The sequence below is a fragment of the Rutilus rutilus genome (genome assembly GCF_951802725.1).
Source record: "Rutilus rutilus genome assembly, chromosome: 22".
NCBI lineage: Eukaryota > Metazoa > Chordata > Actinopteri > Cypriniformes > Leuciscidae > Rutilus > Rutilus rutilus.
In genome coordinates this window covers 15,548,467-15,836,824 of record NC_140227.1, presented here as the reverse complement: position 1 = coordinate 15,836,824, position 288,358 = coordinate 15,548,467, and the positions used below count along the sequence as shown (strand labels likewise).

The window sequence follows — 288,358 nt, the reverse complement described above, 5'->3', positions numbered from 1 at the left end:
TACATTGAATGGGTCAAAATTATAGATTTTTCTTTTATGCCAAAAATCATTAGGATATTAAGTAAAGATAATGTTCCATGAAGATATTTTGTAAATTTCCTATCATAAATATATAAAACATTTATTTTTGTGAGTGAATGCAGCAAAATCGCGAACATAAATGGACAATCTTCTGTTTAGATTTTTTTGCACCCTCAGATTCCAGATTTTCAAATAGTTGTATCTCGGCCAAATATTGTCCTATCCAAAAAAAAAAAAAAAGCTTAAGGAAAGCTTATTCATTCAGCTTTCAGATGATGCATAAATCTCACTTTCAAAAAATTGACCCATGTGACTGGTTTTGTGGTTCAGGGAAACATATTAACTTAATGTTACATACAATTGTTAGTTCATTTTAGCTCAGGTCCATTAAATAGTATGAACATGATACAATTTTTGATTTCAATATGTATTAGTAAATGTTGAGATTTTAAATAAATAGAACAAGCTTGATGTACAATTTTTTTTTTTTTTTTTTTTTAACAAGTTTTCTTAAATCAATCAGAGAAGAAATAATGGTGACACTTATTTAACACTTAGTTAATGAACTCTTAATACTAATGTAATGTCCAATAAAGGTTGGTTAAAGCTCTTAATTTATGACATTTTCCGATATCCCGTTACCTAATCTTAAGTGTTAACTATTTACAGTTATTAAGTTGTTAACAAAGCATTCTTAAAATATGAGCTAATTAAACCACAATAATGTGTTAATTAATTAATGAAGAACTCACTGTGTGTATATAGGCTATTAATATATTAACTACAGTTTATAAACTGTTAATTAACTATAATCTAAGAGTTTATACTAAGAGTATAAATACTTCATTACTAAGTGATAAAGTGTTACCGAAATAACTTTGCAAAGCACTGTTACTAAAAATGTTCTTTGTATAAAAGTACTCTTTTTATCTTCTCATAGAAGGTCAATTCAATTTTTCAGTTTGTGATTGGTGTTTTGATTCCACACTGTAACAGCATTGGAATGTGTTGTTTGTTTTCGTATTAAAGATCACAGCTTTAAATCACAACTAGTGTTTCTTGTATTGAGGTGAGTGAGATTACTCTGACATTTCACTGATGATGTTCTTTCTCAGCAGCTGACTGAACTGTTTCCCCTAAATAGTCTAACAGACAAAACACCTGTGACCAATTCGCACAGAAATTTACATTTAAAATTATTTCAGCCGTGGCTATCTGATTGATGGAGCAATACTGACCTCTAGTGTCTGACACGTCCATATTTGAGTTTAGACCTTAGTGAATGTATTGACGACAAGTCAGCGTCGAGTTAGAGCTTTGACAAAAAGAGTTGTATTAACACAAAACGCTCTAAGATTACTTGTCTTCTGAATTAAAATGCTGTAAATTATACCAGGCAGAAACTGTCCTAACTGACTGATTTTATTAAAATAAGTGCCCTCCTGAATAGCAACACTCACCTTTGTTACAGGCTGACTCTGGCAGCTAGGATGTGATAACCAATCAGAAAACTCAGAATCCGCTCTCAGCCAATGGCGTGCGTTTGTGGGCGGGTCTATCTGTTTGTTCAAACAATAGATTGAATGAGTTTTCTCGGGGTTTCGAATGGGGTTTTAAAATAGGGGTTTTATTAATCAAATAAAATCTGGTACTGACATACTCGAACATACTCGAAGAGAGCTTTTGTTCTACAACAACTTAGGCTACATACATTCATAGCTAGTTTTTTTTTGTTTTTTGAAGAGTCTTTAGGCTATATAATGACTATGGCTACAACAGTAGTCTGATTCCTCACACACATAAACTCACATCCTTGTGGTACTTGTAGTCCTTCTCTTTGAAGTACACTTGTGTATATTTTGTTGGAGAACGCTTCAGGTAGTAATATTACCCCAAAATCTTATATGCCTTAATCAAAAACACCCATTCTAAAAACTCATAAGAAATAGCCTGGGGACCACATGCAGGGGCGGATCTAGAAAAATATTTATGGGGTGGCGAGAGGGGGGCAGTAATTTTTGAGGGGTGGCAACATATGGCAGACGTATATATACTGAATTTAATCACAGTTAAATTGGCCATAACTTTTAATTCGTTGCTGCCATTGCCAACTGGGGTGGCAAGGCTTTCTTTTAGGGTGGCATTTGCCACCCTATGCCACCCCGGTAGATCCGCCCCTGAACACATGGCACAAATAGTGTTTGGGAAACCTGTTTGGGAACAATATTTGGTGCATGCTTCAGAAATAGTTTATAGATCAATTTAAAGGCATATGTGGTTTGGGGCAAATGGAGTAAGCGGCCCTATTATAATATATATCCGATAATCTTGGTCATATGTGTTTAAACGTTTTTACATTATGTGTTGTAATTACTGCATGCTAGAAAAATAACTCATTTTTATATTTTACTGTGCCCTCTCTCTCCCTGTCAGTGAATCTTTTCTATGACATATTGAGGTAATAAAATGTCTCTCCTTAGGGACGGCCGCACTTACTCTAATTAAACACTTACGCCACGACCTTATTGTGCCAGGCAGTTACCATAGAATCCTAATACATCTTCTGGCCTCCATGTCAAACTAGATTTCCCTTCTCCGATTTACTGCGAGAAGGGGAAAAAAGATGCAAGGTCATTACCACAGAGGGCCCAATTACATGAAATAATCTCCACCGTAAAAACAAGCTCTGCTGATAATTTGCCAAGTGACACAGAATACCTACAGCATTGTGTATGTGTGTGTTTGAATGAGTGTAAGGAAGTTGCTGAGACATAGACATGTAATATAAGAAGTGCTTGTATAGCTGTCAGTAATCAACAGCTTGATGGCAATGAGGTCATTTTCTCAAGACAATGAAGTAATTACAGCTTGATATCAAATTTATCATACCATGCAGTCTTGATCTTGGTGCTCAGACTGAGAATAATGGAAAAGCAGATATTCTTTAGAATGCATTTTTATGAATATTTTCATTTGTTCAGATTAGATTTAAAGGGTTGCTTCACCCAAAAATGAAAATTATGTCATAATTTACTCATCCTAGAGTCATTCTAAATCTGTATAATGTTCTTACTTCTGCGGAGAACAAAAGGAGATGATCTGAAGAATGTCGACGCTGCTCTTTTCCAATGAAACTAGGGACCTATTTATAATATATGATCCAATAGAAGTAAGTTATAAGGGTTTGGAACAACATGAGAATGAATAAGGATGACAGAATTTCCATTTTAGGGTGAGTTTTTCATGTAACTTGGAGTAAAACAGGGATTTTTTTGATGGCCGATGCCCATGACAATGTCTTGGAAAGCAGGGTGGCACACACTATTTAATGTAAAGATAGTAAATAACACATGTATAATGATTTCTGCAATTCAATTTACATTTATTTTACATAATATTTACTTGCATAATTATTATACATAAAAATCTATTTGTAAAAAATCATTATATCAAATATCAAATATCATATTTAACTTTGTAAATTAAATATATATAGCTATACGCTATACACTATGTACTGTATATAGCTATACACACAATCTAACAACTGGATTTGCCAAAGTTCGCAAAGGTATTAAATGTTTATTGGACATATAAAGAATTGATTCAAATGATTTTTCTGAATGTCGACAATATATGAAAAAAGTAGTATTTGACTTTCAATTATTGGACAGACAATTACCAATTATTCAATTATTGAACTGTTAAACACAGACAGAAAGCTAATGAAGATGGAGAATGAGAGCTTAGGTTTGATTGTGGTTATTTGTCAATGTCGATGGAAAAAAAAAGACAAATATCTGAATATGACAAAACTGGCCTTGCCAATATATTGGTCGATTAACCATTTAAATTAAGAAACTGTGAGTAAATGTGAAGTGTGAGAGTAAAAGAGCCACGAGAAGGAGGGGACAGAGAGCACTGGCCAAAATGTTGGCCCGCTCTTCGTGGAGGGTCAAAAGAGAGTGTGTGTCACCAGCTGCCACAGGGGGAAAGACATTCATCCATCACACCTCCATATGCCGCCCATTACAATCACCTGTTTTCACACCTGTCTAATGCCAGCTGACCTCTTTCAACATCTGTTTGCCATGCATTAATTACTGATATCAGGACAGACTAATGCTTCTTTAAGAGCATTTGAACTGACAGGTTAGGGGCCGTTTACACGATACCGCTTTTAACTAAAAACGTAAAACTTTAGGCATTTAAGCCATTAATTAATTTACAAGACAACAGTGTTTTGGGGGCCTGAAAACGCAAACCTTTGAAAACGGGTTTCAAAGTGCAGGTTTTTGAAAACAAAACCGTTGTCATCTCTGTGTAAACTAAAAAAACGTGCTGTCATGCGCATGCATATAGAGTGGTACAATTGTGACATCAATTTGTTGTCCAAGACGCGAAAACGAGTTAGCATTTTGACACTTCCGGTTCCATCGTCCCTAATATAAGTCAATGGGTTTTTTGAGTGGGATTTTGGTTATATGGCTGAAATAAGGTCTGTGGTGAACACAAGCTTAAGACACATTCACGTTTTATTCTACAACATGAAATACATCAGAATTACCCCATTCATGATTTTTAAAGCTGTTACGTGTCTTGAAAAAGGTGTTTGCTAACAAGTGGCTAAATAGGACTACAGAAGCAGCCGGGGACATTAAAGCTGGGCTCAGTAGTTTCGGGATTTCTTCGCTGTATTCTCGCTTTTTGCTCACAGGTTTCTCTCTAGAGCTCCCCCCACAGCTTCGGAAAAGATATTTGACAACACTGTTGTAAAAACTCGTTGGCGATTCTCAAACACCAGAGGCTAGTAGATCAACGACATCAAAGCAGATAGGACATTCTTTAAAACGTCTTCTTCATTCGGGTTCGAACAGCGTGAGGGAGCGCAGTAATGACAGCATTTGATCAGATTTCTTTTGGCCGTAAAGCAATTGTTTACATCGCGAGACCTGATATCACGCGATACTTCCTGACGCGGCGGCCGGCGCCCCGCCGGCTCAAAGTTGCAAGTGCGGATTTTCCGCTCACGGGCACCAGGGGGGTGCGAAACGACCACCATTCAACCCGAAATAAGTAATATAACCATTCCAATGACTCCGAAGCTGTTCAGTTAAGGTAAAAAAAGTTACTTAGTTCACCTTTAAACGTCATCACGATGAACACGTAAGCTCAGTCCGCTTTTACAGCCTTAGGCCCCGATCACACCTAACGCGTTTTTCAGGTTCGAAAACGCGAGGTGCACAGCTTTTACCATCACACAGAACGAGCAGTGCGCTGTGTTTTTATGTTGCTAGGCAACCACTGAAACAACTATCCTGTCAGTCAAGTAAACGTCAAATCAGCCTTTTATTAAATATATTTACTTTCTGTTAACATTGTGGTAGTTACGGTCGTGAAGTCGTTAAGCTCCTGGTAACCTGCGAGAGCACCACAAGTTTATCCTCCATCATCGCACTCTCTCCTGGCGTTCAAGCAACTGTAGCTTTTATCACTAAAACGGAAGGCCCGCCTCTCACTTCATTCAATTGGACAGTGAAAAAAAACGCGATGACGTCGGGCGCTTTTTCCGCTCGGAGTTGCTTTTTTTTCAACTTCAAAAACGCGAGGCGCAGCGGGCGGTAAAACGCGAGGCGCAGCAGGCGCATAAACAGCGCGCAGAACGCTCGCTGCCATAGGAAACCAATTGAAAACAGGCGCCTCTCACTGCAAAAAACGCGTTAGGTGTGATCGGGGCCTCACTATGCTTATAATCATGCTCTTATAAACTATTCTAACTCAAACTTTCAGGGTTTTTTTCTTCAAGTAAAACCTGAAAGAAGCTTAGTGATGACAACGTTGAAGTTGTGGGACGTGGTGTAGTTTGTTTATAGCCTATACCTTTAGCTTTTTACTTCTGCCGAATGCATTTAGGCTGCAAAAATCATAAAAGTTGTGTTAATCTGTGAAATTATCTTTATGGACAAACATCACAAACTTTTGTTGATCACAGAGCTTGTTTTTTTGCAATAATCCAAAAGCCTATAAGAAAAATCCTATTGGGTTTCTTCCGAGGGAACTAGTGTGATGCTAACTGCTGATTGGCCTACAAAGTGACGTCATACCCTCACCCCTCTATTACGTGTTCAGTCTATAGTGTTTCTTTACAAAGTGACATCGCCATCTACTGGCCTAGCAGCAGAGTGCAGCCTTTTTTGTCATTTTTGCGGATCCCATGTGAATGGAGATCGTTTTGACAATGGTGTCATTTGTACGTAGAAAATGCAAAGGAAAAACATTTAGGTTTTTAGTACATCCTTGTCGTGTAAATGTACCCTTAATCGCTTTCTTGGCGCCAAGAATCTTATGAAGGATCATCAAGGGGAGGAGATTGTGACAAAAAAGGCTTGCAAGTGAAGATATTGGAAAGGACGTTGAAGAAAGAAAGAGAATTATAGAGAAAGATACTGCAGTTCTGTCGTGCCCCACATTTGTGCCATAGCCCGTTGCAGGACTGATGAGTCTTGTGCTGCGATGTCAATGGGCCGCGCCCCATCATGCCACCTCCTTCAAAAGCACATAATAAATACACTCCATCACAGCGGCCTCGCCACGGCCCAAGCCGACCGCCACACACACACTCACATGCACACACAGAGGGAATTAATTATAGATGTACATTAAATTACTTTCATCTCCTCCCCTTTTCCAGAGATGGGACACACACAGCGTGGTGACTGATGAAGCAGTATTTCAATACCTCCCTTAGCAACCTGCGGGCTGAACAGGCACACACACATACACACACGGACACTCATGCTTCTCATCCTTTTTGCTGCTCTCTGCCTCTTTTTCAGCTTTAACAGATCTTTGCTGAATGGTGTTTATTTTATCTGTGATCTTTTATCGTTCCGCAGGGGTGTGTGAAGACTTCAGTAAGTCTGATCTCGGCATGGCAGTCTCATAGGGAAACGTCTCTGTGGCAACTTTTTTCCACCACTCCAGTGACATCTCAGTTTGAAGGATTCCGTCAAAACCTCTGCAATCTTCATCACTTGTAACAAAATGCTGTTCTTTTGAACTTTCTATTCATGAAAAATCCTGTAAGAAATGTAGCATGGTTTCCACAAAAAAAACATTAAGCAGCAACATTAACTTATCAACACTGATAATAATAAATGTTTCTTAAGCATCAAACCAGTATATTATAATGATTTCTGATCATGTGACACTGAAGACGAGTAATAGAGTGCAACAGTCGGGTTCCGGAAGTAAATACTCTAAGGTCTGAACTCTATCGCAGCTTTCATTGGCCAAGCACTGCCCACAGGCCGTCTGACTGACATGTAACGCAACCAATCACAGTTTGTTTTTTTCCGAGACGTTTTTTTAGGGGCCTGAAAATGTAATGTTGATGTCCCTAAAATAACAGACCGTGTCTAAAACTCTTGGACGTATTTTAAAGAGTCTATGCCGCAAACTTTACACACTTCACACACATTTGAAAATCCAGCATTTAGTTGATCCTGATAAGCGTTCATTGTCACAGTTGTAAACACTACAGCATTCTTCTTCCATGGAACGGCGTTCTTCTTCATCACAGCATCTTTGTTTCCAGGCGGACCGTTAAGGAGCGCGACACACACGTCTCCCGGACATCCTGTAATTCAAGCAATCAGATGATGACTTCGAAAATCCTGAAGTGTTTCCAGTTAAGTGTGCCATATCAAAGCCCGTCTACGGAAAGCCTGTTCACTCCAACGCCCTATTAAGTCCTATTGGTTGTAGTTCCAATCAGAGTTCCACTGGGGGCGCTCGCCATGAGTGCAAAATGAATGGGAGTCAATGGGGCTAGACGGCTAAATTTGTCTCCCTCACCCGATTCCCGTTGAAAATCTCAGATTTGATTGTAGGTTTTGCAAGTTCAACATGGGTTATAGATCGAAAGTTGAATGAACGAGTACTTATTTCTTTTCGATTTCTTACAGGTTGAGTTGTTGTTGCCCATAACACGCTAGCATTCTGCTAATGACGTCAGCATTCAAAAAATCTAACACCAAGCAATGTGTAATTTCTTTGCATCCCCTTTCGAAAACAACATTCAAATTACTAGACAAAAAATTATATCCTAAGAAAAGTGGATTTTGAGCGGTATAGCTCCATAGACCTCCATTCATTCTGCACTCGTCATGTGAGCGCCCTCATATGGAACAAGAGTGGAACTGCAACCGGAAGTTTATTGAGTGGCACTTCTCCCCTCATTAGACGTTCTCTGGCCATATGCATCAGACGTTAGACCAGCGGTTCTTGGGCGTGACGTCTGAGACTGAGAGTACCGTAGGCTAGACTGTCCCATTTAACAACGCCCTGTCCGATCTTCATTCATATTTGTAGAAACAGTCTTTGACATGAAAAGCAACATCAGGGTCTGGGCAGACGTAGGCACTTTTCCTTGTGGCAGAGAGTCAGAGAACTGCAGGTATTTGAAAATCACTTCTGAGGAATTATCGTAAGATCAAATGTAGGACGGTTTCTACACAACATTTTATAAATGAGGCCCCTAGTGTTTAAGATAAGCAACCGCAAATCAAAAGCAACAGCTCTTGATGATTCTGTGAGTTCAACTACTGAATTTTGAGTAATTTTGATTAATTACAAGAACCTCATAGTCATATTTACCTTAAAGGAAGGGTTTTTATGTGTGTTTTCCTGCAGCTCATGCGGCTCATCGCAGCTGAAAAGCAACGCTATGATCGCCGACGCGATTGTGGTATGTCATGTGAGAAATATGTATTTAAATAATTGATATTTAGAACTTACATTTTTCAGATTTCTGACATAAACACATCACCATTTTCACACTTTGCGTGACCCAGTTATTTCCACTCTAAAAACCACTGGTCTAAACGGATCATAGAGCAGAGAAGACGTTTGAACATTATACATGAGCTCTGATCCAACTTTATTCTCATCAGTGTTATAAATGGTGGAGTTGATCTGGGATAAGGTTTTTTTTTTTTGGTCATAGTGCGTATTAATGTGTTCTGGTATGGGTCATTTCATAACCTTTGGACACACACAGACTCATAAAAAAGGGAAAGCTCTGTAAAAGCCAGACCATGAAGGACAACACTTACAAACCAAAGCACTAGGGGATGGATGACGAGGGTGGGGGACGTAAAAGACAGAAAAATACAAAGGGTGTGGAGGGGTCGGGAATCAAGCAGAGACAACCACACTCAGCTAGCGTGCAGGCCTCTCTCTCTCAAGGGCTTTCTTCTGTGTCCTTTGCCTTGTCCCCAGACCTTGAACAGGGCCTGCTTAATTTATTGGCTTGGCAATTTGCTGAATGTGAGAGAAAGTGTGTGTGGAGAGAGAAAAAGAAAAATACAGAGAAAGAGAGAGAAATAGAGAGTTTTCAGCTCCAAGCCACTGGTTCAGAACATCCGGGGCTCGCTTCATTAGCTAGTCACGCCTTTAGCTATGACATTTCAAAACTTGTTACCCAGCTTTCTAATTGGCGTGAAAAATTGAGCTAAGCTCCTAACAGTCATGGCTACATAATAAATCCTGATCTGACACCATGTTTTTGTCCTTGGGAGAGTTGGTTTGCCTCTTTTATTCTGGTTTGCCATCCTGTGGTCATTATCACATTTTCCAAACATTCAAAATATTATATTTCACTGTTTCTGGTTGACAAAAGGTTAAATAGACAAAGAAAATGGTAAAATGCGAGTCATTAAAGTGACTTTTAAAAATAAAAATCATTATTTAGCCTGCCTGAGATTCTGAATCTAAGTAATACTTAAGTATTTTCAGGCACAATATTTTCCTAAGAACTTGTGATTTGGAATGAACAACATTGAAAATGCAATGTAAAACAGAATAAATAAATAAATAAAAAAGCAGACTTGCTTAATACAGAAATAAATTAATTAGGCGTGTGTTTTTTTTTACACAAGAGACACCTGTTTGGAATTTCACAAAATGTGAAAGGCAGTCTTTTAAGAAACAATTTACATATTTGTTAAAATATAGTTCATTAATAAAGAAAGGAGATGGTTTTGCAATTTTAATGTCACTCTGTGTTGTTTTCCATCTTTTTGATGAAGCCACACTGTAAAAAAAAAACCCGTAAAAAAACGGTAATTTTCTGGCAGCTGGGGCGCCAGAAAATTCCTGTTAAAAAACGGACAAATACTGTAAAAAAAATGGTCTTTCTTCCCGTTGTTTTTACGGAAAAAAACTGTATATTTAACATTGGATTTCAGTAATATGATATAATGTTAATTTACCATCCTATTGAAGTATTAATATCTGTTTTTTACACTGATAACCACCAATCACAGCAGTGATGAGAGTCACATGATCAATCAAAGCTCAACATAAGCAGTTCTTCCACAAGAGAGTTAATACTAATATATATAGAAGCTGCACAGTGTCATTCACACAAACATTAAACACCATCATGGTAACACATGAAATTTTAAAAATGCAATAAACATTAATTTAACAACATTAAATGTAACATAAACCCCTAATGTACATAACTGATTAGAAAAAACGAAGAAAACTATGAAGAAACAAAAATAGTTATTTCAACAAAAATACATCAAATGTGAAGTGTCACAGGGAATTGTGGGAATGTCAATTTACGTTTTTTCACTGTAAATGATACAATGAGTTGTTTTTTCACTTTCAAAAACTGTAAATTTAACGGTATGTTACAGTAAAATTACATTAAATGTACCGTTAGATCTATCACAGTTATTTACCGTATATAGTACGGAAACTTTCTGTTAACCAATTAACAGTTTTTCACTGTAGCATTTTTACAGTCTTTTACCGTTAAAATTACGATAATTTTTTACAGTGCAGTGTATGTGTTCTGTTTTTTGACCTTTGGTCTTTGCTCACTTTTTCTCAGTCTGCCTCTCCCTGTCCGTTAAGGTGGGAGGTTTCAGTGAACAAGAAACAACCTGCAGTGAGAAAAACAGCACTATACAGGTCATACGCGTTCCAGTCGTCAAACCTGTCTACCATGATTCCTGGTAGGAGTGGCAAGTGTTTTCGTATATATATATATATATATATACAAACACAATTGTAATCGAAATGATTCAACCCCCACTGCAAATCAGGTTTATTGGCAACATTTTCTGACTTTCAGCTGTTTGCAATGATCAAATCAGACAAAAGTAACTGAAATAGCTCAACACAACAAATGTTTCAAGTGGTTTCCCCAAATTCAACTGAAAATGCCACTTTTTAATGAATAGCTCAAGCAAACCTGGTGCAACTAATGAAGCCCTTGATTAGTTGCGTCACGTGTGCTTAAGACAACACCTGTTTTGCAGATTCGTGCTGTTGTGAGGGATTCTATTCAGGAGGTTGAATAATTTTGAGACTGCAGAAGTCATTGAAAGTTGCATTTTCAGTTGAATTTGGGGAAACCACTTGAAACATTTGTTGTGTTGAGCTATTTCGATTACTTTTGTTTGATTTGTTCATTGCAAACAGCTGAGAGTCTGTAAATTCTGCCAATAAACCTGGGGCCGTATTCACAAAGAATTTTAAGGCTAAAAGTAGCTCCTAACTGGCGAATTTCGGAGCAACTCCTAAAAATAATGGGCGTGTCACTCGTAGTGAGTTTTCACACTTTAGGACTCCTATTTTTTTGACTAAGAGTAATTCACGAAGCATTTTAGCCCTAAAAGTAGCACCTAAGCCTGGGACAGCTTAAAAGAAGTCGAGAGGACTCCTAACTCACTATTCATTAAGACCTATTCACAAACCGCTTTTTGTGGCATTTCACGTTGCGATGTTTTGAAATGCGTATGCGGCGGCTACAGGAGCTTCCAATCGCGAGGGAACAATTTTGCATTGTAGGCATAACTAGGGCTGCAATAACGCCACCAACAACAAGCAAAACTAGGCTACTCATTGCATGTAAACTAATTGTAACGTTTCATTGTGAATCAAATTAAAATGTTCTTCTCTTTGCAAACGTAGGCAGAGGCATATAGTGACAGATTAATTCAATAATGTTGCAAAGATATTGCATCAATCCATATGTTTCATTAGGCTACTAGGCTATTTGTTTTGCCTTACTCTTTATTCATTTAGGCTATTAATTCAGTTATTCATCATCTTCCGTCCTTCGCACTACTTGTGGAGCGCACGCATTCTCAGACCTGTCACCTGTCAATCATCATCGTAGGGGAGGTGTTTGGAATCATTCCCGCGTTACAATCATCAGCCAATCAAGGTGGTCACTTCAGTCAAGCTCGTGCATGAGTAATGACGTCATCCATAGCAACGAAGACTCACTCTTAGTTTAGGAGTTGTCATTTTTCTTTATTAAGAGTAGGTCTGAAAGGCGTTGTGAATCACTTTTAAGAGAAAACTCCTAGCTAAAATATTTTAGTGTGATTTAGGAGTACTCCTAGTGGTAAGATAAAATGCTTTGTGAATACGGCCCCTGATTTGCAATGGAGGTTGAATAATTTCGATCACAGCTGCACATATATATGTATATATATATATTGCAACTTGATTAATCAATCATCTCCTGTGAAGCGATTCCTAACAGATCAGGCATGCTGTGGGAATCTCTCTTATTGTTCACTCTGAAACATTTTTGAATGCATTGGGGCTGCAATTAAAAACCGTGAGCTAATGAGTTTTATCGCTTTGCAGATGATGATGAGGGCGTTCTCTTTGCCCTTCGCTCTGCGTCAAACCAAACAACCGACCGCCAGAGTTTGATTGATCACACTCTGCGTTTCGGGGTGTATGTCGATGACCAGGGCCCTCATTAGGGCCTGTGCCTGATTGGTGTGCCGGTAATGAGTCTCCATCTGGTGGTCACCCCTAATTTTTTTCTTTCTGTTTTCTAGTGTATTCATTGGTTAATTATCACTCAGGTAAAAGCATTTAATGAGTTAAGGGCTGATCTGAGATTCATTAAGAACACAGAAAAGCAAAAGGCTAATTACTGCAATTTCCTATCTTTTTCCTCATTAGTTTGACCTGCGGGTTTTGGCAGTGGGGTAAGGATTCTGTTCATAACAAGGAGGTGGGACGTAAAGAGGGAATGTAATGACCCTGCTCTCTTGAAAGGAGAGAGCTAAAAGTGTGTTTGTGTGGCTATGTGGACATGTGCTTATTCACACCATTAAACATGGAAAAAAGGGGTCATGCCGCATTAGTAGGCCCAGAAAAAAAAAATCCTATTTGTCATAAAAACACAAGAATATATCTGTTGAGGTAGCCACTTCCTGTCCAAATACAGGTCAATACTGCATATTTTCCTGTGCCACCAAAACCAAACCTATATTTAATCAAAACTTAGCTGCAACATGAGTAAGCCTTTTCTGTCAATTTATATCTACAGCCTTGGGTTTCATATCTAGAACGCTTCTTAAATTGCTTTGAAACAGCTGTGCATGAATACATGATTTTTTTTTTTATTCTTCTCATGTGTTTATATCCAGAAACCTGTTAAGAAAGTTAAGGAAAGTGTGAAAACACACTTCAAAAGTTCAACCATTTTTGCTTATATCCAACACACTGGATCAAGTAGGTCCATAATATAGTTTAGACCACTATTGTAGGTACGCTATGTTCAAATACACCAAAATTAGGACGTCTTTTGCACCTTTGGATTTACACAGTACAAAAAAGTTATTTAGAAACACATTTCTCAATGCAGAAAAGTCCTCAATGATAGCTGCCCATATGGAGCATGATGTAATGTGGTGTCAACACACACAGAAGCCTTGGTCAGCAGTCTAGGGTCCGTTGGGCAGTTCATGGGCGTTTATCGTTGGCCGATAGGGACAACGGTGAAATCAGCGAGTGTGAGGCGAAAGGAGACTTCATTACGCCTCCAGCTACTTATACTCGGAAAACGTTCCGTAATTTGTGCACAGAGTCAAATCCTCAAGCGGGCGTGCACCGCAACTCAAAGCGGGACGACTTGATTCACAGCAGTAAATAAGCGTGACCAATTACTGCCTTTCTTTCCCTCCCTGAGCTCACTGCGAAATCTCACTCGCCGACCATAATCCAATTCTGCTGGAATGTCTTACAATAATGACACCCTGGAAAGCATTACCACACCACCTCTGTGTACTCGCATTAGCCAGGCAGGCCTAGAGAGAGACAGAGAGAGAATAACTGTTTTTGGCTCGGCTCTGATTTTGTTTGTTTTGTTCTGTTTCAACTACTTTATTAAGCTTCAAGCGTGACCTTTTCCTTTGAGAGAAAAGTGAGGGAAAGTGAAGAACTGTAAAGCCACGTTAATGTCATTGTCCTGCCATGCCTGAGACCAGCGCTTAATACCTATGGCGAGGCAGGGGATATAGGAAATATTATGGTTGACCCAGATGAAGAAAGTCAGATGACAAAAGCTTTGAGGCTCTTTTAACTTCTGGGTGTAATGGGAGAAAAACAATGGCTTAAACAATCTCTTGGTCATGGTCTATAAATTATATTTTCTAAACAATTAATAATGGCTAAATATTTTAACATTAAATAATATATAAATATAATAAAACCCCAAACTTTTGAATGGCATTGTATTTATACATTTAAATGTTGTTTTCATATGCCAATTATAATATTTAAATATTAAAGGTGCAGTATGCAATTTCTATTGTTGAACAATGTTGATATTTGAAATCAACTCAAACAAACACACCCCTCGTTTCATTGCTCCGCCCCCAAAATGCATGAACACGCAATGCAAGAGTATCTCTTTTATCATAGCAGAAGGGAAGAAAGATAATGCTTCGCAAAAAATAAAGCAAAGATAATGACCGACAAGGATGCACAAAAAAAATTACACAGAGTACACAAGAGTATAAACAAGCAAGAGTTTGTTGTTATTATACAGCACACCACCTCCAGACATGACATCCAAAACTATGTTACTCACGTATGGAGCAGATACAACAAAACCTCGGCGTCCGTTTTCAGGCCTTCCCACTTAGGTCTCTCCAGCACTGGGAAGCTTTTCTAATATTAATGCGAGTCCTTGCCTGATCATAAATCTTTTCTCTTTTGTAATGTGTCTCAGCCATCTCTCACCTCTTGAGCCACCTCTTGCTCACTCTCTCTCCTCCCCTATCATGAGTGGACATGCTGATTGGCTACAAGTGTGTTGTGGTGCTCGGTCCGATCCACTTTCAACAGCGTTTTTCAAAAATCACTTACTGAACCTTTACTGTGCGTTCACACCAAACGCGAATAGCGCGTCAAATTCGCTTCTATCGTGTCTAGTTGGATGCTTGAACATTTTGAATCCATTCGCGCGTCCAGAGCGAAATTGACGCGTGTAAAAAGCAAAAGTTTGAAGCGAAATTGACGCGCGTCTGTGGCGAAATCCGCTTGTCTGTTTGCAAGATGGCTGATGTTGATCGAGCATTCATCGAGAGAGTTACCGCATCGGAGCGAGGATCACCCTTCAGGACACCAACTACAGGTGCTCTTTCCCAGCTTCAGAGCGCCTGTCTGTCTTCGTTTAGAAAATGTATATGAAATTTTAAATACAGTATATTAAATATTGAAAAACTATCAATGTTTTTCAAACTGTGGTATGGATAGGCCTACCTGTTGGTGCTCTTTCTAGTGATACTCACTATACTCACTTTCTAGTGATACTCAGTTAACTGCTATATTGAATATTATATTCTGCTATTGCTATACTCCATTTTGAATGAGTGACTCCGGGCGGGAGTTTATCCCGTCACCGTGTGATAGCAAGCAGGCTCCTGATTGGTTAACGCGGCGCGAACAGACGCCAAAGTTCAGATTTTTCAACTCGTGAGTCAGACGCGAATTCGCGTCAAACGCGTGAATGCACAAAAAGCACCAAATAAAATCATTCGCTCCAAACGCTCAATTCGCGTCCACCGCGCCGCGCTAAACGCCTTCGCGCCGCAGGACCTCCAGACGTGCGTAAACGCGTCTTTACATTGTTGAAATCACTCGCGCCAGACGCTCTATTCGCGTTTGGTGTGAACGCAGCATTAAAGGTTCTACTAAAACTTACTAGAATAAAAAAAAATCTCAGTACACAGATAAAACATTTTCTGCCATATACGAGAAGTTCTTTATTAGGACCATTTGACAACTAGCCAAAGCTTTGTTCCAAAAAGCAACAACTATGATGAATGCAATGCCAAAAAAGGCTAGATACGCCACAAGGCCAACCCCATTGTTAGTGGGTTAAACAAATGGTACATTCGAGTCTGAATCCATTTGGTACTGGCCAATGCACTAGTTCCAGGCCTGGCAAACATGTCTACCATGGCAAGAATATCTAAATGATGGTGAGTATTAATTCATTTCACAGTGTTTGGCTGATGGGGCACAGTGGATGATGTTGAGCACACAGCCAGTTAACTAAATAAGAGAAAATAAAACAAAATTTGCAGGCAAAGTGCATGCTTGAAACTGCACCTCTTGCTTGTCACAAATGGTCTTTTGTTAAAGCGACACTAAGCTGTTTGGGCTGCTCTAAAAATCTATATCTGCTGCAAGAGAAAGTGATAATATTGACAATGCAATTTGAAAAGTCATGTTTGATAAATCACTTTTACTATAGTGTGCTTCATAATGTGCTAACACAGTCTGTCATATCAAAAGAGTTCATTAAATATCAATTTGTGCTTTTCAAAACATAACATTCAGTCGTGGGTTCAGTTGAAAAAATGTTTGCGATGACAATGAAAAAGAATGAAAACCTAGTTATGAGCAAAAAAAATCAATCCTAAGCTGAAAATGAAGTATCACTCAACATTACGCAGCCATAATACGTATTGAAAACTCTCAGATTTGTTCGGTCAACCAAGATAAAGGAAAACGGATAAAACACTGCTGATTTAGAGGAGCCAAAGCTCAGATGAAGACTGGACTTCCTGCCATGGCAGCAAAACCATCTGCTAGGGGCCTCCTGGCTTGGAAATGCATCCCAGTAACTGTCAGGGAAGGTTGAAGGAGAGCCCAAAGCCTGTGAAAAATAAAGATTGGTACCAAATGAGTTCCATTTCTGAGGCTAGTGTGGCTGTGGCCATTCCTAAATGTGGTGTGGTCTGTGATTAAATTAAGACCATTTCTGCTCTGTGCACATTAGGGTTCCATCTCATTTCACATTGGCAACTAAAAACTCATTAACGGAAGCTGAAATAATTTCAGAAATGATTCCTCCATTTAAATGGTAATAAATTAGAGACTCTGGACAATTCACTGAACGATGCCTTCTTCACCAAAAAAATCCAATTTATCGCTGCTTCATCTTCCAAATGAGCATCACACTCATCTTCACCTACAGAGAGAGATGTAGGTAAAGGGAGAGAGAGAGGTTTCTCATTTCAGAGGTTTTTTAGCTGAACAATGATGTCTATGCACTCTTGAATATAAGTCTTTCTGTCTTGATGACATCACTGAAGTTTTTCATTTGGATTCATGTGCTTTGTGTGAATATTCATTTAGAAATTCAGAGATAATTTGAGACCAGATAACACCACATCCTAGGAGCAAGGATTTAGGGCATTACAGGCATAAGAAGACATCAGAGGCAGACTATCTTTTACTGATGTCAGCATGATGCAAGTGTGAAAGAGGTTGAGAATTCCAGGAAGTGACAACTTTCTTGTCAGAAGGAAGCAGTCAGCATTTCTCAAGTTACAGTATATGGATGAGTTCCTGAAGATTTCAAAGGAGAGAGGGTGACACTTCTTTTGAAAATGTTAGAAGTGCTTTCACACATGCAGCATTTTTTTTATATTTTTAGATTTAAAGGGCATCTGTGAACAGGACCCGTTGTCAAAATTGCAGTTCAGAAGTTGTAACTGTGCCAGAAAAGTTCTGTTTTGATGCTATGTGTGAACAAAGCAGTAAGATGAATGGTCTGAGCGTGTGCAAAGTCAAGTGTTAGGGCCAATCACAAAGTCCTAGAGCAGTTGATACAGTCACTCCATGCCGTTTAGTTATAAACCTGAGAGATGGGAGTTGGAAATCATGATTGTGGATAGAAATGTCCAAATAGACAGATGCTGAAACACAGCTGTTGAAAATTAATTTCAGGCATATTTTCTAAATGCATGTTGTTGATCTTATTGTTAATGATTTATCCAATTTCTTTGATCAAAATGTTGAATCTTCTGGTGAAATGTCGACTTCTGTCTGGTGATGTATGTCATTCTTCTCCATTCGTTTCCTTTTCTTACAGTCGTCTGCAAGCTCACATTCAGAATTGTCTCCATCAATCAACAACCGATGGGTAGAACCAAGTCTTTACCCTACATTTTTTATTTTCCAATAATTCATGGTCCCTCCCTCACTGGAGGTCGACTCATTTTATCATCAGTTAGACAAAAAATAGTTACATGATAAAGTTTAATACTTAGAGGTTTTGATAAACCTCTAAAGACCTGTTCACACCAAGGACTATAACTACAGTATTACTATAACTATAATGATAACATTTTAATAATATTTGTAGTTCCATGAGAATAGCAACGTCCACACAGCAATTGCAATGATAATGAAACAGGGAAATAATATTGTTGGAATCACTTTTAAAACTATTTGTTTTAGCAGATGAACTGTAAAAATATAGACAGCCAATCAGAATCCACCCAACTTTAAAGAGCTTGAACATTTAAAGTGCCAAGACAATAAAGACAATATAACTGCAGCGGGCGCTTATAATAAACAGAACATGATGGTGTTTTGGTGTGGATGCTAATATAGTTATTGTTATAGTTATCGTTCTTGTTGTGAATGAACCTTAAAGGGATAGTTCACCCAAAGAGTTAAAATTCTGTCATAAATTACTTACCCTCATGTAGTTCCAAACCCGTAAGACTTTCGTTCATCTTCGGAACACAAATGAAGTTCTTTATGATGAAATCTGAGAGCTTTCTGTCCCTCCATAGACAGCTACGGAACTACCACTTTGACGCTTCAAAAAGTTCATAAAGAGATCGTAAATTAATCTGTATTGAGTTCTGTTAAATGTTCTGAAGAGACACAATCGCTTTATATGATGAACAGATTGAATTTAGGCTTTTATTTACATATAAACATTCATCAACTCACACATCAGTTGTGGTAAACAGATGCTCAGGCATGTTCACTCGATATGCAAGAACCAATGAAGTTCATTCTCGTGTTACGCAGCACGTTTGAGCTTTAGCAAGAGGTTTGTTCTCACGTGTCAAGCAAGTTCGGTTGAGCTTCTGTTAAATGTTCGCTGATCAATGTTTATAGCTGAATAAAAACCTATATTACATTTTTTCAACATATAAAGCGATCGAGTCTCTTCAGAAAATTTCAATACATTCATATGGATTAGTTTTACGATCTCTGGTCGTGGTAGTTGCGTAGCTGTCTATGGAGGGACGGAAAGCTCTCAGATTTCATTAAAAATATCTTAATTTGTGTTCCGCAGATGAACGATAGTCTTAAGGGTTTGTAACAACACAAGGGTGAGAAATTAATGACAGAATTTTATTTTTTTTGGGTGAACTATCCCTTTAAATGAGTTTGAGCTACTGTATAGCATCAGTGATGCTTGCCTTAGTAAACACCACTAATAAGCCAACCTAGTTTTAGATATTTATTACAAATTACAATTATTATTCTCATAACCTAGCATGCACCATTAAAATATTTTGTGGTTTGTAGTGTTAGTAATGTTAAGTTGCATGTTTGGACTACATCTTTGGGCTTATGGAAAGCGTTTACAGTCAGTGCTGCGCTTTGGGGTGACATGTGGCCACAGAGGCCACTAATTCCTTCTTTATCTATACTCATATCCTCTGTGGCAGGTTGTGGTAGGATAATGAGGCTCACTGGGCAGTCCTTCAGGGCTAACACATGCACTGCACTCCCCTCCCGGGGCAATGGGATGGCACAGATGTAATTACATTCAGAGAGTGAAAACAAGACAAAGAGAACAAGACATGGCCATGATCTTTTGCCAGAGCATGCATGCTCAGCCCCGCGGGGAGGGACGATGGAACTATCATGATCTGTGGAGATGTGTTTTAGGAGTTCACAGAGACCCAAAGGCCTAACTAATGAGAAACAACTGGAAATCTGTCTTTTAAAGCCCAATGACATATACTCAAGAGTGCTCATTCACTTACCCTCCAGCGATATCAACCAAAACATGTTGCTCTGTAAGTTGGACAAATTGCTGTCAGTCTGTGCATTACTGGTGGGGATTTTTCAGCGACTCTTTCTGCGAGTTACATCGTTATGCCAGTAGGTGGCGACTAGAATATTTTGAGTGAGCCAATGATTCATTCACCCAATCGATTCATTCAAAACACTGATTCATTCAGAAATCAATCACAATTGTATAGTAGGTAAAAAATTTGCTATGCACCCTTTAAAAGGGGTCCTATATGCTTTTTTACATTTTCAACTTTCTTTAGTGTGTAATCATGTTGCTGTTTGAGCATGTAAAAGATGCAATTCTCTCAAAGGTCTGTCTAGCACAACGAAAGAAAATCAGTGCAGAGGAATGAAAATGTATTCAGTGTGAACAGCTCCTAGCTGTTCTATAGAGTAAGTTAATTGATATTATCTTGATTATTGAACCGTTCGGTATATACATACAAGGAATATAACAGTCACAATCTAATGGTGGGTCTGAAAAGCAGCACTCAGAAGCACTCTTGCTTGTGTGACATTGCTTAATTAATAAGTAATGGAAATGTACAGCTCCCATTTCAAAGTATCAGACTGATGACTTGCTTATGTGCAATAGTGTGATAGTGTTTCTAATACCGTAGCAGCAACACCTCACATCACTCCACCAACGATGAGCACCTGCCTGCTCACATAGCGATTCATTACTACTCACGAGACCTAGAGAGGGAAAAAGAGTGAGCGAAAGAAAAGCATTTTGATGAGAAAGATTTGTTCAGTACCATTACGCCCATAAGCTCTCAAATATCAGTCACCTGCAAGATTGCTTCTCAATTCATCTCGTATCCTCTCCAACTGTAATAAAAACCCATTTCTGATGACACCTATTAGATCACAGTCACGTTTCGTATTGAGGAAAACAACCCCAAGCAAGAAAAACTTGATGATGCATCTGTCTGCTAATATTCTTTTTTTGCTTTCTCTTTTATAGCCAGGGTTGCATATGCATAAAGTATATGTCATTTTAAATGATGTTTATAACTTTTAAATGAACAGTAAATATAATTAATGATCTCATAAGCATAATGCAATCTAATTTATTCAACTGTCACAGTCACAGTTCTCAATTTTGATTGATGAATTTGGTCTGAAATTTAATGAATGTGGTCCTAGCAAGCAATAGCCGTCATTTCACCGTCTAGGTTAACTATAGACTCGATATAGTCCGGCTATGAGTTAACCAACTTCTAGCCTTAAAATAACCTTGAATTTGATTACATGTTGGTTTTGCCAAAATAACTTACAGTTACATCCACCCAGGATGGTATGATATTCCATCATGTAAGCAAAGTAAACAGTGATTACAAGGTGTTTGGTTTAATTTCTTCTTTCTTTGTTATCTATTTGATGACTAGTCTATTCTTGAGCTATGGTTTAGACGTCTATAAAATTTTCACTGACAGCCCAAATTGTGCCATGTTTTAACCTAGACATCTGGCAAAATTGCTTGCTGGCTTTTCCACTTTTTCAACTTGAGTTAGAGTGTAATGTTGCTTTTTTAGCATAAAAAAAGATCTGCAAGGTTACAAAGCTCAAAGTCCACTCCAAAGGGAGATATTTTATTTAACGGAATCCACTTTCCAAGAACTTTATTAATATTATTTAAATAATATCCTCCAACAGAATATGAAAAAAATGGTGTGAGGCCTGGTTGAGCTGCATTAGAGAAGACAGTGGCTACGTTTACATCACTCTAAAAACTCCTGGGTCAAAAATAACCCATAATGGGTTATTTTTAACCCAACTCCTGGGTTAAAAAGGGACCAACTAATTTATGGGTTATTTCAACTCAGAAAATTGGGTTATGCTTTTTGACCCAAATTCTGGGTTAAATACCTGACCCAAATGTTGGGTTTAAAAAACCCAACATCTGGGTAGAAATAACGGCAATAACCAGCAACGGCTCAGGACCGTGTTCAAAATGTGATAACGTTACCTCGAGTTGTCCTAGATGTTGTCGTGATAGCCACGGCTACATGCCAACCACAGAATTACCACGGCTAACGTTATTCTCAACGTATTTTTTTAGCCAGGGACATGGACACAGAAAAGTTTACATTACATCAACACTGAAAATACTCTCTTACCTTGAATATAGATGAAGTTGCACCGATGAAGCACAGGCCAAAACGGATCGAGCGCGAAAGCGACGGTTATTTCAAACGACTGTTGTGAGAAAATTCCAGAACGACTGCGGGCGAGAGAGAGAGAGAAAGCCAACCCTATAACCCAGAACATGGGTTACTCTTTGAAAAATAACCCAGAAACCCAAACAACCCATGAATTGGGTCAAAATATTAGCCCTATAACCCAGAAAATGGTTACTCTCTGAAAAAATAACCCATAATTTTAACCCAACACAAATAACCCAGAAAATGGGTTGAAGAAATAACCCAGGAGTTTTTAGAGTGATGCAACCAAATAATCCATTAGTAATCGGATTGATGGCTCAATTGGACTGAAAAGCCTTCATGTAAACGCCTTAATTGATCCGACTGAGCTCGATCCAAATGAAATTTCGATCGGATTGAAAGGGGTGGTTTATTCCTTTTCTAATCCGATCGGGAGAACATGTTAACCCTTGATCGGATTGAAAACTGAAACTGAAAGGGCTCCGCATGTGCAATGACATATAAATAGCGTCATGAAATATGACACGCAGAACGAGCTGTTCTTCCTGTTGAATAAAGTGTCATATAAATGACAGTCTTACGCCCACGGACCGTTGGCTGAACGTCTGATGCATATGGCACACTTTTCTGGAAACACTTCAGGAGTTTCAAAGTCGCAATCTGATTTGTTGAATTCTACAGGATGTCCGGGAGACGTGTGTGTCGCCTTCTTTAATCGGTCCGCCTGGAAACAAATGCCATGACGCCAAAACCCCCTCGTGAAAGAAGAAAGCCGTTGTGTTTACAACTGTGACAATGAGCAGGATCAACTAAACGCTGGAAAACGGTTCATATGCTCATTGTCTCAAAATTATGACCAGCAGAAACGGATAATAAATCTGTTTAAGATTTAAAAGAATCTGTTTAACAAATAAAGAACCAATTTAGGAGAATAGTTGTTATGTGCAAACAGCAGTAAACTGTATATTTGTGCATGTCCAAAAAGGAATTCCGGTTTGAAGCTTGAGACATATAAATGTGCACATCAACCCGATCACTTTGTTTAGCGTTCATGTAAGCACTAGCCTACATTCGGATTCATCAGTCGGAATAAATTCTGTCCGATTGAAACTTCTGTCCGAAGTTGTGCATGTAAACATAGCCATGTCAAAGAGACACTGCTTTTTCCACCGTTTCCAAAACTCATTTGTTTGACCTTCCTAAGGCTGACGAACTTAGAATGGTTAAAATGTATTTAAAACACTGTTCCTGAACATTATAACCCCAACGTTTATCTGTGTTCTGCACATTTTAACGGAGAACAGCTTCCAGAACCTAAGAGAGTATGATGCAGGCTTCGCACAAAAGCTTCTCCTGAAATCAGATCAGTTTTCACTTTGTCTGGACAATCTATTGTTTGTGGATTACAACTTGTAAGTATGTCTAATTATTTGTAGTTACATTTTCTATAACCAGTTCCAATTATAAGTTTTATGTTGTTGCTAAAGCTTTGCTTACGCTCACCTAATAGCCAACATTAGTGTTGATATAGTGTTTACTGTAGCTTTTGTAAGCTCTCCATTTTGTAAGCCTGTTCAACGCCCCTTATCAAAATTAACCATGATTGATTACTGTTTGTATTATCATAGTTTTTGGACATGTATCATGATTAAATGTATAACTTTGTATCTAAAATATATAAGAAAATTACAAAAAAAACATACCACTCTGAAACGTCCTGTGAAATCCGTGCTTGCAAAATCCATTCTGGACAATCAGATTTGTTGAATTGGTTTGAAATTGATGCCATCCTTAATATTTACATTTGAGTAGAGCTCGCATTTATGGTAAGGGGCGTGACATTTCCCGAACAGGTGCTAAGTGATGTAAATCACAACACACTGGGCCAGCTAACCAATCACAGCACATTGTGTTCTTTCTTGCAAGAAAATGATATCTATGAAAAGTTTCAGTCTGGATTCAGACCGCATCATAGCACTGAAACTGCGCTCGTTAAAATCACAAATGATTTACTTTTAGCTTCTGACCAAGGCTGTATCTCAATATTAGTTTTACTTGATCTTAGTGCTGCGTTCGATACTATAGATCACACAATACTCTTAGATCGACTACAAAATTATACTGGTGTTCAAGGACAAGCATTAAGCTGGTTCAGATCATACTTATCTGACCGCTACCATTTTGTCTGTTTAAATGGAGAAAAATCTCTCATAACTCCAGTAAACTATGGAGTGCCGCAGGGATCTGTGTTAGGCCCTCTATTATTCTCAGTATATATATGATGCCACTTGGAAATATTATAAGGAAACATGGAATTAGTTTCCATTGTTATGCTGATGACACTCAAATATATATTTCATCACGGCCAGATGAAAACGCTAAATTATCCAAATTGACAGAGTGTGTTAACGATATAAAAGATTGGATGACGCGTAATTTTCTTTTATTAAATCCAGACAAAACAGAGGTACTACTTATCGGTTCAAAAAACCACCCGCAAAACCTCTCGCAATACAACTTTAATATAGTAGGATGTCCTGTTACTTTATCCTCTACAGTAAAAGACCTGGGTGTTATACTCGATTGCAACCTGTCTTTCAAAAATCATATTTCTTATGTTACAAAAACCGCCTTTTTCCACCTTAGAAATATTGCTAAGCTACGTAATATGCTATCAGTTTCTGATGCAGAAAAGTTAGTTCATGCATTCATGACCTCGAGACTAGATTACTGTAATGCTTTATTAGCTGGTTGTCCTGCATCCTCAATTAACAAGCTACAGTTAGTCCAGAATGCCGCCGCTAGAGTTCTTACTAGATCAAGAAAATATGATCATATAACACCGATTTTATCATCACTGCATTGGTTACCTATAAAGTTCCGTATTAATTACAAGGTATTGCTACTGACTTATAAAGCCCTAAACGGCTTAGCTCCAGTCTATTTAACGGATCTTCTATCGCCCTATAATCCATCGCGCTCTTTAAGATCACTTAATTTAAGGCTTTTGGTCATACCTAGGATATCCAGAACCACCAAAGGAGGGAGAGCATTTTCACATTTAGCTCCAAAACTCTGGAATAGCCTTCCTGATACTGTTCGTTGCTCAGACTCGCTCTCCCAGTTTAAAACTAGATTAAAGTCGCATCTCTTCAGCCAGGCATTCATATAATATTTTTAATCTTACAGTTCAAATTACAATCCGGCCTCTAGTTAATAAACGCCAGAGGAGAACTGGCCCCCGACTGAGCCTGGGTTCTCCCAAGGTTTTTTTTTTCTCCATTAGGTCACCTGATGGAGTTTTAGGACACCATTAGGTCACTTGATGGAGTTTTTCGGTTCCTTGCCACTGTTGCCTTTGGCTTGCTCAGTTGGGGATATTCTGGGGATATCTAATTTGATTTTATCAATAAATTCCACTAGAAACAAACCTTGTTGTATTATTTTAATTTAATACTGTGAAGCTGCTTTGATGCGATCTGTATTGTGAAAAGCGCTATACAAATATACTTGACTTGACTTGACTTGACTTGACATTTCGTATTTCAGAAGGAGGGGCTTCATGGAAACAGGAAATAAACGACGCGCTCGAGCCAGACTGGGGAGAGAGGTGCTGTAATAATGTAAAATATGTGAAAAATAATGTGTTTTTTGAACAATCAAGCAAGAACGCATATATTCTACTAGTACACCCCAAAAACAAAATCAAGACTTCGTAAAAGGGCATAATAGGACCCCTTTAAATAATATAAAAAAATGCCATATTACATTATATTAGCCTATTAAAAATGATATACTCACTGGCCACTATAATAGGTACACCTTTTCTAATATCTAATCAGCCAATCACATTGCATCAACTCAGTGTATTTAGGCATGTTGACATGGTCACGATCTGCTGAAGTTCAAACTGTGCATCAGAATGGAGAATAAAGGTGATTTAAGTGAATTTGAATGTGGCTTGTTTGTTGGTCTGAGTATTTCAGAAACTGCTGATCTACGGATTTCCATGCACAACCATCTCTAGGGTTTACAGAGAATGGTCCGAAAAAGAGCAAATGTCCAGTGAGTGGCAGTTCTGTGAGTGAAAATGCCTGAGGTCAGAGGAGAATGGTCAGACTGGTTCGAGCTGATAGAAAAGCAAAAGTAACTCAAATAAGCACTCGTTACAACCAAGGTATGCAGAAGAGCATCTCTGAACGCACAACACCTCAAACCTTGAAGCAGACGGGCTCCAGCAGCAGAAGATCACTCCTGTCAGCTAAGGACATGACACTGAGGCTACAGGTCACACGTGCTCACCAAAATTGGACGATAGAAGATTGAAAAAATGTTGCCTGGTCTGACGAGTCTTGATTTCTGCTGCAACATTCAAATGGTAGGGTCAGAATTTGGCGTAAACAACATGAAAGCATGGATCCATCCTGCATTGTATCAACGGTTCAGGCTGGTGGTGGTGTAATGGTGTGAGGGATATTTTCTTGACACACTTTGAGCCCTTTAGTACCAATTGAGCACCACACGCCACAGCCTACCACAGCCTGCTGACCATGTTCATCCCTTTATGACCACCGTGTATCTTCTGATGGCTACTTCCAGCAGGATAACACACCATGTCACAAAGCTCAAATCATCTCAAACTGGTTTCTGGAACATGACAATGAGTTCACAATACTCAAATGGCCTCCATGGTCAGCAGATCTCAATCCAGTAGAGCACCTTTAGGACGTGGTGGAAGAGGAGATTCGCATTGTGGATGTGCAGCCGACAAATCTGCAGCAATAAGTCAATATGGACAAATCTCTAAGAAATGTTTCAGCACCTTGTCGAATGCCATGAAGAATTAAGGCAGTTCTGAAGGCAAAAGGAGGTCCAACCAGGTATTATACATTAAAATATGATTAATTGATACAGTGAATATAATGTTTAGATGATGATAGAATTAATATATTATGTTTTGGTCATTATTAATATTCAGTCTAGAATGATGACCATACGCAATTGCCCTTTTCCCTGTAATCATAAAGTCTCTATATTAAGGTCACCTCAGGCCTTTTCAATTGCAGAATGTCTTCTAAGAAAAAGTTGCTATATAAAAGTTGAATACAATCATTCATTTGACTGATGTTTTCAAAGCTTTGAGAGGGCAGGTTTGGAAATTAATTGGAAAACACAAACACATTTATTGTACACTTTTTTTTTTCTTAAATGATTCAGTAATCAAAACATTTTGAATTCTTGTTTCACCCCTGAGACAGAATATCAATCATATTTCATCCACATTACGATGTCACAGTGAAGGAACAATAGAAAACATCAATCAAAAGAAGCTTCCACACAAAAGTGATTACTACATGCTCGTCTTTCCAGGCTTACAGAATGTGCAACCACTCATAATTCAGCATCCCTCATAAACACATGGAAGATTACATGTTTATGAGACATGGATCATTTTCAAAGATTACAGTTACCAGCTGACAACGGTGCGATTATCCTTCATTGCGAATGCTTACAACCTTGAAAAGCTTTTGTGATTGGGTTTGGCTATAAATTTCGTAGGACGCCTCACATCCTCATGAATAAGCACCAGACAATCCTTACAGTAACGGCTCGAAGGAAAAAACATGGATGAAAATGAAAGCATAAAAAAAGTCTTTCATTTCACGTGAGCTGCAGGCATTCAGGCTGTCCTTGCATTCTGATTGTCTCCATCATAATGGATTTTTGTTTTTACGTCATTGCTTTCTAAACAAAAGAAATAACAGCTTTGCATGTACCTCGATTCAGTGAAGTGGGCTCTCCTCTGGTATCAGAGGTCTCTCTTCCATTACATTTTCAACAGCCCGACTGCCAAAGTCAAAGCTGCTCAGGTGAGCTTATGATGGAGCTCCAGCTGGGAGCATTTGTTTTGTGTGTGTGGAAGAGAAGCAATGGAAGCGTGTCTGATGTATTCCTGCTGTCTTTCTTCCACTGCATATAGGGTGACATTGGGGAAAGTGAAGCCAAGGGCAGTATGATGAAGCCCTCTGCCTTTGCTATTACACATGGGACCGCTGGGTCTCGTACTCATTTTCTCCCTTCTCTCTCTCTCTGTCTTTTTTATATGTTCTTCCTGTGTGCTGCTGCCATAATAGACACTTAGAAACCTGTTCATGTGGTATATTTTATATGTAATATGTTTGTCATTTGCTATCATCCCAGAGAATAACATAGTGTCGGCCCAGATCCGGCCCGCATCTGGGACATGTGGATTCCAAACGTACCAGATGTGGGCCGGATCTGGGCCGACGCAATGTTGCTGTCTGGGTGTCTTTAAGAACTGATCATTTTCAAGGAAAGGATTTGGACGCTGTCTGGTGCTCTATTGGCGCTTTTCCACTGCATGGTACGGTACGGCACGCTTTGGCGCTTTTCCACTGCAAGGTACGGTACGGTACGGCTCGCTTATGTTAAAAAAAAATATTAGGCGGCGTTTACAAGGCAGAGAACTGAAACCGTTCAGCTGCAAACAATTTCATCTGGAGAGCCATATGCACATTTTGTTTTTCCATTCTCTAAAACACACTTATGCAGATTTGAGAAATGATCGTAAGATCAACCCAGACAGCAACAAAGTGTCGGCCCATCCGGCCCACATCTAGTACACGTGGATTCCACACAGCCCAGATGTGGGTCGGATCTGGGCCGACACTATGTTGCTGTCTGGGAAGTGAAGGACGGTTTCTAGGCAACATTTTATAAATGAGGCTCCGTGTCTTTAAGACTCTATCTTATGTCCTTTTACAAAGTCTTGATTTTGTTTTGGGGGTCTACTAGAATAGGTTTTCATCCTTGAATGTTCAAAAAACACCTTATTGTTGCAGCACCTCTCTTCCCAGTCTGTCAGTAATGCTCTTTTTAGTTCCAAAAATCACAATATGCTCTGATTGGTCTGGACTGGACTGTTGTGACTGGTCAAATGCTTTGAGCATGCTTAAGAAAAGTCTCGTCCCTTACCAAAACCACAAGTTTCAACATATTACTAAGGCCCTGTCCCAAATGGCAGCCTCGCGGTCTTCCTATGAGTCTGCACTTTTGTGATGTAACACCGCTTTGACTGTAGGGTAGAAGTCGGCTGCGGAGCTCGCTTCAGTTTCTGAAACCACATTCTTCTGGCCCACATACCGTATGGAATGACGGCGATGACTCATCCTTAGTGTGGCTAGCAATAGCATACATATCCGGACCTCATCTGGGCCAACTATGGAACATATGGCTCAGTTCTGGCAGCGGCAAAGTTCACATGGGCCACACACAGCAAGACACAACTCGCACTTAAACTGGCTTGATGTGTGTGGGCCAGATACGGCCCATATGACCTTTGCCATTGCCAGAACTGAGCCATATGTGCCATAGTTGGCCCAGATGAGGCCCGGATATGAATGCTATCTGGACTTGCTTTGTAAATTTGCAGACCTTTATCATGGTCAATCAGCAACATTACAAACTTAAAGAAAGTTGAAAATGTAAAAAAGCATAATAGTTCCTCTTTAAACCGAATGCTAAACAACAAGTACTGCCAGAATCTTTAAGATTTGCCCAAATTTGAGAGCAAAAATCTTTTAGATGGCAAGTTAATTTTCAATTTTGAAAATCAATTTTGGAGCAAATTAATATTCAGTTCTCATCCCAGTTTGATTATAAATAGGTTTCCATTGAATAATTGAATAGAGCAAACCCTCACATAAAAAAAAAAAAAAAAAAACAGGAAGCATGAGGGAGGACAAGCACGGCCATCTGAAACTCTTTAAAGTAGATGGTCAAGGATTTTGAACATTCATTAGTGAAGCCAAGATAGATAAAAGCAGAAACTCAAGTCAGGATAGATATAATGGTACACGCTCAAGATGATTTATGAGACATAACCACTTCATAGAGAGAGGAGCCGTGATAGGTGCAAAGAACTGAAAAGAACATTGAATGAAATCTGTGGTTGGGTTTGTATTTTCTTCCTTTTGTGATTTTATATTAAACAAACACAGATCACTACAAATATAGATAGTAAAAATGTCCTCTCTGTCTATACATTCATCTTCTTTCTAAATATGAACAAAACATTTAATATAATATTGCACCTATGTTTGCCAAAACAACACAACGATGACTTTGGTAACCAAAAAAATTAGGCTGTTTATCAGCCAGGACATGCAAGCGGGGCCATAATTAAGAACCTGTTTGTAACATCATATACAGTATTTCATATATTATCATAATGCAAACTGTGCTTTCTAAAACAGTTCAAGAAGTTCGAGATGAGAAATAAATGAATTTCAGTTTCTTGCTTTCCTCAAAGAAATCTGTAAAATAACAGAAAATTGTAGGCAGCTCATTACCCAATTTTGTCCTGTGATTAAAGAAAAAGGAAAAAATGTTAATTGATATGCCCAGTTTAAAAAAAAATTGATTAAAAAAATTACTTTATGGAAGTCGTCAACCTCCTATACCAATTAGTCACTCATAAAATCATAACACCATTTACTTTTTTATTGTTTTATTTTTCAAATTATGTGCAAGGTGAATTTCACAGTAGAGATCAATGAATGTTTACTAAACTCACACCATACATACAAGCAAACCAAAGACATAAAAAATCAAATGCAAAGCAGATGCAAAAGGAAAATAAAACACTGTTTTAACTTCTGTGGATAAATTAACCGCAAGCTGAGAAAAAAAACAAAGAAGTGGCTGTAGAGCATTCACACCTGCAGCAGCCAACTACACAAAAGAATAATTTATAATTCTTTCAAAGCTTTTATTTAACATCTGACAGACTGGTGTTTTGGAAAGTAGCACTGCCATAACTTATTTTCTGTAATGCTTTGTGTTCTTTAAGACTGGCGCAATCACAAACAAACAAAAGAACACACTCTGAAAAAAAAAAAAAAAATGCTTGTGTTAATGTCCTGTGTTTTGTGATTCACAATTTAACAGAGCAAAATCATAAACTCTAACAAACCTAAGAGAGTAAATATTAAAATATTTAAAAAAAAAAAGCAAACCACACCCATCAGAAAAGAGGAAAAACAGACAAACCAAAAAAAAAATCTACTTTTCAAGTTAGAAATAAAGGACAAAAAAATCCTGTTTACAAAAACTGTGCAAGTACAGCAAACATATGGTACAGTATATTACACATACAACAAACCATTTAAATACAGTACTGTGTATCAACAATAATCCTGAGAAGTGTCCATTTCTGGTTCCCGTGCTACTGAGCGTATGTGAAACGTGCGGCCAACTGCACCAAAGCCAATGTCATTTCTCATCCCTCTCCCTTCACCAAAACCCCAGATGAGGCTCGGCCTCGCAGGCCCCAAAGAGCCCGGCACGAGAGCGCATCAGCTGTCCTATTTAAAGACGCCGCTTACCAACGTCCTCGGTCTCCGTGTCTGAAAACAGAGAGCTCTATATTCTGAGACGCTTTCAAGGGAGGAAATAATGTAGTGCAAAATCAGGAACCTGCATGACGAAATAAACATGAGGCCGGAAAAAAACAAACAGATGTCCAGAGACAATAACTTAGAAGACTGACAACTTTTGGAAGCGTCAAGCAACGACAAATGGCTGTAAAATCACTGTATATTCTGTACAAGATTGTCAAAAAAGCAGCACCAAAAACGATTATTTTCTTCTCCATAGTTTGTGACTGGAAGATAAGGGGATGGAAAGAAATAAAAGAAAGTGTTCATTTACAGGGCATGTGTGAGTACATGAATGCTATATATATATATATATAGGAGGACTGGATTCATTTGCAAAACAGACCTTTTCTAAAGTCAAAAGCAAAGTGTACTGTAAGACTTCATATAGGCTTTGCTCACACCATTAAATGATGCCTGGGCTTTTCATATGAACAGGCACTGTAACATCCCTGGATAGCAACACATCTCACTGAACGTTAACCAACAAAGGCCATTTTTCCTGGAATTATTCATTGCTTAAGTTTCTAATGCACTTTATCTGAGAAACAATGACAGAACACCTGTTATTGCTGCCATGGGGTGCAGGCTAGGACTCCTTGAACACGTTTTGGCATTTTGGAGGCATTTATATTCAAACTGCACCTGTAGGTTTCAGATACAAGGACTCGATAAATGACAGTGGAATGTAAGCATCCACATTTTGGCCATCTCTTCTCCAACCCGCTCGATGTTCTCTCCTGATCTGAGCTGTTCTTGTTGTTTGATTGGCTGTCAACAAATTGCCCACTTTTGATTTCAGCAACACAATGCTGGTATCCTTTTTTTTTTTTTTTTTTCTCCAATATGGAGACTGAGAATAATCTTGTAACCTCACTAAAGATCTGGCTGGTGATGTGAAATTGCAAAGATATAGATTTCGACGTGGGAGCTGGGCTCAACGGTAGAGTCCAAATGAAAATTAAAAACTGTTGTGATGTTGCAGAACATGGGTTGACTTAAAGAAAAATTAAGATAAAAAATAAAAATACAACCACATCTTGGCAAACAAAATAACATCCATTATTAATCAAACTTCTCTTAAGTTCTTAAGCAAACCACAGAAAGTCTCTTTGTAGGTGGCATGGGTCAACTTATACATCTGAAAAACTGAAAGAAAAGACAATAAAAAAAAAAAAAAAAAAAAACAGTATTCACACTAACAGTGAGCAAAATCGCTCATCATACCCGTATGAATATTTATAGCTATAAATATTTATTTTTTTCACCTATTATTCTATTTTTTTACTCAGCTGTTGACATACTGCTTGTCCTCAAGGACATCAACTGCTCATGTACGCCAACAATGCATGCCAACAACCCAAGCCAGACAGCAACAAAAACTTTGAAGAAACAATGGAACAGATGACTGAACATCTGTGAAAAAAAAAGATAATTGCACTTATGATTCACTCTTCTAACTGTAAAACAAGCAATTGTGAGGGTGCTTTGTGCACAATAGTCAAACGTAAAACACTGTTGTTGATTTTTTTTTTCTTTTTTTTTTCGAAAAGCACCCTCAAGTTTATTGATTGAAACCTTTAACGCTTTAAGACTTCCCCTGCAGTTCTGGTGTTGGGGACACAGACAGCACCATGTATTGAGCAGTACCACCATCCCCCTCCTCCGAAAATATTGATCAGCTGTCTCAAACAGCCCGTTGTGTCATGATCTCCCCCCTTCTCGCCACTCACAGCACTTTTTGAAGACACTGAGGGTATAGTTTGGCTACCACACACTCAAAATGTCGGCCGAGGTCCCAGAGGCGGTCCGGCGTCTCGTAAACCTTTGTCCAATGGTCGGCTTCATCGTCGTACTGGTAGAGAGAGTTCTTGCGGCTGGTGCGGAACACGTGTTCTTCTACCATGACTTGCGTGGCTCGAACGAACAGATTCAATCGGCCCTGAAGCAGAAGCACTTTGATGTAGGGGCTGGTCGCCTGCTCGAAGGGGAGGTCTCTTTTACGGCACCAGGTGTTCTGCTCGATGTCGTACACCTCAACGGTGAAGGTGCGCTGGTGGTTCCTGCAGATGCCTGCTATGTAGTAGATGCAGTTTTTATGCAGGGCGGCCAAGCCTTGAGCACGGGGAACGTTCATGGACGGTAAATGCCCCCAGTAGTCTTTGCGAGGGTCAAAACAGAAGAAGTACTCTCCTGAGAAAGAGTCGTAATAAAAGAATGATCAATATCCAAACTGGTTGCCAATACTGCTAAATATGTAAATAACATCACAAATTAGTATTTTATATTGTATAGTAGAGTTCGGTAGCAAGTCGGAACTGACATTTTTGAATTGTGGCGCTTTGGGCGGAATCGTAAACACCTCTGATTGGCCATTGTGTTCACGTGCTCATCGGATATGTCTGTGATTGGCTACAATGATCAACGCACTGGAGCGTTTCAGAGCACACGGAAGTGTTTGAAAGTGTTTTAAAAAACGGGAGCGTTTGAAAGCACAAGCTTTCTGCTCCCGTCTCCATGTTTTTGAAGCGCTGATCACTGTAGCCAATCAGACATGTCCGATGAGCGCGTGAGTACAATGGGCAATCAAAGGTGTTGACGAGTCCGCTCAACAGCACTTTTTTTTAAATTTCAGAACCGACTTGGTACCGAAGTCGCCACTTTTTGACAAATCTATTGTACAGTGTTAAAAAGAAACTACTTAACTGAAAAAAGTACACGACAGTATGTGACATTTGTCACAAGGACACTAAAATAGTGCTACCAATATTTTTTAAAACAAGAAAAGTGTAAATTTGTATTTATGCATGTTTTAGTGTGTAATATAGACTATAAACATTACTTTAACCACACATGATTCAATCAAATTGTAAAGCATCACAATATCAAAACTGGATTGCGACTGAAGCATGACGGGCTAATCAACTAAAAACACGGCTCTTTCCAGCAAAATATCAGTCGCCCTTTATATTTTTCTTTCTAAATAAGTATTTCTTTATTTTGACCAATAACTTCCAATGGCACTTTTTTCAGGGGCTGAAACGTCGGTGCATCCCTAAAGATTAAGAGCTACTCTAGCTCTTTTATGCTCTCAGTTATTGCTGATTTTGCTGAGAGAGGTTAACCCATCTGACCTTATCATCTAAGCAGAGCTAGAAGACATGACAGGCCAATGAATTACAAGGATATATGTGTTTGCACACTTTGATGACCCTGATTTCAGGCGACTCTGCAATAACCCCACTCACCTTGCAGCACATAGATGCGATCCTTATACTCCACTGTGCTGTGGAACTCCATGGCCACCGGCATGGGACTGACCGCCGTCCAGCAGTTGTCTCTGGTATCATAGCACTCCACGGATTTCAAAGCATTTCGTCCGTCCCCTTCGTACACTCGACCACCCAGAGCGTAGAGTTTCCCGCAACAGTGCACCAGCCTGCAGCCGATGCGTGCCCGGAGCATGGGCGACCGTGGGAGCCACCTGTTGCCAGCATGTTCGTACTGCCAGAAGTCACTCTCTGCGCGGTGGTCGATGCACACCTCGCTGTTGCTCGGCCGATAGCCTCCAGCAATGAAGATGTCGTTCTCTGATGAGACCAAAATGCCGACCTCTCTGAGGTCATTGGGCGGCTTGCACAGCTTGTACACCTTCCCGGCAGCAATGTCCAGGCAAGGCACGGTCTGCTTCTTCCCTGAGTGCTTGTGAGCTGCATCGAAGCAGATGACCATCTCGGATGCAGTCATACCCAGCCGCTGTGGACAGCCGTTGGTGCCGTTGAGCCAACCCTTATCCGAGGAATCCCTGGACAAGGCCAGGGCGAAGGCTGGGGGTATACGACTCAGAAAGGCCTCGTCCAGCAGGGGCAAGCGGATGCATTTGGCAAAAACCTCGGGTAAATCTACCTCCCGCCGTGGACCGTCGTACTCCAACCAGTGCACAATGCTTTCGTACACGTGCTCCTCTTTTTCCACGTTCAAATCGTCACTGTTGAGAATGCTGACCAGCTGTTCTTTGGTCAGATGAAGGAACTCCTGCTCTCCCATCACACACAGAAACTTCTTGCGGATGTAATCCTGTGAACGCTCACGCAACTCTTGGTGGCCATAGGCATCTGCGAACATGAAGACCCCAATGCAGTTCTGAGGGTCTAAACGGCTGATCATAAACTGGGCACATTGGTCTTGGAGGGCTGGGATCTGGAAGATGCTGGCGGCGGTAAACAGGGCCTGCACGTTAGACTCGGTGAGAGTGACCCGTGAGGTGTAAGCATAGTCCAGAACCAAATGCATGGACTCTGACTCCACGCCAACAATCCGCACCTCCCTCTGACTGCTCTCTGTAAGGCCACTTGTGAACATGGATCTGAAGATAAAGCAAAACCCCATTACAATGTGAACACAACAAAGCAGGAGTTATGCATCATTGTAAACAGTTGATAAAGAAAATGCAGGTGTAACAGTATATTGGATCCGTGAATTCTGTATTAAAGTGACAGCAGCCTAATACTCCTGCAAGTTATTTTACATTTGATTACAGTTTACTATATTAAAGAACAAGACCTACCTGAAAATATCAAAACTCAGTTTATTTCATTTGTATCTTTGTTCGGTTGTATTAATTTGTGCTATTGTTGCTAATTTGTTCTCATTTAAGTGTTTACTTGTCTTTAATAATGCTTGACATGTATATTAGTTAGGCTAGTTGTTTTTGCAGTGTTATTTTTGTTAAAACCATAGGCAAAAGTTCCTTGTGCAAGTGTCCTTTAGCCTGATGATTTATGTTCATGGTATTCAGCTGCAACAAAATGTCAAAAAGACTTAGAATAAATGTGAATGATATCCAATTTTAATTTTTTTAAAGATAAGAATCGGAATCAATATGCAAAATTGGAATCGCTAAAATTCAAATGATACCTAACCCTACTACTAAGAGACATTAAAGTGCCCTTATTATGTTATTATGTGCCCTTATATGTTCCTAATTTTGTTTGTCTCCTACTGTTGTAGGTTTACTTGCAAAGGTCAAAAAACACTTTAATTTTCTCATAATATACATTGCACATCACAACATTTTTCAATGATTCTCAAACGACTCGTCAGATGAATCAGTCTCTCTAAATCCCTCCTTTCTGAGAGCCTACTGCAAAGACAGTAACAATGGCGTCGATTTTACCATATCAATCTGAGTGCGAGTCCGATGATGAAACACTGGAAGAACTAGTTATTCAACCCGGACTTCCATCGTAAGGACGGCTTGGGCAGGACGTTTCTCAGAGATACGCTACTTATTTTGAGGTACATTGTGAGATGTTGCAACTATAATTCCTCACCATCAGCATAACAAGTGTATATCCATCAACAAACCGATGTGTACATTTATAATTTATTGTGGTGCACATAAGAGAACTGTATCAATAACAGTGCATACATTAGCCGAGCACTAAAGTTTATGACTGATTAAAGTTTGCAAAACAAATCTTGCTCCATCCTTTATCTTTACTCAAAGTAGTAAGAACAATTGACAATCTGCATTAATAAACCCAAGCAGAAAGGCCTGAAAACGGATGCTGAGGTTGCGTTTTTTTCTGCTCCATGCGCAAGTAACATTGGTTTTGTGGTTTCACAGAACCAAGATATGCAGTTATTGAAATGTTATCTATAGTAACAGGACAGTTTTGAGTGTCATTGCTTGTCTGGAGCTGCTGGCAACTAACAACAAACTCTTGCTTGCACAGTATATATTCTTGTGTACTGTATGTTAATTTTTTGTTCTTCCTTCTCATTCATTTATCATCTTCGCTTTATTTTTCGCATGCATTGCGGGTTTGTGCAATGAAGGGTGGGCTGTTTGTTTGGGTTGATTTTAACATATCAAAAGTGTTTGTTCGAGAAGCAGTTCCACTTAGATGTACATCACATTGGGGGAGAAAAGACGATCGCAACTTACGTTTCATGCCGACTGATAAGTATTGCTATCAGCCAAAATGAATAGGAAAATACTGTCTAATCAATCAGTTTAAAACTTTCATATCCGTGAATAATAAATAACTGAATGATTAAATCTTTATACATCATATCTGCAATGGATGAAGGGTCTGTAGTTCAATCTAGGCTATATTTTGCAATTTCTCAACAAATGTTACAAAAACAGTTGATGCTTAAAGTTTAGAGGTGGGGTCTGTGCAGGTGCTACCTGAAGTAAGGGCTGATGGCAGCGAGGACATTTCTGTGACAAGAAAATGTCTTCCCATGGTCCACTTCCACGACAATGTCAGTCAACTGAGCTTCGTCGTACAAGGCTTTAAGCTGCTGGAGGATATTACAGGCATGTAGGGCATCTACCCCGTTGTAACTTGTGCTTGCTGGAGTCCCATTCTGTACTTGTAACAGCTTTCCTATGTCTACAAGACAAAAGCGTTTGACAGTTGACATGATGACATTTTATAGCGGCATTAAACAACATGAATGACAAGTAGGATTCTTTTACAGTGACAGTTTTACATTCTAATTTCTTACAGTATGTCTAAATGTGTTTATATACAGTTTACACACACAGAAATATTATATATAAATATAATACATATGCACACATATTATGTAAACACACTTTTTGTGTTAGATACGATTAATCAATTTTACAGCCCTAATTCGAACCTCTAAACTGATGTAATATGGGAAATTAGCGTTTTTACGCTTAACTAGCCCTTGATTTTCGTTAGAACTAAAGGCGGAGTCAAAAACATTGGGTTTCAATGAAAATCCTGCTGAACAACAACTTGACGAAACAAAGACTTTAGTAAAGAGCTCATTCAACAGATGTTCTCAACCCACATCCTCAGTGCAAAAAGTCAACGACATCCAAGCTTACTTGCTAATGTTGTTTCAGAGCTATTCATAGTGACAAAAATAACAGACAAAACAAGTCTCCCATAAACCAACTAACCAACCACAGCCCTTATATGTGTGTGCAACTAGATCCGGAAAAAAATAAGCCATATGGTCTAAACAACTAGTATTGCTTTTGACATGCTCAGACATTTAATACTCTCCTGCTAATCTGATCAAATACATTTGTTTGGTTACTACGAGTAAGCGAGTTTCGATGCTTAACTTATTAGCTGTGCTAATCCAGGTGCTGTTTTACCGGTTAGCACAACATCAGGCTAGTCCGGTCTTGAGCCATTCAAGTCCAGGCTAGAGCCGTTTCATAGCACGAAACATACCGTGACAACGCATTGTTGTCATGAAAGTGCACAGTTAAACGAAGGTTAACGTAGTTGAATGAATGGTATCGTAAACCAGCGAGCATTAAGCGAGTGTTTACAGTCTCTCGCTGAGCTAGTCTCGCTAGCTGCTACCTATCCGTACTTTTCTGCCTATATCCAAACAACCACCGGAGTTCGCCGTATATTTGATCAAACCGTCAAACTCTATCACATTCCATCAAAACAAAATAATATCACAGATAAATTACGCGTATACAAGTTAGAAAACTTTTGGACATAAGTTTGGATTTTGAAGAGAAGATCTAACCTCCACTGGCAGCCATTCTCCCCAATCTGTCTCACAGCGACTGGGAAGACGTCACTAATGGCACGGAGCCCCGGAAACAGGCAGCAGCCAATCAGCGTTGCCCGAGCGTCCATGACAGCCAATAGGCTTTTTCGAGGCCGTCTGTTAAAGCAATATCAGGGGAGTTTATTCCATTAGGACCGTCTGTGTGCTTGTTTTTATACTATGGGTAACTGATATTTATATGCCCCTCATGTTTATGGTGGTTACGGCCCTGAATAATAACTGGTGATACATCTATTTTATCTTATCTTTCTTCCTCACTTTTCTTCGTCACATTTGTCTTCTGTTCCCGTTGAAATTGAATTGACATGTATGCCATTACAAGCACTACAACTTCCACAATTTAAGGCTTAAATGTAGCCTGGTAAACAAAACCAACCCAGCAGCTCCCCCTCTTTCTTTTCTTTTCTTTTCTTTTCTTTTCTTTTCTTTTCTTTTCTTTTCTTTTCTTTTCTTTCACTTAAGATTTATTTGTAAAGTACTATTAACAATAGTAACTGTTGCAAAGCAGCTTTACATAATTGGAAGCCCAGACCCCCAGTGAGCAAGAACAATGCCACAGTGGGCAGAAAAAACTCCCTGAGAGTAAAGACATTTTAGGACTAATCAATGGTACTGGAGGAACCTGATTCCAGACCAGCCTGAAAGAATTATGTGTGAGTAACAGAAAATGTAATATATTCTTCAGCTACATGGATTTCTGTAGCTGTCATGCCAGAGCCACACTTAGTAGCTTCAGACTGGGACAAGTTTGGATAATGCTACAAATGTATGTGTTTTTAGTGTAACCTAGGGAGTCCCACCCTTTTTTGTAAGCCTTTGACATAAATATTTACTACCCCCTGTGATTTTAAGTAAAAAATTTAAGTAATTTAATAACACATTTGCCTGTTCACTGTTCACTGATGTTGGCTAATGGTCACATGCAGGTAAACAAATAAAATAATATTTTATATAATAAGTTTTTTTTCGTTTTTTTACATTTTATGATTTAATTATTTATTTGCTATTTTAATCAACCCATGAACGTCCTTGCAGTTCCCTCACAAAACCCAATTTGGGGAACCCTGTAACCAAATGCATAGTTTTATTCACCTATTCATCCCTCATTTATTCAGTTCTTTCGTAGGTTTAAGTTTTCTGATTAAGACAAATATAACAATATATTGGTGATTTCAAGAGTCATTCCAAAATCAATAGAAAAATCTAGAATTTTTATTTGTTTAAAGTTCCAGCCTGCTTTTAGCACTGATAATATTTTTATAGTAAATAAGCACTTTTCATCCAAATTCCCCTTTTAATGCATTCTGGTGTTTTACTTGCAACTTTTTACTTTTTTTTGTAACTTTTTTTTTTTTTTACTCCATTATAATCAATGAATAATAAAATTACTGTATAAATACAACAATTTACAACATACAAACTTTTATAAAATGTATTTAATGTATAAATACAAACATTTATTTATTTAATCATATACAATTATGAGATCTAAATGAACTGAAAATAATTTTATATAATAACTTTTTTCTTATTTTGTGGTGAAATGTGACCCAAAAACATTCTTTACAGGTTGTGAGAGATTTACTTACTGGACTAAATCATTGGAAAAGTCAGTCTTTTTACCAGAATATTGAGTTTATGACATTTAGAAATCATTTAGGCATTTAGACATCTATGCATTTAGAAAACAGATGGGGAGACTTTTCATTTCATGCCATAAATACTAAATCCATAAATTTCAAACTATCTCTCCCTCTCTCTAGATAAATTGCCATGCTGTTGTCAATCAGCTCAAGGAAACATTAGAATTGTTTCAAGGTTCATCTTCAATTATACAGACCTTTGTGGTTTATATGGATGATGTCTCACACAATGTAATTCTTCAAGGTAATTTATTTTCCAAATTCAGTAGTGGTTCCTGCCTTCCTGCATATGAATAATTTATTCAAAAGAATACACATTGTTCATATTTGTTTCACATAAGACAATGGAGTTGGAATATATTAGATATACTTTCTGATTCTTGGCTCTGTGAGCCCTTATCTCAGGCCAGAGGATAAAAGCACATGTTTTGGCACAGCTCAAACCATTTTCTTTTCTTCCTGTCAGTCTAGCACAGACTAGAGATCCATTTTTGTCACTATCACTGCACAAAAAGGTGGTCCAATAAGGTATAAATGCAATCCAGGCAATCGATTTCACTTTTTTCCACAGCAGCTAGAACAGGCCATGAAATTGCATCCAGCCAGTCTGAAATGAAAGGCTTTCTGTTGCCGTGGCTGTATTATATCTTTTTGCTTATGTTTACATTCCTATAACCTGCTACTTTTATATATAGTGCTGGATTTCCTGATATCAGCGCACCGTATCATCATATGTCCCTGGGACTGCACACTTTGTACTAACATCAGAGCAAAGCGGATTTAATAATTCAAAATCCGAACAGGTCAAACCTGAAAAGCTGGTTTCCTTGCAAAAATCAGAATATACCCAGGACTGCGGAAAGCAACAATCACACTGCAAGGTTTTAACCTTGTAGTATTCCCTCATATAGCAATGCTACTTGATAAGCTGCTGTATTTTTTTATTTATTTATCTGGAATTGCTTCAGACATTTCTTGCATTTCTATTTAAGCTGTTGACAATAAAGACATTTGTTTTGGTAGCCAATCATTTTTTTTAAAGATATGCATACACACCTGTCAGGGACAGACAACACCAGTGACAACAAATATGTTATAGTTAGCTTTGCATTTCATCGTTAAGCATGGCATCATTGAGGTTAGGCTATGATATAATAAGGACCCTGACGAGGAGCACTGAGGTCTTGTATCATCAAGGGGTTTATTTTGCAATATTGATAGCTGACTGTATTATCCTGCTTCTTACATTAACAAATAATGCTCACCATGGACATGAAATAATGATTTGAGTTGAAATTATTATGGAATTTTAGCTGCATATTGTTATTGGGTTAGGTCACCCAAAATATAAATGTGCCATCACATTGACCATTGTTTGGCAAATTTTCGCAGGAGAAATTCAGTCATTTTAATAGGCAGATTCCGCAATGGGTTCAAGTTTGTCACACGGATTTGCCACGTTGACCATCAGAAAGGTGCTTACTTTAAATGTAACTTATGTGTGAGCTGTGAGATTCATGCATCTCTACACTATTGACAATGAACAATAGACCTTTAAGACTTTCATCTTTGAAACACAAATGAAGATATTTGTATTGAATCCTGAGAGATTTCCGTCTGTTGAAAGTTCATTTCGCCTAGACTTTGATGCTTCAAAATGTTCAGACATTGCAAATGTATAGTCCATATGAATCAAGTGGAATCAAGGTCATGTGAGGTCATTTTTTATTACAATCACTGTTTATTACTACTATCAATTGTATGAAATGAGAGATTGATAATTCAAAATTAATTGCAATAAATAAGTTAATAAATAATGCATAACAGTACAGTATTATAATAAAAAGAAACATAATAAAAGTAACTTAATAGCCATTAAATAGTGTCCAAATAATATTTAAGACATATTATTTCACAGTAAGGGTAACTGGGCCTTTGTACAAGACAAAAATATTGATGACTTAAATTTTAGAATGGAGGATGGCTTATTTTTTAGGATGAGGATGCTCATATTTGGGCAAAAATTTAAAACCCCTGGTCAAGAGAACCATGTAATGTAAAGAATGGCCAATATGACGTACATTATGAGAAACTGATTCACCAAATTCTGCTTTAACAGATAGAAAAGTGCAGAAATCAATGTGAAATAAGTTAAAGAAAAAACTCCCTTTACTGTTTGTCTAAATCTCTTCATATGTGTGCATGTGAGCAGTAGGAAATATATGCTGAGAGAAATTGTACTAGGTAATAAATTGGCCCACTAAACACCTCTCAGGCTGTGAGATCCCACTTCTTTCACCGGCTGATGAAAGAGAGAATGGAAAGGCAAAAGAGAGAAAGAGAGAGAGAGGTGTACAGGGAACACAGCTGCGGAAGCTGTAGCATTGAATTGCAGAGGAGACGCTGTAGGGGAATGAAATGAAAAGCAAGAGGGAGAGAAAGCAGGGGGTGTAATTGTAGTTTAAATGTGTGTTTTAGTCAGAGATGGAGGTAATAGGTTATTATATGCCTCCGGGGACTCGTGTTATTGCATCTGCAGATGCTCAGAGAAACCGTTCAGTCTCCCGCGTCTTCCCTCGCCACCCGTGATGAGGCAAATAGGAGCGCGATGGGAGGCAGCAGTAAATACCTGCCCAAGCTTCCCGCCTCATGTTTAAAAAGTGCCTCTCTACCCCCCATACGTGGAATGAATATGCGAGCATCTGCGAGTAGCATGTCCATCACTCGTGGCTTCATCTCACAGAGAGAACAATCTTCCTGGAGCTATGTGTGTCTTAACAATGGTTATCATACATGCTGGGGAGCCACTTATTCAAATGAGCGAACAATTATTTTGTTTGCAGGGGAATGCTAAGGATAAGAGGATAGCGTGCTAGGCTAATGTGTCACAGGGGGTCTCCGCACAGAGGAGCTTGTCGATTAAGCCACCATCAGGCCTTCTTGGATTATTCTCCATGACTATAATGAAATGTTTTTATTAGGAACATGATGTAGTTGCGTTGCAAAAAATCGAAAGATATGAAGATTAGCCTATCTGGTAAGGGTCTGGTCCAAGATAACATGGTTGATACAATGTTAAGTTTTGATCCAAACCATCATTTTGTTTGAGGTTGATATTTCAATGTTTAAAGTGTTGTTGGATCAGCATTTTTGATGAAAGTCGACAGCATAGTGACATTGAACTAACAGTGATTTGTAGTTGATTACCACAAGATCATGCAGGTATGTATCTCTGCAGAACACTAGTGGGTGTTTCCCAATCAGTGGGGCGTTTTCAAACCACGATGGGCATTTTCAACTGCTTTACCCGATTTACTCCAATCCACTGGGGGCTTGGTTTAGGGGTGGGCCTTCATAAGTTCAGCATATCTGTTGAAAATGGTTGAATAACATCCATTGTAGTTTGAGATTGGCCACTGATTGGTAAATGGCCGTTTTGGTTTTGCATGTGCACTTCTCAGTAGTCTAAAGGCTTGTTCGACCAATTGGCGGCTGACTTGAAGCAGCGAATGCGGGTTTGAAATTTTGTCCGACTTGAGACAGCGCCGACGCCACATGACTGTAACGTATGCTATCAAAGAACCGCGAGAACGATTCGAGAGCAGCCTGGTTCATTCTCTGAATGAGTCGAGCTCTGATGACGACACAGCTGTTCCACGATTGGCCAGATTCACCGCATGACGTCACCCGTAGGTTTCTGAATAGCATTTTTGCTGGCCGTAGCTGTCAGTCGCCATCTTGGCAGCGGATAACCGCAAATAAGCAAAGAGGCGGGACGTGGGTTGAGCTGAGGTGCCTGGTTGTTGAAACCGCTGCCTAGCTCAACGTGATCAAGTCTATGGATCAAGTTAGCTCAGGCGGATGGAAGATATTGGCGGTTGATAATTGAACTGAACCGAACGTTTCCAGCTTACTCTTGAGGTAAATTAAACACTCACCGGAAAAAATGGAACCCACGCTTCTTGGACGATATGTTAGTACAATTAACCACACAGCAATACATATTAATTGATAATTGTATGAAATAATCATAAACTGTATAAGGAAATAATCCTGAAAAAAGCACAGAAATTAGCTGAGGTGACGTAACAGCTAATAGACAGCAGGCAAACGGCTAGTAGTAACGCTGACCGCGGCGGCAATCAATCCACCTGTCACTCAAGAGGCCATGGCCGTATCCTCCTGAGACCCAGAAAGAAAATAGTTTTTGAATTTTGTTTCTTTTCATGTCATCACATTGTTTAGAGCATAAGAAACAAATGGTAAAAAAACAAAAACATTTTTGAACAATTATATTTTATTCATATGTTATGCTATGTCCTCTGTAGTGGACACCAGGACTCAGTTGAAAAATAAAATGACATGAAATTATATGTATAGGCAAAACCAGTGGGATTTTTTTTTTTTCAATCACGAATAAATGTTGGGGTTTCAGGATTTAGTTTAACTAAAATTTGTATAAAGATGATTCTCAACTATGTTATGAAAGATATAACGGAATGAATTGATACAGCATTTTACTTTATGCAATAGGGGGATAAAATGATGAATGATAAATTAATATTCCCATTCAATGCAATGTATCTATACACTGTATCTAATGTGCACAATAATGTGTTCTTGGATTAACATTTAATGAAAAAAGAAGTGTAACAATTGGAGTAATAATTAGCAACATTTTAATAATAATATCTAATATTTCATAGGAATATTGATGTATAACTTATTTCCATATTCACTTGTTGTGTCTCCCAAAATGCCTGATAAACATGATTTAAGTCCTGATGTCCTCTACAGTGGACATGTATGAAATCAACGTCCTGTTCTGTAACATAAAGTAATTTTTTGATTTTGAAACCCCATAACGTTTTCCTGAGATGTTGGTTTATGAAATACAATTTGAAAAGTAGTCCGATTTAAATGATAATTACAATATAGTATCATATTTCCATAAGAGTGCTACATTTGATCACTAAATTAATGTCAGACATTTTTAAAGACCAAGGATAAGTTGTTTTCGTGGTGAAACCTCCAAAAATTTGGTATCTCTGAAAAGTCCTGAATGTGCTCTTTACAGGACACCCAGGTTGCGACGTGACATGTATGGTGTAAGAGAAATTCACTAAAATATAATGTCCACTACAGCGGACAAAAGTCTATTCCTGGGTCCCAGGAGGTTAATTATGCAGAACTTTAAGGCCCCATAAATTTGAAACGGATGAGTAAAAAAAAAAAAAAAAACCTCACAGTTGTCATGAAGGGCAAAATGAGCTACAGTATATAGACCAAAACCACTTTTTTCACCAGGCTGTAAACATAATTTTTTTCTGCTATAAGGTTGGACATTTTAACATGGGTTTAATATGGGAATGACTCTCTTTTGCTGCCTGTCTCTAGTCACTTCCGTGTTGGTTTCAAGAGAGAGACAGGAAGGTTGCCGCTTGATTTATTCTCACACCTTCAGTTCCACTAATGCTCACAGATCTGTTTTTTTTTTATAACAGTAAAAACCTTTCATGTAGTCGCGAATCAGTGTTATATTGTGTCATGTTTATCAAATTAAAACTGATTAAAAAAACGTAGACCCCACTTCATTGATAGTATTTATTCTTGTACAAACAGATGCTGTATTAAGCAATACATAAAGTATTGAATGAAAATGTCTCTGCAATATCTGTGTATTTGGCAAATATTGCATTTATTTAAGTTCAGCTGTGGTAAAGTATGCAAACACAGCGCGAGCGTCACTACGGGAAGCCGAAAATGTCCGATTCAAGTCTCCGTTTTCAGCTCCTCCCGTCTGCACATGGCAACTCTCGCCAATTGGTTACATCCAGCCGGACCAGGTGTCGAACACACCTATTGGTCTGACCTGGGACTTGATGATATCCTGTGCCTTATCTCCTGCTACCTGATTACTGCTTAATAAGGTAGGCCTAATCATTTATATTCCTGAATCTGTATTAAACTTGAGGAATGTAACTGATCTCCATTCAGTTTAGCCTGAAGAGGGTATGCGCGTGACGTCACCATCGGCCGGAGTGACTGTGGTTACGCCCACTGAGTGGCAAAAAGACTGAGCGGCACTGCAGCATTTGTTTTCAGCGTGAATGCCCTGAAAGACACACAAAACACATCTAATAACACAGTGGGAAAGAGCTTTGCGATTGACTGTACAACTAGATTTGACAAGAAATATGAGGTACATGTAAGAAAATGTAAGAAAGTGACGTCAATGCATATCCTCTAAACATCCCGGTGGGCAGGGGAAAAAATTGCAAAAAAAAAAAGCATTTTAAAACAAAAAGGTAACAGGGAAAAAAATACACACACAACCCAATCAGTTGGTTCTCTCCTGTTTTTCCATGTGTTTATAATTTCTTTGTATGACTGTCTGGCCAAAAATAATGTCCGCACAATTTGACGTTTCATTGCGTAATTACAAATAAAACAATTGACTCCAAGGACTATAGACAATATGCTTACAAAATCTTCACAGTTTCTCTTTCTCCCTCTCCCTCTCTCTCTCTCTCTCTCTCTCTCGTAACACTTCATTAGGCTTAGTGGTCACTGCATCTGTCCTTCAGGTTATTAATGCAAATAAATAAGGCACAGTGGAACCTGCTGTAAGGGAACTCATTTGTCCTACCTGTCAAGCTGATGGATCCAGTTTTGTACGATCATGCTTTTTTTAGCATCCTTCTAATTGTCTCTCTCTCTCTCTCTCTCTCTCTCTCTCTCTCTCTCTCTCTCTCTCTCTCTCTCTCTATCTGTTCAGCCTGCCCTCTCAACAGCAGTAAGCCCCATGAAGCTCACTTTGGTTGCTTTGCTCTGAGAACAGAGAGCGAGGGAGAGGGCGACGGACCCCCGGCTGAGAGGTCTCCTGCACTAATAGCAGAATCGGATTAGAGAAAGTCCCTCAGCATGAGCGGTGAGCGACCGTGTGTGAAAGCTCTGGCTGTCATCAATATTGCTGCAGCCACACGGAAAGATCCTTCAGCAAATCCAATTGCATGCCATGAATTCTGAGGTCCCAGCAGAAACTTCTATGGCCTTTCTTCATTTTTTATCTCGTTCCTCGGGAGAATATTCAGCAATCATGTCAATGTAATGTATCACAAAGAGGCAATCACATAGTCCTCGAGTTCAGGACTGGAGGCAGAAAATGTAACTTCAGTATATTTGATCTTCATGCCGTACAGTAGTATGCCATTCAATCCAATAGACCGTCTCTCATATGTTGCCTCATCCGATTTTCCTACACAAAGCAATACCTTTCATATTCCACATATGGTCTGGATTTACCTTTCCATGCATAATTGTATTTAAGCAACTTCGGCTTTGGCAATAATGAAAGTTATTTGTTTTTATTTATAAGCAAACATTATGACCACTTTATAACAACACTTGGTGTTGATGTGTTTAATGGGAAAATAATGTCTTATTCAAAACCAACTCTAATATACTCTAATATAAAGTCATTAGAATTTCAGTCATCCTAAGAAATCTGAATGAAACAGAAATCAAATCTAATTTCAACATATTTTATTAGTCTAATTTTATATAAAGAAGCAACACTTTATTTCCAGATTTTTGCAAAATCGTACATATTTTACGAATTGCCCAATTCGTATGAATTCATACGAATGACCTACCCCTGACCCCGCCCATAAACCTACCCATCACGTGGGTTTAGACAAATCGTACAAATTCGTACGAGTGAGGTCGTACGAATTCGTACGAATTAGCCAACTTTTTATCATTCGTACGAATTCGTACGAATTAGCCAACTTTTTATCATTCGTACGAATTCGTACGAATTGGTCGTGAGATAGTGTTGACATGTCAACTAACTCTCATTAAAGTATTAGTAGACTGTCTGCTTAATATCTAGCACTTTATTTTGAATGTCCATCAGATGACTGTAAGTCATTTTGCAAGTACATATCTTATTCTACTAACCCGAACTCTAACACCTAATAACCTAACTACTCTAATGAGAGTTAGTTGACATGTACTTAGTTGCAAAGCTATTATAGTTAGTAGAATGTCTCAAGTGGAGCATCGAAATAAAGTGTAACCCAATAATTGTCACAATCCTCAGTCACCAATCCAGTCACCTCAGCACATTACATTTCCTAGAATCCCTCCTGGCTTGCACAATGCTCAAACTCCACAATAACCACGTCTGTCTGTGATTACCCTCACCGGCACCTTTCCGTTTAAACTCACCAGTCAGTTCACCATTTGTCTGGTCTCGTTGTTCAACACTGAACATGTGAACTCACCTGCATGTGCAATCATGTCTAGAACTGTCCAGTCTTCTGTGAAAGATATACCTGTGCGATCCTTTCCTGAACTGTCAATTCTTCGGTCTTCATCCATCTTCTGTGATCATCTCATCTTCAAGTCTTCCGGTTTTCCTCTCATTCATCATCACCAACTGTAACAGATAAGAACTGTCACTTTCCTGCCAGCATCACCATATTGATCTGCAATCCAATTACTCACCTGCTCAAGTCCCTTATGTCACACCTGTGTTTGCATTTTTCTGTTCCGTGACAATAATAACTTTTCAAATTTTATAATACACTTTTTTTTCACTATAGATGTCATTTTCCACTAACCCCAAAGCATCCTCTTACTGGCCCCCGTTTGAAAACCCCTGTATTAATCTACACAAGGCTATAGATCTTATGCGCCAGAGAAACAAGCATGCAGCCATCTTTAAAATGTTGTGTTTTACCTTCCGTTTTCGCGGTAGCTCTATATATTTATATGGCATCCCTGTCGAAGAGTTATTAGCTGGTCAAGAAGATTTACTTACACTGTAAACCTGAATAAGTTGTCAAAACTCAAAAAAATATTTGGTAATGAGTTACATAATTGTTTTTAAGTTAAGAAATTTAAAGTTTAAGTAAGCGGAGATGGAACAGATTTTGTACTCATACATTTTAATTGCTCTTAACTTGAAATATTTGAGTACGCTGTTCATACATTTAACTTAAAATTACTATGTAATCTCAACTTAAAAAGTTTTAGTAGTGGAAACTTGGCTAACTTTAACTAGCTAATTCAGTAAATGCTAACTTGCTAGTTGGTAACACAATGCTTTGATAGAATTGGCATAGCATTGCTGAATAAGTACAGCAATATAGCACATTTAACACATATCAGGTCTCAAGCTCATATGCTCATCACCATGATGATAACCCCCCAAAAAACCCAACATAACAGAAACTCTCCAAAATTAGCTAAGCAAAACATTAAACACTTCTCAATTAAACAAAACTAAATTAAGTTTGCTATGAAATATCTGAAAGCACCACAGCTAACCTCATAAATATGACACAGGTGTCCTTATTATCTTGACCAAAACACATCATATAGCAAATAGTCGCAGCACAGTCTCAGCGAGCACGGCTTGAAGTGTCCAGCTGCCCTTGGGGGAGTGAGACAGAAAAATTCATAGACAAACTCTGACCTAGAGAGCGGAGAAAGGGGGAAAGGAGGGCTGTGTTTTTTAGAAAGCTCTGAGGGAGAGGGTGGTCGGCATTACTATTTGATTGATTCCCTGGCTGTGTTTCCAGAGGGCTGGACTGATCCCGGGTCAGATGAGAATGTTCCAGCTTAAGATCACACCCTGGATATAGATGCATCTGAACCAGCCTCAGGCATCCATTCCTTTAACAAGGGCACCGTAGCTTTACTGCCCTTGCAACAGTGTGTCACTGCCATGAAAACAAACACAATACTTTATTCAACAATAACTCGGCACATACATTGTGCTAAGAAAAATATGGCATTTCTTTATAGGTTTCAGCTAAATTTGTTAAATGGTCGAGTGTACAGCTAATGTATAAAACAATTGATTTTCACATGCAACAGTTGAAGAAAGGTACTACACTTTTACTTTATGCAAACAGCAATATAGCGAAGACTGGGGTAAGTTGTCACACGTGGAAGATTTAGTCAAAAATCCAATGAATGTGTGTTTTCTAGCAGTAGTGTTGAGTGTAAAACTCTCTTAGTAATTATTAATTGTATTTTAGTGAATAATAATTGTATCCTCCACGCTAAAAGTCTAGTATCATCATATTTTGAAATGTATGTTTGGTAATTCAGGCCATAAAAATTCCAGGTCAACTTACCCAGGTAACAATGTGCTATTGGGGCATGTTGTCACAGAAGGTCAACCTGTGCTCACTAAACTTTTTTACCCCCTTGACTTACCAAAATAACTGTTCAGAGTAAACGTTTTGACAACTATAGCCACGGTTTCTCCTATATGTCACTTTAGTAAGAAAATATCTGCTAAAACATGCAAAGTGAATGTAAGTGGAACTAAATGATTCTCCTGTAATGTATTTTGTCATGTCAGGTAAGAGCCTCTATTTTAAGCAGCTTTTGTAAGAAACCATCTTCTAAGACCGGAATGCAAATGTAAGTGGAACTAAATGGCTTTTATATTGTAATTTTATAGCGATATGGATGTCCTGATTAACATGGTAATGTCTTGGATTATGCTGCACAAACGTTATGTCGTGTTATTGGATATTTCAAGCAATGAATTAGAGTAGTTTCCGATGGTATACTGCTTATTGAGCATTTTGCATCAAGCTGAAATGGAGTTTATTCGGGTTGAAATCAATTGAGCTGAGAAGCTCAGTAAACTGTAGTTAGGCTGCACAGAATTGAGCAGATTGAATCAAATTGAGCTGAGTTTGCTGCTGGAGTTAATGCGAACTGAGCTGAATCGACTGGAAAAGTAGAGCTGAACTGGGTTTGCGCTTCAAAAGGAACTAAAAATACATGCTGGCATCTTCATCACGGATGCTATCTGCAAAAAAATAATGCCAATTAGGACCTATGTGATTTAAAAAAATGTATAAAAATTCAAAAGAACCTGTTTTTCTTTTTCATCTGAGCATTAACAGTTTGAAAATGTAATATCCTCTCAGATTCCAAATAAATATTCATACATTTCATAAACAGGTCCGTTCGCCTGGTAAAAATCTGGAATATATTAACTGTAATGCTAAAAAACAGGTAGCCTACTGATGATTATTTTATGAGTATTTTCAGGATTTCCCTTCACTGTAAAAACATTTACGATCAATAAGTTATGACAACATGTTTTTACATGGTTTTAACAAGATTCAACTTTTTTTTTTTAAGTCAGTTTGATGTCATTTAAGTTGAATGACCTAAATATCCAAGTTGATTGAACTTAAAAATGTAAGGCAGCAACTTTTTTTTCAGTGTTGTTGCAGCAAACTCTTGTTAATTTCTTTCAAATTCATTGCATCTTGTCAGGCAGCTACAAACACGTGACAGTGTCCAACAGCGGCCCATTTGCCAATGCAAAGCCACTCAGTGTGGCGTGAAGAGACATGCAGTGATTTAAGTAAAGGTCATTTCATCTGACAGCATGACAACTGTTAGCAGGGGCCACTGTTTCCGTATTTATGAGCGGGCGTGTGTGCGTATGCATATGTGCGTGAGTGTGCGTGCATGAAAATCCATCTTTTCTGAAAGTGAAGATGTTTTGACTCCCTTTACATATTCCATTTGAATCCGACCTAAACAAAAAAAATGGAACAGATTTAGTCAGGATAGGTTTTGTGTTGTTGGATAAAGGTTTTCGGCTTTCTCTTTCCATTTATATACCCATATCTCATGCTTAAATAAGCCCATCACTGTGTACGGGGGGTGTCTCTCTGTGATAGAAGAGGAGCTTTTTATAAGCAGTGCTGGCTGTCTGGCGCAAAGTCGTATAAAGAATACTAATGACGGGTCTTTGTGTGGCAAAGGCTCTGACCTGGGGAGAGAAAGAGCGTGCAAACATTGCCAATTTAATGGCAGTAACACAAAGACTGAAATAAATATGCCTGCTAAACTGCACCAAAGGGACTGCACCAGGCATTTTGATGGTCCTTCAAAAAATATCGGCGGATAAATCTTGAATAACTTTTCCTAATCTCGTTCTCTCTCTCTCTATTAAAGCTGCGGTGAAAGTCTTAATCTCTTATGCCCAACAATGGACATTGAAGCTCGACTTTAATATGCAGCTGGGAGAGAATAAATTGCCCATTGGAATGAATCTATCTATCTCCCATTGACTCATTTTGGACATGTTACGACAAGGCAATCTGTTACGGAGATGAGTTTTGTGTTTTTCTAACACTGATGGTCTTTCAGACATCATATTCTCATATTGGAAAACCTGCGTGGCATATAAATCAGATTCCTTTAGATCAGTGCCGGGATCCACTAAAGGGACTCAGCATACTTCCAAGGGTGCCGTTGGATGAACTAAGGGTTAGTTCACCCAAAAAATCACATAATTTACTCATCCTCAAGCCATAGATGTACCTATATAACTTTCTTCTTTCAGCCAATCAGAGTTATATTAAACAACATCCTGGCTCTTCCAAGCTTTACACTGGGAGTGAATATAGTAACTGAGATTTTGAAGCCCAAAAAAGCGCATCCATCCATCATAAAAGTAATCCATTCGACTCCAGAGTTAATAAAGGCCGTCTGAAGCAAAGCGATGCGTTTTTGTAAGAAAGATATCCATATTTGTAACTGGTGTTAATAATTATAATAATAATATATTATATGGGGGGCCTTCAAATATTGTGTTGGGCATTAGTGGCCCTTCCGAGTCCAAAAGGATAGCCAGTGCTTTAGATCACAAGAAGACCAACATCAGGTTTGGCAGGTTTATAAAAGACCATTTTTTTATTCCACTTGCAAACTGGATCCTTAATGTAAAAAAAGTTAGTCCCGCTGTAAGTGAGCCACTTTCAGTAGTCTCACAGACTGTACGCAGGCTACGCAATAGTTCATTCGCATTTCCGTTATGAACTTTACAAGTAATCAGCAACAAAAATATCTAACACATCCTCTCAGGAACAAAGTCACAGCGTGGTGGCTTCATTTAAGAGTAACACCTTCAAAAAGTGAACATGTTAAACCAACACACACCTATATTCACAAAGAGTGAATATGTGGATGCGCCTAAGAATGCAAATGTCATTTCCTTTGAGCGGAAGTGCAAGAGTGCCATCTATCGGTTTGGAAAAGACCGGCAGGCGTGCGTCTCGGCAGATCCATCTCGTTTCTTCCACACTTTAGCGAGTCACCCGTGTGAAATAAACAACACGCGAACGTCTCATTCTGTTAGCGCGTGATCGTGAAGGGAGATTCGCCCGTGCACGTGCCATCGCACCATATCTAACAGGTAACTTGTTCTCTTATGATTGACACGCACTGATACGTAAAGCTCGAAGAGTGAGGTTAAAATATGATGGATGTCTTCCGGCTCAAAATATCAACATTAACAGGGACGCTTCCACCTGTAAATTTTGAAAAATCACGTGGCTCGTACTTTCTCGATTTGCATGCAGTGTCACATTCTAATTCCTGTAGGCTACTCCCCGGCTTTGCATTATGAGCCGTGAAATCTATTCCACTGGCCTGTTTGAACAGCCTCCCACTGCAGGTATCGCATTTGCATTTGGGAACTGGAAGAGGTCGGCAGAAAATGCAGTAATGATAATGCAGTGCAATAAGCTGTGACGTATCCAAAGGTGCAGCCCGTTTAATTCCACCACCCTATGCCCGAGGAACTGGTGTATGCTGGGATGGGATTATTGTAAGTCAAGATGGGAATGCGGATAGTGTATGGAAGTAAAGATGCTGGCAGTTATAGAAAGTATGCAGATTAGAGTCTTCACATACTGTATATATGCATATCTTTATATAGCCTCCCTAGTGGGGTCCAACAAGTCTAAAACCACTTCTTCTTCTTTTTTAAAGTAGTCTCAAATTTAGTCAAAAATACAGTGAAATTGTGAAATATTATTACAATTTAAAATAATTGTTTTTAATTGTATTTAAAAAAAAAAAAAAATTCCTGTGATGGCAAGCTGAATCTTAAGCATCATTACTCCAGTCTTTAGTGTCACATGATCCTTCAGAAATTATTCTGATATGTTGATTTGCTGCTCAAGAAATATTTATTATTATTATCACAATACAATAGAGCCCCTAAGGACATGGTGATGGAACAAATATATATGTGACTGAATGCTTTGTTTAAAGAACACAAACTTTTGTGAGCGAACGCAAAGTTTCTCGGGGGAATGCAAAAGTTTTGCGAGCGAATGCAAACAATTTTAAAATATATATTTTTCCTCTCGTCTCATATTTTCCCCAACACCATGTCCCTTAGGGGCTCCGTACATTTGTTATTATGACAAATAGGCCTATTATTGTGGAAACCATGACACATTTTTTCCAGATTATTTGATGAATAGAAATTAATATTCATCATTAATTTGAAATGGGAATCTTTTGGAACTTTGTTAATGTCGTAACTGTTACTTTTGATACATTTCATTGGTCTTTTCAGAATAAAAGTATTCATTAAAAAAAAAAAAAAAACGAATTATCTTACTTAGATGATTTTATTTGACAAAGTAAATAAACTTCAGGAAAAGAAATGAAATAAAGGGGGGAAAATTGCTCAAATAAACAAATTTCTCACTCAATTTATGACGATCATTATATTTGTATGAGTTAACTATTAAACCTTTTAGGCCCAGTGCATTGCATACATATATACACACACCTGACAGTATGATTTGAGTCGTGGGTATTGCTGTAATACACACACACACACACACACACACACACACACACACACACACACATGTTGGGTTTTCATGTTTTATGGGGACTTTCCATAGACATAATGTTTTTTATCCCAAACCTACCCATCACAGAAAACGTTCTGCATTTTTACATTTTCAAAAAAACATCACTTAGTATGATCTATAAGCTGTTTTCCTCATGGGGACCAAAAAATGTCAAAAAGGACAAAGATTTTGGATATTGTCATCTTTGTGGAGACATTTTTTCCTCATAACATAAGGTTTACCTGAACCTCTCTCTCTCTCTCTCTCTCTCTCTCTCTCTCTCTCACAGACACACAGTCACTCACTCACTCTCACACACACACACACACACACAAAGTCTAAATGAGGAGTTTATTGCAAAGACTATATTGCAACAGGAAAAAATGGATTTACCCAGCTTAAATTGCAGAGATATTGCCTTGTAAGTTATCATCCAATTGCTGCCCTCCATATGGAAAGTCTATTATCTGGAAAAGCAAACAAATTTCAAAATTTAAACTGCTCATAAACACCTCAAAAAGCCCATTTTCTCTTTCCTCCCAACTCGTGCTCAACGCGCTCCGAGCACAGAGCCTCCCTTGTCTCCTCACACACTCTAACGCACTATGACAGTTGGAGATGAAATAGAAATTTTGCTATCAAACACCTACACAAAGGGGAGATGACCTTTGATCAGAAGCGCGTTTGATGTTTTGACATGAAATTTGCATCAGAGGGGCTGAAGCAGCGGCCGGCGCTTCGAGTGGTTAATGATTCCTCCTGTCAGAGAGACACAGAGGTCAAAATCCTTTTAGGAAATAAGCACACCTTTAATCCGGCTCCCTAGCTGATGCCCGAACAGTCCACACCGCTTATTATGAACGCTTTCTTTGTCTCACAGCAATATTGCTTTGTACGAAAACCGAGGGAGCTGTTTTATTTATCGCAGTGCGATTTTGCTTTCAGACCTCCCTTTGCCTTCGATAAGCATTTTACAGTTGGTTTTAAACTCAGAAGATCTGAAGACCCTGTAGGTCAGGTAAAGTCGTCGATTGATCTCTGAAAAGGAGAGGCTGTTTAATTATTCAAGCGAGCACGTCTTTTTTTTTTTCTCCACACCTTTCACCTGTCTAAAATACACTTGCCATTCAGGTTCTCCCTTTGTGTCAGAGCAATATCTCTTCAAACTTTTTTCATTTATCCTGTTATTTTTGTCTTTGTTGGTGTCTCTTCGGGGTTAAGGACATGAACGTAGATGCAGCATGTTATAAATAATGAATATAGTGCCTAAAAAAATACTCAATGTGTGCAACTGCATTGAGTAGCCTATATGTGTAAGGCTTAAAGTCACCATTAAAGCAAAATGGACTGTAAAAAATTAGATAATCAATAAGTTATGGCAACATTTGTTTTAACATTGTTTTAACTCATCAAAATAAGTTAAGCAATTTTACAACTTTTTCATAATTTATACAACATTCAGCTCATTTTAATGTCAGTTTAATGTAATTTAAGTTGAAATGACTTAAACATTCAAGTTGATTGTAACTTTTTTACAGTGCATTCTTGTTTTAATGGAATATTGCAATATTTATTATACATGATTTATCCATACTCTATCATTTTATTTTAATTGTGTTCCCTCATAATCTTTAATCAAAATCGGATATACGTCACATTAGGTAAGAAAAGACTATCGCAACTTTAGTTTCGACACTATCTACGCTTATTAATTTTTAACTTAGTGAGTCAATAACTAAAAACAAACTAAACACCGCAATAAGTCAATAGTACAGTTTGGCATGACGTACACAAAATATTACACCACTGAATACCACAAAAATACCATCAAGCTACTCCAAAGAGCTGTGTAATGCATGTTAGTAGCTATAATGTTCACTTAAAACGGTTGGATATAGGCTATACATTCACAATATACAGTGTATGCTGCATTCTGCATTCAATTCTGTTTCACAAATGATAATATTCATAATATGTGACCCTGGATTACAAAACCAGTCACAAGTATAGCATGGGTATATTTGTGGCAATAGCCAACAATACATTGTATGGGTCAAAATTATCGATTTTTCTTTTATGCCATAAATCATTAGGATATTAAGTGAAGATCATGTTCCATTAAGATATTTTGTAAATTTCCTACCGTAAATATATAAAACGTTTATTTTTGTGAGTGAATGCAGCACAATCGCGAACATAAATGGTCAACTTTAAAGGCGAATTTCTTAATGTTTCAAATTTTCATATAGTTTTATCTCGGCCAAATATTGTCCTATCCTAACAAACCATACGTCAATGGAAAGTTTATATATTTAGCTTTCAGATAATGTATAAATCTCAATTTAAAAAAAATTGACCCATGTGACTGGTTTTGTGGTCCAGGGTCACATATTACCTCATATACACAACACAAAGACAAGTTATATTGATTTATTAATCACACTACCTGTCAGATCAGGTAACATGAGTTTATGTTTCCACTGAAAGCACACTTTATTGGACATGTGTTATCATTTATACTAGATATATCTATGTATCTCAGATGCTTGACAGGTTAAAAAAAACACAAAAAAACAGTTGAGGGGACAAAAGCAATACCGAGGTTAATAAAACAGTTCCATCATGTATTCAGTTGTTGACATGAGTAAAGAAAACATGTTTTTCTCAAAGCGTTCGCCTGTCAGGTACAGTACATGTCAGAGTGCCCTGTAATTCAATGCTGAAAAACTGTTTATATCCACACAAAATGACATTTACTCAGCTATGCATGGAATTGCATAAATGTCAGAACACACTGGCAGAACGCAGAGAACCGAGTGAAGAGTGTCACAGGGAAATACACTCCCTTGGTTAAAGGGATTGTTGGCCCAAAAATGAAAATTCAGTCCAGCGTTGTTTTGGACCCCAGTGACTTTCATTATATGGAGAAAATATAGTTGTGTGTGTGTGTGTGTTCTGCAGAAGAAAGCAAGTCTTGCAGGTTTGGAACATCATGAGGGTGAGTAAATAATGACAGAATTGTAACTTTTGGTTGAACTATGCCTTTAAGATGGTTTTAGTCTGGAGTTTGAGAAGGACTCATTTATAAGATGTCTGTCATAGAGAATGGGAGAGGAGGGGAACCCTAAGTCTGCTATAAGACACACATCCTATCATATGGAGCAGTGATTCAGACAAATGATTCCTACACACCTCAATCGATGAGAAATGCCGAGCTAGTGTGCTTCTTCTGAATGGATCTCCAAACCATGACAAACATCTTAATCAGTCTCAAAAAGGAATAGTTCTGAAGAAAAGACAGAAATATCAGACAGCAGTCAGACTGACATATCTTGCTGTGACAAGACGTGTTTCCTGAATAAACATATTCCCTGGAACAACATTCCTGTCCAAAAATGTTGTCCTAACCCTATCCCAACCCCTAAACCTATAGCCCTACCCTTAAATTATCCCTAATATCAAAGGGGAATAGGAGATGAATAACACTGATGTAGAAGCACCTAACTCTCGTTGCAAGTCTAAACTTAAACTGTAAACGTGTCCCTTAAATCTGATTGGTTGATTGGAATGTTGTTCGAGGATCAACAAAGATCCAGGAACATGTACTTGGTGAAATCACGGTCATGGAAATAATACTGCAGTGAGTGTCATTTCACACTGCATGTAATTATCCAAATATTCCTGCATGTAAATTAGCTGTTTGTTGCAGACTCCAGCTGAACTCCGAGTTAAAACTATGACAGAGAGAGTTTGAGGTGATCTGACCCCCAAATTAAGGCCAAGGACTAGAACTAGGACTGTCAGTAGCACAAAGTTATATATATATATATATATATAATGCAATTAAAGGCACAATATGTAACTTTTTTGCTTTAAAAATAGCAAAAATCACTATATCTATGTTATATACTTTTTTTAGTTGTGTACTTACATTATCCCGACTGTTTCCAACAACTTTCAAACCAGGAGAAATTTGTAATTTAATTCGAAGACACGTCCCGTTTCTTTATTTCCGTTTTGTCGCCGTCAATGGCGTCATATCCGCGTTGTCCCTGGTTTCCGCTCGTACTGCCATAGCAACCAGAGCCCTCTGATAGTAACCAAGGCGACTGACGTGGACAACTGTGTAGTTCGCAATGTCTATTTGCACGCTGTTGTTGTTTCGTTCAAACATTATGGACCATGGCAAGCAGACTTTGGATAAAAAAGGAGAACTAAAATGAGAATCAATATCAGCGCGGTGTTTTCAAGATGCTTAGAGCTCCCATAGACAGTATATAAACGAGAGCTCCACGTCCGAGACTTCGACCGCTCCTACATGTACTTTATTAAACAGGTGAGCACATTTACATAAAACTAATCAATGTTATATAGTTCAACAATGATAAAATGTTAGAATATGATCTGTATGTTATTCTAATGTTGATCTAGCTTACTGCTAGTCTGGCTCCGCTCTCCTACGTACTTCCGCCCAATTTCATTTTCCTTCAGTAACTCCGTCTGGGATTGTGGTGTATTCTTTGGTTTTCTCCGATCAATTTTTAACCGGTCCAATCAGCGAACAGAGGGAGTGGCTGAGAACGATGACGTTGAGATCGTGCGCTAGTTTGAGTTGACATACGTCACGACCAAACGTTAGCAATTGGTTATGGCAGATCCAGAGTGACTCTGGTCAGATCCAATAGTTTTAAACTTCAACAGAGTACCCGCCTTCAAGGAAGTTAACGCTTGTCAATGGAGAGAGGCCAGACTCTCTGTACAAATGAAATGTACGAGAGTCTGGTAGAACCAGGCTAGCTTACTGCTAGTCTCATACAGACAAACTAACACATACATTTCAACACATTCAAATGCAGTTTAGTGTGATACTGTAATGTTAGACCAAGTGAAACAGCGCTGCGTTACCTCACAAGTTTAATTTGTCTAATAAACTGACCTGTGAGTTGTAATTCTGCACTTGCGTGTAGTTCGGTAGAATGAAATAATAATGTCCATATTCCTTTTATATCCGCGGGACTCGCCTCGCGTGTGGAGCTGATAGCTGTCTCTTAGCAATCCTGACCTGCTTCATATCACAGTCATGATAAAAGCATCGATGTATTCACTCATCCGTAAACATTATTAGATCGGTCGGCTTGACGTTGACGACAAGATCCATAATTCTTAGCAAATGTTGCGTCATCAAACTACGCCTTTGTTATTGTAAGAGGTTAGCGACCCCTAGCGGCGAAAAATTCCATACTGTACGTTTAATCTCAATAACACAATTTCCAAGCAGTCTTTCAAAAGCAATGAAACTAACAATATTCTGTAAATTAGTTAATAATATTTATTTAAATTACTTTGCCATCCCTAAAAGCACATTTTTATCAAACTCCACCTTTTGTGCAAACTCCTTTTGTGCAAAATAATCATTTCTTATTAATGAAATATATATTATGCAAAACTTATTAATATTTCATATATTAAAAATCCCAAATATCCTACACTTCCCTAGTTTCTGTTAATAAACAGTTTGAGAACAAGCAGCTTTTGCATGATTACAGCAGAATATACTGGAAGAAATATTATAGCTGATGTGAGGGTAATTTGAATATTATGTTGGGCCACAGGGGCCGTCAAGTCAAATAGGTTGAGAACTTCTGGATTAGAAAACTAGAACTATCTGTAAAAATACTACTGTATGAATATATTCACTTGGTGAATTTAATACATGAAACGAATCTGTTAAAGCCGGTTAAAATACTTTATTAAAGCAACAGAAAAAAAGACAGAAACCCTACAGAAACCATTGTGTAATGCTTTTCAAATGCGTTAAACTGGAGTGTTTATACTTATTCATACAGATGCATGCAGTCCAGTTTGTGTCATTGTAAATTAAATATTATTGCAGAGAGATAAGATGTTGATTATAATCTAATCCTCCTCTCCATATGGACAAGAAGATCTGCTGCCAATACAACCGCCTAAACAGCTCGGCCCAAACAGATGTTACACATACACACACACACACACACACACACCCAGCACAGCAGCCTGTTGCCACAGTAACAGCACCTGGTCTAGAACAGCAATAACCTCATCACTATGTGACAATCATGTGGCTTAATAAGGCTCCATATTTTAAGCCTGCGGTCTCGCATTCTGCAACATATACAGCATAATCACAAGAGACCTACAGCATGGATGTCCTTGGCTATGTACTGATTCAGGCAAGATCGATTGTAATAAGCAGTTTGTTGTTTAACTTTGCCACAAGTGTCTGTCTCAGATTATTAAAGCTTGTTAAAGTGCTGTCAAATGGTTATTCATGTTGTCTCAAGTGGCCACTCTCAATGTAATGAAGGACATTGTTGTGACGTCACCATATTCCAGCGGCCTTTGACAATTAATAGCTAGAAGGATCACATTGTAAAATGAAAAAATGCTGAACTGTAAGTTAGATCTTTTAATTGCGCTCAAATATAACAAAACATAATATATAATTTGCTACTTCACATTATGAGAAACAGAGCGATCAATCATGGAACACTAATGCCATCTGGTGGACGCTGACATTCTGTCTCAACTGATGTTAAAATAAAAATCCTGTGCTCATTTATTCACCTTTGTATTCTTCAAAAACCAGTCTGATTTTCTTTCATCTGTGGAAAACAAAAAAGGAGATGTTTAGCAGAATGTCCAAGCTGCTCTTTACCATAAAATGAAAGTGCATTGGTCCTGGGAGTGTAAATCACAAAAAAAAGCACATCTGAAGCATATGAGAAAGTTAGTTTGCATGAGGAAAAGACCGTTGAAGTTGTGATCTGTGTTACAGTTCAAACGTGTTGTGTCTTGTTCGGTCACGAGATGCACAAGATCCACTGGTTTTTGAGGTCATTGATATCAAACCTGGGTTGTAGTGTCTTAAGGCCACATGTTTGATTGAGGGGAAGATTTTAAGCAATTAATAACTTAAAATTATTAAATATGGATGAATCAAACTGGTTTAGTGCTGTTTTGGGACAAAAAGACCACACACAAAAAAAGTTAATAAATAGAGATGTTCAACAACAGCTTTACTGCATCCAAATTCATCATGTTTTTGTTTGTTTCATGTACATAAGTAAATGAATACTTTTATTCAGCAATGATGCATTAAATTAATCAAAAGTGACAATAAAAACATTTATGATGTTACAAAAAGAAATGCTGTTCTTGGAACTTTCTATTCGTCAAAGTAATCCATCAATGTGTCCTGTTTTGTACAAAAATATTAAGCATCAAAAACTGTTTTCAACATTTATGATAATAATAAGAAATGCATCAACTCAGCATATTAAAATAATTTTTGAAGGATCATGTGACACTGAAGACTGGAGTAACATCTGCTGAAAATTCAGCTCTGCTATCCCAGGAATAAATTACAATTTAAAATAGCCTATATGAAATTGAAAACAGTTAGGCCTATTTTAAATTGGAATAATATTTTTGCTGTACTCTTTTGATGAAATAAATCCAATTTTTGTGAGTATAAAACATTGTATCAACCCCAAACTTTTGAACAGTGTCTATTTTCCGGTCTCTAAATTGTTCACAGAGTTGGCCTGGCCAGTTCTTTAAGGGTTGCAGTTGTTTGGCAAGTCTTTGCATACATATGGATGTAGTCAGTTACCATTAGAGATACGCAAAAAAGATAAGTGCTTTGGTATGTTAACGGTTTTTGAGTGTGTGTGTGTGTGAGCATTTTGAGGCACCACCCTGCGGCTGTGATTCTGTTAGGCCGACAACTTTCACATTTCAGAAGCTGAGAACTCAAGGGAAGGGCAAAAGAAAAGTCTAAGGCAATTGATTTTCCTTCAAAACAAGCCATCTCCAACCTGCCTTCAGGATGCAAACAAACTATTACAAGACATTCAACATCTCAACAGTCCATCATTCTACCCATGATCAGATGCTGTTTTACTGTAAACCCCCGCTAACACCATAAATGTGTGATTTTAAAACATACTGTACAGATGTAGGCATATACAAATTCAGATCTGATATTCAATCAAACTGAGATTCACAACAGTTCAGGAAGATTGGGACCTCCCGATCAGAATGGAGTGGCGTCGTCAAGCATGTCAGCACAACTCCTGTCCACCAGGGGGCAAACTCTCTCTACACATTAGTCAATCACACTCTTCATTTGAATCTCATCTACATGTGTCTGAAGCTTCACCCCCTGTGAGAGCTGCCATATGTCCATACAAACATCTGCTGGAAGAATAATTACTTGTATAAAGTGCAATGAATAATCTACTCAGAAGAAAAATAGCTTTTTCTGTCTACTTCCTCTTCTGGTGTTTCTGCCAGGTCAGAGGAACCTCAGAAAAATGGATAACACTGAGTGCTTGACTACACATCTGGGACAGGTGTCTACAGTCTAAAGTTTTAAAACTGTCCTGGCCGTTTTCTAAAGTTTAAAGGTGGGGTAGCGTTAGCAATAGCAAGCTAGATTTGAAAGCATTAAATCCCACCCTCCCTTCAGAGCGTCTCCAAAGCCCACGCCTCCTTCAAAACACATGAACCCGCAGATTTAGCAAAGCGTCACGAGAGACGCTGTTAAATTACTTACTTCATGTCTCAAAGCACATACCATTACAATAATAATGAACGTAAACAACTTATGGGGCTCATACTTGTACCATCTGACTGCTGCAGATTAATTTCGGCGTTGATAGTGTTGACATAACTCCGAATCTGAGGACGTGAACAACAGGTTGCCATCTCGTAATTACAGTTAAGACATGGTGTGAACGCAGCATAAGCTTATTGATTCTGTAAAAAGTGGCTGCTGTTTGTTTGCGGAGGTCTGGAAATACATACGCTGACAGACAGGTAGGACATCATAGCATTGCATTTGGACCAAATACAATGATTGGATGAAGATTTTTTGGTCCTGAGACTTCCACAGAAGATTTTTATATTAAGACCACTTCTATTTTTGATTGCTATCAGGATGTGAAGAGAGTTTTAACCAGAGAGTTTCTACCCTACCTTGGCTTTAAAGGGATAATTCACACAAAAACCAAATGACTCAATCTTGGTTCCTGTATGTATGACGACCAATGCCATTTTGGCACCAATGTGCCATTTTTAATGTGGATAAAATTTTGACATATCATTAAATAATGACTTCAGAAGCTTTGACGTGTCGCTGCGTCCAAAATCTAATACTTTCCCTTCTATATAGTATGTGGAAAAAAGTACGCTAAAAGAGTAGAATACATAGTATTTGAAAAACAGTAGGAAAAGTATCTGGATTACCTAAGCTACTACTTCTGCTGAGATTCTTTGAAGTGTGCATTCGATGGACACTTTACTATCCCATGAGGCCATGGGAGATGATTTATGAATGGAAGTGAAGCGATCAACTGATGCTGGTAGGTCACGTGATAATGACAACATGGCGGATGTAGTACGTCCGAATTTCTTTCATACTACCCATATTCATACTATAGAGCACACTTTTTTAATGATCGTGAAGTAAATTCAAATGTCAAACCTACTCAGACACTATGCGATATATAGAAAAGAACTGCGCAGACTGTTCACAATATCTCTTTTCGTGTTTCACAACGAAGGGTTGAAATATGATGACATAATTTTTCACTTGACATTTGTTTCTCATTATTGTTTCCGTGGGATGGAGTTGAAACGTAGCATGTTGCTTAATTAAAATCTCAGCTGGACTTTTCAAGCATATATTAAAGTCAAATTCTACACAATAGTTACCAGTACAGTAGTAGCCACTTCAATAACTCGTCCTGACGTGTGTACTTCATATATATATGTAGATGTTGTTATGTGGCATGTGGCATCTATCATGTGTATGAAAAATATGTGGTAAAACATTCCAAGTACAGTTAGTGGCTCTGTCCAGGCTCCCCACAAACAGTTCCTTAACCATAAACATGCCGCTAACCTCAAATCCGGCTATTTTGGAAGGTGATGAAATGACAGGGACTGGACTGTGGTGAAAAGCATGCTGTGTAGTTATACAGTCAGTGGGGCGTTCATGGTCAAAACCATGACAAGTGGAAGCCAAATGCGATTTATTGCTCGAGTCACTTTCCTGAGTATGTTTCTCTCATTACTGATCAGAGTCTTATAAGTGTTTTAAGCCCCGGGCAAAGCATGTCTTATGAGCATCACAAAGTATATATGTAATTATGAGATTCAAAATGAGTTAGTGATGTCGAGTCAGTGACATATAAGAGATTTCACGGTAAAAAAGGAAATTTTAAATAAATAAATAAAGTTTAAATATAAAAAAAAAAGAAAAAAAAAGTTTCTGTATTCATGGCAGTTTCATATTGTAATGTAATGACTCTAAAAATGTCATGTTGTGTAACTCTCAGGTAAAAAGTCACATTTTCCTTACACATTAAGTGCATAGTAGTGTACACATGATAAACATTTTGTACAAAAAAATATATATATATTTGTAAACATATTTTTTCGAGGTAAAATATTTTTGGGGAAATCACACCATACATTTACAACCTGAACTACCATTGACTTGTCATAAAAAGGTCAAATTATGTTTTATTTTAAGATACTATTTATAATAAATTTACATACATTTAAATACTATTGGTAATAATATACATAAAATACTAAATTTTTACAAAGAAATAAAAGTTTATAAATCCAGATAAAAAATTGACCAAGCCATATGCTGGTTATAGGCGTTCAAATCTGTGTGTGTGTGTGTGTGTGTGTGTGTGTGTGTGTGTGTGTGTTTTATATTACGCACCACGCTCTCATATTTCCATGCTATGTGCTGATACAGCACGAGGGCTACAGCCGCACCTGGTGTGTGAGAAGACTTCACCAGATGCTGATGATCTAGTATCAGAAACAGGACACACACACACACACATACTGGGTTTTCATGTTTTATAGGGACATTCCATAGACATAATGATTTTTTACTGTACAAACTGTATATTCTGTACCTACCAATCACAGACAACTTTCTGCACTTTTACATTTACAAAAAAAAAACATAATTGATGTTTTATAAGCTGTTTTCCTCATGGGGAAAAAAATGGACAAGGATTTCATATATTCCCATCTTTGTTATGCCCCCATAATGTAAGGTTTCACAGGACCACACACATATACACACACACACATTTCTGAATGCCAGTAAGTCTATATGCAAATGCTCTTATTCAAATATTAATGCACGCAGGAGCATGTTTTTGACATGTATATACACACACACACATTTTTCTTTTATATATATATATATAGCTGTTATTGTAATATGTTCATATTTTATGAATCAAGCATCAAGACACACGATTCCGAACTATCTAACTAATTTTCCAAGTTTGTTCATTGCTGCAGGCGTCCATATCTAATGACCGTCTGGACACAGCTGCACATTTTCCAAAGCTCTCCCAAGTTCTGAATCTTGGAATGCTTTGAGTGTGACCTGTTTGCTCATATTCCAGACAAGTGCGATTCCCAGCAGAGAGCTGATTGCCAGAACACATCACAGGAATTTGTGGTTGAATGAATTCAGGCTCTTTGTTTTTCCATCAATTACATGGTAAATGATGATGATGATGATGATGATGATGAGATCTTTCTTACTATAACCATGTTCAACACTATTGTAGCCCAACTCTGGAATCATGTCAGGGATGTGAGAGCATTTACAAAGCCAAAAGAGAAACTTAGGCCTCCGTTTGTTGTATTTAAAAGTTCTGGCACCATCATCACTGATGATAAAAACAGTTTGGCGTCTGACAGGACTGCTGCAAACGGAGAAATTAAGCATCTCTTATTAGCCCAGTAAGGGGAAAAAATAATGGTGAAGCTTCAGAGCTTCAAGAGAAACTAAACAAAAATATATTTTTACATTTTTTTATACACTTTATTTTAAGGTGACATAGTTACATTGTACTTATGCAGATAAGTAGTGAGTAATATTAATTCACTACATGTACTTACTACATAGTTAAAGTTAGGGTTAAGGTTAGGGTTTGGGGTTACACTTTATTTTAAGGTGTCATTGTTACAGTGTAATTATATATTTAAGTACTGAGTAAAATTAATTAACAACATGTACTTACTATAGGGTTTGGTTGAGGGTTAGTTGCATGTAATTATGCATAATTTTATTATTACTATGGTTAGTACATGTAACAAATGTAATAAGGACACTGTAAAATAAAGTGTTACCGGGTTTGGTTTAGGATTAGTTACTTGTAATTACCTATAATTCACTGTTATTAAAATAGTATGTAAGCTACATGTAGTAATGTGTAACTACATCACCTTAAATTAATGTATTACCATTTTTCCATTACAAATAATTTTATTGGCACAACACAATTTGGGGGAAAATAATAATGGTTACACTTTATTTTAAGGTGTCATTGTTACAGTGTAATTATATGTTTAAATACTGAGTAATATTATGCAACTACATGTACTTACTATAGGGTTAGGGTAGGATTAGGATTTGGTTGAGGGTTAGTTGCATGTAATTATGCATAATTTACTGTTATTACTCTGGTAAGTACATGCAACATATGTAACAAGGACACTGTAAAATAAAGTGTTATCAAAAATTTTATTTTTGTAGTGCACAATATTTCTTTTTCATTTCTATGTTTAATGTTCTTATTCATAATGTTAATTATTTGCATAACCCATTGCATAATCATTCATATTACAAGTTTGTGGCAGCCATTTACTTTCTATTGATCTTTCAGAATTTTCTATGGAAAAAAAAAGTATAGTTATGTGGAAAAAACAGTCCCCTAAACAAATCCTCTTACACAGAACATTTACTTAATTAACCGAATATGTGCCCACTTAATGCAATCTTGTGCTTGTGGGTATGTATTCATTCAGGCTGCTTAATGGACACATTGACTGCTTGTCTTGGATACAGTGAGAAGAGAGTGACACTTAAGGAGAACATCTCTGTCGATCAGGGATAGACAAGCCTCTATTATCTCTCTCTCGCTCTCCTCTCTCCCACTGTCTCTCCATCCAGTGGCTTCCCATAATTGGCTCTTTGTGCCGCGTGTGAACTCTTTGGCTTCACTTTGCTTCCCAGACCACAGCATGCCACCAAACAGATGGAGTCTGTGTTTATGTTTGTGCACGGGACACACACATCACTTCACAAGCCATGGTCGCGCTGGTTAGCCAGACTCATTTCAAACCCATTCACAGAAACCTCAATTTTTCAAAAAAAAAAAAGTCAACAGCTAAGGAAAAGTTTCGCCATTGCATCACAGAAGTGTTGGTGTGTTTAAAATATATCATTGTGTTCAAAGCTGATATGCAGCAAAGAGTGGAGCTTGATTCAGAATAAGCAAAACGTTGAATTCTCCCATTTTATTTCATTTTTAGAAGCATTTATCTAGCATTTAACTCCCTCCCCCAGACCTATGTAGTTCATCTTACAAAGCTGATTGGTGACGAACATGAAGCAGGGCAACAACACAGTTTTATGCCCCATAAAATTCAAGATATCAGGGCAAAAATGCCCCTGTATGAGTTTTTGTCTCGTCATGATAGTTAAGCAATATCACACAAGTGCAAATGTGATATTGATTTTATACAACAGTACAATAAATATGGTTATTGTGTTATATTTTAGTCAAAATATTGTCTGTTTTTGCACAATTTTGCCAACGAAAATATTACCTATAAATTCAGGGCAGAACTCTTGTGCATCTCACAAGGCGGTGCTTCGTTTCTAAATGAATCCGTGATTTCAGCGAATCAATTGGGTGAACCAATGATTCGATGGCTTATCCATAAAAAGAGCCATTTACTTAATTCCTGAATGAATCACGAATCGAATGAATGAATGACTCAAGGACTCATTTAGACATTTACCGCCACCTACTGGCAGTCTTATAGTAATTTTTTTTTTTTTTTTTTTTTTTCATATTAAAGGAGTCATAATGTAGAAATTTCACTTTTCCACGAGAATCAATGTATGTTATGATTGCATAATGATTATACACTGGCCGGGAAGCCGATATTTAAAAGTGAAGCGTTTGTTTACCTCGGGGTTTGTAAAATAGGCCACGTGCACGCGCACGAAAAAACGAGATTTTGATTTCTTCCCCTTCTTGACGTCAAGACGGGGGAGGATATACCAAATATGGACACCGCAAACCTATGCCGCGGGAAGCCCGCCCCTCTCCCCCTCAGATTCAGTTTAGTTGACTCGAGAAAGATGGAGAAATCGAGTGCACACCTGAGATGCTCTGTGGGTGACTGCCACAAACAACATGCAAATGTGTTTTATCTACCAAAAACGGACGAAACTATCAGGGAACAGTGGATGAAGTTCATTTTTAATGACGCTGTCCCAACAACTCTTTCAAGTGGCGTATCGTTAGGTGTGTGTGCTAAACATTTTACACCGGAATCTTTTACAAATTTGGGGCAATATCAGGCGAACTTGGCCTCGAAGCTCCGTTTGGGAAAAGGTGCCATCCCAACCATCAGGGACTTGCCAGAAATTGAAAAGGTAAGACTGTGTTTTTATTGCTCTGCTGTGGTTAACAAATAGCAGCTAACTGCTAATGCGGCTATTGTATGTAACGTTACCTTCGAGGTAAACACGGGGAATGGACTCTACGAATGCTAGCCACATCTTTCCACTTTGTTTTACACTAGCAGCTACAGTAGTGACGGTACAGGAGTCCATGCTCAGTGGCTTAAACTGTTTAAATGCAAGTATGAAAACAATATACCACTAAACATTATTAGCCAAACTCATGCAAAACATGCAGTTTGAAAATAGCTTTCAGTTAGTGGGGCTTCTGTTAGAATGTATATGGCAATGGTGTATTTTTTCTTTTTTCTTTGGTTGTGATTACAATTTCACTAACAAAAAGTACCGTCACATTTATTGAGCTATTGCAGTATTTTGTCTATGTTTTTGTACCGCTTGGAAGTAGTAAAATACATTTTTTTTTGCATATGAGTCATTTTTTTTTTCAATCAATGCGCCCCTCATTTGCATTATTATAATGACCGTCCACGACAGCCAAAACATCGCATCAGATCTCGCGAGACAATAATGCCTTTAGAAATAAGGGTCTGAGGGGCTCTGTGTTGATTTTTTTTCCACTTTTCTTTTTTAGAAGTGCCTAAAATACTATAATAGAGCATTTGGGTATCCAAGGTAACACAACATTATGACTCCTTTAATAAAAAAAATAAAATAAAGAAAACTGCCACCTACTGGCAGTCTTATATCATTTCATTTAAAAAAAAAAAAATCATTATTTCTATATTAATAAAAAAAACAATAAAATGAAAATTCTGTCATCATTTACTCACCCTCATGGCCATTGAAGCTTAAAAGTTTATGTAAAAATTCTGTTCATATTTTATAAAGAAATTATTGTAATGTATAGTTGATGCTTTTTTCATTTAACACAATAATGACTTTAAAATTATCTTTTGTAGGTAATTTCTCAGCCAAATTTAATGTGCGATTTATTTGTGATTAATTCGATTAATCGCCATATCATGTAATTAATTAGATTGAAAAAATGTAAGCCTGAATATTGAGAGCAAGGCGGCCCCCTGGTGGTTTGGGGGCTTTATGCACCTTGTGTGTCTCAATTAATTACTAATGATTTTTACAACGGAAATGAATCAACGCTGAACTTACGTAAACTGGACAATGACTTTCTTCTAGAGCGGCTGTACTGCAAAAATAATCTTTGTTGCATTAATTTCCTGTTATAACTGTAAAGCTGCTTTGAAACAATCTGTATTGTAAAAAGCGCTATATAAATAAAGGTGACTTGACTTGACTTGACTTGTAGAATAGGGATAATTCCTCTATGAGTCGGGCAAGACATGTTTTTATGGTGAACATGTTCTCAAATTAATATTCATTGCAAATGTTTTCACTTTTTTATGGAGCATAAAGTAAAAAATACTATGGTGGTATACCTTAACCAAGATCATGACTTTCTAAGTCTTAAAACTTTAATAAGTAGTTATTTTATTATTATTTATATAAATACTTAAGTAATTTTGTTTTAAAATAGCCCCTAAAATATATATATATATATATATACAGTGCAATGCATAAGTGAATACACCCATGCTAAAGTTGACTAAAAAGAGGAATAAAAAATCATATTTTGGAAATTGAACTTAATGCCTTAATTAAAAAAATTAGGAAAAATCCAACCTTTAAGGACACCAATTTTCTTTGTGAATGAATAATGTATCGTAAATAAATAAATGTTCTTCCTTAAAATACATGGTGCATAAGTGAGTACACCCCTATGTTAAAATCCCATAGAGGCAGGCAGATTTTTATTTTTAAGTATTTATTTTTTTATTTTTTTAGGATACTATGCATCCTGATAAAGTTCCCTTGGCCTTTGGAATTAAAATAGCCCCACATCATCACATAGCCTTCACCATACCTAGAGATTGGCATGGTTTTATTTCAGTTAGCCTAAAAGCTAGTTTGATTTGCATTGAGAGATGATCTTATGGAAAGTACCCCATGCCAATCTCTAGGTATGGTGAAGGCTATGTGATGATGTGGGGCTATTTTAATTCCAAAGGCCAAGGGAACTTTATCAGGATGCATAGTATCCTAAAAAAATAAAATAAAAAATACTTAAAAATAAAAATCTGCCTGCCTCTATGGGAATTTAACATAGGGGTGTACTCACTTATGCACCATGTATTTTAAGGAAGAACATTTATTTATTTACGATACATTATTCATTCACAAAGAAAATTGGTGTCCTTAAAGGTTGGATTTTTCCTATTTTTTTAAATTAAGGCATTAAGTTCAATTTCCAAAATATGATTTTTTATTCCTCTTTTTAGTCAACTTTAGCATGGGTGTATTCACTTATGCATTGCACTATATATATATATATATATATATATATATATATATATATATATAAACATAAATTTGAAAATAATGATTAAGATAAGATGTATTCAAGGTTTAAGGAAAGCGTGATATCTCTTTACTTAATGATATTTTATTGCAAAACTACATCAAGTCTTATTGCTAAATGGTAGCACAAGTTCACCCAAAAATGAAAATGATGTCATCATTTACTCACCCTCCTCACCTGAATAAAAGCCTAGATTCAATCTGTTCATCATATTAAGTGATTGTGTCTCTTCGGATACTTTGGACTAAACCGCTCTATTAATTCGTTTTACAATCTCTTTATGAACATTTTGAAGCATCAAAGTGGTAGTTGCGTACACTGTCAATGGAGGGACAGAAATCTCTCAGATTTTATTCAAATATCTTCATTTGTGTTGAAGTCTTACGGGTTTGAAACGACATGAGGTTGAGTAAATGATGACAGTTTTCATTTTTGGGTAAACTAACCCTTTAAATAGCAGTACACGTAAATGTCAATACTTTTCTTTGTAATGACAGGATGACTTGAGTTCCCACTTTGAATCATCAGTGAACCTCATTCTCACTGTCCGTGATCCATTCCACTGCAGCTTTATGCTGGAATGCACATGTGTTGCATGGTAACTAACAGGTGCGCTGCAGTGGCACGATGTCCTGAGAACTTACAGGCTGTCAGGACCTGCTTAGCCAGCTGCACGCTGCGGACAGGTCCATCTGTAGAGAATCCATGTGCTAAACCATCCAGAACCAACCGGAAACCTCCATAAAGGCCACAGGTCAGGTTCAACTGGACCACATGGGTTGAAACCAGCTGTGTGTAGCCATAAATCAAGCCTAAAGTGGTAAGAGACAATGCAATATTAGTAAGACAATTATTATTTTATATTTTTTACATATGCTCTTGAAATAACGAGTGACGGCCATCAAGTGCACCTAGCGCTTTAAGCTGTTGATAGCAGGAAGAATTGAGTTTAGTTTCACATGAAAGTGGTTTGTCTGTTGCATTAAAGCTCTTAACGGTCCAGTTCATTCCGTTGTCAAAACATGGAGATCTGAATGAAGGAGAAAATGAGAAAGATGGACCACAGCTGTTGTGATGTTGTGTTCTCAAACAGAGAAGCTTTCCATGCTAAGCAAATGTCTTTGCTAATTTAGAGACTTGGACAATGAAATCTGGTGTGACATTTCACTGCAGGCTGAGAGCGGGACGGACAGCTGGTGTTTCCAGTCACAGCATTCCTGCTTGTGAGATTCCCTCTCTTTCTTTCCTTTTCTTCTCTGTTTCTAATTAGTCCCCAAACTGCTAAATGTCACATTTAGCCTCAAAACTAAACTGAAAAAAGGGACAGTCTAACGCACACAGCTATGTGACATACTGAAGATGAGACTTTTGTTTTCCAGGAGTTTGGAGGGAGATATTTGGAAAATCACTCATTCATTTTGATAAAGATGTTGGCTGAGATTTCCAACACAATATCTCACATAAGCTCCATTCTCTCCCACTCACAGTCTCACCTTCATTTACAGACAGATTAATGGCTTTTTATCATACTGAAAAGAAAAGTGCTCTTAAAAATGAAATGCTCATCATTTAGTCAATAACTTTGAATTTGTTCATCACACAAAGCGTGAAAAAAAAAAAAAAAATTGGAGATTTTAAGTCATTTGCATGTTCACGGTTCTCTGATGTCGGTGAATGGTCACATGATATGCAGGTAAACAAATAAAATATTTAATCTTTTTAGTGTTTTGATTTGTTTTTATGTATTTATTGTAATTCTACATCTTTACAATTTAATTAATTATTAGCTTGACATAATGTAATGTTTAATATACTTTATGTTGTTGACAACGAAGAATATATTTTCATACTCTTTGTATTTTTATATCATTATTACACAAGCTTATCCTATTAAAATCAATTACATAAACAAGTTAGGCCCAAAGTAATCAAAAGTAATCAATAATTAGTCAGATTGTACCTAAAATGTATAATGTAATAGATTACGTTACTAAGTACTAACTACTGCTAAGTTTCGTCATGTAATTTGCATAATGGACTACAATTTGTACGAAATCTATACCCACCACACTGAAAAAAGTGAAACATCAGTGCAATTCATTCAAAATATATATTTGCATTGGTCCAATGGAAAATTGTGATTTTCAGTTTATACCTTCTTTTTTCACTTTGCCTCAAAGTAAGTGTTACACCCTCTAAAATGCTACTTTGGATTAACTTAAAAAAATTGATGTAATTTGTTACAGCTAATTTTGTTAGTTTTTCTCAAATTGTATTTATGATTTAGTTAAAACCATAAATTTTGATTAATGTCAAACCTAAATTTAAATTTTTTCCAACTCAACGTTTTACCTTAACCCAAAGTACACAGCAAAAACTCCAGTGTTAAATTAACACTCAAGAGTGAAGTTAATGAGATAATTAAGTGATTAATTGAGTGATGATTGAGCATTATTGAAGACACCTGATGTTAACAAGCAGAATCACTGAAGGAGAAAATCTCAAATTGTAAGCCACCGTTATGGTGATGGGTGTTTGCTTTAGTTGGGCTCTTGACCATTATATGTTTACTTTAGATTTTGTTTGGCTGTTGTATCTGAGTTATAACTGACAGATGAACAAAGCAAAAAAAAGTGATCTGATGGTGTTGGTTATATTATGACAATCATCATTTGAACTTGATCACTGAGCTCATTAAGATCGTTATTTCTGACATAGGTTTATGTTGTTGATTACAGCATAACTGTGATTCGACATAAATATCCAGAATTTTAGATAATATACAAAGGATTTTTTAAAGTTGTTAAAAAAAAAAAAAAAAAAAAAAATTATTTTAGGCACACACAGATGTCAAGATTCAGTCTATGCATCTCAACAATGGTGAGGAGCAGAATATTCAATTAGGAAAAGTAAATTACATAGACAATTCAGATCATAATTTATTCATAACGCAATGCATGATGGGAGCCATTAATGAGTTGTGATTGGTGGTAGCCACTGCAACATGCTTTATTATTGTCACCATTGTTGAGATTCACAGGCTGATTATTGATGTCTGTGTTTTTAAATAAATTAATTCGAAAGTCTTTTGATTAGAACAATGTTTATTAAATATTTTGGATTATATGAAACATTCTGAAAATCATATGCTGTAGAATCACAGAGCTGCTGAAATTAACAAGTTAAACCAAACTATCTCAATAAGTTTCGTTTTTCAGATCACAGCATGATTAAGTCAAAACATAACCAACACCATCAGATCACACTTTTCTTTGTTCATTTAACTGTTATAAATCAATAACAGCAGACAAACAAAATCTAAAGTAAACATATAATGGTCAAGAGCCCAACTAAAGCAAACACCCATCATCATAATGGTAACTTACAATTTGTGATTTTCTCCTTAAGTGATTCTGCTTGTTAACATCAGGTGTCTTCAATAATGCTCAATCATCACTAAATTAATCACTTAATTATCTCATTAACTTTAACACTCTTGAGTGTTAATTTAACACTGGAGTTTTTGCTGTGTATTTTGGGTAAAGGTAAAACTTAAAATTTTGGTTTGACATAAATCAAAATTTATGGTTTTAACTAACTCATAAATACAATTTGAGAAAATCTAAAAAAATTAGCTGTAACAAATTACATCAATTTTTTTAAGTTAATCCAAAGTATCATTTTTTCTGATTACGATAGCATACAGAATGAAAACAAATGTGTGAGGATTACAAGTACAGTATGTTATATTATCGATCATGTAAAAATGAATCCATTCCCTTTCATTATATCAAAAACAGTGGTCAGGATATTCTTCAAAAACCCACCTTTTTGTGTCCCCAAAAAGAAAGAAACTCTCACGGGCTTGGAACATCATGAGGATGAGTAAATGGTTGAACTGTTCTTTTAATCAGTGATTAAACATTTTCTGATCAAGATAGAGTGTTCACTGTTGTGTGGTGAGATACACAGTAAGTAAAAGAGAGAGAGAAAGTGAGAGAGAATCAGAAAGCGACAGAAAGAGAGAGTCCCGGTTGTCCCTTCTTATCAGATGAGGCATCCACTTCAATTTGCAATTTTAATGAAAATCAGACACCTGCACTGCAAATGATCGCCACTCAGTAGACTTCAGAAAAAAAGAAAAAAAAGCCAGAGCGAGAGGAAAGAGAGAGAGGCGGGTGAAAAAGAACCCATAGTTCCTATCGGAGGGGGACAGAGGCTCTGGACGTATCTGGTTACTGTAGACCTACCGGACTGGGTTTTCGAATGATTGAGGTGGGAAAAGAAAGGGTTCCTTTCATTCAGGGCGAAGGGACAGGGATCTTCTCACATGCTGAAAGAGTGTAGAGATGATGTCTGCTGTCGGGGCGGCCCGAAGACCTGATTACCCCCGCGGGAAGCACACACACACACATACACGCACCCCTCCTCACCACGAGGTAGTCCTTGCACATAAAGGGTTCGGGCCGAGGGGAGGCCACTGGGGCGAGGTGAGGCGCCTCGGCGGGGCTGCCAGAGCGGGGTGTCCTCGGAAGGCCAGGGGAACCAAATCGGACTGGTTCTCGCTTATTCACATGAGAGGGAGACAAACAGACAGAAGAATGGAGAAAAGAGCACGGAGAGGAGGTCATCAAGATCTTATCGGTCCATTACTTGAACTCGCTCGCACAAAGGCAGCTACTCTTTTACAGCTTGGCCTAGATGTAGGGCCAGCTCCCGCGTAGCGCATATGCGCACCAAGACAAAAGAGCATTGGCGCAGGTGTTAGGAGATGCCGCAGCCAGTGAAAAAGCCCTGCAAAATCTTTACATGTCCGCAGCCTCGCGTTCAGATAATGGATAATGGAACCGCTGGCCCTCGAAACCCGTGGCCGCATTTTTAACCGGTCAGCCCTGCTAAAGGTGTCTCCGGTTCTCACACACCGCTCTGAACTGGATTGCACTTTTCCCTGGACTCAACGGAAGAGCACTGGGTTCATGGGAAAAGTCTTTGAAATGATTTGCTGCGGTTGCTTAATTCATTTTTAACTATTCAATATAAAGTCATTACACTTTAAAAAGTGAATAGTTGACAACTTAAAAAAAGTGAGGAAACCCGTTGCCTTAAAATTATTAAGTAATAAACTTCATGCGTAATTGAGAAAATTAAGTTATGTGGAATTGTCAAGTTCACAACTTATGTTTGTCAATTAAGCATGGTGTATTTACTTAATAATTTTAAGGTAACAGGTTTCCTCACTTTTTTTAAGTTAAGTCAACTGATCACTTTTTATAAACGTAGGTATCCATGTGAAAGCATAACCCTTGCATAGACACTGAAACATGCATTGATATCCTATTGACAGCTTCTAAAACATAACCATTTTACATTTGCATTACAACTCTAGATATGTTCAAATGTTTACGAATTATATTTGTTTCATATAGCATTGAATTTATGGAATCAAAAAGATTAAATAATAATCACTATTTCTGATTCCATATTCCACTAATTTTGAAGGATTCCATCCATTTACAAAAGGTTAAACTTGCTAAAATTAATGAAAATTATATCATGGGACACAAAATAGTTAAAAAAAATACAAAACATTAAATATATTGTAACAAAATTGTTGTCACTGTGATACTTGTGTTTAAGCATAAACTATCATTCATAATTTAGGGCTCTGTACAATTTATTCAGCAAGAATGCATTAAAAGTGATGGTAAATACAGTAAATACAATGTTTCATTGTATTCGATGTTTCATCTTTCTATTCATCAAAGAATCCTGAAAAAAGTGAATTATAAATACCACGATCTCCACAAAAATGTTAAGCAGCACATCTGTTTTCAACATTGAAACTAATAAGAAATGTTTCTTGGGCACCAAATCAGCATTTAAAGGATGGCTTTGCCATCACATGAATAAATTACATTTGAAAATATGAAAATAGAAAACAGATCTAAATCTTACCAACCTAAAATTTTTGAACAGCAGGATATCCAAAGTGACATACAAAAATGTATGTGTAAACATTATGTATGAATACTAATGAGATCATACTGTACTAATATTTCACAATGTTTTATCTTTATAAAACCAATATTCATAGCAAAATATGAAATGAAAATGAAAATAGTCCACATCAATTTATGTGTGGTTTGGCCTGCTTGATCACAAGATTTTGATTTAATAGAGTTTTGAAAGAAGTGTGATCCAGAGATCCAAGAAGTACAAGTCTTGAACCTACAAGCCTGGAAAGGAGATATGTAAGAAAAGGCCTGGGGCTGAATAAGTCCACATTCAGACAGATAGTTTACAAACTGGGAAACTCAGCACCACACTTGGTGCTACAAAGTTAAGCACTGTGCAGTCTGAAATGCAAGAATGCTACTACAGTGTCAGAGTCAAGATACAAGACATTTACCAGTGCTGATAGCGACACACTGCCACATGTCCTGTAGATCACTCAAGTCAATGAGAAGTACAAGTTACAACACCAATATGTTTGTATAGAGAAGGTCAAAGAAGTGTGTACTGTACGCAGCAAGCAACCACGAAGCTGTTGGACCATGCAACGTGATAATGATTCAAAACACAGGAGTAAATCATCAAGGCAGTTCAACTTCAAGAATGATCATTCTGATGCTGCGCTCCAACAACTGTGTTGAGTTTCTATTTATAAAGGATCTCTCCAGGCAGTCTGTAAACACCAGCAGCCATTCCTTCTGTCTCCCTGTCCCTCAGCATGTCACATCACGTCCATCATTAGCGTCACTGAGGATGGGAGGGAAATATGCGCTCTGCATGCCACTATTAAAAACATGCACCTGTTGCCCTGCTCCACTCTCTGGGGTGTTGTCGTCTCATTAGGGGGTGGCTGGGACACGTGGCCCTCCTCTAGAACGGCCTGGTCAAGGACCCAGCGCACGGCACTTTGGCAGGTGCCGTGATGGATGTTCATACAACTGGAAAGCCAGACAAAGCAAATGCACACACTTGCTGCTGAGAGTGATTAGTGAGCCTTTATCCTACCCTTCACAAAATAAACATTGGAGAGGCTTCAGGGCCCTCTCTTAGATCACAATGTTATCAAGTTATGTCAGATAAAATACGTAAAAATCCTGATAATTATTTACTCAAAGGTATCAATCTAGATAACCGTATCCTTGGAAATCTATGCGCTGTAATTATGTTATGTCATATGCCAACTGCGAGACCTATGAAGAATGTTGAATTATCTAAGACCCCAACAAGCTGAACTGAATGAAATTTTAAAGTTTTGAAAAAAATAAATAAAATTTTTTTAAAGACTAAATTTATGGATGGATGGATGGATGGATGGATAGGTGGATAGGTGGATAGGTGGATAGGTGGATCGGTGGATAGGTGGATCGGTGGGTGGATTGATTCATGGGTGGATGGGTGGGTGTTTGGTTGGATGGATGGAAAGAATAAAATGATTGATAAAACTAGTCAAAAGGGAGCCGATTCTTACATTCTGAATTTTATCCAACACTGACTTCAACAGCTAATGGTTTAAGACTGGCAACAATTCCCCTGGTGTGTAAATGAGCGCACGGCTGTAACTTGATATCCTCTGTCATAAAACCCGGACCACGGTTTTGTCCCAATGAACTCCCTGTACACCACTCACTGTCATGAAGCCTTGGCTATTCAAGACTTCCCTTAGCGTATAACCCAATACTTAAACCCAAATCCTCACCTACTCTAAAAACTAGTAGTGATGTTTCTCCCAGCAGGTCTGTGCGCTGTGGCTCTAGGGGGCAGCAGGTGGGGGAATGGGGAGTTGTTTGTGTGTTCACAGCTAGAAAGAAGCACAGAGGGAGTTCGCTCAGTTAGGGCCTCCGAAACATCTGGAAAAGGCCTACAGGTTGCCATCGCAACTGCACGCAGAGGGAACGCTTTAGTGGGGTGGGGGGATTTATTGCTTCGATCAGTGGTTTGGATTATGTGGGTCTGTGAGCGTACACTGGGCTCTAAGGGGTCAGTAAAGGTTTAGCTGGCACAAGGCCTCAAACCCCCAGGTCAGACAGGGACCAGGTGAGGTGCTGCGTGCACGCGCATGTGCGTGTGTGTATGTGTGTGTGTGTGTGTGATTCAGGGTTTTGTTCCAGCCTTGCTGAAATGGAAACAGAAATGAGAATCACAGGTGTCTGCTGCACTTCCTGTTCCCCAGATATGCCCCCCGCGCAGTCTGAGACCACTGCAGATGCAGGCCAACTCTCTCCACTGTTTTCTTTTTCCTCACCGTTCCCCTTTTCTTCCTGTCTAACAGTTTTATTCGCTTCCCTTTTTCTTTCTTAAATGTTTTACTCAAAAACTTTGCCTTCCTTGATAGCCCAATCATTCACCTCATCCTCCATTCCCAAGGCGATCAAGTTGGGATGGGTAAATATATATATATATTTATAATGTTACAAAAGATTTATATGTCAAACCATTCTGTTCTTCTGAACTTTCAATTCCTCAAAGAATCCTTAAAAAAAGTATCACTGTTTCCACAAATAATATGACACAGCACAACTGTTTTCAACATTGATAATAATAAGAAATGTGTCTTGAGGACCAAATCAGCATATTAGAATGATTTCTTAAGGATCACGTGTACACTTTTGGAAACTAAGCCCTATACATAACACTAACCCATAGATCGCAGGAATAGAAGGTTTACTGCCATTACCCTGCTGTATCATCACTGTGATGCGAAGCAAAACGCTTAACACATGGTTGCTCCACTGAGACTGTCCTTAAAGATGAATGAAAAGCATCTGCCAAATGGCAAGTAACAACATCACCACAGTTATTTGGGAGATTACATAAGCTACCCAAGGTTTGAATAAACTTTAATTCCAGTGATTATCATTCAAACCAATCCTATAGCTGGCTTCCACAAAAATGCCTTTTTAAACATTGTAAGCTTATGACAGCTCTAGCTGTAGTTTATGTTAATCCTGGATTCGGTTTCATACCAAAAAAAAATCCATAGTGATAAACCGAAAGTGATCTCAGAGCCATGTTGGAGTGACAGATAGGTCCCAACGGTCTAGCGAGGCTTAAGAGTTCTTGTACGGGACACATATGGGGAAAAGTCCACCATCTGTATAGTGCTTAGCACACATTCTTTTAACATAACCCTGAATACTTCATGTCATCATTTGGTTACACTTTATTTTAAGTAATACTGAGTAATATTAAGAAACTACATGTACTTGTAAAATAAAGTGTTACCCATAGAAATGAATTCTACACTCACAAATGTATTTGACACACAAAATAGTATAGATAGATTAAAATAAATAGAAAAAGCCCCCCTAAGTGTCACATGTGCAACACTATCAGCTGCTCTTAGTGGCTCCACATTCCCAACTCAATCCGACTCCATTCAGACCTCTATTAGTATGCGCAGATTGATAAACAAAGTCTATGTGGCATCCATAACGGCCCAGGCTTCGGTTCAAAAGAGCAATTTGTCACCACCTTGCGGAAAGTGATCCCCCGGGGGGCTTGAGCTAATAGGGACGGGTCAGTTTAATTGTGAAATGAGTGTTTCATCCCGAGCTCGCAGGAATTTGAAACCCCTAAGGTGCAGCAGACGGGTCTGTGAGCGAGGTGGATCTTGGCAGGACGCAAAAGGCAAATACAGTCAGCTATTTTTTTTCCAGGCTCTCATCAGAGAGGAGAGGGGAGGGAATGAGCCGTTGGGCAGGCTGGTTTTTACAGGTTTTCAATTGCTTGTGATATCAGCTGGAAGAGAGACCAGAGAAAAACAAGGAGAAAGGAAACAGGGCCATTTAGAGGTGGAATGCAATCATGCAGTCTGGCGTGGAATGTTTTGCATATTCTGCAATTGCCCTGGTATTATTTACCCAAAGCTTAACCAAAAATGTTTTCTTAAAGTAAATTAAAAGACTGTGCACCATCCAATTATGGCAAGAACCTTCTTTGTACATGAACATACATGAACGATTAACTCGGTAACACTGTTCATTTGTTAACATTAGTTAATTACATTAGTTAACATGAAACACTGTCCTTTGTCTTCATAGAAAAAAAATGTGTTGCACTTTATTTTACATTACGTGTACTTACAGTGTACTTAACTAAGAAAGTACTGGGTAATATAAGATAACTACATGGGTAAAGGATAGGATTAGGGGTAGGTTCAGGGTTAGTACCTAGTTATTACACAGTTATTGTAATAATAATAAGTACATAGTATGTACATGGGGAACAGGACTGTGAATAAAAATAAAAAATGTTTACCCTTTCACACCAAACATAAAAATTAAATGTAAACAAAATTCGGAAACAATGCATTCATATTGAGCTATTTATATCAGGGCCAATATTTAATGATGGCAATGAAAACATGCCAAACATTAAGATTCAAGATTTTGGTCATGAAACACTGAATTTTGAGAAGGCACAGAGCATCCTTAATTTTTAATTTGTCACAATAGGGAAGAAAAGTTGGTTGCAATTTTCGGGTCATGCCAACTTCATCTCTGTGTAAAGCGATGTTTTGTATAGCGTGAATTTCATTGTCAATCAGCGTCAACTATTGTACTGGAGTAAATCTGTGGGTAACACTTTAATTAAAAGTCACGTAGTTATACGTTACGTTCATCTACTTCATTTAGTAATGTAAGGGGATTTACAGTCAAAGACCCAGAACCAGATATGATGAATGAAGACCCGGAGTCAGAGTTATAATAAATTAAAGAAAAGATTTACTGAAGATAGTTTGCAGTTTCATCAGCAGAAATCAGCTTCAAGACTCACACAGGAGTTTGTAGGCCGCCCCGCTTACAGTTACAAAGATCACAGCAATTATACCCTACACCAAGGTTTAAGCTACGTCCTTACACTCTCAGAAAATAAAGTACATAATTGTACCTTTAGGGGTACAATGGCTTGTCACTGGGGCTGTACCCTCAAGGGTACAATATTGTACCTTAACCTTTAAAAGAAACGGTACATATATATGTACCTTTTAATGCTTTTTGACCCTCAAAAAGGTACATATACTGTATGTACCTTGAGGTCCAATAATAAGCCCTATGGGGTACGTTAGTGTAGATTGTACCTTGGGGGACAGAAATGGACTCCTACTGTACCCTTATTTCTGACAGTGTACTACAGGTTGCAGTTTCTGATTGGCCAATAGATAAACAGTAATTTTCCACACATATACAGATAGATTTAAGCATATCTCTATCGATTATGCAGCTGAAACTCGGACCCTGAAGTTAGGCACGTCGTGACCTTCCAGTTCGCAGATTTGGGTTGCTGGGCGCCAGCCTGTCCCGAAGAACAACTCAGTCAATCTCCAATAATGCCAGTGGTTCCTTAACCTGTAACCAAAAAGACTACCACACACACCTACACACAGCTTTTCCAAGGTTGGATTTGGCCAGGCTCTAACTATAAACAGGAGAGTCCTCTCAAGACATCAAGATAATGCGTTCTTTCTCTCAAGGAGAGCTACACTTTAGTCTAACTGGAAAGTAAGGCTTTAACTGAGAAATGGTCCCTTAAACTATAGACTTCAATGACCCCTGTGACCATAGTTGTCAGAGTACCCTTGAAAAACAGATGAATGCATTGACACATGTTGAAGACATTTCTCAAACACAAAACGAGTCTATATTTCAGTTCTGGAAGCCGGGCTAAATGAGCAAGCACTGTTACTGCATTCAGATATCAAATACAGACATTAGAGAATACATGAAAAGAACATTTCAGTGATCACACTGGTAACTTCTATAACAAAGTAAAATCTCACAAGCCTAGAGAATGATATTTAGAAGGGAAGATATTGATATATCCAAAATCCACACCCTTCAGTAATAACATAAATTATGCATAATAACAAGTAAATAACCCTAAACCAAACCCTAACTGTAGTATAAGTGCTTGTGGTTAATTATTATTACTCAGAACTTCTCTGAGTGAGTACAATGTAACTACAAAGTGTAACCAATTTGTTTATTCATCATGATGAACATTTTGTTTGGCTCTTGGTGTCAGTCGACTATTTGGTGATTCTGGTACTTTTGGTGTAAAAAAGGCCTAGAGGTCAGGTGACCATAAAGGCTCTGTATAATGCCAAGATTGATCCTGGTTCTCTGTAAATTATATCATTCAAATAAATCTCATCATTCAGCTAAAGAATTATCAACCTCTAAGGGGAAAACACAAAGTTCCCTTTCGATTGAACTCAACACTTTACGATTCTCATTTCAAAATGCCTATTCTTACTCAGAATCATATTCACATTGAGATTTAATAAACCATCTGATAAACTTAAGTACTGTGGCAGTGCCATGATCAGTGAATGTATCAGATTGAAATACCCTTCACTATTCTTTCAACAATTGTTCTTTGTATGTAAAATCTGTTTAGTTACAAGGAAAATAGTTGTAGATTTACAATATGTAGAGGAAAATTGCAACACACTGTAGCAGCAAAGATGGGTCCCATAACTAACAGACATCAGGGAAGGCAGAATCCTGCCAAAAGCACACAAACAATTTGATTCATTCCCTCTTGTTTGGACAGTGTCCTTTATCCCTGACAAAGACTACAGTGGTGTACTTGGAGCCAGTTAGCCTTATGTAGCCTTAAAGTTTCCTTTCCCTGTTAAATCAATTTTCCAAGTGAAACTTTGTGAGACTTGTGGCCCTCTACACTGTCTTTCTACTTAAGAGAAGCAGAAGAATGCAGAGGCCAAAACAAACTACCTCCCCAGATGATAGTAGGAAAGATAGCTTAGCAAGCATAAAGGCTAATGGCCTCAAGCTGACTTTCCTCTGGGGGGCACATCTATGATCCTCCTCCAACCCTGTCACACTTTTAACACTTAAACACAAGAGGGCTGTGTACAGTCTATAATCTGAAATCAACGAGTTACTAATAAAAGAGCCTGATTTATCCAAGCATTAAATGCCAGCAAAAAGTCCAATAAGAGAAAACTTCTTGATAAATAAACTAGCAAAACAGCATTTTGAGTCAACTTTATTAAAGCCCTCTCAATTGTCACTGAAATGTCACCACATGTATCATCAAGCTTCAAAATTGGGATTTTATATATATTTTCATAGATCGATCTATCTAATAAAGAATATTTTAATCATTCTAATATGCTGATTTGAGACTCAAGAAATATGTCTTATTATCCATGTTAAAAATAGTTGTGCTGCTCAATTTTTGTGGAAATTATGATATATTCTTTATGTTTCTTTAATGAATATAAAGCTCAAAACAACAGCATTATTTGAAATAGATTTGGTCACACTTTAGATCAGGGTCCAATTCTCACTATTAACTAACTATTAACTATACGACTTTTGCCTCAAGAAACTCCTAATTACTGCTTATTAATAGTTAATAAGGTAGTTGTTAAGTTTAGGTATTGGGTAGGATTAAGTGATGTAGAATAAGGCATTAAAATTGTGCTTTACAAGTACTAATAAACAGCAACTAGTTAATAGTGAGAATTGTACCCTAAATTAAAATGTTACCAGATTTGTTTGACTTTATATATGTCACATTTAATCAATTTTGACCAATCCTTGCTAATTAATTGAGCAGTATTTAAAATAAAACAATAAAATAAAATAATCTCTGGAAGTTTAAATCTCTGGTGTTTAAAGCTACATACCAAGATTAATTACAGAATATTAATAAACTAATAAACATATCGTGTAAATATAGTGAAAGTAAATCTAGTCCACAAACACTGAACACCCCATGCAACGTATTACCTTATCAATAACCAAACACAAGCAAACAACCAGTGATTTCAGAACGACAAATGGCTGTTAAGATTGGAAGGAAACATACACAATATGGTGTGCATGTAATACAAACTTTGCATCAAATAAACACGACTAAATTTCTGACGAAGACTACGGCCGTGTCTGAAACCTCACTCTTCAGTCAGTCAATGACCAAACCACCATTATTTTGCAATGCTTATTTCTCAGTAGAATTTGAGTCATAGGTTGAATGAGTACATCTATAAATACACTCAACCACTTTCAGACACCATTTTTGTTATTTCTACTAACCTTTATAATGCAAGCACGGGCTTGCGGAATGTCTTTACTTTCAGATGCACAGCCTTTGTCTTTGTATATCAATACACAAGATGGTTATGAAAAAGAACAGCAAACACAAACTGATGCCATTTGGGACCCGTGACTGGCACTGAATATTTTGTTCCAGCTGCTCTAATAAGAAAATGCCAATCAGGTGGAAGAGGAGAAGGGAGAGAGGGGGAGAATGGTCCATCATTCATCTAAAGCAGAGAGACAAAGATACATAGAGAGGGAGGATGGGGGAGCGAGAGGGCGATCAGATGATGTTTGGCTCTGGGCGTTAGGAAGTATCGTATGTGACACCTCCAATGTGAGAAGGTTACGGCAGACCACTGTAAGGGCCCATGTAATACTCACACAGGACGCAGGAAGAGCTGACTACTGGACTTCACCTGTCTCTCTCCTCTGACTCTCTTTCACACACACAAGCAAGCGCAGCCATTAAATCTATCAATACAGAGGCCTTTAAGAGCTCAGCAGTCTAATTGAAGGGTCCACCCAAACACACTTATACAGAACACCAATCAGTTCAATATGTGGGTCTGGAGCTAGCATCCGAAATCACATACTCTCTTGGGTACTTATTGTGAATAAGTAATTACCTTTGAAAAAGTATGTTTTATATGAATGAGTATATGAAGAGTTCAGATGCAAAATCTGAAATTTTCTTCTAGAATGATCATTTTTATAAAGCTTGTATATTTAAGTTCAGTAATTTCACTTAAATGACAATTCATGGGTAATTTTTATTGCCATTTAAGTGAAATTACTGAACTTAAATATACGAGCTTGATAAAAATGATCATTCTAGAAGAAAATTTCAGATGGCACTTAGAGGATTTTGCATCTGAACTCTTCATATGTACAATAACAGAGGCAGGGGAGTAGGACTGAATGTCTGGACGTACTACATCAGCCATGTCGCCCTTATCACGTGACCTACCAGCGTCAGTTGCGTCGCGTCACTGTTATTCACAAATCCTCTCAAGAGGCCTCATGGGAAACTAAACTGTCCATCGTATATGCAGACTTCAGAATCTCACCGGAAGAGGTAGGCCATCCGGGTACTTTTTGCCTACTCTTTTATGAGTACTGTGAATTCGGACATGAAAAAAAAACACATGACGTCTATGATGCGGCAATAATAATGGATAAAATAACCTTTTAAACATAATTTGACAACTAACATGATCATTTTAAAAGTGTTTAAAACACAAAATACATTTACACACACATATTAAGAATCAAAATTGAAAATATTTGATAATGTTGTTAAGAAGTTTCACTGTAAAAACAAAAGTTGCTTCCTTAAATTTTTAAGTACAAACAACTTTGATGTTTAAGTAATTTCAACTTAAATTACTTAAGCTTACCTTATTTTGATCAGTTAAAGCAATGAAAAACATGCAGTCATAACTTATTGATCATATCTTTTTTTTACAGTGTTGTAAATATTTTGAATAAAAGAAAAGAAATAAAGCCGATACATTATTCACATACTGTGGTTGCAAAGTGGAGTGTGATTCGTTCTAAAATATCAGTCGTCTTAAAACTCACTTTAGAATATTTTAAACGTACTCTGTTTAGTGCCTAATTAGAAATTAGGAACTTTTATGCCTTTTACACTTGTTACATAAAACATCTACCAGAAGCAAACAAATTAATTTGTTGCATTTTTTCCTTAGTCAGCATACTAGCTTAGCATACAACTTGGCGATTAGCCTGTTAGCATATACTCTTTGTAAAAGTTCAATCAAAATACTTTATTTGTTTTTGTTTGATCAGACATTACAAAGTCAGCTCAACAGGCAGAACAGACTATTCATGACAACAGCCATTTAAAAATGTTCCTATTGAAATGAACATGGAGACTAATGGACACCTTTCTCTAGCTTTCAGATAATTATTTGTGCTTGTCACATTATTATCAGACTGTTTGTGTGTGTTTTTTTTTAATAGCGGTTCAGTGGTCTGCCTAATTATCCTCGTTCTTGAGTTTAGATCCTTTTGAAAACATAAATACATAGCGCTGCATTCTCTATTCCACATGGAACAGACAGAATGATTGACAATTTTATTTTGAATAATTCATCCGATTGTGTGAAGGTCAGACGATGATCTGGCTTGTGCCGCCCAGAACTTAGAGCAGAGGTGACATGGTCATCAAATATTTATTTACCTTGTGTACTCCCCATTCACTCTCAAAATACACACACACACACACACACACACACACACACACACACACACACACACACACTAACCTAACTTTCTGACCGGCCCTATAGCTTTGCAAGAACTAACCAATACTAAACAATACCTAAACATAACGACTACAGTACTAATGGATCAAAGTTGCACAGTTGCACTGATTTAGAACCGAAATGTAATATGCAGGAATTAGGGATACTGTTCCCAGGTCAGTGGGAAATGTACCAAAACTTTAAACAGTTTCACATTTTTTTGCACATACTAATGCTTGGTATGTGCAATATGAGCCTGTGTCATCTTGCTGCATCATGTCTTTTCTGGCTTCCAGTTGCACGTTACTCATGCACACAGGTGCAGAGGGTGTGTGCACAATGTGGGCGCCAAACAGATCAGTTAACTTTAGGTGAGCATATTTTGCTACAATACATTGTTATTATTATTATTATACTCTTTTACATTCTGCTCTATAGACAGACAGACAGACAGATAAATAGATAGATAGATAGATAGATAGATAGATAGATAGATAGATAGATAGATAGATAGATAGATAGATAGATACTGTGTATGCTTAATGTATTTAAACATTTCAGGGAACACTCAATAATAATGCAATTAATGTCCAATAAAGGTTGGTTAACGCTTTTCGGTGAACTAATCTAAAGTGAAAACTATTTACGGTTAAGTTGTTAAAGTTTAAAAAACCATTATCTTACTAATTACAGTTTTTTCCAATTGCTAACACACTAAAATGACATGCACATCACAATTATTTATATATATACGAACTGATAAGAATGTAAATGTGTACCTTGAATGCAATGTAAGTCGCTTTGGACAAATGCATAAATGTAAATGTAAATGTAAAATGTAATTATTTAAACTGACACACAGAGAGCAAAACCTCTTCTCAAGTCTCCAAAAGTCTAAACACATTTTCTGCTTTACACATTTTGCAATTCAAAATGGCACTTTTTAAATGCACTGAACACAGTTCAATAAGACACAACAATCTGACATAAAGTCACATGTTTGCCATTTCAAAACACTGCCATTCAAAATGACTCTACATGAGCTGATTGGCCACTATGTGCCACCTGGCCAAACACCTCAATGGTTCATTGTTAACACTTCAATCTTTTTCAGTTTACTGTTTTTTTGTGAGCATATTTTTGTTCAGTCCGAAGTAAATATATCTGCTGTGCATATGTTGCACTGACTTGTTTGGTGAAAAATAAAAAATACAAATGTTTCAACAGCATGTGTGTGTATCTGCAAATATTTATGTGCATGTGAACAATCTGAAGAATTTTCTACAATTTGAACTATTTTAGTATTATGGCAAAGCATACTAAAGATGAGAGTGCTTTTCATTATGCCCAACAGTGTGTAGACAAAATCTGTACAAAAATCTGGTGATATGAATTAAGTGTGTGCCATTTCGTGAAAAAGTTTGATTTTGATAATGCTATGTAGTTTTGGTTGCAGGATATACTAGGTATTTTGCATTTTGGGTGTGTGGTTTTGTGAATTGTGTTAAGTATTTTGATAAAACCAGCCTAGTTTGCAAAATTGTGTCTTAGCAATTGGAAAAAACTGTGGAATGAAGGAATGAAGAACACATTAATATATTAGCAGACTACGATATATTATCTATGAATTAACTATAGTTTACAAATGATTTTTAAGTACTTTATTGCTGTATACTTTTTATAAAGTGTTACCAAAAAAAAAAAACTTACAGACACAAACAATTTGAACGGTGGTGTGACTAATAATAAATTGCTTAATTTATCGGGATGTTGCTTATATAATTTATACAATAGTTTGAATAAACGTACATAATTGTATATTAATAATCATAAACATAATACACAAATTATACAAATTATAAATAAATAATTAGTTTGTTCCTTTAAAGAGGTAACTTATAAATCATAAGAAAGCATTATTGCAAATTTCAGAGCACATGCAGTCTCTCTTCTCCAGCACCATTTATCTAAGGAAAAATGCTTAGCTGCCCTTGTTTGTGTCCTTATGCCAAACTGTGAAATTCTGGTTTGTTTACCGTATGTGTGTGTGAGTGAGACAAACTGGCTGTTAAAGATTGAGTTCAAGTGTGTATTTTAGTGTCTACGGTAAGGGGAACAGAGATAAATGAAAACGTACTGTAAGCTTCTGATGTGTCTGCTGCGTTTATTTGCTTAACGTTGAGATTTGGGGCCTTACAAATCTGCGTATTCAAACACAAACAAGCACTTCACGGTATTGAGCAGTGAGGGCATTTACCGTTATGGTTTCACACATGGAGTGTGTGCCTGTGTGTGTTAGCCGTGCTCTTCAGAGAGCAGTGCGTTTGGGGCTGATGAACAGCACATGTTTGATTACGCCGTGCACCTTGAGTCCGGATGTGTTTACTCTTCCACAGATCATTGGGTAGCGGTAAGGAAGTGGGGTCTGGGTCACAGTGAAAAACAGAGAGAGATCAATTTGAGCCATATGTGCTCTTAACTTCCTCAAACACTTGAACCAAAGAACATTTCATGAAATCATTCGAAATGTTGTTTTTAAAGGCAATTATCACAGAAGCCAAACTAACCTTGTTCATGTTATGCATCAACATAAATATGAACTGTACAACATTTTTTCGATCAAAAACTTAAAACCTAAACAGAGACAGATGGCATAATTCAGATATATCGTTCACCAAGAAGCAAACACTCTGTCGTCATTTACGCACTCTCTTTTTTTTTTGGCCAAATCCATATGATTTTATAACGTAGAAGACAGAATTATATATTTGGAAGAATTTTCACACAGGTATTCTTACAAAACCAGTTCATAATGATCATGTCTATTAAGCTTCAGAAATGACAGAAAAGCTGAATTTCAAAAGCCATATATATATATATATATATATATATATAAACATAAGAAGTAGTTGCAACTCATGTGCTAAGTTCTAAATCTATATTATAGATTCAGAATATATCTTCAGAATATAGATTTCGAACATAGCACATGAGTTGCATAAACGACTTTTTACATTGTATATATATATATAAAGCTCAGCCAGTCCTCCAAGCGAGAGGATCCTGTGGCTCCGCCTCCGGCCTCTGATCCCCTCGCTACACTTCTGCCCCATCGACCTGTCGGCTCTGTCTTGGTTCCTCCCACCTTTGGCTCCACCAGAGAACCTCGGACTTGCGGCTCCACCGGGTTCCCTCATCCCACGGGCTCCCCTTGGTCAGTCGTGGCTTTACTTACGCCACAGACTTTCGAGCCTTCTGCAACACTCAGTCCCTCCACCCCTATGGCTAATGCGGGTTCCTCCTTCCCTCTGGCTCCGCCTCAGTCCTTGGTCACTCTGGCTCTGCCTCAGACGCTCGTCACCGTGGCTTCGCCTAGGTCTCCAGCGCTAGCGAAATCGCTCAGTACCATCGGCTCTCTGTGCCCTAGGATCCATCGGCTCCTTCTCCGTCGGTCGTCCCCCGGATGTCGTCGGCCATAGCAACATCTTTGCTCCTCCCTCTGCCATGGACTGTCATCATTACTGAGCTCTGGGTCGGCTTCATCAGTTCATCAGGGGTTTAGTCGTCCTCCTGTCACCATCCCTTCGTCACCTCCAGGGCCCCCACCTTCCCTCTATTTTTCTGTTGTTGTGGCGCGAGGTTGCGCCTTTTCGGAGGTGGCGTAATGTCACACTTATGTTCAGTTAGTTTCAGTTTTCATGGATTTTAAATTTGTTCATCAGTCACATGTATTCCTTTGTTTGAATTTCCAGCCACTTCTTTGTTTCCATGGTTAAAGATATGATTAGTTTGTTCCTTTCAGCTGTGTATCGTTAATTTACCTTAATTGTGTCAGTAATTAAGTTCTTCCTGTGTTTAGTGTCCGGTCTCGTTTGCGTTAGCATTCTTTTGGAGTATCTTCTGTGGATTGGAGTAGCCCAGTGGATTATTTTTATTCTTCGTATTTTGAACTTAATCCTGGGGCACGTTCAAGTTCAAAACGGCGCGCAACGTTTTGCTACGGTTTCCGGGTTGAACGTCATGTTTCCTGGAAACGGCGTGCACCGGTGTGCAACGGGGTTTGAGATACGTTTTCTCTTGTTTGGTGGGTGTGTCAGAACTGCAGTCCAATCAGCAGCAACATGTATATAAAGCACGCGCATTAAAGTGAACTCGCACAATGGGTTCAAGGAAAGTAATTTACAAATGTGTTCGATGCAGCTCGGTATACGCAAAAACAGAAGACATGTTTGTCATAAGTTTTATTGTAAAAATATAGGATATCAACATAATGATGTAGTTGTTTATATTTTTAGCTTCATTGCAAGTGTATGACATTTGGTATAGAAATAAACAATGGTAATTAAGTGCTTTTCCTAAAAATGAGATAGAAAATACAGGGTATTAAAACAGTATGAACTACAAATAAAGTCAGTATGTGAGGCTAAATAGATGTGTTTTAGTCTGAATTAGGTAAGATGTGTGCTTCCATTTCAGTTTCAGCAATCCCTTCACTCGATTGGGATGTTCTCTTTTGTTCTGGGCGGCAAGTGCAGTAACTGTGACATCGGGCATATTTTGTAATATTAAACACATATTTATACCGACTTCATCAGGCTCCGAAAATTCTTCACAAAAAATGGCCTTCTCAGCTGCCAAAGTTGCAACTCTTGCGTCATCAGAACAGTGTGTTCAACGCATCACCGTTTCTGTTTAAAAAACGTTGTGCAACGTTTTGTCGGGGCTGAACGCAGCCCAGATCTTCATCCATCTGTCTGCACCTTGCTAACAATATTCAAATAGAAAATAGCTATTTTACATTTTAATATTTACTGTTTACTGTATTTTTGATTAAAAGAATAAAATAAATAAAACAAATAAGAACATTTTGAATAGTAGTATTTTGGCTATATATAGCCTATCTCTGGAAATTAGATTTTTTTTTAAAAGAAAAAAACATTGACATGTTTAAAAGTAAAAACTATTTATAAATCAGCTTTATTCAAAAACAATAAAGTCAATGGCATCCCTTTTAGAAAGCTATGTAAACTTGTGTTTCTGTGTGCTCGTGTCCTAGCATGTATCTGGATGTGCTTGTTGAAGACTGTCGCACAGGTGTGTGTGTGTGTTGGGTACACACTCCAGTTGGTTAGAGGTGTTATTGAACTCAAGAGTCTCGAACCACATCTCCAGGGGGCAACTGACAGCTGAGGTCAAAGGTCAACTGCAGCCTCAATGATGGCCGATTAGTTTTGTTGTCAAAGCTTAACAGGTGAAGGTGGGAAACACTGAATCTTCTGAAAGCATATCATCTAGAAAAAACAACAAACAAAGAAAAAAAGAAAAGAAAAAATGTCTGCCATTCCAACAATACACGTTCACTCAACACACACATATCATAACAACTATTGATGATTCACTGCTGTCACAGAAACACAAATGCGCCCACATACACATGTGAGTGCTTTTGTCCATCCAGTGAGGCCTTGCCCATAACTATGGAATGAGGAAAATAACATTTGTCATTCTTTCTTTTCTTTGTTTGTTTTCCTTGTCAGTGTTGTATTTCTGTCGGGTGCACAGAGCAGCACACCTGCAGTGGGGAACTGTTCAGTATTCTTTTCAAAACATCAATGCCTCCTGGAAACTTTTAAGAACAGGTCACACACTTGACTTGAGTTTTGAGTCCACACTCAAGAGTGTTAAAATTAGCATTGAAGTAGTGTTAAAGTTAATGATATAATTAAGGGATTAATTGAGTGATGATTGACCATTAATGGAGACACCTGATGTTAACAAGCTGAATAACTAAATGAAAGAGACACAATTTTTACACAATTAGTGGCTGCTTAGGGCCCTATTAAATCCGTTTCATTTTTTCAGACTCCATTTTAATGTAAATTTAAAAAAGCATGTCTAATTTATTGTAATCATGAAACATACAATTTAATAACAGTTTATTAAAAGTTTAACAAAAATTATGTTATTATGTTTAGGGCCCTATGAAACGTCCCCCCTCCTCAAATTCTGTTTTATTTTTTACCAAATTAAAATTTGGTTTAATTCAAATTTAATTAAAACATTTTTTTAAAAGCATGTCTTGAATTCCTTTTTTTGTTTTATCTCTTTGATTTTCCCCCCAGAAATTCTGTGTTGTGTATTTTATTTTTCTGACAATCAAATGAAGGCATAAAATATTAATTTAATTAATCTTTTAGTATTTTAATCATAATACAATTTTGTTAAACAAAGTGCCTCACAACAGAGCTTTACTGTTAAAATTAAACATTGTCATTATTCCTTACTTTTTTTTATTTTAATAATAGTTTATTGTTATCATTATAATTATATTGAGACGTAGCTAAATTCTACTGTACAACAGTAATATATTTCTGTTACAATTTCTTCCATGTTAAACCGCACTTTTATTTTGACGGGTTGCCGTGAAGACCTTTGGGTTTCTATGTGTTTATGATATGATGATAGTTTTTCTCAAAAGAAACAGTAAAATGCTCATGAAGTGACTCTCAGGGCGGCTCTGGAGATGAAGTTCATGCATTCATGCCTTCATATAGTGTGGCGGCAGAGACTGAGAAACACCTTAACGTTAAATAAAAACCGCGCTTCTGCGCCATTCATTCAAACGGAGACACGCAGAAGATGCAGCATTCATATTTAAATAGTATTTTTGCGGTTTTACATTCAAAGATACTAGTCTATATCACGATTTGATTTAAGTGTACTTGACCTGCTTTTTATTTATTCATCAAATTTGGCAAATTCAGTGAAATTCTGCATTATATAGTAAATTCTGTTTTTATGATTGATTCCGCGATTCCCTCCGCATTTTCCTCATCGCGGAAATCATAGGGCCCTATATTTACACAACACTGTTTTCAACTAAAAAAGGAAAACTTTTTATGCATTTTGGCCAATCAGTTACACGACAACGGTGTTTTGGGGGCCTGAAAATGCTAACTTTTTTTCAAAATGGACGTTTTTGAAAACAACACTGTTATCCTCTCCGTGTAGACTACGTGAAAACCGTGACGTCATACGCATAGAGTGGTGCAGGTATGACATCACTTTGTAGGTCAAAACACGGAAGCGAGTTAGCATTTTCGCACTTCGGGTTCCATAGTCCTGAAGTCAATGGGCTTTTGGTTAACTACATTTTTCAGTTGCTTGACAGTAGCCCAGTTGCTTTTAAAACAGTGTAGCTTGACAGTAGCTAACTACTTTTTCCAGCAAGAAGCAGTGTTGCGTGACCAAAAGATACATTCCGTTTTTTTAATTTGACAAACACTGAAGCTGCACAGCGTCTTTTTCTTGTTAGTAAATTGTGCATTACTGCCATCTATTGTTAAATTTCACGCATCTTGCGGTTTTACAGTTCACTGAGAAGAGATCGACTGATGATTATGTAAAGGACGTACAGGAGTGTGCTGATATTTCACATGAATTGACTAAGGCTACACTTTTGGATTATGCAAACCACAGATTAAAATGCTGTCTTCATGAAGACTTCAAGTACATACAGGTGAATAATAGCCTTTTTAAATGTATGAATTTTCTGCTTACTCCAAAGTCCCCACTTCACGGGCTCTTCCTGAAGGGAGTAGGGTATATAGGGATGCTCACTTCAGTTTGGAATTTGCCCATGGTTTCGGACACCACTACAAATGGCTGTCCCCTCAAATAGTGCCCTATTTAAAGGGTTAGTTCACCCAAAAATGAAAATTCTGTCAGTAATTACTCACCCTCATGTTGTTCCAACCCGTAAGGCCTTCGTTCATCTTCGGAACACAAATTAAGATATTTTTGATTAAATCTGAGAGCTGTCTCACTCCTCCATAGGCTTCTAAGACACTATAACTTGCTGGCCCAGAAAATGTATTAAATACATCGTTAATATAGTCCAAGTGACTCCAGTGGCTCAATCTTAAGTTTATAAAGCGACGAGAATACTTTTTGTGCGCAAAAACAAACAAAAATAACGACTTTATTCCACTTTTCATTTCCTTCTCTCTGGGCCTCGAGTCTTTTCACATAGTGTTTAAGCGTAGCGTGTCTGTGTTGCACGTCACCACGTAGGCTCACTATTGGGCGACGCTGGTCATGTGTGTGATAGGCTGTGATCTAATTAAATAAGTTGCAGCGGATTTCAGAATGAAGCGCAGTGTTCACACAAGCAGCTCATGATTCGCATCTCCGTTCACTGTAAATATTGCGTAAATACTATAGTTTCAATGTAGCTACTTTTTGATAGTAACTTGTAGTGTAGCTAACTACTTTTTCAGAAGGGTCGCTTGACTATATCTAGACTACTTTAACTTAGCTGGTAGCTTGTCAAACTACAGTTTCAGAGTAGCTTCCCCAATATGGAGCCAGATCAGCGTAAAAAAAATATACATTTACAAAACAAAATTCATAACAGCACAATTCACATTTACAAAATCCGATTCGTAAATTCAAACCACAATTCATAAATGCACAAGTAAAAGCATAAATATTTCCCCAAATGCTCACACAAATGCATCTTGCCTAATACATTTAAACTGTTTACACAAATATGTATGCATAATATGCATAATATTTATGCTTTTACATGTGTATTTATGAATTGTGTTTTGAATTTACGAATCAGATTTTGTAAATGTGAATTGTGCTGTGCATTTATGAATTTTGTTTTGTAAATGTATTATTTTTTAGGCTGATCTTGTTCCATACCCTAACACTGCATGTGACACTGAAGACTGGAGTAATGATGCTTGCCATCACAGGAATTAATTATCTTTTAAAAATATTAAAATTAATATTAAATTGTGATAATGTTTCACAAAATTACAGCAACTGTAAATTTGAACAAATATACAGTCTTGGTGAGCATAAGAGACTTCTTACAGCAACAATTTTGCAAAACACATACAGTCTGAACCAGCTTCCCAGTGTTATCATAATATGGGTAATTTGATCTTTGAAGGTGCATACAAATTATACAAGACTGTTTTAAATGAAGACACATGGATGTAGGTTTTTCCATCTGCCCGCAGATGTTTTGTCTTGGTGAGCATTTGAGATAATTGCATTTAAATGCTGCAGTTTGAAAATAAATGAGCAGTAATATATAATAATGGCTGACTTCCCATCTGTGCAAAGGTTTGTGCGTTCATCTGCACAGCTGGTACAAGTACTCAAAAACACTGTTTCACATGCCATTGCCCGTGTCCTAGTATTTATTTATTGAATTTCTACTTAAATTATATCATTTATAAATGTAGGTGTATTATTATTTTGACTCAAGTAAGGGTATATAATTATGATTAAGAATACATCAGCAATTTATGATTTAAAGTGGCCCCAAAAGTTTCTAAAAAAGTATGTTATTGCAAAAAGTCATACATTTCTAAGTGTTAAAATGAGCCACTGTATAGTCTCTTTAAAAAAGCTTATAAATAATAAATAAGAATATAATATAATTCAAAAATGGAAAAATAGATCCGGATGAAAAGCTAAAGGAAGGCAGGGAGAGTGAAAGACGTATAGGGGGTTTGCGGGACAGTATATCTGGATTTGTCATTATTGTTCACACAAGAGAACTGATATAAAAACCACTTATGGATAAAATTGATTGCGCAGGTAAGGAACTTGCAACATTCAAAAAGTCCCCAAACACATATCTGTCCTGTCGTTTAACTGCTTTTGAGATAGACCATGACAATAAATAAGCAGCCACAAGTCAGCAGTTTTAAATTTAGCTTTATGTCCATCTCCAAGGACAAAGCTGCAGAAAACACAAGCCATCTCTAGCCAACAGTGACCCTGGACATTTCATAAATGTTAACAGTTGTCTAAAGTCTCCACGTGAAACAAGTTTGGAAAATACATTGAAACTCTGAAAATACTAAAAGATGAAGTTACTTTATTAAAAGCCAATGTCCTGTGACTGGTCATGAAAAGTTACAGGTTTGTATCATGATTTACTATGAAAAGATCAGCAGTGCTCTGAGATACAACATGGTTGGTTGGTTAGATTAGATGATAGTAACTTTCTGATCTTTTGTTCATTCTAACAATGCAGTAATGCTGAGTAATGTTGAATAATGATATTGCAATACACAGATAATATTAATGACTACAGCACATATGATGATGACAGTGATGAAGGTACAGTCTTGACGGCCCCACCAGCAGCTGTTGGGAGTTAGACATGCAGAACTGCAGTGCATCTATAGCCTGTCACGGTACTGTCAGTCAGCCCCTCTCTGAACACCCTGAACGAATCCACTGTCCCACCCTGAAAACTCAGCGCAGACTCCAGATAACGCATCACACTTGTGCTTCACACCCCCGGCTGAATTATCGGTCTGTATGTTTCCGCTCTCTTGGAAGGTCCATTATTCACCAGATTTCTTGTTTGACAGCATGTCCTTGTAAATCAGCTATAGCACAGCTTTGGCTTCGGTCGATGCATCATGCTGGAATCATTTTTTAGTAAGACCAAAACCTGGCATTACTGTGCAGTTCATGTAAGACAAGTCATTATTTTTTGATTACTGTGTTTCCTGTGTGACTGAGCACTCCATTGCTCATGCTCTATAGTGCAATATTTGTTTCAAGGGTTAATTTGTGGAAAACTAGAAGTTTTATGTCTTCGGAAACCATTTCAGTGTCTATATCATATTTCGTTCTTGTTATTTTTACATATCAAGTGTTTTTAGGTCGTTCTTTCACAACCATTCACAAGAATATTTAACAATAATTATATTTTATAGAGAGGACCAAAACACAATTGTCACACGTTTGCCATTTTAATTGTGTGTCTGTCTATCTATCTATCTATCTATCTATCTATCTATCTATCTATCTATCTATCTATCTATCTATCATGGTTTTTTTTTTTTTGCATTTAATATGTACAAGTAAATGTATACATTTCGCAAGACTTTAAAGGCCCAAGTGCCTTGGAACGTGCAGCTTTGTATGATGATGCATTGACTTAATTTCCACTGAAACAGGAACCTAAGGCGGGGACATATTGAATGGCTCCTCCCCCTTTTCAAATAGCCAATAGCGTTTAGTTTACCTTACAGACTGTCTGCAAGTCGTACTTGACAGCACCATGGAAGTGAATCCGTGCGCTGATGATACGTTGGATTCAATAGTAGAGGTGTGAATAAATTCTAGCCATTTCATTCTTAACCAACGTACAGTTAGAAAACAGAATAAAACTCGACCGTTTGAGCAACCCAACACACATCTCCAACCCATATTGCTCCGTGACGTGTTAACAGTCCCTTTGGCCAGGTGGTATTAATAGCATATAGGGGGCGGGACGCTTTAGATTCTAGAGAGCATTTGATTGGACAGAAGATGTGATGAGATGGTGAAGTCTGCGGTGATGTCATAAAAATCCGTGATCCATTTTAGCGGAAGTGAGAGACTAAGTTTTGAATGCTTATCTCTTAAATGCAAATTTTGTCATTGCTTTGGAACACACCAGCTTATTCATCTTCACCTTAAGGCTAACATATTCATATTAAAAGCTAAAAAAAAAATAATTTTGATTTCAGGGGGCCTTTAAGGTATTTGCCTATTCAAAAACTTAATGTGAATATTTATTTATTGGAGTAAAATGGGGGGTGGGGTGGGGGGGGGGGGTGGGCTGTGAGAATGAATTATTTCTTTTTCTGTGACACTCTCTCTCCCTGACTCTCTCTTTTTCTCTACGTTTGTTTTACTCTGTCATGAATGAATGAACGTGGCTCAGTTTCCCCCTTGATTAAACGAGGGGCAATTTGCCTTGTGGTTTTGTAGAGTTAGCGTTAGCATATTTTTGACAGAACTGAATCCACAGAAGCTTTAATTTAGCCAGTAAACCGGACGCTTCACATAAGCAGGCTTTGGCAGTCTGTTGTTTATACACAGACACACTTACTCATGTAACACTACATTTAAAAAAAGTTAGAAACCCAACGCTGTCTCTCTCTCTGGCAAGCGTTCAGTCATATCGAGGTATTTCTGCATGAGGAAAAATATATTTTCTTCCTTGTTCTTTGTATTCTAGGTAAAACAAATTAAGCCAAACAGTAAAGCATGCCATTTCACGTAACCACCATTATTCTGAGAGATAAGCATCAAAATATCAGTACCAATTAGAGTGTTTCTCAGCCAAAATAGTTATTTCTATTTAGGTTATTCACTGGATTCTGGATGAAATGGTTCGCCTAATTGGGGGTTTGGAGATAATGGCTCTTTCAGAATGCTGTCAGCCAAAGGAATAGAAGTTTCTGGAAAGTCCTCTGGCAGTTGGTGCATTGAGAATTCAGCGTGAGGCCCTGGCCTGTCTCAAGTGCTCACAGCTGGATGCTCTAGAAGACTGGAGAACTGAAGCCATGTCAGGAGACTGAATAGGCTTCGCTGTATAGGCCTCTGTCCTTATTTACTTGCAGAGCTGGAACCTCTTGTGTTTGAGCTCAAATTGAGATGCATACCTGAGCACGGCTGGATGAAGAAAGACTAAAGCCATTCATCCAATTCGTGGAAATTGGTTATTTGCTTGATTCTTTGTCATATTCTTTGGCATTGTTAAAAATGAATTAGCTGTGATTGGTTTCCCACAGTTTAGTCTTTAATTAAATTAATATATTTATTTACACACACATACACACACACATATATATAAAACACAGTTCAGTCATGAAACTCTAGAGGGCGCAGGCTACTAGGCCCTTTACATGCAATCTGCAAGCAATCACATCATTACCACATGGCACAAGCTGATTGGCCTCTGCTGATCCTACAGCCAATGAGATTGCTTGCTCAACATTTAAATAGTCTGGTTCATTGTTTGCTGTTCCTGCAGCGCTTTATCAGAGTTCCTCTGAAACCCTCCACCTGCCTAGCCTGGGTTTCCCCATACTGCCTTGCTCGCAGCGCGATTCTATTCACGCTGCTAGGCAGTCTGGACACCGTGGGACAATTTTTCCCCTGAAAAAGGGAACCAATCACAGAACGGGGAGGGAGCAGCAAGATGATGACGACACCGAAGCAGTTTGTTTATATCAGACTCGACGTTACCTTCTACCCTCATGTTTATCTTGCACAAACGGTAATATTCGCTAAACGCCATCGTGTACAAATAAATCTTTGACCCATCGTCTTTTTCCTCGTCGAATTTCTCTCACTCTACATACGTCATCTGGTATAATTGAAGCGATTGGCTATGAGCTACATACAGGCGCATTTGTAGCGCCCAATAAACGGCTCTGGGCATTCGTAAACCACGCCTCAAATACGAGAAAATGCGCACGTAGTTCCCAGACCAAGTCTCAATGAGACTTGCTCTGACGTTAGCCAGGCTACCACCTGCCTATATCTGCTACAGGATTTTTGTATGTTATTTATGCAGCAGCATATCTTACAGGCTCACAGCATATCTGTATATCTATATCTGTATATCTATGTTCATACTTGCTCTGCAGCAGCAAATTATGAACAGCAGCATAGCAGATCTAGTCAGCCAAGACCAAATACATTAACATTGCTATATTCGATAACATGCTAGTAAAACTGTTCTGAGTTGTTGTCATGATTGAAATATATATATATAAAAATATAAAATGAACATTTATTTTCCTTTATAATTAAATAATATAATTAAACCTTTATGGATAGTAAGAAAACGCCTCTGTAAGAACCTATTTATAAATGCATGTGCATTCTCATAAAAAATTCCAAACACACCTACACATAATCCCAACCAATTTTCAGCAAATGTTTGTGATCCGTGCAGTATCTGACACCGCTGTGGGCCACAAGGGTTGAGAAGGTGGCAACCATTATCCCATTATCTCTAACAGGAGCCTCAGGGGTGAACGGCCATAAGCTGTGCAGCTGCAGCAATCAATGGCAAAATCACCACTATTGAGAGTGTTTTACCAGATCGCTGGTATCAACAGGGTAACAGGTCTCAGATCAGTTTGGTGGAAATGGGAGGGCAAAACTTGTTGTTTTGTCAGCGGTAGGGTGATTATGAGGTGGAGAGGTCAAGCATTCGGACAGGCAGTGCACTCTGGGAAATATCTTTCACTCCTGCACGGAGAACTGGAGATCTTTTCAATTAAAAATAATGACTCCTTGTAAAGATACAAGAACTGTTTGTTTATTCATAAGAACTTTTATTTTTTAAATTTGATAATTGAAAAAAGTTTTGTGACCTTATGTTTATTTATGCTTATTTTTATAAAGGTTTTACACTTAAATGTCTGCTTTAAAAAAAAATTTAAAATAAAATAAGCTTTTTACAAGGGACCTTTTCATAGATTAAGGGCCAGATTTACTAGCAGCTTGTGCCACCACAAACTCTCTTTTGCCGTTAAAAAACTAGTGTCAGGATTTACTAAAGATACACGGTAAAAAAATGATCGCTGAAAAGTCGTGGGCACAGTTATTTTTGCTGCTGACCTTATTGCATAGTTTCCCTTTCAGATGCAAAATTTATGGGAGGAGAGTTTTTAAATGAATCACGCAACATGATTTACTAAGGTTTGCGCTAGTCAATTTACTGGTATTTGTGCCATTATAAAAAAAAAAAAAAAAAAGCATGTCTTAAACCAGATGCAAATTTGCACTGTTCTATGTAGATTGCGTTGGTCATTATAGAAATGATCAAACTGCATCTGTGTTCTTTAATGTGCGCATTGTCAGTAAATCACCCGCAGAACTTTCAACTCTCATCTGTGCTTTTAAGTTGTATCATCATTTGAGCCAAAAGTATACTTCGGCCATCCGCGGTCCAAGGCAGTACTGTCCGTGTGACGTAATTATCATCATCATCAGGAGGGTTCGGGGATGTCCATCCTGTGTGGAGCCCAATTTTACAACAGCACATGTGCGGATGACATGAGCACTTGAAAACAAAGTCCACTAGATAGTGCACACACGCCGAATGCGTCTTTCCAAGCACACTGCTAAAGGAGTATACTTTGAAAGGATCACACTCTCGACTGTGCGCGAGACGGAGCATAACTCGAAAAATGAAGTATACCGGGGATTTTACCCACTGCACCGCCCTAAGGACAGCTCTGCTCATGTCATTCCCAAACTGTATTAAAAAAAATAAAAATTAAATTCAGGCCTTGAAATGTAAGTCATTTTGAATAAAAGAGTCAGCAAAAATGCATAAATGTAAATGTGTTTATTTTGAAAAATTGTCCTGATGAATGATGCATGTTATTGGGGTCACGAAAACATTGGAGTCACAAAAACAGAGACCCTCCCCTCAAAATTCATTCACAAGCTGTCCCAATTCGGTCGCATGTAAATACCAGGTGTAAAGAGCAATGTGTTTCAGCTCACAACTTGTGGTCTGATTGCCAGGTGTAAACAGGGTCAAAAGGTTAAAAGAATCATGCCTAACAAAACTGATTTCTTTGCGCACATGTGGCGTCATGGCAGTTCTGCCTGGATGAGAGGCAAAAAACGTACAGCTCAAACTTGAAATATGCTTTGTGCAACTTGATTGATTGCTAACTAAATATGTAGAATCATGTCGGATGTACATGCCAGAGCGATGCGATTGCTTTAGCAATGTTCTCCTTAGTCAGTGTAACCGAGTGACACTTTGCTTTGTGTACACAGAACTTAAAAAAAACTAGATTGCTTTCCTTGACCCGAACTAGATTAATGCACATGTTCTTTCCTGAGCAAAAAGAAACAGAAAAATGTTTGCTGTTTGCTTTGACAAAGTTGTACGAAGTTTTGACAAATGCTTTCCTTTTGATATTTGGCTCGGGCTCACGGATTCCAACTACAAAGTCACCCCTCTCTTTGAACTGCGCAAATAATGGACTTTTGAAACGGGTTCATTACACCATGCTAATTTCTATTATGAGCGATTAAACGCAGCTCCCTCCTCCTCCCTATCATAGCCGTCGCCAGGAGCAGAGCTCTCTGTAGGGGTTCCGGTTCATTTGGGTTCCACTCCCACCCCTCCCTCCGGTACGACTATTCAGTCGACCTGGCCCAATCTATTCAGCGCAGCTCTATTCAGGTCTGGGAAAAGAAAGAGAGCCAGCAAGAAAGAGAGAGAGAGAGAGAGGAGTAAAAGGACGCGAAAGAAAGGTTTCACAGCTGCAGCTGCTGAACGCAGGGATTGGGATTGCTGGGCATGCGTGGGTTTCAGACCTCTAAAGGGCTTTGGCCCCAGCTTCTCATCTCCGTCTTCGTTCTTTCTCTCACCTTCCCTCCTTTATTGTGCCTAATAAAGGACGAGAATAAAGAGCAGGAGGAAGAGGAAGAAAACAAGAAACATGGTGTTCTGGGTCATTTGAATAGGGTTATATTCCTGGTGGGGTTTTCTTAGTTCAACTTTCTCTTAAAGGAATAGTTCGCAGAAAAAAAGAAAATTCGGTCATTACTTACCCTCATGTTGTTTAAAATCTGTATGACTTTCTTTCTTTATGGAACACAAAAGAGGACATTTTGAAAAATGTGCCGGTCAATCTTTTCCACATTATGCTGTGTTTTGCACTGGATATCTTGTCAGAAAAGCCCCCAAAAGAGAGAAAACCTGACGGAATCCTCCAAGGAGAACTTGAGGTAAACATCGTTTTTTTTAGCCAGTTGTAAAAATAAATGTAGCGCCTCCACTATCATTTCTTTTTTTCACTCTGTCATGGTAGTCCACCGAAGAAATATCATAAAGGCAGGAGTACTGCCATAGCTCCACCAATCTTTCCTCCATTGCACCAATACTATCGTCTCTCTTTCGTTTCGGCATGTTTGAAGGTGTACGGAAGAGCTTCTGTGCTCCTATTGGTCAATGTCACAGATGTGACGAACCCGTCATAGTAGACCGGAAAAGAGTTAAACATGCTAGCATCGCAGACAGTAGGTTGTCATCAATTCTGACACACAGTGTCTGGCATCCTGTAAGGCCAGTGTCGTTTACGAATCCCCACGACACCCTACATCAAATGGAACAATGTTAATGTAATGTATATGGTCTTGGAGGAATAGATCTGCTACGCTGCTGCTGCTGATATTGCTTCTGCTGTTGATTATTTTTAATAATCTGCCAATACAAACACTGATACGCTGAATGTAAGATATACTGCTGTTGCACAAATAGAATTACCCATAGCAGATCTATACAGGTGGAGCTGGGGAAGGTGAGGCGTTCAGAGGAACTCCCAAGCACGCTGCAAACTTTTATAGTAAACGCTAATAGCTATTTAAATGTTGAGCAGCAAGCTCATTGGCTGCAGATGTGACAGGAACCAATCAGCGTGTGCCATGTAGTAAACGACGTAAATGTCATCAGGTTGCATTAAGGAACCATCATTCTGCGACATCTAGAGTTTCATGACAGAAATAGAAATCTGAAAATATGTTTTTTGTGGACTGTTGTCTGTGGATCGCATACTGTGAGAGAAGCTAAACAAGTTTGCCTATTTAAGTGAGGTCTGAATTTGCCTACATTTCAATCCCCAGCGGGCCACTTTATCAGTTTTATCTCTAGAGACTCTCTTAGTCTAAGTAAATCAGTGTGCCCCTGTTCACCATTACCCCTCCCCCCTGCAAAGACATAATGACCACTTCCCCACAGCTCATCAGCCACTTAAGATAATGTAATGACGTTGATAAATTACCCATAAATCTGTGCCCCGAGCATGTGCCATGCGCTCATTTGTGGTGGATGGGAATGAGGATCATGTAACTTTAAATAAATTGAATTTCCCCAGCTGGGCTTCCATGTTCAACAGACGTAATTTAATATACGTACTGGCGTTTCTGTAGATTCACCAGCTTGATAAGATTATGTACACACGGTGTAAGGTTTAAAAGTTTTGTTATCAACCCATATGTGTCATGTTAGAGTCTTTTTCTTCCAAAATGCTGCATGAATTACATTTCATCCTCAATTTCCCTGACTGTGCACAATTTCACCTTGCTCTTTTGACAATTCATTAAAATATTGTATTTTAATCAAGTCAATTAAAAGATAATTTAAGTTATATTTAAATATTTAGCAGAATATTTCTATTAAAAGATCATTATCTGCACAAATATGATTATAGTTTAAAAATCCTAAAATGAACTAGCACCCTGTCCGGTTTTATAAGCAAACCTAAAAATACAAAAACCTAACAAAAGAATCCTCCTAAACAAAAGATGCATCACCTCTTAAGCTAGCCCATACAGAAGTCACCTTTCACACGCTGCATTCCTGCACTGCGCCACACAAAAAGCCTGTTCCAGACCATTGCTTCTTTTATCACATATTCTGTACTTGGCCCTATTAAAACACTCCTGCTCAAATAAACAAGAGCTTCACGGCGTTTGTGCAGGATTTGTATTCTCCACCCTGCCAGCATATGGGAGGCACCATCTATAGGCTACATCACACCTGAATTTGTGTGCTGATTGAGGACGTATAAACACCAGGAAGACGTTGCCCAGGTAAACACTTCAAGAGAAGCAAGCTGTTAACACAAGGCTGTTGCAACAAGGTATGCCTTCTCCGGGGATGACATCAAGTGATGGGCACCCTGTGCAACACTCAAGAGCAGGTCAAGGAGGAGATGTCTTTCAACACGCACGGTTTTGGCCGGTGAGCGTCGAGCTCTGGGAAATGAAAGAAACTTGGCAGAAGTGGGCGAGATCCACTCACTTTATTAAACAAACAACAGTGAGAAATGTAAATGTTAGTGTACACACACAGTAAAAAAAAACTATCTTCTTGTTTGGACACCTGCAGAGAGGCTGTGCAAAGGTCTGCTTGACTCATGCCACTCGGCCTGAGATAAAGACTAAGACAGCGTTTCTGAAGGAACGTTCAGACGGACAACGTTTAAATCGCTGGAGGTTGCAGGGTCTCTGATGTTGATTAGAAGTCGTTCCAACTAGATTGACTGGGCATTTTTCTTTCTAATAATTGATTCCAAAATGCAATTCATTCAATTCATCCCTTATCATAAAACAAAAAGCCACATCAAAAGAATGAAAAAGTATTTTGGCATAATCTTTTATTAGTTCTTAGCAAAATTAACAGAACGGCTTCACTGATAATTTGGAGAAAACTGGAGCACAGAAAAAAAAAACCGTTTAAAATATTAGATTTATTGATATTTTTATGACATGGCAGATCAAGTGTGACTCATAATCTTAATGCTATTTATGAATTCATTTGTATTATATGAATAATTTTTGTATTTGTGATCTGTTAAAACATTTTAATAATAACCTTGAAAAGTGTATTTAAAAACGTGTTTTTAATTAATGATAGAGATATGATAGATAATAACAGAATTTTTTTTTTTTTTTAACGGTATTACATTTTTAAATGAAACCAGCATGAATACAAACATTTCTAAGAATTTGACTAAGAATTTAAACTAGATTTGCCCTTTCCTTTCGACACGTTTTGCTAACATTCCCATTAAGTTATAAAAATGTTATTTCTAAATGTTCTCTGAACATTCAAAACATCCAGTTTTTAAAAACGTTTTAAAAAACGTTTTTTTCTTGGTTATGCGAACGTAAAAGCAACATTCTATTTTATCGTTTTGCAAAACGTTACTTTTGAATGTTCTCGAAACATTTTGAAACAAGTTCAAATTAAAAACACAAAAAAACATCCAACTGAAACATTTCAGGCATGAGCAAGTTCTATTAATGTTACTAGAATAACATTTGTTGAGCCCACACTGTAAAAAAACAACAAAGCTGCTGGCTTAAATTTTTAAGTACAATCAACTTGTTGGATGTTTAAGTCATTTCACCTTAAATTACATTAAACTGACTTAAATAAGTTGAATCTCGTATACCTTTTTCAACTAAAAAGTTGAAAATTGCTTAACTTATTTTGATGAGGTAAAGCAATGTAAAAACATAACTTATTGATCATATACATTTTTACAGTGCATGTCTTTAAAAATGAATGACTTATTATGTAAAATGCTGTCAGTGTAAAAAATGTTCTTTCTTTTTTTGCCAGCACTGCTTGAATTTGCCAGCCATTGAAGGTGAGATTCAACTACAATTCTCTAAAAATGTACTGCTCAATATACTCATTAAATTACAGCACACTTGGACCAGTGCATGAAACCTTTCTTCATGCTTCATCTGGAACAGAGACTTTCTCCTTTGGGTTTAGGGATTCTCGCTTTTTAGCCAGGCCTGAGAGATATGATGAGACGTGCAAGTGTCTCTGCTTCCTATTAACCCAGGCATTTCCTCGCTATAGTGCACACCCGTTAAACATCCAGAGATAGCACAAACGTGCTGGCTTCATTTCACGCCTCTCTGTTTTATTGTTGACGAATAGCTTGAGCAGATGTCCTCGTTATCTTTGAAGATTCCTGCACGGCCAGCGTGATAAATTGAAAAAACACGCATAGACACACTGACAAAAACACACAAAACCAAACTCACGCAGATGGAAACGGCATCCTTTCCAACCTTGAATTTTCTACCGTTGGAAAACTGGTCCAGGCCTACTTCACGTTCTCTCTCTTTCTGTGAAGCACCAAATCCAATGTCTTTATGTGTTGCACCATCTGTGCAAAACCACAAGGTCTTTTATCTTTTTCCAGCCGTGGATGAGCACTGGATGGAGAGGGAGTGAACAAGAAAGAGAGGTAAGGATCTCTCATCTGATACGCACATTAGTTCACTGGCACACTTTCTCACCACTATAACTGATCCAAAAAGATCCCTGCAGAGAGTTTGCTGGAATTATCAGGTGTAATGCTGGATGAAATGATAAAGGGTCCAGTAGTTTGGACTTATTACTCGAATCAAATTATTGCAGAGAATTCATAGTTATGTCCAATAAAATCGGTAAACAACAATAGCTCTCACTGGTGTAAATGCAATTCAATTTATTTGTAAATTAGTATTGTCTTTCTCACTGATGTCTTTCTCATTGTCTGTCATTGATTTGAAATATAGCAGTATTGATGTTTTTCAAGTGCACTTATGCTATACTGATACCCTTCAAAGCCCTAACCTGTGTCTCTTTATGACTCTTTATGGTCTCTTGACACTTGTGTCACTTACAAGTTATTTGTAAAGCAAATGATTTACAGTCGACACACTGACAGATAAATCATGTAAAACAATGTCAAGAGCTCCCTCAGAATAGAAAGCCAAAATACCTGTCAAATACCATTTAGGTTAAAGAGGACAAAATGTAGAATCACTTATTTGAATAGATATATTTATCAGCAATCCGGATGGATATTCACATTATTACATAAAAGAAAGCCCTATTCATTTTGTCACTATATAGCTGAGGTAACTTTTGGCAGAGGTAACTTCATTGATGCCTATTTGACAAGAAATTCAACATGAAATAGTAAAAAGTTTTATGTGACAAAGTAGGTTTTACATAATTAGCCTATAGCTTCAAGAAAAAGTATTTTAAATGTGAACTATTAAATAATAAATAAATAAATAGATCAAAACAAAAGTTTCACTCTCGTGCTTAACATTCTATATAATATCATAATTATTAGATTATATTACACTATAAAAGACATCTCGCCCTGAACATTGTCCCTTTAAGATGAGATGAGAGTGAAAGAAGGCGGTGCAGTTTCGCACTCTGGGTGGGAAAGATGGGCGGGGCTAACGCGAGGTGACTGACAGCTGGGCCCTGGCACGTCCAAAATCGTGGCGCCTGAGCGCTCCAACGCAGCCAATGAGATCCAGAGCTCGGCCGTCAATCATCCTCCAAGCGCCAATCGGGAAGCAAAATGAGGGAATCTTTATCACTTCTTATGTATCCAACGTGGGACGAAAGAACGTCTAAAAAGAAAGTAAAGTCCGGGAGGGGGGAAACAAGCGGTGGAAGCGGTCAGAAGTGCGAACTGAATTTGTGAATTATCGGAGTTTTCGGACCGTACAACGAGATCAAGATAAAAGCTTCCCAGTTCCTTTTACCGCGAGCAGGACTGCTGGAGAGAGAGAGAGCGAACGAGCGAGCGAGAGCAGCAAAGTTCACAACAGTCGGACGGATTTACTGGAACTGTTACGCTTCAAACGTGCTTTATTATAATTCATTACAGTGATCCAAAATCCCGCATTCGCAGTTCGGAAACTTTATTTCAAATCCGCGAAGAAGCGAGAGCCTCAAACTTTTTAGAGAGTGCGGTTTTCCCTGAGGAAAAGTTTCTTTAAAGCGCCGATGATCCCAGATTTTCTTTCAGCACGCTCGTATGGAGTTAATGGACACGATCTACCATGTTTTTACTTTTCATAATAATGAATCACTTTGGATCGAACCATTATAAGAACTTTTGAAACACTATTGCCGATTAAACTCCACAAACTACATCGGATCCAGTGGATCTCTCTTGCCAAAACAAAGCGCCTGTCTATCTCCCATCCAGACCCACTTTTCAACCTTTTAAGGACAACTGCATTTAGTTTTGGCTTCTGGACAAGTTTCTTCTATTGCCTCGTCGTGATTCACCTTTGATTTACTTACGTGGTGCAGCAGGGGAGATACAATTTTACTGGGGACCGTTTTCAAGTCCAGGACTGATGCATTGCCCAAAAACAACGCAGTATAATGTGATATTACCGTTGGGTAAACAAACACCTTAATGAAGGCGAATTACTCGAACTCTGAGAAACTCAATAAGCCCGAGCTGTCCGTTTGTGGATGAGAGAGTGATCAGTGGTTAAGCGCTGAGACAACTGGATACAAAATGGCGGCGTGGCTGGGACAGATGGGATCACTTTCATATCATGTGTTTTATTGGCTTTTGACGCTGGAACTGCTAATCAATTATGGCGCACCGTGTCCTCAAAACTGTACGTGTACTCTTGATACGACCGACTGCAGTCGTTTGGACATGACCGATGTCCCTCAAGACTTGCCTAAGAGCACTGTGCATCTGTAAGTACACAAACTGTCCCGTCCGAACGAAATAACTAGTTAAAATCACATTCTCTTCAAACTAACACGCTTTAAGTTCTTTAACACCCGTGACTGAAGTTATCCAGTGAAGAAACTGACTCAAAAGTCACAGTATAACAAATGACCACGTTACATACTTATTTAAATTACTTTTAAGCACTAACAGGTTTTTCACTTCGCATTAAAATCATAACAAGGTATCAGTTATAAGTAGTCTCCGGCCTGGTTGTGAACTGCCAGGTTATGACTTGCTAGTTAATGTCATAAGTTTGGAAACTCTGACAGACAGTTTTGGGAGGCCTGCTGATACGAGTCAAAGTCATGAAGCAACGAACATATTCAGTTGTGCATTTGCTGGGAAGTAATTATGTCCCTTGAAGTCACATTTAAATATTGTTGGACTAGTGTAGGCTACAAGAAAAAAATAAATGATAAAGCTTATAATAATTCAATATCTCTCAATGGCTGTGCTCAGAAAGTTTATGTTTCTGAGAAAACAGGATTGGAATCTACTTAAAATCTTAAAAGTTATCTATATCTCAGAAAGGTGTTACCTTCAGATATACTTTTCATAAACATTGAAGTTTACTCATGTGGCATTGATAATCCAATTAAGTGATTATTATTTATTTTTTTCACATTTTATTTGGTCTAGTTTTTAAATGATAAACTTAAAATGTTATTGTTTTCCTCAAAATTACCCTATATTAAGTTTAAGTAGATCAGTGGCAGAAGCTATTTTATGGTTATCTGTCGTAGAACTCCCAGATATATTTGAAAGATTATTTTATGAAGATATAATATTTGTTGGAAACATCATGCAGCAAACGTGAAAAGTCTTCAACATTTTTAAAGATGTCTTTTTGGGTGTTTTGTTTTAGTGTAATGTATCTCTTCTCTACTGCCTAGACAATCACTAAGGTTTTATCTGTTTGTATGTTCAAGATCACAATCATATCGTTTTCAAAGGGAAATATTTTACTGCCCAGTATTATCTTTAACACCTTTACTTTACAGATACCCATTTTGTCAATTTCACAAAGGCAGCTCCCTTGTTTTTGTCAGGCGGTTATCACTCAAGTTTAAACACGGAAGCATCAACTGAAGTCACAAGCTATCTGTTTTGCATTATATATGATCCGATTTGTCAAATTTTAGTCGGGCCTCGTGCGTTAGATACTTCATTGGGCTTTATTTGAAATAAATGGAGACAAATACAACCACAGATAACTTTATGAAGCCGAGAAGGCTACCAAAGGTTGTTGGCATAATCGTTCTTTGTCTGATAGGACCGTGAAACATTCATTACACAAGATATCAGGCTTTAGATGGGAATGATTGGGCAGGTAGATCTGTTGATGTTCTGCCTCAAGGACTGTCTAACCTACTGCCGAGTAATTTGACCTGGTCTGCGTGAGTGCTTTAGTTCGTGGCCCTATACCATTAAAATGCTTAAAGCGATTTCAGTGGAAAGCTAATGTGACATATTTCTGAGCAAAACTGGATGTTCAGTAAAGAGTGGTCTCTATTTGACAGGTGGTTGGAGGGAATAGGCTGAAAAATAAGAGGGTTTGGAGGGTGACGTTGGCAAAATAGGATTTTTTTCACAAATGAATTATAATATTGGGAAAGTATGGTCTCAATTTTGATTTCATGAATTAATTCATTTTGTATTACACTGGCAAATTGGTATGTTAAACCATTTTAAATGTCTTAACATTTAATAAACTAGTAGCAGAAGTGGTTATATCACTTTTGACTGAAAGACAACACTTTTATTTCTGCAGATGTTAACTTTTTTTTTTTAAATAATCAACTTATTGACAACAACAGCATTAACCCCAAACCAACTGGCTTGTGTTGTTGTTAACCAGTGGCTGCTTTTCTCTCAAAAGCTTAGGGCAACTGTGGTCTGTCATAAATGCTGATTATTTATCTTCATTAATCCCTACAACTGTCCCTATTCACATGTCGCTATTCATGTTCAGAGCTTTTGTCCGCCTCTCTGGCAATTCACAAGTAGTCAAGGCGCTTGTGACATCAAACCTGTTGCTTGCGTAACCATGCTGCACAAACTCGTCCAAGGAGCGTCAAACATCGTTTCCAACATCTTAATGCCCCTTTATCGTCTGCTTTCCCGTTGACAGATCCAACAGAAGCTGGATTTTAAGGCTAGAGATATATTTTTGGGTTGTCCATCTGCAATATATCAATCAAGAGTAGAAAAACCTTTGGTTGGAAAAACCCTGAGGACATAGCCTGAGTATAAAATCAAGCCTTAATACCTTCCAGTTGTCCAAATAGTTTCTCCATACTGCCCATTTTTCTATTTTTTTTGGTTTATTTAATGGTTCCCCCGTGGCTTGCAGAGACCTTGATGGCGAATAGGAAACTGCGAGGTGTTGGCATCACCATCTCGCACACGAGCCTTTGTGGATTTAAGTTAACTTTGAGATATGGGCCTTAAGACTCCATTAAGATAAAGGCTGATGGAGTTACTCAAGGTGGGGCTTAAAGGGATAGTTCACCCAAAATGAAAATTCTGTCATTTACTCACCCTCATGTTGTTCCAAATCTGTCATTCTTTCTTTTGCAGAACACACATTTTGAAGAATGTTGGTAACCAAACAGTTTTAGTGACTATTGACTATTGTATGAAAGAAAAGAAAAAAACACTGAGACATTTCTCAAGTTATCTTCTTTTATGTTCCACAGACAAAAAGTAAGTCTTATAGGTTTAAAACAACATGAGTGTGAGTAAACGATGACAGGTTTCATTTTAGGATGAACTATCCTTTTAACTTGAGACTGGAGGAGACGGTTGAATTAACTGATGAATATTATGAGTAATCTTACTGGCTTCACAGTCCTCCCATCTGCGAATTTGAAAAAGTTGTCTGAATTCCTTGTGAATTACTTTCCATTAAAGATGTTTCCTGCATCTGATCCATCTGAAGTAAAGAATGGCACAAAAAAAAGAAAGAAAAGAAATTAGCAATTTTGCACTCAGGATAAATGAGATACATTTCTAATTAAATAGCTTTTTGATTTTGCCTGTTTATTCAGCGTGCTTGCTGTGAAGACAGAGGTGATGGAAACAGTTTGGCTCGATATAACGAGCCATATGAGTCTTATTTCTCAAAGTTAACTACAACGACCCTTTGGTGGCCCTCCTGATTGTTTTGAAAGCGGAGGGGGTGGTGGTTGGTTTGTGTGTGCAACCTGGGTTGCCACATGTGTGAGTGTAGTTTGGCCCCCTCTTTTAGGGTCGGTAAACAGCCCGCCAGATTTTTCTCACCACCCTGAAGGGGGATTTATGCACTGGTCTTTTCTTTATGGTCCCTGTCACCTGTTGTGGAGCCGCTGCGTAAACCTGTACGTGAAGGGTGCGGTGCGTCTCTGGCCGGGCCACAAGAGTTTAGTTCAATGTCACGGTCCATTGCTTTCCATTGACGAAACTTCTAGATCTCGATCTGCTTCTCCGACCCATTGTTTATTCTTTCAACGTGTGGAAACCAGTCAGAGTATGTCATCAGCAGTCGAACTCGTTTTTTGATGCTTGTTCAATTCGTTATCTGAGCAGTGTGCTTTATTAATCCCGTTGCTGTAGACTTGGGCCGCATTCAAAAACAGCAACTCGCATTCTAGATTTTTGACAGCATAACACAAAACATATGTAAAAGCTGAGCTGGTTTGCTCCAGGTGTGTGCAGTAGCCTGGAGTGGAGTTTGCTTGCGTTATCGGATTGTGAGTTGAAGGAGTGCCTTGCCGTTGTTTAGCTTGGCCTGCATGGCACAGAGGTTAACGGCACCTTCCGTTAGCACTGCTCGTGAGGAGTTTCCATGAATTCAAGGACTTTTTATTCATTGATTTATGCCCTGCTCATTTTTGTCTGTTAACGTGCTTAAAACACAAGACTAGCCGTTTAACGGTGAACTGCGAGTGGGACGGCTTCCAAAACCCCGCGTAAGTGCAATTTGGACTAGTTTAGATGAAGATGAGTGTTGTTATGTCTCGGTTAGGGGAATGGCAGCCACGCTAGGACCAGAATCGAAATTCCAACAGGATCAAACAAATATTCCAGATTCTCTTTCTGTTGAGACACATTTGAGCACCTCCTTCTCTCCCCTCCTTTGTTTAAGTGTCTAAGAAGTGATGGATGACTCATCTGTGAATTCTGTACATCTGGTAAGAGTTTGGAGATCTGGAAAAGACATAAAAAAAAGAGTGAAAGAAAGGGGAGGGGTGAGAGAATTGGAGAGAAACAGGCCTTATAGAGCACCCCCTGCACATTTGGTCTGGAGACTAAAATCACCATTTAACATTCTGTGGAACCATTACTGACAAACTACCCCTCTAACCCCATACTGCATATACTTTCAGAAGTTGTATGGCGTTATACCTTAGTGAGCAGGCATATAGGTAGTAGATATGTATATTCTGTCGATCTAGGATTTAGCAATTTTTGTGATCATGAGGATTAATGTAATGTAGTGGGTTTTGTAAACATTCCCATGTTTAACTGCCCTGCTGCTGTCTTGTAGTAGTAATGATGATGATAATAATAATTATATTCACCCTCATTGTGTCCAAATAGATTAGTCAATATCAGTGTTATTTTAGAATCATTTTAGTTTTAGTAATTGTACTGAAAGTTAGAATTTTTTTTTTTTTTTTTTTGGATGCATTTTGTTTAGAGCGGTAGCGATTCCTCGATTTAAAAAAATCTTCAATTGCAATTTACCCGTGTCGAGTAACCGGCAAAATACCGGAAGTGGCGCGTTTCACAGACAAGAATCCATGAACCGCATTATCACACCCATATTAATAAAACCCATATTATTACTTACTTTGATACTTTATTTGAACCAATTATTATTGCTTGTTATTATATATTTGTATTTTAAGTCATTTTAAAGGCTGTTGTTAACTTGGATCTATTTTTTTTTACCACCATTTTTTTTTTCAACGGAATAATCTGTGGAATTCTCGTTAACTTAAATAATCGATAGCTACAGCCCTAATTTCGTTATAATATTAGTTGTTATACATGTATATAATATTTCACCTTCTTTGCGTTTGAATTTTCCCATACGTATGAAGGTTTGACCCTGCTGGTCATAGTCACAAAAGTAAATTTGATACACGCTTTCTACTGTACATGATGAATATACTGCTGATGTTGACCGCTCTGATGTTTCCGTAGAGCTAGTAGTGCAATTACTCCAGCGTTTTCCTTTCTGTTAAGATAATAAACCATATGCAGGGTAAATCTGTAATCTAACGATCACTTGTTCTGTTCACTTTGAAGTTTTCTGGAACAGTCTGTCAAGGGCTGGTCTGTCACGGGCTGGTCTGTAACTATGCAGGACTTATTTACACTCCCTGTCTAAACTCTGGGTTTTCATTAAATGATAGAAAATTATCAATTGAAACAAATGTGTATATAGTCAAGTGTGAGTCATCCATCTGTAGATTTGGTTCTGGCTCAGCCCGGGGCAAGAAGAGAACCTTTTCTTACTGGCTCCAGTGCCCAATTTCTGTCATATGTCTTTAAAATGTGTCTGGTTTGTCTTGGATTCAAGCTTCATGTTACTTTTGTTTGTTGCTTTTTTTCCTCATATTTAATTTCTCTCTCTCCCACCGTGTAGCGTTCACTTCCTGATGATCTTTATCTCATCTTCACTCTAGATTTGATACTCTCGCTCCCTTTTCTGTGCTTTGTTTGGACTGTCGGCAGAAGCTCCTGGCTTCACTATCAGTGGTGTTGCTCAGCTGTAAATGGTCTTTATGGCAGGAAAAAGAGAGAGAGGAGCACAAGCTGTGCGGCTTCAGAGAAGCAAGTGTCTGTCCGTCTGGTCTCTCGCGCTCTCCTTCGTTCAGTGCTGTGACAGAAGAGTTATTCTTTGACTAGTTTATGGCCCTCTAAAACAGGGTGCATTAAAGATGCTTCTGTCTTCCAGCTGCATCATAAAGCTCCATCATTGACATCATTTCACACTTCCAAAGACCGAAGTTCACACTCTGCTTATCAGTGATAAAGATAGACGGATAGATAAAGGTCGCCTCTCTGGCGTTCTACTCATGATATGGCCCTTTGAGGGAAAAACTTAAAAACACTGACAAGGTATGAAACATGTCTAGCTAGCTAATGTAGCAAACGAGTATGATATACTCGTGAGAGTAAAAGACGGGGGCGTTATTTATTTACTTTATAGCATTGCGTCTCACCAGGTGACAACGTAGCGTTAAATCACCATTCAATAGACTCATGCCACCACCGCACTGGTAACTAGTTAGCAACTTACCGTTAAGACACCGCTTGACCGTTGCTGCCTGAACAAGACACCGGACGCGAGCGGCACGATGCAACAAAAGACGGTTGAACTCATTATAATCAGTGACGCTGTCTACACTGGATGCGGCGCGAGCGACAGACAAATCTCCGACAGTAAACTGATGCCTCATTCTGCTTTGTCGCGTCCAGGGTAAACAGCTGTTGCTTCCGGTGTAGACACAGTGTCAGCCTATTCTGCATATAATGCTATGTTACAACATCAAGCAACATTCCAATAATTTATATAATTATAACACTTTATATAGGGCCATTCTGCTTTTTTTACTCCCTAATATCGGCATCGGCCCCCAAAAATCCATATCGGTCGGGCTCTAGTTAATTTAGGTTAGGTTTAATTAATTAATTTCTTAGGTTTTCTGGCCTTTCTGACTTGCTGTCTAATAAAATAGTGGTAATCACAAATAGATAACAGTTGTTTAATATAGAAATATAATGATAGACAAATATGAAAAGATAGTTAGAGCTGAATTCATAAAGCTTTATCATTGATTTTAATTTGTCAGACTTCAATGATCATTTTCATTATTTTATTCAACTCTAATATTTCTACATGAATTTAAGCTTAAGAAGACTCTATTTTAATCATTAAAGAGCCCATGATACAACTTGATGTTGTCTATCTTGAAATATTTGTTATTCAAACAAGAAGTTGGGGTGGGATCTCAAAAGGCTCATTCTTTTATTTATTGTCATGGTTTCCACAAAAATATTAAGCAGCACAATAGTTTTCTTGAGCAAATGTCTTTTTTTACCAAATGTTTCTTGAGCAGCAAATTAGCATATTAGAATGATTTCTGAAGGATCATGTGACACTGTAGACTGGAGTAACGATGCTGAGAATTCAGCTTTGCCATCACAGTAATAAATTACATTTATTTATTTAAAAATACGTAAATATTACTGTATTTTTCATCAAATAAATGCAGCCTGGGTGAGCTTAATATTCTTTCAAAAACATTAAGACATTTTTACTGATTACAAACTTTCGTATAGATTGCCAGACATGGCCTAAGAGCCACAAAACTCACATTTTGGACTTCACAAGCCACAAAAGACTTAAGACATTGAAATCAACCCTCACAGGAAAACTGGAGCGTTAGTTAAGCCTGCTGTATGGTTACAACGACCATGTGATTTATGCCCCAAAGGTCAGCCTGAAGGTGTGAAAGTTAGTGTTATCTGATAAGATAAAGCGGCTTAAACAAAGTGGAGTGACTGAGAATTATACACTGTGATTATATTATCACTCTCATTTCCTTTTTGGCTGGTTAGGAATAGGTCAGTTCTCCAAACATGAGGTCCCCGTGAAGACTGAGGAGATCTAGTCTAATGAGCTTTTTGTCTTGCTTGGCTGTATAGCAGTGAAACATTTCAATGACTAATACTTCCCGCCTCTTTATTAGCTCCAACCACTAACGATTGACAGAGCTGTTGACAATCGTGCTGTTGTTTAACCTTGTATTTGGTCTCCGTTTCAGCCCATAAAATTCTGTAGTGGAAACTAATAAGAACATCATTCAGTAATCGGCGTGCGAATGACGAGATTGACGGTTTCATTACGCTCAATCTTCAGCAATTTGCTGGTTGGAAACGGCTAAAGCAGATTATCAACCTCCGTTCCACACGGGCGTACATGGTTTTTCTCGACAGTATTTGTGCCCCCTGGTGAGGCTCTTTTAAGAAACCCTGCAATTTTTCACTTTGCTTCGGTATAATTAGGTAATTGCCTCATGGTACAGGACTGTAATTTCGCTGTGTTCACCCCTGTCAGATGATTGCCTTCAGGGCACCTCACCCTGTGTTATTATCTCCACACAAACACACACATGAGCCGAACCACAGAAGCATTGTCACAGTTTTTCCTGTTCAGTACTAGAGTAAATTGCTTTGCTAGATTGCGCAACTTAACCACGTGAATAGGGACAGATTGAGCTACTTAAAGTGTGATTATTAAATGATGATGTCTGCATTGTTAAAATATATTTTTCCTTTTGTATATCCCTTCTTTGGTGCACAATGCTAAATTGAGAAGGTATACAACCATCCCAAATGTTAACTATAGTTTGCTTGTGAATGGCTGGGGTTGACAGCAATGAGTGAGAAACACACATTAGGTGTAATTCTGCTTCTTTACAACCAGCTAGCTCCACAAATCCTCACTCAGGTTCGATTCAGCAGGTGGAAAAACAATCATCCAGTGTTTTCTTTACAAGCACAGATGAGCTGCCTATTAAAACAGCTAGCTAACTCTACTAAGTGGACCTAGATGGGTGCGTCATTGAGTCTGTTAATCAGGGAGTTGAAGATAATCCGAAAGTCAATAGTTTGTGTTTGCGGGAACAAACCGCTTTCTAAGCGGATTGTACATGTGGACACTTCTTATTACACTTTCTATTGGCCTGAACTTCCAAAAGCCCAGTCACTCAACTTCCAAGTATGTGCATAACTGTTAGTTGTGTAAATTGAATTTAACCTGAAAATTCCTTTAAAAAAATATAGTGCAATATTTAACCGGCAATATTTGTATACAAAATATATGAAGCATTTAAGCTAGCTTATTCCTTTAAAATATAAGTCTTTGACCTGGAATATTCTTTTAAAAATAAATATTGAGAAGTATTTAACAGTTTGGGGTCAAAAAAAGAAGAAGAAATTAATACTTTTATTCAGCAAAGAATCATTATATTGATGACAAGTTACAGTAAAGACATTTATAATGTTACAAAAGATTTCAATTTGAAATGAATGCTGTTCTTTTGAGGAATCCTGAAATAAATGATCACAGTTTTCACAACAATAATATCGGTTTTCAACATTTGATCATAATAAATCTTTCTTTTAATTGTACTTTTTAAAAAATACTTCAATAAATCATTTTATATGATCCGGACATGTTGAGCCTTGGTGTTTGTTTGGGAAATTCCTGTTTGAATCCAACTCACCCGCCTTCCATTCCTGCTTTCTTCGCTAATAATATGCGGTTCTCTCTCATTCTCTAAAAATAAATAAAAATGGAAAAAAAGCACTGCCAAAATGTCAATGCTCTCCTAAGATTGAATATAAATTCAGTCAAAGAGTCCCCTTTTAAACCATTTACTCCAACTATAAACAATACAAGGATGGTGCAGCCCATCCGAAAGGAAAATCTGAGCAGGCGGTAGCCGAGGAGCGAAGGATAGAAACCACAGAGCTGACAGGAGCTTTATAGATCACAGCGCCATCAATCTCTGACATTTCAGCGGGGAGAGCAGGAGGTCAGCGCTCTGCCAAGCCCGATCTGAAGCCCTTGGATGAGTGCTCGCCTGAACCGCGCTGAAATGAAGATGACGTCCCGCTAAAGGAGGCTGTTGATGTTTCTGATTTATGGGCCATAAGTGTCGATATGACACGTTTCAGTGATGAACCGGACTGATAGACTGTTCGGTGTGTTGTTGAAAGCTGCTGCTGGCAAAGTAGATATAGTGAGGCGAGAGAGATTTAGGGCGCTTGAATGGGTCTGCTCGTGAGGGAAATGCGATCGTTTTCATGTCACCGCTTTTTACTGAAGGAGTAGCGTCTGTCGACCGTTATGAGCGTCTGTCTAAAGTGTTTTAATACATTTCTCTCTCTCTCTCTCTTCCCCTCCCTCTCTTTGTTCACTCAGAAATCTGAGCCACAACAAGCTGACAGCAGTCGATATGGACATCCTCTCCAATCTGCCCAACCTGAGAGAAGTGTGAGTAGAACAGTCCCATGTCCCCGTCGTGTCTCGGAGTCCAAACCTCCTGTAGATCGGCCCAGTGTCAGCTGGAAATCTGTCCCTGCTTAATGAAATCAATTAGCATGCTAGCAACTTTCCCAGAGCTGTAACAGGATTTTGTCGGCCTTCACAGACTTTACGGCCAACGTTTGTTTTCAGGACAAAGATGCATCTATAAGCATATCGTTTATAAGACGACTCTTTAATTCTGAGTGGAAGTGCTGGTTAATTCTACGTGTAAAATAGAAACCACTTCTGATCCTGGCTAGAAAACATTCCCACAGCTAAAGCCCCACAGAGAGAGGCAATTGAATGAAGTTCATTAAATGGTGTAATAATGTTAATTACAGCCATTAGCCACAATCGGTCATAAATCATTTTAAAGCGTGCTGTCAGTGCTATTGGATATTTAAGTACTTTAGCTGGTGGCTATTGTCCTGAAAGTGGCGGAGATTGGGAATAAAGAGGTTTGCTATTATAAGCGCCTTCCATCATCACCCGACACCAGCCACTAACCTGCGCTGTAAATATTTAATACATCGAGGGACTGTGTCTGGCCCTCTGCCAGACGGGCCTACTTTCTCTCTCAGTGTGTGGATGGTCACTGTTACTGTGTGTGTAATTTATATATAATTTATATATACCATGGTAAAAGTATATATTATTATATTATGTTAATTATAAAATATATCAGATTTGTTTTATTTATGAATATATTTATCACAAAATACAAAAAATACATTAAAATATATTTATATTACATATATTTCAAATATGAGATCTATTAGGTCTATTACAAGAAATGTTATTCAAAACGTATCAATAATTATATTATTTAACCTGGATTTTGTCCTGTTTTTTTTGATTGACAGGAGGCTTGACCACAATGAGCTGACATCCATCCCTTCATTTGGAGACGCAGCAGCAACAGTCGTTACACTGTTATTGTAAGTAAACATCAGTGTGTGATGCGCTATGATGACGCATGCTGCTGAGTTGGCACTTTCTATACACAACACAAATTATTGTTTGCATGGTGTGAACAGTCATATTTTCTTTAAGGAATATTTCAATTTTAGCAAATCAGGCTTGAAGTAAATCCCTTCCATTTGTTACTTGTTTAATATTTTTGTAGTTTTTAAATCGGATTGTGCAAGCCTAAAAATTCCCACCTCTGGACGGTGTTTAGTTGTTGCTGGCTGTGTTAGTGAAACTGCCTTTACTAGTGTTACCCTGGAGAATTACTACCTTATTTGGGGTGATCATGTGTATCTGTGTTTGTTTCTTGGCGGTTGAGCCCATTCCTTCCTCAGCATCCAGGTACACATTTATGGTTTGTGAATATGAGTGTTTTTTTACATTATAATAGTAACATAGACAGATTTGCACAAGATGCAAATGTTAGTAATGAATATCAGGTTTATACTTAAACTAATATCAAATGTGAAGTCTGTAATTTCAGTGCTATAAAGTGTCACCAAACAATGCTGTTTTCAAGCAGTGATTTCTTTACATCAAATTGTCAAAATATTTTACCTTTACACACTTTAAATAATGCTTGGTTATACACTTAAGTCATGTTCAGTCTGTATATCCCTGTTTCAGAGCACCAGTTTGCCTGTATCTCCTTCACACTGACTGATATCCCAGCAGTAATCTGTCTTCTGCACGGATCATGTTCCCATCTGTAATATATCTTTCCACTACCAAATGTGTCGTTCATTTGAGCGGTAAAACGATCGTTGTCTTTATAGCGGACAGTTGTGCTGTCATGGTGTGACCTCATTGATTTACAGTTAATCACCATCTCCCAGAAATGATGAAAAACCTGCTCAGTTCAATTCACAGGATTGGAACATTTGATATTACACTTGCTAGCTGTGCTTGGAGGATATCGGGAAAGGTTGGAATGGTTGGGGGGGGGGGTGATGATCAGGGAATGTAGGTCCAAATGGAAGGGTGCTTCTTTTTTTGGCCCTGGTTCGAGGCCTGTTGCTATAGAGGGTCGCTGCATATCGGGAAGGGCTCGTCTTTTTTGAGCCGCACAGCTGAATGTAGTAGAACGCCCAGCTGTAGCTGTCAATCAAATGGTTTACTGTAAAAGAAATGGGGGAGGGGTCAGTCGGAAAGGGGGCGAGATCGGATGGTTACTGATACAGGCGGATGAAGGGGTAGGAACAGAAAGAGCGAGAGTTCTCGATTTCCACCTGTGAGGAACACCTGACCCTACTCCTGCTCGTGGCTCTTGTTCGGAACGCTCGCAGAATTCCTTCCCTCTGAGTTCACCAGCTGGAATGCTGTCGGACAGCAGCCCCCTGTGATACGGCCACAGAGCCAGCACTAAAATACTGCTTCGTCTGTCACCAACACCAAACTCCTCAATGCCCCGTTTCATCTGAACCGAGTACGGCATTTAAACAGTAGCGCTCTCTTTCCCCCTCTCTCTAGTGAAGTGTTTAAACAGCAGAGTCGGCATTCTACTGATTTTAATCTTTTCCTTTGACTGCTGACAGTCGTATTCAAACAGTTTGATGTTGGACATCTGGTCTCACTTTTTACTGCCACAGCATATAGTACAGATGCACATTGTGGCGTTTTAGTTCATTGTGATTCTCAACTGCTGGGAAGTGTTTGACAGATGTTACTCTTGCTAGGTGTTTAAGGTGTATGGTAGGATTTGGAGTGGGGGATGGGGGTCTGATGCCCACATTTATTTATGTTAAACCGCTTGATTGACACATTGATCTTGATATTATATCAATATGTTTCATCTGTTCAATGACTATGGCATAAATTTGCCATTGTTACTAATTAGACTCAATGTTTTTAGAGAAGTAAAAAAAACAATAATAATAATGTTTTGGAAGTTATATATGTATATCTTTTTAGGACATATAATAGCCAAATAAAAATCACAATAAATCACTGATATATTAACAGTGTTGTAAAATTTTGTCGCCAAAAGTAATATTCTTAAATATTAAATTGCCCAAAATTTATTGAAACTTTCAGATATCACGGAGTCATATAGTGACAATGCTCAAACGACCATGTGTCCTTTTTTGTTGGTTTGGATAAACCTGAAAAAAAATTAACTTATTTTTGTAAAAATTTGACTAAGTGGTGTTAACTGACTAACTGAAGAACTATTCATTTAGACTTTTTATTTTATTTAATTGTTGAAGACTTTGCAACAAAGTAAATTTGTTGCAAAATCTGGTTTGCTGGATATAGTAGTGGTACTTGTAAGGGTATGGAATTTTATATATATATATATACACAATATAAAATAAATATTAGAGGGATAGTTCACTTATAAATGACAATTCTGCCATCATTTTACTCACCTTCATGTCATTCCAAACCAGTATGACTTTTTTTCTTTTGTGGAACATAAAATAAGATATTCTGAAAAATTCCTTTTTTCTCTCTTTTTCTCTCATACAATAAAAGTCAATCATAATAAAACCTATTTGGTTACCAACATTCTTCAAAATATGTATTCTCGTGTTCTGCCGAACAAAATAAGTCACACAGATTTGGAACGACATAATGGGTGATTTGGGTGAATTATCCCTTTAAAACAAATAAAAAATATAGGTCTTGTTAGCTATTGGAGAACCATTCCGATCCATCCCTACCTGAAACAATCTTTGAGGGCTCAGAACACCCTTCACAAACCTTCCCACACCATTTCTTCTCCTTACTTTCAGAGTTCATCAAGCAGATAAGCCAATCAATGCTGCCTAAAGCAGCTAACCTTCTTATCCTTTGTGCGGTGCTGCTTTGGTTGGATTAACTGGCTAAGACATTCAGCTCCCACACTCTCTCTCTCTCCCCAACAACTGATTCCGACACTGATCCAGACATTGGTTTGGAATCCAGCTATAGTATTTCAGTTTAACCCAAACATGTGTAAGAAAAACAACTAAACCACAAGCAAAGTCTTTGTAAACTATTTGTAAAGTATCGTTTTGCCTTGGGTCTGTTTTCGGATCTGCTGTAACCCAGATGTGGTAAGTCTGATCCTAGATCTGAGCAGATCCCAGCAGCACCACTTTAAAACGGATTCAGGCCTGGGATGGCCAGCGCATGAGAGTGGACCGTTTCTCTCGTTTAACGTCAGCATGTTTTTTTTTGCCCGGAGAAGGTCACCAGCTGCTGACCTGCTACTCAGTGGAGTCTCAGTGCTCTGTTAGTCACAGGAACATCCTGTAGGGCGGTAAGCACAGCACACGTCCTCATCCATACCCTCTGTCTGTTTATTCAGGTGGGACAGTGGGGGTACTCCCTCCTTTTCTCTTTCCTTCCGTCGTTCTCGCTCGCTCTTTCTTCTGTCCTTCCATTCCTCTTTCTTTTTCCCCTCTTCTCACAATTCCCACCCAGAATTCCAGTTAAACGGTCAACCCAGGGAGCATCTGCGTGTCTGCCGGGTCCCGTCTTCACTGGGAAAGGCCTTGCTGGTCTATTAGGCTCCCACAGAACACCTGCCAGCAGACAACCAGAGCAGAAATCCCCTCTTGGTCTCAGCGGACCGCGTGTTTACCGTGAGATTTACGCAGTATTGGGAAGCCGAATAAGGAGGCTTTGTTGTTCCAGCACAGACTCGTCTTCGCTGTATGGGCCTGTCTGCCTCGTCTTTGTAGGGTTTCCTGTTAGCATTGATCATAGTGCAGGTGCTGGAACGTTGAGCATGACTAGCCAGCCTCAATGGAGGATGTTTCAGGTTCGACCGAATATCTCTCATATTTGGTATGGAGAATATTTGAATATGAGGTTCAGTTGGCCCATTGTATCCGTGCAAAAAGAGTACTGTGGCGGTACCATGATATAGAAATGGTAGCAGATAGTGATTCCAGGGTACATTGATATATATATTATTGTGTTGAATGAACCATATTCATATCCCACGGTATTTACCCCAAAGCTTGTAACCTAAGCTTTCATCTAATGCAACGTCATTTCCTTAAGCCCTCTCCGTTACTTTTTTTTGTTATTTAGTAGCAAGTTTAATAGAGGGAGATTTTCTTTTCTTTTCTTTTTTTTCTTTTTCTTTAGTACTGTCCCATCCTCCAGTGCGGGGATGGCTTACTCTGAAACTACCCCAAAACAAATTCCAGATGTGGAGAGCTTGACCTCGCCATTCCTTCCGTGGCCGGCAAAAACAAGTGTGATTCTTAAGTCAGCTGCTTTCTCATGCCTCAACCCTAAAGAGAAATAGAAGCAAAGAAAAAAGGGGGAAGGACAGAAATCCAAAGCCCCCTTGAGAGAAAACTGTTATTGATTTGTCTTTACCACATTAACAACAGTTCACACCGAGCCTGACTAACTAAATGACAAGAAAACACAAAATATTCATAAACACAACAAAATGTTCACTCAAAAATTAGAAATTTTATTCGTTTGACTTTTGACTGAATTGAGTCAAAACAAGAGTTTGAAATATTCGCAAACAAAACAAGTGTTCACGATCTAATCCGAATACAATGCAGAACATTAAAAACAGATTGGATTCCGGATTTTTTTATACCTTTGTGTGACTAAACGAAACTAAAATGTTAAAATATGCACAAACTAACCCTAACACTTCACAGCAAATCTAATCCAAATCCAATTCATGATTTAAGATTTTCGGGGGAAAGTTGATTGTCAGATTTTTTACACACTTTTCTGACTAAACACAACTAAAATATTCACAAACATAACACATTTTTTGCATCAAAAGTATTAACACAGAGTCCAGTGCAAAAATGTGGTGTAATGCATATCATAGAAATGCATTGTTTCGGTTTAAAATCTTGGTGTGAACATTTGCTTTAAAGCTGAAATGAAGAGGCATATAGTTGTCTTATTAGTTATTTGAGTCATAATATATTTAGTTTGTTGTTAATCTCTTCTGTTGCACCCAAAGCTTTATGTACAGAAACAGACATACACAGGTTTAGATGAATCTTTCATCTGACTGATATTTGTCACCATTGCTGGGTTTTTGTTTGGGATTCCAGGCCTGTATGTGTTTGTGCGTTTGCATGTGTGTGTTGACAAATCAAGTTACCGTATCTAGCCACAGTCACTTGGCACTTCTGAAGGCGTGTGTGGAAACAAGCCTCCATTGGGCTTCAAAGCCCTATTGACACATTCTCTCCGAAAGAGCCTCATGTGGTTAGAGCAGACAGCTGCCTATCAGCACAGATATGTGGGTCAACATATAGTTTAACATAGTTGCAAATGCACTAATAGAACAAAAAACACTGCGATAACGCGACCTAAGAAATTATAAGTCTAGAGTAACCAAGGATAGATCTACAGTCAGGATATTCCATTTGTTTGCCTGATCTGTGTAGACATTAAAAAATAGATTAGCGTGTAATCTGTCCAGAGTGTCACATGAAGCCATAGTCTCAGTGAAGGTTTGTACAGCTGTGTAGAGAGTTAGTTATAATAGATATGTTCTTTTTTCCCCTTCTAGGCACCATAATAAAATCCGCAGACTGGAGGGGAGCCTGCTGCAGAACTTCTCTGCTCTGGAGACGCTAGATCTGAGTAATAATGACATCACAGAGCTGAGAGAGCACTGCTTCCCTCCGGGGTTACAAATCAAGGACCTGTAAGAAACGCACTCATTCTCTCTCTTTCAAATAGATGTAACTGTGAACATCTGTGTTCATGTAACACTGTATTCTTTCATAATCTGAAGAGGGATATTTCATCTCCGTAGGCACATGAGCAGTAATAAGATTGTTCATCTGGAGTTCGGGGCGCTTAAGAACCTCGCCGGGAGTCTGCAGATCCTCAGACTTAGCCGGAACCGACTGACCCACCTTCCTGTTAAAGGCCTGGAGCTGCCCAAGCTCACACAACTGTGAGTGCACTATACACACGCTCAAAGGTTTGGGGTCAGAAAGAAAGAAATGAATACTTTCTAAGGACTTAAGTTGATCAAAAGTGACAGTAAAGACATTTATAATGTTACAAAAAAAATATTTTTGAAATAAATACTGCTCTTTTGAACTTTATTTATTGAAGAATCCTAAAAAAAAAAAAATCATAGTTTTCAAGTGATTTCTGAGAAATGCTGTTGAAAATGGATCGGACCTAGCGCCAAAACACACTTGTAGCCAATCAGCAGTAAGGGTTGTATACTCTCGTTAGTGGGGAGGTGCCTGTGTTGCATAGCGTGTTTGATGAATTTGGGGGCGTGGCTATCAAGGGGTGTGATCCTTTTGGGTAGGGGCGTGTTTGTTTTGGTGATTTCAAATATCAACAGCATTTTTCAGAAATTGCTTACTGCACCTTTAAGCAGCACAACTGTTTCCTACATTAATTATATTAATAGATGTTTCTTGAGCACCAAATCAGCATAATAGAATGATTTCTGAAGGATCATGTGACACTGAAGACCGATATTTCCACTTTGCCATCACAGAAATAAATGACATTTTAAAACATATTAAAATAAAAAAGTTATTTATAATATTAAATAATGATATTTATAATAATTCATATTTATACTTTAAAAAAACATTACACTTTTCTTTCTTTTTTTTACTGACCCCAATTTTTTTGAATGGTAGTGTACATGTATTTTTGTTAGTTTTGATTGTTAACATATGTGCTTTGATTAAAGTGGCAACATAGTAAAACCCTTTTGCCAGAACTTTTTTTTTTAGCGGCATGCACCATGTATGCTGCGTTTTAAAGATGGCCTGTCAAGTTAAAATTAAACTCAAGAACCCCCCAGGTTTTGCTCCTTTTAATTGCACTTCTTCCAGCTATTTTCGAACACAAGAACGTTTCCAATGTAAACTAAAGGGTAATGTGACAAAACCCTACATCTCTATACTACTACTGTTTTTGACTTGGTCGCATTAGTATAAAGTCATTGGTTCAATTGTTGTTATTGTGCAACTGCATTTTCAAAAGGGTGGTTAATCGACTTTTAATTTATGACTACTTGAGTAGTTTAAACTATATTTAAATTATTCAGCAACTTTGGAAGCTACAGTTTAAAGTTCCTCCCCCCCAACACTTGTTTCCAGATGTTATATTAAACGTATCAACATTCTTGGTCAGAAGACCATTGGTAAACATCAGAGCAGAACAATTCTTTCACCCCACTGCAGATCTATGGATCCCTCTTTGCCCCAAGCGTAACCATCTGTGCCTAAGCTCTTTGTTTCTGCTCATATCAGACTTCCATCAAAAATATGCTTTGTTCTTCAGGTGGACAGAGTGATACTGAATCTATGTATGAATGAGGCAACATAAGCTCACATTAAACCTCTCACACACACCTGGAGTGCATTTCAGCAACCACAAAGCCACAGCTATGTTGGTGAGCGAGAACAATAGGTTGGTTAGTAATGACATCAAAGAGGGAGAAGAGCTGCTTTGTGACCTGATGGTCAGGTGGACATGCTATCCGTTTACAATTCTACGCTCTTAAGTTTTCAAAAATATAAGAACCATTTTGGGTTCCCAAAGAACCTTTCAGTAAACAGTTCTTAAAAGAACCATTTTGTCCCAGTGTGAAAAATATTTGAATAATCTGAAGAACCTTTTTCCACTTTTTGTCCAATGGAAAGGTTCCATGGATGTTAAAGGTTCTGTATGAAACCATAGATGCCAATAAATAACTGTTATTTTTAATGTCTTCAGAATATCATGCTGTGGACATTTCCTCAAGTACCTTTTTGGTCATTTATTTTGATCACATTCTAATTGTGTTTTGTAGGGAGCTGAGCAGGAACAGGTTGCGGTTGATCGAGGGACTCACTTTTCAAGGTTTGAGCAGTTTAGAAGTTCTCAAGCTTCAGAGAAACAACATCAGCAAGCTGACGGATGGGGCGTTCTGGGGTCTCGCCCGGATGAGGGTTCTGTGAGTCTGAATCTTTTTACAAATACATAATTATTAATAGTTGTCACAATAGACCATTGATAGTACATTTATATTTTTTAACTGACTTTATATTTCCAACCAAAGCGACCTGCAATAAAATATATATCCACCACATGTAGTGAATCTCTTTGCATCATACAGTTATTATATTGTGTGCATTTGTCATCTGTAGGCACCTGGACTATAACAATCTGCGGGAGGTGAACAGCGGCTCTCTGTACGGTCTGGAGTCGCTCCTGCACCTCTACCTCTCCAACAACTCCATCTCTTACTTTAACCCTGAGGGATGGGGCTTTTGTGAGAGACTCAAAGAACTGTGAGATATCTCTCATTTCCTCTACTACTCGTTCTTCTTCAGTGTGTGTATATATATATATAAAAATAAAACTTAAATCAACAAATGTAACTGAAAATAATAAATAGAAAAAAATACATTTTATGTCTTGTTTTAAAGAATAATAGTTGTATTTAATTTATTTATTACATTTATATATATTTATTTAAAATAATAAGAATCATATAATTTGTTATTGTAACTTTTATGGTTTAAGAGCGCAGACGTGTGCATTTCATGTAGAGTTTTTCTACAATGTTGCTTGACGAATGTTAGAATGACATTTTTGATTTAGAATCTATGAAAATCTGCTCTTTTTAAGATGCTTTTCAGATATTTGTACATAAATGCACTACCAATCAAGGTTTGGGGTTGGTACGATTTTTTAAAAAAAATCAAAAATACAGTAAAAATAGTATTGTGAAATATTATTACAATTTAAAATGACTGTTTTCTATTTTAATATATTGTAATTTATTCCTGTAATGCCAAAGCTGAATTTTCAGCATCATTATTCCAGTGTCACATGATCCTTCAAAAACCATTCTAATATGCTGATTTGGTCTTCAAGTAAAACATTATACACTTTTTTTTCAGGATTCTTTCATGAATAGAAAATTCAAAAGAACAGCATTTATTTGATATTTAAATCTTTTGTAACATTGTAAATGTCTTTACCGTCACTTTTCATCAGATTAATGCATCCTTGCTGAATAAATGTATTAATTTCTTGAAACAAAATCTAACTTACCCCAAACTTTTGAACGGTAGTGTATATAACAAAATATAATCTACAAGAGGATTATTGTTCAAATTTGACGCCTGGTAAAAAAAAAAAATTAATCGCACCCAATCTTTACATTACACGGAAGCAATTGTCCTCAGTATCACCTACTGCACTAAATGCACAGCACTCCTCGTCTTGCTGTAGATAAGCTCTGTTTATCCCCTAATGATGCACGGGATTGCCAGCGCTTAGGAGCTCAGCACCATTTTCACTCATCTCTCCTGATGCTAGTTAAAGAAAACAGCGTAATCCTCCACGTATACGTCTGCCAAGTGTTACACAGAGATCTGTACCTGAATGAAAGTGATCTTATCTGGGTGAATGTGTGTATACACTGCGCAGTCCTGTCAAGCGTATTGTGCGATATCTTCCTCTAGCTAACACTCTTGTCTGTTGTGGGGGTAACAAGGCTTTATTGGTAGGGCATGTTGACTGTGGTATCAGCTGAGTGGTCCGCCATGATTTTGCAGATAGGTTTATGACATGGCTGTTATTGCATCGTGGACAAGACTGCCTGATGAGACATCAACCTTCTGTGATAAACATTGAAAAAGCTAATTGAGGATACCACAATATGGACATGCAAAAGTTGAACAAAGTTGTTTTTCCATTTTTTTCAGGAACTTGTCCTATAATAACCTGACGAAGCTGTCTGAGGGTAGTTTTGCCAAGCTGGTGAATTTGAACTCGCTGCGTTTGGGACACAATTCCATCATTCACATCACGGAGGGAGCGTTCAGAGGCCTTAGTTCCCTACGTACGCTGTAAGTGTTCTTACCCTGTGAGGAAACCTCTGGAATCCAGAACTAAGACTAATCCTGCATGTGAAAAACACTTGATGGTGTCAAAGCTGTGGCACAGTGGTTTGGAAGTCTACATGCCAACCATTATGCCACTGCTCTGTCACACTGAGTCACGGTGCTCATATGGGGGAAGCAGGTTCAAGTCCGTTCTGCCCTGATCACATTCCTCTTTTTTTCTACCCAGTCTTTAAATAAAAAAATAAAATGGTAAAATGAATGGTAACAAAAACAGTAAATAAAATAAAGAAAAATTATACAATAGTAAAGAAAACCAGATAAAATATAATAAAAAATAGTAAAAATATACTTAGAAATAAGAGTCTTGCCTGTCAAAAAATTATTAAAAAAAATGCCTACATATGCACTTGTGTCAGTAACACACCTTCCCCATTGAAATCAATCGTTCTAGACAGTGTTTCCCTTCATGAAATGGTTACACAAAACAGTCTTAGTTTCTAAATGAATTAAACCTGTGGCAGAAAAACGTGTTGATTGATTTAGTGGCATTTGCTAAAGTAGCCGTTAGCCATTAAGTCTGGTGAGAAAACCTTCTGGTTTCTTTTCCTCTTTGTTTCCTTGTTGGTTCCCACCAAAGTTGGATGCACATGTGCACCCTGCTCAAGGCCTCCTAGTTGAGGCAACCTCTTTTTTTTTCCCCTGCACAGTGAAAGGCATTATGGGAGACCAACTCTCCGGCCTGACTTCTATAGACACACAAAGTCTCAACCGCCACTTCATGCCCCCCTCTTTCAGTGTCTCAAAAGAGAAAAGAGAGAAGAATTCTGTCTTTACTTTCTTAGTTGAAGGCTTTTTCACAGTAGGGTGACAAGCCAAGGCACAACACGGCCCTCAGCGCTGCTGGCAGTGGGCAGAGTGTGGGGGGAAGGGACCTGTGAAGTGCGATTGTGAGGGCCTCTGTTTTCTTTTGTTCCGTCCTTCCTTTATGTCTTACTTGCTTGATTTCCTTTATATCGTTCTCTCTCTCTCTCCCTCACTCGCTCTCTGAGCCAGTTCTAATCTAATCATGGCCTTAGTGCCTTGCTTGGGCTCCCGTTGAAAAGAAGCAGGGGAGGTTTTAATTGGTGCGCGCTTCTGGCCGGGCGAGAGAAGGCCTGGTCGGGTGTGAGAGACCAGAACCGGACCGTCTTTGAGCCGAGGTGGTGGGGGTCAGGCCTGGGGGCCTCCGCCCTTACTGTCATTAACAAGCCAGGGTCCATTCACAAGCAGCCAGCCAGAAAGAATAGGAAATTGGCAGCCGAGCCCAGGCATGGAGGGAAAGTAACAGAAAGAGCCAAGGGGGCGGTTGTCAGCCTGGAGGGAACTGGCTCAATTCCTTCACCCTCTCACCTCAAAAAGACATTTATTCTTTTTCAACGACAACAATCTTTTTTTAATAGCATAGAAACGCAGGGGACCCCCTTACAAAAATGGCATCAGATGGTAATTCCATGGTATTATGAGATGATTACTATTCATAAACAATAGTACTTCAAAGAATACCATTAAAAGTCCACCAAAACATTGTAAAGGTGCGATCACCAGTGTAACAATGTATGAAGCACAGCTCACACAGAATTCACTTTCAAACCAAGCAACTTTCTGTTGGTCAATGTGGCGCATTTGCAAATTTATAATACAAAATCTATGCAGTTAAATCATACTCCCTCGCGTGACATTCCTGATTGCGTGGATTCCTATTGAAATGACTGGATTTCACCCACGAAAATTCACAGAACAACAGTACATGTGACCTCATCTTATACCATCTAAAGCCCAAAGTATACATGAGTTTTGATGCGAATGCTTGGCGTATGCGTATAGCCAAGCGCACAGCCTTTCAATGTATACTTCATTTGAGAGCTTGGCGAACACATTCGCACTAGAAAGTTTCATTCTTGTTTAGTGTCTGCGATGTGAGAATCTCATTATCCCCTCATACAAACAGCCATCTATTGTTTGTAGCAGTCGCTTGCAAAAGCTGTATACTTTGGGCTTTAAGTCACAAGTTTCAGTGAAAAATGTGTTCAAAAGCATGATTATTTAAATTAGAAGAACAGGCCAGCCACGTCCGTCATGTTTAGAGATTTTCATCAGAAAGTTAGGTCTTGTAGGCAGGCCGCTGGCACCGTCCAGGCTTGTTTGAGATTCGTCTGAAGCTGTTTTATGCGTGTGCCCATGTGCCTTTACCTGCCAACATGGTTGGTGCGGTGACTGATTCAAACGGCTGTCAGAGTGAGTATATGTGTGCAACTGTGTGAAAGAGTTGTGTTTGTGCAAGACGCTTTCAGCTGTCATGCATTATTCATGCATTGGCCTGTGCGTTGCTGCGCTCCTTAATGTCACAATTCACAAAGAAAAGAATGTGCTTGGTTGGCAGAAGGAAAGAGAGGGAGAGAAAACAAGAAAGAGAGTGTTGTTGGACGTTCTTGTTTTTAACCAGGTGTCCAGGGCAGCTTGTGCCACTGCTGAACATCTGTCAGCGGTTTATGGACGAGGAATTGACCCTCCGCTAAGCACCGCCTTAAAAACATTACTGACCAATCCTACCTCATTTTGCTCTACAGAAATGATTGAAAAAAAAAATGCTCAAACACTCATTGTGTTATTTTATATATATCGTCGCTGCCCGATGAAACTCACGTATGTCCAAAACGGTTACTTTTCAGGAAGTGAAAAAAACACCATAATTTCAAAAGCAGTTGAACGTAGCGTTGTCATACTTGGTACGGCATCTTTAAATGTAACCATATTCTTGCCCGTGTAATGATATAGTCCACATTTGACCAAAATCGAGTTTAAATGGACATACGTGCATATTTTACTGTAACGGTGGTCAATACGCGTTCTTCCGATCATTAGAATGGCCAAGTCGCGTTTCATATTGACAGATGAATAGGCTACGCTCAGTTTATTAAATACGTCTCAGTTTAAATGTCTCTTGCAAACTTCATATGATATATGAAGGGACAATGAATAAATACACTCATTGCTGACCAGCCTATAGGCGAACTAGGCAATTGCCTAGAGCGGCACTTTTGTAAGGGCAGCAAAATGTGTGTCAATGCCAACCGGGAATGAACAATTCACAAAATAGGCTAGGCTATGATAATCATACATAATCAGAGAGTAGCCTTTTTCTTTTCGTTTTGAATTATTTCGTTTAAAGAATTTTCAAGCTTTGTGTATTGGATGTCATTCTCATGTCTGTGTGAGGCATACACTGAGTTTCGTTAAGTTAGGATGTGATGCGCTTAACGTGCAATGCAAGTGACCGCGCGGGCGCCTCCATGATTATATTGTCTGCTATATATTTGCTGCTTATATATTAAATCCACTACAGGCAATTGGCTGATGAAAAATTTATTAAAAATAAGATACAATTTATACAAAACGAAATTCACTTTCAAAATTCACAAAACAAAACTTGATGAAGTGGTCAAAATCATGTCTGACCCGTCTCAAATGTGGCATCATATTACTCGTGCTGTTCACTTTTCATACTTTCAACAGTATAGTAGTAGACCTACAGACTCTATTTGTACAAATTGCTGCACATTCATTTAATTCTGAATTTTGCACAAACAAGTTGAAAGGCTTCAAATCAAGTTCACGGATAATTGTGCGTGCATTTATTAATCATGATACTAAAATCATAACAAAGTAGGCTATGCTATGTACAAAAAAAACAGCCATTTCTGTTTTTTTTCTTTTAAACAAACAAAAAAACAAACAAGCTGCACCCTTTTTTTTTACATTTCATCTTTCATTCCGAAATAGAATAATGAATGAACGAAAAAGTACACGGACCCAACATGGCTATAGTCTTTTTAGCCGTTATCAATCTAAATTAATCTCGTTTTTAATTTAACTTAATTTTATTTTTCTTTATTTAAATTTCGTTTTTCTTTATTTAAATTTCGGGTTTTTCTTTATTTAATTTTCGTTTTTTCTTTATTTAAATGTCATTTTTATTTATTTAAATTTCGTTTTTTCTTTATTAGGCTAAATTTCATTTTTTCTTTTTTTTAAATTTAGTTTTTTTCTTTATTTAAATTATGTTTTTCTTTATTTAAAATTCGTTATTCTTTATTTAAATCTACCCTTTACTGTGTCAGTAATTTATTAGTCAGAAAAATATTAGACTATAGTATTGCTTAAGTTAACAGACCCGTGCGTTAACATCTCCACAATAAACAGTGACAATTACTTCGTCTAGACCATTTACCGGTAAATAACAGTTGTGAATATATTGCGAATATATAATGAACTTGAACAGTTGTCAAAAACAAACGTTTGCTGATACTTTACCTCACAGAATTATTCGGCTATCCAATGCGGAGCTTCCAGAGACGCTTAGACCGGCGAGATGCCTCCACAGAGCGGGAGATACGCGGCGTGATTGACAGCTTTGACACCAAATGGATATACGTGGAAATCAGATGACATGATTTCACAACTTTTCATTGGTCATTTAGATATGTGAAGCATACTGTATATGGAAATGAACCTGGACATTCTATCCGTCGAAAAATCTCAAAATCGGCAAAATGGACATACGCGGTTTTCATCGGACAGCGACGATATATAAAATAAGTTGAAAATAAAATGTAATAATTTTTTATTAACATTTAAAGTAAATGTAAAATGCATTTATTTTATTCCATAAAATTTCATTCCATCTCACAAAAGAATATTTTCCAAAGAATATATATTTATCCAATTTATGAACATATTTAATAAAAAAATCACTGTTCATGGAAGTTTCCAGTACATTTCGGGGAAGATCTAAACTTAAACGGTAGCAACCAAGGTGGGCGGAGCTTAGCAAATGTAAATTGTTCCATATTCTCTGTCTCTCCTTACTAATCTTTTTTTTTTTTTTTTTCTCTGCAGGGAGTTGGATCACAATGACATCTCTGGCACTATAGAGGACACCAATGGGGCCTTCACTGGCCTCGAAAACCTCAACACGCTGTGAGTGTTATGCTCTTTCCTTTCCCTCTGCACTTACATTTTTGGACATTCTTAAACCAGTTGCAACCATTACAATTGAAATCCCTAATATCCTGTTCCACAATAAACATCAAATTGCATAGTAGGAAATCAGCATAGCCACACTTTTCCAAGAAAATGTCATGTTTATTGACTCAAAAAGAAGAGGAAGCGCAGGTAACCTCAACCCGCATCTTGCACGAGGCTCATATTTGATGCAGTGCAGATTTGGGAAGGGAAGTCTTAGTGGTGGAGGTCATTTGAGTTTGAGTGCTGGAGCGAACGCTATTCATCATTGACCGATAGGAGATGAGCTCTTGGCTTTGCTGTTGTGATGGAATCAGCGAGGGCATAAAAAGGGAGGCAGGCGGAGGAGGGGGTGTGCTCACACACATCAAACGCACCGATCTGCGCCTTTTGTTATGGGAGCGGAGGTTCGCAAATCTGCGGAAGCCGCCTGTTGATGCTCATCCCTCGCCAAATCCTGACAGCCACCCTGCCAGAAACCCTATTCACCCAGCCTGGGAATATGTGAGTGAGAATTAGAGATCGATGCGCACAACATTAAAGTCGTTTCCATTGTTTTCTTACCACAATACGGGGTTCTATAGTAAATGCCAATACCATTTCTATAGTAAATGAGAGAATGACTCAAGTTTTAGTGGATTTTAGGTACAATTTTGAACTTTTTCTTTGATAATTTTCTTGTGAATCATTTGTACGCTCCAAATATTCGCACACAGATTCCGTGTGTGACCCTGCCCATGATGTCAACGGATCCAGTTAGAATCTATTTCAATGGTTTCTATTTGGAATACTAGAGCTTTTGAATGATAGGGTTGGTAAGGAAGCCCAGGACTCGAGGCTGCCCAGAGGATGACCTGCAGATGGGTGGTTGCTTCAGGAATGGTGGGGGGGCCTGAGGAGATGAGTGGAGGTGATGTCTTAGTCTTTCAGGAGATGACAGATGCTGTCGCACACACACAGACCATCAGGCCGCTGACAGACACGGCAGAGGCTGGGTTTTCTGGGCACATATTTAATAAACTAGGCGACTCATGAAACTTTACTATAGCCGTGAGATTTTGTTTTTCATTTTTGACAATTAAATGAATGCTTTATTTAATAAAGAGCCATTTTTGAGTGGCTCTTTAATATGATTAAAAAAAATATTTTGACACATTTATAATGACATAATTTCTTAGTTTTATAAAGTATAAAAATGTACATTCCATTATATTATTTGGTAACACTTTATAATAAGGTTTAATTTGTTCATATTAGTTAACTATGTTAGTTAACATGCACTAACAATGAATAATACTTCTAAAGCATTTCTTAATCTTAATGTTAATTTCAATTTCAATTTCAATTTATTTAGTGAACAGTTGCGTTTTTAATAACTATTAATAAATATTGTAACAAATTTATTGCACGTTGATAGTTACAATAGTTAATGCATTAACTAATGTTAACTAATGGGACCTTATTGTAAATTATTTTCACCTTTTTTATTTTTTTTATTGGTATCCATCAATATTAATTCTGCATGTTCCTATTGTATAAATTTCCCCTATTTTTACATTTAGAATTTCTTTGCTGTCATTATTGATGTTTATAATCGCTTATAATTTAATAACAATTGTAATCTTTAGCAAATCTCAAAATCAATGTGAAAAATCTACTGGTCTAACGAATCTAACATTACTATGTTGGGATTAAAAATTTGTTTATTTTTTACTTTTTATTTATTTTTAATTTCCGATAAAATATAGATTGAAAAAAAAAGATTTTTAACATTGGTAATTTATTGGTTATCAGCCATAACATGAAAATAATGATCGGACTATCATTATCAGCCGGAATTTTAATATGGGTGCATCTCTACCTTTTCTCTGCTGCTGTGAAGGTCATGTTTATCGCAGCAAGCAACAGCCCTAGACGCGTCTCAAGATTGTGAGCCAATATCCGCCCATCCAAGGTCAGGAAGATCATCCCCTGATTGAAACGACAACATTGTCAGGTGTCAAATCTGGTTTATATGAAGGAGGTGCTGGCTTTCACGGTGCTGACTGAGGAGTCTCGAGCCCTCTTGGACAGGAAGTGCACTGATCAGGGGCTTGATTTTGGTCCAACATGCTTAAGAATGGAAATCGTGTCATCTGGGTTGGGGGTTACATCCCCGAAGGAGCCCGTGCCTCTTCGCCGTCCCGCGGTGCGTGTGTGTGTGTACGGCTGCTTTTGAAGAGTGAGCAGGATTAGCCCCTACAAGGGGTTTGAACCATAGCCTTGACAAGGCCACTTTTATTACTTTACAAGCCGTGTCGTCCTCCAACCACTGAAGCTCGTTTTCATGTGACCTCGAGCTCTGGGCTCCACCTTGTCATCGCTATTAAATTCTAATAAAGATAAAAGTACGCTTTGAAGAGCTGCGCCGGGGCCCCGATTCCTCGCCCTCCTCCTAATCTCTACACAGTTCGGATTTCCAATCCCACAATCCCCCTCTCTTATCAGATTCAGCCCAACTAATTGTGCACTCTCTTTCTCTCTCTCTTTCTCTCTTCCCACTCGTTTATCTCACCCTGCGTGTCTGGAAACGGCAGGACTCTGTTTGGAAACAAGATCAAGTCGGTGGCCAAGAAAGCCTTCTCGGGCCTGGAGGCTCTGGAGCACCTGTGAGTATCCCACAATGCCGTTCTGCTCTTACTGCCAAAAGTAAATGCTTAAGAGGGCTGCTAGCAATTTAATAGTGTCTTTGTAAAAGGAGAGGACGGGGTGGTTTGCAAGGCCAGCTGGTCTTGTCTCGTTAGAGCCAGCTTTAACTTGCACAGGAACACAGTTATGGAGCATATGGTCAGTTTCGTAGAAGAAATGGAATTTTTAAGCATTTCTGCAGACGCTGTAACTCCACATCTGATATTAGGGTCTTTCCACCTTGTTCCGAGTTATCCCGTATAAAAATAGGCTACAGATTTGCATGCGAGTGCAGCAGCTGTATGTGAACATTCCCATGTCCTCTTTTCGTCACGCCTGAGAGCTGTTTAATCTCTCAACAGGAACTTGGGGGAAAATGCCATCCGCTCCATCCAACCCGAGGCATTCAGTAAGATGAAGAACCTGCGTTACCTGTGAGTCCCATTAAACACGCGCTGCTTTTCACACGCACAGCCACTCATCCGGTTAGAATGTTTCTCAACATCATGAATGTTTGGCTGACAGTTAACAGTCAAATTATCGCGATTAATACACATGCACGCACATACAAGTCATGATGAAATGTTTAGTTTCCTTTTAAGGAAATCATAGAATGCCATCACTAATGACAATTTAAATTTAAAATATTTATTTTAAGGATGCATTCAATTGATCGAAAGTGACAGTAAAACATCAAAAATGTTTCCACAAAAATATTAAGCAGCACAATTGTTTTCAACATTAATGATAATAAGAAATGTTTCTTGTGCATCAAATCAACATATTAGAATGATTTCTAAAAGGATCATGTGATGCTGAAAATTCATCTTTGACATCACAGGAATAAATTACATTTTAAGACATTGAAATGGAAAACCGTTTATTGCCATTGTAATAATATTTCACAATATTACTGTATTTTTGAACAAATAAAATGCAGCCTTTGTGACTTCAAAAAATCTTACCCAACCCAAAGCTTTGAACAGAATATTGTTTTTGAAATACCGTTCTTAAACATATTTCAGTCTGAAATTTTTCATAACTTTATTTATACATATTTACTTTCAAATATTTGACATTATGCTTATATTAAATTAGCCATTTTTTTTGGATGCTACTATGTGACGACGTGAAAGTGCACAATAATTCAATTCTGTCAAATCATCTCCATCAGGCTGAGGCTCTTTCTTTCGTTCCCTCTTTCTGCAGTTATATTCAGAGTGATAGTTTTCTGTGCGACTGCCAGCTGGACTGGTTTCCGGAGTGGCTGGTAACACGAGGGCTGCAGCCTGGCGTTAAGGCCACATGTGCCCACCCAGAGAACTTAAAGGGCATCAGCATCTACCAGGCTCCACCACAGAGCTTTGTTTGTCGTAAGCAGTGCTATATCCTACATCCATAGTCTATTACAAACAAACAAGTCACAAAAAAGAAAGAACTTAATCTTGAGATGTGTTAAAATGTGTCTATGCATTGACTTCCTTCCAGATGATCTTCCCAAACCCAAGATCACAGTCCACCCTGTGACCACGGCAGCAGTATTGGGCAAAGATGTGCGTCTGACCTGCACGGCTGCCAGCAGCAGCAGCTCACCCATGACCTTCACCTGGCGCAAGGACCAGGAGACGCTACGCCAAGCCGAGGTGGAGAACTTCGCCCATGTGCGGGCCAGTGACGGAGGGGTGATGGAGTACACCACTATCCTCCACCTCCGGCACGTCACCTTCAACCATGAGGGCCGCTACCAGTGCATCATCAGTAACCACTTCGGCTCTTCCTACTCTAACAAGGCCCGCGTCACTGTAAACGGTACATTTAACACACCTAAACTACATAGCTGTACTTTTCAGTTTGACCATCAGTCATACTGTTTGCACAAAATGCCCATCATGCAAAGATCCTTTGTTCTAGTGGAAGCATTTAATTGTCAAACAAATAATAAAAAGCTTTTTAAATGTCAGTGTATGCTCAACAAAAAATTAAATATATCATCTCTTTAAAGGCTTGAAATATGTGTTTAATAATACATATTATACATTTTATAAATATTTTGGGGTCTAGTTTAGTTCAGTTTCATTTGTAATAATGGATTTTTCCAAACCCTGGATATTATATATTATTTTAGTAATAAATTATGAATTAAAGTTGTTGCTGAAATATATATTTATATTAATGTACATAATATTTACGTAATATTATACATACTTATATAATATTATATATTATGTTTATATCATTTATCATTTAAATATGTATATAATATACATGCTTATACATATCTAATATAATAATGTTTATATATTTAAACAGTACTTTATACATACATTTATAATTTTAAGTCTGAAATTCTTCACTTTTAAAGGCAATTTTAAATAATTCTTTCAACGCACAAATCACACCAGTTCCCATCATGCACCATTTTCTCAGAGCTTTTCTTTCAGTGAAAGCATAGTTTGAATTGTACCAGCAAAATTGGGTTTGAACATTCAGACCAAACTGTGCCGCTAGAATTCAGGAACTTTTTAGCTTCTCTGCTGCTAGCGGTACACTTGGATTACATGCCTTGTCAGTTGGAGCAACAGATGCAAATTGATTGTCCTGAGGCATTTTTTGGTTTCATGCCCGTCCAAATCAAGCCATTTCCCATCACCAATCGAGTTAGTCACAGCTATGAATGCTGGGCTTGTTTGGTGCTGATGCAGCAACATTATGTGAATAATCCTTGCTAGAGCTAATTTCCCTTTGCTTTTCTATGCGCACAGTGCTGCCTTCATTCGTCAAGACCCCACGAGACATCACGATCCGCACGGGCACGAAGGCGCGGTTGGAGTGCGCGGCCGAAGGGCATCCGACTCCCCAGGTGGCGTGGCAGAAAGATGGTGGTACGGATTTCCCTGCCGCCCGAGAGCGCCGCATGCGTGTGATGCCTGATGACGATGTCTTCTTCATCATGGACGTGAAGCCTGAGGATATGGGAGTGTACAGCTGCACAGCCAAAAACACGGCGGGCATGATCTCCGCCAATGTCACTCTAACAGTGCTAGGTAAGGTCATTTTTGTAATATTTACATTATGGAATTCAGATTTGTTTATTAAGCTGTTGGAGTTTAGCTAACTGCTGCTTAGTTATGTAGGAATGTTTTATTTCTTTCCCCGTCTGAAGCAGCTGGGCTTTATGTGCTGGTTGAAGGTGAAAGGTCAGGAAAGAGGTCACAGGCAGTAGAGGAAGTGCTGAGGGCTCTCATAGTGGTATTTTTGAGTGTTTCTGAGCTCTCGACTGAGTAATTGCTAGGCAGAAACAGTCAAGTACTCATTTTACTGTGGACATTATATGTTATAATCGACCTAAACTGCGCTTTGTTTTTGATTCACTAAAAAGAATTGGCTTTGGGAGTCAATCGTTTCATGAATAGGAGTGCATACTGCTCACACTGAAAAAAAAAACAGTTCACAAGAGTCATTCATTTGGAAATAAGACAACACTGGCGATGTATGTTTTTGATTCACTAAAAATAATTGACTCGAGAGTCAATCGTTTCATGAATCAGATTGCATACTGCTCGCAATGGAAAAGTCATTCATTTGGAAACAAGACTACACTGGTGATGTATGTCTTTGATTCACTAAAAAGCACAAGTTCATAAGAGCCATTTGTTCAGGAATTGGAATACACTTGGTCACATGCTTTTCATTCTCTTAAAACGAATCAGTTCATAAGCATCATTCATTTGGAAATCTGACTATAGGGGTCCTGGTCCCACTGTATATTTTTGATTCATTACTCATTCATTCATTTATCCAGAAATTTGACAATGCTGATTCTGCTTTGTTTTTTTGCTCACTGAAAATAACCAGTTCATATGAATCATTTGTTCAAAAATCAGTCTAGAGTGGGTCCTGCTGTATTATTGATTCACAAAAAAACGAATTCGTGGAGTCATTTGTTCAGAAATCAGACTCCTTTTTTTTTTTTTTTTTTTTTTATATGGAACTGACATCCATAATGTAAGATTTAAAATGTACATTTTCCAAAAAGACTTATCTTGTACCGTAAGGAGAGTGTTTTTTGTCCAATACAATTACGATTCGCAGCTGTGACATGAACTAAACCCCAATGTCGAGCCATTTAAGGAATTTTAAGTACTTGGGCAAATTTACTCATGTCCGTGTGTAATTCAATAACTATTCCCCGTAATCTTTCTGCAGAGACCCCTCATCTGGCACAGGAAATGGAGGATAGAAATGTGGTGGTGGGCGAAACTGTTGCGCTGCAGTGCAAGGCTTTAGGCAGCCCACCTCCTCGCATCACCTGGCTAAAGGGGGAGGAGCCTCTTCGTCCCAGCGACCGTCACCACTTCACTCCAGGGAATCAGCTCTTGGTGATCAGCACCACCACCTTTGAGGACGCAGGACGCTACACGTGTGTCATGTCCAACACCCTCGGCACAGAGCGAGCTCACTGCCAGCTCAGTGTTTACCAGCGATACGAGGACTGCGCGCCTTTTACAAGCCCCAGCACTGTTACTGTTGGAATCATTGTCATAGCTGTGGTGACCAGTATTGTGGTGACATCACTAGTTTGGGTGTGTATTATCTACCAGACGAGGAAGAAGAGCGAGGAGTGCAGTGTAAACACAGGTGCGTATATTCACATAGATTTGGCTCAGAATGGTTTTGTTTTTACATCACAAGACTTTTATTTTAAACCTTTGCTCTTGCCTTTTATAGACGAGACAATTGTCCCTCCTGATGTCCCCAGTTACCTGTCCTCTCAGGGCACTTTATCAGAGAGACAGGATGTGTGTATACGAGTGGAGTCCAATGGCGGCTCTCAATCCAACGGACACATAGAAAACAATGGTACGGTATCTTCTGACCTTTTCCAAGCGAATTTTGAGAGAGAAAAACCTGTGGAATACATTTCAACTACGCAAAATGTGTTAAATGTAGAGTAATGACAATGGTAATATATTCTACTTGGCAGCTTAAATTATGATCAGTTCAGTCAAAAATATGTAGAACTTTAGGAATGTATTCTTCGGAAATTTGCTAAACTTTCTGCGGGATTCTATTATTGCAGATTCCATTTGGGATTCTAGCTTTATGGCTAAAACATACAATCACAGTGTTTACGAAATTCAAAAAGTCATACACATGTTCATATCATATAGTCATTTAATACAGGATTCTCAAGGAATTTTAAAAGCAAGTTGTAGAAATGTATTAGATCTGGAAAAATCATGGAAATTTTCATGTCTAAAATATTATTGACTAGAAATTTGTTCTTGTCAATGTAGTTTCTATTAAAATTAGGCCGTGTGTCCACCAAAGCGTTTTTTCACGCGGCTGGCGTGTTTTTTCAATTGTTTTCAATGGGAGCGCTGCGTTTTTAAAACGCCATGAGCGTAACGAGGCGCTGAGTTTTCAGCGTTTTTTACAAGTCGAGAGTTGAAGAATGTTCAACTTCGGGTAAAACGCAGCGCTTATCACTGTCACTTTTTACCCAACCGTCCAATCACAGTGGAGGAGGGGCGGGACTAATATCACACCGCCCAACCGCCACATTCTGCTTGTACAACGTAAACAGATGACAACAAGAAGCATAATAACTGAACAAAATCATTTAAAACAAGAGCCAGAGAAAATACATTACATTCAGGGGTGCAAACAGCGCGCTTTTCGGCGCCTCCCGCTTTTTTCACGTCAGTTTGGGTGACTTGTGTGAATCGTGCAGATCCAAAGAGTTTTTTTTAAGGAGGGGGGAGGGGGGTGGTTTGAGAGGGTCTGATTATAATTTAACCAACAGTAATTCTGGATTGCGTCCACCAACAAGTAAATAGGAAATAAGCGAATCAGAACACTGCGCGCCAAACCAGCAGTATGTGCGCAAGCGTGAACCACTAGTGTTTCTGTCTCACTCTGGATCTGCCACTGCATCACATTTCTCTCTGCGTGGCGTGGAGTGTCCGTTTTTATGTCGGCTCTCATCATGTTAACTGGTTAGAGCTTGTGTTAGAGCACAATACCTGCGTGACACACACACTTCTCGAGCCGCGCCGAAACCGCGTGCTAGAAATAGAACCGCAACCGACGCCTATTTTTCACGCGACACGCAAGAGTGTTGGAAGTTTTCAGACAAAATAGAAGGCGCAAATACATATTAATAAATTACATTTTGATGCTTGAAAGTCTCTCGGTTTTGACAAATGCATATATAATTGTAATTTAAAAAATAGGCCTAATTATCGATTTTCAAATATTGCCCCTGTCAATAGGCCTACAGAACGAAATATTCTGTAGCCTATTTTGCCGTCAATACTGCCGACGTTGTCTTTGCTGTATCAGGCTATATATATTATGTTTAACATCCAAATGTAGATGGTCTGTCGGCGCACAGAGCCACGCAGTCGCAGACAGCACGTGAAGTTCGTGAACACCGAATTACCTTTTCTTTCTTTTCTATTTGTGTTTGAACAGACATGTGCACGAAAAAATAAGCCAGTGTCCGTCTCACTCTCAACGAGTTTCCCCGTAAACGCAGTCAAAATAAAACGGATGCGTGTCATTACCGGTATTAGATACGTGCATTCGTCTTAAAGGGACAGCACCCAATATACCTGCAGCTGTTTGTGTCACCAAAGTTAATCAAACAACAAAAGAGAAAGAGAAAAATCACGTTTTGTCAAAAGATAAACTGTATTAATACTTAATACAGTTAATTTACCTGAAAAACATAAAGCACTGCTTTATTTCTTGTGTATTTGTGTTTTATTGTATTTATATTTGTATTTTGTTTATTAGTTTATATGCAGATGCACTAGGCCTACCCTACACAATTACCCCAATCATCCTAGAATTATTAATTCTTTACAAAAAGAGCTATTCAAATCATCAGGTGAAATTGTTTTCAGGAAGTAGCAGTAAAGCAAGAAGAAGTGCAAGATAGTTTTTCTAAATTTCATTTTACTCTATGTGCCTATAGGGGTGGGTTGGGGATGGTGGCAATGTAGTATCGCCGCGGGACGAGGGCTTCGATTACCTCTCTCTTTTTTGACCATACATGTGTTTGCACCCCTGTACATTGTATTGACATTTTAATATAGAATCAACACAGAAACAAAATATGTGTGAAATGAGATACTAGTAACATTTTCGCAGATATTCCGTATCATAACAAGCAAAGTGTCTCAACTGAAAAAAACGCACAGCTAGGCGTTTTCAGCAGGCTAAAATCGCTTTGGTGGACACACGGCCTTAGGGTAGAAAATGTAGTGCGGGGTTGATTGGATTGTGAGATGTGGGTGGTGCACTCAAAAATGAATGCGAGCTTGAAGTGGATTGTAAGAAAGGGGCGGGGTTTAAGCGACTAAATTATTTTAAAAAAGTCCTGCATGTGTCACTAGAGAGGTGTTCCGGTGATAAAGTTGATTAAACCGTACAAGGTAAAAAATTCAAAAAACCTTATGCATTGATGATTAGTTCACAATAAGATCTATAACCTTCATTTACAAAATAGATGATTTTTTTTTTTTTTATGTGTCCGTTTAAATGATCTTCGCATAACATCATATGTTAACAAGCTTCTCTCGCTTCAGGCTATGATGTGTGTACAGACTGCCTGGAAAACGGTACAAGTTACTCCAAACACTGCAACTTCCTCCCTCATGGGATAGCGCCCCCTTCAGGCCTGGAGTATCAGCAGACACACCAGACATCAGCGTTCACCAGCCACAACACTGGTGAACCACACTGCAATGGCACACCCAACGGGGTCAGGAAAGAGTGTCAAACTCCCATCTTTCCCACCAACCACGACAGGGTGACAACATCGCCCTCATCGCACCAGTACGACCGAAAAGGTGAGAATGATGAGGGATTCGTCAATCCTTTGCTCCGTGGCTGTGTTTTAGACAGCCATAAATTTAAGAAGTCTCACTCATGTCCCATAAATCATTGCTACTGCCATCACTTAGCGAAAACAGGGTTTTTTAATGTTAGTTTTGATTGACTTCACATTGACTTATTACAGCGATAATATTTCTTGTTTTTCACAACTAGAATAGTGTTTGACCTCACTTATTTTCTAATTTCTCTTATCCTCTGTCAGGACTGTTGGTGAATCGGTCAGACACACCCTCACTTGAAGAGACCTACCATCGGCCAGTAAAGCTCCTGTCTGGGGACTGTGACATTGGGTCCGAGCTTACACAGACTCTATTACCCAACGGACACGCTCATACGCCCGATGCCTCCCTAAGCGAGAGTGAATCCTTCGGGCGGGCCAGTGACTAACACCGCACCATCACTCTTTTTTTTTTTATTGTTTTGCACTGAGAACTGCTACCTCACACTGAGGGGCACAGACAAAGCTGCCCCCGTCTATCTGAATGCAGAATAGGGGCGTCCGGAGTTTGAAGGCGAAGCTTGAGTGGGACGATGGCGTCCCATGCGAGCGTTAATGATGTATATAGATATAATCCTCCTCAGGGAGGCTTTGTTCACACTTCAGAAATGTGGCTTGCATTTGACGCATGCAAAATGTATGACAGAGTGCTATAACGTTGGGCTTTGAGCTGTACATAAGAGTTTTCATATATAAATATATGAATGTATGTATTCTAGAACTTTTACAAAAGAGTGTTTAACTCTATTCGCTGCATGGTGAGATCAGAGTGGTTATTTTATTTCTATTTCTTTACAGATCTCTCCTGCTTTTCCCAGTTTTATAAGCAGTGCCTTATTGCAAGATCAAAGAATTCACATGTTTTGTTGGGAGATGTCTGTATACTTTTCCTTTCACAAATGGGAATTTTGTCATGCACTTGAAGTTTAAATAACCCAATGATCATAATAGGCTGCCTTAAAGGAATATTCTAGGTTAAATAAGATACAGGGTTCCCATGGTCAGAAAACCTGGAAATATCAGGAACTTTCTTTTTTTATGCCTAGAAAAGTAATGGAATTTAACAAAATCTTCAAAATTCATAGAAACGATCAAATGTTTTTTTGGGGTCTGTAATATTTTTGTTTTTAGGCTTATGGTTTTAATACTTTTATTCAGCAAGGATGCTTTAAATTGATCAAAAGTGACCATAAATACATTTATAATGCTACAAAAATATATATTTCAATTAAATGCTGTTAAAAAAAAAAAAAAAAGTATCAAGGTTTCAAAATATATTAAAAGTGAAGTTAAATTGCAATTTCACAATACAGTTTTTACTGTATTTTTAATTATGTTACTGTATTTATGTGCTTTGGTATGCACTGAGACTTATATTTAAATATTTTATAACATTTTAAAAATATTACGAACCCCAAACTTTTGAATGGTAGATTAAGTTTGTCTTAATTTATATTTTTGAGGGAAAATATATTGTATTTGTGATCATTAACTGGTGTTTAACCTGGAATATTCCTTTGTCAGAATGTATGTTCTGGTCTGTGATGAAGGAAAAGCTCGGCATTGAAATTTCAGGTCCGTTATGGTACAGAAATTGCAAATATTGGCATAAGGGAAAATGTAAGCACTTTGAGGACTCTTATAACACATGAATTGAACATTTTTACAGCCTGAAATTCTGATGCAATCGAGGCTCTTCCGTTATCAGAGGTACATGCCACCAAAAGCTGCTTCACTCACCTACCTGTGGTATTTGAACCCAATTTTTAAATGTATTTGTTGACCGCCTTTTTTAACATTTGGGAAAATAACAAATGATCCAACAATTAACATTTAGAGAGATTTGTTCTAACTGACTTTTAGCTAACAAAAGCAGAATGCTGCCAAATCACGAAAGGGAAAGAGCGTCTCAAAAAAGCTACGTGTGCTGGCCTTCAGGGTCTTCCTTCAACCACACAGAATGTCTACATGTAAAGGGAAAAAAAAACGGGAATAAGTGAACCCCTCATCAGCTAATCTCTCATAGTCTCAGGACTTAAGCAACTAATGCTAAGCTACATATTGTCTTTGTTGGTTAGCCTGAGCCAAACTGGTTCATGTCAACAGCCAAGGTTTTTAGGCCAAATAGTGAAACATCTCTACTACTAAACTAGGGGGAAAAGTTTTGTAAAGTTCGATTACAGCAAATGCCAGTTTAACCCCCAAAAGTTGAAATTGACCATAGCAGTGCTTTGATACTGTGGGTAACTGGTGAATCGTGTAATCTAGCTCTGTGAAGAACCTCACTAGGTCACATCTGTTAACTCTACGGATGTGTGGGTCACACCAGATGAATTTATTGCAATGAACTCTAATCACAGCTGTTCACCCACATGGCTAAAACTGTTGAAGTGTCAAAATGACAAGTGTTTATTAAAGTCACATGTTGCTCTTTTACTCCCTCTGGTTTGTGTCTTTATTTTGATGCACTGGTTGAAAATACTTTGCATGAATAGGTTAAGTTAGTGCCCCCCCTCAAACCCCAAAACAGCTAAATCACAGAAATCTCTAACTGTGTTTGGACAGAAAGCACATGCCAGTGTAAGGTGTTTGTTGACTGGACCGGCCCACTGTTGCTTCAGTGTTGTACTTGTGCCCCAAGCCTCATGACAGGTCAGACGAACATTCACACCTGTGGACTAATCCGTCTTTCTCTGCATTCTGCTCGACTCTTGTGTGTTTTCTCAGCTAATAATAGTGAAGCAGGTAGAGCAACTAGCTTAAGCTTGGGGATCAAAGTCTAGACTCGACATGTAATGATAATCCACTGGAATAATATTGGTAACGTATTTTAACTTGTTTCCAATTAGTGCATTCATGACTGAAGCACAGGACCAGTGCAGTCATGTTGTAATACAAATAGCCAATTAATGTTTGCAAAAAAAATCTTTTTTAATCAATTCACATAGGTTTGCAAAAATGACATTTGAGTTTGAACCCGATCTGTGGTGCAACATAAGTGGAATTCAGGCTGTTAAACTCAATCTGTTGTGCACTGATGAGCAGGAATGCAAACCCCTGTGTTATGTGATCTTTTTATCCAGACACCAGGTGTCCTAGCCGTGGACTCGAGACCAGCGGTTCAAACTGGGACAGGGGGTGCGCTTCTCAGTCAGATTTGACCAACCTCCACTCATCTTGCAGTGCTGGTCCTCTTGACCTCGTCTTGCGGTTCTGGCCGTACAGTCAGGGTTTGGGTTGAGGAAACCGTCCCACACTGTTCCATGGAGAGGGTGTTTATAAAAGCGTACGGCGCACTTTCTCATATGCTCCGAGGAAAATGAAGCCTCCCATGCTGATGAACGTCACTCTGGGGATGCTGCCGGCGAACAGCCTTTAGACATGACAAAACATATAAAAGCAAGAGTTAGAAATAATAATTACAAAATATGTCGATTAATCGTGACCCGATCCCTGAACACAACCAGAGTAATCGGTGAATAGTGTTGGCCAACTGATTCCTGAACCAACAACTCTTATGACCGGTTCTCTTTAGTCAAAAATTATACAAAATTATACACATTTAGTTTGTTTAGCACAGTTATTACATGTATATTTAAGGTGAATTATTGCTGCTTTTATCTTTGTAAACACCTTTTGCAAGAATTGTTTTGAAAATGATATCATTTGACATTAGGTTTCCACAAAAATATAAATTTTCAACATTGATACTAAGAAGAAATGTTTCTTGAGCAGCAAATCAGCATATTAGAATGATTTCTGAAGGATCACGTGACACTGAAGACTGGAGTAATGATGCTGAAAATTCAGCTTTGACATCATAGGAATACATGATATTTTTAAATATATTAAAATAGAAAACTAATTTTAAATGGAAAAAATATTTTACATTACAGTTTTTTTTTTTATCCAATAAATACAGATGTGGTGAGCAAAAAAAAAAATACTTCTTGCAAAAACAAATAAAATCTTTCCGACCTTAATGTGTGTGTGTGTGTGTGTGTGTGTGTGTGTGAGTGAGTGAGTGAGTGAGTGAGAGAGAGAGAGAGAGTAAGTGTGTGTGTGTGTGTGTGAGTGAGAGAGAGAGAGAGAGAGTGAGAGTGTGTGTGTGTGTGTATGTATGTATATATATATATATATATATGTGTGTGTATATATGTATATATGTGTGTGTGTGTGTGTGTGTGTGTGTATATATATATATATATACAGTGCAATGCATAAGTGAATACACCCATGCTAAAGTTGACTAAAAAGAGGAATAAAAAAATCATATTTTGGAAATTGAACTTAATGCCTTAATTTAAAAAATTAGGAAAAATCCAACCTTTAAGGACACCAATTTTCTTTGTGAATGAATAATGTATCGTAAATAAATAAATGTATATATATATATTAAGGCATTAAGTTCAATTTCCAAAATATGATTTTTTATTCCTCTTTTTAGTCAACTTTAGCATGGGTGTATTCACTTATGCATTGCACTGTATATGTGTGTGTGTGTGTGTGTGTGTGTGTGTGTGTGTGTGTGTATATATATATATATATATATATATATATACACACACACACACACACACATCTACACACACATATATATATAATGTGTGTGTGTATGTGTGTGTATATGTGTCTATATATATATATATATATATATATATATAAATATAAATATATATATAAATATACACACATACACTTATATGTGTGTCTGTGTAAGTAAATATTTAATAAGTTGAAGTGACAGCTAGTAACTAACATTTACAACATTTTGTACACTAGCTGCTACATCAGCAACACCAGCTTGGAAGTAACTTTTTAGATGAAATTAAATTCACAGAGCAGCATAAAATAAAACATTAGCCATGCTCGATAACGCAAGTATTGGGTATTTCTCAGCAGACAGTGTGTTGTTTGACGGATTACGGAGCGTTTGAGCAGGAATGTGCAGTGTAGGGGTTGTTGATGTTGGAGAGGTTAGAGGATGCGACAGGCCATGAAAGTACTGTAGTCTCCTAAGGCTCTTTTCCACGCAGCTGCTTTTGGTATAAGCACGGGCCCCCGGGGGCCTCTCCGCATGACTGATGGCCAGATGACATCCACACACGTCCCTCCAGTTCCCAGCACACCCACAACACTCAAGCTTGGGCTCCCTCTGCTTCCTTTCTCGTTCTGTTTCATCTTGCTCAACTCTTCTCACGGTTTCTTCTTAGTCTTTCTTGAAAGTTGATGAAATCAACATACCAAATCCATGCCCTGTCAAGCCATCCAAACCGACTGATTTGGGATCAGCCTCCTCGAGTCCTTCAGTGTGACACCTGTGGGGGATAACGGAGGTCGGAAAGTGGGGGTGGGCCGGATCTAAAATTAGAAATAAGGTCACGAGTGGTGTAACCTCTAATACATCAATTTTGTCAACTGCAAAGCTGTACAAGGTGCCAAGCATGTCAGGGATCTCTTGACTATTCCAGTGATTCGCAGAACTCAACGTTTCAGCATGCTTCTGCTGGGATCATGTGTTTTACAGAGAGATGCTATGTCACAGTGAGCATGTGTGTGCGGACCTGTGAGCAAACACACTCATCCTGGAACGAATTAGCAAGGACGCATTCTGACAGTTTGTCTGTGCTGCGTGGGGTTGGCATTTCAGACCACGCGCTAAAAGAGAAACGTGAAACCTCGCATGCATGCTTTGAGTCAGTTCTGACCCTATCTTCGGCAACGGAAAACATAAATGTGCATCAAAGGGACTTTGTATGGACTGATGAAACATTGAGTGTTGCTTATACGATTAGAGTGGAGTAAAAATTCTGATAAATAGCATAAAAACATACAAAGCAATCAATTTAGCAGAAAGCTGCATCCACTCCATGTCCGAATTACTGTAATTACAAGATTTTGTTCACACTTTTAGACATTTTTCTGAGAGTTCTACCTTATACCACCTGACCACTGCAATGTCATAGAGGATCATTCAAAATGGCATCGGCTTCGGCAGTAAAATGTAGTTAAGCAGTTATTGTGCGCTATTCAGTGTTATTATTTATATAACTGACTATTCTTAATGTCTTAAAATCACCAAAATTACATATTAAAAAAAATATTTTTCATGCCTTAAAATAGCTTGAATGTAACTCTACACCCTTGCCTCATTTAGTATCCGTGGTTCTTTGAATATGCTAATTAGCCCCGCCTCCACTCACTCACTCCAGCTCAGAGATCCACTCGATGATGATCATATCATTTCTGTGATTGGTTACAAGGTAGATTGTGATACATTCCCCAAAAATGTTTTAATAAATAAAAATTACGCAGATTGTAGAATGTCCACGATGTCATTTAGTACAGTAATTACGGCATGGTGTGAACGCAGCATTATTCACAAATAAATTGACTGGTTCTTTTTTAGTGAACCACAAACATACAACACGACCAGTCTTATTCACTAACAAATGACTCTTATGAGTCTGAAATGCTGGCCTGTATAGTTTACAATATCAGCAGAGAGATGATTTTTTTACGTACAGTAAATTCATATTATAAATAAAAAACACACTAAAGTGAATAGCAGAAATGTAATAAAATCTAATAAGTATCTGTACATATGGCTATATGTACCATAGATATTCTGTTTTATCGTCCAGCATGTAAAAAAAGCCTGATCGCAACACCAATAAAAATAAAAGCATTTTTATTTTCCATTATCTTGCAATCAAACCACAAACCATCCCATTCTGCTACAACAGGAAATTAAGATGAGCTCATTGTGACGAAATCACCTCGCCCAGCCCTGATCTCCAGTCAGTCAGCGGCGTACGGGTCTAATAACACCCCTATTAATGGCTCTATAAACACTGCATGCTTACCAGAAGCTTACTGAAGTAGATTTCTGATCAGAGACAGGTCTTCCATCACTGTAACACTCTAAAGGAGGCAACTTACACTATATCTAACCAAAGCTCCAATTGATTTCACTGCAACTGAAGGTTCATTAATGCTAGCAATGTTGCAATGAGCTCATACTCTCTCAGTGGGCTGCTGCATCACCCTGGTCTACCCGTATGCGGCTGTAGTCTGGGTTGAGGTAGCAACACTTCAAAGCTAGCTCACAAGCGCATGGTTGCATTGATTGCCGATGTTTTGGTTGGTGTGGTTAGAAGCTCTCCGCAGAGCTCTGAGTCTGACACACATGGAAGCACTTTCTGGCTTCACTAGTCTGCAATTGGAGCCATTACAGTAATTACAGCTTTAAAGCCAGGCAATTTGTACAAGGCATGCAGTAGTGAAACTGCCAGAGTTGTTGCCCTTTATGCAAGCATAGCCGAGCCCCTTTGCCTTCTCTGGGGTTTTTTTTTTTTTTGCCCCGGCTTCTCTTAGAGTTTTAAATATTGTAATCTGGGAAGGGATTTTAGGATTCCTTGAAGTCGTAGAGTCTATTGTGTGTACTGCCTAAAAAAAGTTAATCAACTGAAGGAATTTCAGAAAAGTTTTAGTTGGAGAGAGGAAAGAATATTATTATGAAGAGAGAGATTCACATGATCACTTAATGGGCATCTGTGCAAGGAACAATAATGATTGTGAACTACAGTCCCACAAAGCAATGCAGATTGTGTAATCAAATACAAAATTATTTAACAATAAAGATTTTAAGGGTCAGTAAGAATTTTGAAAGAAGTCTCTTATGTTCACTAAGGCTGAATTTATTTGATTAAAAAAACAGTACAACAGTAATATAGTGACTTTTTTTATTTAAATATATTTTTAAATATGATTTATTCCTGTAATGGCAATACTGAATTTTCAGAAATCATTATAATATGCTGATTTGCTGCTCAAAAAACATTTCTTAATAATATCAACGCTGAAATCAGTTGTGCTGATTAATATATTTGTGGAAGCCGTGCTAAAAAAAATTCAATAATCTTGATTCTTTGATGAATACAAGTTTCAAAAATAGCTAAATGTATTTAAAGTTTTTGTAATATTACAAATACCTTCACTGTCAATTTAATGGGTCCTTTCTGAATAAAAGTATTAACTTCTTGACAAAAAAAGACATAAAAAAATCTTACTGACCCCAAATTTTGGAAGTGGAAGTGTGGTTGTGTGTTTCTTAAAAGGGGCTTATAATGTATGGGGGAAAAAACCTTGTTGACTGAGGAATGCAGTATCAGGACACTCACCCAGCTATTCCTCGGCTCCTCCACACCTCGTACAAAACCACTGGGATATTTCCACTGGCTGTGCTCGTCCCAGCCTGACGAAAAGAGACAAAACACAGTAATGATGGATGATCCGTCTTTAAGCTTCCTGTCAAACATGTAAACACACACTGTGTTTTGTCTTCCTTTCGATTCTGCTCTGTTCCTGGTATACTCTACCGTCTCCACCTGTTCAACAGCTCTCCTTTGCTCATTCTATATTTAAAGTCCCTCTTCTGCAAACCCACAGCACCATCTTCAAAACGGCCATCTATATCAGGGAGCCGTGAAGGAGAGTTAACGTAACAACTGTGTGTTTTACACTGGCACACCACATTCTGAGGCTAATTTCGATGGCTCTATATTTAGACTGGGTTAGTTTTTCATATTTCAGAGTTTAAGTTGTTGAGTTGACTGTACATTGAGCAGCCTCGTACACTGCAGTTCCCCACAGGGCTTGGAAAACCGCCTGGAGTGTCTGTAGGCCAAAACACACACAGTACAGCAGACCTGCCTGAACATGAGGTCTCAATTTCTTTGATTGGTCAAATGGACCGAGAGAGAAAGAGAGAGAGAGAGAGAGAGAGAGAGATTTGGGCAAACACAAGGCAACCTGAAGTGACCTGAAGCATGCATGACACATCACTCTGTCAGCCAATGGCGTGAGTCAGGTGCAAAAAAGACCCTTCACTCACTTTTCTACTTCTTCAAGGAGCCAACAGTTTATTCAAATGCAAAATCAACTCCATTTATAATGTTTGTCAAGTATAAATGTAGTTTTTCTTGACCATTCCCATCCTCTCTCTGACCATTAGAATTAAACGTTTGTGCTACCGTACCCTTAAGATTTTATATGTAAACAACCTCTTATGACTGCAAACTGGCTTAGTCCACACGGTTGTATTTGTAAAGGGACAGTTCACCCCAAAATGAATATGTATTTTCTTTCCTCTGTGGAACACAAAAGAAGATATTTTGAGAAATGTTCTTTTTTTTTTTTTTGTCCTTTACATATGAAGTCAATAGGGTAAAATGTTGTTTGGTTTCCAATATTCTCCAAAATATCTTCTTCATGGTCCACAGAAGATCAGTCAGTCATACAGGTTTGGAACAACATGAGGGTGAGTTAACTAAAAATGATTAACAGTAAAAGACTGCAAAAATGCTACGGTAAAAACCTGTTAATTGGTTAATGGTAAGTTCCTTTACTATACATTAGACGGTGAAAAACTTTAATAGATCTAACCTTACATGTCATGAAATTTTACAGCAAAGTACGGTTAAATGTAGTTTTTGGAGATTAAAAAGCACAAACCATCTTTGTAATACACAGTGAAAAACTGTAATTTGACATTCCCAGACATCTCTAGCCGCGTTTCCATTAAAGATTTGCGCAAAACTTTTGCGATTTTTCTCTAAATATCGATAAAAAACTATTGCGAAATGACAGCGTTTCCATTAACCGATGTTATGCGACTAAAACGTCATTTTTTCCTCTTAATTAACCAATAAGTCGTACCAAAAATCATGGCAACGGACGTTGGTAAGTTTATATACTGTATATATCACAGCCACGTACCGCACTAGACATTATTATTATTAATGGAAGGAAACGTAGGCGTGTTATCCAAGCATTAATGGCAAGGAAAGACCCTTATACTGTGAAACACATATGAAGTGTTTCTGGGTGTTTCTCCCTCAGATCTGCTTCGAGGTCTTGATTGTGGCATTTCTTTGAGGTTTAGAATCCAGTATTTCTGTCATTCTTTTGTCTTTTATGAATTCAATAAAGAACTCCGTCTCGTATTCTGTCCAAACACACCGCGTCATCTACGTCAGGTGACCTGTAAATGCGCAAATCTGTTTCCATTGCAGTTTTGCGAAATATTTCTTTTTCGAATTGCCTGAAAAACCACCTCATGCGAGCTTTTGCGAAATTGACGTGTTTCCATTGAGCGTATTTTCAATCCGCAATTTCAATTTGCGCAATTTGAAGGGTAATGGAAACGCGGCTTCTGTGTGACAGCTCATATTTAATGTTTTTTCTTTGGAACTTTCCCTTCTTAGTTTTATCAGTCATATATATTAGAGTTTTATGTTATATCTTATGTTGTTAATGTTTTTTGCATTATTTTAGTGTCATGAGTTACCATGATGGTGTTTTTTGTGTTTTTAAGGTGGCTGTTTACTCACAGAGGATGGGCCAAGTTGCAGAATACTGCTACTACTGTTACTACTGTACTATGTTAATACTATTGTGATAAGAGATGTGATGTTATGATAACTCTAAACAATCAATTGGTTATCCGAATGTGGTTCCCTTCATTGCAAAGACTATGTACGTGTCTATATGTATCTTCACAATTCATCGCATCTTTCCATTTTTTACAAATCTTGGTTTAATGATATGTTCCCGCATTAATGAGTCAAATGCTAAACATGGCTCTACTGTTGGGTCCATCACTATAGCTCTGTTCTAAAACCTGGTGATCTACATAGACAGCTGACTTACTATGGAACCTCATAGGTGACAGATTAGGAACAGAATAAGCAGCAATTAGCAGTTCTCAACTGATTTCTACATTGTTCATCGTTAGCATGTTGCTAAGGGCACAATAGTCTAAAACTGCATCAGAAATCACATACTAGTCTAGAAGGTACTACATTAGTTTGAAACTTTGTGGCAGTTAAAAAGTAGGGTACACTTTATTTGAAGGTAACGTAGTTACACTGTACTTATTCTAAGTAATGAGTAATATTAATTAACTACATGTACTTACTATAGAGTTACAGTTAGGGTTAGGTTTCGTTATTTGTACTAATGTACTGTTATTACTATAGTAAGTACATGTAGTAACGTGTTAACTACGTCACCTTAAAATAAAGTGTTACCAAAATGTATGTTCCATATATTATGAATGTGTGTATTTTGAATGAAATTTGGATGCACCAAATCTGACATGTTGTCTTGTCACCGTCATGTGACCAACGGCATCAGTTCACTGCCATTCACAATTCCTCTACCGGATAGCATGGGATGTTCATCGGATGCACATACTATAAGAATCAAATCAAATAGAAATCTGAATCGTATCAAATTGATAGCATATGCATCAGAAAATCTGTAGTGTGTTCTGGGTGTTTTCTAATTGGTCCAATCAAAAGTGCCCACTAACAAATTCTATAGGTATGGCTTGGGTCCCTTCGGGAGAATTTTTTCAGCAACAAAAAATATTATTTGTCTGATGAAGAGCCTGTGTGCACAAAACCTCAACTGTGTGAGAGTCTGTTAATACATTTCTATATTTTTGGAGTTGTGGTGTGCTGACTTTTTTATATAGACTTTATATTATATATAGAAGCTGAAGTTGCTTAGCCTTTGCATCAAACTTATAATGCTGCCTAGATTTTGGAACAGAACATCTGCACCAGATAACAAGTCTGCAGCCTTGCAGCTCTGAAGTGCAGTTCCGTTCCAGTCCATAGACAACTGGAAATTACACTTGAATATACAAACGTCTTCTGACATCTAACATGCAGCCTCGACTGGACAGCGGACAGTAAGAGGGAGTGCATTCGTGCGTCAGAAGCGTCCCTGGATAACCCTGCTATTGGATCAAGCTGTGTCTACTAAGGCTTTCTCTTCACTCTCTCTCTCTTCTGTTGCTTTTGTCTACATTAGGGCCGTTTGTTTGCTCACCTTGCGCTCCATCTGGGAGGCATCAGGAGACAGATTTAAACAACAGTTTCAAAGTCTCACCTTAGCCAACATTATCCAAGTCTTCGCCACATCTAGCGGAGTCGTGACGAACGCTGCTACTCCACCTGAAAAGAGACGTTTTGTTTATCAGCACACAAAACACAAACAAGGTTAATTACAGTGTTAATTATGTTATAATTACCACCGAGAATAAATGTAAATATGGGCCATGAGATCAGCACTGATCACCCGATGGAAACGTTCTGGAGAAAAATAGCGAACGCGGATTAATTTTTCAAACTAGCCTGGCACTGTCACGCACCCGTAAACACTCATGCACATTCATAAACTTGTTTTGGCGTAAATGAGAACAGAAAGAAGTTCCCTCTCTTTTTTAATAGGGGATCGGACAAACAACAGCATCAAGCTTTAAACGTTCTTCTCAACGCTGAACGTTCCAAACACAAGTGATGTGTTTTTAGAGAAATGTTCCAGGAACAGGCTGTTGATTACCCCTGAATATAATTTTGACTCAAACCTCAGATTGTAAAAACAAGCAAAAAAATTACATGTAAGTACATTAATGGTTCCATTGTAATTACATGTATACAATGGAAATTAATTCTTCTATACAAAAAATTCGAAACTGGAGTGGGAAAGTTGTTACCTTTCATAGCAGTTGGGCTAATTTTCTTGGCCTAAATTATGGTAACGTGTTAAAAGTTTTTACTTTATGTAAACAGTTTCACCCTGATTTAGACCTTAGTCAGGATAGACGCCATATTGAATTTAGCACGGATGAAAATAAAGTTGTGAGGGAAAGACATGAAGAGTTCAGATGCAAAATCCTCTAAGTGCCATCTGAAATGTTCTTCTAGAATGATCATTTTTATCAAGCTCGTATATTTAAGTTCAGTAATTTCACTTAAATGACAATGAAAATTACCTATTAATTGTCATTTAAGTGAAATTGCTGAAGTTAAATATACGAGCTTGATAAAAATGATCATTCTAGAAGAAAATTTCAGATTTTGCATCTGAACTCTTCACATACAGTCTTTACAATGGCACGCACAGTATAAAGGTCCTAGATCATGTAATATTCACAACTCACACATTTTAAAACTGTTTTATGGAGTTCTTGTCTACTGATTTTGTTTTTTTGAAAGACGTTTCATCAGCTGAACAGTCGGTATGTTGCCAAACAACAGTATAATCCATTGAAAGCACTGTATTCTCTCCCTCACAGCCTCATTTTTATTCCTGTCAAAAATTCTATAAAAATATGGAGCTACCCTGACTAAGATCTATTCTTTTGTTCCTTGCTGGCTGAATGATCTTCTCAATCCTACCCAAACAGCCAAGTATCTTGCCATTTTCTTGTGCAATTTTTGGGGTACTTGACTGAATCCTCTATAAAAAAAAGACGAAGATATTTTATAATAAATTTAAATTATAAATTATAAATGAATTTAAAAGAAATGAATAAAAGAACAATTACTTCTCTCGCCATTTCTTTCTTTCATGACTATACTAGCCCATTTTCCCCTTAAACTCTATTCAAAAGCATCTGCTACATGCATAAATGTAAATGTTTTCTTGTGCATATAAGGAAGTAGTTACCGGATTTACCAGCTTTTACATGATCATGGTAATGGAAGGAGCGTCTATAATAGGATATAACTCTGGACAAACAAGGTTAGGACGCGTTTCTACGTCATTAGATTCATGCCATCCCACATAACGCTTATACTTTCAAAAAAGCAATGCCTTCCAATTTAAATGAATTACTGTAGATGCTGTTTTTGCTTAACTTAACTTCAGTGGTAATCAACAGCAAGTCAAAGATGTGACATTGTACTGTATTCCCAATCTTGTACTAAACCAAGAACAACACTCATTAAAAAGTAAAAGGACACAATATTGGAGATGGAGAGAGATTTGGAAAAGAAAGCATTTCTCATTTGTCCTCTTGAGGCTTGCAGCTTTGGCAGTGATGGCAAGCAAACACAACCATGCAATGCATCACAATTCACATTTGTTTGTGTGATTTCACAACAACGCTAACAACCGCAATCCACCTAAAGAGATACATCTGTGCCAAAGCAGCACATGTGCACACACAATCCGAATCCAACATCACACCCCAGGTGGCGTGGCTGGCAGCCATGTTCTTTCCCCTTTGGCTGAAGCATCCTTGTCCCTCCATTGTGTCCCAGTACCTGATGAGTTATCACTCTGGACAGAGATGGTGACTGGGGAATTAGACAGCTGCAAGGGCTTCTGGGCCAGACTTGAGCTCCTTTAGAGTAAACTCTGACTCTAGTCCGTAAACTCTATGACTGCTGACAATAGCTACGAAAGTTACAGAGCATGATGCAGGGGCAATGAAAGGTCAATGTTGCACACTTCCTCTGCTGACTCTCCACCTATAATTAGCTCTTTCATTCCCTCTCTTTTGGTGCACACCAGCTGATGAACAACCTGATATGACCATCTTGACCTGTGTGGAATTAAATAGGAATGCAGCTGGGTAAATTTTGGATATTCCTGGCATTGGACCCCATCCCAACTCCCTATATCTCGTTCTCCTTCGCTCTCTTTCCCAGACCTCTGTGCTGAGGCTAATCCCACACACCTGCGAGAGCTCCGCACACCGCTGCCTGCCAAGAGTCCAGTCGTCCCCCCTGCCTCCTCCACCACACGGCCTACAGAGAAAGAGAGAGAGAGAGAATTAGGGATTATTACATTTATCAGTAACATAAAAAAAAAAAAAATTCCCTTGGGTTTGTATGTATGGAAACTCAACAGAACAGCCATCTTAATGTCCACATCTCCAGTATGATGCCAAGAGTTTCATTTTCCCCACAAGGAATGTTGACAAAATTTGAAAGAAAGAAATCTTCCCTGACTTCCACAGCTCAGCACTTTTGTGTACACACATGCTAACTCTATCAATCCCTGGAAAACACTTCTTTCATGCTGGTTCAGAGTTTCCCAACAAACGAGGGGAAAACGGTATTGAGCTTTGATGAGTGTCACAGATGGAAGATTATGATGAAAAGGGGAAATACTAGTGCTGGCTAAGATATTAGATCTGTTCCACAACCTAGTGTGCTGCTTATTTGTGTTCTGTTCTATCTACTACAAAAGCATCCAAACTGACATAAAATATAAGGAAAATCATTGAAGCGATTCTCAAAGATAACTATTTATTGAGTGCTACTTACAATGCAATCAACTTTGATGTTAGCATGTTGCTAAGCTAACAAAAAAGGTAACACTTTATTTGAATGTGTCCTTGTTACACGTTACATGTAGTTACTGTAGTAATAACTATAAATTATGCTTAATTACATGCACCTAACCCTAAACCAACCCCTTTTTCCAACCCTAACCCTATAGTAAGTACATGTAGTTAATTATTATTACTCTGTAGTTAAATGTATAATTACACTGTAACAATGACACCTTAAAATAAAGTGTAACCCCAAAAAAACTATTAAACTCTAAACAACTATTAAAGTACACAGCACACAGAATATTAAGTGAACCGTTCCATTTTTATTTAGATTTATTTTGAGTATTTGTATTATTTCAACAAAATAATCTACATAACCATTATCTTGAGAATAAAAGCTTTTGTTTGATATATGGCTTGCTTGTGTTTGTCAAATATGAACAATACTGAAAATATGCAAATTTGTAGTCATGTGCCTTTTATCGACATATTCGTTGTGAAAACAGGAATTCAAACATACAAATGGTCCGGTTTTGTGTGAAAAGTAGAGGGTCTAAGCTTTGTAAAGTTATCACCTATTACTGTTAATGGGACTTTAACATTTTAAAGGATTATCGTAATAACGCAATTCTGAACCCGATACTGAGTTTATGACTTTAAGGGGTTAAACAAAATATAAGCATGTGTATAATCAACGTTTCTTTCAATGCTACCATTTAAAAGTTTGGGGTAAACAAACATATTTTAATGTTTTTAAAAGAAGTCTCAAATTCTGACCAAAGCTACACTGTAAAAAATTTGTAACACTCCCAAATCAAAAATTTCAATTGACCGATAACATCTACATTTTTCAATTGGCCCAAGTGAAATTCTGTAAATTCTAAAATTAAATGTACAGATTTTCACTTGGGCCAATTGAAAAATTTAGATGTTATCGGTCAATTGAAATTTTTGATTTGGGAGTGTTACAAATTTTTTACAGTGTATATATATGTATAAATAAATGTAATAAAACATTTGTGTTTTATGTTTTATTCTGTGATGGCAAAGCTACATTTTCAGCAGCCATTACTCCAGTCTTCAGTGTCACATGATCCTTCAGATCCTTTTTTGTGGAAAATTTGATACTTTGATAAAGAGAAACTTCAAAACAGCAGCATTTATTTGAAATGGAAATATTTTCAACATTATAAATGTCTTTACTGTGACTTTTGATCAATTTAACACATCTAATGCTGAATAAAAATATTAAATTGTTTTTTTTTTTGAAGACATCAAACCTTTGAACGATACTGTATTTTGCATTCTCTAGTCGCAATGCATTCTGGAATTGTCTTATCTGGAAAGCATACCTGTAATGCTGCCTTCATGTCTGGCAAAAATTAGACATCTTAGAAGCCAACATAATGTTGCGTCCTTTTAGAAGAGTATTTATAAAGCTGTCTAGGCAGCCGGCACACTCGGTTTTGGAACAGCGCTACTGTGTTTTTGAGACAAGTAAGACAGGTTTGACAGGATCTCAGTCAATTGCACAATTTGTACTAATTTTAGGACGGCTAATTGTAATTTGAACTCATAGTATTTAAAGAGGTGAAGTAGGAGGGAAGGAATGTGGTAAGTTAAAGAGAAATGTGTGTGAGGACTGTTGTAGAAAGGAGGAGGGAGTTTCAGTGAGTTCACGTGTTTGTTGGTTTTATGTTGTGTTTGGTGGGAGTTATTATGCACCCAGGCTGCAAATAATTGCCGGAGTTTTCCTACGATCTCAGACCAGGAGCATCTGATGGCTAAGAAAGGAAAACAATTGAAGCACAGCATGAAGTAATTATGAATGATCCTCTTCAACTCTGTGCACAAGAACACACACACATAAATGTTCTCTTCGTCAGTACATCATGTGTGTTTCATTAGCTGTCAGATTAAGGAAGAATCTTTGTTTTCAAGTTCAAAGAGCTTGTGCTGGAGAACATCCATTCCTCCTCCTCAAACTCACTGAAAACAAACTGGAAGCAAGTTCCCCTTAAAACAAACTGACTGACCACTGATCTACATGCTAGGATGTACCTGACATGAACTACATTTGACACAAAGACAGGTGTTACATTCAACTGCAATTAGATTTTATCATTAAAATGACATAAAAAAAAAAAACATGCTGTTGCCTTCCAAAATATGTCAGAATGCCTTTATAATGCAATGCAAGTACAGTATGTGCTGCATTCTCTGTGTTGCTACATGTGGGCAGTATAGTGGATATTACTAGCATGTCTTCTTAGACTGCTTAGACTTCTTAGCATGTCTACTGTCCTCTTCTATAGTCAGTTTTTTCTTTTATGTCAACTACTGTCATGGAAGAGAAACAGCTTGTTGAGAGTCTATATTGAAGCAAATATACTTTAAGTTTAGTAAATATTTGTTGATCCAAATTAGTCTGTTTTACCTATGATTTTGGTTGACAAGAAAGAGTAAAAAAAAAAATAGTGGCAGATTTTCTTGTATATTGTGAAGTACATCTAATGAAAAAGAAAATAACAAAAAGAGAGGGACTTGGTCCCATACATCGGTTGTTGGTTGGATTTCGACATGTAGCCGTTGCACTCAAAAACGGAGGAAGTTTAAACGGACAAAATTTTGGCATACATCACCTGAGAGAAGTCTGTCATTTTATCATAAGATTAAGATATTTCAATAAAAAATTGGGGTAAAGAACAACATGCATTTAAAAATATTGGTAACACTGTTGGGTCCAATTCTCACTATTAACTAGTTGCTTATTAGCATGCATATTACTAGGATATTGGCTGTGTATTAGTACTTATAAAGCACATATTAATGCCTTATTCTGCATGACCATATTCTACATCCCTCAATCCTACCCAATACCTAAACTTAACTACCTTACAAGCTATTAATAAGCAGTAATTAGGAGATTATTGAGGCAAAAGTCGTAGTTAATAGTGAGAATTGGATCCTAATCTAAAGTGTGACCAAAATATTTTAAGTATGTAAAAACTATACCTGTTGTGAACACCATGTTTAGTCACATTCAAATAAAAAAGAAGCAAAAATTGGCATGACTTGTGTCTTTAAATGAATGACTTGGAGTTTGTTTCACCACTGAAAGGTCGTGGATGGAGACATTTGTAGAGGTGAGCAGGTGGACTCCTTTCATGTGGAAAGATGGGGAGCTTGATAAACTGACGTGGTCAGGGTAGGTTGTATGGTTTAATAAAGCACTGTGAGAAGCAGCGAGCCAGGCACTGGCAGCCTTGTGTGACAGGAACAGTGTGTTTAATATGATTCTGGCAGCAACTGGAAGCCACTGAAGAGATGTGAGTAAAGGTGTAGTGAGAGAGGATTTCTAGAGGTTAAACATGCTCAGAGCAGTAGGCAGTGGATGAGGAGCGAGTTGCAGGAAGCCTAAAATGGGAAATGAGGTTATTCAGGGCTAAAGAAAGAGCCTGATTTGCTTGATTATTCCAACTCACAATGTTAAACCCACATCTGAGTCTGCCGTAGCTTGAACATTTCATCTGATAATAAGTATGATAAAGTCTGACTCAACTAACTCTTTCGTTTAACCGAGGACATGCCTGAGATCAATTTAAAAACATTTATGTGCACAAATAGACCTTTTTCTAATCATACTTAAACACTAAACGCAAGATTTATTTACTATAGTCTTTTCCGGAAACACACCACCTTGGCCAGGCATTACTCCAAATGTACGCTTCAGCTTCAATTACTCAAAGCAAACTAAGACTTGCTCATGACACACTTGCACTTAATCATGGGAAAAAGTTTGATCCACTGACACATAAATGTCGAGTTGAGTGGGCACGGTGGGAAATAAATGGCCGGCTGATGTAATGACACAGCTGCTCAGTGGTTTTGTAACAGAGCAGTGCTGAGTTTAGGGGATTGTTGGTAGATAAACTTTGGGAATTGTGGGATACGCTGGAGAGAACAGATGGTTTACTGCGGCCTGCCACTCGGATGCCGGGGCTTAAATTGTTTTTGGTGCGAATGACTTGAGAAATGGTTTGGTGATACTTGGGGTTTGATTTCCCAACATGAAATGTTTGCCAGGATTGAAGATTGAGGCATTTTTTAAGTTCTCTGCGGCCCACTGGACTTTGTTGCACTCAATGTGCTCAAAAACAAAAAAACATTCGCATAGTACACAAACATAGTACATCAAATCTTTTTCAATCTTTTTAACCTCAGTGCTTTGGTAAATTATGTTAGGGTTTTTTTTGCGCGACCACTTTATTTATATAGTAATATTAATCACCAACGCGTGTTAACGTAACGTCCGCTCTCGCGTCCAGACAGCACGCATTCGTCACGATGCTCTCGACAAAATTAATATTTTGTAAATAAAGTGGTAAATTATGTTTTTTGTACAAAGAAAGCACTCACGTCGCTTCATAAAATTGAGGTTAAACCACTGGAGTCGCATGGAATACTTTAATGATGTCTTTACTTCCTTACTGGGGCTTGAAAGTGGTAGTTGCATAGGCTGTCAATGGAGGGACGGAAATCTCTCAGATTTCATCATGAAGATCTTTGTGTTCTGAAGATCAACGAAAGTCTTACGGGCTTGGAACGACATGAGGGTGAGCGTTAATAAGTAGTAGCATGCATACTACTTGCTACTGCTTTTATAAAAAGGTTTTAAATTTGTTAAAAATTGGAAAGAATATCAATTTGACATTTTACATGAATTGTTTACATTAATTAAAAATAGTTTAAATATTGTGTCATTTATGTCAATTACCTGTCCATTTAAAAGGGGATTTATTTTGTAGTTCACCCAAAAATTTCAATTCTGTCATCATTTACTCACCCTCATGTCATTCCAAACCTGTATGACTTGTTTTCTTCTGTGGAACATAAAATATGATTTTCTGAAGAATGTTGGCAATTCTGGTGAACACTGCCTTTCATTTCTTTCCACAGTGAAAAGAATGTCAAAACACAGGTTTGGAGCAACACAAGTGTAAATGTAAATGATGACAGAATTTCAGATGAACTGATTTTCTGAGTTTCAGATGAACTACACTGATTTTTGTTTTTTAATTGACAGTCCTACTCCATAGCCAATAATATAAAACCACTGAAACCACTGGTGCTGTACCTGGTTGCCCCTCAATGTCCAATGTAAAAAAAAATCTGAAAAAAAAAATCAACAAAACATTAGCTGAAAAACCCTACACTTTTTCTTATTTTTTTTACACAACAATTAGTTTCCAGGCCCATTTAACACTGAATGCACACCTGAAAGAATGTGGTACTCTTGGAAATAATCAATGAAGCGAAAGCAGTCATTTAAAACCAACACTGGCATCCCATGCCATTGTCTCATCTACGCTTTCTTGCTTTTCAAAGCCATGCTCTTTTCAAAGACAGTTTAGCAAAGACTCACATTCCAGCAGCTCCACACAGATGGCCGGAGAGGCTGAAAACATGGACGAATGAAGGAGTGAGAAAATGCCTTTGAAAGTGCCACAAAGAGGCGGCCATGAATGACACTCCTTATTACGGTGGAGAATCGCGGTTAAAGCTCGCCCACAGCTGCACGTGCTATTGTCCTCGATGCCTTTCCTTCTCTGCTTCGCTCCGGTCGCTAGGCCAAGAGCGCTAATGGAATTTTCTGCTCTCGCCCTGGAGACATGATGTCATCCTCACAAACGGGGCCTTTTTTGAAGAAAAATGACTTATGTGGCCCGGACCAGACAGTGAAAAAGGAAATGGACATTTGGCTAAGACTCAAGGTTTGCGAGAAATTATGATTCCGCTTAACCACCGGTGAGGGCGACCAATAAAATGCATCGTCATTTTGAGAGCACCTAAAAAAAAGAGAGTTATTAACCGGTATGGTGGCAAAGTGTTTGTAGTTTGAGTTGTAAATGTGTCGGACCATTACCAGGCCATTATTCCTTCATTTGAACAAAATTATGAGGTGAAATTAGAGCGAAATTAGAGCAAGTGAAAAGTGGATTCATACCTTTAGGTACTCCCAGAGTGGAAACTGCACCAGTGAGAATGGAATCTGAAATTAAAAGAAGAGTTTTTTTTATTATATAGGCCAGAACAGAAAATGTTAACTGCGTTATAGTTCACCTAAAAAAATAAATTAATAATAATAATAATAATAATAATAATAATAATAATAATAATTCACTCTCCCTTACAGTATGTCGTTTCAATCTGCATGACGTCTTTCTTCAGTGGAACACAAAAGGATAAATGATGAAGAATTTACTAGCTGCACAATGAAAGTGAATGAAGATTCCATAAAAGTATCACCACCATTTGTTAATATTTTTCCTTTGAAGACAGAAAGTCATACAGCTTGGAACGACATGAGGAAAAATAAACTAATAAAACTCTTAAGTCTGGATACAAAGTCTTTCGTACAGTGAGATAGAACACAGTTTTGGGGATTTATTATTATTATTTATTTTTTTACATTAATGAAAAACTGCCTTCAGAACAACCATAATAATGCCATTATGATGTTCAATACATACTGTAGGGGACGGGGGAGAAAAAAATAAAGCGCACATGTCTTCTGTAAAAGAAAATGGATTACTTGTGGCAACATGTTCAACCACAAGCATTGGCCATTTATCTCATGTGTCAAACTGTTTTAATACTGATGTCTGTACGTCTGGAAGTGTGAAGTATATATAAGAGAGAGTGTGTGTGTGTGTGTGTGTGTGTGTGTGTGTGTGTGTGTGTGTGTGTGTGTGTGTGTGTGTGTGTGTGTGTGTGTGTGTGTGTGTGTGTGTGTGAGAAAGACACAGAGAGAGATGATAAATAAATGAAGAGTCTGTGGTCACAGAGAGAGAAAAAGATAGAGAGAGAACAAAAGAGAGAGAGAGAGAGAGAGAGAGAGAGAGGGGGGGGGGGGGGGGGGGGGGGGGTCGCAGAAATCTTCCTCTTCACCCAATCAGGCACAGCGGAGCAAAAAGAGAGGAAATCGATGGCACTGCTGAACCGTGGGTTGACAAAATCCCAAAATCATGTGACTGGCATAAAGACAGAGAGAGAGAGTGAGACATTTGCTAAGGTGTTCTGAATTAAGCCTAGGGCATTGCTAGGCAGTTATTACAGTGTCCTTAGGGGTTTCTAGGGTGTTGCCAGGCAATCACTGCGGTGGAGTGAGTGGTTGATACAGTTATGCTAGGGAATTCTGGGTGGTGCTGCTGTTTTTTTGGCCAGTTGCTAAGGTTTTTAAAAAAGTGATGGTTTAAGGGGTTGCCAAGTATTCAATACGATGTTTAGAGTGGTTGCTAGGAGTCAGTAAGGTGTTGCTAGGGAATTCACTGTATTACTAGTGTGTTTCTAGGAAGTTGCTAAAGTATTTGTTAAGGGTTTTCTCGAAACATTTGGTAAGGTGTTCAAGGTGGTTGTTAGGATGTTGCCAGGCAGTCGATAAGGTGTTGTGAGTGGGTTGATAAGGTGTTGCTAGGGAATTCTGGGTGGTGCTAGTGTGTTTCTAGGCAGTTGCTAAAGTGTTTGTTAGGAGTCTTGGGCAGGCAGTTATTATAGTGTTCTGATTGGTTGCTAGGGTGTTGTCAGACAGTAGCTAAACTGAGTCCAGGGCATTGCTAGTCTGTTGCTACGGTGTTCAGAGTGGTTACTATGGTGTTGCTAGAGTAGTACTAGCGTGTTGCTTGGCAGTTACTAAGGTGTTCTGAGTCGTTGCTAGGGCATTACTAGGCAGTTCCTCAAGTCTATATGATGTTCTAGTGCAGGGGTCTCCAAACACTGTCCTGCAGAGTTTAGCTCCAACCCCAATTAAACACACCTGAACCAGCTAATCAGTGTCTTACTAGGGCCTTAAACTGAGATCAGTATAAGAAACTCTGTGCTCCATACGAAACTCTTTATTGGAAACATCTCATTGGACAAATACAGTGTAATCTAATACAATAAAAAAGGCTGACTGTGAAAACAAAGCCCTCATTGGCTTTAGTTGGAAAAACGTCCAAGTTTTGACAAAGATTAACATAACGAACACAATGAAGCAGCATTTCAAACGCTGCGTGGGCATCATGCACACTGCCAGAGCGTTGCATCTCTGATTTCAAAACAAAGAACAGATTGGTGCAATGTGACCTGATGCTGGGGAGTGTGTGTCTTTGTGCGTTTTTCTACAAAAACTAAATCAGCCACCTGTCTTTTATTACCAACATGATAAATTCAGCGTCTCGGTGCTCAGGAGGAGTGGAACGCTCAGAGGAATCTGCTAAAACAGAAACGAGGCACAGCTGATTTATGCATAAGTTTAACACTTCTGGCAGAGACGGGGCGCCTGAGCAACGCAGATGGTCAGATTTATATTGAAAAGGCCGTAATGGATGAGAAAAGAGAGCGGATGACGGATATGGAAAGACAGAAGGATAGAAAGCAGGTTTTTGACCAAAGGCCAGAAAGCTTCTTCACAAGGAAGAGTCGGTCCAGTGGATGACGGCTGTGTGGTCTGACTCCTGACCAGCTGTACCGATATCAGTTTAAGCACATTAGCATCACGCTTTTTCCCTGAAGTGCATTTATAATGTAAGTTAAGGTTTCCTGCACCAAAAAACAAGCCATAACTGTGTTGTGTGGGATAGTCGATTTGGAGATAATGGAGAAACAACAACACGCCGATGTGCATCAAACACTCTTCTCTGCTGTCAGTGTCGCTATCACGGTGTGTAACTGTCAGGTACGTTATCGTTGAGAGATAGGGCTGGCTGTGTGTTTGTGACGGGGTTACCCATGGGAATATTAGTATTCTGTTGTGTTCTTCACTGTCAGGCTCCTGGCCGCCAGTGTGATATCTGGGAAAACAGATGTCAAAATGCATTTAAATGAAGCTTGATTGGAAGGGTGGCGCTCGGCATGCTATTTGACAAATGGCTTTAATAGGTCAGACGATACTGGATGAATACTAATGAGAGGAGAAAGGGATAGAGATCAATCTGAAATCGGATTCAGTTCGATTGGATTCATTTAAATCACATTCAATTTGAATTTGTCTTGATTAAAATGCAATGCAATGTGTTTTACTTAATTTCAATCTAAATTAAATATGCTAATTAAATATTGGACTTTGTCTATAATTTGCATGGAAGCCTATCTGATAGAGTTGTCTGTCACCTTTTTATGAACTTTTATGAAGCATTAAAGAAAAACCGGAATAAAATGAATGCAATAAAATAAATAAAATGATATTACTAATAAATAGTAAAACACACTATGTCTTTGCATTAAATTAATATGAAACCTAGGGGCCTTTAAAAAGACAGCAGAGGCACAAACAACAGGAGTGTGTTTGATAAAAATGAAAATAAATATTAAAACAATGTTTGGACATTTCATCCATTAATCTATTTGCATTAAATTAAAATCAAACGAATTGGAAATTAAAAGAAAGATAGAGGTACACTTTTAAAAAACACTATTTCACAAGAAAACATAAGCTTGTTTGATAAAAATAAATAATATGTATGGATTAATAATGTTAATAATAATAATAAAATATGAATAAACATTAAAGCAAAGTGTTTAGACACTCCATTCACACTTGTATTCTTTTTTTCTGTAAAATTATGCTAAACTGTATTTTATTTCATCCATTTATGTATATATTTGGTAAGTAGAAGCATAATATGACAGTAGTCTAACAGCTTAATTATAAAAAAAAACATAAATATTAAATTGAAAGTGAAAGTGAAGGAGAGTGAGATACATGCAGTTAACATAAACGAGAAAAAGGACATAGCCATTGTAAAAGCTGAAATAGTTATTTTAAAATGAAACCGTAAAAAAAGAAAAAAGATTTGCTCTATGGAAGGATTTTTTGTGTGGAAAAAACAGAAGAACGGGTTTGATGTTGCAGTTCTGTCTACAATGTGAGGGAAGACGGCATCTGCACAGTACTGAAATAAAAAGAAGAATTATTAAAGCACATTGGAAAGCGGATATTTCTCAACCCTAGAGGGACGACATACTGATCACTCCAGAGACGCTCAGCGAAAGAAGAAAGGAGAGTGAGGCAGAGTGACAGGAAGTAGATGAGGGCCAGATGGATATGTCATCAGCATCACCATGATTCAGCAGCGCTGGGTATGAAAACAGCAGACGGACTGGAGGAACCCACAGACTAACCCGAATTTATTACTGAGAGCTGTGGAAAACACTCGATTTTACAGGCCCTTCCAAACACACACACACACACACTCCTAATACATACCCTGACAATGCATACTGAAAACATCTGCAAGTACAAACATAAACCCATGATTGTCTCTGATTGTGCACACATCAAACATTGACGCAGTAACATTAAACGTAAGAATATTTATCAGTCAAAGCTTTTAATTGACAGCTTGTTGAAGTGTGATGAGGAACAAATAGGAACAAATTGGGAGGCGGAGAGAAGGAGGGGTGACGACTTGAGAGAAAGAGAGTTTTATTATGCAAAACCATCTGCCAATGTCAAACATGTCGCTAAACCTGTTTATGTCTTGAGTGATTTATGAGCCTCTTCACAGGTGTGTGTGTGTGTGTGTGTGTGTGTGTGTGTGCGTGCATGTGCGTGTGTGTGTGTATACGTTTGGGTGTCACATTTGTGTTTGTACAGGCGTGTTTGCTCACCACTGTCATGATACTTTGTGTTTGTGTGTGTGTGTGTGTGTGTGTGTGTGTGTGTGTGTGTGTGTGTGAATATGCATTCAAAACCTGAGAGAAGTGCGGAGCCCCTCATAAGATCTATTATCTTGAAACAGATCTGAACCACTCTCTAACTCACCATTAGATATAAACATGTCGCCATTACAAATTATATTATAAAATAAATATATAAAATATCTAATAGTGAATATATATATAAAAACACACAATCGTATAAAGAAAGAAAACGCGTGTTGCAATAGTAACGACCATTTAAAAACCTAAAGAGAAGTGGTAGATTATTCCACAATCCTTTCTCTCTTTCTAGTCCCCGTTAAGAGTCTGGCAGCAGCGTTTTGGACCAGCTGAAGGCGAGATAAACAAGATTGAGCAATCCCTAAATACAATGAGTTGCAGTAGTCCAGTCAAGTTGAAATAAATGCATGAATAATGGTTTCCAGATCCCTATTAGGAATACAAGATTTTATTTTAGCGATCAGTCTGAGCTGAAAAAAATTCAGATTTTACAACTGAATTAATTTGTTTTTTCAAATTTATGAGCTGGGTCAAAAATCCAGATTCCGTGCATGAGTACCAACAGAGTTTTGAGAGGATGTTAGCACCTTCAGGCCGTCCAAAAACCAACATGCACACTGAAAAATCAAATGCATGACTTAAGTAATTATAAAAATAATATAAATGTAATTATAACTGTTCTTATAATGCAGTATAGGTATTAATGAGTCTTTATAAATATATTAAATTCAAAGGCTATAATTAATGTTTAAATTGGGGGGAGGTCTTCATTTTCATCAAGAAATCAGTATACAGTGAGGAAAATAAGTATTTGAACACCCTGCTATTTTGCAAGTTCTCCCACTTAGAAATCATGGAGGGGTCTGAAATTGTCATCGTAGGTGCATGTCCACTGTGAGAGACATAATCTAAAAAAAAAAAAAAATAAATCCAGAAATCACAATGTATGATTTTTTAACTATTTATTTGTATGATACAGCTGCAAATAAGTATTTGAACACCTGAGCAAATCAATGTTAATATTTGGTACAGTAGCCTTTGTTTGCAATTACAGAGGTCAAACGTTTCCTGTAGTTTTTCACCAGGTTTGCACACACTGCAGGAGGGATTTTGGCCCACTCCTCCACACAGATCTTCTCTAGATCAGTCAGGTTTCTGGGCTGTCGCGGAGAAACACGGAGTTTGAGCTCCCTCCAAAGATTCTCTATTGGGTTTAGGTCTGGAGACTGGCTAGGCCACGCCAGAACCTTGATATGCTTCTTAAGGCCCGTTCACACCAAGGACGATAACTATAAAGATAACGATAAAGATATAATTCTAAAAATCGTTCTCCATATTAAAGAATAACAGAGTTCACACCACAACTATAACGATAAAGATATGAGGAACGATATCGTTGGGATCACTTTCAGAACGATTTTTTTCCAGCTGTCAAACGATAAAACACTGACAGTCAATCAGAATCCATTCTAATTTAAAGGTCTCGCGCATTTAAAATGGGGCGGGCGCGCGCGTGCTTAGAATAAAAAGACCGTTATCGTTCGTTGGTGTGGACGCATATATCGTTATCTTTATAGTTATCGTGCTTGGTGTGAACGGGCCTTTACAGAGCCACTCCTTGGTTATCCTGGCTGTGTGCTTCGGGTCATTGTCATGTTGGAAGACCCAGCCTCGACCCATCTTCAATGCTCTAACTGAGGGAAGGAGGTTGTTCCCCAAAATCTCGCAATACATGGCCCCGGTCATCCTCTCCTTAATACAGTGCAGTCGCCCTGTCCCATGTGCAGAAAAACACCCCCAAAGCATGATGCTACCACCCCCATGCTTCACAGTAGGGATGGTGTTCTTGGGATGGTACTCATCATTCTTCTTCCTCCAAACACGTTTAGTGGAATTATGACCAAAAAGTTCTATTTTGGTCTCATCTGACCACATGACTTTCTCCCATGACTCCTCTGGATCATCCATATGGTCATTGGCAAACTTAAGACGGGCCTTGACATGTGCTGGTTTAAGCAGGGGAACCTTCCGTGCCATGCATGATTTCAAACCATGACGTCTTAGTGTATTACCAACAGTAACCTTGGAAACGGTGGTCCCAGCTCTTTTCAGGTCATTGACCAGCTCCTCCCGTGTAGTTCTGGGCTGATTTCTCACCTTACTTAGGATCATTGAGACCCCACGAGGTGAGATCTTGCATGGAGCCCCAGTCCGAGGGAGATTGACAGTCATGTTTAGCTTCTTCCATTTTCTAATGATTGCTCCAACAGTGGACCTTTTTTCACCAAGCTGCTTGGCAATTTCCCCGTAGCCCTTTCCAGCCTTGTGGAGGTGTACAATTTTGTCTCTAGTGTCTTTGGACAGCTCTTTGGTCTTGGCCATGTTAGTAGTTGGATTCTTACTGATTGTATGGGGTGGACAGGTGTCTTTATGCAGCTAACGACCTCAAACAGGTGCATCTAATTTAGGATAATAAATGGAGTGGAGGTGGACATTTTAAAGGCAGACTAACAGGTCTTTGAGGGTCAGAATTCTAGCTGATAGACAGGTGTTCAAATACTTATTTGCAGCTGTATCATACAAATAAATAGTTTAAAAATTATATATTGTGATTTCTGGACTTTTTTTTTAGATTATGTCTCTCACAGTGGACATGCACCTACGATGACAATTTCAGACCCCTCCATGATTTCCAAGTGGGAGAACTTGCAAAATAGCAGGGTGTTCAAATACTTATTTTCCTCACTGTATACACACACACTCTATTATAGTATATAATATATAAACACACACACACACACACACACACACACACGCACACGATGGATGGACAACATGTACCAATTTCCAAGGACAATGAAAAACAAGACATGTTATTGTAGTAAAAACTATAAATTATGGATAATTACACACAACTAACCCTAAACCAAACCCTAACCCTATAGTAAGTGCATGTAGTTATTTGTCATTAGTCAGTACTTAAATGTATAACTACACTGTAACACGGACACTAAGATAAAATCATTGCTAGGGACAATTCAGTCCAAACATGTCCATAGCGCCCCTACCCAATTTTACCCCCTTTGGCATTAGAGACTTCTTTCAAAAACATTTTTTAAAAATCTTACCCTTCTCAAACTTTGAGTATTTTTAATTAAATTTAATTAAATGAATATTTGAATTCAATTTATATAACAATTGTGGTCTTGGACCACATAATGTAAAAACCGCATAATGTTAAAAAACTAGTTTGTACCCCTAATTCAGTTGGAGGATGGGGACACTACACAACCTTTATCAAAGGTTGATATTAACGGAGCAGGATCAGTATCACTGAACTTTTGTGAGGCTTGAAAATGTGATTTAAACCCCAGTGCTATAAAAACTCCTCTGGGAACCAGTTTAGAAAATAAATAAACACATAAATAATGGGAAAATCAATACGTTGAAAGCAAGCCAGTGGGATGCCCCAAACACTTTATCAGAGAAGAGAGAGCGAGCGAGAAGCTGTGTTATGTTTCACGCTTCCCTATGGTCATAATCTTGGCTGAGAATAGAGAGGCCTGCTCCCTCATACAGAAAACATATGTAGCTCCCACGAATAAACGCACACATCACAACGTTAATTCAAAGTTAAATGTTAAGAGAGGTGGATTCAAAGTTTTGAATTTAAATCTAAGCAGCATTGTGCAGTATTTGCGCATTTCTGGCTCATAAGTACGGAGAAAGCATGAATCAGCAGTGCTAAAAGTTCAATACTCTTTTGTGTTTGGATATGTGAATCCACTTGCTGTGGAATTCTGACAGGCTGAATGTTTCACAGACATTGGTTGGAAAAGCCTGGAGCGCTAGAATGCTCAGATCGGCCAATCAGAAGGTGCGGAATGATGCGGCCGGCCAATCAGATTTCAGAAGCTCCCTGGTTTCCATCAGCGCTAGGGACAAGCAAGTTAAAATTCTGGGTAATAATATTCTAAACAAATTAAGACTTGTTCAAGGCTGGAGGGGGGAAGAAGGAGAAGAAATGAAGAGGCGAGGGAGGGGCTATGTGGTTAAGGACTGTTTGGAATCAGTGAGCTGGCAAATATTCAAGAGTGTAATTCCATTGACATGACCGAAAACGCTTCCCAGAACCGTCACATAATATTTACATTGTGGGGGGATTTTCTGGCCGGAGTTGCATTGTGCCGTCGCAGCAAGTGTGCCAGGCTGATGCAACAAGTGAACAAAAGAACAGTGAAAACATAGACCGCACCCCTATCAACAAGCTACCGGGCTACGGCCGAACCGCTTGTTTCCTTTGTTCGCATTCTAACAGGTGAATGCCCCGACGACAAAATAGGAAATTCAAGTCCGACAGTGACCACTGTAAGCTACAGGTGCATGCGTGCACACAAACAAACACAGAAACTCGTCCGACTGGCATGGAGGCCCTTTCACGCGAGGCACCAAAGCGTGGAGCGGGGCCTCACACACAGAGCATGATGTCAGAGGAAATCTTTTAGTGAATCAATTTATAATCTGTGTGTATGTGACATCGGATGCCCCCTGGCCGCTCCAATTAGGTGCTGACAGCGGAGGCAAGATGAATAGCGGTCCTTGGGGGAACGCGGAAAGTCTGAGCAAGACAGAGAGAGAATTAAAGAAGTTAGAGATACAGAAGGTTTTCAAATTCAGACCTTTCTTGGTTACTAAAAGTTTTCAAACTAGGGTCCAATGACACCCAGAGGGCTGCAAGGAGGTGGCTGATAGTTTTTTTTTTGACTATCAAAGTTAACATATGCACATAATACAGTATATCCATGAAACAGGTTTAGCATTTTTTTACATTAACAAACATGTATAATAATACTACTTCATTTTGCAGTCTAAAGATTAATTGTGATTATTCTATTCTAAGATGAAATCTTCAGGCAACAAAATTTGGCATATGAACCAGCCCTGTAGGGCTTGAGAGGTGCATTTGCACATGTTGAACCGTACCGACATTAACCATCAAGCAGAAATACTGAGTATAAACTCAATGACCTCAGTCTGATAAAGATGTTTGGAACCTTATCTGGAAGACACTGTGCAGAAGGTGTGTATGAAACACTTCTCCAGTTTTGGTAAAAAGTGTTCTTGTTCTACAAAGCTTTCTTCGTATCTCAAGAAAGGAGACAGATGAAGACTTGAAGCATATTTGATATTGGGCTAATAATAATAACTGCGAGATAAAAAACAGATCAACAACTTGCCATCATGCAGAATGATAACGGTACTGGTAAACTATACAAAGCCAAACATTCTCCGGAACGAATTAAAGCACACTAGCCGAACTGTTTTTACTACATGCGGCATTACATTAAAATACATTCAATGAGGGTGACTTCACAGAAGCAATGCTAGCAATGATGTTTTTTATTATGAGTGGTTGTTATGGAGTTGCTAAAGTGTTCTGAGTGGTTGTTAACATGTCGCTATGATGAGCGTTTACTAGTTGGTTGCTTACTGGCCCAAATCCCTCCTTCAATGTAAGTCAATGGGACAGATTTGCAAATCAGCGTAGAAGCGCAGTGGAAATTTCTGTGCGTGATCTACTGACGAAGTAGATGAAATTTGGATCATTTTTCCATGATGACCAACGCAATCTACCAGTTAGCGTCTGTCTGGTTTAAGAGATGCTTTTTTTGTGGAGGTAAATAATGGCGCACCAGTGAATTGACTAGCGCAAACCTTAGTAAATCACCTTGCATGATTCATTTAAATACTCTCCTCCCATAAGTTTTGCGTCTGAAAGGGAAACTCCTACAAATGCATACGCAATAAGGTCAGCCGCAAAAATAACCCTGTCCACACCTTTTCAGCACTAATTTTTCCACCGCATGTCTTTAGTGAATCCTTACAGTAGTTTTTTAATGCCAAAAGAGGGTTTGCGCTGGCACTGTCCGCATGCTGAAACTCTTAAGTCTAATCACTTAAAGTAGCACACCTAAAACAGGAAACAAAGCCAGTCAGATCGTGCAACAAGCCACAAAATTTGACCATACCCTCTTCAAAGCATAAGCAAAACAACCAAATTATAGACAATGGAAACAGAAGATGTCGAGGGCTTCCAGAAAGACTTTTCCTTCACTTAGAGGGTTAAATAAGTGCAGTATTTGACATGAAGCAGTGACATCATCCTCTCACCCCCAAACCTGACGGCTCCCTACAGATGTTTCCAGCCGTGGGCCGCTGTTATGTGAGCTTAACTAAACATTACAGTCAGTCTTCAGCTTTCAGCAGTCAGTGCTTCGGCAGGTGTGTCCTCCGGCCTTTTACATTGCACAGATATCGGTTTAAGCTTTTTATCCGATATTAGTTATGGTTGCGGGTAGAAATTGTGATGAATCTTACACCTATATAAGACAAAAATACAATTTCTACCCAGCAAACTAATCACAGCCACATTTATGGCCTTCCCGGCATGCAGTTTGAAATTACATCACCATGATTTCATTCAATTAAGTCCAATACTATCCCTCAGGAGAGCAATAGTGAAGTAGAATTGGCCATGATTACTTGTTCGCTAATAGACGACATTGTGTGTTCTGTGATTTATATTATGTGCTAAAACAATGGGAGTTCATTCATATTGTCCTGCCAGATAAAATCTGGCATGATACATGTATTACTTCAACATCTGTTGACCTTACATTTGGACACAGGAAATGCTGATAGCTGGGACAAACATGTGGAAGAAAATCAGCGGGCTATTTAATGTTTCACATCTGAGACATGATAATTGGTTAAAACCTCAAATGCAACCCTACAACCAAATCTGGAATAATTATCGATCGGAACAAGCTCCCGGTCTGAGCCTCTCTCAAGCTGTAATAATAACATTAACTGTCCCGTAAAGCCGTTCACCTTCAACCTCCCATTACCATGCAGCTCGGTGCTCAGACTCCATTTTTCTCCAGAGACAACTGGGGTTAAGTACACAACTCCAGGACACATAAGCATCACTGCCCCTGAGATAAACTACTGAGAGCGGGGGAGAGCCAGAAAAGGAAAAGATGTCTTCAGAGTTAAAGGCAGAGAGTGTTCTGAGGGAGAAGTAAGATGAAAACAAGTTTGGAGAAGGACGGAGCGAGAGAAGGCGCGAGGGAAATAAATCACAGCATGTGACAGCGAAACTCACCCTGCAATTAGAGGTTAACCTCACACTTGTTTTACAAGGGCACCGCTCTTTCATGAAAAGGGCAATGCATATCACCCTCTAGGAAGGATGACTTACTCCCTCCCCTTATTGCCTTCTGATGCAAGTGTTATTAGATTATCGTTATATTCGTTTTTAAAATGCGAGGCAATTTCATTTAGTGTCTTTTTTTTATGCTATCACATACTACAGAGGATCAAAGTATAGAGGATCACAAATAAATGAATCAAATAAACTGAACATGTTGTTGCTCAGAGGTATATTCAAGCTCAGGTCACAGGTCTGTGGGCCAGCAGAAGGACAAGACCCCTTTCCTCCCCCCATCCCAGCCCTTTCTTTCTCTCTAGGTCCCCAGCCAGACCGGCGGCCCTTATTGAAACCATATGCGAGAGGCTGAGATTGTTTTCTGCTCGGATTGAGGCAAACATGCAGAAAATTGTGGGAAGCAAACATAACCCCAAGACCTAGCGAAATACACTAATTAAAACAACCTAACCAGCGAACAGAACGTGCACACAAACCCACAGCGACAAAACCTGACTGAGTTACTGTTAAAATAAATAAATAAATACAGTAAAAACTTGCTTCTCTGAATATCAAAAGGTCCCCTTAAAAAAAAAAAAAAATCTTATTTGACTTGTAGCTGTGCAGATACATCCATATACATCAGGAAGGACAGAAAATAGTGTATAAAAAAACACTTTTGTGAAAATATAAAACAAATTTTAAATAGTTGTTTCTAATTTAATCCATTTTAAACTTTTATTTTATTCCTGGCAAAACTACATTTTCAGCATCATTACTCCAGTCTTCAGTGTCACATGATCCTTCAGAAATCATTCTAATATGTTGATTTCATACTGAAGAAATATAAATGAAGAAAACAGTTGTGCTGCATAATATTTTTGTATAAATCATGATACTTTTTTTCCAGGATACTTTGATGACTAAAAAGTTTAAAAGAACAGCATTTATTTGAAATATAAATCTTTTGTAATAATGTCAATGTCTAGTGTCAATTTTCCAGAGCAATATTTATAAATAAAATGTATTTATTAAAGCTGTCAAAGTTAACGCATTAACTAATTAAGATATTACACAAATAAAAAAAAACACACTTCAATCTATTGACAGTCATATATATATGAGGTTACTCATCAGGTTTATACATCTAACAGGGTATTTGCCAGATAATATTTTATCCAATTATTTAGGCTTTTGGTCCAATGACAATATAACATCTAATTGTTACATTTAAAAGGTGTTTTTTGCTTTTCAAAACGCATCCCTAAGATTCATTGTTGTGCATTTTCAGCGATTTCAAATGCAATACAATCGACTTGTTTGTATCGCATCATGTGATATAAATAGGCAAGATCGAGTGATTACTTCTGACTGAAGCGTCACAGCTGTCTGTAACTCATGAAATTCAGCGCATGTGGATGTTTGAAATCTTGCCGAGTATTAGGTGGAGAGCCATCTGAGTAAAGCAGACTAAATATCTATCGACAAAACCATTATGTGCTTGAAGTGATTTAACTGATTGACGCTGGACAGAAATATCAGCATTTCAAGCCGTTCTGAGGGTTCCAGTCCAGAAAGTCTTGTGATTGTTACGCTATCAGTGAGAGTAACATGCGCTGTAGTGGATTGTGGGTAAAAGGATTAATTTAACAGCAGTGCTAGACAGGAGTCCCAGCATGAGATATGAATCAAAAGCATGACGGATTGGAGTTGAGCAGGAATGGGAGTCTGAACTACACACCAACAACATGAACTATACATCAATGTCTGTATATTATGCAGCTACCTCAAGTGTTCATGAGTGTGTGTGTGTGAACCAGGATTTTTCTACACATGGAAAGGTCTGTATCCAATTCAAATCCTCAGGAAAACCCAGACAAATGAAGTGTCCTGTTCAGTGCAATCACATAAGAGGATCCCTCTAATGCTGATCAACAACCTTGTGAGAAGGCCCGCCAAAAATAGTCCCTTGGAGAGAGGAAAGAGTGGACAGGCCTCATACAGAGTCTACTCATCACACACACACACACACACACACAACACCTTGGCCCAAACATCCCTACACTACATTAGGACCATCTGCACACCAGACATAATTCTCTTGGGTCATTTTTTTGTTTAAGCTGCAAATAGTCTCACGTAGCCAGACTTCTGACTGTCGACATAAAGTCTGGTCCACACCGCAAATGATCCTGGTCAAGAGCCGCCCAGACAAGATGTCTGACTAACATGTAAAAAACTGGACACAAGTTAGAGAACAAAAAATATGTACAATGAGTGTACAACATATATGTATATGTGTAGCAAAATATAAATGTGTGCTCAATAATATGTCATTTTCCTTAGATTCAAACTAAGATTCAGTGCCACAAACATTGTAAACGACATGACTACTCTTTAGATAAAACCTGTACATGCCAACTCGCATAAAGCCAGCCAATCAGACTGGAGCTTGCCATTTTGGAGCTTGAAGTGGAATTTACTGAATTGCAATAAAAAATTTTTAAAAAAAATAATAAAGGAATTACATTCGTCCAACACAGTATACCAAACACTTACCAAACAAAACAATTAATTGTATCATTCATTTTTACTAATCTTGTCTACTTATTATTTAAGTTAATATATTTTAATATGTTAAATAATGTCCAACAAATACAGTAATCAAAGCCATTTTAAGTCAAACAATAACACGTGTCCTCCACATTGTATTCAGTTAACTACATAAAAATAAATATTGACTGTCTATTTTAAATAACTTTACTCATTAGTTATGGATGTCTCTATTTTGAAGAAATTTGGGTATATTAGAGCATTCTGGGAAACAAATAGAAAATTATTAAATATTAAATATTCGTTTAATTTATTATAAGTATTTGATTTATTAACATTATTAAAGGTAACTTTTGGCCCTCTAGCAGTTAAAAAACAAAACTGCGTGCATTCTGCGGAAGAACATTGTTTTGGTTGTGCTTCGGCTCTGTGTGACTGCGGATGAATATGACCCTTAAAGGAGAAGTTCACTTTTAAAAAAACTTTTGCTGATAATTTACTCACCCCCATGTCATCCAAGATGTCCATGTCTTTCTTTCTTCAGTCGAAAAGAAATTAAGGTTTTTGATGAAAACATTCCAGGATTTTTCCCCATATTATGGATTCCAATGGGACCCAAACGGTTCAAGGTCCAAATGACAGTTTCAGTGCAGCTGCAAAGGGCTTTAAACGATACCAGACGATGAATAAGGGTCTTATCTAGCGAAACGATCGGTCATTTCAAAAATAAATAAAAAAGTTTAAGTTTTATAAGCACAAATGTTCGCCTTGCTCTGTTCTGTGATGCGCGTTCGTGACGTCACGTAATACGCAATTACGTTGAAAAGGTCACGCTTGAAAAATGTTCTTTTTGGCTTTTTAATATTAAAGCACCTTGGATACGCACACGAATGGGCATTTTAAACGTTAAACTGACACAAATACATTTTAAAATGTGTATATGGTCCTCCTCCCGCACATTTGTAAACACATCAAACTTGACCTTTTCAACGTAATTGCGTATTACGTGACGTTACGAACACGCATCACAGAACAGAGCAAGGCGAACATTTGTGCTTATAAAACTTAAACTTTTTTATTTATTTTTGAAATGACCAATCATTTCGATAGATAAAACCCTTATTCATCGTCTGGTATCGTTTAAAGCCCTTTGCAGCTGCACTGAAACTGTCATTTGGACCTTGAACCGTTTGGGTCCCATTAGAATCCATAATATGGGGAAAAATCCTGGAATGTTTTCATCAAAAACCTTAATTTCTTTTCGACTGAAGAAAGAAAGACATGGACATCTTGGATGACATGGGGGTGAGTAAATTATCAGCAAAAGTTTTTTTAAAAGTGAACTTCTCCTTTAATATGACCTGATAATGCTTTATAATCAACCCTGTTAGAGAGCTTCATATGGCAGTTTATCTGTTCAATAAAATACCTTACTCACTTGTTGAGTAATAAAAACGCCATCTCTGTGTCACTTTTACAACAATTCAAGACCCTCAGTTCTCAGAAAAGGCAAGCCAATGTTGATTCTCGCTTGATTACGAGCTCTGTTGCGTCCTCTTTTTGCCAGCAGACTCTCCTCTATTCTGGGGAGGGGGGGAGGGGGGGAGGGGGGGGGGGGGGGGGGGGTGTTTAAACGAGATTTAACGTGCTCCATTTCAACATTTATCGTGCGTTGTGACAGCTAACTAATTTGACTCCCACACCATACACGCATTAAAGTAGCCAGAGCAACTTTTCTCTATTTACGGCTATGACGAGACACACGGGGGCGAGTGACGTATGCACGCAATCACAAGCCTAAAATATAAACACTTATAATAGGCTTACCATAGTGAATCAGGGTAAGACGAAAACACATTTTGGAAGAAGGATTGAGGTATTGACTAATTCAAATGTTAATTTTGACCAAAAAAAAAAAAAGTTACATAGTGTACCTTTAATATCACAATATTTTCTTGGATAATATTAATGGGTAAAAATATTTGAGTGCTTTGTTTTAATTCTACTTCCTGTCATTTCAACTCAAATTCTAACTCCACATCCTGTTTGCTACCACAGTTAAAATTCCGTAAAATGAGTTGAACTGAAACGGCATTTTCTGCTCAGTTGTGAATGGTGCTGAACCTGGCAAGCACAAGTCATCTGAATGAGTGCGAGTGTCATCAGTGGTGTAGATATGGAACATGAGGAACACTGACCCAGCGGGAGCTGGATTAGCAGTTTAGTTTGAGGTTTGGAGAGAGCTGAAACTTTTTTTTCTCACCAACAGCCTCGGCAACAGCTGGTCTGCCGCGTCACGGTTGACATGCAACCCTCCATGGCAGCACCAGCCCTTGCTATTACACAGCCAGGATGGGAACAACACCTTCATCCTGACATTTTTCAAAACTCTCACATTTCAGCTGGAGGCACGATGTGCTCAGGTGGAGGATAGAAACGAAGCCTTCGTGCCTTCACACGAGTGCTATAAATCATTCACTCATACAGAGTGTGCCACAGGTAAAATAAACAGAAACTCTGCCAGTCAGCCAACTAGCTGAGAGACAATAAATACAAACCGGTATGGATCAACGCTAACACACATACTATATACATAATGTACTCACGCATGCAAGTCCACACATATCATTGTGAAACATGCTGAGGAATGTGCATGGCAAGCATGTTTAATGTCTGCTAATCAGACCAAATAAAGACAATGCAATGGAACACAGGTAATGAGTAATGAGACAGGGCTAACGAGCTGGATGGCTGAGCTCTGAAAATATCTGATTGAAGGTATATTAAATCCAGCCGTGAAGAATAAAGTTTAACCCTCAGAGACCCACTGCAGTAGCTAAAGCATATTGACTAAAGCAATTTTTTTTATTTTTTTTTTATTAAGCAGTAGCAATAACCATTTCGGCAAGTTTAGGGTCAGTACAAATTATTATTTTTATAATTTTATAAATATGATTATAATTAAAACTGTTTTCTATTTTAATACGCAAGTTTTCAACAGTCATTAATAAATTGTAGATCAATTACAAATGAGTTCCGACAGTGCTTGAAACTCTATAGGGCTGTTTTGACATTAACATATCCAAAATATCCAAAATACTCAAAAAGTCCCTTCCTGACCTGCAATATTAATGCTGGATTTCTGAGGGTTGAATAATTCAAAGCCCCTGTTACTTTGTTCTCTCCATTTAACCTCTTTCAACTGTCATTTCCAATCTTTTATAAATTGAGAATGAGAATGTTATTTTGACCCTTTCAACAAAGTACTGTGAAAAATTGACAGGAAATTGATTGAAGAATAAATGCACCAGACAAGCATAAAGAAACCGCACACCCCTGCCTCATATCCTCTCTTTGCTTGCGTTATGAAGTAGAGAGAAGCAAATCCACACTGAACTGCAGGTCAAACATACACACTTCCCACCTGTTAGCGGCACAGCCCACTGTGACCAATGAACAACAGCAACATAAACACAGGGATAAGTCAGACAAATTGATCTCGGGCAGGTCCAAGACCTCTGGGGCTTTTTGGCTTCAGTGTCAACTAGAGATCACAAGAAGGGTGGAGCGAGAATGAGAGGAAAGAATCTGAGACGAGTTTGATTTAATTTGATAAGAAATGCCTTAAGCATTCTGTCAAACACTGACACAATGCAATAAACAAAAGAATGAAGGAAATCGCACTCTGAAAAATTCCTCTTCATCATAACAATATTCAGGTAAATGCATTTAACAGAACAGTTTCAAAACAGTGTCACTTCAGCTAGTATTCTTCCAGAATCCTGTTATCTTCTATCTACTCCAGTGGTTCTCAATCAGAAGGCCTCAGCAAACTTCTAATGGGTCCGCAGGATGACTTAAAATGAATTAAATTAAAAACACAATTTGATTTAGACTAAAATAATACAATAAAAAGCAGGTAAACTGAATAATTATAGGTTTACATAATGTACTAAAGACGGACAAACAACGTCGTCAAAATGAACGCCGTTCACACGGATCCGCGAAATGACTAAAAACGCTGCATTATGCTGCCACGCCAGTAGATGGCGATATTGTAAAGAAATATGGCTATAGACTGATCCCGTGATATGCATGCGCATGACGTCACCGTTTTCGCAAATTTGCGATTTTGTAGTTTACACAGAGATGATAACACTATCGGTTTCAAAAACCTGCACTTTGAAACGCGTTTTCAAAAGTTCGTATTTTCAGGCCCTCAAAATGCCATTGTTGTGTAAATGAATGGCAAAAACGCATTAAAAGTTTCCCCGTTGACAACCTTAAACCTTACCCTTAATTTTAATATACAGCACAAAATTTATGGTGTTATAAAATTGCAACAAAACGAGGGCGAGTAAATGGTGCAAGAATTGTGACAGAGACATCCACTCCTTGTATTGCGTGTTTGTGCATTTCGGGGGGCCGGAGCAATGAAGAGAGGGGGTGTGTTTGTTTGGGCTGATTTCACTTAAGATCAGCATCTGAATATAAGCAAATGCTGAGGGAAAAACATTTTCAGACATCTCGGTAATAACTAATGCAGAAGTTGACAGGAGCACAGCTCAAGGCGTAGGTGTTTCATAACATTCTTACAAGGTTGCCAGTTCTCCTCTCCTCTCCTTCCCTCCGCTCTCACATCTGTGCTCATATACAATGAGGACTGTCAGTACTGTGAGCTATATCTGCAACAGCACTCTTCTTCTGTCGGTCTATCTGCCTCTCTCATTCTCACGCTCTCTCTCGGGCGAGTGTCAAGGACCATGAGAAAGTGCTGTGATCGGATCCCTCCATCAACATGACAGAAACATTTCTAACAAATTCCATATTTATTTGTAATACTTCTGTTCCACTGCAGCAAATAGGCCCATATATATTTAAGCATAGGTTACAATAGTGTTAGATAGAGGAAATGGTTTTTATCTTCTAGTCGGCTTTCATAAAGTTGATTAAAATTGTGCTCTTTGATGTTCCTAGCAATCTGAGAGTGCTGTGGTCTTTTTTCAGATTTCGTGCAGATGGTTATCAGATTTGCCCTAATCCTGTTATGCCCTCTAGTGGATAAAACCATAATACACTCTATAAGATAATATAATATTCTGAGGCTTGTGGAGTCAATTGGTAGCTTTGTGTGAGGAACCGAGACAAACTTATGTAATTTTTCACTGAAAATCTTCTCCTGTTAACAGTTTGCAACAGGATCACCTGAGAAATGGATCATTTAGAAATAATTTACGACGAGCCGGCTGAAAATAAAGATTAATTCAAGAATTTGACTTCTCATAGAAATGTATGAACTTACAAAAGCTAGCGACAGCTGCAATCGGTCCGAAATTTAGTGAATAATGATTTTTCAATTTGGCTTGTTCCCCACACAAAGCTATCGAATGGCTTCAGAAGACTTGTAATGTAGTGAATGAGTCTTATGAACCAATTTTATGATATTTTTAAGTCCACAGTGAATTTTACAATATTTTATGTTCATAGTCCTTATATACTTTCATAATACTGAAAAACAGCGGCCACCAGTCGGGAAGTTCATGTTCACAGATAAAAAATTAATTCTGGAACAACATGATGAGGAAACTACCTTTGAAAAGACACATTTTGGAGGTTAATGGCTAAAAATACAGTACCACAGATTTAGATTTTTAAATAAATGAATACTTTTGTTCTGCATGGAAGCATTCAATTGATCAAATGTGATAGTAAAGACAAAAACATTTAAACGCTGTTCTTTTGAAAGTTCTATTCATCAAAGAATCCTGATTTTTTCTTTTTTTTTATGGTTTCCACAACAAAAATTTAGTTACACCGGACTTCTTAATACTCAACTATAAAACATTTATTTTAAATTGCAATTATATTTCACAATATTACTATTTTTACAGTATTTTTGATACCCAATCTGTATTTTTAGTCAAAAAGGTAATACTCCTACTGTTCATTTATCATCATCATGCATGCAGGGTTCCTTTTTACACCAGTCTTTTTGTTTGTCATTTAACTGCTTGCAAACCTTTCTCTCTTCTACATGCTCAACTAGCGCATATCGGCGGGCTGCATCTCATCACAACCTCTTGTCTGGGGTTCTTTAATGAATCTGCATAATGGAGAAGACCCCAATTAAATCCTTGCGTGAGGAGGACTCGGCATCCAGGGTAAACAAACTTACCCTGACATGGTTGCAGCGCTGGATAAGATAGAGGGCCGAGAAAATGAATTAGCTTCCTGACACACGTCAAAGCCAATCCCAAGGAAGAAGCGGGGCACCTCTCGGCACCTCTATTTTATCTGGCCCTTAGTATTCCGCCTGAGCCGCCCGCTCGCATCCAAAATGTATTCATTTATTCAGAAGCCCTTGGAGAAATCAGAAAAAGCTTGTTGTTCTTTTTTCTTTATGTCCAGATGGAGTTTGCGTGAATAACGTGAGTTAAGTGAGGCGGAAAATAAGTACAAGATTGCCCGCCAGTGAGAGACGATATCACCTCATGAAAAAATGAGTGTCACCTTCATCCACACAACAGGTTTTCTTTGATTTCGAATATTTCCCTCCTTTTATCTTCGTCTTCTGTCAGTACGTGGCATGAAGGAGGAGAAAATAAATTTGGAAAACAAAATGAAAACATATGAGCTTTGCCTGAACTCAATAAGAATAATCATGCAATGCAGGTGTGCGAGGAAGCAGATGATTAATCAAAGGGCGATAATGAGAGTTTTTTTTTTAAAGCATCTTCTCTTGGGTTGGAGGGATACGGTGTGTTTCACCTTGCTGTTCCTCTGCCTGATGCTTGTTCCATTGCTAATTAGTTTAATTAGCTAGATAAATTGGTAATGCAAAAAAAGCTGATTGAATGAGAAAACTGAGGGTATGTTACCACGACAACGATATGCTTCAAACGAAGAAGTTTTTCCCCCCATTCACACGGATCTGCGAAAACGACTAAAAACGCTGTATTCTGCTGCCAGGCCAGTAGATGGCGATGAACCACTATAGATTGAACCCGTAATACGCATGTGCATGACATAATCGTTTTCAGATATTGCCGTTTTTGTTGTTTACACGGAGATTGTTTTTAAAAACTTGCACTTTGACATTCATTTTCAAAAGTTTACGTTTTCAGGCACCCAAAACACTGTTGTCATGTAAACGAACGACCAAAACGCATAAAAAGAAATGATTGAAATGATTGATTTTAGTTGAAAACTAAAGCCCCTGAAAGGGGTCAAAATCTTGCTTAAAGGGATAATTCACTAATTTTTTTTTAATTTGTTTACATTTACTGATGGTTACAAACTGTACTTTCTTCTGTGAAAAAAAAAGAAGACATTTTGAAGACTGTTTTAACTGCTTTTATGTATGCGAATGATGAAAGTCAGGGTGGTAAAAACAACACTGGGCACCTTTAACTTTCATTGTATGAACAAAAAACAGAAATGACATGAGAGTAAATTATGAAAATTTTTTAGAACTTTTGGTCACTTTATATAAGGCGTCTTTACCTACTATGTACTTACTGTACATATAAAAATACTATGCACTTACTGTATTCCTGATGCATTGCGAAACACTTACTGCTATTGAAGTGGGATACAGGTAGGTTAGGACCAACGCTATCTCACGACCAATTCGTACGAATTCGTACGAATGATAAAAAGTTGGCTAATTCGTACTAATTCGCACGACCTCACTCGTACGAATTTGTACGATTTGTCTAAACCCACGTGATGGGTAGGTTTAGGGGCGGGGTCAGGGGTAGGTCATTCGTATGAGTTCATACGAATTGGCCAATTCGTAAAATATGTACGATTTTGCAAAAATCGTACTAATTCGTACGAGTCAGGTCGTATGAATTCGTATGAATAAGCCACCTCGTAGAATTTGTACGTTTTCCCGTGAGATCGGGCTCGTTAGGACAGGTTTGGTGGTATGATTTGGTTTAAGGGTCGGTTAAGGTGCAAGGGAAGGGTCAACAGTGTAATTACAGCTGTTTTTACTAAAAATAATTACAGCTGTAATTGCATGCATACCTTTTTAAATACAAGTACAATGTAAAAACACGAATGTACACAATAAGTGCTTTGTATCAAATTATTTATCAAATTTAAATGTAAGTACTTAGTTAAAAACACTTAATGTAAAGTGGGATCTATCCCTTTAAGACATATTCAAATCAAATTCCAATCTCACAGCATGGCTATAATTAAAGGTATAGTGGAGGATTTTCCTGAATTTTAGAAAAGAACCGCCCTCTCCACTTTTTGAAAAAACGCACATGCGCAACACTCTACCTGCTCCCGAGAGGGAACGCCTATTAAACGTGTGCACGAGAGAGCATGCACGAGCCTAGTGCGTGACTTGTGCCAGGGCTAGCATCGCTAATCATAGCTTACATTAACTTTTACTAGCAGTGATTTTAAATGGATTTCTCCAAATAGCATGCCAAACTTTACCTGTCGACTAGAAACTTCGCGACTGAGGCATCAGTGGGAAGCCCAACCTGTGCTTTTAGCGCACGCCAGCGTGTGAAATATTCTCCCAAAAACACTCTGGTCTTGTTTCTTTCTTCAGAGGCCTTTCTCTCGTCATACAATTCGTAGACACTTTTTCTCTTGCGACCCTCAGACATTCTGAAAAAACCCGGTGAGAACGGCGAGCTTCAATGAATGGCTGAAACCGTAGCTCACCACACATATACACCTGAAAGTGCGCATGCACAGAAAGCGAAAACTACCTAGGGACGAGCACGTACGACGGCCTTACGTAAACATATCACCAGAATGATTGACAACTAGGAGGACCAATAGTCTTGATGATCCACCCGGAAAAAGAAAATCCTCCACTATACCTTTAAGTAAAATAATGGAGTATTACTACTTTATAGAGAAAAGACAGCCTACCTCCCTAAGGACTGTGCTGCCATAACCTCTGTACAACCCTCTGAAACCCTGCAATGAGAAATCAAAAAGAGTTATCATCTTTGTGCAAACAAAAAGACATGGCATTTTCATGACTGACTGCCTTACAAAACGACTTATTTATCAATGAATCCACCCGTCAATCTGTGTTTAACAGGACAGCTCGAGTGAACTGAAGAGCATTGTTCACTGTAAGCCAAGCTGACGATATACGCGCACCTCTTCTTGTAGTGTATTCAGCAGCACCCGGTAGGTATTGAGGGAGGGATTGGCCTGTGTTCTCTGCTTCACCACTTCAGTCGGCACACGAAACAGACAGGCGACCTGTGTAAGAGGAGGACAAGAACACTCATCAAAACGTCAAAAAGTACACTGCACAATATAGCGGTTTGAAAACAGGAAATAAAATAACATTTATAGTTTAAAAGAGTAGATTTATATTTAAAAAGAACTGAAAATATATATGAAAAGTGGAAAAAGATTATAAAAATTGCAAAATTATATATACTGTATATATTTATTTTTTAAATAATAACTGTATGTTCGTATGTATGTACGTACGTGTATATATATATATATATATATATATATATATATACACACATACACACACACACACACACACACACACACACACAGTAGTGGCCAAAAGTAATGTCCGGAGCTGGATATTTGTTTATAATACCCATCAAAATATGGGGAAAATATTTTATTTCTATATTACATATTAAATATTATATTTATATATAATTTAAATATGATCGAAGAACAAAACCCTAAACTGGTATAAATGTGGAAAAATTATTTGGCAAAAAACACATTTTGGCACACTACAGCTACACGTTTTATTTAACTATGCAAAGAAAATGCATAAAAAAAGCATACATTGACTACAACATAATCAGTCATTAATTTTTCATTGGTTCTCTCTTGTTTTTTTCATGTGTGTGAGAGAGAATTTGAATTGATTTTATTTTACAGGCTTTTTTCTAATATTTACAAAAATACTGATTAATAATATGATTTCAGAAAATGTAACAAATAATTTGTCAGACAAATGAGCCTACTGCATTGTTTGTATTAATTAGAATACAACACAACATCTAACCATTAACAGTTCCACAAAACTTGACATGAAAACATAATTTAATATGTTCATGTAACTTAAAAACCCTTTACAAATGACTAACAAAATTCCCATGGATCATACAAGTCACAAAACACTGCTTTTCTCTCTCTCGCTCGCTCTCTCACAGACACACACATACATACTAGGGCTGTGTATTGGCAAGAATCTGGCGATACGATACGTATCACGATACATGGGTCACGATTCAATATATTGCAATATATTTCGATACTGTGCATAAGGCGATATATTGGGATTTTTTTAAAGTAGGACTATAATTTTAGAAAAAATAATATTTAAAAAAAGACATGATGTGCATAAAAATCAAAGAAGTTTACTTTAGGTTAACAATTCAGTTCACAGAAAATCAGACTGCCAGTTTGGTATTGTGGTTCACAGGTTCTTAGTGAGCAAATTTTTATATTTCTCAAGTAGGCCATAATAAAAGAAAATACATAGCCCCTGTCACAATACAAAACAACAACGTGAACTGGACGAAAATTAATGAAAGTGAACAAAATGAATGTGTCATATAGGCCTATTGAAATCAAGTTTTTATGTGATAAAAGATTTTAAAAGAACTGGACGCGCGAATGAGGCAAATTAACGTCTGCCGCGCTAAACGCCTCATTCGCGCCACAGGACCTCCAGACGCACGTAAACGCGTCTTTGCATTAACTTAACATTGAAATCACTCGCGCCAGACACTCTATTCGCGTGTGAACGCAGCTTCACGGTGCGCGTCCACTACAGCGGTAAAACTACTCTCGGTGCCGCTGGCAACGCTGTAACGTCTCCGCTTTGGGGTGTGTCTGTTACGAGTGTGTTTGTTTTTTTCAACACACGGATAGTATAATCATCATGCACGCGATTACATTTAGAAATAGACAAGCTTTGTTTCCAAATGCACCAAGCAAAGATCCTTTCAATTTTATAAACCCAGCCAATATAATAACAATAAACACATCCAAAATAAAATCTTTAACATATATAAACAACTGCAAAGTGTCTAATTTGTAAACAAAATGATTTACGCACTAAATCCATCATAAACTGCCGACCGCGTTTTTCGCTTGATAGTTGCATAAAGTCGAGAACTGCCCAACCTTTTTAACGCTCTCAGTCGCTCTCAACGCTTTCTCCGGTCCGCTGTCAATCCCAAAATGCACTGCTGAGCGTGAAGCTCGACTTCCATGGAATGAATTGAAAACGCTTGCTCCGCTCGCTCCGTGCCAGTGGACACGCACCGTTCGGCGAGCCTTTTAAACAACATAAACGTGAACCACCGTCTTACCATGAATATTTGTGGACGTAAAAAAAAAAAAAAAAAAAAAAAAAAAAAAAAAAAAAAAAAATCGATATTGCGTTTTTGAAAATCGATACAGTATTGCAAAATAAAATATCGCGATACTCATGTGTATCGATTTTTTCTTACACCCCTAATACATACATATATGTACAACAGCTGAATTCCAGCAAACATGCATTGCCGATAGCTGAAGTGTGGCATTATTCAAGCTCATTCTTCAAGGCCGCATCCCCCTCTAAACTACACTTGTGGTGCATTACTTCTGATCCTCTCCATGCTGAGGGCGGAAATACCAGGGCGAACCGAGGATGGAAAGCAATCTTCCCAACCACGGGGAGTTTTACCGGGCCCCCCACCAGACCCCCAGACTCACGCTGGATAGAAGTAATCTCTTCTGAATGACACTGACAGAGCAGGCGTGGGGGTGCTACTATGAGAGAGGTTAGGTTCACAGTGAGCCCAGCTGACACCCTACAGGCACGGTGTGTGTGAACAAGCTACGGTAGTTTGCGCTCTAGATGAGTCTGGCAGGCGGCAGAGCATCTTCTTGCACACAGAAGATGCCGAATGAATGACCACTTGGCTTACAAAACAGCATGCAAGACTTTGCGGTATGGTTTGACACAAATGTACAAGATCCAGCTGAGGAAATCTGTATGTGTTATTTCCATTGAGAAAAGTAGGATCAGTGGGGAGGGAATTTTAAACAAGCCAAAAACGTGTACCAAGAGTGCCACCCAGCGGTGAAACTCGGGACCTGCGACCATCGGTCTCTTACTGAAACTGACAGGGCCCATTTTACCGAGCTCATTACATTCTCTTTTTGCTGGGTTAACATTTATGAAACACTAAACATCACGTCCTCTCGTGTAATTCTCAAACGGATCAAAATTACAGCACTAAATAGAGAGGGAAGTGGATATGACAAGTAATTCTTGCAGTAATTGAATTGGTGGGAGCGAGTGCGCGCCGCAGCAATTTCGTATCATCTCGCAGGGGAGTTGATGGAGGACTGGCGAGAGATTATATCAGATCAATTACCGACATTGTGCATTTCTGGGTAATTTACAGGGAGCAGTGAGGAGGAAAACTAGGTTGAGGACATTTTTTAAATAAGTGGATGTCGAAGTCTTTAGAGTTTCGCCGTGTTTATGGACGTACCTGTGTGTGACCAGTCAGGCGATTATCGAGGCACTGACATAAAGGCAGTTCTGTACTAATTAACGTTTGGTTACATTGTTGGAAAGAGTTATGGTTATACTTATTATTGTGAGATATATTTTGGTCTCTGTGTTTTTGCATTCACATCACCATTTATCTTAATTTGCGAGTCATTTGCAGGAGGTGGCATTAATTAGTCGCTGCCTCTGATCCAAGCGCGCGCTTGGCGCTTCCCGTTCCCGGCGCTCTGCGCTCAGTGCGAGGCTGCTGAGGCGGGAAAACAAACCCCTCAGACCCATGAGGGAGAGAAACTCTCAGTGCCAGGGCAACACGACGACCAGAGGCCAGCACTCAGACAAGACAGGTCGCAAGAAGAAGCAGAGGATATTAAAGCAAGGCACAACGCTTATTTTAGCACTGGGTGAATCAGTTCAGGGCCGATTGTCTTGTCCTCGCGCTGTTCTTTACAACACAGAGTAACACACACGTATAAAGGGAATTATTGAATACTGCATACGTCACACTGACCATTTGACTCGACACTTTAAACGGACTGAAAAACATTCAGGTTTCAGTTTTATTATAAGCTTAATAGAAATCACTATAAAACGTGCATTATATGCATAATACCTAACACCTTGTTTGCATAAATGTAACTGTTATGATTCTTCAACTATGCATTAGGTCTACTATGCATTGTAAAAAGTCATTTTAATTAACCATTTAATTATACTATAATACATTATGATACTTATCTATTCAGGGTTATGCCATTAACATTAACACACATGAATTAACACACAAGATCAACACACTAATGTGTTATATCATGTGTTAAATTGCATTATACTCTTGGTGTAACAGAGAATAGATCGTAATTTATTATAACTGGTTAAAATGAAAAGATATAACACTTTAGAATGCATATTATAAGGCATTAATAATTCATAAGAATAATTTTATAATTATTTAAATTATACATACAACTTAATGTAAAGTGTTACCAGTAGTGTTACGCACTGTCATTTAAAAGTTTGGGGTCAGTAAGAGTAATTAATTAATTCATTTATCCATTTATTTATTAAGGATACATTGCATTGATCAAAAGTGACAGTAATTTATAATGTTTCAAAAGATTTCTATTTCAAATAAATGCTGTTCTTTTGAACTTTGTATCCTGATTTTTTTTTTATCACGGTTTCCACAAAAAATATTAATCAGCACAACTATTTTTAGCATTGGTAATACGAAGAAATGTTTCTTGAGCAACAAATCAGCACATTAGAATGATTTCTGAAGAATTATGTGACACAGAAGACTGGAGTAATGATGCTGGGAAATCAGCTTTGCCATCTCAGGAATAAATTACATTTTAAGTTATATTAAATCATATAAATAATATTTAATAACTGTTTTTGCTGTATAAATAAATGCAGACTTGGTGAGCATAAGAGACTTCAAAAACATAAAAATCTAACTGATCTGAAACTTGGTAGTATATGTAAATGTATACAGTAATTCAAAACTATTTTGCCATTTTTCCCACAAACCTGAGGCCATTTTTTAAATCCCAACACAACAAATTCCCATTAGCATAAAATAAACCAAGGTCAATCTCACATCTGTGGTTCCAGACATCAATAGACACAGCTGGAACATTCCAAACAGTCCATGAACTCGGAGCGCGCGCCTCCCAGCAGTGTTTCAGGAAGTTGGAATTACAACAGGCATCTGGAACAATCTTCCACAGATCATCCTACAGGTGCCTTAAAAAAACAACAGCAGAGTCCCCTCGGGTCCTTATGGAGCGATGCCTCCCAAAATCTATCTGCACAGACCAATCTCTGCCTGACACGTCCCCCATTCTCTTCTTTAAATGATACCAATGCATGTCCAGAGATAGCATTGTTAACCCAACACTTCAATTTTGGATTGCCTATTTTTTTTATATTTCAAAAACCTGCCAGGTGAGAAGAAGAGGGGGTGGGAAAAGGTTGAAAATGAGGCACAGTACAATGCTCAGGCTTGATTAGTACAATAAATCACAGGCAACCGTATTCTCACCGGCAATACATGGATTATTTGCAGTGCCAAGCTTAGCGGGGTGCCAATCGTCGTCCTCTAGTCATGCTACACGCTGTTTTCACCCAACAGCCATTGGGAGAGACACGGTTTATAAATGTAGGAAAAGTGCTCCTTCAGCTTGACAAATGAGCTTTCGGAGAGCGTGTTGGGCAAATGGGAATGAAGATAAATCTGATATAATGGCTAGATAACAGCCTACTCTGGCCCTGACAAACACCATCAGCTATTGCATTCTTTATAGCACAGACTGAAAAAGAAGAGATAGAAATTACTGCTGCTGTTATTACACAACAATAATGTAGAAACCTTTCATATGATTGTATGAAGAGAGAAGCTGGACTTAAGAGAGAGTGGTAAAGGTGAATGAAGTGAGGATAACATTTCCAGACAATTTAAATCTAGCTGGTTGTAGATCCGAAACTACAAAGGCAAAGCCTGAATCCCTGAGCTTAAAGTCCAGGATCCACATTGCGTTTGATTAGTGCGCTAGCGCTAACCTTATAGGGTCAACCGGATAACTATGACAGTACAGCAGTGGCGAAAATCTTTTATTCTATCTTGAAAAGTAATAGGGAAAAGTACAAAGTAATAGGAAATAGTCAAAGCAATTATTGCACAAAATGGTTCGATGCAAACCTGGGCCAGAAAACTCCAAATCTAACAAATGATAAACTAATGAGTCATTAAACATATCCAGTCGTGAAACCTATTAGCGAGAACTTGTATAATGGCAGAAGTTACGCAAGTAGGATGACTTTGTCTTCTGCTCCAGACGGCCTGAGGGGAAGACTTTCATGGCTAAGCTGCGGGATTACGGGCTTTGAACAGGGCAACGTGTACCCACAACACACTGGGATTCAGCTGGGCCCTTTTTGAAGAGTGCAAATCCTGCTGCACCAGGCAAAGGGTTATCAACAGACCTGACTTCAACTTCACCTTAAATTCAACTATCTTGGGTATTGGTGAAGGCTGACCTTTTCACTTGACTTTCTTTCGACTTATTTTTTGAGCCATGTGTAATGGCTATGTTTAGCACGTAATGATATTTGCTCAGATTTTCCAAGCAAAATGCCACCTTTCCCCCCTCCAGAGTGTCTTCTTCAGAATAGAGAGCAGATGTTTAATGGTTAATTTAATGGGTAATAAACTGAAATGATCAACCCAATTACAATAGTTATATACTGTCACTTGAAATTGCGTATTGAGATGAATAGGACGGCATTAGTATTAGTAGGTCCTCTAATGATGTTGAATTCTTCTGAATTCTACTGAATAGATTTAAATATGGTCAAATACTGAAAACAGAGCTGAGAAGACTGAAGTCTGTGATTTCAACATTTTATGCTGATTCCAAAGGACAATTAATCTTGTCATATGACAAAAAAAACTTGCTCTATTAAAAAAAAAAGTCTGTTATGCTCACCGAGGCTAAATTTATTTGATCAAAAATACAGCAAAAACGGTAATATTGTAGAATATTATCACAATTTAAAATAACTGTTTTCATTTTGAATATATATAGTATATTCTTTTAATTAAAAACTGGCAAAAATAAATAAATAAATAAAATACCATGTTCTTTTAAGTGATGAAGGCAATCCATACAGCATGGAATAACCAATAAATGTCCATTGCAATTTTTAAATCAATTACATGCATCCTTGAATACATAAAAGAAACATAAAATGTCAAAATGATTCCAAACTTTTGAATGGTAGTGTATGTATTAGATTGCATTACATTTTTTAAGGTGGAGTATGCTCTAAGGAATGATTAAATGCTTGCGTGTTGGATCGTTCTGGACTGCAATAGCTCTGAGCTTACAGAATTTCACTAGCAGAGGAAATGAAGGTGCTCCTTACAGCTCCAACACCTAAATCTCCCTTGACAAAATTGCAAGGCTCGTCTCTATGAAAAGAGTTATGTCAATAGACGACAACAACAAGATCCTATTTGGCCAGCTGGTGGGAAAATAAAGGGTCGCCTATGGCCCAGCTCTAACCCAGAGCAAAAAATATCCAACAAAAACACATTCTAAGCCTTCTGCATATTTGTCTCTGAAATGGACATACTGCTCATTTGGACTGCAATGGGTAAATTATGATAAATACAAGGACAAAACAACAGGAAAGAAAGAGTAATAACAGGAAACCTACGATTTCTCCTAGTGAAGCAGCCAGCATGTGGGTGAAGGGGGTCAAGTTTGTAGCAGTGCAGCCAGCGAAGAACGACTTGGTGCTTTCATAGGTGACAAAGAACGCAGCAGCTGGAACCAAGAAGAAACACTTTGTTTGAGGCAAACTATTTAAAGTTGGCTTGAAACACGTTGCGATAGTCTTTTCTTTCCTATTGTGATGTACACTGATGAGCCAGAACATTATGACCACCTGCCTAATACGCTGTTGGTCCTCTGCATGCATGCATACGTACGTGTGTGTGTGTGTGTGTGTGTGTGTGTGTGTGTGTGTGTGTGTGTGTGTGTGTGTGTGTATATACACCACAGGTGTGGCATATCAGGAGGCTGATTAGACAGCATGATAATTGCACAGGTGTGCCTTAGGCTGCCACACCTGTGAGGTGGATGGATTATCTCAGCAAAGGAGAAGTGCTCACTAACACAGATTTAGACAGATTTGTAAACAATATTTGAGAGAAATAGGCCTTTTGTGTACATAGAAAAAGTCATAGATCTATACACACACACACACACACACACACACACACACACGTATACAAATCAAGGTACAACATATATAACAATATAATATATAAATTACATCAATCTATAAGTAATAATTGTAGACTAGTATAATACTCAGGCATTATTTATATGGACTGCATTTATTTATAAAACATCTTATATATTATACATATACAGTACCAGTCAAAAGTTTGGAAACACTACTATTTTTAATGCTTTTGCAAGAAGTCTCTTATGCTCATCAAGCCTGCAGTTAAAAAAAAAAAAAAAAAACAGTAATATTATGAAATATTATTACAATTTAAAATAATGGTTCTCTTTTTTAATATACTTTAAAATGTAATTTATTTTTGTGATGCAAAGCTGAATTTTCATCAGCAAGTACTCCAGTCTTTGGTGTCTTATGATCCTTCAGAAATCATTCTAATATGATAATTTGATACTCAGTTATTATCAATGATGGAAACAGTTGTGCTGTTTAATATATTTTTTTGGAATACTTTTTTCAGGATTCATTGATGAGTAAAACGTTAACAGCATTTATTCATAAAAACAGCATTTATTCAAAATAAAAACATTTCTAACAATATAAATCGTTACCATCACCTTTTATCAATTTAACACATTCTTGTTGAATTAAAGTACTAATTTCTTAAAAAAAAAATAGTTATTGTTCCCAAACTTTTGAACGGTAGTGTATATTGTTACAAAAGATTTCTATTCTAAATAAATACAGTTCTTTTTAACTTTTTATTCATCAAATAATCCTGAAAAAAGTATCTCAGGTTATAAAAAAATATTAAGCAGCACAACTGTTTCCAACATTGATCATAAATCATCATATTAGAATGATTTCTGAAGGATCATAAGACACCAAAGACTGGAGTACTTGCTGATGAAAATTCGGCTTTGCATCACAAAAATAAATTACATTTTAAAGTATATTAAAAAAGAGAACCATTATTTTAAATTGTAATAATATTTCATAATATTACTGTTTTTTTTGTTTGTTTTTTTGTTTTTAACTGCAGGCTTGATGAGCATAAGAGACTTCTTTCAAAAGCATTAAAAATAGTAGTGTTTCCAAACTTTTGACTGGTACTGTATATAATATATGTTATATTATAAATAAATAAATAAATAATACATAATAAATAAATAATTAATATTAATAAATAATAAATAAATAAAAACAATTTATATATTATAGAAGTAATTTGTATTGATTATAATAATCCATAATACTTAGAGGCATCAACTCACCAGCTACTTTTTAATCAATATTTATGGAGAGAAGTGGACTGAAAATTGTTTCAATTTTGTAAAACTGATTTTTAATTGTTGATCTGTTTCTCTTTAATGCTACGGTCTCTTAAGAGATGTAGCCATTGTGCAATTGATATTTTGTATTTTTCCAATTGAGTAATATTGTTTTCTTGGAGATACCTAGAGACATGAGCAGAGATGTTGGGTGTTCAAGAGGAGGGTTCATTTGACATGTATCACCCAAAAAGAAGTCAAAGTCAAGTTTATTTCTAGAGCACATTTAAAACAACAGAAGTTGACCAAAGTGCTATACATCCACAATCATAAATAAACAACAACAAAAATAAAACAACAACAACAACAACAAGACAAAAACACACAGCTCTCAAACTGAAGTAAAAGCCAATGAAAAGAAATATGTTTTAAGACTAGATTTAAAAGAGGAGAGTGTTGGGGCCAGCCTCACAGACAATGGTTATTCCATAGTTTAGGGGCCGCAACTGAAAAAGCCAGATCTCCCCTATGTTTCAGCCTTACTCTAGGGACAGCCAAGAGCATGCAATCTGCTGACCTAAGAAACCTCGATGGGACATGTTGTTGTATAAGGTCAGAAAGGTAGGTCGGGGCTAGACCATTTAAGGATTTATAAGCAAACACTGAGATTTTAAAATCAATCCTAAAACGTACTGGAAGCCAGTGAAGGGAGGCCAGTAGGAGAAATTTGATCACGCTTACGTATCCCTTTTAATAGTCTAGCTGCAGGATTCTGCTTCAACTGCTGGCGTGAGAGAGATGCATGGCTAACACCAGCATAGAGGGCATTACAATAGTCCAATCGAGAGGAGATGAAACCGTGTATAACTCTTTCAAAGTCTTTAAATGACAAAAAAGGTTTCACTTTAGATAAGAGCCTTAACTGATAAAAACTGTCTTTAACCACAGAATTTATCTGTTTTTCAAGTTTAAAATCACTGTCCATGATTACTGCGAGATTTTTAACAGATGATTTAACATAAGGAACCCAATTCTGTGTTTGGGGCCACATGGGTACTACTTGGGCCAAATATCACAATTTCAGTTTTACTCTCGTTAAAATGTAAAAAATTCATGGCCATCCAAGATTTAAAGTCTGTGAGGCAGTCCAACAATAATTTTAAAAAGCTGGTATCCTTTTGTTTCAATGGCAGATAAAGTTGTGTGTCGTCTGCATAACAGTGAAACGAAATGCCATGCTTTCTTAGGATAGACCCTAAAGGGAGGATGTACAGGGAATACAGCATCGGGCCAAGAATAGACACCTGGGGGACTCCACAAGGAAAAGGTGCCAATGGGGACACAAAGTCTCCAAGGCAAACAGAAAACTTCCTAACAGACAGATATGACCTAAACCACTCTAGAGCAATACATTTGATACCAACACAGTGGTCCAACCTAGAGATCAGAATATTATGATCAATGGTATCAAATGCAGCTGTAAGGTCTAACAGCATTAGAATAGCAGAATCTCCAGAGTCTGTGACCAATAAGAGGTCATTAAAAACTTTTAAAAGTGTAGTTTCTGTACTATGAAGGGCTTTAAATCCAGACTGAATTTTGCAGTTTTTTTTTTTTTTTTTTTGGGGGGGGGGGGATGGAAGATCAGATATGGTTATTTCTTAAATATCTATTGATATATCAGAAGTGCAAGATTGCAAGATATAAACTCAATATTCGGACTTTTCCCCCCACAGAATTATGATATCAGCTCGCAATTGCAAGAAAAAAGTCAGAATTGTGAGATAGGCCTAAAAATGTTATGTTTAAATGTCACCTATATAAAACGTTATGGGTTTAAATAATATTTCATGCTGTAACTGTAAAGCTATTATGCCCCTATGAACTGCATATGTGAATATTATGTAGAACATCACACTCCCTCTAGAGGCTTGTCGCTGTCCCACAGTGCATCCTGGTGCCATCGCTTCCCCAGGTAAATGGCACATGCGTACGTACATGCCAGTCCACATGATGTAAAAGAAAACGGGGCTCATCGGACCAGGCGACCTTCTTCCACTTCTCCACGGTCCAGTTCCATTGCTCGTGTGCCCAATGTAGCCGCCCAATGTAACACATTCCTACCTTAACCATCATTAAAATTGTGTTAAACTTGTGCCACAGTAGACCTTCTGTTGGCTCAGACCAGATGAGAATGCGGTTGTGAGTCCTGAAAATGTGCAGGTGTCAGTTCGGTTATAGAATGGGGTTGTCGCACTCGTAAGAAACAAAAGGCTGTATGAACAAACATATTAATCAGCGCTGCCATACCAGCCATTAATATCTGCTCTAGAGTTTTGATTTGTGTGAAACAGTGTATACCGAAGTGAAACATCTTCTTGAACAAGAAAAAATGTTGGATGGGATTTTGTCCTTAGGGGAAGGGGAACTGATTGGATCGGTTTGCTATTGCTGTGATGTCATGTGAGTGACAGGTTGTGCCGCCCTCAACCCGCTAAAAGCGACATCAGAGAAAAGAAGAGATGTCATCGCAGGTGGGAAGTGAAGTTACTTTCATTAAAGCCTATGAGAGCACATGAATTTAAAAAAAAATTTTTTTTAGATAAATATACAGATCAATTATTCATAATAAAAACTGCAATACTTCATAAAAAAAATAAGAATTGTCCATTTTGATTTCATGGCAACTTTAAACTGATTCCACTCTCTGACATTTAATCTGTAGGTGTATCCTGAGAGCTAGAGAGCCTAGATTTTTGGGTTTAAATATGCTATTTATCATAATCAGAAGTCCAGAGTTTTCGCAGTATGCATTTATATAACTCTTCTAAAGCGTGCTTTTAAACATGCAGCCATTTTTCATGTTCATTATTATAATATATATAAACTTACCATTGGGAAAGGAGCCTACAGCAGCAGACGGGACGCCTGCATAGATCCCACGGAAACCTCCCGCCTTGTAGAAGCCCTGCTGGCTCTGCAACCTCGTCTTTATGGTGTCCAGAGGGAAGAGAGTGAGATCTACACACATTCCCGCGCAGCCGCCTGCCTAAGAGACAGAGAGCATGGATAAAGTTGTATTACAGTAAAATTAGGTGCTTTAAACAAATTCTGGTGCAATGTAATTAGTCACTCTAGTACCATATACATATATTCTACCACATAATAATGCAAATATGCAGTAATAGGCAAATGACTCAAAGCTTCAAGGAGAAGTGTCAAGTTTGCGCTTAATATAGGTCTAGTTAGTAAAACAAATCAGAAATACATAACACTTTTCATCTAATTCATTATTCATCTTTATTAACCACATTTTTCATACACTTTGTTTTTAGGACATTTCTGACTAATAATAGTATTTATAGTAATATTTATTATTACTTTGAAGATAAGTTTTAGTCTAAGTACTGTTTTAGTCCAGGCCAAGTTGAAGCTGTCAGTTACAAGAAGAATTGTTAACTGTATTATTATTATTATTATGAAGTGCTATAGTCCAACTAACTCCTGACTAGGCTAAAGAGTGCCTTACTTCCCTAAAAACTTTTGGTAACACTCTATTTTACAGTGTCCTTATGTGTTACATGTAATTACCATAGTAATAACAGTAAATTATGCATAATTATAGTAACTAACCCTCAACCAAATCCTAATCCTACCCTAACCCTTTAGTAAGTGCATGTTATTAATTAATATTACTCAGTACTTAAATATATAATTACACTGTAACAATGACACCTTAAAATAAAGTGTAACCAAACTTTTTTATTAAATCCCTAAAAATGTTAAGAAATATAAAAGCTAAAATATTAAGTAAATAAGGCACACACACACACAAAAAAAACAGTTTGAACTAAAAAAACACAAATAAAACTAGGGGAGAGCGGGGCACAAAGTAACGCTTTTTGACTTTCTCAGTTTGTGTAAATCTACTTATGGTTCAGAGTATTTTTTTTTCCCCCACATTAATTTCCCACATGTCTACTACAATTATGTGTTTTTGTTTTATTAATACAGTATATACTTTTTTCTTGATATACCCCGAAAGAATGGAAGTGAAATGTGACAACATGCCCCATAGGTGGGGTACATTGTAACATGTCGAGGGGCACATTGTAACATAACATATGACAGCTTAAAATGTTATCTGATCTAATAAAAAAATATATACAAAACAAATTAAAATATTTTCTAAATAAAATACAATTGAAAAACTTTTTCATATAAAATAATGGCAATTTTTAATAATTAAATATAAACTCATTTTTGAGTTTTGACTACGAACACATGAAAACACAGCTATACAACATAGTTCAAAACAAATAAATAATTAGTCATTTCTGAACATTGACTCTCAGTCTTTATTCACCTTTTTTCTCACGTTTTCTCAATAAAATTAATACAAGTATAGAATAGAATAGCATATTTCTAATAGGGGCACATTGTAACGCAGTGTTACAACATGCCCCCGCCTGCACAACTGGGATTTAAACCCGGCTAGTGTCTTCTGCTAGTTAGCGAAGCATTAAATAACTATCTCAACTGTTAAATAACATCTTGGAGATTAAAATAATATCAGATTTGTCTTATTTTAAATAAACACAAAAAATAGAGATGAAAAATTAACTTAAGTAAGAAATGTACTTTTGCTATGGTTTAATAAATGTCTATGGATATCTTCCAAAAAAAAAAAAAATTTAGCGGATTTTTTTTTTTCTATATAGTGTTGATATGGCAACTAGTAAATAAACAAAGTTTCGTCATCCAAGCATGTGCGGAAGTATTTAAAACAAGCGCGTTACAACTAACCCCGCGTTAGGTTGTGCCCCGCGCTCCCCTACATCTGGGCAAGGTTTGTTGTTTACTGATTTATTTACTTACAAAAAACAGACAATCAACTTTATAATGACTTACATTATCTTCATTACTTTCATTATCATAGTCACTGTTTTCATAACCATGATTTAAAAAAAAATCACTTTCACAAGGACTAGCCTGAGATGAATCAAAGAAGAAAGCCTCTTAAAAGTGTACATTGACACATCCGCGTAAATACTCAATTACTAACACTGTACACTGAATTTAGTTCACAAGCAGTGTTAATGTCATGAGGAATGATGCTTCTGCTTTTAGCACGTGTAATAGACATGAAATGTGCATTACCACAAGGCAGGCTGTGAACTCTCGTCTGTTCATACTGCACGCGAGGACCTCAGTTTTTAGCAGATGACTTTGTGAAGTGGTTCATCTTCAACACTGCAACAACTACTACACGTTCATCAAGGGCGCTGCCATGTTTAAGGCGGGCATTTAAAATGACGTCACGTGACGACAGCAACATCGCTCTTCATTTTCAGCAGAAAAATAATTTCAATTATATATTATCTACGTTCTATTGACGTAGAATATATTTTGTTCAATATATTATCAATAACGTTAAATACAACATTATTATTATAATTTTTATTTATTTTAATTTAAGATCCCAATTGCACGAAGAAAAAAAAAAGTAGTAAATTGATTTATATAGGCAACTATATATAAAATAAAACAATAAAATGTTTTCTACAGAACAATGCGTTATAACCGGGATGAAGTGAAAATAAAATGTGCATTTTTTTATTTGTTCCTATTAAATAAGAATCTTCTCAGATCGTTTCAATTTTTCATTTTCAATTCAATTTAGTGTATTTTTTTAAATATAAAAACATTTGAGCTTCTCTGTGTACAATGAATGGAAACGCAAAATGAGTTAAAGTCCAATGTTAATGTACATATATATAATTGGTATTAAATGTATCTGTTGGTCAAACAATGATTATTTTTGTACGTTACCTTTTACATTATTATTGATACCCATTTCCTCCACATAAGAACAAATGTTATAGTAAATAAAAGACATAAAAAGTCACAATTATTATTGTACGTCATAATTATGATTTTATATTTTAATTAAGAATGTATAATTTAATTGTGTGGTGAAAATGGGCTTCCGTATTTTGTATTAAATATTTTTTATAGTCAATAAAAATACAGAACGTGTCTAAAAAACACCCTGAAAAACATTCACTGTAGACGATCCAGTCCGCTTTTAGGGCGTGTCTTGTAAGGCTGCGCGATGACGCCACCTGCGTGATGACATCGCTGGCTTTCACAGGGTTGTTTTGGAGGAAGTTAAAGCAGATCCCGAAACAGAAAAAGAAAAAGACCCGTCAGGTAACAGGGGGGCCAATAGCGGTTACAGCACCCGTATCGGTATCTCCGATTCAGGATTGGTTCACTCACACACTAGCCTAAGCGATCCAGTCTTCCGCTGACGACAGAGGCTGGAGTTATTGTTTGTTTTTCTCATAAACATCAGGCTTGTGTAAGGACACGGTAGCGATTTAGCTCACAGGCTACACCACAGCGCAGAAACAGACTGATATTCGCTAGAACTCCTGTTTTATAAACCAGGTGAGTTATAAAACCAAGATGTATTGCTTGTACATGTTAAATCCATAGACTGATCGTGGATTTGTCAAGAGAGATGGTGTAAGTGACATGTAAACTAACTGACGTTAGCAAACGAGCTCATTTGTTATGCTGTTAAAGGACACTGATGATTCAATCACCCTTTGTACATGTATTTTCTGTGTATGCGCTTCATTTCTAGTTCAAATCAGCCATTTACACGCTGTGATGTTGATCTCTATCCAGGCCCTTGAATGATCAGGTGTTTCTAGTTACCCTGACAGGCCTGACAGTCGCGCTGGATTGTGTCGTTTTACATTTTATTTATGTTTAAACGCCTCATTTTTATCTCAGCTCGTTTTATTGCATTAATATACACGAGAATACTTTTATATAATGTCACTAATAAAATAACAATCGATCAGAAATGTGTTTTTTACAACGCTGTCTTGCTATCAGCTGATTGCTCAACCAGCAGCGCATTAAACACATTCACTTTCTGCCTGTATGTTTACAGCACACAGAAACAGGTGTGGAGTATTGCGAAACAAGCCATTTTAAATAAAAAAACAATTTACTATTAGGCTAAAGCCTCCATTACACTGTAACCCGAGTGCCTTTATTGTTCAGAAGTATTGTAAACTTATAAGACACTCGTATGTCAGTATGAGTATGCACTTGCTTATTTGTTGCGATGTGCTGTTGAAATGGATGGCATTCTGCTATTCTTATGCATGCTAAAGGAAAGTGCTCCACCATGTGATCAGACTTTACCGAGTGTCATGGGTTCCAGATTAAATATGGAGTCGTAAAACTCTTTGCACCCATGAGCTGTCTCTCAAAATCTAGGGAGCTGCCTACCAGACAATGGCTATTTGGAATTGCATACTACTCATACTAAATCTGCACTACGTACTGTAGTGTGCACAGTATGCATATATTTTCAGAAAAAAATATTGTGTATTTAACACCACACTGTAAAAAAAGAAAAGAAAAAAAAGTTGTTTCACCTTAAAGTATGTGTTCGTGCTACTTTTTTTAAAGTGTAAGTTTAGTCAACTTGAAATGGGAAGTTACTAAGTACTAAGTTACTAATACTAAGATTTTTGAGTTGACTAAACTTAAAATTTTAAGGCGTGATGAACACATACTTTAAGTTGAAACAACAATTATTATTATTATTATTATTTTTACAGTTGGCTTATTATATTTGGAAAAATGTGCAGTATACAACCAGATCACACTCTCTGCGTCTGAATATGTGCAATTCCTTACAATATATTATGCAGAAACCACTGCTTTAATGTGTAGTATGTCCAAATTAGCAGTAGGTCTCGGTTGATGCTTTGTATCTGCTATTTTAAAATGTGGAACCAGTGGAATCTTTGCTATCCCATAAGTTAAGTAAAACAAATCTAAGATGTGGTCACATTACAATCCTCTATGGACACACTAAAGGAAACACATTTTTTATTTTACTCGCCAGACTTTTTACATGGATTCCAAGACCATTTAAAAAATAAATTTTATATATAATTAAAGACAAGTAGGCAGTCTGTAATAAAATAAACTACAAGCAATAGCACAAATAGACACAATAGAACAACAATAACAACGATTTTCAGGTATATCTAACAGTAGTTAGATAAAGATTAGGTACAGAAATTGAATAATCAAAGTAAATAACACTGCATAGTTTTCACTGTATGAAAATAGATTAATCCTTATTAAAGATACAACAGTTATTCAGTCAAGAGCTGTGAGTCTTGTTGTTTGATTAACATTAAAAACAAACAGCAGGGATATTAGGCTGCTATCACTTTAAGACATAATTATTCAGTATGAGACACGAATTCAGTATACTGATGAAAGATGCGGTCACGCCATTTTGAGATTACCTTCATTTCAAAGTTTCAACTTGTAAAAAGCGTTCACGTCATTGTAGAGCTCGTATTTATAGCTTGTTAGATGGGACATTTCTGAGCGCTCCTACTTGTACCACCTGACCGCTGCAGATTCATTTAGGGGGTTGATGGTGTCGCCATAGAAACGCATAATAATGACCCAGTCCGAGGACGTGAACAGCTCCGAATAGAACATCACGTGTTGTCATCTCGAGCCTACGGTAGTGACGACAGAGCGTGAACTCAGCAACTTATGCGTTGTCTTTCTCGACTGTTTACGTTCACTTAAGACATAACCGACTATGATTACTAGGATACTCGTATTGTTCAAGCGCAAGAAGATGTGAAAGAAAAATCAATTCAGTATTCGCGTGCTCACGCTCTCCGGATGTGTGCGCGCACAAATCTTCTCACACAGTGAGGACGGGATTGAGCTCTCTTTTGCGTCGTCTTGCGCTTGAATGTTTACATTAGCTTAAAAACACGTGCAAATAATAGCACTGTCAACTCTTGGTCCTCGGGAAGATTTGCGTTTAGATCTAGCGTGTCAATTCTGCATTTGTGTATGCCTCTCTTTCTCTCACGTTGAGTGCGTGTGTGTGTGCGCGAAAGCAACAGAGGGCGCTCTCAGCCAAGCGACGGTGCGTAAAGCTCAGCAGGCAACGAAATCATATCTGCGCTAAACTTATTTTTTGCCTCTAACTCAATCACAGGTGACTGAAATCGTACAATTTACTAGTAGCCTAGCGTGAAATTTGGTCGCATATGCGAGTGATTTACTCGCATTGCAGAGGGTTGCATTAGCAAATTTTCTGTGGAATTTCATGGTCAGAAAAGGTTAATTGTCTACAGTCAGTAGTGTAACGACGTATAAAGCATAGCTCACACAGAAGTCACTTTCGAACCATGCAGCTTTCTGTTGGTCAACGCGCGAAATTCACATTACCTGCTTGGGACAATCTTTTGCCCTCACACGAAATTCCCGAATCCCGATCACTTAGATTCTTATTGAAATTATTGGATTTCATTAGCCTGGCTAACGTCAGACGTCGTCTCATTGAGACGTGGTCTGGGAACCACATGTTCATTTTCTCGTATTTGAGGCGTGGTTTACGAATGCCCAGAGCCGTTTATTGGGCGCTACGAATGTCTATTAAATGCGCCTGTACGTAGCTCATAGCCAATCGTTTCAATTATACCAGATGACGTATGTAGAGCGACAGAAATTCAACGAGGAAGAAGACGATGGGTCAGAGATTTATGTGTACACGATGGCATTCAGTGACTAAACTACTTAGAACACTATCTAAGGCTACGTTTACACGGAAACGATCTGAAGAGAAAACGCAAAAGTGATCACTTTTTATTCTGCGTTTAGACGAGCATTGTGGGGGGGAAATCTGCGTGCATATGGTGACGCAAAAGTGTGTGAAATTCAATGTAGTATGCACTCCAGGCGGCTAGGTGGCAATGTGAAGCACTGATCGGTGCCTTCACTGTCTAGCAGACTTTTGCGTTTTTACCGTTTAGACGGAAACGCGACGGTGGAGCGTTTTTAAGATTTCCACTCTGGAGGGTGGTTTCACTTTTTTGCGTTTTTAAGCCCCAAAAACGCCGTCGCCGTCTAAACAAAAGGCACATCTGATAAAATATTTTTACGTTTTCACCCGCGAGCGTTCTCGTGTAAACAGGGCCTAAGGATGCATCGAAAGGTAACTTCGCGTCTGCTGCCATGTTGGATCCATAGATATAAACAAACTGCTTCGGTGTGTCGCATAGACGTCGTCATCTTCTTGCTGCTCCCTCCCCGTTCTGTGATTGGTTCCCTTTTTGAGGGGAAAATCTGGTCCATGGTGTCCAGGCAGCCTAGCAGCGTGAATAAAATCGCGCTGCGCGCAAGGCAGCATGGGGAAACCTAGGCTAGGATTTCATCCTCATAAATAGCTGAAAAACGGTAAATGTAACTGCACTCCAAGTTGTTCTGTGGTTCATTTGTACTTGTTTAACACATTTTTTCGCAGTTGTTGTAAATGCATCATTGGAACATGAGGGTCAAAGGACAATGTCGTCATGACAGATGTACAGTAGTGTGTCCGGGATTGTATTTCTACTACAGGGTAAAGGTGCGACCACATTTATCAAATTTTTACGGGCAAAATCTTGACCAAAGAGATTTCTCCATGCAGATTTCACAGTGTGTTGGCCAACAGAAAGTTGCTTGGGTTGAAAGTGACTTCTGTGTGAGTTGTGCTTCATACATCGCTGCACTATATATATCAATATATAGATAGATATTTCTGGTGAAAAAAAAATACATAAACGAAGAAGAAAGCCAAAAAATGAAATGCAATTGTTTTGATAGAGGGAAACAATAAAGAAGCTTGTATAGTGATTTATTTGCTGTTTAAGGGAGGATGACTCAGATGGGTCAGATGTGAGATTACTTCCATTTCAACTTTGCTCCAATCCAGGCTCATCTGCTAGAGTCTGAAATTAAGCTTTTTGAAATGTGAACATGGGATTATCAGAGGATATACATCAGCAATTTTACAATATGTTTTGGGGAATTGGTGGCTAATTCGTACTGGGGGTGTCATAATATATATTGCAATACAAAAAATGCAACTATGTATCATGGATAGTGACACGGGATTATCAGAGGATATACATCAGCAATTTTACAATATCCTAGTTATTTTCAGGGGTTTCCCTATCTTTCCTGTACTTTCTTTAGTTTATTGGTGGTTGCTTCTCTCCCTCATGGTTGTGTTGAAACAATGTAATGTACTACAGTGCATTTTAAGAAGACCGTAAGTGTTCCAGGATTGTGACTTTGTTATGATGCTTATGTGGAGGAGCTCTTCAGTTCACTTGTGGATTCGTCTGAAGCGTGGTGAGGTTTTCTTTTCTCATAAACTTTTTAGTGTTTTCTACTTCTTGTAGTTCAGCACCACCACATTCATTGTTTAAAACTCAGCTGGTTTTGGTATTTTTTTAGTAACTAAATTAAAACAAATCAAAATTAAAATATAATCAAGCATTTGTTTTGTTCCTGAGGGTCATTTCATGATGATTTGCTTTATTAGGAGCCTGAAGATATTGTCAATGAACATACGCTAAGCTTTCATGAAGGATCCGGAGCTCTTTGAGGGCATAATAATAAGTAATGTGTTGGGTTTTGATAGTCATTCTAATTTTGGTCTAGAAAGAAGCGTTTTCCAAGGTTTGAGTGGGATATGTAGGAACGTTTATTATTTTCCATTTGTTTGGATTTGAAGTGGAAAAAAACTTCACACCACATTGATTAAAGCTAACAAAATCTGCTGTATTGTATACATATACTAGTAATACACATTCTTTGAAGAACCATGAAAATACTATGAAATATGAATCATTCCAACACAAACTTATGGCAATTCATAAATATTTGATGTTTTGGCGAATTGGTGGTTAATTCGTATTGGGGGTGTAACAATATATCGTGTCATAATATATATCGCAATACAACAAATGCAACGATATGTATTGTGGATAGTGACAATATGTATTATGTATAGTTCACACAAAATAAAAATTACTGTGTGAAAAAATTCAAGTTTACAGTGTTTTAGTGTGAGTACTACATTAAACTTAAAATATATGTATATATAATCTTGAATATAATGTATAATCATGCAATGGGGAAATATTTGGGTGTCCTGATAATGCCAAATGTCTTATGTTACCAGTAAAAAGTGGTCTACGTTATTTTAAATATATCTAGTCAGTGACTAAATCGCCTGAAACAATCCTGTATCAGCTTCAGAATCATAAATATATTTTTATTCTGGTGTCACCATTGTCCTGTGCATTGGGTTACCAGCACCAAGTCTAAGCCTATTCATTTCCACTCCCAATGTAATACCAAATTTAGCATTTTAATCAACAGTAATCTTTTATCATATGTCTTGGTGTATCGCAATAATATTGTATTGTAAGTTCAGTATATTGAGATATATACATGAGGGTATCGTTGCACCCCGAATTCATTCATTTATTCGTATGTTCAGGGGTGAAACTTCATGCTTAATATTTTCTAATAATCATGTGTTTTTGTACAATTTACGTTCTACAAATTCATGCAAAATCACCACCTCGTAAGTCGTAACAGTTTTCCCATGAGATCAGGTTGATCATTCTCTACCATGGATTATACATCAATGTATATGACATGGGAAGCCTAGATTCACCAAGATAAGCTGTAAAGTTGTCCTTTAAAATCTATCCTATGAAACCTTTGTGACCAACCCTACAGTTGGACGCTGTTTTTCACTAAATGAAGGACTAATTACATAATCCACCCCACATTTGATTTTATCTGCCTGATTTTAGCCCAGTTGTTGGAGTATGCTGCTGTTATGTAATATGAAAATGATCAGTTAAAAGGTACTAATGGGTCTCTAAGTTTCAAATGGCCTGATTTAAAGCTACTTGAACCTATTATACCATGTTAGGGGTTTTACAAAGCTAATTTTCACAGCTTATTTTTAAACGGCACACTGTATCCCTCCAGTATAGAGGCAGGATAGGCGTGTGTACATTGTCTGGACATATGTTATTGTTTACTTATAAGCTGAGATATTTTTCCCTCTAAATATTTGCATCCGGATTCTGTCGCCAGTTTGTATGTTTTTGTGCAAGTCTGGAGACTGATTTAGATCTAAAGTCAAATGAACTTTTTTCCTTTAGTAGTTTAGTATGATCATACCATAGTAGTATTATAGTAGTAGCCTACATATCGTTGTTACATTTGTGGCCATCAAAGTTCAGGTGAAAACACAAAGCTTGAATAAGAGGCGGTCTTGATATGCTCAGCCTTTGAAGCCGTTAAGATTCTTCACATTTTTTAGATAATTGCTGAAAAGAAACAGCCAACTTTATTTAACTATGCCATGATTTAAATTATGATGTCATACTATTGCAAGGCATGTCAATACACCCAACCCTACTTGTATAATATTAGTCTTTTAGCAGTGACAGTCTACCATACTCGACATTTTAATTTTATATTTCTGATGTTACCATACATAATATAGGCTATTGGTATAATCTTGGATATTTTATTTATTTTATTATTTTTTATATCAGCCAATATTGATATTTAATTGTGCATGCTTTCCTATGTCTTTTATTTCCTTTGCCATATAGTCTTTAGTATTTTATTTTAATTTATTTAGACAAAACAGTGTTGAATTTTAATATTATATATTTATTGGTTATCACCCATGACATAGAAATAATTAATGACTTACTTAATTAAATAATACAGGTGTGATCTTATAGTTTCCTTAAAGGGCTAGTTCACCCAAAAATGAACATGCTGTCCTCATTTACTCACCCTCATGTTGTTCCAAACCTGTATGACTTTCTTTCTTCTGCTGAACACAAAAGAAGATATTTTGAAGAAAGTCGGTAACCAAACGACTGATGGACCCCATTGACTTCCATAGTAGGAAAAAAAAAAATACTATGGAAGTCAATGGGGACCAGCAACTGTTTAATTACCAACCTTCTTTAAAATATCTTCTTTTGTGTTCAGCAGAAGAAAGAAAGTCATACAGGTTTGGAACAACATGAGGGTGAGTAAATGATGACAGCATTTTCATTTTTGGGTGAACTATCCCTTTAATTTATGATCGTCCCATGCTCTGCCATTCAAATGTTGTGTTTTGGCATACTTATTACCATGTGACATAGGACTCCCTGTTAATGGCTGCTAGTTTTTTTTGGTGGTGGTAGTGGTTGTTGTTGCAGGACGTTCTGTTCCAGGTAAAGCTGGCCTGGATGAACAGCAGCACCTCAGCAGATGGACACTTATTATTTGAAAGATGGAAAAGCGTGTATTGAACGACATGTAGTGAACGACACAACGACATGCGTGTAGTGAAGCCCCCCTCTTAAAAAGGGAAGTCTGTGTGTGTTAAATAGTTGGCGGTCAACAGTGCATGTCGTCTCTGAAATTGCGTTTCTCGTGACCGGTAGTTAGAGTGCACATGACCAATTTAAGAGTGCAAGCAGAATCATGGGTTTTGTCATTGAAACAAAAAAGGCTTTTATAGCCCCTTAGAGTGTTCAAGTTCAATCAAATGGGTGATTGTGGTTTTAGCGTGTACTGTAGTAGTCGTAGCTTAATACACACTGCAACGCTCCTGCTTGACTCCACATCCTTGAATAGGCCTATCTGAGTACAAACAGTTTTTGCTTTCACTTCCTTTTTTATTCATATGAGCCGTGATGTTAAAATCTTTGCTTCATGCTTTGTGCTTCCTTCTCCCTCAGCTGTGACACTATGACATCAAGGAAGAAAGTTCTTCTGAAGGTGATCATCCTTGGAGACTCCGGGTGAGTTTCCACATTCAACACGGAAACAAAGTCAGAGCTACTGCCAATTTCATTCAGTTTTAAAGGATGAAATTATAGAGCATTCTGTTAAATAATGGTAGTAGTATAGATAAAAGTTGCCATGAAATCAAAATAGAATGGAATATTGCAGTATTTATTATAAATAATTTACCTGTGGACATCATTATACTTTTTTTTCCTTTTCTTTTTTTAAACATTCATGTGCTCTCGTAATCTTTCATCAAAATAACTTCCCCCCCCCTCCCTCTTTCAACGACATCTCTTCTCTGATGATGTGTTTACTGGCGCGAGGGCGGGATAACCTGTCACTCACATGACATCACTGTAATGGTTCGAGAAGCTGTCTCACTCAGATCACAATAGGGAAGCAAAAATGATTGCAATCTTCTATTTCATGGCAACTTTAAAGATTCCAATAGATTTGAACAGTGCAGTGTAGAAAGAACTTCTTTTGTACGTGTATTGCCTGAGTTGTGAAGTTGTGTGCTTATAAAGGTACCGCGCTTCCCGTAACCGCAAATAGACAAACCATTGTTCTGTTGCTGATTTTGTTGGATAACAAACATAAATCATGATCTGTGAAGTCTGACTCAACAGAGCTTATGTTGATAGTTATTTTAATGACACAGTCAAACATACTCAGTTTGAAACAGCTCTCTGAATCCGAACAAACATATGACTCATTCAATAATAGGATGTTTATATGACAAAAAAAAATGAAAAGTGATGCTTTTCATGATCCTTCAGAAATCATTCTAATGTGATGGGGGTTTTTTTATCTAAAAGCAATACTAATCTCACTGTTTTGTACTGTACTTGCTATGTACATTTGAGTGAGTGTTTGTTTTTTTTAAATTATTATTGTTATTTTAAAATTAAACTAGTTCATTGTAAGATTACTCAAACTGCATATAAGCTTAAAGGGATACTCCACTTTTTTTGGAAATAGGCTCATTTTACAACTCCCCCAGAGTTAAACAGTTGAGTTTTACCGTTTTCGAATCCATTCAGCCGATCTCCAGGTCTGGCGGTACCACTTTTAGCATAGCTTAGCATAAATCATTGAATCGGACAAGACCATTAGCATCTCTCTCAAAAAAATGACCAAAGAGTTTCGATATTTTTCCTATTTAAAACTTGACTCTTCTGTAGTTACATCGTGTACTAAGACCGACGGAAAATGAAAAGTTGCGATTTTCTAGGCTGATAAGGCTAGGAACTATACTCTCATTCCTGCGTAATAATCAAGAAACTTTGCTGCCGTACCATGAGTCCAGCAGGCGTAATGATATGACGCAGCGCCTGAAAATAGGTCTAATAGGTTAGACAAACTTAGTCCCGGTCACGTTGGAAGCTGGGGACTATTTTCAGGCGCTGCGTCATATCATTACGCCTGCTGCACTCATGGTACGGCAGCAAAGTTTCTTGATTATTACGCAGGAATGAGAGTATAGTTCCTAGCCTTATCAGCCTAGAAAATCGCAACTTTACATTTTCCGTCGGTCTTAGTACATGATGTAACTACAGAAGAGTCAAGTTTTAAATAGGAAAAATATCGAAACTCTTTGGTCATTTTTTTGAGAGAGATGCTAATGGTCTTATCCGATTCAATGATCTATGCTAAGCTATGCTAAAAGTGGTACCGCCAGACCCGGAGTTCGGCTGAATGGATTTGAAAACGGTAAAACTCAACTGTTTAACTCTGGGGGAGTTGTAAAATGAGCCTATTTCCAAAAAAAGTGGAGTATCCCTTTAAAGGCAAGAGTGTGACCAATTGTCATTAAGTGAAAAATGAACCGTGTCCCTCCCACAGAGTCATTCCACAAGAGCGTTTAGATGTTCAGCTGAAAATCGTGGATAGAAAAGGGCACAGAATACTATAAATACACTCAGTTACACCCTATCATTGCACTGTTTGACCTACAATATAAACATATGTTCATGACACACCGGGCATATAAATGTTGTGTCATGTCAACCACCCAAACACAAAACCTACAAATATTGTCTTTTATTTCCTCGTAGTCTCTTATGAGCTTTCTAGATGGAAAAGCTTGTGGGTGGGATATAAATTCTCAATAAAATAGTTTGTTTCATTAAGGGAATGCACATTTTGTTATAGCCTAGATTATTAATGTTCATGTAATGTTTCTTTTTGTATGACTCATAGTTCTGCACAGTCACAAATAGTTTTAGTTTTCCTTTCTCTCTGCCAGGTGCTGGTTTAAATGTTCTTTTTCCCAACAGGGTTGGGAAGACATCTCTGATGAACCAGTATGTGAATAAGAAGTTCAGTAATCAGTACAAAGCTACTATAGGAGCAGATTTCCTGACAAAAGAAGTGATGGTTGATGACCGACTTGTCACAATGCAGGTAGAGATGACGGGTTATTTTTACTGAAAAGCACATGATGCTTTGAAACAAATATGAAAAGCATTTTTCTTTTCCCCATTCCAATGAGTGTCTTCTCATTACTTCAACTAGTTTTACATTTTTGTTTTATCTTCATTTTAATTTCTTAAAAACTGAGAGAAGCCTTTAATGAAAAGCTAAAAATCAGATTTCTGTCGTTTCCTCACCCTCATGTCATTTTAAACCTGTTTGACTTTCTTTAAATGTTTCTAAAAATAACAAATGTTACTAGCTATGTTTCCATCCACCTATATTTATTCAAATTTCAGGATATTGCATAAAAAAAAAAACTGGGTGTATATGCCACGATGCACCAAAATTAAAATGCGCTCAATTGAGGTGGATATATATATAAATATATATAAAAAAAAATGTTTTCAATAAGTAGACATGCGCATAAACTACGATCGAAACCCATTTAACACATAAATCCCTCTGTGCAAAAAACTCTCGTGATTTGGCTCAATAGAGGATGTGATTGGATATCTGGACTAAAGTTTCATTGCACAGCATGTCAAGTGTTGGCATGGTCATTCTGAAATGCCTGAGTCAAAGTCTATCATCAGAATGATTTGGTATAATGACCTGCCAGAAATGTCTCGCGTGTTTGCGTTCCGAAACAGTGGCTTCCCCGATTGCAACAACTTTTAATACACTGTTTGTTCTCTTGAACACATGGGATGGAAAGGGTGCCCTATATTCAAATGTTTTATGCGACATTCCAGTTTTGCACAGGTCAAATTCGCAACTTAAGATGGAAACATAGCTGTTGTGAGACCGAATATGAGCTTGACTGAAAATTCATATTTGAATGAACGTTTGTGTGAATATTCTGTATCTTTTCTTTCATCCAGATATGGGATACAGCAGGTCAAGAGCGGTTCCAGTCTCTGGGTGTGGCTTTTTACCGCGGTGCTGACTGTTGTGTGCTGGTGTTTGACGTCACTGCCCCCAACACCTTCAAGACACTGGACAGCTGGAGGGACGAGTTTCTGATCCAGGCCAGCCCACGTGACCCAGAGAACTTCCCCTTCGTGGTGCTGGGCAACAAAATCGATCTGGAGAATAGGCAGGTGGGTGCTATGGTGCAGTGATTCATCTCATGCAAGTGGTCCTCTCTATGACATTGACCTTTTAGAAAAATTATTATTAAGGCTTAGGTTTTAATTTCTTAGTTTTCTATAGTAATGTAAATAGGTTTTCTTTTTAACATGCTTTTATTTATTTATTTATATATATATATATATATATATATATATATATATATATATATATATAAGCATGTATAATATGTAAGGGTTAATGCCCAACGAGGTGTCCATTGTCAGGTATTTATGGACGGCGGCGAGGCGTGAACCGTCCGACGCGCAGCGGATATATATATATATATATATATATATATATATATATATAGAGAGAGATATATATATATATATATATATATATATATATACATACATACATACATACATACATACATACATACATACATACATACATACATACATACATGCGGCTTTTTGTCTTCATTATTATATCAGGACAGTTGTATCACCCTGATATTTATGGAAATTAGTTGAATTAAAAACAAGCTTATCACAAATTGTGCATTCACATCATTGTGTGTATGAATCGCGTTTTAGAATAATTGAATAGATCTGTACAAATAAATTATCGTGTACGTGGGTACGGAGTATATATCAAGATCATGTCACATTCTAAGAGGCCAAGGGTGCTAATTTAGGACCAGCTGCAACCTCTCCATATACATGTAAAGTGTCTTGGAGAAGTTTAAAGTCCCTGAACTTCCAGTGAATGATACCTCAAAGAAATATCTAGTTCAGTCATGAAACTCTAGAGGGCGCAGGCTAATAGATCATTATGCAATCTGCAAGTAATCACATCATTACCTTATGGCACAAGCTGATTGGCCTCTGCTGATCCTGCAGCCAATGAGATTGCTTTCTCAACGTCCAAATAGTCTGGTTCAGTGTTTGCTCTGAAATTCCCCAGCTCCACCTGCCTAGATCTGCTACAGGATTTATGTAAGTCTATTTATGCAGCAGCATCATATCTTACATGTTCACAGCAGCGTGTCTGTGTATCTATTAGCAGTAGCAAGTCCATACTTGCTCTGCAGCAGCAGTGTAGCAGATCTAGTCCACCAAGACCAAACTCTACTCACTTTCTCATTTTGAATATAATCAGTGACCTACAACCTTATTCACAGTCTCAGTACCTCTGTGAAATCCGCATTTTGATTTTTCCTACTTTATTTCACGTTCACCCATCAGGTAACAACCAAGCGGGCACAAGCTTGGTGTCAGAGTAAGAACAACATCCCATACTTTGAGACCAGTGCAAAGGAGGCCATCAACGTAGAGCAGGCTTTCCAGACCATCGCACGCAATGCACTCAAACAGGTACGTGTGTTGTTGAAATATGTGTTGCGTTAGGTTTGGAAACCAAGAGATAAAGCCCAAAGTATGCTTAGGGTTTTACATGTAAGCTAGGATATGCTTACAGTGTATGTGATGCAAATTTCTTCATAGTACACACATAGTCTGATTTTTCTGACTGCACATACAATGTACGTTCAGCTTACACTGGGCAACAATGCTCAGGCCTGTTGTTTCACTGCTGAAAAAGAAATCGATGAGATTGAACAACAACAAACTAACTGAGATGCAGCAACGATAGATGGATAATCGATAACAGATAATCGGAACTCTAGTTTTAATACATTTTATCGGTTATAACTAGAGATGCACCGATTACAATTTTCTAGGCCGATTCCGATTTCCGATTTTTCACTGAGTTTGACCTGCCGATACCGATTTTAGCCGATTCCGATTTAATTTTTTTCTAACCACTTTACAGCACACACAAATATTTATTTTCCATCTTTTCTTTAACCCTTTCACGCGTAAGTTTAAAATATTCTAACTGACACCCCCACCCCCCGAGTGAGTTTTTTCGCGAACGTTCCCTTTAATGTTTCCATGGCGACGCGTCACGCGATACACCGCAGCCACAATTAAACTGTATGACAGATGTGTCGCTTTTATTTCACTTTTCCTTTTTTATTCAAAATATTCACAAACTTGCTTACCATGTCATCAACTAGCCTATCTGATATTCCGATTCTCAAATACGTGTAAGTGAGTGGTCGTTTAAAAACCTTTAATCTTGATCTATAATGAGATGGGCGCCGCAATGTTGTCCTGTCAGTCGGATTTACAGCACGTGAATTCATCAGTTTCTCCGAAATAAATGCAAGAAAGTGGCCGGTGAACTGAGAAGAATAGAGTAAACTTTATAGTTACTTCCCCTATGTTTGTCTGATATGAATAACACACATGTCGGCAAATTATATTTGAATAGATTGTTATTGCTGCTTCCACAGACATCAGTGTGTATTTTACAAACTCCAAATGTATTGTTTTAATCGTGCTTATGTGTATTTAAATATCTGAAACCTAAAATAAACATTTTGAGGTTGAAAACACTGCTTAGTTGTGCCATAACAGCGCTGAACGCGTCCGTCTCTGGCTCAGCGCCAGGCAGCCAACGCGCGAAAGCACAGTTTGAATCTGGCAGTTATGCGACGTCACTGAACATCTAAATGTGGCACCGCACCGTACTCTCATGGGCACAGACATACAAATCCCATATATGAGACCGTACCGCTCAAAAGGTTAATCATGCGGCGCCCGAGTGCATTTGACCGGCATAAAATCGGCATTTGTCAGACTGACCGGCCGGTCGCCGGTCATGGCCGATCACGTGAAAATCGGCCAATTCCGGTCACCAGCCGATCAATCGGTGCATCTCTAGTTATAACTTATGGAGAGAAATTGCAAAGACGCTGAACATGGATGAAACTTTTTAGCACGCATGTGTCTAGCACCCGTGTTGAAATGAATATCAAACTTTCGAAGGCTGTGCGTTTGGCTGAACACATACGCTAAAGGCCCGTTCACACCAAGGATAAGCATAACTATAACGTTTTAATCATTTTATTTGTATGAGAATAGTGGAGTCCACAGCTATAACGATAACGACACCAGCTGATGAACGATAGGAACTTTGACAGCCAATCAGAATCAATCAGGCTTTAGAGAGCTTGAGCATTTTAAGTCGGCATGAAATCAAAATTAAACCCTAGTTTAATTACGGTTATAACCTATTTGTCATTGCTTGTATCCACTATTAATGTAAGCCTGCTGTAGGACTCCATCCGAATGATGGCCAAAAATATACTGATGAGTTTAATAAAGTTTATTGTACATCACACAAAAGATGAAGCGTCAGTTATGCTCCAGAAAATCACCGTAAGAGCTGAGTAAACACAGTATAAGAAGTGCGTAAGTACATAAACGATTTGCGTGCATATGGTGACGCAAAAGTGTGTGAAATTCAATGTAGTATGCACTCCAGGCGGCTAGGTGGCAGTGTGAAGCACTGATCGGTGCCTTCACTGTCTAGCAGACTTTTGCGTTTTTACCGTCTAGACGGGAACGCGACGGTGGAGCGTTTTTAAGATTTCCACTCTGGAGGGTGGTTTCACTTTTTTGCGTTTTTAAGCACCAAAAACGCCAACGCCGTCTAAACGAAAGGCACATCTGATCAAATATTTTTACGTTTTCACCCGCGAGCGTTCTCGTGTAAACAGGGCCTAAAGCCGCATTCTGAAAACAGGTCGTTGGGAGACACTGCTGATGATTTATGGGGATTAATAAAAAAGGAGTGAGTGGATTTTTATCACTATTGGGTGACACACACTGCCAACACACATTTGTCCAAACAGCATGCAAAAGTGAATTTTGCATAATAGGTCCCCTTTAACTTCTGTTCGTCTGGACGCAAATATAATTGTTGTCCTTTGTGTGAACGGGTTGATGTCATAACTGAAGTATACTTTGTGCTCAACTGTACCCCCCTTTTTTATTTTTGTAGGAAACCGAAGTGGAGTTATACAACGAGTTTCCAGAGCCAATTAAACTAGACCGGAACGACAGAGCCAAGCCATCGGCAGAGACTTGTAGCTGCTGAGGACCTCCAGGGGGCGCAACGTTTCACGCTCAGCCTCTCTGGCCTCGTCTCTGCCTCACTCCCTCCCTCTCCCTCTCTCTCTTTCTCTCTCTCGCGTTCTTTTTCACCCCTCCCTCCCTCTCTTTCCCTCCCTTTACTCAATATAATCACTGGCCTTTGTAGACGAGCAGACTTCCTCTCATACACAGTTCGCATTCACAGCCTTAGACACAACACAACACACACACTCACATATGCTCCAGAGGCTCAATCTGACACCCATTTCCGTACACGAATCCCGACACCTCGCACCGGTTGTGCAGAATCATCACCTCGCCCACATAAAAAGTCTTCTTAACACTTGAATGGCTCTTGAGACTTTTTATATGATCCCATCCCCGCAGTGCAATTGAAAAAATGTGTGACGTGAACGCTGAAAGATGGGGGGGATGGGGCGGAGGATCAGAGCATTGAAGCCGTATGTTGGAACCAGAACTACCCGCCATGGTCTTCATCATTCTGCTTGAAATAAAATGGCGGCCTGGCATAAAGCATGCAACATTTTCCTCTCAAAGTCGTGAACCCGAAAACGCTCCTCAGTTGGCGAGGTCCCGTAGCACTGGAGGTCTAACACTGCCCCCACTGTTACATCTGAGAACTGCAATTAATCCAGTGTACGCCCAATAGATGTCCTCAAAATGGAAAACGAAAACATGAATTCCCAACCAAGTGATGGGAGATTTAGATATTACATTTAAATTATCTGCCATTCATACTATTGACAATTAGTATTTCTCTGTATCTTTTTTTGTTTTATCGTCAATCCTCATGTCAGCATGAAAGAATCACCGCGAGTCTGCCATGAACATTTTTTTTTTTTTCATATCTTGCCTGAACTCTACCAGTAGCTCAGGATGGTAGAGAATTTAAGTGCTCAATATCACTCAGATCTTTTCCTGTCTGTTCATTATTATTGTAATTATTATTATCTTTGTTGCATTATATACAAATAAACACAACTAGACAACATTGGGGAAAAACTGAATTGTTCATGACCATCAATGAAACAAAATGCACAGCATATACATTGTTCAAGATAAATGTATTTCAAAGTAATAATGGAAATAAAATTAAGTTGTTGAATAAATGTGTTGTGCACTGAGTGTTTGTTTTGGAGAAGTGATATCAACTGGAACTATTTGAAATGAACAAATGAAATGACCACAAGTCAATTATTAAATGTGAATGTTTATTTCTGTCATATGAAAAAAGGAACATCTACACAATGAATGCTTATCTGTCTTTAACAAACATTTTATGCATTTTCAATCTTTAAACTAGTCAGCTTTGGTCATTCTGAAGAGATGGGACTTCTACAGTATGTAAGGAAATACATTGTAATTCTGTTTTCAAGTTTTTGGTTTCTTGCTGGAACCCGTTCCCAGAAGCCATTGCTGGAGAGACCCGGTCGGCTTGGTCTGCTTCTCTGCTGCAAGTTTTCCTTCAGGTCCTTTAGCTGTAGTCTCTTCATCAGGATTCTTCCTCTTAGTTGGCGAGGCAGTTTTCAGCCAGCTCATCATCATTTTGCTGCTGGCTGTTGGTTGAACGTTCTAGACAGGGCAGAAGGTGGAAGGTCAGTATTTGAATCAACAGGAATATCTATTAAGATGTGATGCATATAAGTACAACTCCAATGACACTGTCATTTTGTCAAATTAAGCAAAAAATGTAGGGTATTAGTGTATTAGGGTACAGGACAAAACAATTTGAACGATAATTTCCATCATTGAATCCTATTACATCATTTGAGATGTGGAAATGACACTGGTGGGATTTGTCAGATTTTTTGTACAAAATTGACTATGTATATAATGTTTGCTATAGTTAGAGGACAAATTAACCAACGCATACCTCAGGTCTATAGTGACCTGGGATGTCATTCACTACCCCGCTCCTCATTCTTTTTTTTTTTTAAGTTAGACATCAACCTTCTTAGTATTGCTCAATCAATTTATGATAAACAATTTAACCATACATTTTTTTTTATATAAAAGAATGCCTGTTTTCCCATTCATTTAAAAAATGGTATAGGGTCGCTAATGACCAGAAGTGTGTAACAGTGTGGTATATTTTTTTTCTGCACTACAATAATTTAATCTTTGACGACTGAATAAGTGCAATTCACCTTTATACCACAAGTTGGCAATGTCTGATACACAATGATGAAGTGACGTTTCACTCATAGTTACCGCATGGAGAAAACAAAAGAATAGGAAGTATCATCAGCAAAACTTGAAATGGCTCACTGATTTACTGCAGAGTACTGAATGCAGTCAAATATTAGTGTCACTATCACTTGATGGTGGATCTGGTGAAGAAGCTGTCAGCAATCAAAATATTAATTTTGAAGATGTTGAAAATTATAGATTTAAGTATATGTTTGAAATCGCAAATATGAGCCAGATGCTAAATGTATTGGAAAATGAGCTCTGACAAGGACAGTGATGATGGTGTAAAACATCTGTTCAAACTCAACCCTTCCAAGCTCTGAAAGGTAACAAAATATGCTTTCTTTTATTCTTCTGTAATTGTTACTCTAATATCAGGAGAGTTTTATATTATCGCCACAGGTAGAGATTAATCCGTGTCAGATATAGATCCTGGTCGCTAAAGACCCGAATATGAAATAATGATTGGTGAAGCATTCATGCATTTAAGGGTTAAATAAATTGTGTAAAAAGTGTTTGTTTTTTTAAAAAACATTCACCTTCTTAACCGTGGGGTCTACAGGCTGCAGACACTCTGGGGAGTTGTTGCGGGAATTGTTGACCAGTGACGAGACTGGGTGAAAGGTCAGAGAGGACTTTGGCTGAAGTAATTTCATGGCTTCCAGTGACTTCACTTCTCCAAAGTCCAACCACCGTCTTACTTCATCCTCTCCGTCCAGCAAAGCCGGCATCCTGTTACAAAACATTTCACTCATTACAATAAAGCGTACAACACTGTTCTGATGTCACGTGAAAAGAGTCATCATATTTATGTTCTCAACCTGTCATGGATGCTTTGTAGATTTGGAGAGGCGTCTACAGTAATAACAGTGTAAGTGTACAGCACTTCTCCACCACCAGGAGGAGTCCAGGAGTCAAAAAGCCCTGCTATTGTCAGCAGTCGCCACCCTGTCCAGTCACTGTCATCTTGATCACTCTGTAGACAAGTGGAGGAATAAACAGATGTGTAAGACTGGCATAAGTGAACAAATGATCTTCTTATGACTGTCAAACTTGGGCTAACCTCGCCCTGGTCCGAACTTTGGTCACATTTCGGTTCCTGTGTGCTTTGTGGACTGGGCACTTGTCCTCCTTGGCTTTGTGGGAAATATATGAAGAAAGGCTGTTTCTCTTTCTCCAGTCGCCTCCATTCATAGAAGCCGTCAGCTAGAATGACACAGCGCTGGCCTTTCAAAAGAGGATCCTGTACAATAAATTTCCAGCAACAAGTCATTTGTCTGTCCACAGCATATTAGAGGATATTTGATGTTTCATAATAGAGTGCAACAGTGCTCTCACACTTTTTTAGAAGCCTTGGTTCTGGAAGTATTTTTCCCCATACATTTTTCCTATTTTTTCTTACGCTCACCAAGACCGCATTTATTTGATCAAAAATCCAGTAAAACAGTAATATTGTGAAATATTATTAAATCATTTATTTGTTTCTGTTGTAATATATCGTAAAATGTAATATATCCCTGTGATGCAATTTTTTTGTAACAAAAAAATCCTTCTCCAAATCCACAAAGCACATGTAGATTGGTTGGGCAAACTCCCATGAACCCTCCAGCACCCTGTAGAGGGTATAGAGCTGGTCCAGTGTTCCACGACCGGGACGAAAACCACACTGTTCCTCCTGAATCCGAGGTTCTACTATCGGCCGGATTCTCCTCTCCAGTACCCTGGCATAGACTTTCCCAGGGAGGCTGAGAAGTGTGATCCCCCTATAGTTGGAGCACACCCTCCGATCCCCCTTCTTGAAAAGAGGGACCACCACCCCGGTGTGCCAGTCCAAAGGTACTGTCCCCGACCGCCACGCGATGTTGCAGAGGCGTGTCAGCCAAGACAGCCCCACAACATCCAGAGACTTGAGGTACTCAGGGCGGATCTCATCCACCCCCGGTGCCTTGCCACCGAGGAGTTTCTTGACTACCTCGGTGACTTCAGCCCGGGTAATGGACGAGTCCGCCTCCGAGCCCTCAGCCTCTGCTTCCTCAATGGAAGACGTGACGGCGGGATTGAGGAGATCCTCGAAGTATTCCTTCCACCGTCCGGTGATATCCCCAGTCGAGGTCAACAGCTGCCCACCTCCACTGTAAACAGCGTTGGTAGGGCACTGCTTCCCCCTCCTGAGGCGCCGGACGGTTTGCCAGAATCTCTTCGAGGCCGACCGATAGTCCTTCTCCATGGCCTCACCGAACTCCTCCCAGGCCCGAGTTTTTGCCTCCACAACCACCCGGGCTGCAGTCCGCTTGGCCCGTCGGTACCCATCAGCTGCCTCAGGAGTCCCACAAGCCAGCCAGGCCCGATAGGACTCCTTCTTCAGCTTGACGGCATCCCTTACTTCCGGTGTCCACCACCGGGTTCGGGGATTGCCGCCTCGACAGGCACCGGAGACCTTACGGCCACAGCTCCGAGTGGCCGCGTTGACAATGGAGGTGGAGAACATGGTCCACTCGGACTCAATATCTCCAGACATAAATTGAATGTGTCCTTGTTAAATAATAATATTTTATTTCAAAGAAAAAAAGGAAAAATCTTACTGACCTCAAAAGTATTTACATATATACAAAGAAGTTACAAAGAAGAACATAGGGAGACCGACTCAATTATTCCATTTGCCATGATTTTTTTGTCACAATTTCTGATTGGTGGAGATTTCTCTGCAGTATCATGGGTAATGTAGTTTTTCACCAGTAATTCTGCTGTAAAGCCTATACAATCATTTAAAAGGGATAGTTCACCCAAAAATGAAAATGGATGATTTACTCACCCTCAAGCCATCCTAGGTGTATATGACATTCTTCTTTCAGACGAATACAATCAGAGTTATATTAAAACATTTCCTGGCTCTTCCAAGCTTTATAATGGCAGTGAATGGCCGTTTATGTTTTGAATAATGGGGTAATTTTCATTTTTGGGTGAATTATCCCTTTAACAACATTGTAGCTCACAATAGTTCTGTATTAAATGGTTTATAAGTTACTGTTAAAAATCAGGTATCCTATAGATAAAATCTATTAGATTAGGAACATCACTGGTACACTCTATTATGCAGAGTTGAATTTTGGACCAATAAGATTTCACTGTGGGCGGGGCTTCACTGCTAATGTAGAATAAATAAGGATGTCTTATGTACCTTATAAGACTTCTTCCCTAGCAGGCTCTCACTGCGACAGTTAGAGGTGTTGTACTGCATCTTATTGGGGTCATTCTCTTTGAACCATGCTGGGACGAGACCCCAGCGCATCGCTGCCAGCACACACTCATCTACAGGAGCATCCTATGGAAAGTGGTTTATTTAAGAGTTGTTCTTCAGCAACAAAAGTTGTGTGTATATGTTTTGACAAATTGACATGCCTTGTTGAAGTGTCTGTTGGACAGCAGCACAGGACTGAAGGACTGAGGACTCTTGTTGTATGAGGGCCGGTATTTGTCGGTGTCTCCATCCTTCCACCGGGGCCGGTGTCGTTGTCCTGTTCGGTCTCGATACCGAGAGGCGCGACTGAGCTCATCCGGCGCAAGAGTGCAAGCCGTTCTCCCGCACATCCTGGGGTGTGCCAAACCTATGTGACATCACCACACATTAGATGGCACATTTACTTAATGCCTTAAACAAAATAACAGTGGTGTTTGGCATTACTTAGTTAAAAAGAATACAAACCGTAAATGCAACTCATATAAAAAGTTGAAACGAGAAACAAATATTTAGTTTGATTATATATATATATATATATATATATATATAAATCTTTATCCACAAATGTGAATGGGCATCACAGAAAAAAACTACTTGATAGTACTTGATAGCACCTGATAAAATAATAATTTACAATGCACAACACATACGCTATTAGTTTATCAGAATACTGATGTACCCTTTTTGTATGTTCTTTCTTTCTTTTTTTCGTTTATTATTATCTCAGTGTTTTATTTTATTCGTTTAGTTTGTTTGGTTCGTTTCTAAAAACTGTTGCAAAAAGTAATTCACGGTTTCTTTTACGTCATGACGTAAAACGTCATCGCGCGGTTTCTGACGTCCCAGGGAAGGGAACGTTTATATACTGTCTATGGAAGGGAATCGTCTCTTGTCTTGACTCTTGGCTATGAAAGTTCCTTACTTCTCTTCTAAATCTCGGTTACTATTAGCTCACCCAATGATTCGCGGCTCATTACAAATCGGGCAAATATGTTCTCGGTTCAATTATTGAATCGACAACCGCTCGTACATATTTCAGTCCAAATCATAGACTGTAAAAAAATGGTTCAACCATTTCATTTAGAAGATCCGACTCACAAGAACGATTCGTTCGTGAAGCAGTAGCTGTCAGGCCGTTCAAACTGCAGTAACTTCACCGTTAGCTCATTTTACTCCAAAAATGCGTACTTTAAATCCTTAAACGGTTGCACACCGTTTAATTTTACCTCAATACTTCACCTCAAAGCTTGTTTTATAGGTGATTCGGCTAGACTGCTAGTTACATGCAACGGTTTCTGTATACCCAGTTTGCCGTCTTCATAAACTGGCAAACACGATACAGATGCATTTACAAACAATAGACACTACTAACATAAGTTAAAGTATATTCTCACCAGTCAAGAAGAAGTCCTTATTTTGAGGTAAAGAATGTAAAAGCAGAAAGAGCAACGATGTGGATGCTCACAAGTGTGTGTAAACCATGGTGTAACTGTAAACACGAAATAGCGCCCTCTGTCAGGACAACCGGTCATAACACTTCATATCAATGCTTTGCATACAGAATAGGTTATACGAACTGTAGTCTAATAATTAACAAAACATTTATTTTTATTTATAAACACACACATACATGCAACAGCAATGTTTAGAAGTAGTTTATAAAATGTCAGATACATACGACTAAATTCAACATGAACTGAAATAAATGACAACACAAGCATGAATTTACAAACGCTGATATTTCCAATTACAATACCTTTATACAAGCTTTATTTCCTTTTACTCGTATAAAAACTCAAAAATAACGAGTTCTTTCTCTATCCAATGTAGTAACAAAATACTATCAACACTATGACAACAGCTTTAAAGAGATAGTTCAACCAAAAATGACAATTCTGTCATCTTTTACTCACCCTCATGTCATCCCAAAACCTGAATGACTTTATTTCTTCTGTGGAACACAAAATAGTATATCTTGAGGAATGTCTCAGTGTTTGTGTCCATACAGTGAAAGTCAATTGTCACCAAACCGTTTTGGTTAACAACGTTCTTCAAAATATCTTCCTTTATGTTCCAAAGAGGAAAGAAAGTTATACAGGTTTAGACCGACATGAGGGTGAGTAAATGACAACAGAATGTGATTTTTGGGAGAACTGTCGCTATCACAATATCAAACCATTCTGGTAATCAGTTGCATTTGGAACTGTACAGAAAGACAAACAATAAATGGTAAACTCAAGGTGCCATACTTCTGGCAAGTCAATGGCACTTGAAACCCATAGTGTCAAACACCTGTATTTATCACAACTAGCCATGTCAGGTCTTATTTTGGATAGAGAGTAGTCATAACAGATGAACAATTATATTAAATGTTCATTTACGTGTTCTTCAAGTTGTCTGAATGAAGTGTCCATAGCCAACAAACATATGAATGAAAACACAACACATTTTTAGCTGCCGGTCATATTTATCCATCTAAGAGTTTGAGAATACTTTCTCTCTCTTTTAAAGCTTTCCACGCCTGATCTTTCTCTTTTTTTGTTGGAGTGCGTTTCTTTTGCCTGGCTGCCATGATGCGACGGAAGGCCTCCATGACCTCGTTATCAGCCACGCGAACCCGCTGTCGAAGCTCCTGTTTTCGCATCTCTTCCCGTGCCAACCTGCATGAACAGGATGAAAAGAGAAATGTGACATTCCTGAAAAATCACATTAAGCCTTGTATTTCACAATGCAAATGGGGAAAAAATAATACCACAAGATATTTCTAGTTAAAATCCTCTAAAAATACACAGCTGGCTGCTTCGATACAGTTGTCATCTGACTAAAACTATGGAAAAGAAAATCACAACTTGTCACATCAGACTGCTCCCTCTAACTCTTCGAAAGATTACGGGCTTATTTTCATGAGCCAGATTTCATCTTGTGCTGACGGCAGTCTTGGTCTGGATCTGAAGCTCTTTGGGTGAGACTCACTTGAGCAGCTCCTGCTTGCGTGAGCGGTTGTGGGCAGTCAGAGCTTTGAGCTCAGCCTGTCTTTTCTGCAGCTCAGCCAGCACCTCGTCTTCAGATTCTCCTCCGACACCTTGCCTCTCATCGGAGTCCAGCAGCCCCTGAGACACCAGCTCCTCTCTTATACGAGCCTCCAGAGAGCGTGTGTGAGGCACACTGGGGAAAACAGAATGAGCAAATATTCTGTGAACTTAATTATTGTGCACGTTATTATTACAGAGAAAACATTCTTTCATCAAAATGTAATCTGCCTCTGAAACAACTTTCAGTTTTGGATGGTCACCCAGGCCATGGAAGCAACCAATAGCTAAATATCTTGTTATCCCGTTCATGTCCACTCTTCACCATCCGATCAATTCCCAAATCCACAGTTTTTTCCCCGTCAACGAATGACCAGTTTCAATGTCAAAGGCAATGAAAAAATATGACTGGTTGGCTGAACAACTAGTTAACTAATCGATCTTAACTGGCCCTATGTAATTATACTGGTTCACCCGATTGGACACGTTTCTGTTTGCTTAAAATGTGTTCTTGTATTCAAATACAATTCGACAGAGGACAACAAAATGTCAGTACGAGAGTCAAGAGGTGTTATAACAACTGTTCAAAAGTTTCGGGTCAGTTAGAAAAGACGTGACAGTAATAACATTTTTAATGTTATTTTTGTTTTTACCTGAAGGCTTTACCCTGGCTGCGAGGTGACGTACCGGCCCCATCGTCCTTCCCAGGAATGTCTGGAATAGGGGAATCCTCCATAGGAGATATGATGTTTTCCTACATGCATGAAAATGATATGACTGAAATAAACCACTGATATAAACTGAGCTGTAACAAAGCTGACTAAATGTTGCACAATATAATGACTTATTAAAGCAAATGATGAGTCACTGACCTCAACAAGCGCTTGAAGAAGCCGCTGAGTGAGAGGGCCAAAGGGACAGCCGTCGTCAGGAGGTTCATGCTGAGTCTCTGATTTCTTCAGTAGGGCGTCTACATCTACACAAACCAGAATAGTCGAGGATAAACGAAACAGATGCAAAAAATGCAACCGGAATCAGGATACATCTTTAATGACACGGTTTACCTTTAGCATCCAGTTCAGAAAGAGGACCCATAATGCTTTTTTTCTTGTCATTGGCTCTGGCTCCCTCTCTTTGCTCCTCTAACAGGTCCTCTTGAGCCCAGCGTTGGGAATAGTGCTTTCCGAGTGCTGGGATCTGCAAGAAAAAACACCAGTCAGGGTTCAGAAGTGAACAATCAACACAAAAATCCATTTAACAGGCTCTGAATACAGAATCGGCTGAAGGAAAAGAAAGCTGCAATAATGCAGAGCAAGAACCGGATTCTAAAAGATCTTTACCTTGTAGTACTCAGCTTCATCTTCAGGGGGTTTGAGCAGCTCATCCAGAACTCTGATCTCTTCATTTGTGATATCTGCACAGTAAGGCTCCACTGAGGCCCAGAATCTGTTTTACACACATAAAAAAACACTTGGTTTAAAAATGATTTTGAACGAGTCTCTTATGCCCAACAAGGCTAAATGTATTAGAGCAAAAAATACAGTACAACAGTAATATTGTGAAACTATTTTAATATATTTTACAATGGGATTCATTCCTGTGATGGAAAAGCAAAGTTTTCAGCATCATTACTCCAGTCTTCAGTGTCACATGATCCTTCAGAAATCATTCTGATATGCTGATTTGATGCTCAAGAAACACTTCTTCTTATTGTCAATGTTGATAACAGTTGTGCTTCTTATTAATAATGTTTCTGTCTTTAATATTTCTTTAATATATATATTTTTGTGGAAACCATGATTTTTTTTTTCAGGGTTCTTCAATAAATAGAAAGTAGGGATGCCCAATATATCGGCCATCATATCGGTATCGGCCGATATATATGTTCATTTTTAATGTTATTGTTATTGGCCCAATAAGAAAATGTGGCCGAAATATAAAAGACGACATATAATAAATTATTTCCTTTGGCTGAGAAGCTTCAGTTGCGTACTGTTCACCATGATGGTTTTGAATTGCTTGAAATATGATTTCAGTGTGCAGTGTGCAGCACAAGTCTGGCATATAGGCTACATAAAATTATCATGAGAATATTATAATTGTGTGCTTGGGACATGGCTTTTAATGGAGAGTCTTTTGTTTTTGTTATCAGGCTTTCAATAATGATAAGTAGTACTGTATAATAAAGTATAATAAATAGTATACAGTCAAACCAAAAATTATTCAGACACCAGATATAAATATTTCTATTTTTACTGCAGGACACGATATTTTTTTTCCCAGGATGGTAGGGGAAGACTCATGAATATTCATTAGGGAAGTCATCCGATTGGTCTTAACCCCAGTGACGGGTAGGTTTAGGGGCGGGGTTAGGGGTAGGTCATCAGACCCCCAGTGGCGGGTAGGTTTAGGGGTGGGGTTAGGGGTAGGTCATCAGACCAATCAGGGATGACTTCCCCAATGAATATTCATGAGTCTTCCCCTACCATCCTGGGAAAAAAAAATATCACGTGCAGGACACAATAGTTAATTTATGTAAGTGAGGATAGCAAAATAAAGTAAACTGTTACATATTACACCAAAAAATTCTTCATACAGTAAAATGTATACAAATTTGGGACCAAAAACTATTCAGACACTTTGACCTGACCAAGTTTTGCTTAAGTGTTTTTTCTTTAATTGCTAATGCAACCTTTTTACACCTCAGACTGAACCAAATCAAGCATTGCTTGGTAATTGATCGACCTAAATTGGTATTATCTAATTGTGTACTTAATTTAACAGGTGACAGCTATTCAACCTAATTCATTTGTGAGACAGTCTAACAGAAGGATGGCCAAAACCAGTGAAATATCAACTGATTTGATAACTCTGAGTTGTCATATTTTATTACCATTTTCTAAACTATAGCGAATAAACTGTGATAATGTGAGAAATGTTGAAGGTGTCTGAATAAATTTTGGTTTGCCTGCATTTATTGGTGAATATATCAGTTATAAGCTTTCAAATATAAAGAATTATTGGTTATCGATATTGACCAAAATTGTCATATTGGCACATCCCTAACAGAAAGTTCAAATGAACAGCATTGATTTGGGAGAGAAATTGTTGAAACATCATAAATGTCTTTACTGTCACTTTTGATCAATTTAATTCATCCTTCCTGAATTCAAGTTCTGGCTTGCATTTGTGTTTAAATAATTAAATAAAAACCTTTAACTGGATACTGATAACTTAATATTTCTCCTTTGAAATCAATAAAGCATGAAATGAGAAAGAATTGATATTTGATTTAATTTCATACCTAGCGTTTATGTCTGCAAAAATCTGATCTGTATCCTAAATCTATCAACAAACCTGTTGGGAGCATCATTTTTAGGATTGCGGGGTATATCTTGGGGGTCCACTTCAAATTCAAAGTCCTGGACCTTGGTCTGTATGTTCTTAGACTTCGGTCTACCAGGCCCAGGTCCGGGACCATGACTTCCTTTTCCATCAAGCTTCTGTTTTTTGGGCTTGGAATGGCGAGAAGAGGCTGCGAGATCTGGATCCTTCCCTAATTTCAGAAATCTTTTGTCCCCTTTTTTGTCCTGCCAGTCTGTAAGAATCTGTTTCAGAGAAGAAAAAAACATAAACAACTTTAGACATGGGCAATAGGTGGGGAAAAGACAAATAGAAAAACATTACTTTTCACCTGTCTCTGTTCTTCCAGCGCTCTAAGACGACGGCTCGCAGAGGATAGGAGTGTTTCCAGCTCAAGCTGAAGCGTGTCCAGCTCTTCAATGCCAATGCCGTCATCTTCTGAGCGGCTGAGTACTGCGGTGTAGCGTGGACACACTTTCACATGGTCCACAGGTTTGAAGTCATAGTACTTCAGAGGGGGACAGTCCTTCAGTTCACTCATCTTCTCATTAACAGGAACCTATATCTGAATTTTTTTTATAAATAAAGTCAGGGTTGTGCGAGGTATCCAACAGGGTATGATTAATAACTTATTATTAATGAGGAACACAAGACTGTAAATTATTTTGTTTATGTTGTAAAGGCATGGTTGCTAGTAAACATCTAACTTACAAAGAGATAATGCTAGAGATGGGCTGCTGTAGATGTTATTCATAAGGTTTTATCTGTGACAATGCCAATGTTGCACGTATTGCAACCCTGTATTCTCTCTCACACTGTCATGTAATATTGAGCACCACATACATGAGAGCAGTGTGAGATCATGAGCAGCCACTGTAAGCTAACGGCTACATGCTAATTCAACTACATGCTGTTCAACCACAGAGAACCAATTGTAAGATTTATCAATAAATATTCACATTGCATGCAATAAAAAGCTTATACCGAAAATGAAAAAAATATGTTAAAAGTCAAAACAGGGGGATAACCTGAATTCGTACAAAACATTTATTCATAAAATATAATTGTTTACCTCCGATAAAGGGGCATCCATTGCTGACTAAACCATTATCCCAGCACGGGGGAGAACATTCGCCGATTAAATTTTATTTAATTTTATGTGTATTACAGGTACTTTAGTATGATCAACGTGTGTTTAATCAACACGTCTAGACCAGTTTTGTGTACCATCTGTAAAATCATCATTCAAGATCAGATAAATACTCAAACTTGACAGTTAACGTCCACAACATTACAGCGCAGGGTGTGGAATGGTACATTCCTGACTGAAGCGCGTCCAAGCAGTATAAATAAAGATTATTTCTTTTTAGAGACTCACGTGCTGTTTCAAACCACAAAAGAGATAATGTTTATTTCAGCACAGTAATATTTTTAGACAAACGGCTCTTTGGCTGTAATGTATTTGACCTGTCGCGTTATTTGCCATATAAGGAAGAAAAAGCGAATCAAGGTAAGATTGCTACTGGGCTCGACCGTAAATATAAGAATAGATGTGAAATGCGCATGAGCGTTTTGGTGTTTTTAACATTTTCGCTCAATTTCACCGTTTCTTAAAATAGAAAATATAAGAACTTGTATTTGTATGAAAATGCATTTGATCATCCACCATTCACTCGAATACATTCAAATCATGAGTGTATGATAATTGAACCCATTGCACTTCTATTAGGTATATTACAGAAATGTGAGAACGCAATGGAGGCGTGATTTCTCATCTCTAGGCGTGGCGTGCGGACTTCCGTCTTCCTCCACAGACCTCATATAAAATGGTAAGAGATTTACATTTCTAGAAAGTTGCTTAGATTGTTTTTATTATACCGCTAGCAGTCAAATGACCTAATAAACAGCATACCCGTAAAATAATTGCTAGCGATCACAGCAGTGTTTTGTTGGTTTATTTGGTCGAGTGATGTTAGTCTGTCTTGGTTTATGCTAGCTGGCTAACGTCAGTGATTTTGCAGGCAAAGACTCTTTTTGGCAGAATCAAAACATTACATGCACGTTTTGCTCACATTTCACTGTATAGATACAATATTTAATAAATGACACGTGTTAAATTCATTCAGACCACCCAATCTTGTCAAGAAGTGATTTTAGGCAGATGAATGACACTTAAGCACCTAAATGATTGACTCGAGCTCAATGGAATGACCAAGACCAAACCAGCTCTTCCACCCACAATCATATTTCTGTGTTAATAATTAAAATTAGACCCCTTTAAAGTCGTTGCGGTTATAAAATGTAAAAGGATTATAAAAAGTATTCCCATGAAATCGAAATGGACAGTTTTTTTTTTTTTTAGGAATATTTCAGTATTTGTTAAATGATTTATCCGTGCACATCATTGTTATTTTTGTGATTTATTAATGTGCACTCGTAATCTTTAATCAAAACAACTTCCCCCTCCCACTTGCAACGACTTCTCTTCTCTGGTGACGTGTTTACTGGCGTGAGGGCGGGACAACCTGTCAATCACATGATATCAAAGCAATAGCAAACCACAACCATTCCATCTCCAATGGACAAGTACTGCCCTACATTTTTTAGCATTTGCCCCGCTGTTCCACTCCGATATAGAAAGTAGAGAAGAAAAGACTATCACAACTTCCGTTTCATGCAAACTTTAATTAAATATTAACTTTTTTATATGTAGACGGCGACATTGCGACCCTACCTGAATGCAGTGCGCGCCACTCTTCAAGCAGCCCTGTGTCTGGAGAACTTCTCCTCTCAGGTGGTGGAGCGACACAACAAGCCTGAGGTGGAGGTTAGGTGAGGAAATCACTCATAAACCCCACGTCCTCCCTCTATATATATGATGTGTTTTTAACTGATAAACGTGTGCAATGTATGTCTTTCAATACAGGAGCAGCAAAGAGCTTCTGTTGCAGCCGGTGGTCATAAGCCGCAATGACAAGGAGAAGGTCCTGGTCGAGGGGTCTATAAACTCAGTGAGAGTCAGCATTGCTGTCAAACAGGTATGAAGATGAACCGCTGAAGACAGATGTAGTGATGTAAGTCTTTTTCTTGCCACCATCTTCTAAAGATATTCATGGTCTTCTTAGGCCGATGAGATTGAGAAGATCCTCTGCCATAAATTTATGAGGTTCATGATGATGCGAGCAGAGAACTTCTTCATCCTGCGGAGGAAACCTGTTGAGGTAAGATCTGTTGTGAAGAACAAACAAGGGATGCAGCAATATACAATTCATTAAAGGGTAACTAACTCTCGCCAAATTGCAACCTAGGCTATTTTTGTTGATCTACCCGAGTCAAACATTCGTGTAAAAGCATAATTAGAATGGAAACGCCACTTTTAAGATTGACCGTATTTTCGTTTTCGGTCAAAATGCCTTTTTGAATGGGAGAGCTAGGGGCACCACAATGATAGCATCAAAATCGCTATTTTTAAAACACTAAGGAGGCTCGACACAACATGAAACTTTGCTTGAAGTATCACCAGGTGCTCTACACATGAACTCGAGGACTGACAACATTGTGTACACAAAGTTTACTATAAAGAAAGGTTTTGTATGACTCACTTTATCAGTTAGTGTTTCCGGTGACTGGAATTTTGTCAGTCAAAAGTAGTCGATCTCCGAATGCAGCGTAACATGAGGAGATTAAAGATCTTTCCATCTTTACTCTCCTCATGTTACGTTGCATTCGGAGATCAACTACTTTTACACGAATGTTTGACTCGGGTAGATTATCAAAAATAGCCTAGGTTGCAATTTGGCGAGAGTTACACTTTAAACCAAACACGCATATCATTCAAGTCTTTTTGATGGAGTCATGTAGGACTTTGGAGCAAATGCTGCATAATGTAGCTTCACATCAGGCTATTTTTGTAAATTATGGAATATTTTTTGAAATGCTACATAATGTGTAAGTGAAGCAAGTAAACTGATATTACCATGTTTTCTGATTTCCTCTTTTGTGCATTTCAGGGCTATGACATCAGCTTCCTCATTACCAACTTCCACACAGAACAGATGTATAAACACAAGCTGGTGGACTTTGTCATCCATTTCATGGAGGAGATCGACAAAGAGATCAGCGAGATGAAGCTGTCGGTCAACGCTCGGGCCCGAATTGTCGCAGAGGAATTCCTCAAGAACGTATGTTTGAGATGTTGCATGTATATCTTTTAACAGACATATTTAGAAGAACAGAAAGTCATTTTTGAATCTTTTTTTAATATATATATATTTTTTCTGTTCTAGTTCTGAGGATGCTTGTCTACATTCCTGATACCCTTCAGAGATTGGTGTTGCTTTGGTTCCTGCAGACAAAAACATTCAAAGTTTTTAAAATCTCCTCAGAGCAAAGGGAAAAAGAGTTTATTAGTTAGCATCCAAGCAAGAAGATCTACAGGAACAACTGGCCAGTCCTGCAGCACTATATGCATTCCCCTTTGCCTTCTGTTCAAGGTGCTCCTTGTGCCCATGGATATTAACAATTGTACATTTAGTCAAGAATTTATAACTCTCGTTTTCTGATGTTAGAAAATAAAGAAAACACACAGTCAAGGCAGGTCCTTAAAAGTATTACCTGTAATTAATATTGATGGGCACAGGAATCTTGTTGTTGGACTGTAGTTTTTTTTCTTTTTCTTTTTTTTTTCTGTTGTCTTTTATATACATGTACTCATGTGCTTAATTTTTGTTACAAAGAAAGAAAAGAATCAATTTAATGTTAAAAGAGATCATGAGGGGGAAAAAAATAAGAAAAAAATGTTGGCACAGATATAAAACTCCAATAAGATAATTATACAAAAAAACAAACTGCGTAAAAACAAACAAAATTTCAATAAAAATATATTGTGCTTTCTGTACCTCTTTGGATTTATTTCTAAATTGCATTCACTTCTTTTTCTTGCTCATTTTTTCAAATTGCACTTTATGGTGTAGTTATTACTCCTCTTATGATTGTGCTCTGAATCCACTTCTATTAATTTATCTTTCTGCAGTTTTTGTTGGTTCTTATTTATCGGCTTTTTTTCTTATACAATGCCATCTGAGACATGTATTGAGCGAAGTTATTACGTTGCTAGGTCAATTGTGTTACTCATGCATTCTGTGCTTAAAATTTGATGAGAATCGTAAAGCTAGAATGAGTACGGAAGTGGATATTGATCCTCAAATGCTTAAAAATCAATACAGAAGTCCTTTTGTGATCTAGCATTTTGAGCATGATGACTTGAAAAGATTGGTAACAATGGATTGTCCAGTCAATTAATTGTAATCTGACTGTGATAATAGCTTGTTATTATGTTAATTGCTCTTGTGAGGACGCAATAACAACACGATCAATTTGATTTGCAAGAAATATGAAACAAAGCAGCCTGGCTTGATGAATTGAATGAATGTTAGGCAGAGAATGATTTTGTGGTTAGTAGGGTTCACTGTTTTGTTGAAACCTTTAAAAGATAACAACTGTTAGACTACAGTAAAGTAATCAAGCAGTCCTAAGCCACTCCAACGTTTCGTTACTTTTTTTCTTTGCTGCTGTGCTGTTTTTATTGAACAAAAGTGCATTTTTCATGGATTGTTGTGGAAATTATAGCCAAGGCTTTAAATGCATTGTGACTGTGTGATGGCACCTTGCAAACATTGAGTCAGAAAGGCCAGTGTTATCAGGGGTATTTGAATTTACAACACCTGCCATCAGCCCTTTGTTCTCAATGGGGACAGGTAGTGAAGTATGTATTATTTTTATCCTAAATGTACCTGTGTCGTCTGTGTGTATATGCACATAACTATATTTATACTTTAAATTTTACTTGATTTCGTCAATTTGTAATTGATCAGGTCGTTGTGGTTTGCTATAGCTGAGATCTCATGTGATTGACAGGTTGTCCCGCCCTCACGTCAGTAAAACACGTCATCAGAGAACATAAGAGAAGAGAAGAGTTGTCGCTGCAAAAGGGGGAGGAAGTTATTTGGCGTGTTCAACATTAAGCAGCGCTGCGCAGACTGATCAGTGTATATGACATCAAAGTATCGCGAGAGCAGACGGATCCGTATGCTTTCGAATTGCTCCTGCGGTACTTTGTAATACACTGATCAGTCTGCGCAGCGATGCTTCAAGTCGAACACACCTATTTTGATTAAAGATTATGAGGGCACGCATATGAATGACTCGGGACCTACTCGCCCCGCTCTGTGCAGGCCTCTAGCCCAGGTCGACATGGGAGGCTGGCGCACTAACAAGGCCGCTAAAGACTGCAGTCTCTAGCATCAGTCACTATGCACCGTGTGTGTGAGTGAGGCTTACTTGCACAGCTCTGACTAGCTGGCCTTTGTCGTTACTATGAATAAATCATTTATAATAAATATTTTAATACTCCATAAAAAACAAGAATTGTCTATTTTGATTTTATGGTGACTTTACATACACTGTCGAATCCAGTTTTCCTACTCAGATTGTTTTGTTAGTTCTTTTTACTTTTAAAAGGAACTATGCATTAACAGTATGCAATAAAACACGAATTATTGGTAATTGATTTTTTTTTTTTTTTACATCCCTAGTTTGTATCATCACAATTGTAAAACATGTCACCAAACTTTGTGTTTCTGCAGCAGCTCCAGTCATGTGATCCACAACTCAAATCTTATTGGTCGGCGTTCATTTAGTCGCCGAACGGGGAGGAAAAATCGACACTCGCGTGACTCGCCGAAGAAAAAAAAGCTTCGCATTCTAGGCGGGAAATAGTTAACGTCGAAACTAAGTGAGTTGCTCCACATGAATCCATATTTTCTATTCTAAATCTTCGCGCCTAATATCCGCGTTTGTTGTGACAGGGCTTGAGTTGTGTGATACTTATTTCCTCTTTTGTGACACGAGTCACCAGAGAACGAATCCTGCCAAGAGACTGCGACAGACACAGCAGGATGCCACGTGCTTGTGAGTCTGTCACACACTTAACACAGAATATCATTCCATGCTGGTTGACAATGCATTATTATTATACTGTTCAAATATCATGTCTGCACTTATGAAGGTCAAGGGCTGGGTAAATCTGCTCTCATATCAGTGCAAAGGGATTCCAGCTGACCCCACAGCAATTCACATGGAGGATTAACGTAGGCCTAGAGAGATACTGTGCAGGTGGTTTCGGTGGGCAGCTTGATTTTGTTCTTTTGAGCGAGTTAAAAGACATTATTGATCTCTGGCCATGAAAACACACCAAAAAGAAAGAAAGAAGACTTAAAGGTGCTGTATGTAACTTTTTTTATAAAATGAATCCTTTTTTTATTGCCCGTCTGTGAAGGGGTTGTAATCACACATTACAATGACCCACTTTTCGTGTTTTGCTATTACCTCTGAAGGCCAGTATTCCTATTTTTATGTGAAGTCTCCGGGTCGGATTTTCTGCGAAATCCACCGGATGTGACGTGCATGCGCGCTCCCGAGCCTCTCCATTTTATATATACAGTCTATTGCGACGGCACTGCAGCTAACGACCTTACTGTCTATGCTAACGACATGGAGTCTGATAACACCAAAACACGACCTGCCTCCAGCACAACACAGACTCCAACACAAACTCAAAAAAAAAAAATCTGCTGAAGCTCGTCAGGCCAAACGTCAATCGGATCGACTCAGGACGAAAACACGGATCAACATTGGCAGAGCGTTTGAATTATGGAGAGACCTCCGCTTTGTTTTAGGTATAAAAACAGACCCTAAGTTGGCTTTCATCCTTTTGGACAGGTAAGCTAACAATACTTAAAAAAATGTAAAATATATTGTGATTTTGTGCTTTAGTTGGCTCAAGTTAGACATAATTAGTTCGCCAGCTAACGCCGACCATTTGCTAACGTTATCTGATGTGCAAGACTACAGTTGTAACTTTATTGCTTTTCACGAGCACGAGCGCTGTTGTTGCAATCTGAAACATCACCGCTAGATGCCGCTGGATCCTACATACAGCACCTTTAACTATATATAACTAAAACCCTAACATTCATTCATTCATCTTATATTATTTTATATTATGTTTATTTACTAACAACTTAAATATTGTATTTTTTAAATCAATAATATAAAATAAGATTGTATAGAAAAATTAAGATTGCTCGTATGAGTACTTGGCCTACTAAAGTTTTGTATTTGGCTTTCATCTTGCATTTACTGGCTGTTATCTGATGTGGTATTATTATGTGGAAGAGTTATTTGTGTTTCAGTGGTCTGAAAGCTTGTAGTAATGTAGCGCATTGTGATAGTTTTTCTAAATGCATGGCTCTGGCCAAGGCTTTGTTGTTTGTAAGTCAATACTCCATCTCAGTCTTTTGAACTTCGTCACCCATCTCATCTCGCTCACATGCCCTTCACTACAGATGCCTTCACGTACATCTATTCTTCTCAGTTATCTTTTAACTTTTACAGTTCATAAATTGATTTATTTTCCAGCAACTGTGGAAATGTCATCCAAGTGCTGTTTTGGGGAAGGCTGATGATTTCCCCTTATTGTCAGGGTCATCTGCTCCCAAAATCACGTGTAGATGTATTGTAGCTGTAGCTTGTTTGTGTAGACCAAATTTTGGGGGCAAATTGTACCCGAAGTGTGCTCAACTTGAACAAAACAAATAAATAATGAGTCGGGGTGTGACGATACACTTGGCTCACGAGACGAGATGATACACAATATTGGTTTCACAAGAACGAGATGATATTTTAACACTATTTTTAAGAAATCTTCAATGACAAATTATATGACTGGATTATTTTAAGTCTTTTATTTGACCGAAAGTCACAAAATGCAAAACAATACACGTGCATTTTGGAATGTTTTAACTAATCTAGAGCTGTCATTAATGATTATTTTGGTAATTGAGTAATTGGGCGATTATTTGTATGATTAAACGAGTATTCAGATAATTTGTGTGTGGTAATAAAAATGGACCTAGGTGAACAATAGCCCATAGGCTATATAATAAAAAATACATATATAATAAAAATGAGGAAATACAATAAAGTATCAAAAGAATGTAATCATTTGGTTTTATTGAACGACCCTATTAAAATAGGACTACATGATGTATTAATATACATAATATAAACTTAAGTTAACCAACTTATGTACCAGATAGCGCCAATGGCCTGGTGATTGTTGTTGTTACACTATACAGCAGATACAATCATTGTTTAATATTGGCAACATTTAACACAAATGTCCACTTAATCTTTAATATTTGGCCACTTCTTTACGACATAAATGCTGCAGCCACTGTAATTTCTTGAACAAGAACATAAACTTTTATTTTGAAATCGTGATGAACAACAGTTTGCATAGAAACATATTGACGTTTTTTTAACCACTGGAGGGCTGAAACTTATTTCTGTCATGACAACTTTCTTGTCCTATTTGTCCTAGGACCTATTTGCGTGCTGAATAGACAGCTGTCCATCACTGCATTAACGACTGCAGGTAAACTCAGCTGTAGCGCTAGTGATCAGATGTGATATCTTCTGATAGCAAAATGATTTTGAGACATATACTTCCTTTAAGTTTCGTTGAGGGAGACAGGTTTAAGAACAGAAAACCCAAAGTGCTTTTAGAAACTTTGCTTAGCAAACCGTTATCTTTGTGTCTCTGCAACGTCTGTCAGCGCAGCGCGTTTTCTCACTCGAGCAAGTGGATATTATTGTTTTTCTCAACATGAACGTGAAACAATATAAACACGATAACCATATGCTGACTCGAGTGCATATACGTTCTGCACGATAAATGCGCAGTCTGCTTTATTAGCATTTATTTTTTCGTTTGCGCTGCTTGAGCTCAAATGCTTTTGTTCTTTATATTTTTTGTTTACACATTGTTTAATGTTTTCAACTAAAAGAAAATGTTAAGATATAAAGTAAGCTTGATGTGTATATTGCCTAATTGTAAGCTTGTTCAGAAATGGTGACAAAAACTTTTTTTTTTTACTTAATTTAAATAAATGAATATTCGATTTTTATGAGCCCAAATATTCGAATACAATATTTTAGAAAAATGCCCATCCCTAATTGTACCTTTAAAAAAAAAAAAAAAACATTTTAGATGACATTTTTCTATGCACACATTTTAATATTCATTCCCAGTCCACACATAGAACCCAAGGCATTGTTTGCTTTTGTCAATATCTGCATTATATCTGTATATAATATTATGTACTTCATAGAAATTAGTCAGCAGGTTAGACACCATATTGAATTTAACACAGATGAAAATGAGGGCATGCACTTTAAACTGTTTTATGGAGTTTTTGTCAACAGAAAGTTCCTCTCCCTGGAAAGACGTTTCGTTGGCTGAATAATCTGGTTTTGTCACGCGCTGGCTTGACTTGATTATCCACAACAATGAGGCATGACGCAGAAGAATGATGAAATAACATTTAATAAACACTAGGAACCAAACAGAGATAGATACCAGCACAAAACTTTAACACAAGACCAAGAACAGATAAAGACTGAGGATTTAAATACACAAGATAACAAGGGGCCAAATGAAGGACATGTGGTCACGATTAGTTGACATGGTGATAAACAAGGGTAACTATGGAAACTAACAAGATTACAGTGGAGACAAGGGAACCAGGAACTAAACCACAAGAGCTGAACACAGGCTCATCAAGACAAAAGAGCATCAAAAAAAGAGTCCTTAAACAGAGACATATTAGGGAATTGTGACAGGTCTGTTGTTAAACAACAGTATTGAACGCATTAAAATTGTATCCCTCACAGCCTCATTTCATTCCTGTCAAAAAATATGGAGATAGCTGCCCTGACTAAGATCCATTCACACTTCCAGTCAAAAGTTACATACACATAGTTACATACACTGGAAGGTGTTTAAAGACTCTTGTGAACATATTGACAAACTGACTGATGTTGTATGTTCATATGTAACTTTTTGTGAGGATATGATTGTGCCTACACGTAAATTTAAGGTTTTCCTAAATACTAAATCATGGATGTCAAAATCAGTCAAAACAAGTTTGCAGAACAAGAAGCTAGCCTACAAGCAGGGGGAAGGCTTAGAGAGGGCAATAGCGAGGAATGAGGTTAGAACGGAGATCCTTAAAGCTAAGAAAGCATAGAAAGTTAAGTTGGAAAATAATTTGGCAGACAATAATTTAGGCTCAGCTTGGTCTGGTATGAAGAAAATTGTGGGATTACAGCATAATGTGAATAAGAGCACTGTGTGTATTGACGGTTTTAGATCAAATGATGACCCTTAATAGGTTTTATTCAAGATTTTAAAGTTTTGATTTTAAAGATGACGTAGAAGAATTACGATGCCTGTGTAAGGATGATTCCCACATAGTCTTAGAACAGGCAGCGGTGGAGAAATGTTTTCTCTCCACTAAGGTGAATAAGAGTCCTGGTCCAGACTACATATGTGGGAGAATATTAAAGCACTGCACAAAGCAATTAACTTCAATATTTTCTGATATTTTTAATTGGTCACTACGGGCACAAACAGGTACCTAGCCTGTGGAAAAAGTCTATCATTACTCCTGTTCCCAAATGCAATAACCCTAAAGTATTAAATGATCTGAGACCAGTTGCCCTCACCTCCTTATAATGAAATCATTTGAGAAATTGGTGAAGTCTGAGATATTGAGTAAGACTGGACAAGCCCTTGATCCTATGCAATTTGCATATAGAGCGAATAGAAGTGTTGAGGATGCTTCACTTATGTTGTTAAACTTACTGACTAAGCATCTGGAGGGGAAAAATTCCCATGCAAGACTGTTGTTCATTGACGACTTCTGCTTTTAATACTATACAACCCCACATCCTAGCCAGAAGACTGCTAGAGTATTACAAGTTGAACCACAATTTAGTGGGATGGTTACTGGACTTTTTAACTAACAGAATGCAGAGGGTAAAAGTGAATGGTAGCTTTTCAGATGTATTATGTTTATCCACTGGATCCACTCAAGGCTGTGTTCTTTCACCATTACTATACATTTTGTACACTAAATTTGTGTCAAAGCTTGCATGAAAACAGGATATTTATTAAGTTTGCTGATGACACAGTGATAGTGAGCTTGCTACAGGGGGAAGAGTCTGGTCACGGTCCAGTTGTGGATGATTTTGTGACCTGGTGCGAGATGCTTATCTAAAGTTAAATATTATCGAAACGAAAGACATGATCATTGATTTTAGAACACACGCTGTTGATCACGTCACTACGACTATCAAAGGACAGGTTGTGGATCGTGTGGAGAGTTATAAATATCTTGGTACAGCCATAGATTCAAAACTGTCATTTGAGTTGAATTGTGAAATGGTCTGTAAAAAGGGTCATCAACGTTTGAGTTGTCTTAGGAAACTGGCTAAATTTAATATTGACAGACACATGCTGACTTTGTTTTACTTTGCTTTTATTGAATCTATTATGTCATTTTCCATTGTGGTGTGGTATGGAAGCCTGTCGGTGAAGAGTAAGAACTCCTTAAACCAAATTGTTAAATGGGCGAGTAGGATAATAGGAGTAAATCAACGGAATTTAGGAAATATTTATACAAATCAGCTGTACCGGAAAGCAAGTGCTGTCTTGAATGATCGGTCGCATCCCTTAAAGGAGAACTCCGGTCAATTTTAACATTGAGCTAATTTTTTTGTACATTTGGAGTGCTGTCAGTACAGAGAACAACGACAAAAATCGGTGTTGCCTACACCGTGTTATCCTCTTTTTAAAATGTGCACCCTGTTGACTTCAATGGGGCAAGTTTTAAACCTGCTTTTAGCCTCTTAACATCCTTGATGTGTCATTACAAGTGCACAGGTCATGTGAGTGATTCCTTCGGAGTGAACGCGGGTTAATCTGACTGCAGTAGATGTGAAAGATGAATAAAAATGATGTTTATTCAGCCAGCGCAAATACCTGTATTTACATCCTGTTTTCGGTCGAAGTCCACAGTAGTCGATTGTCGAGTTCACGCGCGTGATCATAGGTACTAAACCTATGCGCGTGAACTCGACAATCGACTACTTTGGACTTCGACCGAAAACAGGATGTAAACACAGGTATGAGTGTGGATATGCGTGTGTCATGGTGCAGCCTGTCATGATGTTTTTATAAACCTGTAAATCTGTATGTGGAATGTTTTTTATGTTTCTTATGTCTTCTATGTTTCTTATTTTTTGGATGACCGAATTCTTCTTTTATCTGCAAAACAAATTTACCTGCGGGTATGAAATAAAGATACCTTACCTTACCTTACCTTACCTTACATTACTAATCGTTTCTGATTCTAATCTTTTTTAAATAATTTTTTATTTTTTTAACTTTAAATCTAAAGCTTCATACTTAAAAATAAATTTAAAACGTGCCTTCATATATATAAAAAAACTAAAATGAGTATTATTCATTTTTTGTAATGGGTGAGTTGAATCAGAAAGTGAAAGAAAACAAGTATCAATATGCTCAGGTTCTCAATACTGCAGCTGAAGTACAAACCTCAGACAGCAGAGGGCGCTAACTAACCACAGTGGACAGAGGTGATGCACTGTGGGATAGAAACGCAATACTAGACGTAGCACAGTCATTTTAGCCACTTACCAAAAGTTTGTGTACACATTACTGCAATCGTAATCTGTTATTAAGAGTCTGTCCAGTAGGATTTTTTTCTTCTAACAGTAAATTAGAAAAGAATCATTGCAGTGATTATCATAAGACCATGGCCAGTGGTAATATTTCTTATTATTGAGTGACACACACACACACACTTTTGTTTTGACTTCCTTTAGGGATTTCTTTGTTCCCAGAAACAAAGTTTGTCCCCACGACTTTCAGCACATTTTACTAATTCGTTCCCTCTTAAGTAATTTGTGTGCACAATATAATTTGTTCCCTTGTTTTCGTAAGTAGTGGCCATGTTGTAGTAATTTGTTCCCTTGTTTCAGTTAAATCAAAACGAGAGAACAAATTAATAAGTCATGGGAATTCATTCTTAATTCGTGGCCACAATTGAACTAAAACGAGAGAACAAATAAGTATATTGTGGCCACGACTTACCGAAATGAGAGAAGGCACGAATTCTTAATTTGTGGTCACAATATGTTTATTTTTGTTCGCATGTCATGTGCGGGGTCCGTATGTATATGAGTGTGTTGCTATGCTGTTACTAGGGTATTGCTAAGTGACTGGCCCAATGAACTCATCCCATCCCAAAATTCCGATATTTATCCTTTCCCTAGATATTGCTCAGGATCCTCCATCAATGTAAATCCGCCACCCGTTTTATTGAAAATTGCAAGTTCAGTCTCTTAGAAAAGGATTGCATACCTCAGCAAGTCACACGATTTGAGGTGTGCCACAGTTTAGCTAATACTTAGATCTGGTTTTGATCCCTAAGAATGAGCAATAGCAATTTGTAATTTCCAGCTGCTTCTTCTACTGCTTCCTCCTTTTGTGTCCTCAGCCCTTCATAAGAAAACCCACAGATGTCCTTTTTAACAAACAGCTCAGCTGTCTGGCCTGAGCGCAGGAAGTGTCCGTCAGGTCAGGACTATGTTCTGTTGCCAGGGGAACAGTTGGAAGTGGGGTTTCCTGTTCCCAGAGAGGGGGGAAAGAAAGAGAGACCCTTTTTGTTGAGTGCTGAGGTGAAAGAGGGCAGTTGGAAGGAACACTAAGAGCAGGCTCATTTTCTCTTTGTTCTCTAAATCACACTTTACATTAGATGACCCATCATACCTGGATGGTATCGATCTAGATGTGCTGATGCGGCGGGCCTTTTATGCCATTATATTGAAAAGGGATTTTTTCCCCTGCCTGTTTTATGCTCAACCAAGCACAAATGATAAGTCTGATCACTTTGAAAAGCAATAGTAATAACATATAATAATAATAATAGTAGTAATAATAATAATAACATCTTCCAACCACAATCTTCCACATGCCACATGATTTGAGGTATCATTCATGTCTGTATAGCACAGGTGTGAGCCTCGTTCAGCCACTAACCCTAAGTTTATTGCTGGAACAGAAATGGCCGTAATTATGACTAGGGGTGCATGATATACTGCATATTATCGATATTGGAGATTCGTCTTTCATTTATCAATATCTTGCAATTTAATTTTATATGCTCATTTCCACTATTTTCACATACATTTTTTTTACCATCATCTAATACTCAAAGATAAATATAATAAAAATAAAAACAATTTAGCAATGTTAAATGTAACATTTAGCTTATATTGAAATACATCTTTTATTATATTTTTGACAAATGTTTTCATACTGTATATTATAATGTCATGATGCTTAAATTCACTTGTAGCACTTATTTAAAACATTTTTTTTTAATCTTTAGTGTTTGATTTGATATTTAATTTATGAAGAAAAAATATTATGTAGTTTTTAATATTGGACATTTATTTGCTTATCCATGTCAGCCAGAATAATATTGGTGCATTCCTAATTATAATTATGATAAATCCGTAAATAATTAAGATTTTGTCTAAATACAATCTACAAACAATAATGTGCTACCAAAAATAGACCATTGCAAATGGCTGCATACTGCGCGAATAAGTTGTATTTAAAAAGGTAAAATTATATAATTGATCATTTTATTAAGGCCCTTTAAAGTCACGGTGAAATTAAAACTGACAATTCGTATTATTTTTACAGAATGTAAACATTTCAGAAACGATTTATCTGTGCACGTTTTTATTTTATTTTTTAAATCCACGTGCACTCGTATTCTTTAATTTAAAAAAACGTCCACCTCCCCTTAAAACGTCATCTGTTATCTTCTTTACATCTGTCTCGACGGAGGGTGGGACTAAATATCCTCCACAACTGACTGCAAACTGACATTCAGATCTGCCTCCATTTAGTTAGTAACGCCCAACTTCCTACGATCCAATCAGTTCCCAACCTACATTTTTTCTTGTTCGAGGAGCCGTTACACTCGAATATACGTCAAAATAGGGAAGAAAAGACTATAACAACTTGTTTCATGCTGACTTTAAAATGATACATTTTCAATTGATGTATAATGTGGAAATGTTTGACAGGAGGCTTTAAAACAATGTGTCATCTTCAAAGCAGCTAATGACCTAGTGAATTTCATCTCCATATCCCATCATTTTGACTGGCAGTTACTCTGGACTGGAGTTATGAGCGATATCTCATTTCACATTACCAATAAAACTCTCCACCAGACACATCCCATCAGCCTGGGCCGAGGAGGAACAATAGTGTGTCACTGCAAACCAAATCAGACAAAGGAAAAAAAAAACACACAGCCATAATTTGGGTTTTACCACACTGTCTTATTTGTCCCTAATGGATCATTCATTCTCTTAGAAAACAGCATATAGGACACAAAAACCTTTGATCTCTTCCTAACAGTTCAATCTATTTAAAAAGAAAAACCCCTCCTTTGGTGGGTAAATGACATTAGAAGGGTCTATTTATGAGGATGTCGTCAGCGAGGGTTGGTAAGTGTGTGCGGGTAGGGGGTTGAGGAGGGCTGTGGACTGATTAATTTCAGACAGTCTGATTCATCACAGCCAGTCACCTGATTGCACTTTAAAAAGGTGCTCCTCTCAAGAAGCTATTCAAGCCAAATCCTTCTCCCAAGGACAGTCAAATCAGTTCCTCCGCTGTTCCACGTCCTGCTGGTTACAAACTCACACAAGATGACCTGGAGACTGTATGCTAATAATCCAGCCAAGTCCAAGGGTAATGAAAGTTTCTGCTGCTTTCCTTGTTAATCTTAATATTCGTTGAAACATATTGACACTGAAACACATTTCACCAACTGAGATTGTCTTGAGAAAAAGGCATGAATTAAGACAACAGTGAGCATGAAACACAACTCATTTGTGGCTGAAGGTGTAATAAAAACAGCCTATATCGATCAGTATCCGTGTGTTATGTTGACATCTTTTCGACATATTCATCGCTTCTAAAAACAACATTGATGTTTATGATTGGCACTGTGGATGGTTGGTATGTTTTATATAGGAGACCGAGGCTAGTTTTCACACTATTTACTCCAGTAAATATTTACCTGAACACTTAAAATATTGTCTACAGAAAAGTTATTCATTGTTGATGGCCAGTAAAATAGCAGGTTCATGCTCTCCTATTGGGGCAAGTTGTCACACAATGCATGCTAAAAGAAATGTCTTGTTTTCTTAGGGAACGTTTCTTTTTTCTTCATTCTATGGGGCATGTTGTCACACTGGAACCTGCCACAACTTGTAAGCTTTAAAATAATAATAATAATATGACAATTATAAAATATCAAACTGCTGCTTTTGCTACAAAAAAGAAATAATAATATATATAACAACAACTAAACAATAAAAACACAATATTTTAAGGCAAGATATAATAGATTTTAACAAAAAGATTAACCAATGATGTCTGATTGGGGCAATATGTCTTTTTGTTAAAATCTGTTATATTTTGCCTTAAAATATTGTGTTTTTATTGTTTAGTTGTTTACCCAGTAATTATAAGAAATATAACATTTTGTTCTACAAACATTACAATTTTTTTTTTCTTTTAATCTAGCTTTGGAGGGTTTTAAACAAGATGTTTGAATCCAACCACTGCTACAGAATACAAGCATCTGTGTAAATGAATAACCCGCAGGACAACTAGCCCCAGTTTCCCCTTTTCAAAGAATAATATCAGATGATGCATATGTTGGAGGACTGCTACTGAATTTATTAATTCACCGTAGATCGCATCTAAAAAATGAGGCACTGTTGTTTCTCTCTGTGCAAAACCCTACAAATCATTCAGTCCACCATCTTTCAGTGCAAGTGGGGAATTACATCCATACATCTACAACTGACAATTCATGATTTCCCGGTTAATGGTCAACAAAAATGATTTTTCTCTGGGGAAAACAACGATGTACACAAATACAGAATGCAGTGCTTAACTGAAGTTACAGTATCAATTATTAAATAGAAACGCTGTAGCAATGTTCCTGAAATGCTACCTTGGGTGCCATTCACATACAGTGTTTGTTTCCCCTTTGCACCATTTGTTTTACTTGTCTATATGAATGTAAGAGATGGATGACTTGAATATTTGTGTCATGTTTTTTCAAAGAGGCTTTAAGAAGTTCAAGTTTTAAAATCATTTTGCATTCTGTTCAATAACACGGTCTTGTGTCTAGCTGGTTTAGAACACTTCCTGGCTGTACAACCCGTTACAATTTGGGATTACTACAACAACTACCTTTTAGAACAGCCTTAATGCTGACTAGCTAGAGAGAACAACTGAATTTCATCTAAAAAAAAAAAAAAAAAAAAAATTCAACAGTTAAAGGGACGGTTTACCCCCAAAAAAGTTTTGTCCTCATTTGCTCACGTTCTTCAAAATATCTTTTGTGTTCCACGGAAGAAAGAAATTCATACAGGTTTAACATGAGGGTGAGTAAATGATGACAGTATTTTCATTTTTGGGTGATCTATCCCTTTAAGAGATACAGTATAGTAACAATCAACAAATGAGCTTTGGTTTTGAGTTGCTCCACAGGTGTCTGTCAAAGAGCCATAAATGACAGCAGTCTCCGCTAAAGGAAGTAGTGTATACTACTTTTAATTTCTGAAATTACATAAGTGTCAGATGGTTGAGACATATCTTGGAATGGAGTCTCTGCGATCCGGTGGTCAGAAAGTGTAATCGAGACCCCACAACATGACTGTGTATTTTGACCCTTGAGCATCAGGATTGGACTTCACCCAGTCTGATTGTAGGAAGCTCCAACTACGACCACTAGGGGCTCTATTGATCTCTCAATGTTACAGGAAGTTCTCATTCACAACATTACTTCAGCCTTGTCAACACAACCAGGAAAGGTTAACAAGGCGGATGGAGCATCAGAGGAAGAGCACATGAAAGCGAAAACACTTTGTTGCTGTATACAGAATGGTAGAAAACAGGTCCATTGATGAATTCGCACATTGCCTTCTCCATTCACATTCAAACCCCATCCTGGATGCCGCCATTAAACTTCCCAGTGCAGACCTTGATGTGAGAAGCTCTCGTTAGGGGGTAGAGCCCTATCCTGCAAGGAACACAGCGATTAGATCTCTCTCAAAAGCACCGGCCTCACTGGTCTGAGGTATCCGTCTGCACACCGTCAGTCTCACCTTTTAATGCGGCCGATCTGCTCGCACAAGAAGGACAGGTACTGAGTGAGCTTGACCATTCCGATGATGAGCGTGCCCCCCACCAGCGTGCACGTGGGCCAGAGGAGGGAGCTAATGATGGCCCCGCGGCCATAGAGACGTGTCAGGAGGACGCTGTCCTGCTGCTCTGAGGGGTCGTAGTAACACAAAACCTGTGTGTGTGTCTTCAGTCGCTCGGAGATGTTCATCACAATAGTGTGCATCAGCTGGTGATCCTTGCGACACTTTGGGATGTAAAAACACTGATGGGAAAGAAGGAAATGCATTTACTTGAAAGAATTCAGTTCAGCCCAGTTCAATTTGTGTACTACACTGTATAGTGGTCATTTATCATGCTCAGAAAGTACACTGTCATATCTTCTTGGGGACAAATTGTGATTTGATCATTTTACCCTGTGCACAATGTTTTGTTCGAGTAACCTAAACAGTATATTTATGTGGTAACTTTTTATTCAAGGACAATCAGCCTGACCACATTCAGTTACGCCAACAAAAATAATTTAATTCAAATTAGGTAAATAGATACTTAAGACAAATGTGTGCTTTTACATCATAGTGTCACAGAAGAACTGCCCATGCAGGTTAATGTGATATATCCCTATAGTTAATGCATATGACTAGAGGTGCTGTACCTCAGGGTTGGCCTCATAGGCCTCCTCGTTGTATGACAGTCGCAGAACTTTCCCGGTGGAGTTCAGACTGACGTATACCTGAAGACAGGGATACCTGGAGCTCTTCCGGCACTCTGAGCCGCAACTGTAGCTGCAGTTAATCTCAGCAACTATACCGGAGTTCAGTACTGTGCAGTTTGACTCCTCTGTCCAAACGCTGAGAGAGAAAAAATAGGGACAGAAGTGGAAAAAAGTTAAGAAATCATTTGCAATTGCATAAAATGCATTTATCACACAGGATGTTCGAAGACCTTAATAAGCTAGTTCAGGTGTGTTTGATTACAGTTGAAATGAAATGGAAAGGGAGGTAGATCTCCAGGAGAAGGATGGAGAACACTTGACTTAATGTGAACCTTAACCCGTGGGGAGTTGTGTCCGGTGAAAAGTGAGTTGTTGAAGGGCATATCTTAAAGTCACCATGAAATCAAAGCAGGCAATATTTCCAGACAGAAATGCTACTAAAATGGACACAGCTGTCAAAAGTTTTTACGATTTTGCTAATATACTCTTAAAGGGATAGTTCATCCAAAAATTATATTTAACCCATGATTTACTCACCCTCAAGCCGTTCGAGATGCATATGTCAATCTTTTTTCAGACGAACACATTTTCAGTTATTTTAGAAAATGTCTTAGATCTTTCAGTGGTTATAATGTGAAGCTATGGGGTCCACCTCGTTCAAGTCCCAAAATGTGCATGCATCCTTCACAAAAGTAATCCATCCGGCTCCAGGGGGATAAACGAAGGCCTTCTGAGGGTAATCCATGCGGTTTTGTCGTAAAAATATACATATTTAAAACTTTATAAACGAAAATAACTGGCTTCCGCTTGCGGAATTCACGGAGATGGATGGATGGAGAGCGTCGTGACGTAGAACGAACGTGACAGCGCAGCCAGAGAGCAGAGCAAAACAAAACTCTACGTTCGTTCTACGTCACGACGCTATATACATATTTAAAACTTTATAAACGAAAATAACTGGTGCTTCATACTATAACCACTGAAAGATCTAAGACATTTTCTAAAATAACTGAAAATGTGTTCGTCTGAAAAAAGATTGACATTTGCATCTCGAACGGCTTGAGGGTGAGTAAATCATGGGTTAAATATCATTTTTGGGCGAACTATCCCTTTAAACATATAAACTGCCCTTTGCAACAAGTTCTGTAATTAAAGCTGCTTTTATATTTAGCTGTTCCACATTAAGCACAATATTTGAACATCAGGGACACCCTTCATATGCACTAGGGTACATATTGGTGATTTGGCTGAATTTTGAATGGCCCTCTGATGTGGTGGCCAATTGCATGTTAGTGGTTGTCTTTGTGCCAGGGCTCTTGTCTCCTACTCTATGAATAACAGGCCTTGTGTTCTTTGGCTGTTCCAAAGGCTCAGCTGCCTCTAATTGCCTTTGACTGCAGTGTATGCCAGCTCTTATCTGTGTGCAATCTATCGTAGGTCAGTGGTATTTGGAATATTAAGCTGTAATGTTAGCCAATCTGCGATTTACGGTCAATCAAGGATGGGATCTGTTAATGCGTGGTATCAGTGTGGACGGTAGAATTAGTGTTTTACACGTTGATGGTCAACATTTCATAACCAGCTGAGGAAAACAATATGAATTATGCTGAAAGAATGCCTCTGTTCATAATAAAATGAACCCTTTTCAGAGACTGTGCTGCTGACCCATTTACACAACAATTAACAAATCTAGCAAAAACTTTTTTGTATTTAATGTACATTTTATAACGTTGTACTTTGTTATAATATCCTGACATTAAATAAAAAAAATAAAAAATCGTGTGAGTACTGCCATGAGGGTGCAATTATTGATGGAGTTACTGTTAATTTTGGTAACGCTTTATTTTGATGATCCCTTTTGAACAATCTGTTGACTATAAGTAACTTTGCAACTACCTGCCATCTAACTCTCATTAGAGTATTAGTAGACTGTCTGCTGAATATCTGCTAACTCTTTATTTTGATGGTCCTCCAACAGACGTTCTACTGATTAGAAGTAACTTTGCAACTACATGTCAACTTATTGTTATCCCAGCCATACTAGTACACTCTAATGAGAGTTAGTAGACATTTAGGTGCAACTTTACTTATAGTCAACAAAATGGTAAAGGGACCATCAGAATAAAATGAAACCATTTTATATAATATATTTTTTAGAATTTTTCTGTTTAAGCCAATTAGAATGCAAAAATAATATATGCTGTATAGAATTTTACCCTGCTGTAGTTCACATCTGTGCCCCAATCTCAGAAAAGTGAAAAGGTTTCTAAAGAAGAAATGAAAAGCATTCACGAGCAGAACACAACAAAATCAAATAGAGTAGGCATTAATATAGAATAAAGACATTGTGAATGCTTTTGGTTAGATGTTTGTCATAAACAGAATAGAACTGCAAATTGAAAAGAATAATTAAGAAACAACTGCAATCACAAGCATTTAGAAAAAAGAAAACAATCAAATTAAAAATAGAATTTAGTAGAAGACTTAAGAACCACCTGAAATAAAAAACGTTCACATACAGAATAGAATAACACTAATTAGAATGGAATAGAATACATTATGAGAAACATATATTAAAAGGTTTAAGGAATACATTGCACTTAAAAAAATAAGTTCCAAATGTTTTTTAAAGTGATGACATTGAAGAACATTAACATATTTATTCTTTCATTTTGATTGTTTAAAGGTGTACTCAGTGTTTTTTTTTTTTTTTTTCAAAAGTTTAGTTACTGTTACCATTGCAGAAATGATGAATTTAAACTTTTAATTTAATTTAAATTACTATACATTTTAACACAACTTTTGAATGGGGATAAATTACTGAGTGTACCTTTAATTCTGTGGTTTCAATGTACTTTTGTACAGTTTTGTTCCTGAGGGTGTCTGGGCATTTTTACCTGTCTGAGTAAGAGCGCACCATTGTGATGCCCAACACAAAGTACATCATGGCAGAGCAAAGGATCATGCTGAGGCCTAAGAGAATGGCTCTGTCCTCTCCAGCCTTCAGCGCTGTCACCGTCCTCCTCTTCTCCAAAATATCATACCCACGAATCTTCTGATAAATGGTCCTGCTTAAATTACATAACATAAGAGCCCCAAGACACACAAATACACATGGATTAATGAAGACCTGGTGTGTGCCAAACCTAATATAACAAAATATAGCTTCAAGAATCATTTTAACAGTCCTTATCACTTCAAAAAGGTTTGAGGGCCAGAATGAATTAGGTTTGGTTCAGAAACTTAGCCCATTACACAGATATGTGCTACTGTCCTATTACATATGCATATTTAGTTCCTTTCCAAATATTTAGCTCATGATTTTTTAATCATATTTTGACAGCAGGTCATATTGCTTTTGAAGATTATGCATGGGTGTTGAAGGCAAGCTGTCTAACCTGTCTATCTTTATCAGTGACCTTTTGATAATTACTGTGAGTACAGTGGTCAAAAGCATTACAAAGTCATAATAACCCACTTCCTGTCATTAGTTTATGTCACAATCCAAGAGTAGTTTGATGTTTTCTGACACCAAATTAAAATGCTAAATCAGTGCAAAACAGAAGTTAGGCGTAATAAAAATAATGCAAATAATGGTGAGTGAATTTCTTTGCATTAAATAAACTGATTCTAAACGAGAGTAACTTGTATTCAGAAAAAATTGCACATTTTCTAGGGATGCAATTGTTGGCCAAAATTAGTTGTTTAATAAATTTGTTGCTGTTGTTGTAAATGAATCAGTCACTATTGGATATTTAATTGTGCATGTTAATTTTTTTATGTTTTTTTTTTCATTTATATTTCTTTTGTAACTACATCCATTATTCACTTATAGTTAATATTTAAGTAACACTTGTAGCATTTTAAACAATTGACTTTAGGTTTTAGTTTTTTTTTTAAACTTTTTTTTATACATTTTTATTTCAGCCATTTATCAGGTTTTTAAGTAAATACAATTATTTATTTATAATATAATATACATTTATAATCTGGTTTTTTTTTTCTAATTATTTTTCTAACATTTTTCACTCTGTACTTAAAATCAACATGAAATCAAACATGCAGCATCCTCATATAGACTTGTCACATGTGGTTTAGTTAGTTGAGTCATTGTATTTTACCTTCTCTCACTTCCAGATCCTTGAGCTCCTTTGCTTCCAGCCCACAGAAACATTCTCCCAGCTATTCCACTGTGTGCAGCTCTCTCTGAAGCACTCGCAAAAGACTGCAGGGACGACCTGACGGAAAAACACACTCTTAGTTGACCATGTGCTTCCCTCCACACCGGTTCGTCTGCACACTGTTCCTGAACGAAAAGCTGGGTCTTATATTTATAACACAGCCTTCAGAGAATGTTCTGGCTTCCCCACTGAGTTTCAGCTCCTCACAAGGTTGGTGAAATTTTACAACTGCAGTATTAAACCAATGGCTCCATGGTTGTTGAAAAACATAGTAAGTCCAAATAGAGGAAAAGTAAGTTTCTGTAATCCTCAGCAACGAAATAAGTCCGTCTCACATGGTTAGAGCCAATTCTCCATAAAAATAACTCACACCAGGCATTGAACTAAGCATCTTCTCCTTCATTTCCTGCCTGTTGTTTTTTTATTGACTATTCATGGGCTATAATAATGAGAGTAGTGAGCAAGGAGAGGAGGACCATTCACGGCATTGATCCCTTCCTCCTGCCATGGTGGAGAGAGTGAGTGAGAGAGAGAGAGGAAAGGGAGAGGCAGTGGCGTTCAAAGCCACCTCCTCCCCTGCACCCTGTTGATGATTGGTGTTGATGGAGAGTCCTGTAGCATCAAGGTGACACAGGTGTTTTGGGCCACACGTTTGTGACTGACTGACTGACTGCACACTCCTGCCCTCATATGCTATCCAGTACATGGCTCATGTGTGTCGTTGAATGTACCCAGAGTCTAACAAGCGTTTAACTGGAAATATAAATGTGATTCGAAGAGCTGAGCTTGGGAAGAGCTGATGTTATAGTCGAGCACAGCTTGGGATTGTGAGATATTGTGCTAGTCACTATTTATTTTTAAGCATTAAAGTGTTAATTCACTCTAAAGATCAAATGATGTTTCCTCAGCCGTTGTTCCAAACCCATATGTGCATTTTTCTTTTTTTTTGTTGAGTTTCACTGTATGACTGTTTTTACTGTATTTTTGATCAAATACATGCAGCCTTTGAAAGCATTATATATGAATGCAGCTGCTTGACAATTCTTCAGGATTTTTTGGAAAAATTATTCTTTTAAATTATCACTTGAGCAAAAAGTGAACTATACGTTCCTGCATTCACAGCAGTTGTATTTCCTGTGTGACCTGAAACAGCCTTGTGTTTACCCTAATTTTTTTTACTTCTTTTACTTTTTACTTACTGTGTTCATGTTGTTTTGCAAAACATTTTTACTTGTAAATGAAGATAAAACTATGAAATAAATTACGGGTAGTAATAATAATAATAGTAATATATTATCATAACATTTAATCTTGGCTAATTATTTATCATATAAGTGCTTGGTGAAATATTACAGTGAAGGCAGTGTATGAAGTGTGCTTTGCACTAGCCAGTATTTTAGATTATTACACGAGGTAAAACGACAGAAAAGGTGGATTTTTAGATGGGTCTAAATGGGAACAGTGAAATAGTCTAGTTTTCTATTATGTGGATTTATTTACTTTGTCAATATTGTGACCACATTAGTGTGATCAAATTATTTAAATATAAAACATTTGAAACTACATTTAGCCTAATAATTCACTGATGTATTTCAACAGGTCACGCAAGCACATTGAAACATTTACTTTGTAAATGAATTAAGAAATTGATCACGTTTTACTGAATTAGTTCCTTTGTAGCCTACTAGCCTAAAACATGAGAATGTCAAAACAAATTGTAGTACCACGGTAAATTGTGGTATGTTTTATTAGCGCTCAGCTTGACTGACTGAGCAATTTCCACTCTCTGCCTGACCTGCCCTCAAAGGTGCACTGCAACATTTTATCTCAAATGAAAGTCTGAAAAGCAAGAGTGAGCAAATCTCTGCCCCGCAGTGGAGAGCTGTAAACGTCAATGATGGGAATATGCCACATATCATATTTGTGCATGTTGACTCTCTTTCCTATGCTGAGTGAGGCGGCTCACAGGATGATGAACTAGATATGAGACTGAGGTAGACAGGAAACACTGACCCAAGGAAACCCATTGTCCCCACCTCACCCAAAAAAACACCTGCCAAAAAATCCCAGGGCAAAATGGCACTAGGAGAACCACACACAGTATTTTTCATATGGCTGTCTTTAAAAAGCTTGGTATGTCCTGGACAGTTGTTGGTATTTGCCCTTCCGGTCACCTTAGCTGGGTAAATAACGCCTTACAGGGGCCTTTTTTGTTGCAAAAAACACAGACATCTGGCATTCACCCAAAACAGCTGGAATGTTCATCCAATGTGTCCAAGCACGATGGGATTTACTAAACCCATATTGTCACTGCAGTGATTTATGAGGCATTGTTGATACTCTACATTAGTTTGGCTGGAATAAAATCATGAAGAACAGACTGGCTCAAGCCGTGTTGGAGAGTAAATAACTAAAAGTAGGGATTTTTCAGTATGTTGATAATAGTTTACCGATTTTCAAAACATAAGTTGCTACCAATAGCAATGTAGCATTTTATTTTTATTATTATTTTTTTTGATTCACAGACAAACAAGCTAAAGAAATAATCTAACAGGTTCTTATGCTGTAGTGAATCTGTTTGCTCAGAAAACGATTTACTGATTTCCCGAAGTCCCTGTGCTGCTTTTTATTTCTCTTTTTGCAGCGCAATATTTAGTCAAACACTGCTATTTATGACTGTTTTCAACTGTTTCATTGAATTTTAGTTGTATTTTTAGGAATCTGTTTAGGAAATGATTCACTGAATCAAGCATTTGCGCTTTATAGCAAAATATTAGTTAAACATTGCTATTTGTAACTGTTTTAATCTCAATTAAAAGAGATGAATTGTTTTTTAGTCATTTATAAATTGGTTCGTTAGTGAATCAGTGAAATGAGAAAAATTATTCACTGAATCAGGTGCCATTGTAGCTTTTATTTTATTTTTGTAGCAAAAATATTTAGTTAATAGTTGCAATTTTTTTTACTGTTTTCATCTCAATTAAATTAAGAATTATTCTAGTTTTTTTTAGTTGGTTCACTAATGAAGCAGTTTGTTCAGAAAGTGATTCACTGATTCAGGTGCCTTTGAAGAATTAAGTTTTATAGCAAAAATAATATTTAGTTAAACACTGCTATTTATTACTGCTTTTTATCTCAATTATATTTAGTTTAAACATAATTGGTTTTTGATAATGTAATAGCTTAGATTAGAATCACTTATTCAAGTCCGTGCGACACATTTAAGGATTTTTATATTTTATGAGATTATATTTTTAAGCCATTCAGCATGGTAGAGCAATATGTGAATGTGTTGTTTGAGGGTGGGCTGCTCCTCTGTCTTTAGCTAAATGACATGCTAATTCTGCCTTCTGGAGGCCTGACACATGAAAATGAAAAATAATGATTGCTCTTTCACTTCACAACTGCCTGGATGAAGCCCAGGTGTCTCAGTGCTAAACAACTACAACTAAAAACAGAATTGAAGCACTTTATTCAATTGCTTTCTTCCATTTATAGCAAACATTTTACATTTTACAAATGCGTTTCAAACAGTTATTTCTAAGTCTTTAAGATGGTATAGAACGTAATTTCCTTCATTATCATTAAGAGAATGAGCGTTACTGTCCGAGTTGCTTTTGTGTGTTGTGTATCATTCTCCATGTTGCAGTCATTAGCAATATGATCTCTGTTCACCCTTGTTATTTAACACACAATTACACACCTAATGTTGCATGAAATTATGGCTCTAATGACAAAAACAGAGGTAAACTCCAAAGGACGACGTCACCGATAAGGTTAAAGACAAGCTAAATTAAATGTTCAGAGCTGACTGAAACAATGTGTCAGTCATCAAGCCCATGTAGATATGCCATAATTTGTTAAATTAAGATCGGAAAGACAATAATAACGAAACTAATGTAGAGTATTTTCACCTGGATTACAAGGTATGAAATAATATCAAGGTAAATGTGTATTTGTATAAACTGTTTGTGGAGTGACAGGATCATCTAAATTCCTATTATACACCTCTCTGGAATACTCTTCTGATTGTGACATTCAGCAGTGTAATATTTCCAAATATTCACCTTCATTCATGGCAATGCTGTATATCAGTCCATTCTTTCCTGTAGCTCAAACAGTAGAGCGTTGGCGCTTGCAACGCCAAGGTCATGGGTTCAATTCCCAGGGAAAGCAAGAACTGAAAAGAATGTAAATGTGTACCTTGAAATGCAATATAAGTTGCTTTGGATAAAAGCTTCTGCCAAATGCATAAATGTAAATGTAAACATTCATGCAGACAACTGAAACTGGCTCATTTCTCTCGTATCACACTGCCAACTCGCTCTCTCTTGTTTCATATAAACGCAGCTGGTGCCTTCTTGCGTCTCAGATATCGATTGCTGGACTGAAGTATTATATTACTGTAATATTACTGCAATTTTCTTGTTGCTTGGCAGATTTGTGTGGGTCCTGATCACGCTTATTGGGGTTATTTTTTGCAATAATGACTTGACTTATAAAATACAATCAAATGTATTTTAATGGTGCATTCTGGGAGGGATCAAACACATTTGAAAGTTAGCAAATCAGTCACATTCTTATGTGTTGATGTTTAGAAACTTAATTAGGTTGAAGGATTGCGACCCAAACGGCTGGTTAATCATTGGCCATTTACAGGGTCGGATAGATCTCTGTTTGTGCTGAAAACTCCATTCAGTTATTGTTTCAGATCTTGACAACTGTTTAAGCTAATTTACTGCTCTCATCAAGCAAACATAATTATCTTTTAATGGAGCATTTTCAGGTCTATTACTCTAATGAGATTTTTATTTTGGAATCTTTCAGTGCTGCTGGCCAGAATTCGAACGTTGGAATATAAATATGCTTTACTTTGCACAGCAGATGCGAATGCATGCAGACAAACTGGAGAGATAGTCAGGGATAGCGACGAGTGATTGATGAAGCCAACTAATAAATGAACAACATCACGTTACTCTTCAAACTGTGTAAGTTTATGACATAAATATGTGAACTGAATCCAAAAAACCTAGGCTTTATGGAAACAAATGTTGCTTGCTAAAACAAGATTTGGTGACTATCCAAAGCACCCAAGTCTATTTATAAAGCTGAATGAATAATTTACTACATGTAAATGGCTCCTGAGGAAATTCCCTCACCATTTACATTAAGAACTACCAGGGATATAAAGATGTTTTATATGGGGTCAATAAAACTGTTCAGGGGTAAATAAGGTTTATTTGGAGAGTGCCTTTCTCGGAAATTAGTATTGGATCTTCTGGCATGACACATCGCATAATTGTATTGGATAACGGCCACAGTTGTCGTTTTAATTGTACATTCAACCCTCATCATAGATCGTCAGAGAAAATAAAATCCCAGAGCTTCAAGTCTAATAAAGAGTTCCAGAAATTGACTCTGATATTCATGCTGATTGTCTTGGAGAGACAGTGAATATGATTTGGATGTCTCTGCTGTGCAATTGCTGTATTAAGCGTCCAAAATGAACACCCATCAATGCCAAACGGGAGTTAAATTTGACGTGGCAAGTGAATAAATCTATTATCAGCCAGTTGGCTGGAAACTTTAAGTGAATGACTAATGGGGAGTCGATTCCTCAACTCTTTAACTCTTTGACTCTTTAACATTGACTGAATTTTCTGGCTTTCTGTGTTTTCACTGTTATATGGCAGGGGGCGCTATTAGGCATCTTCTGAAAGATTACTGAAGAATCTCCTGATCAAAACCATAGACTGTAAAAAAAAATATGGACGACGCCCCTCGACGATATGGACGACGATATGGCGTTGACATCTTGGAACTTAAGTCTGCGCAGTAGCGATTTCGGGACCAGACCTGCGCAGTAGCGATTTCGGGACCAGACCTGCGCAGTAGTGAGCAGGAAGTAAAGCCGCGAAATCAAGGCCCCGCCCTCACTCTCGGTGTGAAATAATTAATTATAGAAATTTAGATATATTAAATTTAAAGCTCCAATCTCCTCAGTCTTCAGAAGATCCCGAAAAAAAGTCTGTTGGTGCTTCAGTGACTACTTCGCTCAGAGAACCTGTCAATCACAGCTGTCAATCATGACGTCACACCACCATTTTTATAGCATCAAATAACTAACTAAAAACAAACTTATTTTAAAAACAAACACTTGAATTTACATCAGCGTGATTAAAAACTACAGTAAATGACAGAAACCGCCTTCAGAAAAAAGATATTTGAAGTGTAATTAAATTGTTTAGTTGGTCTCAAGTCCCGTTGAATAACACGGGGAGGCGGGGCTTATGACCTATACTAGGACCAGTCACCGTGGGGCGATCGAGACGTTTTGGCTTCACTTTTCAGGGCTTGTGCGGCACGCTTGATCAAAACACATGCGAAGAAGATGCCGAAACAAGCAATACCATAGGCAATCATATGCATATGTAAAATAACGTGATTACCAACATTGAACAGCATATAAATCAAAACTGCCTAATGTTACTGAACGAAATGTCGACCCAGAACGAGCTACAGGACTGTGAAGCTTTGAGGGTGTTGATATACTTCATCTATGTTTTGATCATCACACTGAATCTGATCTGGATGTAGTCTTGATGTTGCTTTTTTATGAAACTTACCCACATTTAAGTGTAGATAAAAAAATAAAATAATGCATGAAGCTAGAATAAAACAGTTTTTTTTTTTTAAAGCAGAGGGTCTATTCTTTTATATATATATATATTGCATGTTCAGATATTCATACAACAAAATATTCTGGGGGCCATGACATTTTTGTGAAAATGATCAAAAACGCCGGCGGTGGCAACTTTTTTTTAAAACACTGGCGGGGAAAGAGTTGATAGCCCTAGTGTCATCACAGTCTGTGAAAAGGGTCCGTTTACTGCATGAAAACACAATGCACGGTCTAAATAGGAGGTGCCACTTAAGTCATTAAATGGCCAACAGTACATGAATGTAAGGCTCATACAGTAGAATATTTCTCCACTGATAGGGAACATGTCAGTTCAATGCACTTTTCAGTATTAGGTTAGCGTTGAAATTTGAACAAGCCTTGTGTATGAACAGGGTGCGTATCCTGAAGACTTTGGTGTTAGAAGGTCAGCGTCTCTTTCAAGGCTCCACAGCAGCTGGAGTCTGACATCACCACAGCAATACAGAGACATGCTTCACATTTTACTGTGCGAAATTTACAGCCATCGCCGCCACAATTAGCTTTAAAAGTATGAGTGGGAAGAAGGAGGGGGGTCTGGAATCCGGTGCCGGTGGGCGTGTTTGACAAGCGAGTTCTGCTGAACTCTCTGTTGGGTTGTAAATATTGGTTGAGAAGTGTGGTTGAGGTTGAAAGAACAAAATAGAAACTGTGTCTTCACTTGGGTTCATTGTTATTGTGTGTCACAACAGGGCAAATGGGTCATTTGCAGAGCTCCGTGTTGAAAAGATGGTGTCTAGATGATAACATTTATTACCCCAGTAAACACATCCAAGTAACTGCCTTACTCACTTCAGGAACGTGGTATTTCAAGTGTGACACCAGCTGGATGCTATTTTAGGATCCTGATTCAAGAAGAGCAGAATTTAGATGAACATTGTGATAAGTGTAATTATTTGAACATGCCTTTTATTAAGGAGGTCCTTAAATATATTTAGAGATCTTTAAATCATTTTACCAACATGGACCCAGAGTTAAACACAGATGTTCAACTTTCTATTGTTGGCCAAAACTAGATTGTAGATTTATTGGCAAGTGATATTAGTTTTTATTGGTCAGTATTGGAGATATATATAAATATATATATATAATTTAAAAAAAAAAAAATTTAAGTGATTATCTATTGTTTATACTGTACACTTATAATGTTGCTATGCATTTAATGAATGACTGAATCCCAATTATTGACCTTTTTCTAATAATTAATGCTTAAGGTTTTAACTTTCCTTTTTTACATTCACTTTTTGAATCAAATGTTATAATTATAAAATTATTTTTTAATTCGATTGTTTACTTTATTTACACTACTGTTATGTCACGTTTAAGGCAATGATGAAGCAAAAGTCTTTTAATCCAAATAAACAACACAATCCAGGAAGTGATAGCGTTACAGCTTGTACTAAAATATACAAGACAATACCCGACAAAGAACAGAACCAAACTCAGGACTTTAAATACGCTGGGGAAGGCTGATCTACAAAAAACTGAAACAGGTGCATAACTTAACCGTAACCAAAGGAACTAACAAGGGACTACAGGCTGGGAAAACCAAATCTAAGGGGGCGTTTACATGACACCATTTGCAACTAAAAACGGAAAACTTTTTATGGGTTTTGGTCAGTTATTTACATGACAACAATGTTTTGGGGGCCTGAAAACGCAGTGTAAAGTACAAAAACACGAATCTGTGAAAACGATGATGTGCATTACGTGTTCAGTCTATAGTCGCATAGTTTCTTTAGAAAGTGACATCGCCATCTACTTGCCTGGCAGCATAATACAGCGTTTTTAGTGGTTTTCGCAGATCCGTGTGAACAGGGATCATTTTGACAACGTTGTTGTCTGTAGGCGAAAAAACACAAAGGAAAAACTTTTCAGTTTTTAGTATATTGTTGTCATGTAAACGTACCATAAAACACCAACAAACTGAACATTAACCTGACACGTACAAATGTTTGGGGTCAGTAGGAGTTAAAAAAAAAAAAATAATAATACTCTTTTTCAGCAAGGATGCATTAATAGATCAAAAGTAACCATAAACACTTTCATACTTTTGTTTCAAAATAAATAAATGCTCCTTTTTCAAATAAATGCTCTAAAAATACTGTGAAGACTGGAGTAATGGCTGCTAAAAATTCAGCTTTGCCATCAGAAATAAATTACATTTTAAAATATATATTTAAATAGAAAACAGATTCTAATATACCACAATGTTACTGTTTTAACTGTTTTTTGTTGTTGTTTTTTTCAGCAAATAAATGCAGCCTTGGTGAGCATAAGAGACTCTTTCATAAGAGAGAAAATTTATAATAATAATTTAATCTTACCGACATCAAACTTCAAAACGGAAAATGGCCCAGAGGAGTTTTGCAATGATCAGAGAGTCTGTTCGACTGGTCAGCTCAGTCTTGCTATATATTTAAAATCTGTGCTATTTTTTTTTTAAAAAGGCTTCGTCTTTTTTTGTAGAAAAACCATCGCTCTTTCCTATGAGTGATTTATGCTAAGTTCTTAAATGCACAATGTTCTCACATTATCTCTCACACCTCAAGTGTGTTAATAGATGAATCGATGGATGAATCAATTCTCTCATACAGAATTTGCACATCAAGAAGAGACGATGGTGCCCATGTTATACATTGTATTTTATTCCGATCTCCCTGCTTGCTTAGCAAATACAATTCATCATAGATGACTACACCACACTCTACCTACCACCAAAGACATCAGCTTCAGGTCAGGTTGCAAATATTTGCTCAGCATTGAGCGAGTGGGCACCAAAGCTAATTACCTTTTTCCACATCAAGACTATAAATCCTTCGTCTGTATTTCAAGCTGTTTGTCTGCTGCGCTGCGTTTAGAAATACCTGAAATCACAAAGGCTTCCCCGGCAGGTATGACAACCGTCGCATTCAGCATCAGCCATAACATGAGGCCAGTCATGTGCCAGTAGATTATTTAACAAAGCAGACTGACTGGCCGTGAGAGATTGACAAGCCACTCAGGGAGAGCGCAGCCCGTCCGTTTGTCAATACCATTTCGAGTGAGAAAGCGGAGTGCTCTCGACAGCAGCCATCAATTGGTGAATGTAAAACTTGCTGTTTTCCTCCAGCTCTGCCACTGGTCAGAGATCCAGTCAGCAGACTGTTAATCACACTCACTCAAGCCCCAGCCGCAGGGTAATGACACCTAAACAACAGGGATAAATCAAGAGCACAGGAAACAAGTCATGCTGCTAAATTTGAACAAAACCAGGAACCGATAGGACATCTGTTTTACTGTTTGCACTCCATTACAGTGGTACACTCTCAGATGTGATTGTAACATTAAAGCAAACATTATTACTTGGACTGTGAATTTAGTGATATGCTGATTAAGTAATCAATTTAATCATTACTAATTGGATAATTCATAACTCATATCAATATTTGTTCTGAAATGCTTCAAAAAGAATAGATGTTGCAAATAGCTTGTGCTTTATTCATTTATTTGTTTGTGTATGTATACAAAATGTTGGTGTTGGTAAGATTTAATTTTATTTCAAGATGGCATTTATTTGTTCAAAAATACAGTAAACAGTAATATTCTGAAATATTATTACAAATAAAAATAACTGTTTTCTAGTTTAATGTATTTTGAAATTTAATCACATTTTTATTTAATTGTAATTTATTTCTGTGATGGCAAAGCTGATTTTTCAGCATCATTAGAATATGCTTTTTGGTGCTCAAGAAACATTTCTTATTATTATCAATGTTATTATCATAAACAGCTGTGCTATCCATTATTATTTTTGCAGATGCTGAGTTTTATTTATAATTAATACTAAATGAACATGTTCAATTGACAACCCAAATATTTGTTCATTTGGTCAAGAATTATGTTAGTAATTTACTTGTCCGCCTCCATGAAGTGCTTGCTCCATGTAAAAAGTCCATATTACTTTTATCTAAAAGTAATATGGACTTTTAATAATAAAATACTGAGTGCACCTTTCAGTTAACAGGTTTCAGAGATTTGATTGTCTGATTTGATACGTGTCAGAACACATGCTGATTAATGCAATCAGAGTTCGCCTACAGTCAAAAAACATATTTATCCACTATTTGCTTTTTTTCTGAACAATCAAGCTAAAGTCTAAAATAGAATCATCACATTTAACTGTCGACAGCTTTTCAAAGTCTTGCATTAGTTACAGAAACATTGTGTGTACAGAACTTTTGTACATGTAGCTGCCAAAACCCCAATGTTATCTTAAAATGAGAATCCAACTCTTCTCTGCTGTAGTGGATGTCCTGTTTGTCCTCTGGCCCTATTTGGACTTTAGAGAGTTTTTATAATGTAAAAGCTGGTTTAGTGAGACCAATCCTTTAGATCAGCCATTAAATGACAGTGCAAAACAGAAAAAGAGAGAGTTCACCCTAAAATTTTAAATTCTTTCATATCCCTCACTTTGTTCCAAACTTGAATGACGTTCTTTCTTCTATAGGAAACAAAATATACTTTGAAGAATGTCTGAGCTGCTCTTTTTGGGGCTGTTACTGTCCAAAAATGACAAAAAAAGCACCATAAAAGCCATTTATGTGACTTGGGTGCTATATTCCAAATTTTCTAAATATAATGAAGAAAAGACTGAAATGGCAGAAGTAGCCCATTCATTAAAACATAAAAACATGCTAAATTGTGGTCTAACAGACTAACATCAACACAATACACTTTTTGTAATGTTACTACAGTTTCTCCCTTACAATACTGTTCAATATGTCTGTACAACGGCCCAAAAGAGAGATGCCAAAGTGTAAAAACCTTGTGTAAACAACCATGAGCTTATGTCAAAACACACAAAAGGTTCATAACCCCTTCTGAATTATTGTCGCAGCCACACGTATGAACAAAAAAACACTCCATAACATCACCAACTCATTGTTTCACATCAGCCAACCGGACTGTATTACATTACGTAACAGCCCTGTTTATTTTAGCAGTCACTCTTCATTCAAAAACATTTCGACCCCAGTAAAGGTCACTTCATTGCATCGGGTGAAGGTAACCTTGTAGCCATCTGTTATTAAAAAAAATTCTCCTCATGTCTGGACAAACAACGGCAGGCGAAAAGTGCATACGTTGTAAAGAATGCCCATTTGCTTTGTGCAGGTTGTAGGGTGCTTTTCTAGGGGACCAGAAACACCCGGCTCCCGCAGATCATGTAACCTAAGATGAATAAATGAGCCTGTGCACTTGCTGTCTCATAAGAACCCAGAGGATTTCTAGGAAGTCATGGTATGTTATGTGTCATGCTGGGCTTTCTGGTGCTGTCAGAATCTGGAAACTTCCAGCTATACATGCTGCAAAGAGTAGTGTGTCGATGCCTAATGGACCTCTACTGACAAGTCCTGGCTGGGTCAGGTGGAAATTTCTGACTGAGTACACACTTAGCTTTTTATGTTCCAACATTTTGGCCCAAGGTCAAAATAATTATAGCATTCTGTTGATCAATGGGTCTCCGTATGAGCTTGCAAATGCACTGGGGTATGGAAAATTACACGGCTTAAAACTCAATAACAGTGCCAGCTTCAAGCAAAACAATATCGGTTGAGCTTGTGATGTTGAAAGCCCCATGTTGCATGGTCAAACAATGTAATTTGTCAAAGTTCCTTGACGTCGCTATGACTGTAGAAAATAACCTTGAGTTAACTTTTTTTTTTTAACCTTGTTTAGATGTTTACAGATGGACTTTATCCCCAAATGTTCCCCAAACCAAATAAACCGACAAAGTGTGTGAATGAGTAGCCGTGTTGTGTGAGCAGAGATGCTTGGCATCAGCTGGCACTTCAAAGCTGCCTGTGTCCATCCAGACAAAGCATTGGCTGTAATAAAAGGCTCTGCTTATTTAAATTTGCTTAGCTGATCACAGCGTGACTTTTTATTATGATGAGGACGGTAAGGTCACAATATTGTGAGTTTGCACCACTTGAAGATGCAGCACACTGTGTGTTTGTCACGAGAGCCTGTTCCGCAAAAGAATGAGTGACATTTTAATATCAAACTATGCAAATGCACAGTTTTTTCTTTGTTCTGTCTGTCGCTCTATCCATTATTTTGTTATCTGTCTGTCTGTTTCGTTCTAATGTTCTGTCTGCAGTTCTAATGTTCTCTGTCGTTCTAATGTTCTTGTTCTGTCTGTCGTTCTAATGTTCTGTCTGTCGTTCTAATGTTCTGTCTGTCGTTCTAATGTTCTGTCTGTCGTTCTAATGTTCTGTCTGTCGTTCTAATGTTCTGTCTGTCGTTCTAATGTTCTGTCTGTAGTTCTAATGTTCTGTCTGTCGTTCTAATGTGCTGTCTGTCGTTCTAATGTTCTGTCTGTCGTTCTAATGTTCTGTCTGTAGTTCTAATGTTCTGTCTGTCGTTCTAATGTTCTGTCTGTCGTTCTAATGTTCTGTCTGTCGTTCTAATGTTCTGTCTGTCGTTCTAATGTTCTGTCTGTCGTTCTAATGTTCTGTCTGTCGTTCTAATGTTCTGTCTGTAGTTCTAATGTTCTGTCTGTCGTTCTAATGTGCTGTCTGTCGTTCTAATGTTCTGTCTATAGTTCTAATGTTCTGTCTGTCGTTCTAATGTGCTGTCTGTCGTTCTAATGTTCTGTCTGTAGTTCTAATGTTCTGTTTGTCGTTCTAATGTTTTGTCTGTCGTTCTAATGTTCTGTCTGTCGTTCTAATATTCTGTCTGTAGTTCTGTCGTTCTAATGTTCTGTCTGTATTTCTAATGTGCTGTCTGTCGTTCTAATGTTCTGTCTGTCGTTCTAATGTTTTGTCTGTAGTTATAATGTTCTGTCTGTCGTTCTAATGTTTTGTCTGTCGTTCTAATGTTCTGTCTGTAGTTCTGTAGTTCTAATGTTCTGTTTGTCGTTCTAATGTTCTGTCTGTCGTTCTAATGTTCTGTCTGTCGTTCTAATGTTCTGTCTGTCGTTCTAATGTTCCGTTTGTCTTCTAATGTTCTGTCTGTCGTTCTAATGTTCTGTCTGTCGTTCTAATGTTCTGTTTGTCGTTCTAATGTTGTCTGTCGTTCTAATGTTCTGTTTGTCGTTCTAATGTTCTGTCTGTCGTTCTAATGTTCTGTCTGTCGTTCTAATGTTCTGTCTGTCGTTCTAATGTTCTGTTTGTCGTTCTAATGTTGTCTGTCGTTCTAATGTTCTGTTTGTCGTTCTAATGTTCTGTCTGTCGTTCTAATGTTCTGTCTGTCGTTCTAATGTTCTGTCTGTCGTTCTAATGTTCTGTCTGTCGTTCTAATGTTCTGTTTGTCGTTCTAATGTTCTGTCTGTAGTTCTAATGTTCTGTTTGTCGTTCTAATGTGCTGTCTGTCGTTCTAATGTGCTGTCTGTCGTTCTAATGTTCTGTCTGTCATTCTAATGTTCTGTCGTTCTAATGTTCTGTCTGTCGTTCTAATGTTCTGTCTGTCGTTCTAATGTTCTGTCTGTCGTTCTAATGTTCTGTCTATAGTTCTAATGTTCTGTCTGTCGTTCTAATGTGCTGTCTGTCGTTCTAATGTTCTGTCTGTAGTTCTAATGTTCTGTTTGTCGTTCTAATGTTTTGTCTGTCGTTCTAATGTTCTGTCTGTCGTTCTAATATTCTGTCTGTAGTTCTGTCGTTCTAATGTTCTGTCTGTATTTCTAATGTGCTGTCTGTCGTTCTAATGTTCTGTCTGTCGTTCTAATGTTTTGTCTGTAGTTATAATGTTCTGTCTGTCGTTATAATGTTCTGTCTGTCGGTTTAATGTTCTGTCTGTAGTTCTAATGTTCTGTCTGTAGTTCTAATGTTCTGTTTGTCGTTCTAATGTTTTGTCTGTCGTTCTAATGTTCTGTGTATTTCTAATGTTCTGTCTGTAGTTCTGTAGTTCTAATGTTCTGTCTGTCGTTCTAATGTTCTGTCTGTCGTTCTAATGTTCTGTCTGTCGTTCTAATGTTCCGTTTGTCTTCTAATGTTCTGTCTGTCGTTCTAATGTTCTGTCTGTCGTTCTAATGTTCTGTTTGTCGTTCTAATGTTGTCTGTCGTTCTAATGTTCTGTTTGTCGTTCTAATGTTCTGTCTGTCGTTCTAATGTTCTGTTTGTCGTTCTAATGTTCTGTCTGTCGTTCTAATGTTCTGTCTGTCGTTCTAATGTTCTGTCTGTAGTTCTAATGTTCTGTCTGTCGTTCTAATGTTCTGTCTGTCGTTCTAATGTTCTGTCTATAGTTCTAATGTTCTGTCTGTCGTTCTAATGTGCTGTCTGTCGTTCTAATGTTCTGTCTGTAGTTCTAATGTTCTGTTTGTCGTTCTAATGTTTTGTCTGTCGTTCTAATGTTCTGTCTGTCGTTCTAATATTCTGTCTGTAGTTCTGTCGTTCTAATGTTCTGTCTGTATTTCTAATGTGCTGTCTGTCGTTCTAATGTTCTGTCTGTCGTTCTAATGTTTTGTCTGTAGTTATAATGTTCTGTCTGTCGTTATAATGTTCTGTCTGTCGGTTTAATGTTCTGTCTGTAGTTCTAATGTTCTGTCTGTAGTTCTAATGTTCTGTTTGTCGTTCTAATGTTTTGTCTGTCGTTCTAATGTTCTGTGTATTTCTAATGTTCTGTCTGTAGTTCTGTAGTTCTAATGTTCTGTCTGTCGTTCTAATGTTCTGTCTGTCGTTCTAATGTTCTGTCTGTCGTTCTAATGTTCCGTTTGTCTTCTAATGTTCTGTCTGTCGTTCTAATGTTCTGTCTGTCGTTCTAATGTTCTGTTTGTCGTTCTAATGTTGTCTGTCGTTCTAATGTTCTGTTTGTCGTTCTAATGTTCTGTCTGTCGTTCTAATGTTCTGTTTGTCGTTCTAATGTTCTGTCTGTCGTTCTAATGTTCTGTCTGTCGTTCTAATGTTCTGTCTGTAGTTCTAATGTTCTGTCTGTCGTTCTAATGTTCTGTCTGTCGTTCTAATGTTCTGTCTGTCGTTCTAATGTTCTGTCTGTCGTTCTAATGTTCTGTTTGTCGTTCTAATGTTCTGTCTGTAGTTCTAATGTTCTGTTTGTCGTTCTAATGTGCTGTCTGTCGTTCTAATGTTCTGTCTGTCATTCTAATGTTCTGTCGTTCTAATGTTCTGTCTGTCGTTCTTATGTTCTGTCTGTCGTTCTACTGTTCTGTCTGTCGTTCTTATGTTCTGTCTGTCGTTCTACTGTTCTCTCTGTCTTTCTGTCCTTATGTTCTGTTGTTCTAATGTTCTGTCTGTCGTTCAAATGTTCTGTCAGTTTATCATTCTAATTTTCTGTCTGTCTTTCCTTCAAAAGAACATTAGAACAACAGAACATTAGATGTTTTGTCTCTGTCGTTCTCATGTTGTGTCTGTTCTAATGTTCTGTCTGTCTGTCTTTCCTCCTTATGTTCTGTATTTCTAATGTTCTTTTGATGTTCTGTCTGTCGTTCTAATGTTGTCTGTCCTAATGTTCTGTCCGTCTGTCTTTTGTTCTAATGTTCTGTCTGTCTATCGTTCCAAGTTTCTATCTATCTTTTATTCTAAAGGCCCTGATGTACTTCAAGCAAAATCGAAAAAAAGAACTGATATGACATCATCAGGAGTTCGAAACAGCTTGCCAAGGCGTATTTTCCGGAAAAGTTTGCTACGGCTGGTAAACACCTTTGTGCTACCATTGGTCCATGGTGATTACGTAATAGGTAGGTGTGCGCAGAGGCTCCACCTTCTTTCACGTGGAAATCTTTTCCCGTTCATTTCTTCTGTTCAATCCGTGGAGTTCAGACGTCCGCGAGTGAAAACATGAACACACTGGAGGAGCTGCTTTATTGTTTCTTCTGATGAAAGGAGACACTGACACTGTTTTTCATGTTTAATACAGTAAAGCTGCTTGATTTTAAGCAATCTATTGTATAAAGTGCTATAAAAATAAACGTGACGTGACTATTAGAGTGCCGAATTGCAGAGCTCATGCAAACATATCCACGTTGCTATGATCAGATGCTTTTCTTATGCTTTATTAAAACATGCTTGCTGTTTTCTCAATTTTGTTGTGTTTAGTTTGTTATTAAGAGAAAAGCGGGAAGCACATATTTACATATTCATCTAAACGTCGCTCTCAGTAGAGTGGGCGGCGTTGGATGTTCGCTAACAGTATATCGCTGCTCACGTATTTCGAACTTCGTTTTACCCCTAAACGAAGAAGGAAAAAGATCTTCGCGTGAGTATATCGGGGCCTTAATGTTTGATTCGGCCTGTCTGTCTTTTGTGTCTATTATTCTATCATTTCCTTCTATTGTATTTATTGTTCTATATGTCATTCTGCCTGTCTGTCTGTCATTCTGTCTATCTATTAATCAGTCTGTTTATCTGTTTATCTGTCTGTCTGATTAATCACTATATATAACTACAATCGTTATATTGGTATTATTCAGTTGTCCCTTAACTTTGCCAGGGTCATCCTTGGCACTTCGAATCTACACCCATGGTGCATCTGTTGTCTTTTAAAGTAACATTGATTCACAGCCAGTTAGAAAGCATGATGGAGCCCTGACACACCCCTCAGTGAGCGCCTCTGTCTCCCATGTGTGTGAAGTGCTAATGGGACGTGGCTTTGCTGCCTGCTGGCTTGGGATCTGATATGGTGTCTGAAAACAGCGGCACCAGAGAGGCTGCGGGCTCTCGCTTGAAGGTCAGTCGGTGGGCCTTCACCAAATACAGGTCAAGAGGTCAGGGCAGGAATTCACATACCCTGCTGCTACAGCTGGATGATAAACTACACACAAATAAACCAACGCAACAGTATAGAGTCATCTGTTTTATATGATTTATATGAGAAAAAAGCCATGGATTGCTCGAAGGGTCTGCTGTAATAGTCAAGCAATCATAGCTGTTTTCAAAGACTCGATAAAGTTTGATCAACAAACAAGACACGACTTAAAAATGAAAAGGATAACGCCTCAGTGTCTTGAGGCTAGAAGTTCAATTTCTGTGGATGGTTTACTCAAGTGCATTATCTCTCTCTCTCTCTCTCTCTCTCTCTCGCTCTCTCTCGCTCTCTCTCGCTCTCTCGCTCTCTCTCTCTCTCCAGTAACCGACTAACCACTATTGCCCCTCAAACGAACTGCCGCCCGCTAAAGCAAATCCATTTATAGATGTTAAAAGAAAGTAAAAAATTTCAAACTTATCCTAGATAAAGCACTGGCATCATGAATCGAACCAAACTCCTTTAAGCGTTTGACAAACATAAATTGTGTTTACCTTCAGGTGTCTTTGTTCTTTCTGGATTACCTGGCCGATAATCCCATTCCCAGTAGGCGATTGTGTCTGTCGGTGGCAGTTTAAACTTTTCTGCAGGTGTTCTATTGGTTAAGCCCGTTTGTGAGGAGAATTATTAGTGAGAGAGACGTGCTAACCCTGAGTGTAAGCCTGTGTGCTCTAAATGTTTCAGATAGCTGCTGGTGCAACAAGAGTGACAGGCACAATAGACTCACTTGCTCTCTCAACTAATGTCTGTATGTGAACATAGACACACTGATGGCCAAGAAACAAGTAGTTGTCTTGAAAGTGAACATTTCTGTAAGTAGATTATAATATCCCTTGCATGGTGATACCATGCATTAGATGGCAAGACTACTGTGATTTATAATACCATGTTACTGAATAAGCGCCACATTCAAATACTATAGTATTGACATGGTACTTCAAGGTCTATCAAGGAAAAAAAATGGAATTATAACAGTACACTACCATTCAAAAATTTGGGGTTAAGATTTATTTACTTTTTCCTGAAAGAAATGAAGGTAACATTATTTTAGTGTCCTTGTTACATGTTACATGTATTTACTATAGTAATAACTATACATTATGCATAATTAAATGCAACTAAACCAAAGCCTTATCTTAACCCTAACCCTATAGTAAGTTTATGTAGTTAATTATTATTCCTCAGTACTTAAATAGGTAATTACACTGTAATAAGGACATTCATAAGGACTTAAATTGATCAAAAGTGACAAAAAAATATCTATTTCAAATAAATACTATTCTTTTGAACTTTTTATTCATTAAAGAATCCTGAAAAAAGTATCAAGGTTTGCAAAAAAAAAAAAAAAACATTAATCAGAACAACGTTTTCAACAATAATAAGATAATTATAAGAAATGTTTCTTGAGCAGCAAATCAGCATATCTGTCACGAACTGCTCTGAGACGTGAAGGTAAAGGATCCAAATGCAGTTTATTAAATAGAGTAATCCAAAGACGTGATCCAAATCCAGGCAAGGGTCATACACAGGCAGGCAATCCATACAAACAAACAAACAAATCCAGAGGGTGAGACAGGAATGGGAAAACCAGGGCACAGGCAGATATCGAAAACCAGGAACAAGGAAAAAACAACGGAAAACGCTCAGAATTGCAGATGAAACAAATAAGACTTTGCAGATAATGAATGTGTACAAGGTTTAAATAGGCTGAGGCTAACAAGGTAATGAGACACAGGTGGATGCAATCAGGGATGATGAGTCCGAGCAGTGAGATATGGGGAATGTAGTTGTGATAGTCTGATGTGGAGTGCCCTCTGGTGGCTCTCAAGGGCACTCCAGCTGATGACTGTCACAATATCAGAATTATTTCTGAAGGATCGTGTGACACTGAAGACTGGAGCAATTAAGCTATGCGATAACCAGTATAAATTACATTGGAAAATAGAAAACAGTTATTTTAAATCGTAAAATGCTTGTCAATATACATGTACTTAAGTATTCTGAATTTGTTTTATTAAGTTGTCTTCTAGGTCAGATGTTAGGAATTTCTTTCTTAATTGTCTCAAATCTATTAGTTTTACTTTTAGCTTCATCCTGTTTGTCGTTACTGACGATTAAAGTCAGCATGAAATGGAAGTTGTGAAAGACTTTTCTTCCCTATTTTGATTTATATCCGAGTGAAACAGCTTGTCAAACAAGAAGAAAATGTAGGGTGGGACATGATTTGATGGTATGGTTGTTGTTTGCTATTGCTGTGATCTTGTGTGATTGACAGGTTGTCAATCCTAACCCATGTTGACTTTTACATCACCTGTTACATAAAAAAACATGAAATTGTACCTATATAAAACTAGAATTCTGATAAAGTTTTAGACATTTCACCTATTGGAGAGAGAAAAAAAAAAGGCTGAAAGTAAAACACTAAGAGGTTATGGAGATATTAAAATACATTAATTTTCATTTATATGTAGTATTTATTTTCTGGCAGAGTCAGAGTTGCTTATGCATTTTTCCTAGTATCTTTTTTGGTAAACTATTATTTGTGGAGATCATTTAGGCAGAATGATGTTTTTCACCCATACACTGAAGATATCTTCAGGTTTGCTGAACTAGGCTGTCATCTAGTGTTAGAGACCTCTAGTTGCACATACTGTCACAAACATCTCTCATGTCATGAACCCTTAAAAGTGACGTGATGGGCTGGTGTGGTTAAAACAGTGATTTATTGATTTATTTTGTATTTATGGTTTTGACCCATTCTTACATCACCAATATCTCAATTTAGCCAAATTAACTTAAATATAAATAGTTTTATTTAAGGTTAAATTGTTTCAGAGAGCACATTCATATAATTAACCTTTATTAGTACGAGAGGAGGCATATATACATAGCCAACCCACCTCTAGTTTCCAGCATCCCTACACTACCCCAACTCCTCACTCTTAAATATTTCCTATCCCAACCAGGGATGGGGGGAGTACTCTGGGTTCGGGCCAAATTCCGAGCTTGGAGCCCTCCCCTCCATCAGCATCCCAAATATGCACACTTTTTCCTATATCCGATTTTTTTATATATATATTTTTTTATATATTTTTATTTATATATATATATATATATATATATATATATATATATATATATATATATATACAGTGAGGAAAATAAGTATTTGAACACCCTGCTATTTTGCAAGTTCTCCCACTTAGAAATCATGGAGGGGTCTGAAATTGTCATCGTAGGTGCATGTCCACTGTGAGAGACATAATCTAAAAAAAAAAATCCAGAAATCACAATATATGATTTTTTAACTATTTATTTGTATGATACAGCTGCAAATAAGTATTTGAACACCTGAGAAAATCAATGTAAATATTTGGTACAGTAGCCTTTGTTTGCAATTACAGAGGTCAAACGTTTCCTGTAGTTTTTCACCAGGTTTGCACACACTGCAGGAGGGATTTTGGCCCACTCCTCCACACAGATCTTCTCTAGATCAGTCAGGTTTCTGGGCTGTTGCTGAGAAACACAGAGTTTGAGCTCCCTCCAAAGATTCTCTATTGGGTTTAGGTCTAGAGACTGGCCAGGCCACGCCAGAACCTTGATATGCTTCTTACAGAGCCACTCCTTGGTTATCCTGGCTGTGTGCTTTGGGGCATTGTCATGTTGGAAGACCCAGCCTCGACCCATCTTCAATGCTCTAACTGAGGGAAGGAGGTTGTTCCCCAAAATCTCGCAATACATGGCCCCGGTCATCCTCTCCTTAATACAGTGCAGTCGCCCTGTCCCATGTGCAGAAAAACACCCCCAAAGCATGATGCTACCACCCCCATGCTTCACAGTAGGGATGGTGTTCTTGGGATGGTACTCATCATTCTTCTTCCTCCAAACACGTTTAGTGGAATTATGACCAAAAAGTTCTATTTTGGTCTCATCTGACCACATGACTTTCTCCCATGACTCCTCTGGATCATCCAAATGGTCATTGGCAAACTTAAGACGGGCCTTGACATGTGCTGGTTTAAGCAGGGGAACCTTCCGTGCCATGCATGATTTCAAACCATGACGTCTTAGTGTATTACCAACAGTAACCTTGGAAACGGTGGTCCCAGCTCTTTTCAGGTCATTGACCAGCTCCTCCCGTGTAGTTCTGGGCTGATTTCTCACCTTTCTTAGGATCATTGAGACCCCACGAGGTGAGATCCTGCATGGAGCCCCAGTCCGAGGGAGATTGACAGTCATGTTTAGCTTCTTCCATTTTCTAATGATTGCTCCAACAGTGGACCTTTTTTCACCAAGCTGCTTGGCAATTTCCCCGTAGCCCTTTCCAGCCTTGTGGAGGTGTACAATTTTGTCTCTAGTGTCTTTGGACAGCTCTTTGGTCTTGGCCATGTTAGTAGTTGGGGGTAGGGGTGGACAGGTGTTTTTATGCAGCTAACGACCTCAAACAGGTGCATCTAATTTAGGATAATAAATGGAGTGGAGGTGGACATTTTAAAGGCAGACTAACAGGTCTTTGAGGGTCAGAATTCTAGCTGATAGACAGGTGTTCAAATACTTATTTGCAGCTGTATCATACAAATAAATCGTTAAAAAATCATATATTGTGATTTCTGGATTTTTTTTTTTAGATTATGTCTCTCACAGTGGACATGCACCTACGATGACAATTTCGGACCCCTCCATGATTTCCAAGTGGGAGAACTTGCAAAATAACAGGGTGTTCAAATACTTATTTTCCTCACTGTATATATATATATATATATATATATATATATATATATATATAGTGAGCTTGTGAAATGATCTATTAACTTGCAATAACCTCTGGATGGACTTGAAAATTCAAAGCATCATAAGATAAAAAAGTGACAAATCAAACATTGAAAAAAAAAAACCGTAAAAGCGAGTTACTTTTAGAGACAGTGAGTGAAAGAGGAAAAAACTGAATGGGAAAAATCACCTTACCCCTGTTCTCTCATAGGTCTTTTCATGTGTCTTTACAGTGCGGTGTTGTTCTCAGACGGAGCACTTTGTGTTAGTCCCGAGAGGAAAGAATTGAAGGAAGTACGTAACACTTCCGTCAGTTCTGATAGAGTGAGGGCGGCAGTTCTGGGAGCCACAGACTTCTTCTGAACAATAGTCTACAACAACAAAAATACACATCTGCACAGGGACTTCTTCACAGGGATCTTACATTTGCCCTTGATGTCTGGATAGGTGTGTTTTTGTGTTTTCCCCCATTTCCAATGACTGCCACGTGAATGATTGAACATAGGAATGAGATGAATTATAAACTAGAGTGTTTGTGGATGAAGTCATTCATGTGTCTATGTGAACTGTACAGAAATCCAATCTAAGTGTTTTGGTCATTTTCCTGAGAAATATGAACTAATAATAGGGCATTGCTATGTTCTCTTGGGTGTTGCTAGGGCAGTCAGGTTAGTTGTTAGACGGTTGCTAGGGGTTTCTGGGTTATAGTTGGGTATTGTTCAGATATTATGTTCTCCAGGGTGTTGCTACTAATACTAATAAATGCTTCATTAAAGGGACCAGAAATTAAAATTGTCATTATTTTCTTCACCATTATGTTGTTTCAAACCCGTATGACTTTCCGTGACATATTATTTTGTGTTACACAGAAAGAAAGTACTACAGATGTGAAACGACATGAGGGTTAGTAAATGATGACAGAACTTGTTTTTTAGGTGAACTATCCCTTTAAGAGAAGAGCTTCTTTTTATGTGCATTTCATTGTGTGATTGCTTGGTGGATGTTATGCACAGAAGTTTATCACTTTGACCGAGACCAGTTTTTGACTGAGACAAGTGATTTTCCTGAAGTATAGATACTGTGGCTTTGTTTGGTCACTGAATGTGTACAGAATGTGCATATACATTCAGCCACTGGGTGGCTCTGTTCACACAGAAACCTATTGAAGTTCATGTTTACATTCTCTTTCTTCCTCTGACTGTCTTTATTTATCTCCATGTTCCCTTGGCATTGGCCTTGCAGTTTTTAAAAAGCTACAAATGTAAGATTGATACAGCTAGTTCTAACATTGAAAGGGAGCAAAGCTTTTGAAAAATTTGTTATTTGAAAGCAATGTAGTTATACAGTCATCAAAGATAGTAAAAGAAAACGGTAGAATCTCTTTGCATGCCAACAGCACACTAATTTAATCATGTCTTTAAACCATCTGTAACCTGCCCTTTTTTTTTCTTTTTTTTTTTGCTTTGTGATTTGAATAACAAAATACACTAAAGTTGACCTGGAAATTGTATATATTGAATTTAGTATATATGGGGCGGCCACTGTGTTTCTCAATGGGAGTCTGTTTCAATCTATATGACTGACTCAATCAGGTCCAGTTGTCTGCCTGCTACATCAGGAGGGGGTAGCCTTCCTAACCTGCTACTTATATTACACATTCACTTAGAATAAATAACATCGTACTGGCCACATGGTGTACCCAAGAGAACGAGCGATAAATCTCTAGGGTGTGTTGTTTAATTGGTGCAATCTATGAAATCCTCGCAATGTGCTGAAATCGTACCTGCTACAGATAATGGAGCTCCGTGGGGGTCTTTAATCGAAGGGATTAATCAATCGTTCCAGACTGAAAGGAACAGGGAGTATGTGGTAGGAAGAGATGGAGTGGGGGTGGGGAAGATAGGATCAATCCGTTTAGTTCTGTCTTTACTCATCCTGCCTGCAGTCTTCCTGCCTAGACTAGGAGAGAGCCACTATCTACAAATCCCACCAGACTCCCAACCACAAAGAGCAGTTACAAATAGCCAGCTGATTTGACACATGCAAAGGCTTTATAGCGCAATCTGAACTCAGTCCATTTGAGCCGATATGGATATGATCTCATCCTGTCACACCTAAGAGATCCGATCACGTCCCGCAGCCGTGTGCCCGATCATGTTAGTATTAATTAACTATCAGAGTGAAACTGTGCAGATCACAGGCAGGTGAATGTAAAGCTGGATCATGTGGAGTAGAGGATTCGGCTGTGCTAATGTGTCATCAAGAAAGGGGTCATAGAGAAGAGAGAGCGAGAGCTGCCACACATCAAATTAAAGTGGCAATAGTCCAAGGAGAGAATAGCAACCACTATAGATATGTAGTTGCAACATAACAATAACAACTATATGGAGTGCTTGCCTGTGGAAAATAACTGATATTATGCTTGGGTAATTGCTAAGACATACTGGTTGATTTCTAGGGTGTTCTGGATGACAGCTAGGGCATTGTTAAGATAGTATGTCACTAAGGCATTCTGGTTAGTTTCTAGGCAGTTGTTAGGGTGTTCTGAGTGGTATTTAGGGTATTGTTACGATAATGTGGTGTCTAGATTGTTGCTAGAGTGTTCTGAGCGGTCACTGATATGATGTATGGGTGGTTGCTAGGGCAGTCAGGTTAGTAGCTAGATGGTTGCTAGGTTGTTCTTGGTAGTAACTAGGGCATTTTTAAGATACGGTCTCAAGGGTGTTCTGGGTGATCGCTGACACACTGTTAAAAATTATATGATTACAGATATTACTGATAGCAGCAAAGAAAGCAATTACAATAAAGTGGCTTAAAAACGAGTCACCAAACCAAGCTGAATGGCTAACAATTTTGAGAAATATCTACACTATGGAAAAAATTACATATTCGTTGAGATTACAGAGGGAACTTTTTATTGAAAGATGGGCACCATTAATGACAGTGATGGAGGATCAGTAGAAATAACTGGTTATAGTTGCCAGGGGAACTTGTATACAACCCATGTTTTGTTTTAAGTTGATGTTTGTTCTGTTTAAATTGTTTACTTTAAACATTGTTAACTATTTTTTTTTATATCCTTGTAACTTTGGACATATTTTTCTTTGGAATTGATCATACACGTAAGGATGTGTGAATGTTATGATCCCCTGTAAAGGGTATTGTTTCTGTGTGGAAGTAATTGTTGTAAATGGGGATCTGAAGAACATTCAAAATAAAAAAGAAGTAACAAAAAAAAAATTATATGATTAAGTTATGACAACATATGTTTTTACATTGCTTTAACTCATCAAAATAAGTTCAGCAATTTTCTACTTTTTTATAAATTATACAAGATTAAACAAAATTTTTTTAAGTCAGTTTAACCCTTTCACACGTAAATTTAAAATATTCTGGCTGACCCCCCCCAGCGTGAGTTTTTCAAGGCGACCGTTATTTAGAACGTGTCACTTTATGGTTTCCATGGTGACGCGTCATTGCTTGTCACGTGACACACGGCAGCAACAACAGCGCTGAATGAATGATGATCTGCTTTTATGTAATTTTTCCTTTTTTATTCAAAATATTCACAAATCTGTTAGCTATGGCATGAAATATCTGATATTCCGATTGTCAAATATATGCAAGTGGAAGTGTTTTGTTGTTTAAACATCTTTATAACGATCGCGTTAGTTGAGCTGTATGCGCGATGGGCGCCGCCATGTTAGTTTGAGCCGCAGACGCAGTTCAGAGAATCAGATCTGTTGGATTTACAACACGTGAATTCATCCACTTCTCACGAAATACATAGAAGTAAGTGGCTGGTGAACTGGGAGAAGAATAGAGTAAACTTTAAAGTTACTTACACAATGTGTATCTGATATGAATAAAACGTGTCTGATTATAATGGAAAGGATTATTATTGCCTCTTCCATAGACATCAGTGTCTATTTTACAAACTCTAAATGTATTTTTTTTTGTCTAATATAATTTAATATAATTTTGTCTAATATAATATAATTTATTTAATTAATTAATTAATTAATTAAAATAAACATTATGTGGTTGAAAACACTGAAAAGTTGTGATATATGACAGCTCTGAGCGCGCCTGTCTCTGGCTCAGTGCCAGCCAACGCGCGAAATCACATTTGAATTTAGCAGTTGAACACGTGATGCACTGACCGTTCTAATCACACCGGTGTGATCGTACGCTCCAGAGACAAGCCTAGACTGATCACACCGGTGTGATCGTACGTGCGAAATTAATGTAAAGTTGAAATGACTTAAACATCAAAGTTAATTGCACTTAATAGGCAGCAACTTTTTATAGTGTTTGATGTCAGGTGGTTGCTAGGGCATTCTGATTATATGTTGGGCAGTTGCTAGGGTGTACTGAGTGGTGGCTATGGCATTTAGGCCGTGTGTCACCTTGCTGCAGGCACTTGAAAGCGCTTCGGCGGCGCGTAATTCTTTTTGGTGCTATGTGCTATATATGAACTATATGCAGAATATCCACGGAACTGTTACTAGTATCTGATTTTGCAAATATTTGAATATAAAAATGTAGACAGAATGTAACGTACTTGCTCTGGTACTAGTTTTGGATGAAGAGATGTGCTTGTTACAGTCTGTAAATGTTGTACAAGCAGGATGTGATGGTTGGTCAGTGTGGTAAATGTCCCGCCCCTCCTCCACTGTGATTGGACGGATGGGTAAAAAGTAACCGTGACAAGCGCTGCGTTTTACTGAAAGTTGAACATTCTCTAACTCTCTACGACCGGTAAAAAACGCTGAGCTCTCAGCGTGAAATAGATGCTCAGCGCCTCGTCTTAAAAACACGCGCTCCCGTTAAAAACATTTGGAAAAATACGCCAGCCTCAGGACAAAACGCTTTGGTGGACACACGGCCTCAGACATTATGGTCTCTAGGCAGGTCTCTGATATGATTTTTTTGGTGGTTTTTTGGTGTTCTGAGTGGTCGTTGGTTTCTAGGGTGTAGCTAGGGTGTTAACTCTAGATAACTCTGAACGAATGTTCTATTATGGTTACTGGAAGAACATTTGTTTGAGAGAACCTTGCCAGAATGTTAGCCAAGTTTAAATGAAACTTTTCTAAAAAATAAATGCAAATGTTTACAAATGTTCTGAGATTTTTTTGTGGCATGTTGCTAGGATATTTTGCATGGTAGTTGTTGCCTACTGACCCACACCCGGACCATTTCTCTGGTATATTGCGGTGCCTAGAAAAGGCTACTTTTCAGTCCGCATCCTCACTGATGTTTAATACTTAAGGGTTTGTTCAATTCCATCTTAATAATAACCACACATC

General features: G+C 37.9%; 8 protein-coding genes across 17 annotated transcripts; 3 read left to right on the top strand and 5 right to left on the bottom strand.

Annotated features, from left to right (window-relative positions):
* Window positions 1-30,874: 30,874 nt before the first annotated feature.
* On the bottom strand, window positions 30,875-39,494 carry kbtbd8 (kelch repeat and BTB (POZ) domain containing 8). The gene is made up of 4 exons (XM_084394666.1): window positions 39,356-39,494; window positions 38,016-38,223; window positions 35,068-36,185; window positions 30,875-34,012 (listed from the first exon to the last, which is right to left on the bottom strand). The coding sequence occupies exons 1-4, from the start codon at window positions 39,369-39,371 to the stop codon at window positions 33,549-33,551; spliced, it is 1,806 nt and encodes a 601-aa protein (XP_084250792.1). The 5' UTR covers window positions 39,372-39,494; the 3' UTR covers window positions 30,875-33,548.
* A 71,343-nt stretch (window positions 39,495-110,837) lies between these two features.
* On the top strand, window positions 110,838-149,614 carry lrig1 (leucine-rich repeats and immunoglobulin-like domains 1). Its single transcript, XM_084394601.1, has 18 exons — window positions 110,838-111,957; window positions 121,980-122,051; window positions 122,948-123,022; window positions 128,545-128,682; window positions 128,794-128,937; window positions 130,810-130,953; window positions 131,147-131,290; window positions 132,716-132,859; window positions 137,792-137,872; window positions 140,494-140,565; window positions 140,947-141,018; window positions 141,794-141,957; window positions 142,073-142,393; window positions 143,347-143,628; window positions 144,791-145,222; window positions 145,313-145,444; window positions 148,180-148,443; window positions 148,692-149,614. The coding sequence occupies exons 1-18, from the start codon at window positions 111,767-111,769 to the stop codon at window positions 148,874-148,876; spliced, it is 3,057 nt and encodes a 1,018-aa protein (XP_084250727.1). The 5' UTR covers window positions 110,838-111,766; the 3' UTR covers window positions 148,877-149,614.
* A 1,175-nt stretch (window positions 149,615-150,789) lies between these two features.
* slc25a26 (solute carrier family 25 member 26) lies at window positions 150,790-207,981 on the bottom strand. Its single transcript, XM_084394603.1, has 10 exons — window positions 207,818-207,981; window positions 205,550-205,706; window positions 200,853-200,962; window positions 193,232-193,336; window positions 192,995-193,042; window positions 169,637-169,681; window positions 163,027-163,096; window positions 160,449-160,513; window positions 156,671-156,744; window positions 150,790-151,860 (listed from the first exon to the last, which is right to left on the bottom strand). Exons 1-10 carry the CDS (start codon window positions 207,848-207,850, stop codon window positions 151,764-151,766), a joined length of 804 nt encoding a protein of 267 aa, XP_084250729.1. The 5' UTR covers window positions 207,851-207,981; the 3' UTR covers window positions 150,790-151,763.
* An 819-nt stretch (window positions 207,982-208,800) lies between these two features.
* On the top strand, window positions 208,801-226,007 carry rab7a (RAB7a, member RAS oncogene family). Its single transcript, XM_084394600.1, has 6 exons — window positions 208,801-209,110; window positions 217,330-217,392; window positions 219,661-219,787; window positions 220,681-220,899; window positions 222,121-222,249; window positions 224,786-226,007. Exons 2-6 carry the CDS (start codon window positions 217,340-217,342, stop codon window positions 224,879-224,881), a joined length of 624 nt encoding a protein of 207 aa, XP_084250726.1. The 5' UTR covers window positions 208,801-209,110; window positions 217,330-217,339; the 3' UTR covers window positions 224,882-226,007.
* Window positions 226,001-231,845, bottom strand: hmces (5-hydroxymethylcytosine binding, ES cell specific). Of its 2 annotated transcripts, XM_084394599.1 has the most exons (7): window positions 231,721-231,845; window positions 230,488-230,693; window positions 230,267-230,410; window positions 228,152-228,331; window positions 227,910-228,064; window positions 227,628-227,820; window positions 226,001-226,470 (listed from the first exon to the last, which is right to left on the bottom strand). In XM_084394599.1, the coding sequence occupies exons 2-7, from the start codon at window positions 230,674-230,676 to the stop codon at window positions 226,270-226,272; spliced, it is 1,062 nt and encodes a 353-aa protein (XP_084250725.1). In that variant the 5' UTR covers window positions 230,677-230,693; window positions 231,721-231,845; the 3' UTR covers window positions 226,001-226,269. The 2 variants fall into 2 exon arrangements, with proteins under 2 accessions (XP_084250725.1, XP_084250724.1); XM_084394598.1 differs by having other exon boundaries at window positions 226,092-226,470; window positions 227,910-228,331.
* A 59-nt stretch (window positions 231,846-231,904) lies between these two features.
* tada3l (transcriptional adaptor 3-like) lies at window positions 231,905-238,182 on the bottom strand. Its single transcript, XM_084394587.1, has 9 exons — window positions 237,791-238,182; window positions 237,050-237,283; window positions 236,713-236,963; window positions 234,696-234,801; window positions 234,420-234,552; window positions 234,228-234,331; window positions 234,009-234,109; window positions 233,300-233,491; window positions 231,905-232,986 (listed from the first exon to the last, which is right to left on the bottom strand). Exons 2-9 carry the CDS (start codon window positions 237,257-237,259, stop codon window positions 232,794-232,796), a joined length of 1,290 nt encoding a protein of 429 aa, XP_084250713.1. The 5' UTR covers window positions 237,260-237,283; window positions 237,791-238,182; the 3' UTR covers window positions 231,905-232,793.
* Window positions 238,003-241,615, top strand: arpc4l (actin related protein 2/3 complex, subunit 4, like). The gene is made up of 7 exons (XM_084394597.1): window positions 238,003-238,228; window positions 238,448-238,547; window positions 239,432-239,550; window positions 239,645-239,756; window positions 239,844-239,939; window positions 240,729-240,899; window positions 241,005-241,615. Exons 2-7 carry the CDS (start codon window positions 238,545-238,547, stop codon window positions 241,008-241,010), a joined length of 507 nt encoding a protein of 168 aa, XP_084250723.1. The 5' UTR covers window positions 238,003-238,228; window positions 238,448-238,544; the 3' UTR covers window positions 241,011-241,615.
* Window positions 241,616-254,310: 12,695 nt separating this feature from the next.
* Window positions 254,311-283,332, bottom strand: s100p (S100 calcium binding protein P; the record flags this gene model as incomplete). Of its 9 annotated transcripts, none has more annotated exons than XM_084394592.1 (6): window positions 283,245-283,332; window positions 260,765-260,881; window positions 259,541-259,714; window positions 256,584-256,779; window positions 255,913-256,193; window positions 254,311-255,827 (listed from the first exon to the last, which is right to left on the bottom strand). In XM_084394592.1, exons 1-6 carry the CDS (start codon window positions 283,268-283,270, stop codon window positions 255,743-255,745), a joined length of 879 nt encoding a protein of 292 aa, XP_084250718.1. In that variant the 5' UTR covers window positions 283,271-283,332. The 9 variants fall into 9 exon arrangements, with proteins under 9 accessions (XP_084250718.1, XP_084250722.1, XP_084250721.1 ...); XM_084394596.1 differs by lacking the exon at window positions 283,245-283,332 and adding an exon at window positions 278,774-278,818 and having other exon boundaries at window positions 259,541-259,711; XM_084394595.1 differs by lacking the exon at window positions 283,245-283,332 and adding an exon at window positions 278,774-278,791.
* Window positions 283,333-288,358: the final 5,026 nt, after the last annotated feature.

Excerpts from the sequence above, each read along its gene's own strand:
- kbtbd8 (XM_084394666.1), bottom strand. Across the intron at positions 36,186-38,015 it reads GCCATCAGCCCTTACTTCAG|ATCCATGTTCACAAGTGGCC; the intron begins GTAGCACCTGCA and ends CTTTATCTTCAG. Across the intron at positions 34,013-35,067 it reads TCGCATCTATGTGCTGCAAG|GAGAGTACTTCTTCTGTTTT; the intron begins GTGAGTGGGGTT and ends ACTCTTTCTCAG.
- lrig1 (XM_084394601.1), top strand. The coding sequence starts at position 111,767 with ATGGCGGCGTGGCTGGGACAGATGGGATCACTTTCATATCATGTGTTT. Across the intron at positions 122,052-122,947 it reads CTGCCCAACCTGAGAGAAGT|GAGGCTTGACCACAATGAGC; the intron begins GTGAGTAGAACA and ends TTTGATTGACAG. Across the intron at positions 148,444-148,691 it reads GCACCAGTACGACCGAAAAG|GACTGTTGGTGAATCGGTCA; the intron begins GTGAGAATGATG and ends ATCCTCTGTCAG.
- slc25a26 (XM_084394603.1), bottom strand. The coding sequence starts at position 207,850 with ATGAACAGACGAGAGTTCACAGCCTGCCTTGTG. Across the intron at positions 205,707-207,817 it reads AGTTCACAGCCTGCCTTGTG|GCAGGCGGCTGCGCGGGAAT; the intron begins GTAATGCACATT and ends TCTGTCTCTTAG. Across the intron at positions 200,963-205,549 it reads TGTAGGCTCCTTTCCCAATG|CTGCTGCGTTCTTTGTCACC; the intron begins GTAAGTTTATAT and ends TCTTGGTTCCAG.
- rab7a (XM_084394600.1), top strand. The coding sequence starts at position 217,340 with ATGACATCAAGGAAGAAAGTTCTTCTGAAGGTGATCATCCTTGGAGAC. Across the intron at positions 217,393-219,660 it reads ATCATCCTTGGAGACTCCGG|GGTTGGGAAGACATCTCTGA; the intron begins GTGAGTTTCCAC and ends TTTTCCCAACAG. Across the intron at positions 219,788-220,680 it reads ACCGACTTGTCACAATGCAG|ATATGGGATACAGCAGGTCA; the intron begins GTAGAGATGACG and ends TCTTTCATCCAG.
- hmces (XM_084394598.1), bottom strand. The coding sequence starts at position 230,676 with ATGTGCGGGAGAACGGCTTGCACTCTTGCGCCGGATGAGCTCAGTCGC. Across the intron at positions 227,821-227,909 it reads CTACAAAGCATCCATGACAG|GATGCCGGCTTTGCTGGACG; the intron begins GTTGAGAACATA and ends GTTTTGTAACAG. Across the intron at positions 226,471-227,627 it reads TAGACCCCACGGTTAAGAAG|AACGTTCAACCAACAGCCAG; the intron begins GTGAATGTTTTT and ends TGCCCTGTCTAG.
- tada3l (XM_084394587.1), bottom strand. The coding sequence starts at position 237,259 with ATGAGTGAACTGAAGGACTGTCCCCCTCTGAAGTACTATGACTTCAAA. Across the intron at positions 234,802-236,712 it reads AAAAATGATGCTCCCAACAG|ATTCTGGGCCTCAGTGGAGC; the intron begins GTTTGTTGATAG and ends TGTGTAAAACAG. Across the intron at positions 234,110-234,227 it reads TTCTTCAAGCGCTTGTTGAG|GAAAACATCATATCTCCTAT; the intron begins GTCAGTGACTCA and ends TCATGCATGTAG.
- arpc4l (XM_084394597.1), top strand. Across the intron at positions 239,551-239,644 it reads AAGCCTGAGGTGGAGGTTAG|GAGCAGCAAAGAGCTTCTGT; the intron begins GTGAGGAAATCA and ends CTTTCAATACAG. Across the intron at positions 239,757-239,843 it reads TCAGCATTGCTGTCAAACAG|GCCGATGAGATTGAGAAGAT; the intron begins GTATGAAGATGA and ends TGGTCTTCTTAG.